General features: G+C 48.9%; 6 protein-coding genes across 6 annotated transcripts in view; 1 reads left to right on the top strand and 5 right to left on the bottom strand.

Moving 5' to 3' along the window:
* Nucleotides 1–9453: 9453 nt before the first annotated feature.
* On the bottom strand, nt 9454–10833 carry LOC144165865 (uncharacterized). The gene is made up of 2 exons (XM_077695624.1): nt 10782–10833; nt 9454–10364 (listed from the first exon to the last, which is right to left on the bottom strand). The coding sequence occupies exons 1-2, from the start codon at nt 10831–10833 to the stop codon at nt 9454–9456; spliced, it is 963 nt and encodes a 320-aa protein (XP_077551750.1).
* A 46902-nt stretch (nt 10834–57735) lies between these two features.
* Nucleotides 57736–105166, bottom strand: LOC144165863 (uncharacterized). The gene is made up of 19 exons (XM_077695623.1): nt 105093–105166; nt 101557–101625; nt 98316–98455; nt 97924–97987; nt 97166–97320; nt 92143–92243; nt 85644–85798; nt 83667–83989; nt 80157–80314; nt 77287–77353; nt 71222–71305; nt 70941–71050; nt 70140–70236; nt 69975–70005; nt 69668–69750; nt 69018–69147; nt 66370–66437; nt 61925–62098; nt 57736–58038 (listed from the first exon to the last, which is right to left on the bottom strand). The coding sequence occupies exons 1-19, from the start codon at nt 105146–105148 to the stop codon at nt 57920–57922; spliced, it is 2184 nt and encodes a 727-aa protein (XP_077551749.1). The 5' UTR covers nt 105149–105166; the 3' UTR covers nt 57736–57919.
* Nucleotides 93023–95305, bottom strand: LOC144165818 (uncharacterized). Its single transcript, XM_077695597.1, has 2 exons — nt 95231–95305; nt 93023–94984 (listed from the first exon to the last, which is right to left on the bottom strand). Exons 1-2 carry the CDS (start codon nt 95303–95305, stop codon nt 93023–93025), a joined length of 2037 nt encoding a protein of 678 aa, XP_077551723.1.
* Nucleotides 105167–129348: 24182 nt separating the features above from the next.
* Polr2i (RNA polymerase II subunit RpII15) lies at nt 129349–137545 on the top strand. Its single transcript, XM_077695582.1, has 5 exons — nt 129349–129595; nt 129671–129725; nt 131141–131214; nt 132752–132878; nt 137366–137545. Exons 1-5 carry the CDS (start codon nt 129525–129527, stop codon nt 137426–137428), a joined length of 390 nt encoding a protein of 129 aa, XP_077551708.1. The 5' UTR covers nt 129349–129524; the 3' UTR covers nt 137429–137545.
* Nucleotides 137546–139012: 1467 nt separating this feature from the next.
* Nucleotides 139013–265578, bottom strand: Spg (dedicator of cytokinesis spg). The gene is made up of 36 exons (XM_077695583.1): nt 265430–265578; nt 259652–259735; nt 256619–256659; nt 255123–255178; nt 253444–253540; nt 249418–249830; nt 244159–244231; nt 243721–243772; nt 243131–243260; nt 241352–241440; nt 236343–236545; nt 232016–232391; nt 230306–230403; nt 227892–227984; nt 221490–221590; nt 216834–217074; nt 214842–215049; nt 210727–210950; nt 208109–208296; nt 206292–206505; nt 201430–201606; nt 200441–200526; nt 198596–198697; nt 195062–195122; nt 191179–191388; nt 182110–182199; nt 181346–181450; nt 178827–178968; nt 176941–177104; nt 172940–173203; nt 165763–165831; nt 160889–161019; nt 156179–156257; nt 153825–153875; nt 151134–151185; nt 139013–146466 (listed from the first exon to the last, which is right to left on the bottom strand). Exons 1-36 carry the CDS (start codon nt 265494–265496, stop codon nt 146315–146317), a joined length of 4983 nt encoding a protein of 1660 aa, XP_077551709.1. The 5' UTR covers nt 265497–265578; the 3' UTR covers nt 139013–146314.
* A 20916-nt stretch (nt 265579–286494) lies between these two features.
* The window catches only part of LOC144165862 (uncharacterized), a 3006-nt gene continuing 1142 nt past the window's right edge, over nt 286495–288358 (bottom strand). Inside the window, exon 2 of the mRNA XM_077695622.1 lies at nt 286495–286550. Coding sequence (XP_077551748.1) covers nt 286495–286550 — 56 coding nt within the window. The remainder of the gene's footprint in view (nt 286551–288358) is intronic.

The raw sequence follows: 288358 nt of genomic DNA, 5'->3' as shown, positions 1-288358 counted from the left end.
TACCCCAGAACCCGCATCCTCTGCCTCCTGGTTTATCTCGCGTCGCCCAGGTTTTTCTCAACCGGGCCCGTTCCGGCTTCGCCATAACCGCTGACATCGTCGCACGGTGGCGAGGACGGCGCATTCACTTTGACCCTTCGGACAATGAATCCCAACAAGGCAACAACATACCGCCGGCAGGTTCTCCGACGTCAACCTCGACGGGAAACTCCCATTCTGTAGACCTCGCAGGACCTCCACAGACCGGATCTGCTCCCAGTTCCTCCCTTTCTCTCTTGGACCCCAATATGTGCTCTGCTACGCATGCCATGGCACAACGAAGCCTGACCTTCCGCACCTCGTCTGGTCTTGCCCGGGCCTTGCCGTGCTTCGCGCCCAACACCGCCCGGCGTGGGTTCACTCCTACGAAGAGTGGATTCGGCCCTCTTGGCGTGTCAAGGACACCTTGGCAGCACTCTGGAGCTTTGTCTGTGCGGCGTCGATGGCTGGACATTACTAGCGTCCTTCCTGCCCTCCCCCTTCGCCTGCGGCTTCGGGCCATCCTTTCTTAATAAAGTTTTCTTCCTTCCTTCCTCCCTTCCTTCCGTATGAGGTTTAAAGACGAATAATCTTGCCCAGTGAGTGGGCAGATCAGGCAGTAGTAAGAAAGATTGGGCTACAAATAAATATAAATTGAAAGTAATGACCGAGGACGTGTTCACAACGGCTCCGTCTTTCATGCCCAACTACGCAGTTCTAATTAGCTCCAACCTTGAATATTTTGGTACTAATGTGTCCGTGAAGGTGTCTGACATCGACCGATACCAATTTTTTCAGGAAAGGTGCGTTTTTCGCAAATTTATCACTCTTCCCATTTCGACGCCACGAGGACTCGCTAAGCCCAAGCGAATCCACGGCTCGCTGGGCGTAGACCCGCGCTCTTCGCCCACGATATGGAGGCTTCCGCAGCATCGACGCCTCGAACATTGTTCTCGATCCCAAAAGTGTATGCAAGTGCAGGGCGAGGATATTTCGCCCGAAGAGTACCATAACGAAGCCGGATGGTCCAAGGCCAGCGAACGAATGTCAAGACTTCAGCAACGTGCTTCGAGCGGTGAGTCTTCCCATCGAGACGTTATTCCGAGCTCTTCGAAAGCGAAGACTACCAAGAGCGCTTGCGTTTCGAAGATAGGTACGGCACGCATGCCCGTCATTTCGACGGAAGAAATCAAGGTTGTAGTGAAACCGAGAGGTGGTCTCGATATTCTCAAGGGAGGTATTACCAACAAGTCAGCAGCCATCGTAGCAGCGGCAGGAATCGAGAACGTGGCGGGGACTCCAGATACGATATGCCCGAACACCCAGCACAATATCATGGTCGTAAGCATTCCTAGCGAAGACAGAGCGGCGAAATATGCCCCAATTCAGTCCACTAAAGTACAAGGAAAGCTTCAAGAAGTCAGCGCTTACCGCACGGCACCCCCCGACACCGTCGAGGGCATGAGACGTGGCATACCGACAGAGGAGAGAGCCGACGAAATCGACTAGAACATTGTGAACGATCGCAACCCGCTTGCGGTAGGAGCCAAAGGCATCGGGAGCACATCGACGGTAATCGTAGTGTTTCAAGGCCCCAAGGTTCCGCGTTTCGTGCACTACGGCGTAACCCTAATCTCATGCAGCTTATACCGAAAGCAGGTCGACGTGTGCAGAGTGTGCGGCAAGGTCGGCCACCGGCGCGACGTGTGCCTGATGCCGAACGTCCGCCCGTGCCTCACATGCGGCGCCACCAACCCCAAGGAGGATCATCGCTGTACCCCCAAGTGCAAGCTGTGCGGAGGCGGGCACCAAGAGCTTTTATACAAGGCCCCGTACATCGTTCGCCGCCGACGATGGCAGCGTCGCAATGCCGGGGAGCAGCAACAGCTACCCTCGGCATGCTCGTTTCCGCGGCTGGGAAGGCGACGTTCGCCAAGTGCATCGCGGACTCCTTCCTGAAGCCGTGACTCCTCAAGAAGAAACAGCAGCTGTGACAAGACCAAGCGGAGCGGCAGCCGCAAAAGGTCACCATCGCGCGAAAGCGTGAGCTGGGCAAGAGCATATCCTGATCCTGAAACCAGGCAAGCCACCAGACATGCACAACCTCCGTCCTATTTCGCTCACGCCATGCGTCGGCGAGGTGCTGGAGCGCATGATCGTGAACCGACGGCAGGACTACCTCGAGGAAGAAGGCCTTTGCCCGGACTCAATGGTCGGCATCCGGCAAAAGCTCAGCCCGCAGGACGCCATATCACAGCTAAAAGAAGAAATTATCGACAAGGGAAGCACGCAGCACAACTGAGTAATCATCGGCCTGCACCTCCAAAGCGCCTTCGATAAAGTGAAACACTCAGCCATACTGGCCCAACGGACGCAAGTAACGGGCAGCTAGAATAAGCAGAATGCTATGACTACCTCAAACAAGTGGTTATGCTGACGTAAACCACTCGAAACGAATCTTGCGCAGGATTGGTATGGGCTCGCGGCACTCCGCGAGCACTCCAGTAGGAGTGCTTGATGAAAAGTTGGCTACCTCTGTCAATAAAAATAGTACAAAACCAATGCCAGCTGCCGGCGATGACATATGTAGCGGAAACTTGGTGCCTTACTGAACAAATGGAACGAATATGGAAGGAAACTTAGGTTTGCTCAACGGGCCATGGAAGTATGTGTTTCCGGACAAAAGTAATTTCTGAAGCATTAGGAAGGAGCATAATCGGCCCTGGTGTCGGACAGGAAGTGCGGAGAGGGTTCCCATAAAATCGGCGAACACGCGGCTGTAAAAGCTTCCCTGTAGAAGCTGGCGTCCATATTCAGTTCTTGAAGGTGGTGCAGAGTCTTATCTCCGAACTTGTATACCTATAGCATCTGCGATGTAGCACATTACCTGGTGAGTGATTACAGCCAATCACGCGATTGAAAGCAAAAGAAACACACCCTCTGTCTTAATGCAGGCAAGGTATTGCCGGATGCGGAACAAAACATTTTCATGCTTACCTCTGTGGCTGCTGTGCGTTTACAGGCCCGATGTTCAAGAGTTCGAGTCCACTGTATTTGAGCGCTCGGCATAGTTGAAGGGCTACTTCGAAATCTTGAACATGCAGTCGCAATTCCGCCAGTGTCTTGTTAGTGCGTAGACCCTTAGCTATTATGTCAGCTTCACGGGAAGACGCCTTTTCTTCTATGAAAGACATTCTGGAAATCGCGGTATTCTTCTCCAGAACGTTCCTTAGCGTTTCCGAGCAAGGGGACGTTCCCAAGCGACTTCCCTGGAGATGAACCGTTATACTCTTCAGATTGTTATTCGTTGTAATGCTATCTAGGATCAGCTCTGTCGTACCTTCATCCGATGATGTTATATCCAGGTCTGTCAGAGAACACCCTTCCTTGAGCTTCTTCGCGATATGGCGGCTCAGTGCGGACCCCGCTTTGTCGTCACAAACCACATTCTTCAAGTTCTCTCTCGTCACTACAACATTTGCCACTATGGCGCGTGCCACAGTATTCATTGGGCATCTGAGCGTCGGCGAGATGATTTTGGGACATAAAGCAAGTTCGTGGATGATACCGATCAAGCCATCCTGTTCTATGGCTGGAACTACCAGCGTCACTGTGCGCAGAGTTTCTTTGTTTCCCCTGATCACTTTGGAAAGTTTTGAGGCCAAATCCGATCCTACCGCTATATTAAAGATATCGAGGGTGCGCAAATTGGTCAAAATTCCAATGATTTCGAGCATCGTCATGAGTAACTCCGGTTGACATGGTCCCTGGATTCTAAAGTGAGAGACTTCACACGGGACGGTGCCCTTGAGGGCAACTGCTGCCTTTAACGCTCTTGTGTCCCAATTAGTGTTGTTGAGGTGGATGCTGGAGATGCAATTGTGGCTTCTAACGAGGTACGAAAACGCCGCCACGGCTTCGGTCATGTCGTTGGTCTCGATCGATTTTTCTGGCTGTTTCGAGCTACGTATATGAAACTCATTATACTTGTACTCATAGAGCGAGATGTTAAGTTTGCTTAGAGTCCCTCTTAACTCCAACAGTCCTCTCACGAGCCAGCACTCTTCATTGGAGGCTTTGTTGCATGGTACTTGCAATCTTAACTTCGTCATCGGCGATTCATCCTGCAAGAAAGGAAATTCCAGTTTTGTTTCAAGGAATGATAGAAAAGGGTGCACTGGCGTAGCCAGTAATATGTTTCGGTAGGTTTTTTACCCCGCCGAGAAAAAGGGAAGACTTCCTGCGGCCAGGTGATACCTGAGCCTTTTTTTTTCTCCTTTGATAGGGCCCCGAAGAGTTTCGTTGATTATTAAGACCTACTTAAAATACCACTGCAAATAGGACTCGGGGTACCTGATTGGCAAAGGACAGTTATGTACTCGAAAAAAGGCTTAACTGAGGGAGGTTATATGGAACATTCAGAAAAATTTTAAGTGTTTAGTCACCGAGACTCTCCCCTCTGGCTACGCCCATAATAGAGTGCCATTTTTTTGCTCATAAAAATATCCGCTGGAAATCGATTGCTCTGTCTTGAGCATGCAGATAAAACAATATTTAGTACCCTTGTATCACTTAACGAACGCAAAACATTTAGTACCTCCTTTTTCCGTTGTCCCGAAAAGATACCCATTTGCTGTTTTTTTTTTTAAATATCTAGCAGAACACCACTTTGCATAGAAATTCGAGCGCCACATGACCTTAATTATGCTGTCCTCACGGGCCAAAAACATCTACATAAGACCACACAAACGTTTCAAAAATTTTTGATTTGGTGAATTACTTTGAAACTGATTTGGTCCCTTCAAATTGCATAATTTGATGCGCAGTGTTCATTCATATACAGGGTGTCCCAGCTATCATGCACCAAGATTTTAAAAAAGAGTGATGGCGTAACTCGAAGAAAACCTAGTGCATAATGTTTGCAGTACTGTGGAGAAGCAGACAGTATTTTTTTTTCCGTTAATGAGACCTAAATAATTACAATTATTCTCTAACTCTTGAATTACTGATTGGTTGATTCGATTGATTGTGGGGTTGAACGCGCCGACGCAACGCAGGCGATGAGGCGCGCTATAGGCCTTATGCAAAAGTGCTGCCCTCTGTCGCAGCCGAATCGAACCCTCGCTTCGACGCCATGTTTAAGGATAGCGCCGGTCGGAAATACGTGTGCTACAAGGTGCTGCGCGTGCGTGTTATCGCTTCTTGGTGACCCGCTGCACGTCTCGTGCTGTGTTGTTGCACGTAATGACTGATGAATGGTGTGTGGACTTTTCTGCGTTGCCCCGGTTCCCGTCCGGCTTCGCGGAGACATATTACGCGTCCAAAACGCAATCGCAACGGCACCAGGAGCGCAGTTACAAGTTCGCCACCGAATCGTACGTTTGCCTGCCGACGATGAAGACGAAACGGTGCGCCGGGTAAGTACTCTTGGTTTGTTGTTATTTGTATGTGCTTTTGAGTTTGCGCAGAAGTTCTTTAATGGTGCCTAGAATAAATTACATTCTAAAGCTTACCGAGCCATCAATGGTGCCGCACGCAAATCGAAGTTTTGAAAAATCAGTCGCTCGGGCAGCCGCAACACGCGTGTTCCGTTTCACTTCCTGTGCGTTTCTTATTTTATGCAATAAATATTTGGCTCACGGCTCTTGTTTGTTCAAGTAGCGCTGGAGTATCGTGTTTTGCAACAAACAGTGCGGTAAATCGTCCTTATGAAAGCGAAAAAACATTGACGAATGCTCGCTCTTCCGCGATTCAACTTTGCGCTTGTTTTTGTAACAGCAATCCTGGGTCGCTCGCAAAAAAAAATCCCGGTATTAAGAAATGAAATAGCACTGCAATGTTGCAGCCCGGTGCAGAGTAAATTTTCGATTGATGGAAGCGTTTTGAATGAAAAATAAATACTAAGGAATTCTTGCCACGATAATGAATGTGCAGATTACAAACGATCGAACACAGTTGGTGATTAATTTTTATAGGACTAACGCTATGGACTGCGGGTTGCGCTTTCTGTCGCGTGAAAGCACACCTGAACGCATCATGCGCAAGCGCATTGTTTGTGCGAGGGTCATTAAAAAGGCTGTCATATTTTCGTCACCTTTGCTTGTGGCGCTCGTTTCATTTATTTTGTCTGTGTGAAGACTCTGTTAATTTATTTTACCCACGCTTGTTAACGTGTATACTACTTATGGAGTGTTTAAGGACTCTCTTGTTATGCAGAGCAGGTGCTGTAGTCTCTAACATGGTCAAAGACCATGGTGTTCTAGTTGCACACTACGTAAATCATCTTGGATTATTTTTATAATCGTCATAAATGCTTCAACTACCAGCCGTCCTGTTTATTCCCAAGGGTCTGCAGTAAAGGCCACGTCACACCGTATTCAAATTTAGGTCTAAATGACGGCTTTCTCCCCTTCTCTTATTTGTAAGCACTAGTCTAGTTCTTGAACAGGTAATGTTTCTGTGCCTGTATTGAATTTCACGGGTCTGTTGTTTGGTTTCAGTGTCGCTGGTCCTGCTGTTGCTCTGCGTTGTGCCTGCTACCGGAGCCAGAAAAAGAATGCAGACCCGTACACTGTCAACCTAACCTTCACGATGGCCTGCGAAGTGGAGCTAGCTAAGTGCAGTTGTCCGGCTGGGGCATCAGGTTATTGTAACCACCTCATGGCAGTCTTAAAGACAGTTGTGGCTCTGCAAGAGTTGGGCTACAAGGAGCCACCCGATGAGCTTGCTCCAACAGAACTACCTCAACAGTGGCGACGTCCTCGAAAAAGGATGGCACCAGAAGCCGTGATGAACGTAAACTGGCGGAGAGTGGGTGAAGGTTGCTTATTGACCCCTCTACAGTCTACAGCTCGGGAATTCGTGGTGCCAGCACTCACAGAGGAGCAACAGCGTGTAGCAACCATAAAGCGTGCCGAGGGCCTGGAAGAAACAAATAGTTGTTGGGCGGACATACTAGCGGAAGCAGCATCTGCAAGCTTTGTCGATACGCACTGTGGGCGAGCATTTGATGGGTCGGCAAAAGCCGTCCAGATGCCATTGTTGCCATCCGGGTTTCAATGCTTGGTGCCGTGGGAGCAACCTGTGCAAGCGGTGCGATGTGAACTTGTGCCATCATATGTGTTTCTGCCCAACGAGCCGAGCTGGTGCCCCGTGGAAGCATCGCACATCAATGAGGTCCTGCAGGTATGAAGCACACATATGCAGGGTACAAAATCCGTACCTAAAATATTGACAGAATGCATGTTGTACAGTCGAACTTTGATTTTAGAGCATTTAATTTTTGTCCTTATCTATCAAGGATCTGAAGCTCTCCTCTGAGGATGCGAGCATGCTGGAGATGAACACCAGGCAACAAGCCAGGAGTCCCACATGGCAGGCTGCTCGGGCCAATAGGCTGACAGCGTCGAGGTTTAGCTCGGTCTTGTCAAGGAAACAGCCATGGACAGAGCGGGGCATTGCCAACATCATGAGGCCAACTAGTTTCTCGAACCACATTGTAAGGTGAGACTATGAAATGTGTGCATTTTCTCATAGTTTTCCTTTCTGCCCTCCTTACAAAAAATAGTTTATTTGCACTTGGATTCTATGTTCTGACAACAATAATAATTTGAATGTGCGTGCTTTTCTTGTGTATTTCGCAGCACAGATTCTGGAACGCTAAATGTCGTGATGCTAGCAAAAGCTATGACAATTTCAAAAAGGCGACACACATTCGCCCATTAATTTAGTTTTGCAGCAGCATATTAAAAAGCATGTAAACCAACTAAACGATGCGGCATAACAACTTGCTTGATGAAGTGAAAGGTTCTCTCTGTGCGATAACATGCTGCAAAAGTGGGCTGTGTTATCTTTTTCATTTACAATGTATTTGTAGCAGATTATGTACACTTAGTGTGGCAAGAAACTGGGTTTGGTGTTACACTGAGAACTGGTTAGGCACTTGGAATTTTTATATTGCAAGACGAAAGCCCTAAAGTTTATGTTACAAGACGACGAAAAAAAAAGTCGGATGTATATTTTGTCACTGGTTCAAACAACTAGTGTGAATGTGTGTTCTAAATGTATGCAGGTATGGAACCACGAGTGAGCCGAAGGCGGTTCAACGCTACATGGCTCTCATGGAGCATCTCGGTCGTCCTGTCACTGTGCACACATGTGGGCTCATGGTGAGGCCCAGCTGTCCATGGCTAGGCGCGGCTCCTGACCGGGTAGTATATGACCCCCAAGAGAACCCTCCCTTCGGCCTAGTTGAGGTTAAGTGCCCCTGGACCAAGAAAGCTTCAACACTGCAGGACGCGCTGTCCTCCAAAGACTTCTGTGTGGAAGTTTGAACAGCACCCCACATCTTAAAGTGTCCAGCGAGTACTATGCTCAAGTTATGGGGCAAATGTTTTGTGCAGGGCTGCTGTGGACACATTTTGTAGTGTACGCAGAAGCATGGATTATTGTGTGCAAAGTGACGTTTTGTCAAAACACCTGGGATGCCATGAAGGCCAAACTTGACAGCTTTTATTTCACTCATGCTGTCCCGTATCTTTCTTCACTGTCGGTATAGTTGCGTGTGTGTGTGTTGACGATAACAGGTTCATTCTTCAGCTCATCACAGATTCGTTGTTTTTTCATGAATGTGTGGTCAAATGAATAGTAATGCAAGTGTGTATAAGCTTACCCAACCTATACACGTTTGCATTCCGTTGAAGGTAGCATTTGGTGCTGCTTGATTAAAGGGGCACTAAATACCTGTAAACAATTTGTAATCATATTGTTACAGTAGTCCAGGCGACTAGCTTGCGTTCAGTTTTTTTTAACCGTCCTTGTAATTTTCCTGACCCCAGCTGTGATGGCACTAGCAAGTCTGCATTGAATGGACCAAGTACATGTTTATCCAATCAGAGTTATGCAGTAACGAATGCTTCATTTAAGCACAAAATATGCAAACGTTCAAGATAGCAAACCAGATTTCAGGCCAGCACGTCATGACGGTACTGTGCAAGTTGGTTTTCAAGGATGCCTGCATAAGTCCTGCAGTCCTTAGAAGTAAACAAAGCTGCTAAAAACTAGGATTTAGGACTAGATAGGATAGACCTTGACAGAATCTTCTCTGGTGCAATAACGAAACTGTTGAAGCAAATAATGAGAACACATTGTTGTCATCACATTAACATTGTTGTCATCATTGCTTGCTTATTTTTCAAAGGATTACACCACTTTGTAAGCAAAAATGTCGAACTGAGCGAATAAAAGAAACAAACAGCTTTTCTGCTGAAAAACTAAATTGTTTCTGCTGTTTCACAGAACGACTCTAAGCCGGTGTTCCTGCCTGGATGTGACACCACCCCTCCTCCTGGTTGCTCTTGCACCAGTGGGGTCAGTTCGTTTCTGTCGGCGCCGTGGTCGAAAAAGGGAAGGATGCTTCAGGACGTTGCAAGCACACTACGACGGCTTAATCAGTGGTGTCTGGTAGTTCGTCAAAAGTGCACAAACCGTCCATATCTGGTTTGCGAGGGGTGCGATGGTGATGGGAATCCGACGGTCAAAAATGTGGAAGCTTTTGATTCTCTGAATCCGCCTTTCTACATGCATTCGCAGGGATGCAATCTCTCCCGTCGTTGCAACGTCGTCTTCAGAAAGCTGTCCATTCCTCAGGAAGGGTGGCATGTCGAGGTGCACGCCAATCGGCTCCAAAAGATCCTTAATGGTGAAACCTTTGTCCGCCATTACGACATCCCCCTTGTCGAAAGGCCGAGAGAGAAGCCCGCTGCATTTCACCAGCTCCCTGTCTGAGACGCAGCCCGTGAAAAGTCCAGACACGAATGTAAGGGTTCCATCTGGTGACACGCCAACAAGGCCTTTGAAGGTGTTGGCTGACTTGTAATTCGAATACGTCTCTGATTGCAAGACAAAGGAGCTTGGTACCTCGCACTTGATTTCAGTCGCACCGATGATGACTCTTCTGTGGGAGTGTTTTTCCATGAACTCCTTGGGCATGTGTTTGTCCACTACATGCCGTGAAGGCCACATTGGAAGGTCCCCCAAACGGTGGAACATTAGGTTGACCCATTCATTAAAGATCCTGCTCACGGTGCTCTGATGAACATTGAACCGATGCCCAAGATCCTTTTGAAACAGCCCAAGTCTCAGGCATACCAGAACCAGAAAAAGCTGGGTTTCCGCACTCAAAACAGTGGGGCGACCGGCCTCTCTTCTAGAACTGCTTCCGTCATCTGTGCTCACATCGTGCGGCTTCAGATACTGAAGCAGTTTTTTGAATTTGCCATAGCAAGGCAACCCAGTGTAAAACTGGAAATCTTCGTCGCTGTCTTTGTAATTTTCGACGGAGAATTCTGCTCACGCATTTTCCAGGTACGCGCACCTTTTTTGTAGCAAAGAAACCCTTGCCTAGGCTCCAGCCTGGTATTTCTTTCATGCACTTGTTGCAGTTCTAGGCGAAGGCGGAGAATTTCAGTATCTTTCTCTGACTCGGCAGGGGATCTGCTTTCAGCACTAGCAGCTAGTGACAGGCTCATTGAAGTGTCTTCTTCAGCATCCAAGGTCTGTGGTGGTGGTCGTGTCTCCACCTCGGAAACAGCAGTGCGACTCCTCTTCGGATCTACTGGGATGGTCCGGGGTTTTGGGGGCTTCCTAGTCTTTTTTGGCTTCCTGAATGTGAAGACCGAAGGTACAGCTCCTTCACGCAGTATTCTTCGACCACTTGCTATGTTCTTCAAGAAATCATCTTGAGTAAAGTGCTGCAAACAAACTCTGGCAGTCCTGACATTGAATGGGGGGTCCCTTTTCATGGAAATCAGCCATGCCTTGCGAGCTTCTTCACCATCAGGAATGCAGTGGAATGACACCTGCAAAAATTAGATGATGTTATGATTGCCATGGAGGGAAAAAAACAACCTCTTTAGCTTGTTTTCCGTACTGAAAGTGTGTGCTAGCTTGTAATCGCAAGTACGATACGATAGGTTCACCTAAGGAAGGTAGCAAAGAAATACTTAATAAAATGAGAGGGTACAACGGTGGTACACCCCAGAGAACAATGTCTACGAAACAGCTACCCCCTCCTCCCCTTCGTTCTACCTCCTCAATTATGCACTGAAAATGCTCAATAATCATTTATTGCGCTAATTGCAGAACTAAGGCATACAATAAATGTACCTAAACTGCGTCTTTTTCCATGTATCTTTTTTCGTTAGAAGGGCATCTTTTTTTGCGCAGCGTTTTTTCTTTTTTTTTTTGCGTGTGCTTTTGGCCAGATAATCGTCATTCATGGCAAGGAAAATCGCGGATCAAGCGATGGTTCGTGTTCGGCACGGAGTTCGTTCACGCGACCACTCGAACTCATTTTGCCCTGCATTTGGTGTGAACGCAGAATGCTTACATCGCGTGCAAACTTCTCTTCGTTGTGAGAATGTAAAAAACGGAATCTTTCAAACAGTACATAAAGTACGTCCGGACATGAACTGTAGCAGCGACGTTCGCCTTGAACTCGCAAAGCATGTAAATACAACGGTTGCACCCTCTATGTTCAAGCCAGTTGACACTCCTGCCTTACGAGGTATCAAATAATTTCAAACACCGGACCAGCAAGCACGAACGCTAATTTATCAGTATTACACGCACGAGCGCTGGCCGTTCCATTCAGCATTCGCTGTAATTCTTTTTATAGCTTCGATCGCGTTCGCGCCGATCACCGAAGTAGTAGTCCGCAATCGCCGCTGCGTTACCGCGAGGTCGCGTTCGCGCCGATCACCGAAGTAGTATAGGCACCGGTCACTGCTCAGAGGGCGCGACGAATAAGTACACCCAGCGCCGCACCGCGGAAGCTTGAGCTAACTTCGGGTCGGTGAGAGGCAGACGACGGCCGCGCGTTCATATATTCGGCACCTCTCGGTTTGTTTTTGCGATTCTGAAATTGTTTTTGAAAGGTGTCTCGACCTTGAAAACTGTTCTGGCAAATAGTTTCCCCGTGTCTCAAGTGCTTCTGTGCGATTTCCAGACAACTACGGGGCTGAACTACTACTCTCGGCCTCGCGTGCTCGAGAAGTTACAGAGATTGGACGTTCCCGCGCGCGTGTGCGCCGTGAAAGAAATTGACGGGACAGACATCGTTGCGAAGTCCCATTCTCAGCAAGGGAAGGTTATTTACAGCGCCAATTTAGGTTATTAGCCAGCGTATACAACGGCGCTCCACGACAGAAGCGTGTTGGTGTTATTGTTTCCTCTGTTCGCGCAACCACACTACAGTTACTTTTCCGGTTGCCCTTCTTCAGGTCGGTTGGTGTTGTCAGTAATTAACAACGCATTCCAAGCGTTATTAGCTGTTGACAAAGTAAACGCAGTTCCACACAGTTCGAAATCTGCTGCGGAGCGGCGGTTGTCTTTACGAAGATTCCGCTTAGTTTCGGCTTCTATCTTGTGAGTAATGTTAGAGTCGTCTTAGCGGCTAATTGTGATACAGTTTTTTCAGGCCGTTCTGAATTCTCAAAAAAAGTATTTCCTCCTCCTCCTCATCCTCTGCTTAAACAATAATAACCTCAACTTTCAGAGTACGCAAAACGCATTAAAGAATTCTCCTCCCCATCCTCTGCTTAAACAATAATAACCTCAACTTTCAGAGTACGCAAAACGCATTAAAGAAGTCAGCGCGAGTTAATGCAACCTTGCCTTTGATAGCTTTCCACGCTCTCGCTTGTAATGCGTGGCCGAACTATGTACACTTCGGGGAACAAAGTAGGGCAGTAAGCGGGATGCGTATTGACCGTCTTGACAATGCTTTTGGCATCACCGGCGAAGTGCTGTGAATGCATATTCTTGTGCCGCCTTTTGGTATCCATTCGGTGCCGTGAATGTCGCTAAAAAAAGGTTACTGCTGATAAAACAATAGTTGCGGAAGCGGTAATACCTTGTGTTATGCAACTACTACGACGGCATGCGATTCATCGCAGCGCGTTATGTGTATGAACACTGAAAGCAAACGTTTTAGTTTTACGGCCCTTCCTGTCTGCGCTGCGCACGAACGGTAATCGTACTCATAAGTTGACTCCTTCCACTGACAAAAAATGTCATGGCTTTCTCACTTCCTTGACTTTTCTTACTGCTAAAATCAATCCTTGCGACGCTTATTCTCCCACGGCTGCCCGAGCGAGAAACCTGTACAGAACGATGGCAGGCTGCCTTTCGCGATTGTTGCTGTCCTTCGCGCAGCACTAGCGGCGCTGCCACTAATTCTTTCCTGCAGCCTTTTGATCCTTTCGGACCATGCAACTTGCAAAAGTAACTATGTTTCTTAAAAAACTTCGGCCACACAACGTCGAACCGCACGCGGCGCGTGTGTTTTTATGTGCGCTGAACGGCCGGTCCCGACATCCACCGACCCGGAGTTGCTAAGCGGCGGCGAGAGGCAGCGCTGGAGTAGCGCGCAAACTGCAGTGTCCGGTGCCTATTGGCCGCGAGGCCCACCACTGGAGAGGCCGGCGCTGCGATCGTTTTGACGTCACTTGTAGGATCACCGTTCCTATCTTGCTGCGTAGTTGGTTTGTAGCGAGTGACACTTCACTTGGGAAGCGCGTTCTAAAAGTATTGTCGTGTTAATTTCCGTCATTTGAAGTTAATATTCTCAGTGCGTCAAGCGCAGTTTGACCTCACGGGGACTTATTAACCGTATCAAATGTGGTACATTATCCGCAAACAACATGAGCGTGGTGGTGTATGACGTATGCGACCGAAGTGTAAGCAGCGGCTTGTTTCCCCGATCAGCAATGTGGACTACGACGATCGCCGAGTGAAGTTTCTAGATTACCCTTGTTTGCAAGAAATGTATAAAGCAGGAAGTCGTGAAGCGTTTACTGCTCGCAGAAGCACACGCACCCGCCGTGCCTGCCCGCACGGCCGACGGTGCGGCTCAAACCGACGCAGATCGCGGCAGCAACAAATAACTTGTCGCCGCTCTTTAAAATCACACAAGTCGTTGAAAAGAAGTTCCAGATTGGTGAAAGTGGGTGCTAGTGTGATTAAAAATTGTGTTAGGTGGTGTCATCAGCGGTGGTTTTCAAAGCAATGCTCAAATATTTATCTGCCGCGATTTACGCCGACCGGCCGCGGAGGTAGGTCCCAGCGGCGCAGGCCGAACGCGCGGTGTGGTGAGTGGCCGAAGGGTGGCGATATTTGCGCGCAAGTATCGGCCGAGGCCGTGGCGGGCATCTTAATCATACGAGAAGGGGGGTGACAGTGCGGTAAAAAGTAGTGTTAGGAACTGTCATTCGCAACTGTAACGATAGCGGCGATGAAATATCTGCCGCGACGCTAAGCCTAAAGTTCCCAACATTCGATTACGTGCATCCCAAGCCGTTGGAGCTGTTGGAGAAGACCCTCCCGTCGCGCGCGCGCGTTTTGCGTTTGGGTTCCCTAACTTCTTTGGGGCCCCCAACGCTCGGTTCTCCTATTCGAAAACTCCCCATTACCCCAAATCATTGCCGACGTGTTTCGCCTCGTACACAGCCTCGCCTTCTGTGAGCAGTCGTGAGTTTCGAAATTGATGCTCGAGAAAGGCCGGCTCACTGTAAACAGACAAAAGCTCACGTTGCAATTATAAATTCCCACGCCGAGGTCCTAATGAAAACAAAATATAGCCTTGTCTAAACCCGCTCGAAGGCTTTAAAAACTCGCGTTCATACCCTTTATACATTGTGGACAAGTTGTCGCGAAAAGTAAACAATCAGCCGTGCAGATTACAGGCTACGGCAGTGATCGTTAATCAAATCCGAGAATAACTAAAAAAACATTGTTGGGGAAATAGGCACTTATTAAGCAAAACTGCAGACCATAACAGCACTTTTAAGCACGAGCGGCGAAGCAATCCGATAACCGTTCTCGCATAGTCATTCATTTACTACAGGCAATGCGAGCAGTATGCGGTGTTTCTGTGTTTCTGCAAGGTGTTCCTTGCACACAAAGTATCGTACATGTCCCGTCACAAGTAGTTCATAATGAATTTACAGCGCCCTTTTCTCGGCGTCAGTTGCATCGTCCTTGGCGTTAGCTGGCTGCCTACGAGCTGTGAGTCGCGATGGTAGCAAATAAACGCGGCGGTGTCGCCGGGAATAAGCGAGTCGCTGATTGCTTACCCGCATTATTCAGTCTGCAGACAACTTTTTTGGGTAATTTGCATCAAATCCACAAGGAGGGGGGAGACGGTGGCCACAACAAAAAAGCACGCTTCCGCATACGCACAGGAAATGGGTTGTAGCAGACAACACGACCCGGCGTCCAACAAGTGACGTCACTCGTAGGTGGCGCCACGGTATGTCCTCGAGGCCAATAGTCCGCAATCGCCGCTGCGTTAGCGCGAGGTAATTCTGGCATATTGAGACAAGCAGGCAGTTCTTTGGTAACCCCTTTCATATCACACGGACATAATTTGTTGTTGTTACATGAACGAATTTTACACGGATACGATTCGCTGCGCGCGCGACACGCACACACGCGCGCGCGACACGCAATAAACATTAATACTTTGACTTCTAGCATTCTTACCTTTGCCCCTTGAGCATCCTTGTTCCCACTTTGTGTGCAACATGGCACACAACAGTATGTAGGCATCCTGGACGACAGGAAACGACAGATCGCCGGGAACTAGCTGCAGTTCGATGCTCCGCTTTCCAGTTGAGCCCTTGAACATGGCGGTCGCGCTCGCGGTGGCCGCGAGATGGCAGCAGATTTTGCATAAGGCCTATAGTGGAGGGCTCCGGATTATTTTTGACCACATGGGGATCTTTATCGTGCGTTTTTACTTTTCGCCTCCATCTGCTTTTGCTTTTTGCTTTTAACACACGGACGTTTTTGCTTTTCGCTTCCATCAGAAAAGCGGCCGCCGCGGCCGGGAATCGAACCCGCGACCTCGTGCTCAGCAGCGCAACGCCTTAGCCGCTGAGCCACCGCGGCGGGTTCGTGAATTACTGTCCTAATCACTGAAGTGCCAATGAGGCATTTGTTGGTACCCACGAGGGGCATCTAACTGCGGTATTTTCAGCGACGAAATAATTGCGTACACATTTATTCTGACTGATAAAGAAAACCCGCGAAATATGAAAAATACCACGTGACGGCGCCTCCGCGCGCGTCGTAAAGCAACGCCCTCAAACAGGCTGCCTCTGAGTTAGCCAGAATGAAATAAACACAAGAAAGAAAAAAGAAATCGCGACCGAGTTCGTGCCTTATCTGCACACGCGCCCCGCGAATCTTGCTGTTGCTGCTCCTTCCATGCATGCCATTATCAAGGTGACACGCTGTCTCTTCGGGCGGGTAACACGCGAAGCAGTTGCTTTCAATCAGCATATTTGGGGACGCTGCTTTACAATGCGCGCCGAAGCGCCGTCACGTGGTATTTTTCATATTTCGCGGGTTTTCTTTAACAGTCAGAATAAATGAGTACGCAATTATTTGGTCGCTGAAAATACCGCAGTTAGATACCCCTTGTGGGTACCAACAAATGCCTGATTGACACATGAGAGATTAGGACAGTAATTCACGAGTTAGAAAATTAATTACAATTAATTAGTTAAGTCTCATTAACGAAAAACTTACTGTCCGCTTCTTCACAGTGCTGCAAAGTTTGCAAACATTACGCACTATAGTCGATGACAGGGTAAGAGCTATGGGTAAGAGTGCAGCTCCACCCACAAGCGTTGTGTGGCCGCTACCTGACTCTCCGCGGTTAGAAAAAATAGTTCGTTATATTGCAGCTGTTTATACCCATGATTACTAATATGAGCGGCTGACAGTATAACCATCTGACTATGAAGTCGTTTCTATATGTTTCATCCCGAAGAATGAATGATTCTCACAGGAAAAAGGAAAAGTCGTCCTCATTGAAAACTGACTCAGGAGAAAAAAAGAATTACTCACTGAAACGAAGGTTATTCTTGGTATAAACTATTCCCGGTGTATTTTATACCTAAGTCAAGGCTATCTGTGATTGTTTTACTGTTAGACAACAGAAATAAACACATAAACAAAGCGCACACAATTTTTAGGTCTGAATAGTTCGAATTTCGACCGCTGCACGTCGCTTAGCCGTCGTCTGCTTTAAGGTCCCTAAAATTACTAAGGTAGCGCCACCTTTAGATCTCGCCGCCTTTCGCCCTCGCCCGCGCTCCTCTCTTACTTCGTTTTTTTGCCATTTTCTTTTTCGCCGGCGAACGCCGCGCGCCATTGGCCAAGGGAAAAGTCACGTGGTTTTCTTTTTTTTGCTCCGCCGCCGGGTCGCCTCGCCGATGCCTCGCCGACTGGGACATTGCGCAACGCCGCCGCTGCGACGCCATTGCTGGCTTCCGAGCCACCGTCGCCACCGTGCTTCAGTACCGGCTATATCGTAGGCGCCAGCTAATAGCAAAGTAAGAATTAGCTGCTTGTTTCGAAAAAATGTCGCACCGGTGTCGTTTTAGGTTGCTTCTCGGTGTCGATGTGTTGTGCCTTAGGCAGCGCGAATATCGTCAGGCAGGGCACAAGACTTCGTTATTCCGTCCGGGAAACGCGACGCAGAAAGGAGAAAAGTTTGGTTGCATAGATTTGAACGGGCATACTTCAGGCCGACGCTACCATCACTCTTTTGCGAGGTAAGTTTCTGAATGCTTGTTCTTTCTATGTTAAATTCTGCGCGAGCTTGAGCAGTCACTTACGAAGAAATGCGTATTCCCTTCGCGACCGTCGTCCACGCTTTGTTCTGAGTAGGCATTGCGCGCAGCGCCGAGTTCGTCCCGTCGTAAGCTTTGGTTTGGATAAGAGGCCGTGTATTTGTCATGTGCGCGCTTAACTTCCAGCATCAATATCAGCGGCGTAGCATGTTCAGTCAGTTGTCGTAAGGTTTTCGTGACGCGAGAATTGTTCACCTGAATTCATGCTTGTTTTGGCCGACGGCAGCTTGCGTCTGACCATGTATCGTGTGCGTTCCGAGTGCGTGTACGCTCTTTTTGGCGTGAAGTCATGTTTTGTGTGTTAGCTACCCGGGTGGTATTATAATCCCGTTGTTATGACATCGGAGTGATTTGCTGCGTAATATGGGCTTGGTCGGTGCGGCGCAAATTGAGGCTGTTGCGAGAAAAAAAAATTGCGGCTAGGTAAAACAATTTAAGGTCAGCTAATATAGTGACCGCGCCGTTGACGTACGTTTGATGCGCAATTTCTGTTATCGCTTTATTAAATTCGCGCACGTTTGAATGAGCACTTCAAATGCATATTCGCACCGTAACGGCTGTACGCCCTTTCTTCCGTGTATGCACAGAGGAACGTTAATTACGACTTACGTTTGCATTACACGCGATGCCGTACATTTGCAGTGTGCGCGCTTACTTCATCTTAGTAGTCAATGGCGCAGCGTATACAGTCATTGCGATTTGAACCAAAACACACTGGGCGACTATATTATTTTCAGCAGACGTATTTTTGTCCAGCAAAGCGCTTGCTAAACGGGTTTAGTGTAGCGAGTTGAGCGGACGCGGCACTGAGCAGATGCGCGAACACGAATTTGACCATGCTACGGTAGAACAGTCACTAACTCCCTTCTGCAATGCATTATTGCCTATATTTGCGGAGTGTTTGTGGCGCATCTCAAACTCGGAGGCGACATTTTTTTTCCCTTCTCAATAGGATTACTTCACGGATCAATTTGAGCAACGGATATTGGAGAAGCTTGGCGTTAAAAAAACTAAACCCAAATGCCACTCCCAACATTTTTTCTCACGGGAAGCCACGTCAGCAGCACAAGCCACCTGCACGACGTCATTACGGACGTTTGTTCCAATAAAATATCTATTTGCTGGCACCAATTCATTTTTGTGATTTATTGTTTTCTCTTGATAATCATCGTGACATTGGTCCTCTTTCGAATTTCTTTCGGGTGTATCCCTGTGTTAGTGCACTGTACAAATCTGCCAGAATATATCCCAGCACAAAACAATTCTGTCCAGGCGCCTCCATTAATAACGGCTGTAAACGACCGCGCCCGGTGAAAAAACGTATTGCATGATTAATTAACTCTAGACGGGGCTCTAGAAATCCTATCCTCTAGAAATTAACGGGGCTCTAGAAATCCTATAAATGCTACCAAAGAGCGATTTCGGCGCGAAAACAAGAGCAAACTGCAGCGAGCGCCCTGAAGCGTAGCGAGGGCGTCTGCTCTCAAGTGACCAACAAATATGGCGGCCCCGCCGCGGAGTTAAAGGGACGGCGGCGCCGCGGGTGAGGGGAGAGAAAAAAGAGGAGGGCAGCGGAGGAGGAGGGAGCAGTTGGCGCTACCTTAGTTCTTTCAGGGATCTTAGTCTGCTTGGTTAAAAAGCAGGTAAAGGCAGCAACAGTTAAACAACAGTTTTAACAACAGTTAAAAAGCAGGTATAGGCAGCAGAGACGACGAAGTGGGCACAGAGTATGGAAGCGAAAAAAACCCTGGAGACGTATAGGGCCGAGAAACGGGAAATTAAGAAGGAGGGATTCTATGACAATACGAGAGGCAGTACTTTGCTCTTCGAGGCACGGGCAGGGTGCCTGAGAACCCGGGCATACACGGGTAGCTACAGGCAGCAGGATGAAACATGTGCGCGCTGCGGCAGAGATCGGGAAACTATAGACCATATTGTCAGGAGCTGCACAGAGATACAGCCATCGCGGGGTGAGGGGGGAAACGACGCTGGTGAGGCTTTGGGATTTGGGGCGAGGGCGAACCTCAACTTCAAGGCCATAGAGGTGACGAAGAGGCGACTGGAGTGGTGGTGGAGGAAAAGTAGGGAAGGGATGAGTACGCAGGCGGAGTAATCATACGGATGAGAACTTAGAACAGCGAGGGGGAAAAAATGGGGGTGGGGGCGATGAGTTTAAAACAGAAAAGAGGGAGAGATGGGAGGGAGGAAGCAAATCTATAGGTTAGCTGGGAGTAGGGCAAGTAAACGTAATAAAACAGGGAAGTCGGTTGCTGACAACCGACGCCCCGATTCAAAGGGAAAGCCACTAATCATCATCATCTTGGAGAAACATAATCAACACAATTGTCGTCGTTACATTTGGTCGGGCTCGTCGCAGTGCGACTATTTCTTCGCTTTGCGTGTGCACTCATTGTCAAGAAATGTAGTCGGTACATGTTTTCCACAGTCATAATCACCGTTAAATCAAGCGTCGTAAACGCAGGGTGGAAGAAAGGGGCGGTTCGTCGCCGCAATGGCTGGATGCAGTGCACGGACTGTGTAAGCCCAGGGTGAATAGGAAACCAGAGGCGAAAATTCATCGGTGTCTTTCAGAAATCGGCCGCGATATCAACGGGCCACGTATGGTTCTATGCGACCGTTTCGAACGTGGTGACGCCCTGCAAACACCTACCGCGGTGACGCACGCAACGGCGGAGGTTGCGATGCCGCATAAGCTTCCTTGCAAAATCAGCTGTAGGTGCGAAGAAACAAGCGTTATTTTATTCCGCTTCAACGAGACAACACCGTATGGCGCGAGCATAGAACTGCGGGATGTGAAACGTTACGAGTCTAATCATTTCTACTTCACGAGACACGCGAGTGGCAAGACGCTCTACGTCAGTTCGTTTGATTGGCAGTATACGGTGTCATGCTTTCAATCCAGGCGACGATTTCCGAGGCATTTCCCGGCGATGTAATAAAACAGCTGCCGCTGTTTTTTAGTGTCATATCACCACCCCGCAGATTACAGTGGAATGATAAGGCAGAGAACCCTGACTGGCGGTGAAAAAGCACTAGCAGCCGCCTCAAAAATTACTGCTGCGAGCTTTTATCGAAAAAATGAATAGTGACCTACAAATTCATCCTTCCGAAGTTCTACTTTCCAAGTTGTGCAACATTAAACTTTCATTGGCTTTACACTGATATGCAGCAGCCTACCGTGAAGATATTTTAATTGCTGATGAGGTTTTAAATGCAGAGCATTTCAGTAACTCACGATGTCACCCGCGTTGGCGTCCGTAGTCCGCATCGCTCCCCCTACACTATATAAAGAAATAATACTTACCGGCGCCAGGTTTCAATCCCACGACTCTGCGGGCGGAACGCAAGGTGCACGTCGCTCAAACCACTGCGCCACAAAGCCGACACAGAGTAGAAGGTTACGAACGCGCCTTATATCCTTGACTCATTCAACAGTCGGCCACAGGTGCGCCCTCTCCCCCGCGTCCTCCTCGCCTTCTCTGCGCTCGCAACACCCTCTCTCGCCGCGTTCGCTTCGCGCGCAAGAACAGGTGGGGGAGCTCGCATCGCGCTCTCTCGCCGCGGTCGGTTCGCGCTTAAACCACATATGTCGTTCGTGCGCTCTCCGGTCGCTAACATCTGTGGCGTGATCGTAACGTCAACATCACGCGTTCGTGTGGTGGCGCGATTTCGGCGCTATAACACTCTCTCGCGAGGGGCATTGGATTGGATTGGCTTGGATTGGATTAAAGTGGATTGTGTTGGATTGTGTTGCGTCATAGCCGCTCCACGTTGCGTCATAGCCGCGGCAGGGGGTTCACGGCACGTTTCACCATCGACTCCATCGACAATATCTACGCTGGAAGACAACAATTACAACAACGACAACAACCAATACGTAATCCATACGACTTGCAGGCGCGCACCCCGCGGAAATGCTCTGCATTTGATCGTGCCCCTCGCGAGGGGGATGTTTGCATAATGCGTCGACGCGGGCGACGACTGGATGGGAAACTTTTTAAATAGCATACACAAAGAAAATATTCGGTTCAACATGTAGTTCCTTCACAGCCTTGTCAAGCTTTTGTGGAAGCATTTTCATTTCTGATAACCTTCCCGAAGTCAATAATCTTCCCCTATGTACACCAAACAGTGACGTCGAACACCGACTGCCACATACGAAACTTGAACGAAGGGCTATACAAGTGCATTCATTTCTTACTGCACCTATTTAGACAACTACACTCAACAGGCCCAATAATATGAGCATGAACACGAGATCTAAGTGACTTATTTGAAATGTGCCGACATCTCCATGCAAGCATTTCCATTTTGTCCACTTCTGCAACCAATCAGAGCACCGAACTGGAACACGGAGAAGAAACATTTAATTCTCACTGCCTCTTGTGAAGGTGTCATGGGCTGCTGCACAAGCATTTTCTATTCTTCCCACACTTTCCAGCCAGCAGCAGCAAAGTGGAACCCTGAAAGCCTGACGTTGAATCCATTTTGATTTGCTGCACCAGTGTTTTCAATGCCTAATGGAGCTTCAAAGCCAAAAGCAACAGTGTGTACGTGAAAAGCAGTGACTTCACAGCCTGAAGGTGTGGCATGAATTCATTCTAATGTACATACTACATAAGCATCTTCAACTCTCACCACAACTTCATGGCCAGAAACTACAATGTCTGCGTGAGAGAAGCAGCGACTGCATAGCCTGAAAGTGTGGCATGAATTTATTCTAACGTACTATGTAAGTGTCTTCAACTCTCACCGCAACTTCATGGCTAGAAGTTACAATCTGCGCATAAAAAGCAGCAACATCACAGCTTGAAGGCCTGGAATAAACACATTTCAACGTATTTTATTAGACCTTTCACTTCTTACCATAGCTTTCTAGTCAGAAGCAACAGTTCAACTTTGCAAAGGAGTTACATATCATCTTGAAGAAGTGACGTAAAACCATTGCGACCTGCTGAGCAAGTTTTTCCAATTTTTACTGCGTCTGAAACAGCCGGAACCAACAGTGTGCTCAAAAAGCAGCGACATGACACTCTGGGGGCCTGAAGTTAGACCATTTTGATATGCCGCATCGCTGTTTTCTATTATTCTTGCAGCTGTATAACCAGAAGCAACAGTGCACGCTTGAAAAGTATGAACATAGCATTCTGAAGGGGTGACATACCCCACTTCTACCTAATACACAAATGTTATCAATTATTACTGCAGCTCTTCAACCTGAACCACCTTCAGTCACTGTTTGAAGGCTCTCCAACTCTTGTCACAGTTCCTGTAACAATAAACACATCTAAAAGTGGGAAGCGGTGTTGAATCTAAATTAAAGTACGCTCCATGGGAAGACGCTCAAACATGTCCTCCACTCTGTATAATAAACAGTCTATCATGACAGAGACACTGGAAATCTGAATGTCTGCCAATACACTATGTAACCCCATAGTTGAAACTTAAACTGCACAAGCACCAGAATGCAATCATTAAACTACAGCCATCACTATGAAACACAGCTGCCCATCACACAAACTTTGCATGAAGATAAAGGGAAGATAAACTCTTGGTTCATTCCTACGAAACGCATTCAGCTATTCCAAAACAACTCACGACACTTCTGAGAAATTCCATACTGCACACAGAATACGCGGCCTCAGTCCACGCATTGTCAGTTTCTCTGATGGCACTTTGTGCAGTGATGAGAACATACGCACCATAAGCTTTTAGCAGGCATAAGAAAAAGCTGCATGCATGTGTATTTTTGGAAATGTATAAAATATACGTGGTCATGTCGCGGGGCCACACACTTCCGGTTTTCTTCAACGGCGTGGTTCAAAATCAAGCAATCATACTGTTTCGATGCTTATTTACCCCTCTTATAAGTTTTAAAAATGCTACTGATGATTACGACCAACCAGTTACAGTCAAGAAACGAAACGCCACCACATTTGATTACCTCAACAATACTCGCACTCGTTCATACTTTTGTATGCGCGATAATGTGCCCATTGGCATAAACAGAACGCCATAGGCACCAACCTCTCGCCTCGCAGGAAGGCAGGTTCATACCGATTTTCTTAAAGCTACCCAGTCTCGGATAATTGTGCACGAATGTTTAATTCTTCGCGAGTCTCTGCAATGACGCTTTAATCATACCTGTTTACGCCAGGGGAAAAAAACGCCACACCGCTGCTCCGTTCGTACCCCGGCAAGCTAAAGCAATGCGCGAATCATTAAGGAAAGATACCCTACATTGTAAGATTTGGCAATCATCTTAATAACGTGTAAGGCTGTACGAGCGGCCGTATCCGGCCAAAAAACACGCCACGCACGTTTGGACAATCCGCGTGGGGCCAGACGTGCACGTAGGCCTGCGCTCAACATCGGGCGCAGCCTACGCTCACGGCAACAAACGAAAACGCTTGCAACTTGTCACCGCTACTGCCGTAGGCGAAAGCAAATCGTATTATTTCTTCACAGAGGTTGCGTTACACCGACACAATTTCCACAATCACACCAGCAACAGATGCAGCTTCGACGCTTCGCCGTTCTCAGATCGAGTTCGGTGACGACGTTCCGCGTAGAAACAGCCCACCAGTGCCACCACGATTTCCTCACGTACGCACAAACCACGACGCGGTAAGACACACACGGGACAGGTGACGATAAGCGGCTTCTTGATGCACTACAGCACATTCGTAACACAAATCGCATACAGAGCTTTTGGTTCTCGGCTACCTCGTTGTCGCTCGACGGCGCAGCAGCGGTCGGCAAGCGAGCGCGGCCATATTGGAAGTAGTTCTCCTTCCAAACGTATGTCGCAGGCGTCACATAAACGGCGAGACGCCATTGGTTGCGGATGAACACAAAATCCCTTTGATCTTGAAAAGCCGCTGCAGAGTTAAGCTGTCACCAACTATAGGTTTTCTTCGAGTTACGCCATTGCTCTTTTTTTTAATCTTGGTGCATGATAGCTGGGACACCCTGTATACGTCACATGTGAGATGGCAACGCCAATGGGACCTCCTCGTCCACTACTTGTTTCTCTCGTGGTGACGAGCACTTTCAACACACGGAACCCATGCAGCAATGCAGCGTGCTGTGACTGCCATCCCATGGCCCAATAACATTATTTCTTGCGAGTAATATCGCTTGGCCTTTAGGGCCCTCCTAGCGCAGTGCCCAATACCCAGCAGGTACACGTTGCAACAAAATAAAGGAACATTAATTAACTTATTTTCTATTGTCCTTCGTGAACTCCGCTTTGAAATAAACGAACTCTACTGTGCCAGAGTTTTCACCATTTCAAGAGAACATACCAGTGAATATGAAAAATTGGCTGCCCAGAAACATCCCAGATCTGGAATATTACAGATATGTCAGAGTGGATACCGGCCGCAGTGCAGTCACATGTACACCGCTGGCACCGCTCCGTATGCAGGCAACTGATGTAGCTTTTTAAAGAGCCCTCAGAAGTGCCGGGCGATCGCCTCTAATCGAACCTGAACCAGTTGTCCACTCTGGATGCAACCCTCTAATGGCAATTCATAACAACGAGCTGCAACTTGTCCAAGGGGAATGTTCTACTCGTAGGTCTTATCTGGTTCGGCAAGGTGACGTGCCTATTAGTGTTGGTTCGCTGCCCTACGACATCGTTACGTGCGAATTTCATACGCGAAATAAAAGAACTGTAAAGTGGGCACAGCGTTCTGCGGCTAAAGCAAAGGACGCTAGTTCACACCCGTTCGCTGCAGCTATTTTATGGAGGGGAGAACCGAGAACTCTCTTTCGTTCATATATCGTATGGTATCAGACAGAGAATGTGAAGAGGGTAGAACTAGTATTCCAAAATACCTTAGGGGCAAAAGAAATAGACGAAAAGATCGCCAGAAGGCCGGGCGAGCAACACAAATGGCGTGAGGACACTTATAGCCCGGAACGACACCAAGGAAGCACGTGAGGATATGAAGCAAAGGAAACGCGAAAAGGCTAAGGACAGTGTTCGCAAGAAAGCCACAAATTTTGTCGATAGCAGCATGCACTACCCTTGTACACGGTAGCTGATCATTGCACTGTATGCTACACTTGTAACGAAGAACCTGTTTTTGGTCGATGCTTTCATTCGAGGAAATGTGGCAACGCGCTCACAGCGACGTGGACGGGCATAGCCTAGCATGGCGGCAAACAAGCAAGTACACATGCATCGAGTGCAAGCAGTGCTCGAGCAAGACGTTTATATAGGCAAATATTTTCTGAACTAGTAATTATAGTGCCAATGGGTTATACTAGTCAACATTGTTGACCAAAAACACATATTAAGTATAACTGAGGCAAATGATATATACAGAAGTGCCATTTCCACTGTCCTTTCATTAAAAATGCATAGCTACGTAATCTCTGGGATGGCAAAGAAAAATGTACGCCGTAAGAAAACAAAACCACTCTCGGCGCACTCTCGTGGCTGCGTCCAAAGTTCAAAAGTAACGAAAGGTTCCAGTCGATGGAGCCAGCAATGAAACGCAACAAAAATTGGCGTGAACCGGAATTGATCTGCTGGCTTTGAGAAGTTTATAATCATAATAGCCTTGCGATTAGAAAAACGGCAGCCAGCATTACTGTTATCAGCGTTCGCGACGTTAGTGTAGCGAAGTTGGGCAAAATTTTTTTCTTGAGATAGCGCAGAAGATTTAGTTTCTGTGCTTTTTGTGTCAGGAATTTGGCTTTTCGGTCCCTACAAGTGGAACAGACCAAACACAGATGACTGAGAGTCGCGTCATCAATTCGACTGAGATTACAGATCTGAAAATGTTTAACAAATTACACTTTGTAGCTATGCTGTGAGGTACACCGGGTCATTAATGATCAATGTAGTTGTGAGGTGCAGTTTCCCAGTACACATAAGCGAAACTGAAAACAGCAGGCTCTGGAGATTAAGTTGCTCTACGGCGAAAAACCCAAACCCTCCAACGAATGAATGACACCTGGAAGAGACATCCCGGTGTAACCCTGACCTGATGCCCGAGCACGAAGACGGCACCACGCCCTGACGTATTCCTAACGCTTTTTTTAACCACTGCAAAATTTACAAGGGAGACTTTACGCGAATGAAGATCCTTATGAATACACCTAGCGACAACAAAACAAGCACTCGTCTGCAGGGATGTGAAAATGTAAAACATTTGCCTCGCAGAGTGGCATTCCTAGACCCGCCCGTTTGCACGCAATTGAGCCGCAGGGTAAGTTCAGAAGATTTTGTTGGGCAAAAAACTTACTGTCGATTACTCTAAAGCGAAATTTGAGCGCAGAGCGAACTGCAGTCCCTTCGGTCATGGCGCGTATCTGCTGCGTCTCAGGGAGTGATCGAGTGATCAGCAAACGCGCGGCAGCTCGCGCTAGTGGCGCTACTTATAGTTGCTGTACACAGCTACCCTAGGGGAGTACGCGATACACAGGAACTCTAGCGCTACTCTGCCGTTATCTCACAGCAAGTTACCGCAGCCGGCGAGCATGTTCCAAATCTCGTTTGAACCTCCCGCTCAAAAGGCACATGGTTCGGATGAGCAGCGAACGAGGCATCGTCCTGGGGAAGAGTGAGGGGGATGCAGTCAGACATACTGCCTCAGACATATTGGGCTGGGCGTCGTTTGAAGTTAGAGAAGCACAGAGTTATATATGGTTTGAAATGAGATTGACAGCAATGGATCAACGACGGCGGGCAGCTAAGGTTTTTAGGTACCTATACTTGAAAAGCGTGGACAAGCAGTGGTTAAGGAAGACTAGAAGGCTAACGATGAAATGCGGAAAGAACAGTGGAAAATCCAAAACAGCCAAGGTAACGAAAAAAGAGGCAAGGCAGATTGAAACAAATAAATGGAGGGAAAAAACGGAAGCTAAAACGTCGTAAGAGATGTACAGGGCCGAGAAATTGAACATCAGAAAGGAAAATTTCTACGATAATTCACAGGGCAGCGCTTTGCTTTTTGAGGCTAGAGCAGGTTGCCTGCGAACTAAACGCTTTGTGGGGAAGTAATCACAAAATGATGGCGTATGCGTGGTCTGCGCAAAAGAAACAGAAACTATGCGGCACATAGTATTAGAATGTGAGGGTATCCATCCAAATCTACATGAAGGAAATATTCGGCTTCCAGAAGCGCTAGGATTTAATGGTATCACAGAGGAAGTTAACTTCAAGGCTGTCGAGTGGACGATAAGAAGATTAGGATGCTGGCGGACGAAAAGCAGAGAGGCGAATATTGCCTAAAACAGTTACCTCATGTAACAGAAGAAAAAAAAGTATTTTGTGCCTAATAAGCTTTTTGTGCCTGCCCTAAGCAGCGCTAGTATTAAACCAAGAGTGTAAAACGTGGTTATATTAGTCTTTTTTGGTAAGATGACATGTCATTACCCCGATACAAAGGGGAAACCAATAGAAATCATCATCATCATCATCATCATCACTGAGCCGTGGCGACGCGCTGGGTGACGACGCCTTAGCAGCACGTGTTACCCTCCACCTCAGACTTCTGTTTTCTTTCATTCCGTGGTGCCTTGTTCGTTCGTTCGATTACGCGGACGCTGCGACACCCCGGTGTCGGCAGCCAAAGTTCTGCGCACAAAAAAAAACTAATACAAAGAAATGCGCGTTGCTTACATTCACCTTACGAGCTAAAGTATACAAACGACTTTTTATTACTTTAGCGCTTCCATAATACCAGAAGGTAGGAACAGAAAAATATTTAACAATAATACTGGGTCTCCCCGACCCTAAAGAGTGGCTTTACCGTAGCTCTAACGAATACTCACGTTTTTTTTTTGTTTTTTTTTTTGAGCGATCGCATATGTAAAGACTGCATTGATTTCAAACAGGCGGGGTGTTTGGTGAGCAGGTCGGTAATTATGTTAGCTGCTTTTAAATGCAGAGCATTTCAGTAACTCACGATGTCACCCGCGTTGGCGTCCGTAGTCCGCACGCTCACTGCGCATGCGCGTCGAGTCGAGGCGAAAGCGAACACTCTCTCGCGAGGGGCACTGGATTGGATTCTAACACTCTCTCGCGAGGGCATTAGATTGGATTCGATTGGATTGGCTTGGATTGGCTTGGCTTGAATTGGATTTGGATTGGATTGGATTGGATTGGATTAAAGTGGATTGTGTTGGATTGTGTTGCGTCATAGCCGCGGCACGTTGCGTCATAGCCGCGGCAGACGCGCTGGGGCCGGCGCATGTGCAGTACTCTCTCTTCCGCGGTTTCCTCTCCTTCGGGCGCGCTCCGCATATAACCGGTGTGCCGTTCTCCGGCGAAGCAACATCCGCGCTTGGCTCAAACACCTAGGGTCCTCGCCGCTTTACAAGTACGCCAACGTCGTCGACTGGGACCGGCTTACGCAGTCCCTTCAACGTATATAAGCGGCGGAGCGCGCGTTCGGAATTCAGTCAAGGGCGTCTTTGCTTGGCTTTCGCTTGACGTGATGCTTTGCTTGCCTCGAGTAGATGCGACGCATTTACTCGAGTTCCCCCCGTGGGAAGATGCGGGCGGCTTTTTTGACATTGTTTGGTTTACGCCTTTTTCAGTAGTCAGTGGGTCGCGCTAGTGAAAAGCGGAGCAACGAGGCTTCCAGAAAATTAATTTCCCATAAAACGCATTTCTTCGTTTTGAAGTGTGGAATTATCCGAGTTAAATTATCCAACTGTTCCCCGAGAAACAACTGAGGTGATAGCGTGTTGACGCGTGATGCAGCTGTTTTTCAACAACGCGGGCTGAATAAGCTGCGACGGTTTATATTTCCATTAGAGCGGATTATTTCCATCAGAATTTTCTCTACTTGAGGTTCCATTTAAATTTTCTTTGAACGTTACATCAAAAACAGGTTTCAGCGCAAGTGTAGTCTGGTTTTGGCGCACACGTAATCACGAGTCATGCCACACTGCACTGGCTCACTGAGAATACGGGTGAGAAGCGAACTCCGGCTTCTTTGAAACCTGCGATTGAGCGCACTTCCCAGCTAATTCCCTTAAAATAAATTTGATAGAATAGGGTTTTATTCTGGCGTATACAACCGTTTGCTGTCCGTTTCCTCCCAGCGTCGTAGGCATCTTACGGTCTGCGTATAAACGCAACCTAAATTGACCGGCCACAAGGGACCGCAGTCTGGTCGCATCGAGCCGTGGGAGGTCCTCCTTGAAATCTCCCTTGCGTGCAGTTGGAATGCCAATGATGAACTCATAGACCCCAGCCGCATGTACATGTATGTCCCCGTCCACTCATGCATGCGCAACGGAGACCGCTCATGAGCGGGTGCCTTGGCATGAAGGTCGGCGGCCAGAACATCGCTTCAGAAGCCATTTAAGGTGGACGAAGAAAACCAGCAAAAATGTCATTGCACAATCTTGTCGATAAGGCAACAGAAAACACGTGTTAGTGGGCCCAAACACCGCTCGTTGAATACCGTTCATTCACGCACGCTATAGGCGGAACCATATCACATACAGCTCTGCTGTAATGGGACAGTGGAGTCGTAGGCGTTTAGATGTTAAGGTGTACGGTGCGACGGCGTTAGGCTGGGGCGTTTTGGAACAAAGCGGCTGCCTTTGCATTTATGCTTGCAAGTACTGATTGGTACTCGCGTTTCATTGCACAAGAACAAAATCTACGCTATAACTTTTCTAACTACCTCGTGCATACATGCAGAGTATTGCAACCTACTGCCAACGTATAACTTTATATGAATTTGTTTCTTTGGATCCTATTGGAACGCTGCAGTCATTACACCTTCCCTCTTCAGAAGGGCGGGCATTACATCCAACATGCCATTACGTCCAACGTTCCCCTACATCCAACATGCCATTACATCCAACGCTCCCTTACATCCAACGCGCCCCTACATCCAGCGAGCAGCTATATCCAAAAGCATGTCAATACATCCATCGCGCCATTACATCCAACGACCCAACACATCCAACGTTCGATGTAAGACACGTTGGATGTACTGGCTCGTTGAATGTTAACTCGTAATCGTCTGTGCCCCCACTCTTCATCCGTCTTCCGCAGCGCTATCCTGGTGTTACAGATCCGTATACCAATAAACCAAAAAAAAAGAACTCTGCGGCAGTGACTTCGGCAGCTGCGCCGCCCTGCTACTGAAAGATAGCCCCGCTGCTATTTTTCCCCCTCCCCTCGGGCACCAACTGGGTGTACTCGCCCCCTCCGAAGTGGCGCCCGGGGCACTTGTGCCCCCCTGGTTCCCCTTAGTTACACCACTCTGGACTGGCATACCTTCCGAATGCGAAATCAGGGTTGCTGCGGCGGCTAGGTAATCCGTATGGATAGGGCGACCGAAAGTTCAAACGCGCTCCGCCTCGACTGCCTCCATTCAGGTGATCGCCAATGTCGCTGGGGTGCTGTCCGGGAAACGAACGAGGTGTGCCGATGCGGAAACTACGCAGTCCCAGTCGCTTGTACGAGAAGCGTCGGTGGATGTGGCCGGATTCTCCGCAGTGGTAGCAAAGCGGGCCACGGTAGGGTGTTAGCCACAGGTGGGTCTTCCCGGGAGTGGTAAGATGCACCGCAGGTGGTGATCGGGCGGGCGAGAGGAGACCGCGCAGTACGGCGGCGCCTTGCGACGACGAGTTATACGTGGCCGGGCTGGACGAACAGTTGCGGCGTAGGACGGCTAGAGGCCTGTGGTGTGCTTCCTATGTGTAGGAGTTCTCAATGTTGTACCCCCTCCCTACACACGTCGGTGAAGGAAGTTGCTTTCGGCTGCGGTGATGTTGGGAAGAGCTTAATTCTACGCGGACGACGCCTCGGACTGTTTTCCGTAAGGCATCCGTTATCACTCTATCGGCGTTCAAGGAATTCACCGGAAACGAGTTCGCTTGCCGGATGCATTGGCTCGAGCGCATATCGAAGGTCTTTTCCTTCATGGTAGCCTCGGACACGAATTCGTCCATGGTTTTCGGAGTTGCGTATGAATCCAGCAAATAGCTCTTGTTCGACGTCGAGCGTTCAAAAACGCATCTTCTTATCTTCCGTCATTTCTGGGCCCGCTTGTCGGAAGAGCACCTTCATTTCATTCCTTAAATGTAAGATCACATTCGTTAGTGTAGGGCACGTGTTTGCAACAGAAAATCGGTTTGTTCCTTTCGTCCGACGGTCGTGAAGGTATTCAAGCATTCGCTCTTGAACAGTGGGGGCCACGAAGACAAAATACAACTTTGTTTTATTCGAAATATTTCGTGTTTTATGGTGCCCCCAGTGTTTCTCCAGGAGCAAACGGCGCCTCATTCACTGCAAAATTAATCAATTTAAGTTAAAATTTTGATTCTCGCGCCAAAACGTGTTTCAATGACGTTTGCAATGACATGATAAGAACATATCTTTAAGCTAAACTTCGTGTGGAGCGAAAAACTTGCTATATGGCGCCCAGATGGCGCCAGATGGCGCCACCACCCAGATGGCACCACCACACGGCGGCAAGCTTTGAAGTATCAGGCCTTGAAGTAAACCAGAGAACGGTAGGACGTTTGGCCTTAGGCGCGCATGGAAAAACAACTAACGAAGCAGTTCAGGGAGATATGGGCTGGGCGTCGTTTGAAGTTAGAGAAGCTCAGAGCAAAATATGCTTTGAGATGAGGTTGAGGGCAATTGATCAACGAAGGTGGGCAGCTAAGGTTTTTAGGTACCTATACTTGAAAAGCGTGGACACGCAGTGGTTAAGAAAGACTAGAAGGCTAACGATGAAATACGGAAAGAACAGTGGAGAATCCAAAACAGCCAAGGTAACGAAAAAAGAGGCAAGGCAGATTGAAACGAATAAATGGAGGGAAAAAATGGAAGCTAAAACATCGTTAAAGATGTACAGGGCTGAGGAAATGAACATCAGAAAGGAAAATTTCTACGATAATTCCCAGGCAGTGCTTTGCTTTTTGAGGCTAGAGCAGGTTGCTTGCGAACTAAGAGTTGGGGTATGTGTGGTCTGCGGAAAAGAAACAGAAACTATGCGGCACATAGTGTTAGAATGTGAGGGTATCCATCCAAATCTACATGAAGGGAATATTGGGCTTCCAGAAGCCCTAGGATTTAAGGGTGTCAGAGAGGAAGTTAACTTCAAGGCTGTCGAGGGGACGAAAAGAAGATTAGAATGCTGGTGGACGAAAAGCAGAGAGGGGAATATTGCCTAGGACAGTTACCACCTGTAACAGGGAAAAGAAAGTATTTCGGGCCTAATAAGCTTTAGTGCCTGCCCTAAGCAGCGCTAGTATTAAACCAAGAGTGTAAAACGTGGTTATATTAATCTTTTTTGGTAAGATGACATGTCATCACCCCGCTTCAAAGGGGAAACCAATAGCAATCATCATCATCATCATCATCATCATCAAGCTGTTTTCTGCATTTGGTTTGTTTGTGACCGTATTTTAACCTGGCTTAATGTTTTTGCTAATGGAGAAAATAATCGTTTCGTGAAACATGGTGCTCGCTCGACAAATATGGTCACGCAAGGCACCGTCGCTTGCGTCAAAGGCCATGCAGTGTCGTCTGAGACAACCCCGAAGCCCTGCAGTGCTGCTCATTTAAACCAAGCATAGTGCGCCCAGTACCAACAGCAGTACCCATCGGCGCTCCTATGTTTGCATGTGCTTTCGTAACTTCCGCTGTTTGTCCCACCATTCTTACTGCTACAAAAAAAATGTGCCCTAAATTTAAGCCCAAATAGTTCGTTCGGCAACCTTGTAAGCTCTGCCTAATTTGCGTTCGCTTTTGCCGACCTCCGCCAATCGCAGAGCTGGCTGGTATGACATCACAGGTTCTGTTGCAGGAAATATGTGCTATACTCGGTGACAACTTAAGAACGGCACCAGAAGTTGCCTCTGTGCCCTATCACCGTAGCCGGATGTTTCTCCGCGCGGCGCAAGCAGGGCGTTACTGGGAATATTTTGAACATGGCGTGAGCCGTTCCCGTGATTAATTTGGACTTAATATGCTTATAAACGACTCCAGTGACGACAAACAAACTGCGTGAGACAAGGCAGACGAAATCACGCATTCATAGCAAGCCCCTTTCAAAACGCGCGCGCACTGACGTCACGGGTCCGGCGCTTTGGCGGAGTGATACACTACATGAGGTGGTGCTATGATCCCGAGAAAGTGGTGCCGTTCTTGAGGTGTAACTGAGTATAGTGGGTCGCAGGGTCATTGCGGAGTTTACGTTAAAAGTGGTGTCAGTGTGATTCTAACGCGGTAATATTTTAAATGAAACAAACTTGCATTTTGTCTTCATGGCCCGTTTTGGGAAGCTGCGCTGTTCAAAATTTGTTTGACGATTACTGTATTCCCTAATGCAAAATTTGAGCGTAGCGTCAACTGTAGCGTCTTCTCGGCGACGGCGCATAGCTGCTGCTTCGGCGGCGCGCACCTCCGGAATGTGGCGTCGGAGATGCTGAGCCGCTGTACACGCAGCCCTTCCTTCGTCTCAGGAAGCGATCCCGTCATAGGTGAACCCACCATGACGCGCGCTACTGTGGAGTTATCTCGCAGCGCGTAAGCACCGCGGAGCAAGTCTCGCGCCACACCCACGGCGTACCGCCCTTCCCCTCACACTTTCACCATACTCTCCTCCCCAGCTTTCCTGTTCGCTCTATCTTCGGCGACCTGTTCGTTCACAGTTGCAAGAGGCCTACACCGAGGGATGACGCGAAGCCACAGGAGCGGTAGCTTATGCGCTCAAAAATTGGAGCCACCGCAATAAAACAAAAATCCAACTACCAATTCTCCTGTTACGCCTCAGTGTTCAACTCGCAAAGCAAACCGCATTCGCAGTTTGCTTTTCTACTGCCGATAAACACGTGAGCTTTTATGGTCACCAAACAATTTTTGCCATATTGACTCCACTAACCCATCTTTGCACATCCACAAATAGACAGACAAACTTTATGCGTGATTATTCTTTTCCACCGTGAAATCGCGCATTGGGGTCACTCCCGTGACAATATTTTTTTTTCTTATACAGGGCCGGAAGTCATGCCATAAACACTTGGACTCCCATTTAAATACTACGGCCCATTAGTATTACTGCGTTTTAGTAGAGGATATATTTACGTTTGAAAATTTGCATTTCTTCTCATTATTCTTATTCTTAGTTCAGTATATGTATCAGTGGTAAGATAATATTCAGCTGCTTATTACTGTGTTCAGGAAAATATTTGAATCAACGAAAGTGGTAAATAACACTGCTTCTCTCCCCTTCCCTTGAGTAATGCTTTCAAGCCCCTAAACACACAACAAATTGAACGCGAAGAAATTGAATCCTTTGCATTGGGAAGTGTTGCAACAAACACGCTCGACAGTTGCCTTATAGCCAAGAGCACACGGGATTATTGCCATGATTCTGTGGCATGCATGAAAACAACCGCAAAAGAACCGAACAAAAACGGCGTGCCTGGCACAGGGCCAAGTCACATGTCGCTCAAGGGACAGCCATGACGCATATACTACAGAGAGTTTTAGCGGTCCGTCTGTTCCGTCGTTTACGTAGTTACCGTGATTACCGGGACCCGACTGCGCCTGCACGTGCGGAAGGGCGAGGAAGCGCACCCCACTGTGATGAATGTACCAGCATGGCTAGGGCCTGCCCGCGGAACAAATCCCCCCTACCGCGACGAATGCGCAAGTGCCCAGACGGGTCCCGGCCAACACAGTAACCACGCACAACACGCAGCATACGGACTGCTAAAACTCTCTACTGTCCCGAATGTCTCGTTCGTGGCAGCGTTCGAATCAGCGTTCTGTGTATTTAAAAAAAGCATTACATGACGCGTTTACGCGAAGAGGTAGTGACCACGTATTATAGAACAGCAGAATTTCGGTTTGCGCCCGCACACCCCCTTCCCTCCCCACAAACTTCTTATCAACCGTATACCTAAAAGCAGAGACGTCCTCAATGGCGAGGAACAGCTCAGAGGTTGTGTAATTGACTGTTGCAGCTCATCGCGCTATATCACTCACCATATCGGCCCTCGTTGCGGCTGCGTTGCCCTTAGTGTTGGTCCCGGCCGCCTTGGCCTGTCCCTGGTCCCCCTCTGTCTGGTTCTGCCCCTGGTTCTGCCCTTGTCCTGCCCCTGCCCCTGGCCCTGGTTGGTAGTGGTGGCCCGAAAAATGGCGCACACCCACTTAGGGGGATTGGCCAAGAAGAGTTAAGTTTTCATTACAATCAATCTTGCTAGGCAAAATAACGGAGCAGAAGGAAGAATTTGGTCTAGGTTACTGAGAGAGAGAGAGAGAAAAACACGAAAAAAGCAACAGAGAGAAGAGTAGGAAAACTATAGTAAAAGTCAGCCTAATCGGAATGTTTCTAACACTGCAGGCGAGCTGTCTCCGAAATGAAAGAGTGGATGGCGTTGCACACGTCCCTATGGCATCGACCCAGCCTAGTCCCCCCAAACGACAAAAGCACCGGTACAGTCAAAGGCAGTCCGAGACGTAGCAGGGGGATCTCCAGCAGCCTTCTCCGATGGTTAGAAAATCGGCGGCAAAAAAGAAAGAAATGCTCTTCGGATTCAATTTCTTGGCAAAAGTGGCACAAGGGGGAGGCTATCAGATTTGCCCTATATAAATACCGATTAAGTGGCGGCACACCACAGCGAAAAGAAGACAGCAATACTTCGCACAGGCGAGTTTGTCATAAACTTCTCTTCCAGAGGTACCTGAGGTGTTCGAGTTCGGGAGAAGTGTCAAGACCATGATCGGAGGCATCTTTATTGAACAGGTATTGGCGATAACGTGCCAACAGCACGCAAAAAAACGGGGGAAGAACCTCGACGATCGTTAAAGCCAAGGCTGTTTTAGCTAATATGTCAGCGGTTTCATTGAGGGTTAACCCACAGTTACCTGGCAGCCAAACAAGCCGAATCTCCCTCACGTGAATGGGTGCGCAGGAATAAAAAGTTTTAAGAATAGGGTGTAAAGTATCTGAGGAGAGAGCCATGCACACGGACAAGGAGTCGGTGAGTAGCATCACGGAAGAATTCGCCGAATCAAGTTTCAGGATTGCAAGGAGTAGAGCAAGAAATTCTGCATAAAAAATGGGGATGAAGTCTGGTAATCGCAATGAAAAAGACCAGTTCGATGTCGGAGAGAAAATACCCACCCCAACCTTTTCGTCTTTTTTCGAAGCGTCAGTTGCAATGACCACGTGAGATGGGTATTCGGACTGGTGAGCCAGGAGAATGTTATTGATTGTGTTAGGCGGTAGAAGCTTAGCGTTTCTGGGGAAAATATTATCAAACGAAATCTTTACTACTGTGGATGGTAACTGCAAGGCGGGAACTGAAAGGAGGGTAGTGTTTAATGGAGTAAGCAATGAATTGGCAAAAATGACCTGTGGACGCCGGAGACGAGACCAATCGGAACCAAAAAACGATATTGCATGCTGGAGGAAAACAGCCTGTGGTCTGGCCAGGGGGGACTCAAAGAACTTTGCGAATACATTGACTGTTAGGTATTTGAACCTGGAGTTCAGCATTGGGACTCCGGCTTCTAAGTACAACACCCTAATCGGGACGTAAGCAGGCAGGCCTAAGCAGCAGCGCAATATATGCTTGACTTTCAAGCTTCACCAAAGGCGAGAGCTAATAGGTCGCAGAGCCAGAGAACAAAACGCACCCAAATTCTAAGACTGGGCGGACATACATGCGGTAAATCATCAACAGTGTATCTGCTCTCAGACCTGATCGCCTGTGACTAAGACCCCTCAAAAGAGCGACAGCGCGGGAGCCTTTCGCTGCAGTGTGTTCAATGTGGAGGCGCCAATTCAATTTACTGTCATATATAACTCCAAGACATTTTAGTGAATCAACCTGCCGAATGTATTTTGCCGATAGGATAACGAAATCGATATTGGGTCCGTAAGGGGGAACACGAGAATGGCACACTTATTAATATTTAACGAAAATTTCAGAGTGTCCAGCCATAATTCCAGAGCGTTCAGATACGACTGAAGAGAATGAAACAGGGAATGAATATCCTGAAAAGAAGAGAAAAAGGCAATGTCATCTGCATAAACGTATGTTTGTACATCAGGTTGACTAGGTATGGAGCTCAAGAGCACATTAAATAATACTGGGGAGATGATAGATCCCTGGGGGACTCCGCGCGTCTGCTTATAACGCGAAGAGGCGCCATGTTGGTAACAAAAGAACTCTCTGTTTTCTAGAAAAGCCGCTATCTACGCAGTGATGTACTCCGGGAACGAATAATAAGCCAGGAGATCTAGGAGGATGCCATATTCCACGCTGTCGTAAGCTTTTGAGATATCCAGAGTGACCAATGCTGCAACCTGCTTATTCCGTCGTGCCCACTGAATGCGACTTTCTAAGTCTATATGTGCCCACCAAATGGAGCATCCTTCTCTAAATCCAAATTGTCTGCAGTTTAGGATGTTCTTTTCAATCGGAAACTTGTTAATCCGGGGAAGCAAAACGCGCTCAATCACTTTAACTAGAGTAGATGTTAGAGCTATCGGCCTAATGTTATCAATCGAATAACCGAGCTCCGGCTTCTTGGGGAAAGGCAAAATCTTGGCCAAACGCCATTCAGGTAGTATCCATGCGTTTCGAAGTGAAACGTTAACTACATTTAGCAAATCTGCCGGAGCTTCATTATACAACAATTTGATCATTGCGGTGGTAATACCGTCCGGGCCTGGCGCAGACGCTGGGAGGCAAGAAATCACTTGACCTAGTTCGCCTATAGTGACCTCTTCAAAATCGGCTGAGCGTATACAGTACGGCGGCTTGTAGGAGGAATCCTAGTCGCAAATCTCAGTTGTAGGTCACCAGCAATGTTCTCTAGGAAGTCTACGATTTCTTCCGGCGTATGAACCAGTGAGGGTGCGTTTAGAGAGGGGGGACAGGATTTCCTAGACCTCATAAACTTGAATAATGCTTTTTTACGATGTGGTTCTGATAGGGCTGAAAATCGGCCAATGCTAAAGGATTCCTTTGCACGTAATACAGTTCGCTTGAAAGTTGCGCGGTAAAATTTAAAATTAACCCAGTTAGCCGGACTCTGATTGTGGAGAAACTGCTTCCGAGCGGCTTTTCTACGTCGGAAATCTCTGGTAGATTCTTCATTCCACCAAGGACTACACGAGTTGTTGTGGACTGATGCAACAGTAAATTTTGCTTTATGTATGGAATCATTAAGAGCTGTGATCACGCTTTCAGCCCTGCAGGTTTGTTCCATAGGTGGAAAACTAGAGAGCGCATTGCCCAACGCCAAGGAAAATTTAGTTATATTGATGAATGATTGTACTCTGTGGCTAGGTATTTTCGCGGAGCAAACTATTTCGAAAAGAATAGGGATATGATCACTGTTCGTCTCGCAATCAACTGTTGACCACGAGGATACCAGCCCTGATGTGTCAAAAGCGAGGTCAAGGACAGACCGCGATTGACCACTAATAAAAGTGGCATAGCCCATATTTCTACAGTGGAGGTCATTATCGCCTGCCCATTCCCACAGACGTTTCCCTGAGGTGTCTGTCCTAAATCCCCAAGATACATGATGCGAGTTGAAGTCTCCCGCCACTACCGCAGCTTTCTGGCACACCGCAATAGCCGAATCTAAAGGTCTCACTTCAAAAACGCCGTGGGGAAAATACACGTTTACCAATGAAAAAGGCTTGCAACCCGGCAGAAGCAAATCAATACCTAGAATCTCACATTGAGCGGACAAGAAGTCAAAAGTCTTAAAGGAATTGCGGCACAAATTATTAGATATTAATATTAGTAAACCTTCACCGCGACCTTGACAGTCTAGTCGGAAAGTTTTATAGTTATGAAACGTAAAAAATGTGCCGCAGTCCAACCAAGTTTCTTGTAGAATGATAATTTCAGGGGAAAATTTAGCAGTTAAAGAGTACAGGTCGGAAGAAGAGGATCGAATCGAGCGACAATTCCATTGTAACACTTTAAGAGACGCCACGATTAGTTATATGTTAGCCTCAGTCACCGCTTTGGTTAGGATATCCTCTGGCGTGGTGTTGCGTAACTGGGCGTTCCTATTTTTTGACTTCGCAGAGGGACCGGGTGGAGGGGACGTGCCTCTCTTGTTGGAAAAGGTGACAATCATGTCCTCAGTCGATGTTTCGTCACATGAATCTAGAGGTAGCGGGACTGTGGAGCAATCAATAGGTGGGAGGCTAGCGGACTGGGAAGCTGTAGACGAAGATCGCGTCTCTTGACATGGACTGTTCGGTGTGATTTGGCTGGTAGAAGAAGGAAAACCAGCAGGTACAGATGCAGTGCTCTGAGGCTGCGCTGGTGCAAGCACTGTTGCATTATTTGCCAAGGTGTTGGTGCAGAGTGAGTATACCAAGGAAGCTTGTTGTATCCGCCGCGCATCATACGTGGCAGGGAGACGCAGACGCTACCATCGTACCCACGGAAAAGAGACCCTTTATTCTTTTTACACGGTATTTATAACCGGGCTTGCGGTTGCTGATGATGATGGTGGAATTTGGCCACCTTAGCATTGTGCGCCACCTGGTGGCATGAACTGAACTACATTACACAACATCCCCTCCTCTCAAAAAGGGCAGCACACCGTCGCACAACACAACAAAGCTGTCATTGGCGGGGCTACTGGGGAACCCTGAGGAGGAGCAGGGACGGCCTGAGGTAGACTCAACGATGGATTAGTAGAGTTGTAGCTGAGCTGCTGCATGAAAGCGAGCATGCCCCGGAATGCTTGGAGCAGCTTGAGGAAACTGCGATGACATCACCTGTAATTGCCCTTGCATTTGCTGAAAGCCTTCTGAAAATATACCTGGTTGTTGTTGTTGTTGATCCTTTTCTAGCGGCATATACCCACGTGGGGGATTGGCTTTTTGGGGCTAGAACGCCCACCTCATGGCCCTGTATAATCAGCCTGTAGGAATTGGGGAAACGGTTACCGAATTATATAATAAGTCTAAAGAATGAATCAGTGAATGATGTCATTTTTGGGAGAAAAGGCTAAAAAATTTTGACCGAGTTAGCAGGACATGCGTCTGGTCTCTGATATGTATGAATGGCCGCAATAATCCCTCTATGACAAAACCCCAGGGATGTGGCCCCGAACGAAAGAAGCACCGGCATCGACAGAGGAAGGCCAATACGTTGAATTGGTGCGGCTAGATACCGTTTCCGAATGAAAGAAAAACCGCGACAGTACAGGAAAAAGTGTTCAATTGTTTCAATTTCACCGCAAGCAGCACAAAGACCGGAGGAGGTGAGATCAGCGCGATGCAAATAAAAATTAAGCTGCGGTATTCTGCATCTGATACTGCTTAAAGTGACGTCACACTGGCGGGACTCGCAAAATCTCGCATTCCAAGTGTGAGCAAGATGGGCATAGTCATCCAAGCCTGTGATAGTACCTTCCTGTGTCATCCCTAGTCGTAGATATCTGCGGAACCTTGCTCGCGCCAGGAGAAATGGGGTAGGGCTGAGGTCCACCGTAGGGCCATCTAAAGCTGAACCGGCCAAAGAGTCAGCCGTTTCATTGAGCCATAGGCCCCTGTGCCCTGGGACCCAGATGAGCCGGATGTCGCGTAAATGGGGAGGCACAAGGCGGCTGAAGGTGCGCATAAGTAATGAATTTTTTGGTGATGTTAGCGCGGTACAAACCGACAGGGAATCAGAAATAATAGCAACATTTAAATATTGTCGAGGTAATTTTTTAAGGCCATAACTATTGCAAAAAACTCAGCTTCGAATATAGGAGTAAAATCAGGTAAACGACAAGAAAATGACCAATTAAGTTGTGGGCTGAAAATTCCCACGCCCGCCCTCTCCGCACGTTGCGATGCATCCGTTGCCACTACCACATGTGAGCGCAAGTTCCCCAGATGCTCATCCAGCAAACCCATTAGTATCCGTGTGGATAGCAGTTTGGCGTTATGGGGGAATACGTTACTGGGGGACAGAGGAGCAGGTACGACTTCAGGTAACATCGGAAGAATTTCCGGAAGACTGATGTTGAGCGGTGAAAGCAAGCTTTGGGCATACACACATTGAGGACGACTGTATCAAGGCCATGAATAGTTCAAAAACAATGCTGGCTGAGCCACCATCAATGACAAAGGTTTGCTCAAAGGAGACTCGAAGATTCCCATCATAGTCTGCACTGTTAAAAGTTTAAATCGAGACTCTAGACACGGCGAGCGGGCTTCTAAATACAGAATGTTGTTTGCGACATATCGCGGCAGGCCGAGGCATAATCTCAGTGCTCGTCGCTCCAAAAGAATAAGAGGACGGAGTTTGTACGTTGCTGCACCCGAAAAGAGGACACACCCAAATTCTAAGATGGGTCTTACATAACCACCGTATATAAAGAGTAGGGTGTCCCTCCGCATGCCAATTTTTCTGTTGCTAACTCTACGCAACAATGCTAGAGCTCTTTCCCCTTTTGTCGAAATGTGGTTTATGTGCGGGCGCCAATCAAGCGTACTGTCATAGATAATACCCAAGTACTTCAGAGCAGTCACCTGAGGAATGTTCTTCTCGCGATAACTCAAACCTGGTTCTTTTCCCCCATCGTGACCAGTGGTCATCCTTTTCTATTAAAGGTTGTCTCTCTCTCTCTCTTTCCCCCTCGTGCAGTGCCACTACGTCGTCTTCTTTTATGAACTCAAACACGCTTTGCTTATTTGGCCTAAAAACACAATGTCTGTCTTTCGCGTACACCATAATAAAAGTCTCAACCGCTTCAACGAAATGCCAGACGCACACTTTCTAAACATAAGAACTTCTGGAGGAGCCGCTTTTAGGGGGCGAAAAAAAGTGAAGGGGACGAAGCGGTGGTGCGGGTGTTCGTGAACAGCGCATGGCTAACACGTTGAAGGAGCAGGAAGACCACGCGGAGAGAGGAGAAGGGGAAAAAGAAGAGGGTGAAAAGAGACGAAAGGTTTTTAAGTGCAATGCACTTCTTAAGCGACCCTGAACCTGCGTCCACCGGCGATGTCCGCGCACGTGGAGATGGGCGCGCGCAGCCTGGCCGCTGACATAGCACATACCCACGTGGGGGATTGGCCAGGAATCTCCTCGTCTCCCTTGGCAACGGGGGGAGATGGGCGCGCGCTGCCTGGCCGCTGACATGGCACATACCCACGTGGGGGATTGGCCAAGAATCGGGCGTGAGAAGGTCTAATGCACCCGCTTAAAGGAGTACTGACACGAAATTTCAAAGCTGAGATCCGCTCTAGCAATCAAGTACAACGACAACACAAATAGGTGTCTGTGAATAAATGCATCTTTCTTTCTTTGTAGTTGCCTGTGTGTGTGTGATCTCTCTTTCGCGAACACTACCGAACCGCGCAAATTCAACTCGTGCATTCGTACTTTCACATTCTTCCCCTCGGGGAAATGCAGGGAATTTTTTTGCGCATAGTACTTTTGATGACACAGAACTATTCCCGTTAGCTTAGTTTATATTGTCGTGTGTGTACCTTTGTCCCCTGAATACATCTAGTTCTTCTCGGGTGTGACACGCCTCGTCCTTCCCCGCCTGGTCGGATTAACCATAGAGTTTCTCACTAGCTTGAGAAACTCTATGGGATTAACCCCTCCTGATAAACAAAACAACGTGCCCCACAAACTTCTTCTTTCTCGTGTGCTCGTTTGTGGCTCGGCTGAAAGCAAGAACAAATAGTGATCGGTACCTGGTTTACACAGAAGGCATGATAACGCTTTTAAGTACACCGGTGAAGAATAATCAACATTTAACCTCGCCGCTTTTCACCTTTCGTTCAAGGCAAAGCCGTTTTGCGGTGCTTTGATGATGACAACGACGCTACCCCGGGAATACAGAAACCTAATCTCGGAACCAGCGTGTTTAATAATACGATAAAGTATTTATCGCATAGCGTATTCACTTTTTTTTAGTTTCAGCATTCCCACTAGCCTAGTGACTAACTCTTAAGCAACGCTTGTGCACTAAGCGTCTTCAACATTACCACTAATATCTTATCCCTAGCGACTGCATTCCTCACAGGCTGAAAAGATATCGCAAATGTGTGGTCCTTCTACCGGCCGCTGGACTAGTTCACCGAGAGCAGTTCACTTAGTTCAACTAGCGCACCTATTTCACCTTCCTTTTACATTTTACAATAAAGCTTCGTTTGATTTTAATTTTTTAAACGTTGTGGGGTTCCTGGCACCCGAGCCATAACGCGATCGCTAGGTTTGTGCCGTTGCGCGGCGCTTTTCCTCTCTCCTCGAAATGCCGGCTCGTCTCGGCGCCACAATGCCGAACCGAGCCGTCTTCTCGAATTCCTGCCTGAGGTGAAGGCTGCAGCGGCCGTTGCGGCGATAAAACACTGTCGCGCAGCAAGCGCTCCACCCTGGTAGGGGAGCTGACCTAACCTCATTGGCCCGTCTGAACGATTCCCGAACCGCACTCTCGCTGGGACGCGAACGCGCGCCCTGCGCCGTTCGGGAAGACGCTTCCAGGACGCCGAAGGCGTTGGCCGGTATGTGACGCTTCTTTACCAGCCGGCTGCAACTCTTGCGCCGGCCAAAACCCACCAGCTCTTCCGGCTGCGGCCCGTGCCGAAGGCTGCTCCTGTTGCCCCTACGCTTGCATATAGTAAGGCCCAGGCCCGTATCCAGAGGGGGGCCCTAGGGGTCCCCCCCGAAATTTTTATGAGGGGAGGGGGGGGGGGGGAAGGGTGTTTTTCAGCAGCAGGGCTTTCGGCACCCCGCTGCATCAAGAAGTTTGAATACAGCAGATGACCGTGTGCAAAACTGAGCATATCTTTCCGTGCCCGTGTCCTACGCCGCGTAAGCAACCCAGAGCATCAGAAAAGAGTACAGGAAGCCGCATGCGACAGTCGGCGCCTGATAGACAGAGTAGGGCGGCTGCGATACCGACTTTGCTGCCACTGCGGCTCTCCCGCTCGGACCACCCACACCATTAATTTCACCCCCAAACATGCCCAGCCTGCGGCGCCCTCGACGAGCACTCTCTGTGCGAGGGCGCAGCAGACCCCTTCCCTCCCAATCCATCTGGCAGCAGGCGCTGCGCGACCTGGAGGCATCAAGGTGATGTCTAGGGGATGTCGCGAAAGCCGTCTTCGCCGTCCTGGGGTCGACCACCCAAGCCTGCCGTCGACCGAGTGCCCCCTCCCCTCACCCCACTCATCGGCGAGGAACATCCCGACGTCTACACAATGACGCGTCGACGACCCGTGCCGCGGCTGCTGGACATAATCCGCTTTCGGCGGCCCTCTCGGCCACCCAAGCGCCCCCGAATGCCGCCTTAATGACCGGAAACGTTCCGAAGAGGTGGCGACAAAGGCTTCATGCGGCGCCTCACGTTTGCCGGCAGGCTTGACGTTCCTGTCTGCTTCTTTGGGGACGTGCCGCGCATCGTTCTCCAGCACTTTGCGGTGTGGCTGGTGACTCTGTAAAGGCCGTTGTTCAATGAGCCGCCAATGCCAGAATACCAGAAGGGATCCCAGATGTCCTCCCGACGCTTCAACATCGGTGGTCCGAAGGGCTTCGACCTTAGGCAGATTGCCTCACCGGAGTCAACCAGACCTTCACGGGTGTGAGAGGGAAGCGTGCCCTCTCTGGGTGAGAGTGTGCATGGGCGAGAGTATGAGCGCCATGGATTTTTGTGATTGGGGCGTTCCTAATAACAGCGGGAGAAAGTGGACGGAACTACGCCACTGCCTGTTCACGCTGTTCAAGAAAAAAATGTCAATACTTCTACATAAAGTTTTCTTTCTCCCTCAACTTGGTCCTCATGAGTGCTCCGGCACGACACCAACCTCGGTCAAACTTCGACCATGCTACCCCGGTTCACAACAGTGACCACCCAGGCCCTGGCAATCGCGGCGGCCTTCTGGCCCGCCCCTCCCCCTTCCCTTGATCCCTGAGCTTAAACAATGTTGTTCTCTCTCTCTCTCTCTCTCCGCCCCCACCAAGCAAAATCTGCGACACGGAGCGACACAGGGCGCCCCCGGCTCAAATTCAGTGGCTAGGTCCTTTGCAATGGAGGCCAAGACGCACTGTGTTTGGGACGGAATATATCGCGTGTTTTCCCCCCTTTGTGTGGTGTTCTCTGCGTTCGTCATTATGGGCACAAAAAAGAAGCGGCAAGGTTCAACACTGATGAACTACTTCAACAAGCTTCCGAAGGTAAGCTTTCTAGATTTGTGCAATTTTACATAAGTGCTGTACAACGCGTAAACAATGCATCAGCATTTCTTATGTCGAGTTTGCTCCGCGATCGCACATCGGCCTTTCTTCAGTGCTTTAAGGAAGAAGGACCTAGCCGCTTCTTCGCAGAGCCGCCTCAAGACCGCCCCACCTCAAAGGAGTGGACACGGTCCCCGTCTTCCACCACCTCAACCCACTTTATTTCTGCCGCAGTGGTTTTAACCTGTTATATGCAGAAATAAAACGTAGAAAAAATATTTCGGCTATTGGTAGTTTTATTTTTGGCCCAGAGTAATGTACGTAGTTTTATTTTTATTAGCGGAATTTGTTGAGACATATTGTCCGTATGAAAATATTGTACTATTTGGTAGATTACTTTCCAAACTAAAGATATAAAAGAGTAAAGATATAAAGATATAAAAAAGATATAAAGATATAAAAAAACAAAAACTCAAACAATTTGCATACTGCTATTTTTACGAAAAATAATAAATGAAAATGGGTACTTTCTTGAAATAGTCAAGGCCTACAGCAAGTGCCCCCCCCCCCCCCCCCCCCGAAAAAAATTCATGGCTACGGGCCTGGTAAGGCCGTAGCTACCACTCGACGATCACTCCGCGCGGTACGCGCCTGTGAGCGAATGGGCCCCGTCTCCGTCGCTGCTGCGAGCCGATCTGGTCAGCACGGCGATGCGCGCGCAATTTGCCCTGACCGAAGAGCCCACTGGCTTTGCGCCGACGACGCGCACATTGCGCGTGGCGCCCCATCGCCCCCTGCACTTCAAGGGAAGTGCGCAACTGTACTGTAAACTATGTAACTGGGACGTTGGTGTAAAATAAGCGTCTTCCCTCCGTACCCTTGCATATTTCTTTGTCGCCCCCACTTGGCGCGACGGCGTTTCAGTATCGTGAGCGTGCTCAACTAGCTCGAACCCACGGTGGTTCCTCGCAGTGTGCATGCCTTGTTCAATGCCAGGGTTGCTCAACAGAACGAATAATGATCGGAGTAACACTTAGAGACAGGAAACGAGCTTCCTGGATCAGAGAACAAACTGGAGTAGACGATATATCATGCCTATAGGCATGATATAGTTTTAAAAAATGAAGAAAAAGAAATGGGCTTGGGCTGGCGATGTATAATGAGACGAACTGACAATCCATGGAGTACCAGGGTGACCCCGTGGACACCGAGAAAGAGGTCTAGAAAATTACACCATCTTCCCGTGGAGAACCCTGATGAGGATGCGAAGCATCGTGGCGGTTCCGTGTGGTTCCATTGTGTTGCCGTTATGTTGAGCGGTCTGGTTTTTACTAGCGCCAGAGGGAATTCCGCGTCCGGGTCCACACCGGTGGCAAAGGCACGCAAGTACTGTTGTGTTACGGTGAGTAGGCGGTGGTTCTCGAGGCGCCGAAACTCATCCAACATGTTCTTGTCGATGTTGTCTCTGTGGTAGAATCGGTAGTCTCCGTTAGAGCACTGCACAGGCCCGGGCCGGCCCGAAAGCCCGGGCCCGACCCGGCCCGCGGGCCGGGCCGGGCCGCCCGAAGTCGCTTATCGGTAAGCTCTTGGCAAGCTCTCCCAACTTAATTGTTTATAGAATGACAAGTGGCGCGATGGAAGTCCACTGCATTTGAAGCCACCACGACAAGTAGTGTACGCGTGCACCCCGGGATTTTTGAACATCCCGACGCTATGGGGGCGACAGTACTAGTGGAAAGGGCTGTTTGTGGAGTGCATGTGATTCGTCTCCTGTCGCCACACAAGACAAGGACACGTGACCAACAAACCTATGGCATGGCTGCTACGAGATGATCCCAAGGGTACTGCACTGCGCACCTTCCCGTGGAGTTCGCACAGGAAGGTTTTCTGTGAAGTAGAGAAATAGGTGCCGGAAAAAAATGTGTGCCGTTTATGATCTTGCAGAAAGAAGCGGAGTTCCTTGGGCAGTGTGAATCTTTTCCGGTCCTTGTGCTGTATCTCTTCTTTTTGCATGCAATTGCGGCGCTTGCAGGGAAGCGAGGTGCATTGTACCGTGGCCAGAACCAGGAAGGACCAATAGACCCTATGCAAAATGCGCCCCGCCATCTCACGTCGGCTTCGGTAACTAGGTCCGCCATTTTGGTACGCTCGTTTGAAACCGAAACCAAGTAGCAAAACATAGAAGGCGGGCATTGACCGCTCTTAGTGATGGACTACAATGCCGGAGCATTGCATTGCTGCGTGCCGCGGTGCACGCAACGAGGAAATACCGGTCCAGATGGAGAAAAGGCACGGGAAGTTCCACGCTCTTGAACGAACTTTCTGACGCGAACTATGCCGGCGCGAGCAACCTTTGTGACACGCTGGGTGCGGTGCGCTGGGAGCGAATATTTGTCATTGGTTCGCTAAGCGTGGGATTTCGTAGTCGCTGTCCGGATGAAAAATACAGCTGCGTTGGAGTTCCGTGGTTCAGCCTTTGTATTCTAAATGAAGCCTGAGCGTGCGTCACCTATTTATGACTCACAGCAGCGCTCGAGCGGGGAAACAGTACCACACGTTGTCAAAATTGGGCTTTATTTCTTCACTCGTCCCTGTGGCTCTACGCCCGCTTCATTTCATTGTTAAATGGTACCGCTTAGCCTCTACACGAGTCTTTATCTTACCTAGGGCTGTAAACTTTTCTTGCCGCACTACGCCGTCACGCCGCACTACGCCTTCGGCGGGCGCGCACGGTATCGAAGTATGTTGTTAGTTTCTTTTCGGTGAATTTAGCCGCGTGTCGTTGCGGAAGTGGCGTACACTGTTTTATGATGATCTGACGTTGGAAAATTTGAGTTTCTGCACTTGGTTCCCGATTTGCCGGGCTGACAGGTTTGTTTACGTCAAGTTAACTTGTTGCCCATTGTCATTTCAGCCACGATGTATATACTGTCGAATATTTTGCGACTAAAATACACACTCACTCCTCTAGCTTGTCACATACTGTATGCATGCCTCCGACGCAATGATAGTGGCCATTGATGTAGGTAGCTGAGGCAATTTTCAAGTTTTCATTAAAAAAAAAAACGGCCAGAGTTGCATCAGTCCGCCGCGCATCAGCTTGAGTGCTTTTGCTTTTTTTGTATCCACAGTGAAAATCCCAGTAAATTAAAATACTTCGCTGATTCATAACGCGTGCAGTATAGCAAACTGTGGATATAAATGGAACAAAGGGAAGCATTCCCGCACCCCTGCATGCAGCGGTCTAGTAAACACGACCTTGCCCAGCCTCTGCGTGCTCGCGAGATGACCACGGCGTGATGTGGCTTGAATGCTTGATGGTAGCTCATAGGTGACCCTCCAGGTACCATGCCAGTCCTTGTTTCTGTTACTGTTGGGGGTGAGGACAGCAAAACTGGGGCAAAAAACCCATTCCAAAGGCTACCAAGTTTTCTCCCAAGCGCTTGCACGGCACTTTATTGCTGCTCGCATTGCTCCTGCACTCGACGTGCGCCGAACAGACGCATTGGCAAAGGAAGGGAGGGGCCATTTTCTTGCGGGCTTCTCCAGTCAATGTCTTGGACACTCGCTGGCTTGATGCCCTGCTGTCTCAGACGTCCCCACTGTTGTGGCAGCTGTGAACGCAAGCTCCGGTGGCGCCTCTTTAAAACCTTGGGCTTGCAAGAGGACGAGTAGGTGCACAGCCGCCAGGATGTGACTACATGCTCCACTGCAACTCGCCGGGCACTCGCACGCTGCCTCCACAATCTCCCCACTGTCCGTATCAGAGGTGAGGCACACAACATAGGGCCGGCCAATTTTTCTCTGGGTGCGAAAGCAGCGGCTCATTACATGGATGAGGCCCAACCTGCAAGAACAGAGAGAGTAACATTAAATAGCACTCAGGGAAGAACAGGACTAGTCCGCTACAGTTTATGCTAAAGGGACAGAGCAGAAAGCAGTGGCCGCAAGGAACGGACTCAAAATGACCAGATTTTGTGTCTTGCTTAACACTGTTGCAAGGGCAATAATCTACACCTCAAACAGCAATGATGTCAAAATTGTTTTTCAAGTTCGAGCGTGCAAGTATCGCTGCATGCTTTGTTAATGTACTTTCAAGAGAAGGAAGTATAAACCTCACCGTGGGTAATGATACCATATCCCGCATATTCATGTTCGTCATAACTTAAGCAAGCAATATTATGATTATCTGGAACTCACTTCCAAAACCTTTTGAGATAAACAGGTAAACATTCGGGCTATACCGATGACCCACCGAATTAAAAAAAAGAAAAAGGAAATTGGGCCCATCTCCCCGCGAGGGGGGCTCGAGTAAATGCGTCGCATAGGGGGTGGGTGTAGTGCGTTAACGTTTAGTCTTTGGGGAGTTGGTGGTAGTGAAAGCGTTGTATCAGCAGCTTCTTGACGTAGTTTGAATGAGTCAAGGATATAAGGCGCGTTCGTAGCCTCCCATTCTGTGTCGGCTTTGTGGTGCAGTGGGTAGAGCACCATGTACATTGCGTTCCGCCCGCAGGGTCGAGGGATCGAAACCAAGCGCCGGATAGTATTTTTTTTTATATAGTGTAGGGGGAGGGGTGCGGACTACGACTACGGACGTCAACGCGGGTGACATCGTGAGTTACTGAAATGCTCTGCATTTAAAATTTAGTTCAGTGAATTCGAGCTAACGATGTTTTACATATTATCTGTTCGGGCACACTCAAAACATGCGCTTTAGAAACTACCACAACCACCCCACCGCCAAAAAAGGACAAGCCAGGCGCACAAACAGATTTTTGCGGTAGGACATGCGCAATAAATAATGAAAACACACACAAAAAAGAAAATTCAAGGCGCATGTGCACTTTTGTAGTTGACTTCGCCGCAAAGCACGAATGCTTTGCGGCAAACGCGCGGGCGGACGACCGTCACGGAAAACGGCCGCAACCTTTCCGTAAACATCTTCGCCAAAAATAATCCCGTAAATTCGACGTACGCCATTTCAATCCACCCACTAGCGGCACGGTCTGGCGATTGTCGCTTTCCTCTTTGAGGGTTACTGCAACAGAGTCCCCGATACGCATTTGCATGGTAAACAACGGTGAACAAAATGCTATACAAATGCTCATAACGGTTAACTCGCGTCAAGGAAAAAACAAACAAAGATTGACTTACTGCGAGTTGCACGTGTTTGTCCGCACCGATGAAGGCGAGCAATGCGGCTCGGTGGCTAGGCGGCATGCTCTGCTCCGCTGTCGCTCGGATGGGTCTTTGGCGCGGCGGTATGAGGCCACAGACACAGTCGGCAGCGCAGACGAGTTCTTCGTCCACAATCCGTGGTCGGGACCCGGAAAACGCAGTCCAGTTTGAGCCATACCGCGTTACCGTCACCTACTCTTCCACAGTAAACAATACGAGACTTCCCGATCGTCGCCCGTACCAATATGGCGGACGGTCTTGTTTACATCAGTGTTGCTAGATCACCAAGCAATTTCGCATAGGGTCTATTGGATGCCCACAGCAGGTCCTTTTTTATTTAGGGACTTCCGTGATTCCCTTCACCAGAGAGACTCGGAAGCACGGCCACGCTTTAAGTGTACTGCAACGGAATGACGGAAACCTCAGCGTGGAGCTCACAATCTCCCTTCCAACTGCAGCTGTCTTTTGTACTGCAGCACGTACAAGGGCCGATTACGGTGTTTTTGACTGCCTCAGTGCAATAAAGCTAACTGTCAAGAGCATTCGCTGCTGCGATGGCTAACTTCCTCCCAGCGACTGTTCGCAAAATGAGGAGGAGGAGATAGCCTTTATTACATCAGGAAGACGCTAGGTCAAGTGGGGGAAGCGGGAGTAGAAGGTGGGATGTTCGTAGCTTGGGATCTCTTGAAAATAAACCGTTCAAAGGACAGAGGAAGCTGGTATGTCAAGATCCGACTGTGTTTGATGGGAGAAATGATGGTGAAAGTGGGGCGACAGTTGCGCCCAAACATTTGCGCCTATCACGAAGTGTGCCAGATCTCACGCGCAACAGCCCAATGCAAGGGCAATCGATAAGGCACCCACAATCACGCATTCTGCACTCTACAGTGAAGTTCTTGCTGCACTCTTGATCTCATAACGTGTAAGCTTCAGTTCCAGCAAGTAAATTCCAGTAAGCATGGTGCATGCATCTTCTTTCGGATTTTAAAAGTTCGCAAGTCAAACAGAAATTAAGTGGAGAGAATGTGGAACGTTGTCTTTCTGTCGTGTTTGTTGTTCTTGTGAAAGGCGACATTCGCAGATCCAGCTACTGGTCCAGTGAAAATTTGTAGAGAATACATTTGCACAATTTTTTATCATTCGTGTCGTTCTACTATGGATCATGCACTGCAGCATACTGTTTGCTTCGTGCATCAACTGTATCCTTTTTTACCGCACATAAAACAGCTCTGAAGCTGTGTACAACTGTTGATTCTTATGAGACTGTAAAGGCAGATTTCAAGTGATGTCATTTGAAAGAAAAAAACATCCCAGTTATACCAGTGCTGTCAAACCATTTGTTGAAGCAACAGAAGAAGACTATATCTTAGCAAAAAGCTGAAAACGCAGGAGCCTCCAGTCAGGCTGCTGTGGTGCTGAGGCGTACTTCCGTTAATTTTTTCTACATTCGCATTCAGCGTGAAATGCCCCTAGCAGAACTTTTACATAACATTACCGTGCACGGCGGAACATTTGCACTGCAGTTGTTAGAAATATATTTCAACTGTTCATACTTCATGCCACGAGGGCATGCCCACGAGGGTTGGTAATACAGGGTGTTGCACCGATAACTGGAACACTTTAAAAATTTTTCCTGGGCGATCCGCCGCTCTGTTCGCGCTCAAACTTCACACAAAGGTCGCATTTCGTGGTCTATTTTGTTTGACACCGGGAACAACAACGGTACTTACCTGTTTATTCTGAAAATAAATGAAAACGATTTTCGCCTATGGGAAAATGGCCGCTGATTTGAACGTGCGAGCCAGCGCAAGTTGATGTTGGAACGACGGAACCACCTGCAGACTGAAATGCACGTTTGGGATTCACGTACGGAGCCAAATGGTGCAGCAGACGATCAGAAAATGCACCTAGAAATGAGCTAACAGACGATCAGAAAACCCGGTTTTCGGGCTCGCACGTCCAAATCGCCGCCATTTTCCCATAGGCGAAAATTGTTTTTATTTATTTTCAGAATAAACAGGTAAGTACCGTTGTTGTTCCCGGTGTCAAACAAAATAGACCACGAAATGCGACCTTTGTGTGAAGTTTGAGCGTGAACAGAGCAGCGGATCGCTCAGGAAAAATTTTTAAAGTGTTCCAGTTATCGTTGCAACACCCTGTATAATTGAGGCCATCTTTCAGGCTATCAGTCAGGGTAACTAAGACTCCGAGCACCCTTTCTAGAACCTGATGAATGAATGAACCAGAAACTGCCGCTGGGGCGTGCATGTTTTTCTTTTTAAAGAACTTGAGGCAATCCTTATTTGTCACACAGCAGCCGTACGCTGATTACACAAATACCGTATTTTCGAGAGTATAACCCACACCAAAAATGCAAAAAATTTCAGTGCCAAAGTAGGGGTGCGGATAATACGGATAATACACGGGGTTGATCCTTTAGTGCAGCTTCACGGCAATTCGCGTCGTGCCGTGAAGCTCCTACGCAGTAACCCTGACTAAGCCTTCCATAACTCTAGCGAGAGCCTAAGTGAATTGTGACTTTCGCCTTGCAGTCAGTGTATCCTACTTGCTAAATATACAAGTATGTGATGTGTTGCTTGAGCAGCAGCTTTGGTGCAGCCTTTCCTGTACCAAATGTGCGGGCAATAGGCGAGGATTTTTTTTTTTCTTTTCTAGTGGACTGAAAGCGTGGGTGCGGATTATATGCACGAAAATATAGTACCGGAACACTTGTGTTGCCACGTTAGGTACAGTTTCGTCCACATGAGCTCTGTATTATAAGCAAAGATAAAAAAGGCAGGATATATATATCTTCATGACTGTTTCATTAAACTCGTTCGTGTTAATGTATAGCAGGGGTGAGACAGCTGAACCAGATTTGGGAGCAGTTTTTGGAGCAGCAAAATCTCGATTTTGGAGCAGGAAAACCTTGATTTGGAGCAGAAGAACGACATTTATTATGTCACCTTAGGAGCCTAAAAAAACAATTGTTTGGCAAATCAGGGGGGAGGAGGGAAGTGCACATTTTAATTGGTTTTGAACGTACATAACACTGAAACAGCTATCAATAAAGTTTTTCTATCAGAGTATCACAATTGGTACGACAGTTTTACAAACCATTTTTAAATTTCTAGGCTCTATGCATAGATAGCGTGGAGAGCCGTTGAGAATATAGAATTGAAAACTAAGCAACTCCAAGGCGTTTTTATTATCATGTGAATGCCTGAATTATTATTTTTGCAATCCCAGACCCGGCTTTACGCACAAGTGTAGAGCCACGGCAAAAGTTGCGCAAAGTGAGGTGACAGCTCGTCGCACCCTCCCTCCCCTCCCCCTATTCCCCCCCCCCCCCCCCCCCCCATTTCAATACCTATGGTACACGTTCACTACGATCGCATTTGAGTAACGCTGGTACGTTCAGCCACCTCCCCCTTGGCTCCAAATTTCACTTCAGATAGATGAACCATTATTACTAGCGTGAAAAATAATAGCCCGTCTTCAGACACTGCTTGAATATTTTGCGGCGATGTAGCCTGCGCCGCCACTTGTGCAGCGTCAATCGTCCCATTCCCGCCGCTCGCAAGCTTGCTGTCAGAGGCAGCAATAAATCAGCGTTTTATAACACCCCAACGAGTGCGAAATTTCACTTCACGCACGCACCGCGCCTCACACTCAAGGCCGAAACACGGCGAATTCGCCGGCACCACGTTGTTTTTGATGCACTCCCGTCTTTCGAGTCGCGCAACTTCACGCGACAGATCAAACGAGTAAATGTAAACCCAGCCACCCCCATAACCAAAACCACGGTACAAATCGGCGAAGAGCACTCAGCCTGAGCAACTGCTTCGCCGGCGGCCATGTTTTCCAATCTTCACCCCACCAAGATGGCGGCGCCCGCTGAAGCCGTTCCGGAGATAAGGCGCTCCGAAAATTGCCGTTTTTTCGCCAACTTGCACAAGTAGTTTGTCGCCTCAGTACGCATTAGCATTTTTTCTACAGGACTTTGGAATGGTTTTCGATAGGGAAACTTTAAAACTCGCAGAATGTAACATGTGAAACCTGACGTGACTTTCGAAAAAAATAAACTATCTCGGAGGCAGTTTTATGCGGGTGTTTTATTGAATGATCAATCAACTAAACCTTTACAAACAGCATCACCTTGGGGGTGCTGGAAAATTATGCCGTCAGTAAGCATTTTCCCCCACTGACACAAATCCTTGGCTCTCAGCCTGTTTTGGAGCAGTTTGGCGCAATTTTTGCGATTTTCAAGCTTTTGGAGCAGCCTGGCGCAGGAAAACAAATTTGTATCAAAACTGCGCAATATGCGCAGCCGTCTCACCCCTGCATACGCTAGTTAGTGGAGCATAATACACTTAAACCTCGATGTAACGAAGTCGGTAAAATTCGTAATTTACTTCGTTACATTGAAATTTCGCTACATTGAAATTCGCAGTTATAATGAAGTGTTCATCCCGTGAAGCGATTCCTGAAAAAGAAAACGTGGCGCGCATACACAGCCGGCGCACTTTTCTGCTTCTATCAGAGCCTAATTGTCTACGCGGGCATTAGCGTGAACCGCATGGAGCGTTTTCTTCCCGCAAAAATGCGCCCCGCAAGTCACAGGCGCGCTGACGCAGCCGCGGAGACCACCCGCGCGATGCGGGTAGCTCCAGCGACCGCTTCTAACTGCTCGCTGAAACGCAACTCGAGGAGCAAACGAGTGGGGATTGCGAAGAAAAAAAAAGCGGATAACGTGGCGAAATTTTCACTTTAAAACGTCATACGCCCTTCAAATATCCTCCGGGGCGGTAAGCCTTATCGTCTAGTCAGCCGGCATCCCCGAGCGCTTCGAAGATCCCGCCATTGGGTGCGCGCCTGGCGAAACCATGGCGAGCTCCTCCCACTGCCGCGCGCGCGCGAGTCACTTCCCGCTGCCGGCGCGCAATCACGGACGCCGGTGTGAAAAAAACGTCCTAGCAAGGCTCATAAAGATTCACAAATGCTTGCTGGAACGGTGAAACCCAACAAGCATGAGCGAAGTCGAACGAAGTGCAAAGCGGAGGCATGCGGCTGCGGCGGCAACGCCAGAGGCGATTAGGCTTACCACCGCGGAGGATATTTGATGGGCGTTTTCGTAAGCGGCGCGTACGACGTTTTACAGTGCAAATTTCGCCCACGTTATCCGCTTTTTTTCTCGCATGCCCCTCGAATTGCGCTTCAGAGAGTGGTTAGAAGCGGTCGCTGGAGCTACCCCCATCGCGCGGGTGGCCTCCGCGGCTGCGTCAGCGCGCCCGTGGCTTGCGGGGCGCGTTTTGCGTTTTTTGAGGGGAAAAAAACGCTCCGTGCGGTTTACGCTGATGCCGATTAAGCCGTAGACGATTAAGCTCCTACAGAAACATTGCGCCAGCCGTCTATGCACGCCACGCAGTTTGTAGGCAAGGGGCTAGCTCCCAGACTCCGTGGCTGACTGCATCCGCGAATTGTAAATGCAAAATGCTCACTTTGAAGGCATTTAAACACAACCATTATTCTCGTCAAAAGCTAACATCACTGTTCGCAGAGGCCTACCATGCACACGGTTTTGTGGAATGTTTTTTTTTTTTTTTGTTTTTGACTGTTTGACATGATTGGGCACACTTCCTCAGTAGCAGCCTTTAGACGGTAAACAAAAATGCATTTTCTGCACAATGTGTTACATTTTCTTGCAATTATGTTGTTACTTTGTGTATACGTTTATGCTGTTTTTGTTTCCTTTGCAAAAACAGACCGGTTGCGTGGATATTTTATTTTATTGTATATTGTTTATTATTTTGTTACGCAAGAAAAGTGTGTATCCCTCTTGGGTTTGGTACATCTTTGTAGTAGTATGTCTTATTTCTGTAGTTCATAACGCTACAAGTGTGTATGCATGTTTGTATTTATTGAGGCATGTATGGCTGCTTCTGTTCCTGTCAGTCGCTTGTGCTGTCAGATGCTAGAGGCCTGGCGAGGTGAATATTACAGCAACCTTTCGCCTCACCATCCTGACAATTTGTGATGGCAAAAGTTCAATAAATTAATATTAAAAAAAAAAGTCTAGCCAGGTTTTTGCTCTATTGCTGTTGTTGTTGTACTGAACTGAATTGAGCTCCCCTCTGCAGATGGGCATGTTTTGTGATGGCACCCCTTTCTTTGGCTGCGTGCAATAAATGCATGCCCAGGTAGTGGAGAAATTTTGTATGAAAAAAAGAAAAAAAAAAGAAAAGCAGGGAAAGGGTACTATGTCCACTCGTCATTCGAGTGGGCATCACTGATACACAGCGAGAGAGCGTTGGGCATTCAGGTTGCACATAACCTCCACATGTGCGGAGCTGTGTGTGTGGGTCTCTTTTGGCACCATTCTCGTGACAGGTGTTCACAATGTGAACGAGGAACTTTAAAGCGCCTCCTGGAATAGGAAACAGGTGCTTCCTGTGAGTCTTCTTGCAACTTGGTTCGGCAGCTTCCAAGCTAGGTGGCCACACACGCACTAAGAGATGGGCAGTGCTTTTTATTGCCTTCCAGGAGAAACACAAGGGAACAAAATGCGGAGCAATAGACAGCTCCATGTCCCACAGGTACTGCGCGGCTTGGGACCCACAGGAGGGGATAAAAACTTTGCCGATAAAAACACACGAGCAGCTGCTCTGTCCATAACCAGCAGAGTGTGTATCACAGGTCACGCACATGCGTGCTGTCATGAGCCGCTCTCTGAGCAGCAGTAACGATAACAGGGCCCGGAGCCCACAGTCAACGACAAACAACGGGGCCCACAGGGCGGAGTCAGCAGCAGCTGCAGCCAAGCGAGAGAGAAGTCACGGGTGCGGCCGCTCCACGGGCGGAGTGCCCTGCTCCTCCTCCTCCGAGACGGTGACCACGACAGGGCCGTAGGCACTGAACTGCTCCAGCTGCACCATGCCCCGCTTGTGCATGCCTGCAATGAAAAACATGGGGGGGGGGGGGGGGGGGCATGGGTGCAGCTCTCGCACCACACTGGAACAGGGCAGCACCAGGGGAGTAGTCCCGAACATTAAAAGGGCCACAAAGACGCAATAAAAGTGCGGTTCATTAAGAGGGCTGCCTCGTCCCAGTAACGATGTACGCCCATCTTGTCGCAAACTTCAATCAATCCATACGTTGAAGAAAACGCAAGGAGCAATAGCGACACCCCCGCCCTTGTCCAATGGCATTCTTGTGGAGCCACAGAACCTTGTTTGTGTGACTGACGGCTGCTGGCCAGAGCTACCGCAAAGGAACAGGACTGGGCCAGTGTAGTGGGGCCTCTGCTTCCGTTTGACTGCACCACTTGAATGCTCAAGTGGAGTTAACAGACGGATAATCGTTAAACCCCTCCATACTGCTCTTGTCTGCCGCCTAGTTTAAGTAGCGCCAACTGGCCCCCTTCCTTTCCATTTCTCCCAGCTATGGAAGCGACTCCCCATTACCGTGCCATTGTAGCCCACTGGTACACCCATTGGAATGGAGCTGTGTTGTTACTATGCTTCCCAAACTACGTCTAAGCCCCTCCTCCCATGGTGCTTTCATCCGCCGAATCATGAACCCGATAGAGGGGCTCCACCCTTTCCCCCGTTTTCTTCGGGCTACTGAAGTGAAAGTGCCGCCACGATGCTTTTGTCACTGAATGATCAGCCGTCACCACTCGCTACTGCAACCGGATCATCACAGAACAGCGATACACACATGGTTATTTTGCAGTGCAGAAAGTCGGCGTGGACAGCCAATGAACACAGGGGTGGAACGTACGAAATAGGGTTTGGAGCAATTTTGCGAGCAGGAAAATTCTTCGTTTGGAGGAGGACACAAGATACCTTCATTTTGGGGCAGGAAATCCCAAATTTCCAGCAGTGCAAACGATTTGACGTCAGTGCAGACAAGCTTTAGTTTCAGTGGTCGAAGTGGTGCAGAAGTGACCAACGAATTCTGCAAAGAGCCACGAAGCATAGCGTATTTCTGCCAGTCTGAAAGCAGGTTCGTCTGAATGCGCAAATTCTTTACAAGATCTAACAAATAAAAAAAAAACGACAGAGAAGGTATGAAAACTGCAAATGATATTTCTAGTGGTACCCCACAATGCTTTTACACATGACTAGCACTAACCTGATTGCATAGCAAATACAGTGTAGACGGCTTATGACGTAAGTTGCGGGAGCTGCAAAAATTCGCACTATAAGCGGTACCGCACTATAAACAAAACATGCGCAAATCCAGTCACATCGCATCTACCCCTCAATCATTTTTTGTTGCTCGTCACTCAAACAAAGGCCTCCTAGCAATAGTGGCGTGGTCTTCCTTTCATCTTTTTTTCCCTCATCAGACGCTACTGCAGTGTTTACAAGCTGCTGCTCGGTCTTACAAACTGTGAGCGTGGCTTTATCTTCTTGGTGTGTGTATTTTGAGGGAGTACGTTTACGTTTCTTAGTGTGTACGAATGAATGCCGCCGGACGTGATAACGCAGCACGATTTTCCTTCATTTTTTTTTTTTTTTTTTTCCAGCCCGCGTTTGCCCTGCCAAAGGTGGTTGCTTATCAGCACAGCGTGCAGGTAGGGGAAACCTCCGGCATCGCGCTATCGCCAGATGTTTGAAAAGGAAAAGGCCATTTCTTATCTGCGCAAGGTTCTAATAGAAACAACTTACCACGCGAGGAAGGGCTCGCTGTCTTCCGAAGAGCGTCAAGCAAAGCTAGGACAGTAGCGGTTATCACTTGCATGCACACGGAACACACGAACTAAAGGGTGCCTACTTTTTTCCTTTTGTGGGTTGAAGTTGGAGGAGAGCAGGGACTGCGAACTGCATGGGATGGCTGGTTCAGTCTTTTAAATGCAGAGCATTTCAGTAACTCACGATGTCACCTGCGTTGTCCCGTCGTAGTCCGCACCGTCGTTGTCCGCACCCCTCCCCCTATACTATATAAAAGAAAATACTATCCGGCGCCCGGTTTTGATCCTTCGACCCTGAGGGCAGAACGCAAGGTACATGGTGCTCTACCCACTGCGCCACAAAGCCGACACAGAATGGGAGGCTACGGACGCGCCTTATATCCTTGACTCATTCAAATTACTGCTGACGAGCGCTCTCTCGTGAGCAGTAGCCACAAGTGCAACAACATTAACGTAACGCAAACTACTTAACGTCGTGCGCCCCCGGAAATGCTCTGCATTTGATCGTGCCCCTCGTGAGGGGGATGTTGACGCTACCTCTTGCAGAGACCGAGTGCAACCGCCGAGAACAAGGTCCCACGAGCGGCGCGCGCGCCGTGGACTGATGGCGCCATCTGTCAGATGCGACGCGAACTACTATCCAGGCAGTGCAAAAAACGAATGTGCGAAATACAAACCGGGCTGTTAGGAGAAAGGGGAAGTAAACTTTTTTCTTTTTATATTCTTTCTCTGGCAACCCTAAAATGATGCCCGAGCTGCATCGGTCAATCAGCGGACCCACCAAAAAACCGCACTATAAACGTTATTGCACTCCTGGCAACCGCATTATACTAAGCGGTAAGCATATGCATTGACTTCTATGAGAGGCCTACGGTGGCCAGGAAAAGCCGCGTTATATCCGGACCCGCACGATAAGTGGTTACGTTATGAATGGTCTACACTTAGCTCTTCCAGCTGGATACAATAGATGCCAATAGGACAAAAATGTCCTTCAATACCTCCAAAAAACCAACTAGTAAGAAGGTACATGACCCGCGCAGACATCACTGACACGATATCAATGCTTTGCCTTTAACATTGCCGAGTTCGCCAAGCTAACGACGAGTCTGGTCAAAGCTTCCGACTGCTTGCTTGTTTAGTGGAGCACGACACCTACCAAGCTTGCGTCATCACCGCAGAGGCACTTGCTGTATGTACTGTACCAGTGCGTTTTTTGCACCCCCTTCGCTCGTAACCTTGTGCACGGATACGAGCGGCTTTCATTACTGCAAGCACAACACACTCCGTGCCTCTGCGGTGCACTGTGCGGTCATGCGCAGGGAGGCGGCAGTGAGCACAATGTTTGCATTGTCGCCTCTTGTGCACGTGCAGTACGTTCACAGTGGCGCCATTCCCAACAGATAGCGGAAGACGCTTATCGATACTGGGTGATCAGCAATGAGCCATCTAGTGTGCTCGCTCATTTCCGCTGTCCCATGCTTAACAGTACTCGTGCTGAAGTCAAAATCATTAGTCGACCACCTCTGCTACTACAGAAGTCGCAGACACAGTACAATGACCAATTCGAAACGTCGAATGTTTATCGGATGCACCAGTGGCATGCCACGCACCTGTCTGTGCTGAAGTCACCGTTTCAGCATTGGTCCAGTGAACTAGAACAGGCATTGTGAACTGCGTGTGAAGGGCTGTCTGCACGACTCTTGGTGCGACAGGATGGCCTACCTGCCCCAGGTTGCCAATGCGTCATTTATTCTCGGCCAAAGGTAGCGAAACAGACCTATTGCGCTCAGTCGGGCGTTCTAGCGCAGTGTGGCGCAATTTGACCCAATGTTATGGTTTCGGCGCAGCTTGGTTCAGAAACGTAAAATTGTATCCACGTGGCAGAATCGGCACAGCGGTTGCACCCCTGCCTACAGCATCCCTCCTGCCCATAACCTGTCACCATACTGCGAAATTTCAACGTTTCTGCAACGTATACTGTCTCGTTTAGGTTAAACGAGCGTGTTGCGTGGCTGGTGTGGAGCTGAGTGGGTTGGCAGAGGCTAGTCGATTCAAAGTGATGCATGGTGTGTTATGCCTTGGCTGCCCCCACACACGACCGAGGGAGGGGAGGAGAGGGGAGAGAAGAAAGGGTCCTCGCGGAGCAGGGTGGCGAAGCTGGCGGCGACCGAGCGTCGGTTGAAGGCGTCCGGGGGCACCAGGGCCTCCAGGGTGCACATGCCGTGCGCGTCCTTCACCTCCTGCAGCCGGTTCCACAGGCTGCCCAGCCGCCCACCACTGGGCTCCTCCGGCTGGACTGAGGGGGAGGGGGAGGCTGCACAGGAAGAAAGGGGGTCTGTGTCAAAGGAGTCTCTGTCTTGGAGACAGACCGACAGACAAGTGCTGGCATCTCTCTTGCCATCCCCGCCACCTGCCGGTTCGTGATGGCAAGCGCATTTGGGGAATTTACCAACTCCTTGCAGAAGCATCGGCAAGCCCTTGTTTGTGTGTTTCTTTGGGAACAGACAGGATACCGGACACATACGCCACTCTGCCACACATCATGCCTGGCAAGTTTAAAGGGCGGATCTTTCTTTTTCCCCAAAGCAATGTCCACACGCAACCTTGCTCTAGATGCTGTGCGGGCGTGGACATCATCTTGGCCTCGCGGAACTGCATACAGTCTCCAACACACCCTTGGTAGGTGACACTGATGCGCAGAGACACAAACCCAGGACCAAAGCACCCTCCCCGAAATGCCCCAGTGGAAGTTTTTGCTCTTCAGATCCTCCACATTCACAGCTACATATTAGCCCCCACTCGTTCTACGCATGCTGAGCTCTCAGGAAAAACTGCTAGAAGCAGCAGGAGTCTTCATCCAGCGTGAATGGCACAGACTTTCCCTGCTCTCCTCAATACAACAGTAAAGGGGCCACAAAGATGGAATGTGCAGCCTGGTTTGGTTTCAAAGAACCACCCTTGGGTGACTCCCCTCAACCTCACTCCTTAATCAAAGAAAAATAACAGACCATGAACAAGGCTCAAATTTCACACTACACGACGTCAGCTGGGGCATGCCACACTTGCATGAATATAATGCACCTTCGATTGGAACGTGCAGCACACTTTTGTTACCCCAAAAACCTTTCTCCACAGGACAAGCAGTTTATGGGTGTGAGAATTTCATTTACAGGGGTTAGACAGCCCAAAGAGAGTTGGGAGCACTTTTTGGAGCAGAATAACCTTGATTTGGAGCAGCTCACGACATTAAACTCGTTGTCTTGAGAGCTTAAAAACACTGTACCGACTTTAGGGGAGAAGGACCCTTCTAAATGAGTTTGGAATACGCATAACACGGAAATATCTTATAGAGGAAGTGTTTTTGATTGTTTATGATAAGGTACCAAGTGCACTGCCTTCTTGCAAACTTGTTAAATTGTATTGACGCTGTGTGCATAGACAACGTAAAAGGCCGTGCAAATTTTCCATTTTCTAATTGAGAAACACTGTCATTGTAGCGTGATCACATTGTATGGATGAGTGTACAGCCGACTGAACACTGCCATAAGAAAGTCATACAAGGCAGCCATTGGTGTTCTCGACATCGCAAACACCGAAAAGCTCCTCGAGCTCGGAATCCATAATACTTTGGAGGAAATCATGGAAGCCCAGCATGTAGCCCAGATCGAGCGGCTCAAAGGGTCGAAGACGGGAAGATCCATCCTTGCCCGACTCGGTAAGGAAACGGCGTCCACCACTCGTAGCCCCGGCAAGCAAGAAGAACGAGACATCCCGGCTGTCATCCGGAATGCTACCAGAGTCTATCCTCTACCCAAGAACATGGACCCGACTCACAACAAGGATAGAAGAATGGCCAGGGCGAAGGCCATGTTAGAGCAGCACCTGAGCATTCCCGGCACCAGATTTGTAGACGCTGCAGAGTACAGCGACTGTTGATGCTTTGCAGCAGTAGTCATCGATGCAAGGACGGGAGACACGGTGAACGCTGCGAGCATCGTTACACAAGAAGCACAGTGTGCAGAGGAGTTGGCCATCACCCTGGCCATCGCGGACCCAGAAACAACGACCGTGCTAAGTGACTCCAAAAGTGCAGTGCGTAACTTCTCCAAAGGCCGGATGTGCTGTGGAGCAGTGCGGTTGCTCGAATCGGTGAACATCGACGGACGTAAGGTAGCAGTCAAGTGGTTCCCCGCTCACGCAGGGAACGATGTGTCAGAATCGGCTGCCAACCACAACGAGACGGCAAATTCAGTGGCGCGAGAATTAGCAGGCCACGCGGCTGTAATGGATTCGTCTGTAGAGTGGTGGACGGAGACAAAGGATAGGTACGATACCTTTCAGGGTATCACTAAGTATTACAGGAACAACAGGAGGGTGCTGGCACCGCCTCACCCCGAGTTGACTAGAGAACAAGCGTCTACGTTCAGACAGCTACAGACAAATTCATTAATGACCCCAGTCATTATGAAACATATCCAACCAGAACTCTACACGGACGACAAGTGTGTGTTGTGCAGTAACTCCAGGGCAACAGCCGCCCATTTATTATGGGATTGTGAAGTGCGACCACACGAAGCTTCAACCAGGACCGACTTTCCGCCGTGGTTACAAGACGCCATACGCAGTTACGACAAGGACATTCAACTCTCAGCCGTCCAGCAGGTCCTAACGGCTCTCGAACGGCAGCACCGGAGAGAAAGCTGTGGGCCGACGCCCTCCCTTCGAGGACAAGGGTGTCCACCCCCGCAGTGAGTAGCGAAAGTGTTGCTTAGTAGAATGCCACCAGGATCGACGAGTGGCTACGTCCGAGCGTAGTGGAGACATTACGCCTGTTGCCGGCGATCATTAAAGTCTCTCTTTCACTTCCCTCACCACGGCAAAAGTTGCACGGAGCAAAGTGGCGGTTGTCGCACCATTTTAATCCCCGAGGCGCACGTTCACCCCGACGGTAATGTGAGTAATGATGCTTGTTCAGCCAACCCGCTTCAGGCATTACATATCACTTCCCATACATCAATTATTATTACTAGAACTCATGTAACCAGTCCTTTTATTACGCGCATATGCCCGACCACGTCAAGGCGACGCAGTGGGAGCCACAACTTCTGGCGTGATGATTTCTTAAAATTCCCGAGGCTCGCGAGCTCATAGTCGAACACAGAAATAACCGAGCATTTTATAACATCGCAATGAGCCCAGATGTTCACTTCACGAACCTAAATTGCAGAAGCATGCACTGCATTTCACCCTCAAGTACGAGTCATATGGCAAAGTTGTTGGCACCACGTTGTTTTCAATGGCCTCAGTCTTTCGAGCCGTGCAACTTCCCGTAATCTGGCACACGTTCTCTGAGATGTTCCCTGTGTTAGCGTCCCTGTTCAGTACCGCAACAGAGAAAATGACTAAACGGGAATCCAACTTACCGCGTTACCTAAACCAGGGAAAAGCCTAGGCGATGCGCACTGAACTACGCAGCAGGCCCAGTGGCCATGCCTTTTATTGCCGTAGCGACGCCCAATCGGGGAGGCCGTTCCAGCGAATGCAGCCGGAGAACCAATCACGCTTTAGAAGCCATCGTTTGCTTCATTTCACAGTCTTCCCTTTCCTGTCGTGTTTTCTTCTGTGTGAGTGATGATAAGAGCAGCAGGTGGAAGACGAGGGTTCAGATGACCTAGCGAATACCAAGACCTCACCCCCCCCGTGCCCGTGAAAAACAACGCCACTTGGGCTGCTCGAAAAACCACGTTGTCAACTCGGCCTTTTTCCCCGGCAAAACTGACGTGAGCATCGAAATCTTTGCCTTTGAGGCTGTGTGGGAGCAACGTGGTGCAATTTTCGCTGTGTCCATGCTTTTGGAGCAGCCTGGCACAGGAAAACGGAACTGTATGAAAACTGCGCAATATGTGCAGCTGTCTGACCCCCGAATTTATTATTGTATGCTAGTACGGCTCTCCTCACCCTCCAAAACCACTTGCGGTGACCGCCCTTCCAAACACTGGTCGTGAAGACTCGGAAAAGCATTTTTACAATGTGCAGCAAACACAGGTTGTCAGGGAGTGGCAGTCCTCTGTAGAAAGGGGTGCAGCGCACGGTCGTACACATGTTTGCCTCTCTTTCTCCCTTGCTAGGGTGGAGTGCTCGCTATCCGCTAGTGTTTCTTTGCAATATTTCTGGGCCCAAGAAGCGCTCACAATGTCCCGCAGAGCACCTCGCACCAGCTGCGACCTGCTCCAGATCTTTCGCATGCGTGTGTACTTTGTCGGCAGTGGATGCCCTCGCTTTGCGCAAAGAGATCTCACTCAGTTGAATTTGCGTCTTATTTTGACATTGCAGCCGGCCGCGCCCAACGAGCACCCCATTTTCGGTTGCCCTCTTCTGGGAATGGTTTTCGTGTTGGAGTAACGTGATGAAGTGAACATGGTCGCACTACTACAGCCCCACCTCTGCCAGCCACTATGCCCACACGTTCAAAGTTCACCTGCCGCTTCTTTACCAGAAGAGGAACTCAACTTCTGGCAAGGAAGGCCCCCCCTCTGCTGTTCTCCCCATCCAGTGCTCAGTATAGAGGAGGTGAAGTTCACTTGCCTGCCACCGCCCCCTCCGAAGAGGCGGCTCCCATCACTGCTGCTCCAGCAGGGCCCCCGGGAGACGCACTGGTGGGGGAGACAAGACACGGGCAATCTCATAAGTGGCACGGGACACATGCCACTGCGGCCTCTGGAATCAGTGGGTGTGAGCAATTGCACATGTCCATGCCAAATGACCCACCCACAGAGTTTCCCAATGAGGTACGCCAGCTTCGGTGGGCACTGACACTGGCAGCCACATTCCAGGCCTTTCAGCGAAACAAGGGGGGCATCGGGCTGCGGCAGGCCTTTGCAGTGCCTGCTACCAGGATCGCTGTGCTGTCAGCTTGTTACCAAGGATCGAGTTACGCAGGCTCCTCTGTTGTTGTTACATCTCACCTTTGTTTTTGTTTTTTTTGTACGTTGTGTTCTGTTTTTCCTTTATCCTCTAGTTCAAGCGCATCTCTGTTATTTTAACTGCAGTGGTCACAGGTGATGTTGCGCCACGAGGCAGGTAGCAGCGTCATGAGGCCAAGTGAACGTCCCTCCTGTTTGGTGGCCAGAGCAGCAAGCCAGCGCGAATCCAGCCCCACTCAGCAGGCCTTAAGGCAAGTGGGCCAGTTGGAAGCGGAGACGAGGCCATTGGCGTTGTGGTGAACAGTGACAGGTACCTGAGGACCATGGCCATCCTGCCAGGATGCTTCAAGGCCCTGCTATGATGCCCCCTCACACACACACACACGCGGTCTCAGGCTGCAGGAAAGGTGTTCAGTACATAGAGTTTCATACAACAACAACTAGAGAGGAATATGGCGCTGCGATAATCTGCTGCAATGGGCGTGATGGGTAGTTGTGGATTCGGATTGGCGCTCGATTGCTCGCAAAAGTTATCATGGATTTAATCGTGTAGCCAGTTTCGCTTTTCCTTTCAGACTTGCATGAATGCATTTGCCTTTGTTGCAAGATGCGTTTAAAAATACGTTTCTCATTGAACTGAATACCGCACACGCACTGCATGCCGCCCCGAGTGGAAATGTTTTGTAACTATTGTTGCGAATCTGGTGGGTTATGAATCCATTGCCGGCACAGTGAGCACAAAAACACAAATGACGGCGCTGTGTGCGGCGTGGCAAGTTGCCTGCGAATTAGGAGTTGCAGTGCTGCTCATTCGGAAGAGAAATGTATTTTCGAGGCCGCCGAAGGTTGCGAACTGCTTGGAACAGCCACACTTTTCATGCAAACGCTGGCTCCTACGACGTAGACCAGCAGCACCGGCGGCTGATAGGAACACAGCTTGATGAATGTCATCAATTCATGCTAGAATAACTTCTCCAAAGGTAATCGGTTTCTTTTTTTTTAGGAGCACAAAACTTTCCTTAGTATTAAAAACTACATGCACCGAAACTTTTACAAATGGCTTTTCCTCCAGGTCTCGCTGTGATTGGGGGCAAATGGCAAACCTACTCCGCAAACCACCTCGACCCCGCGTCTGCTGTTTATTTAAACGCGTCGTTTTATTTCGCACAAAACCAGTTTTTGTTACCAGCTTTGCAAACGGCAAGCCTGGCAAATAAGAGTTTTCTAGTCAAAAAATACAATTTGCAGACCCATAGGCCCATTTCAATCCCATGCAATCCAGTTCCAGAACCACCCATCATTCCCATCGAAGAATAAGCGCCGTGTCAGAGTTTGCATTGACACTAGTGCCAGTCACCCCTGTAGTTGTTATCGTATGAAACCCTATGGTGCAGTAGAGCAAAACTGGGATGCACGCCTAAACTTCGACCCCTGGAGGCCCCACAACCATATGGTAGCAGGCATGCTGCATTGCACGCAGGCAGGGCACCACAGATTGCGGTGCAGTCAACCTGGGTAAGCTTGCAGCAAACGAGCCCCTTGCAAACCCCCCAGCACGCACATCAGTGAAGGGGCAGCCAGCGTACCCAGAGAAAGCAATCTTCCAACTGATGCGGAAAGTGTGGTGACCACAAATGTCATCCCTTCGTCTGCTCTCTGGCTTGCTACGAACACCCTGTGCATGCATGGAGGCAGTTCCTGGGACCATGAACAGAGTGGCTGTGTCCCCCAGCTGTGGCCCCCAAGACAGCCGTCCCCCCTCTGGTGCCAGCTCAGAGAACTGGGAGAAAGAAAGAGGCAGGGCGCCCGGTGAGTCCAGCTGGCTCTAAGCATGCACACGTGCCCACCTCTGGGTTCCCTCCCCTGTGAATGGCAGAGAGAGGACAGCTGAACACTGCCACGCAATGCCCAGTCCGCCAAACGAAGTGGGCACTGGTGCGCCTGCTCCCACACCCTGGCAGACGGTGCTCCCCCAAAGACAAGCCTCACATTTCCACATCAGCAGGGGGGACTTTGGGGAAGGGGCTACACGGGAACCAAGGAGACAGCCTTACCGAGGCCTCGTCTTCCCCCCTTGCCTTTCCCTCTGGCCACTTCCAGGGTGAACGAGTCTCTGCAGTGGGGAGGCTGGCCAGTGCGGCAGAGTGGGCAGTCTATGCTCACAAGCCCCGGAAAATGGCCACAGCTCCGTCCCCCCCCCTCCCACCTTGAGGGAGGAGGGGCTGTGCTGCAGCCTCTGTGGGACACATTGCTGCTGGGGCTACAGGCCGGCTTTCTGAGACGAGAAGTGGGAAAAAAGCCTCCGCTCACCCAGCGGCAAGGTGGTCCCCCGGCAGTGCTCCTTCTCCCTCCCGAGGCAGGGGCTCCTCCTGCTCCAGTGGGCCCTCCTCCACCTCGGGAACGGGCACCAGGTCCCCACCGACCCCCACCAGGGGCTCCGCTGCACACAACACAGGGGGGGACATGGGGCTCACGTTCACGCACTGCCAGGGAGGGAAAGCCGTGCAGCTGCTGATCCTTTGCTGCAACCACCTGGTGGTGGCAGCAGCACAAGAAGGCTGCCTCCCCCACTGCCCCCTTGCCACCGTGACAACAGGGGTGGGAGGCCAGAAGAGCAAAGGGCCACACTGCTCCCTTGAGGGGTGCCCCCCCTTACCCCAGGCACACCTACAGTGCTCCATCCGGCCAGGGTGGCACCGTTTGCAACACTTCCAGTTGTAACAACTACGAGATGTCTGCCCCAGAGGCGGAAACAGCACACAGTTTTGGCAACGGACAGAGGGGTGCCCACAACGCGAGTGGCTGTGCTGAGTGCGCCTGCCTGTCCTTTGTCAGGTATGTGTGCGGTTGCCACTTCTGCATGTCTGCATGAGCATTCAGCAGGACAAGCACCACTGCGAGAGACCCAGGTGGACTGCAAAAGAGGCTGGGGCCCACCCGCGCCCACCCTGCCCACTCACCGGTGACGACCCCAGCGTCAGGATAATGCGGATGCTGCTCTGCCGCTTCCTCCTCCTGGATGTCGGCCAGGAGCGATGCCACCCTGCACAGCGACGACAACGACACCAGTGGAGAGAGAGAGCTCAGTTGCCGCTGCAGGAAGAGGAGCATCAGTTGCGATAGTGCACATTAAACATTGGCGCCACACTGATGCTGGGACAATAGGCAGTCTTGTGGATGGACTCAGCTCGCACCCTGTGGTACCACTGATCAAGCAGGCAAAAAGACTCCAGTGGGTGAGTGAGAGGGAAGGAAGGCGTCACTTACGAGGTCCTCCCTGCCAGCCCAGCTTCCAGACCTGTGGGGGGGGGGAGAGGGAAAGGAGAGTGCAGGTGAGGCCCCGTGGCAGAGCAGAGCCACTTGCTCAGGCTCCCCCCATGCAGAGCTGCTCAGCCACTGTGCCCACGCTGCAAAAGAGGAGGAGGGTCTCACCCGAGGAGGCCGCGGAGGGCTCTCGGCCGGCCTCCAGGCTCCCTTCTTCGCCATCACAGGCAGGGGCGGGAGCAGGAACAGCGAGGGAGGACTCCTCCTAGGGGGGGAAGGGGGGGGGGGGAGAGGAAACACGAACGGGTGGGTGGATGGAGGCCGCACGACACACACACAGCGAAGACAGCTTCAGGGGGAAAAGCTGGAGATGGGGAAAAAGAACTGTGGCAATGCCCGTGGGGAGGTGTGGGTGTTTGCAATAAATACCACATAAACAACAAATGGTGGCACAGCTGGCAAAGGTAGTGAAAGTACAGAAGCTGGTCTGATTAGTACTCAACCCCATCAGCACGTAGAGATACAGTGGTATAATGGGGCAACCACAATTACTGCCAAACATAAAGACTGGAAAAGACGAGACACCATCGCACCCACTGGCCCCTTCTGCAATGCATTCTTAGCCCTTTCAGGGCCGAATGTTTTCGAAAAAACTTTCCCAGCTGGTCAAGCTACTTTACGGTGATAAACAAGCTAAACAGCTGGTGCCACACGGTTGGGCCCTGCAGCAAGTGAAAGAGCAGGTCAATGTCATGGCGGGAAGGGGGTGAAAGCAAAGCTGATTTGCTCTCCCTTTCAGGACTGGAGGGAGTGCACCCCTGAGGGGACGTTTCACAGGTGCTCAACCAGACCAAGTCTGAACAGCCACTGTGACCCCGCATGAGGGGAGTACAAAGCCAGGGTTACTGACAGGGTGGTTTCAGCCAGTGGGGGGACACGAAAGGGAAAGAAGAGGAAGAGAATGCTCACCCGTGGTTCTTCTTCCTCCCCCTCCTTCGTCCTCCCCTCTCCAGCAGGGGGGACCAGCTCCTCCTGTGGCTGCACTCCTCCTGCCTCTCCTCCAGAGAGCTCTTCTTCTCCTGCACGGTCAGGGGATGGGAGGGCAGGGGCCGAGGTCAGCCCCCCTCCCGACCATGTGTGCGCTCCCAGTTGACAAGGGGGAAGGGCCTCCTCCTCCCCTGGTTGAGCAGCTGAGGCATGCCAGCATGCCATGCCCCACTAGTAGTAGCAAGGAGAGGAGCCAGCCTCACCCTCCTCCTCCTCCTCCTCCCAGTCAGGCTCTGGCTGCGTCTGCGCCAGCTTCCAGGGGCGCAGCAGCCGCTCGCTCAGCAGGCCTGCACCAGCAGCAGAAATGTGTGTGTGTGTGGGGGGGGGGACAAAGGACGACCCTCTCGTTAAGACAAGCACTCCTGCTGTTGGCCTGTCCGCCTGGTGGGGTCTCTCAATGGGCACCCGGCTGGGAAAGATGGAGGCTCTGCCCAGTGAGTGAACCAAGGGGAAGGAAGGCAGGGGTGAACAGGGCAGAAGCGTTGGGGAGAAAGCCCCTGGGTTAAGGGAAACAGAGGGAGAGGGCCCTGCTTATGCAATGCACAGGAGTGGAAACCAGGGGGGGGGCCACCGGGCTGTGCCACGAGACGGCACCAGAGGTGGGGGGGGGGGGGGGGGGGGGGGAGATCAGAAGGCTCACTACAGGGAGGAGAGAAGTGCACTGCGGGGCCAAGGAATGAGCGGGGTTGGAGCTGGCCAAACCCCTGGAGCCAAACAGAAAAGCGTGAAATGTAATGTGCACGGACAGGACTGGCAGGTGGGGAAGGTATTCAGAGAAGCCCCCATTATCATGGCACAAATTAGTACCAACTGTCTGCAATGCTCCCCCGGCAATAAGAGGACATGAAATGTGCGCAAGGCATGTGGCAACCTGATACTCCGCTCGCGATCACCTCCGTTTACATTGCCACTACGCAGCAGCTAGCTATTGCAAGGAACTGAGCACGGGTTTCACTAGGGCAAACATCTGCCCCACCATCCAGGCTGCAGCCTCGAATATCATCCCCCACGAGTGTTTGCCCATAGGGGTGGCCCGTCACTGTCTTCTTCCAGGCTGGACGTCGACTGCAACGGCCATCCCCTTAGCGATCACGGTTTGTTGCACAAAAAAGTGGCACCTATCCCCCACTCTGAACGATGGGTGCTGCCAACCAGCCAATAGCAGCACACCACTCTCGTATGTCATCGCCATCATCAGCCTATCTACGCCCACTGCAGGGCAGAGGCCTCTCCCATAGTAGATCTCCAATTATCCCGGTCCTGTGCCAACTGCCACCAATGTATCCCCGCAAACGTCTTGATCCCATCCGCCCATCTAACTTTCTGCCACCCCCTGCCACACTTGCCTTCTCCTGGGGATCCACATATGTACTCCAGTACAGATTGCACAAGTGACAATATCGCTCCTGGTAACTTCAGAGCAAATTCCCTTATATTGCTAGGCGAAAGGGAAATCTGACGGTCCTGTGTGACCACAAAACTCCTCCAGCAGTGCAACCCCGCATGGCATTAATCAGTGCAGCAAGTTGGGCAAGTGGGTACGGGGATAGCTGGGGCATGTTTTCTAGCACAAAGTAAGAGGGGAACTTAGAGAAGAATACAGACGGGTACTGTTTTTCCCATTTATACTTCCCAGTTATCCCACATGGCGTGCGCAATAAACCAGGTTGGAGAGGAGTTGCAGAGGAGGAGAGAGCTTTAGAGCACACTCTCGCATCTACCGACACTGGAAAGTGGGAAAGGGGCATTGGAGGGAGCAAAGGAGAGTCTCTCTCTCGCAACAGGGCACACGCAGCGAGCTACTGCGTCACAACGGCAAGCAGGGTGCAGGCGGCACAGCTATTTCTCCTTTTGCGCAGCTCCAAGCATGGCAGTGCCCTGGCCTGCAGATGATGCCTCCCGTGAGGTTGTGGAGGCCAACTCAACGGGAAGTTGCTCAGGTGTTGTCCAAGGCCTGACAGTTTTTGAGGAGAAAGCACCACAGATTTCACGATCTCTACATTATGGGCAGCAGACTGCAGAAAGTAGCCACGTGCCATTATCTAGCCTAGAATAAGATCAACGCAACAGGAATGGGAATCGAACCTGTGGTCCCCCACTGACAGGGAAACACCGATGCCAGTGGTGCGAGCAGTGCAGCTTTCGGGGCACTTAGCGTGTGAACGAAAGAGAGCCAAGTGGAGAGGAAATTCCTCGGGGCATTTGGGCTGGCTGGCCTGCTTTGAGTACAATGGCACTATGGGATACTTCACTGCTACGTGGCATGCGCGTGTGAAAACTGGTTATTAAGAGGCCTTCTTAGTGCAGATTCATAGCTTCCCAGTGGGCAGTCCCAAATGGTCTGCTGTCTGGCACCAAGATCGAAAGCGGGAGGCGAAAGAAGACGTGCACACATGATGGAGCAGTAAAGTGGCCTTTGATACGTGTTGCCACGGAAACGCACCCAAGGTACGTAAGCATACTGAAGTGCCACGAGGAGTGTTTTACGAGGGCTATTGCTGCAAGTTAGAATGAACTTAGGCCTAACACACTAGGGCATGGTTTCTCGAAGTGGGTTCCGCGGAACCTAGGGGTTCTGCAGGCCCCTCCTCAGGGTTCCGTGAGCCACTGATAAATTTTCCCTCGTTCCGCAGTCGCAAAGTCTTACATGGTGAACTTGAGGTGCGATCGATCTAAGGAACCTCCATTACTCACGCCCGAGTGTCAGTAAGCACATCTCGGCGCATAACAGAAACACGCGAGCTGCGCAATAAATCTCACCAGCAGCTTGTAGCCAGCTAGACTCCGAAAACGGGCCACGTGGTTAAACTATTGCACTTGAATCTAGGCCTTATATTACCCCCATTCGCATTTCTCCTGTTTGGAGATAGGTGCCGCTAGCGTACGCATTTGCGTAAGTCGACGGGAAAAAAAAGATACCCTTGCTTGCTTTTGAATTTATTGCACGTTAAAGGGGTCCTGAAATGCCTTCCGCCGATGCATGGATGTACATGTAACCAAATAAAGCAATGTATTAGCAATCTCCTCCTGCAAGAATTTTGTTAAAGCGATGAGTATTAGCTGAGAAATCGTAAATCAAAAACCGCGAATTATCGTCGCGCCGTATTTCCTCCTCCTTTCAACTGTTTCTTCGCTGTTGGCCTCCCCTCCCATGATGCTCCGCTCCTCAGCGGTGACGTACTTCCGCTATTGCGCTCCCACAGACTGCCGTCTGCTACGGGCCAGCTCTTTCGGCTTTTTCATCTCTGTAGACACCATGGACACAGGCTGGAAAAGCGAACGAATGACCTGGCCGCATGTGTGCGGCCTGGTCTTGCCCTTTCGGGGTGTACGTAGCTGCAGTTGGTATCGGCGGCGAACTCGCAGCCGCGTGAAGAGAATCGTGCACTCGTTCCCTTTGGTGCACCGCGCACTGTTTATCCAAAAAGCGCGGTCTCAGATGTGGCCCCGCTGGTGCCGGGTGTTATTTTGCGGTGGTTGTAATTCCTACTACCGGCGGCATGTGAAAAAAGACATTTTCAACCGACACAGAACCCGTGCACAAAACGCGCCGGATCGGATCGCTTTATCAGCGGCGATGAACGTGAAGGCGAAGAGCAAACCAACGCTGCACTCGATCAGCGAGAACCCGTGTTCTGACAAGCTGCACCCATGTGTTGCATTCAACACTGACGGGAAAGCGTTTGTTTGCACTTGTTTGGATAGTCGTAAAATGTCCAAACACTCCGGCACTCCGCTAGCAGATCAGCCGGCGAGACATTTCGGAAAACATTTGACAGATGGCGCCGTATGCATTAGTGTGTCGCTACGCGAAACTGATGAGACGCTCTACTAAAACTCCCATCGCGGTGTCACGTAGCGGGACGCAAAAATTTAGCGTTTAGCGTATGCAAAGGCCTCAAACGCTGTACTAAAACTCTATTAGCAGCAAAATAGCGTGCGTATGTGAAACCGCTTGCGTTTACAAAGCTGCACGCCGAGCGCGTACGTTTCAAACCTAGTGACATCGTTTAAATACACTGGCAAGCACAGTGTAACGTAGTCAGATATCAACCGTATGCTCAGGCGACAAGCAAGAGCTTGTCTTATGTGGGGCGGAGATTGCGCATAAAGGCCCGTTCGCACTTGCGAAGAAAGCGAGTGAGAGCGGCAGGAATTCCGTCGCTTTGTCGCGCGACGATCGTTTTTGTCGAATGGTCGGGACAAATTTTGGTTGCGCGACAGAATTCCCGTCGCTTTCGCTCGCTTTCGTCGCAAGCGGGAATGGAAAGTTCTCCCGCTGCCGTCTGCTACGCAGCTCGGAGGTACCGCGCGATCTGCTCGGGCCGGATGAACGCGCACACTCCCGCATGGCAGCGCCCCAAGCGGCAGACGGCCGCGTACATCGCTCCCGGCGCCCGCCTGGAGCCCGCCCTCGGCACACTAGCCAGTATATTTCAGGTACTATAATGGCGGAAAGATTTTTTGCTTCCGATGAACCTAGTTCTTTGCCCCTGTGTTTTTAAATACGTGAAGTGGTTAGCACGTCGTCCTCACGCAGCTCTGTATCATCGTAGCATCGCTGATTGTCCGAACGAAGCTTGCAGCTAAGCCAATGCAGCGACCGAAGCTGTGTGTGTGTGTGTGTGTGTGCATCGCCTCCTGTGTGTTGTGGACGCGTTCGTTTCGCGATGAAATGCGACATTGTACTTCTGCGGGTGGATAGTGCTTCCCATGGTCTGGATTATCTTTCTCGAACGACGTACCACTCAACCTCGCATGGGGTATGTGCAGTGTGCCTGGCTAAAAGCCTTCTCGCTTGCGCGCCAGAGTTGTGACTTGCTGCTCGTCCCCGCAAACCGGGTGTGAGGTGAGTGCCGAATTTACGACGGGCAGGAGGAGGCAACTCATCGTCTGTCAACCGCGGTTCAGACTTGCAACGCATGTTGTGACGTTGCGTTCGTTCGAAACGCATCTCTGGATTGTTTTGAAGTTGAATAAAATGTACGCGTCAAACCCGGGCATTCGGCTCAGGGCGTTCTCTGCGATTGCACCAAAGAAGTGCCACGGGACTTTCTTTATGGTACGTACTCACGTAAGATAAAATCCACGTCGTGTTATGGCCGTGTTGCATTCAATACAAACGGTTAAGCGTTTGTTCACACTTGTTTCGTTTGTCGTAAAATGTCAAAGCACTCCGGCACTCCGCTGGCAGAGCAGCCGGCGAGCCGACGCTGAGCAGACGACTCATCTCTTTGCCGGAAGTGCGTGAAAAAGCCGCCCAATAGCAGGATGTCTAGCTCATGACGAACATCTGGGAATCGATGATGTAGACATGTGAAGATGGCGGCGTCCAAAAACACGAAGGAAAGGGTGAGAAAAAAGCGACAAACTTTGCAACAAAAGTGTGAGCTTTCCGCTGCGCGTAAAAGCGTAATACTTGGCACAGGTGACGTTGGCGACCCAATCTAGCGATTGCGCTAGTTCATTTAGTGTGCTCAAAATGCCTTTCAAGGCCCCTTTAATGTAGCATGAACAGAATGAAAACTGGCGGGAGTGGGGGGGTTCCTTGGCATTTAACAGAACTTAGCAGGGTTCCCTGGGACCAACATGCTTGAGAACCCCTGCACTAAGGGATCACAAGCCTGCAGGGAGCATTATGAGAGTTTGGAACTTCTTCAAGGACATGCTATGAAAAAAATGATAGAAATTACTTGTAGATTTGAATGTATAACAATCATGAACTTCGATCTCTATTGACTGCACCCTCACTACTTGAGTGGGATTAAAAGCTTCGTTATTGCTGGCACATACAATTAAAAAAGCAATTTGCGGGAACGCGGTTGAGGTACCGAGAACTGCTTTGCATTCGTGAATTTAAGTTCACTGCCCGTTAAGCGCACTACAATGGAAACGAGAGGCCATTTGAGTTTCCACTGCAGTGTTCACTGCCGTGGCACGGTTACCTTCCTGTTTCCCAACCATTCGAGTCACTTGTCTCCGACGCAATCACTCTGTACTTGCTTTGAAGCAAACCCCCTCTGCTCCACAGATGCCGACCATTAATGTTTTTACGATTGCCAGGGTGCTTGTTACAGAGAGGGTGGGATCATCTGTACTGCCACTTAGCTTTTCTTGTATGCACAAAAACCGAGACGGACAAAGGCTGGGCAGTGGGTGGGATAAGACGGCATAGCAGGCACTGGGAGGTGGCGCCCACGTTCCCAGAGAGGCCCTCGAAGCAGGACAGAGCCAGGGCAAGGAAGGAAGGAAGGAGCGGTGCACGTACGACGTCCAGGCAGCCGGAACAGGGCCTCGACGTCTGGGCCGCGCAGCAGCTGTGCCAGGCTCTGGAACTGCAAGGGATGGAAGGAGAGGTGAGAAGGGGGGAGGGGGGCTTGCCAGTGCATACCTAACACTGCAGAGCCCCCCTTGAGCAGTGCACTTTTGAGGTGCGTGCGCGTGCACAAAGACAGAGGCAGTGCCAGCACAATGAGATGGCCCCTAGAAGGTGTCATGCCGACAAGCTGCGGGCTCTCCCCACGAATGCGCACAGACTCCCACAGCCCCGATTCTGAATGAACAGGAAGAAGAGGAAGAGAGGGAAGGCCACACTGGTCATGGGAGAGGGAGCCCAAGACCATGAGAAGAAGAAGCTGTGGCAAGGGCTGCTTCCTCATTTGACGCACCACCAAGACATGCTGCCCTTCCTCAGGCCACCCCAAGTGCAAGAAAATGGACGAGACGCCAAACTATGTGCGCCCTCCCCACCCCCTGGCAGTTGTTCTCACAGGGGTGGAAGTGAGCGTGCACCTGCGAAACAATCTCTGCCTCCCCCAGAAGATGTGTCACAGTGCATGGCGAGACTGGCCAAGAGTGCCCTTTTCTGCTCGCAGGGCAGGCGCTCCACCAGTGTGGCCACATGTTTCAGCTGTCTGAGTGAGGAGCTCCTGGGAAGCTCTCCTCTTTGGCTTCTGCACTGGTCTCATGGTGCCACTCAAGCTGCCACCAATCCTGCCAGTCTGCTACTTGGAGGCTATACCGTGGACCAGTTACCATCCTGTTGCAGTGAGTGAGCTTGCGAGAACCCGTGGAGCGACTGGGACTTGAGTGTTCCTTATTGGCACTCGACGGTTATGGGGAGAGCTGCTGAGAGGTGGTCTGGTGAGGCAGCAGCCAGCCAGCCTACCTCCAGCCTGAGCAGCACCCGCAGCTCCTCCTCCCACTGTGTTTAGCTGTTGCAGCACCTGAAATCTGCAGCCTGACTGCTGCTCCCAGGCTGATATCCCTCACCCGTTTGCACCAAGCAATCGGCTCACAAAGAGAGCTACATATGTGGTTTTTTCCGCACCACCTTCCCCCTAGTGTGCCCCTGTGACAAGAGCAACCAGGCCAGCATCTTGGTTCCCACCAGGGGACAACAGGGTACCCCTGACCTCCACTGCGAAGAAGTCGACACCGATCGAAACACACCCGCAGTGGGGTTCCACCCTACACTTTCCTGTACACGTGGCAGCATCCCTCCTCCCCAGGTGCTTTTTTCATGGCTCCCCTCTCCTGTTTTGCCCACCCACAGTGTTCACCCTGCCACCCTCCCCTAGTGTGGTAAATGACAGAGTGCGGCAGTGGAGGGGGAGGCCTGGGCAGGTTCCCCCGTCGGGAGCCAAAAGACGTCCCCAGCAGCACAGGGGACAAGCAGGGCACAACACCCCTCCCTGTGGCTACTCATCCCCTGCCGGCTGTTCTCTGCTCCAACTCCACCCTGTCCACCCCCAGTTCCAGTTCAACCCTGCACTCTGGGTGACCCTGTCCCTTCCACACTCTCCCTATCCCTCTCCCTCTCTCTCTCTGTGTTCAGGGCAGAGGGCGGGTGCAGCGTTTCCCCCCTGCACTGGGGGCTCAGAACGAGCACCAGCTGTACACCCTCCCCAGCCGCTGGCCAGCTGCTGGCTGCCCCCCACCGGGTGGCTCAGAAGGGTACTCCCTGCCCGCCCCCCACACCAGGGTTGAGCACCTTGAGCACATGCCCAAGCGGCAGCAGAGGCCCCTCCCCCCTACTCAGTAATCCCCGTAGTGCTGGGCCCCCTCAACAGCAAAGCCCTGCCTGCACCACTGTCATGTGGTAAGAAGAGCCCATACCCGAAGGGGGATTGGCCCCAGAAGAAGATGTCAGAAAAGATGAAGACAAAGAAAAATCAGCCTACGGGATGGTGAGAAGGATTTTGAAGTGACCAATGGAGAAGAAACACAGGGTAATCGAAGAGGACGAGGAGGTAGCTTGTTCAGCGAATGGGAGCCGCACACGATAGAATGCGAGGTGAAGAGGAAGAGAACAAAGTTGGAGTAGGGGGAGTGGAACGGGTTCTTTGGAGGAACGGTGTGAAGTTTGGGCCGTGCCTGCACACCGCACCAGCGGCATCGCACCGTCTGGCAGCGGGCAGCTCAAGACCACCGATTACCAGCAGCTTCGCTCTGTTGGCCTCCTGCGGACCGGCGGCATCGCACCGCCGGCGACCCGTCGAGCCGTGCCCCACGACGCACCAGCGGCATCGCACCGTCTGGCAGCGGGCAGCTCCGGACCACCTATGACCAACAGCTTCGCCCTGCTGGCCTCCTGCTGAGCCGCGCTGCTCAGCGAAGCCGAGTCATCGCACAGCGGGCAGCGCCGGACCATGACGCACCAGAACGGGCCATCGCGACGTTCGGCGATGTTCGGCGACGCGTAAGCCAACCGACCCACTGGGCCACGTCATCTGCATCGCACCGTGGTACCGGCGGTAGGATTTGTTTGAATGTGACAGATACAGTTAATGTGTTATAGTGACTTTAGGAGTAGATTTTTGATAGCGTGAGGTTATGCTTGTTTATTTTGGGTATAGTGTGATATGCTTGTGAGTTTATTATGATTTCGTTCATTTGAGTGGTTTTGTGCTGTAAATATAGTGTGTTGCCATCGAATGAATCAACTTGAGCCTCATTTCTAGGCCGCGTGAGACGCATGACAACCACACACCCTGCACTCCCCTCCAGCAGGAGCCCTCAAGGGCTTAGACATGACCAAGAGGGTAGCACAACTACCGAGAGAACCCCCCAAAGAAAGCACCGGCGGCCACTTCTGCCCTCCAGTATACAGCACTGGGAGTTGCCCCCCCCACCCACCGCGGCAGGGCGTCCCCGGATGTTGTTGGCCTGCATGTTCTCCCGCATCTCGGCCATGCTGAGCTGCGTCAGCCGGTCCACGGTGGGGCCCCTGCGGCGCCTCCGGGCTGCCGGCCCGGCCGGGGGGGACGCGGCCGGACGACGCCTCCCGCCTGCCCCTGGGCATCGTTCAGGGAAGAGAAGGGGCATGACATCAAAGGTGGGGGGCAGGGGGGATCCCACCAACTGACACACCACACAACAAGGGGCGGCTAGGTACGGGCACGTGAACACACCAAGAGCCCACTCTTCATTCTTACCATATGCAGGGATCCACTTCTGGCCACGGCATCCAGCCACAAGGCCACGCAGGGCTTACATATGGATACACTAACCGGCTCATGGGTCACCCGATATTCCACAACAGCGTCCTGATTTTGAAGACAGCTGGAAAAACGGCACACTCTCCTTTTTTTCTAAATCCCTCTGGTTTAATTGATAGCGTGTATTGCCCAAAAGCAGCCTTTACAGCAGGTGCAAAGGTGTAGGCCAATCCCATTGCTGTTGACAGCCAGTTTAACACTTTCGTGACTGTGCCTATTCCCATCGATAGCATGTTATTGATGAATACAAATTCAAATTTCGGCGATCTCTCAGCGCTTCTGGACAGCTAAACACCATCCAAAGTGTAAAAGAGCAAGTATCTCATCAGTTTCGCTTTGAAGTTTCTGTTCACCACTGCGGGGGAAAATTTTAAAAGTTATTTTGCTGTTGGGCGCATGTAGTTTTGGTTGCGGCATCAACGCTGCTTGCCGATGCTCCATGGGAATGGCAAATTTCAATGGAGTCCGATTAATCTGAGCTGCAATCTCTGGACGATGGTAGCAGCACAGACAGGGAGGATAACTTCGATTCATCAGACTTCAGTACAGGCGGCGAAATTGCGTCAACTCGCCCCGCACTGCCTTGTAGGCTTTAACGCGCCAACGCAACGCAGGCGATGAGGCGCGCAGTAGTGGAGGGCTCCGGATTAATTTTGCCCACCTGGGGATCGTTAACGTGCGCCGAAATCTCGGATACACAGGCGTTTTCTCTTTTCGCCTCCATCATAAAAGCAACCACCGCGGCCGGGAATCGAACCCTCGACCTCAAGTTCAGCAGAGCAACGCCTTAGCCACTGAGCCACCACGGCGGGTAACGGTGAGTTTCGCTTTCTTCTCTGGGCACCCTATAGCAGGCGCGCGTTGTTGTAAACAGATCCGGCCCTGTTCTAAAGGCCACAGCTCTTATCTGCTGACTGTTGACTGTTCAAGCGAGACCACTTGGCACCAACTGCACAGAGAGTCGAGTTTTCTCCACGAAGACGGCCCAGAGTAGACCTTGGCACAGCGCTCCGGACCAGTGCACGGCTGTTCGTGTGTATATTTACATTTTTGTTCGTAAATAACTTTTGGGCTTACACCGCTCATTTTTGCAGCATTGCTTTATAAAGACCTTATGTTTGAATTGTATATTTGAAATTTTTTTATGCGTGCCCTGCGCAAAGTGGCATTGATGTTTCGGGGTTTTTTTCTTTTTGTTACTTTTTTTTTGTTTTGATAATTTTCAATAAAATTCGTAATAAATCTGCTGTTTGAAATTATTACTCTTGGAAAGCCCTATTCTTCCTCTATCATTTGGTATCTTACACTTCAGCATCAATCATTTTTTGTGGCAAGAAAAAAATGTTTCCTGGAACACCCAAGAACAGCCTATTTTTCTGCGGTCACGAAAGTGTTAAGACCACAAGCTTGTCCAGCGAGACTGCAAAGATAGTGGGTGTTGCGGCATTCTACCTTTGCTCAACCTGTCAGTGCAAAGTGCTAGTTCTGCTGCCATGTACATTCGGGTGTTTCTGTCCGATGCCCCCAAGCTGCTGTCGAGCATGGACAGTGTGTGACACGGCAGAGGCGCACTTCCTGACACTTGCATAATTAGTATTGTGCAAGTATTCAACACTGTGGAATAACTTCTCTCAGAGCACTTGTTCTGTCCATTTCCCTTGCATATAGTCCGTGAAAAGCAATGGGAGCCACACCCCAAGGGGCAGTGAGGTCTGTCTTGCAGCTCTTGCCAGAGGACACTACAATTTAGCTCTTGAGCTTCCCTTCCACTTCAAGGGAGAGGGACACGGGCAGACCATTCAGGAACACATTTGTGGGCAACGAGTTCTTGGTGATCACACAACGTCGAATCCTCTCCCCTGCACACATCTAGCCTGTACGCATTCAGAGGTGTTCCAGGCCCCAGTGACCCCACTTGCACACTTGGGGGCTTTGTATGGGGCTTGTGCACAACACTACAAGCCCTAGGCACAGCACTGGGTTTACACTGTTTTTGTCACTGACCCATACAGTGCACTCTCACAGCCCATCTTTGACCTCAACGAAGCGTTGAAAAACAGAGTGGGCACGTCTTTTCTGCAGTGTATCACCAGTGAGTTAGGACATCACACGTGTCCACTGTCAATCTGCACCTCATCTGCAGTGGTGTTGAGTGCGGAATAACAGTGGGCACTTCATCCACCAGCACTCCATGGAACCTGACGTGCCTTTCAGCGGGGATGCCTGCTCTGTTAGGTGGGACCACACGTTCTGGCCAGATGCCTGGGGAATAAAACACAGGCACCCTTGCCAGCCTGTACCTCAGCTTACACATCTCCCTCCTGCTCACAGATGGACAGGTGACAAGGTAAAGTGAAAGACTGTGGGTGACACTGCGTTTTGAAGGGTGCTCACTTTGCCAATAAAAAGTGTGCAGCTCAGTACTGCCCCTGGGGAACACCATTTTCTTGAGAGGAGCTCTGGGAAGTGCTGCCTCGATTCACGCCCAAACTTTTCTGTACGATTCTGTGTGGACAAGCTGGTCAGCCGCGACATCTTCCCAATCAAAGGCTGCCTGGAATTCAGCTATGGGGCATACCACAGTATCGTATAGGGTACCTACTTTAGTGCTGTGTCAGCCCCCTTTTTCAAGCGCTTGCTTGTGCAGAAGGGCCCTGGGAGGAGGGGCACTGCAGGAGCATTCTGAGCACCCCAATGCATGGCAGAAGTTACAGGTTCTGCAACTCTGACAAAGATATCAACGCCATGCTCAGACACGAGCGTGTAAACGTGCAGACTGCTTGACTTGAGCATTAGAATTACACCCCTTCGTGTGGCGTCTGTTCCTCTCCAGCCACCCAATAGCTCACACCCTAAGTGCGGTACTGTATGGGAACCACGTTCTTGTTTCACCAGATCGGCTCAATTCACTAGACCGTGGCCTCGTTTTCCCCCAGTGCACGCTGGCCCCCCTTGCGCATGCCCACAGGGAAGAAAGTAAGAGCTCCCCCACCCCAAACCCGCAGCAGGCACGGTTGGTGGAAACGCAGGCGGGCATCCGATCCCCTGTGCTATATACAATGTGGCCACGCCTGTCTGCCCCTGATGCTGTAACCTCGTGGTGGTGGTTGTGAAGCCCTGTGGGGGGCTCACATGCGACTGGACTCACTTGGTGAGCGGCGCGCGGGAGGGGAGAGACCCGATGGGCCCGCCACGGCCTCCTCCGGGGGCTGCTGCTCCACCGCTGGTGCAGGGGGCACAGCTGCTGCCTCAGCATCCGGCTCAGCCACTGGCTCGGCGTCTGGCTTAGAGGCGGCTGCTGGCAGCCCAGGGTCCACCACAGCCGGCAGAGGGTCCCCCTCGGGGGTCTCCTCGACCACAGCCTCGGAGGGAGGCTCGGGCCAGGGCTCAGCCACGAGCTCGCTTGCCGCTTCCTGGATGGCCGAGTCAGAGCTGGGGCGAAGCAGCGGGGGTGTGCCACCTCGGGAGGACCTGCACGGCCAACAGCAGAAGCAGCAGCCTCCCGGGACTGTGAAAGGGCAGTGTCCTGGGGTAGGGGACATCCGCTGACAGCCCCAGAGTGGCTTGCACAGAGAGGCCATCCCAATGGCACAGTCGCTGCTGGCCACTGGTCCAGTCATCATCATCAGCACCAGCAGCATTGTCTATGCCCACTGCAGGGCAAAATCCTCTCCCATGGATCTCTAATTATCCCTGCCCTGCGCTAACTGCGACCACTTTATCCCCAGCAAGCTTCTTGATGTCATCTGCCTACCACCCCCTGCCACTCGTCTTCTCTAGGTCCCCCAACGGATATCTTGCCTTCACATTACATGCCCATGCCCATTTCTTCTTAATTTCTACTAACATGTCCTTAACACGCATTTGTTGCGACCTGCTCCGCTCGCTTTTTGTCCCTTTACGCTACACCCATCATCTTCCGTTGGCCCAGTCTTAGACCTAGCATAAGCTCGCATGCCCACAAGTGGCAGGCAGAGCAGCAGAGGTGCTGGCGCTTCCAACCTGGCCATCATAGTACGGGATGGCCGAAAACTCCGAAACCACTCTGCACAGCCCAGTTTTTGTTTCCCAAAGACTGCCAAACAGTGCCTGTCACTGAAGCATGCAAAAAATGCGAGGAGTCAAAAAGATTTTAAAAAAAAGCGTGGGTTGGAAGCTGCAGCCACCTGTGCCTTTCCTTCGCACTACCCTGAGCTCCCGGGTGCATGTGGCTGGGTGCAGAGAGCCCCGCATCTTCTCTGGGCCCACAGGCCTCGAGGTTCAGCTGCAAGCTTGGCGTGCAGCCTGTGGGTGTCACTGGTGTGCCAGTGTGTTGGCACGACTGCGTGCAGAGTTGCGCGTCGCAGAGGAACCTAATCGCTGTGCGTTCTCTTCCGTGTGCCATGGTGCAAAGCTAGCCCCTTTGGGAGAGTTCCCCTTCCAGAAGCACCATCTCTGCAGAGGCTCGTCCAATTCCCCTGCAGCCATTCCTTCTTCGTGCGCTTCACCCGATTCCTGCAGCAACGAAATCCCTCCCTGTGTGGATTTCGTAGCTACGTAAAGTGGGTAGCAGGAGCACCCTTTGTGTGGGGGCAGCCCCTGGCTGCTTCACAACACACCGCTACGCATGCAGTTCCCCTGCACCCCTGCATCGTGCCCGTGTCCATGGGGAAGCCCTTTGTCTCTTTGCATTCACCCTTGTAGAAGAAGCCTGCCACCTTCACTGCCGGGTGTGAGGATGCCCACTTGGAAGGCACTACCCCCCCCCACCTGTGCACTGTGGTGGCGTGTCTCTTGGCTCGCTCACACTCACCCCCCCTATCTCCTCTCTCTCTCTCTCTCCCTCCCCTGTGATCCCAGCTTCCTTGGCACGCAAAGGAAAGCGTGGTGGCCACCTTCTTTGCAGCGGCACCCATTCCGGAATGAACGCACGGCACATTTCCCCAGCTCCTCCTCCGCCCACTGCTACCAGGGAGCTGACAAGACCCCACAGAGGTGCGACCGATACCAATGTTTCCAGGTATGACTGCTACCACCACCCACTGCTATGTGTTTGTGCCCCACCACCACCACCGTGGTACACAGGAGGCCCAGCCCCCACCCGCTCAGCTAGCACATGCGAGCGGTCAGTGGGAGGTCCCCTCACCTGGGGGCGATGGGGGACAGGGGCCTGGCCTCTGCCTGCTGGGCACCAGGGGTGGGGGCCTCCTGCTCCTCTCTAGTCCCTCCATCGTCCCGCAGGGCCATCAGCCGCTCCAGCTCCTCCAGGAAGTCATCCCCCTCCGCTGGGATCTCCTCCTGCTGCAGAGGGGAAGAGGGGCATGTTCTGCACAACACTGGCACTGGGGGCACACTCTCCCCGCCCCCACATGCCCTCTCAGGTGACACCAGGGCAGTGGGGGGTGATCATTGGGGCCAGCAAGACGTGCTGTGTGCAATGAGGCAATCCACCTCCAAGTGGCACCACACACAATGGAAGCAGGGAGGGGGCTGCTGCTGCTCCAAGCTCAGGTGCCGACGGGAACGAGTGAACCAGTGCACAGACCAACTTCCCAGTGGTGCTCATATGTGGGGGCACACCAAGTAATGGGGAATTGCCATGTCGGGGCTAACTTTTGTGAGAGCCACACGCACTGGGCATTAGGGAAAGAGGTTGGCAACAGCTAAGGGGTCCTTCTCATTTTTTTGGAGCTGGGCAAACATTCGCAACTTTGCAGGCTTCGCCGTTACCACTGGCTATTCGATTTTCAGCACAGTTACACTACCCAAAATATTCCAAGTCAAACTCTGCAATAACGAAGCCACCAGAGAAAACCAAAAAAAAATCCGCTTGTGCGGGAATTTTGTTGCCGCGAGAATAAAATAAGCGACAGTAAAATAGGCCACAAACGGAAAACTTGTTTCCAGAAGCCAGTTACATTACTTGGTGAGCCTTACCTTGCAGCAGTTTCACAGCTCAGCTCTCACACTACAAGAAGTGCCTCATTGCTACTCGTCGTCATCATGCGCACCCAAGGACAATTGAATCATGTAAACTAGGCTTGTGCTTATAGTAATATGTTAGTTCGAAGCGAATAATCCTTGAGGTCGAATACTTTTGAAGCAAATTCGAATAGTTGTCAGGTGTCCAAAGAAGAAAATTGAACAGTTGAAAGTTATTTATGCTATGCAAAGTTGTTCTATGCAAGAATATTGCATCCAGCGCAGTATGAATTTGGCAATAGCTTTTTCATTTTCTGTGCATTTGGCGCCGTATGTTTTAGCTTCGGCTTGAAACAGTCAGCTACTGAGGTGTCTGTTGCACGCCAGGCTTAGCGACATCTTAGCGACAGCCAGGCTTAGCGACTTCACGCTTTTCCGCGCACAACATTCCTTTTCTTATGCCACGAATACATCCGGATGCCTCTTCAAATACTTCACCAGAGTCGCTGTAGTCCCCCCCCACCCCCCATTGTTGTCTTTAGAGTAGTGTGGCATTTGGGACACTGAGCTTTATGGCTGAGCGGGACCATCACAATAAAGTTTCATATCGGGTTGGCACCCGTGGGCGCGTTGGACTAATTAAAGCAACTGATGCACACTGAACTCTAAGCGTGGAGTGCGATCAACACCTGTTCACTGCAGGCGTGCCAGACGGTATTCACACAAATTCATTAGTTTCGTTGGCTCCCGTTTCGTTGTTTGAAACAACGAAATGGGAGCCCTGACCAACGTGCCCACGTAAGGTGGAACGCTCTGAATGTGGCATAGCTTGCCTTGGCTCCACATGTAGTCAAGATGTCGGTGTGATGTCAACGGCACTGCTGCTTGCCTAACGAAACTGAAACTCCTGATAGTACTTGAATGCAGTTTTAATATCCGTTCACCCCGAATACTTCCAAATATAGGAAATTTCCAATTCGAGTCGAAGCGAATTCGAATACTGTAATATTCGTTCGAATATTCAAAGCACTCGAATATTCGCAAAAGCCCAGTGTAAACACATCCGAAACATCCCATGGGTTCGGCTTCTCTGCACGTTTTTCTCCTTGATCCTCAGCACCGAGCATGCTCAAGCATGCAGAGCAAAGTCCAGCTTGTTCTGTTGACAAACTTTGCCAGACAGCGGCCCCTTGTTGTTGCAATGCTGTCAACAAAACTATGTGAGCACCACCGCTTTGTGGACATCCAGAAAGCCCACAGCCGTCACTGTCTTGTTTTGCACACGTGCGCCATTACAGAGTGGCGTCCTTGCTTTTCAAAATGGTAGAGCGAACTGAAGGCTGTTCCAAACTCGTCGGCGCTGTCCTCCCTTCCTCCACCTGGCCCACCGACTTCGGCAGTGACGGCTGCCTCATCTTGTAGCGATAAAAACTTCCACTTTTGGGCCGGCAGAGGCTTCGTAAAGCAAATGTGCCAATCAACACACACACAACAAATGCACGCCCACTGCTCAGCGTTAGCGGGCAAGCATAGCCAAAGCGGCGCCGTGAGTCCCCATGTGTCGGCCCCTGGTGGTGTTGCTACGATTCTGCCTCCATTGCTGCACACTGCACAGTCTTTTTTTGTAAAGAAATATGGCGGCGGCCATGCAAGTATGCTGTGGCAAAAGTCTAGATGCTTTGAGTCTGAAAGAAATGTATTTGAGCACTTTCTGGACACTGTTAGCCTCAAATGGGTAGGTAAAATGCCGACTGGACTTGCAGCAAATTTTGTTAATGCGGGATTGCTTTCCAAGAACATTTCGTTGCCCTGAGTAATGAAATACACGTGCGTCTATGGATGTTCTTTGGGGATGCGAAAATATTTCGTTAGCACGAAAATTCGTACTCGTGGCATTTTGTTATTGCGGGTTTTGGCTGTATTGCAAATTTCCGAGCAATAAAGCGCTCAAAATTAGCTCTGCCAAACAACCGATGAGCTTCACCACACGGGTGGTCCCTGTGGGCTGGCTTTCCCCCACGAAGCCCAAGCCATGCAAGCAAGCCTAACACACACGTACATCCTGTGCAAGAGAAGTGTGTGCCAACTCAGGTGTAGGTCACATGACATGGAACGCTGCCTGTGTTAAACTTCATCAACCGAAAAAAGGTTCCCATCAATAGAGTGGTACGACTGAGGAGTCTAGCGTAACTGCATGTAGGTGATGCGTGCACCAAGGTCACCGTGCAGGTGACTTCCAGTCATTTACTCAGTTCAAGCATTAGAGTGGCCAGTCAAACACAGAATTGCTGCGTCCACAGCATGTTGAAGAGGAACTCAACCTTCTTCGTGGCAATGTGTGACAGGTTCCATATGTTCCGCTGCACTGCCATCTCGTCTCATGCACTTTTTTTGTGATATTTTCTTTTCAGCACTAGAATGTCCAGAACCCCTCTCTTTTCTTTCTTCGTTTTGTGTAGCTATCTTTGAGAAGCTCTGCCTAACAAACCACAGCAGAGACATCTGTATTCAGAAAAAAAAAAAAAAAAAAAAAAACGTGCTTTGCACTCACTTTTTTGGCACCTGTATTTGGGAATATCTATTTCGATATGCCATCAGCTTTCACTGTTTGCAATCTATTCGCAGTCCCCACATTTCATATTCACAGACCTCTATTTACTTTATTTTTAAATTTCCGTTGCACGTATCAAACGTGCATTGTTTGATGGTGTGAATGCGTGAGAGCACATTTCGTGTTCATTTGAGAGTTGAAGCAAGTCAGTTGGTTTTGGGCCAAGGAGACACAAGGCCTATACCCTCGTAGCCTGTTAGGCTTAATAGCATTAGTTGTCATGATGTCGGTGCAAGAGAGAATTGCAAAGAAGGAAGCCAAGCATACAGTTTGCGCTGCTACAAATGTTCATAACATGTGCTTCCTGCTGCAAAAAAGGTCATTGGTAATATTACATGTGTAGTTGCAGTAACTTCCAGTTTAAGGTGAGCCATTATGGAAACACATACAGTGGAATCTCAGTGATACGAATTCGGTTGATACGAATTTAGTTGTGATACGAATTTTCGAAATTCCCTGGCCAAAATGCATTGTATGCAATGTAAAGAAATTCGGATGGTCCGTACGCATATATCACTCCGGTGCGGGTGATATGAACACACGCGCCGCGAGCAAACGACTGCGGTGTGGACGGGAGGCAGGGGTGCTGGTGCGGCCGTGCGGCCTTGCTTGCGTGCGGGCACAAAAGCATTAGTCTTCCCCCGCGGACAGAAATCCTCCTCGTGGGGTGTTTACAATAGCGGCAGGAGAGGTGCTGCTCCCAACGAATTGAACATTTCGCCCTCTCGACGCTTATTCTTTCTCCCTCCCTTCTTTCATCTCCTGCTACAATTTCTTCTCTCTGTACCTTTCGTTTCCGCTTGGCTGCAGCTTGGGTGCCTCCAGCTTCCTTTTGAATAAACCACGGCAACCAAGCGTTCCCTCTCATTCCTGGCGGTGAATACCCTCGCCATTTTGCCTTCTCCGCATTCCTCGCTTCCCTCTATGCCCCACGCTCTGGCTATCCTGTTGTCGCCTTGCCGTGTTGCCTGCGCCTCTTGCGCATCGATTATGTTGAAGCGTGAACCGCATGGAGCGTTTTCTGGTCACGAAAATGCGCCGCGCACGCCACAGGCGCGTTGATGCCACCACGCGTGCAATATGGTGGCATCACCGGCCACCATGGAGGCCGGCCGCGAAGTGGCGTGGGTAGCTCGACCGACCGCTTCTGACCACTCTTTAAGATGCCACCTAAGGGCCAAATGACGTTGCTTGTGCAGTAAAGAAGCCGATAATGTGGGCGAAAACGAGCATCGTCCGCGCAGCTAGGGAAAGCGCTGACCAAATATCCGCCACCGTGGTAAGCCTAAACATCTCCAGAGGGGCCAGCGGGCTGTCCGGAGCGTTTTCAAACTGCAGCCATGAAGAGCGTGCTTCCCCATTGGCGCAAGTTGGCAGGCTCCTCCCACTGCCGCGCGCGTTGCGCGTCATTTTCTGAGCAAGTAGAATCTGACGCGGGGGCAAAATCGTTGATGTGGGCGTGAAAATAACGCGCGCAGAACGCCGACGTGCAGCAATCACTGCAAAAACACTTGAGTTCATGTGCGCGCGTCCCGTTGGCAATCAGCGCCCATTCTTTCGACGCCCGTGTTCACGATTCAGCCCGGGACCCCGGCGCCAACCTCTGCCTCGGTTGCCACGAACGGCAGTGGGAGGAGCCTCACGACTTGCGACAATGGGGAGACGTCTGCCTCATGGCGGCAACTTCAAAGCGCTCACAGCAGCTGGCTGGGCCACCTCCGCCAGGGCCGTAGCCAGAATTTTTTTTCGGAGGGGGTTACGGGTTTTAGGAAGACGGTAGTTTTGCAGAAAGCAACAGTAAGTATTGCTTATGCGCTGCCTGGAAAAAATTTCGGGAGGGGTTCGAACCCCCAAACCCCCCCTCTGGCTACGGCCCTGACCTCCGCAGATTATATTTGGCACGGATGAAATTTTATAGCGCAGTTTTCTCCCACACTGTCAGCTCCTTTCCTGCATGAGCCATTTAGTTTACACATTGAACTGCGTTTTAATGAAAGCTTAGAAGCGGTCGCTAAAGCTACCTGCACCTCTTCATGGCAAGAGCGAACGCCATGTTGCTGCCACCTATCGCACGTGCGGCACGGTTCCATTTTTTTCTCGTTTTCTGAAGATACGAATTTTCGGGTGATATGAACATTTTTGCTGCCCCTTGAGATTCCTATGACCGAGATTCCACTGTATATGAATTAGTGGTCTAATTGGCCGTGAGACTCTGAACTGAGACATTGTAATGTTTCGTTTCACACACTTTTCACAGCATGGAAGTAGTGGAAACGATGGGTTTCGCGGCACTACATACGCCAGTGTGTTGCACTGTCAACTTTATGAATAGAAATATTAGTGTGCGCGAAGAATGCTGAATCAACACGCATAAAACATGCAATACAGGGTTGTTCATACACGAGCATAAACACGAGCACAAACTGATGATTTCTCTTTCAATGGTGCAAAGGGGGGTGCAGCCATTGCATGCACTTTCTTACCGCCAATAATCATTAGGTCCTACATCACTGTCATGAGTGGCGCACACGTCTTCTCACCCCCTTAATCGAGACAGCCCAGCAGTCATCACACACGCTTCCCTGTTCCTGTATTGGCTGGTCACATTATTTTCCCATCGTGTGGTTATTTTTGAGCCCCCCTCAACAGAACAGTGCATCCTCTGTTGTGGTGGTGATGATAGACTGCTGCCCTTGCTCGCATTTAATTTCAGTACAATCCACTAGCCTGCCAGTGGAGCCATTCTGTGCATCCATCTAGATTTCCAGCAGCCATGAAAGCTGCTACATGGACCAACCTCCTGAGAGACAGTGGGTGGAGTACCGCAGCCAGAAACCCCTGCAGTGCAAGCAACTGTCGAGCTGAACTGGGACGTCATGCGACTCAGACTTCGCAGTCGTCTCCATGTGCACTGCTGAAACAACCCTGCTGCCCCGCCTCTGTACACCCTGCAGAAAACAGTCCACTGAGTAAGGTGGCCCCACCACTGCGAAGGCCCGTTCACATCCCCACTGAGCTGATGGCAGGCCCCTGCAGGCGTCGCAGGGACACCTCCGCTCAGCCAGAGGGCCCCCCTGTTGACTCCCCTCCACCCACGAGAGAGAGGGCCCACCTGGAAGAGGCTGTCCTCCAGCGCCAGGGGGTCCAGCCGCAGGGGGACCTCCTCCCGGAGGGTGATGCGCTCCCGGTCCGCGGTCAGGGTGTCCGCCGGCACTGCAGGGGAAGCAGTTGCGCCAGCCCACATGCTGTCAACAACCAGCAGGCCTCCTTCCTCCGACACACCCACCCCACTTCGAGAGAACAGCAGAGGAGCCAGGCACGCTGCCTTGCATGGCCAATGCCTCCACACGCCCGTGTGCTGTTGCACCAACACGCTGACAAGAGCGCAACAGCACTCTCTACTGGCCCCTCTCTGACAAGCGCTGTGGAAAGTACCGCTCACAGCCTCGACAGTCTTGACAGCGAAGTCAACCACAGGACTCTGGCTCTCCCGTCCCCGAGACAAGGGCCCCTTCGGGGCATGACCAAGTCAGCGGACACTGTCTCGGGGACCAGCTGGGTGCAGCAGCTACAGGGTCGGCGTCGTATGCTGGCAATGAGCGAGTACAAGGGTGCAGTTGCTGGCTTTGCCTCAAAACACGCACTTCACGAAGGGTTCACTGATCCACCAGTGGTGCTCCCATCTCACAGCAAAGTGGATCAAGGCTCTGGTTACTGTGTGCTAGCTTACTATAGGCCGGGTACAGTAGCCTGATGATAGCCGCATCCACCCAGGGTTCGTACAGGCAACAAAAACCAAAATTCAAGGGTTTTCCAGGACTTTCAAGGACCACAAAACACATTTTCAAGGACCCAACATAACGGTTTATTTGTAAATACTTATACAGGAAGAACTTCTCAAGACTGCAAAACTTATTGCACAACACGTAGAACATATTGACTGTATCATATTTAGGAACATATTGCACAACACTTCAGTAGGTGTTCATGATTCATGAAAACTCTTTCATCTTCTCGGTTATTTCTTGGCTGAGGCTTAGGAGCTCTTCCTTCTTCGCTTTAGCTGTTTTCCTGAGGCTGTTTGATTTGACAATGAGGGTAATATCCCCTGTCTCTTCCGCTTTCTCAGCAAAGGTATCTGCTGAAGAAATCAGACCAGCTACCGTTGACACAAGCTTCACCTTCTTCTTCCTCAAGTTTTCAATCTCCTCCTCGACAATGCGCCTTTTCGACTGTCTTGCTCCTTCAAGCTGCTCCTTCTTCTGAGATTCAAGATACGCTTGATAGCGGTGCCTAGCTGCTGACACTGAAATCCTCAACTCTTTGGTAATGGGAACTTGCACGATACCGCCTACCTTGTAGACGGCATCACATATGATCCTCTGCACGACGTAGGAGGCATCCTTCAAGTTCTCGACAGAGACTTGACGGTTTACACTAAAGCCCCTCTCTACGGTGGCCTGACCATGGCTAAGGGTAAGAAGGAGGTGCACCACTTTCCATAGCTCGGTGTGGGACGAATTGAACTTCAGAAGTTCTGCGAAAAATTTGTCCAGCCTGTCTGCGCTCTTATCGAACAGTCTCAGCTTGTGCTTTTCTTCTTGCAGCATCCCAGCGTACTCGGCAAGTACTGAGTCTCGTTGGTGACTATGCAACCTTCTTGCAACAATAAGGGCATCCAGAACTTTCTTGATACCTGACAGGCACTGCTCTGGTTTGGTGCACATCTGCCGGGGGTCCAACGAGGATAAGCCTCTCGCAAAGGTATACTTCAGAGGGCTCTTCTCAAGGATCTTCTTGGTCATGTTCACTAAGAATGTCTTGCACTGCATCTTAAATGCAAATGAATCTTTGGCGCTGACCTTTGAGTCCTTGAGGATTTGTTCGGCTGTGTGGCCGATATCCCCCTTTTCAAGTGCACGGTGGTTGCTTGGGTCTTCAATGTTAATTTTCAACAGGCTTGTGACTGCTGTTGACGCAGACAGAACTGAAAACTTTACAAACTTTGTGAGAAGCACTTTGGCAACAGTTTCAAGGTCCTTTGCCAGAAGGAACACAAGAGGCTTGTCTGCTTGATATTCTGTCAGGAAAGGCGTTACAATCTTTGCAACCCCAAGAGCAAAATGAAGCATTGCTGGAACCAGTGGGTCAGTGGAGAAGTTGCACAAGTTCTGGAACGAGGCACACTTTGGCAGATTCACTTCCTTTCTTCTTGCAGACTCAATGTATTTTTTCACATCAGACCACAAAAACAGGTCTTGCTCAATCACTGGGACATTTTCCACCCAGCGATGGGCAACATACTTGAGGGGAAATGTTGTCTGGCCAGTCACTGCTGTGAAGTCTTCACGTCTCGCTGGAGAGTCCTCGAACAGTGCACTCAGGCTTGACAGTAGTGTGTCCAAGCCCCAGTGGCTGGCAGTCAACCCTGCCCTGAAGGCATTGTGTACAATGTGCAGTCCACAAGTGCCCAAATCTACACACTGCACCTGATAGTTTTGCTGAAGATACTCCTGCAGACCTCTGAAAAACTTCAAGTTCACATTAGGTCCGTCCATGGAAATTTGCAGGACCTTCGACAGCGGCAACTGCTCCAGTGAGTTCAACAGCTTTTCTTGAATGTCATCTGCCGTTGCGTGGCCCATAAAAACGGATGTGAAGTACCTTGTCGTGACTCTTTGAGATGAGTCCCAGTATCGGATGTGAACATCCATTTGCTTTTGATGTAAAAAATCTTTAGCAGACTCATCAAACAGGACGACGTAACAGTCGGCTTTCTCTATCTCCTGTTGCAAAGACGAAGAAAAATAAGGCCCAAGACCATGGCACGCTACGTAGGCGCACTTTTTTTCCCCACAAGCGAAGGCCTTTGCGATCTCACTGTCCGGGAACATTTTTTTGATGAGATCATTTGTGTGCGCTGATGAACTGTAAGAGTAGTGAGACGTCACCACCTTTAAAGTCCACAATTCGTGCACTTTGACTGCTGAGTTCAAATCCGATGGCTATGTTGGGACCGCGGGGACGGGTCGGGCACTCGCGCATGGCACCACGTAACTCTGCAAGGAGGCACCACCTACTGTCTTCACGTTCGCATTGTGCTTCGCACTTTGCTGGTGGCTTTTTAGCGCGGATTCGCCCATTGACGAAATGTCAAACGTTCTTCCGCACAGTCGGCATTTGGCGCGATTTGCGCTCGCTGGGTCTGGCGAAACCCAGTCCTTATACGGGTCCTTGCTCAGCCACGACTGCTGAAAGGTGCACTTCCCGGGCATGATGAACTTCAACTGCCACTACGACCACCATTTGCCGCATAAAAACAAGCACAGAAGAAGCAAATGAGGCGCTGTAAGCAATGTGCGCGCACACGCAAGATGGCGACGAAAAGGCGGATTGCATTGGATTGAATGAAGACGTGGACTGGATTGACACGTTCTTGCTCCCAATGTTGCCTCATGCTTTTAAGAAATCCGCTAATTGTGTTGTCACTTTGTTGCAATAAATTGAAACGCTTGCTACAGACTTTTTATATTGCTTAAAACTTAAAATAGGAGAGAAAGATTTTAAATTCCTCTAAAAAAAAATCGCCACTGATTACCACCAAGAAAATCAAGGGTTTTCAAGGACTGTTGAAAAATTCCAGGACTTTCAAGGCCTTGAAAATGACATTTCTGAATTCAAGGGTTTTCAAGGATTTCAAGGACCTGTGCGAACCCTGCCACCACAAGAGGTGCTGCTGTGTTACAAGTCAGTAGGACTGCGTACCACATACGTACTTGTGTAAGGTCCCCCACCTCCCACTTTGGGTCAAATGAACCTGAAGACTGGCAGTAAACAAGGACAAAGCCACTGCGTCACCCGATTCCCCAGCGTGACAGCCACCAGATTCTGCACAACTGCCTTTTCACTGACCACAAGCACCACTGCAGCCGATCCCCAGGTCCTGGCCTCGCTTTACAATTACTTCAGCACACTTCAACAGATCCACATTGCCTTCGTGGGGCACGAGGACATACAGTCCAGGTGCAGATACGGAAGATGATTGCATGACATAGTTTGGGGACATGGAACAAACACTTGCCCTGTGGGAGGGTTGCAAGCTGAGCTAGCTGGAAAGACATTCTTGGATAAAACCAGCGCGAACTCAGACAAAGACGAAGGAAGTGTAACACAAGGACAGCCGCTGGTCTAACTGGGCTAGTTGTTAGACCAGCGGCTGCCCTTGTGTTACACTTCCTTCGTCTAGTCTGAGTTCGCGCTGGTTTTATCCAAGAATGTCTTTCCAACTATACTCGGTGACAACTTGAGAACGGCACCGGAAGTTGCCGCTGTGCCTTATCACCGTAGCCGGATGTTTCTCCGCGCGGCGCAAGTAGGGCGTTGCTGGGAATATTTTGAACATGGCGTGAGCCGTTTCCCTGATTTTTTGGACTTAATATGCTTATAAACGACTCCAGTGACGACAAACAAACTGCGTGAGACAAGGCAGACGATATCACGCATTCATAGCAAACCCCTTTCAAAACGCGCGCGCACTGACATAACGGGTCCGGCGCTTTGGCGGAGTGATACACTACATGAGGTGGTGCCGTTCTTGACTTGTAACGGAGTATAGCCATGTGCACTGCCTCTGCTTCGTTATGTCACCTGCCAAACAACAGCGTTTCATGAGCACCACCCTGTTCTTCAAGTGAAGCAATCAGCCAAGGTGTCAGTGGTCACCACTGCAGTGATTAACCCATTCAGTGCAGCCAGGTACAGTATGTGCAAGGCCTCCGTCGACCTGCTTCCACAGACGCATCCAGTCGTTATTCTGCCCCCTCAGCGGCCAACACATCAGCTGCAAACCGAGGCAATGCACAGACATCACGAACAATCTCACTCTCTCAAAGCTGGGTCTGCAAGCACAGGAGGAAAGCTGCGGCACACTCCCCTGTGCTCCACATCCGTGGGGGGGTCACATGTGCCCCCCGGCCCCTCCTCCCCCTCTCCAGAGGCAGCTCTACGAGGCAAGCAGCCTCTGTGCCACCCAGACGGGGCTCTATAAGCAATTAAAAGCAACCACCCCATCCTTCGGCCCCTGCAGCATGAGGTAGCAGTGAAGGAGACACCCCTCCTGCCCCTCACTCACTGACCGGGAGGCAGGCGCTCCACGATGAGCTCCTCGGGCGTCTCCTCCTTGGACAGCACCTTGCCAAAGTGGGCACTGGGGGGCTCTGCTGCCGCCGCACCGAGGGGGGGCACGGGGGAGCCCTTCCTCCTCCTCTTCTCCCCCTTCTTCTGGGGCAGGCTGCAACGGGGGCGAGATTGTGGGGACGGTCACACTTGCAAGAGGCAGCTGGAAATGCGCTTCGCCCCGCGCGCACTGCTTCTAACACAATTCTGGAAACAACGCTCGGTGAAATCGTTTAATCTAGAGGCGTCTTACCAAAGGGATCGCGGATGCAAGTGCACACTTGACGTGCACCGCCTCCAAATAATGTGCACTGGGAAGTTCCCAAGGGAGGCGCATTTTCCCCCCAGCTGTGGCACGCTTGCTTGCAAGTGGCATTTATACCAAGAGATCTGTGAAGCACTGTGCGGAATGCATGCTCCCCGCTTGCTGCTGCTGCTCTCATCTTGGGCACTGATAACCACCCAGAAGGAAACACTCAGCAGGGCATTCCACACCAGGACAGGAAGAGGGAAAGGGGTGCCCCCTGACAGTGACACCCTGTATCATGGTGGGCCAGAGCACACCATCGGAGCCCTGTCCCACCGGCCCTAGAAGGTGCCGCCAACAGGGCACTCCACTGTTAACCCCTGATCCATGCATGGGAGCCCCTTCCACTCTGAGGATAAGTTCCAAGTTCTGCCTCCCCCCCGCCCCTGGGAATAGGAGGAGGCTGCTCACTCGACATCCTGGTCCCTGGGGCGCTTGCGAGTGGTCAGCAGCCGCAGGCATTCCTCCGCCTTGGCTGCAACAGGGAAAGAGGGGGGCACACGGCAACGGCTGCGGTCAAGAACGAGGCAGGCCACAGGTGAAGGCCGCAGAGCCTACACCGTCCCCTCCAGGGGAGTGGCTACATGGTGTGCCCATTCACTGAGATAACGAGGCGTTAATGCAAAATGGTTGAGCAGTGAAAACAGCAGACGGTCCTCTCCGAGACAGCAGCCCACTCCTCCAGCCGACAAGAAAGAGAAAGACGGGCGGACATCCCCAGGAGAACTTTCCCGCCCTGAGCAGGCCAGCCCAAAGGAGGGAGTGGCACACAGGAGCGGAAGAGCCTCCATGAGCAGCCTCACCCCTGAGGGCGGCGGCCTTCTTGCGGTAGAGCACCCAGAGGCCCGTGAGCAGCTTGGCCGACAGGCGCAGCGAGTAGCGCTCCGAGTACAGGGCCCCGGGCAGGAGGCGGCCACGGGACAGTGACCGCGCAAGCTCCTCCCTGCAATGGAGGGACCGCTCCTTCTTACAAGTCTTTATGGCACCAATGTGCTCCTTGCAGGGCTGGCAATCAGTAACCAGGCCTCGGAGGAACACTTTTGAACGAGGCTGGAGGGCTCCAGAGTGGAGTGGATCTGGAAGGGACCCCCTTCTATTACCCAATGCCTGTGCTGAACAGCTGCGCACGCACCGCTGCAACAAGCACTGGGGCCGGCTAGCCGTTGAACCTGAGTGAGTCACACAAGCCCAAACACCATACGAAAATGCACATTCACACAGTGCAAGCATCACTCCAGCAGTGATGGCCACAGACCACTGCCTCAGAGGGAGGTGCACCTGGAAAGGACCTTCAGGGGCCCCAAGGCCTCCGAACACTTCCAACTAAAGTGGAAACCACTTTTTGGCAGGCCAGACCAGAGCAACGCCCTTGCTGTGTCAGAGGCGCAGGTCTGGCCAGCTGGGGGCGACGGTGCTTGTGCTGTGGCGCGAGCCTAACCTGGGCATCATGAGGGGCACTTGGTTGGCTTACGGTAGATTGGGAAGTGAAGCCCCACAAAAATGGTTGCCACCAGGACAGTCCTTCCCTTGCTTCCCCAAAGACTATGAGGCTGCACATAATGACTTCACCACGAACTCCAGAAAACAAAGTGCCGCATTTCTTTGTAAATCATTAAGCCTTATGCTCGTCTCTCTGCTCGCCCTTCCATTCCCTGCCAACATAAAAGATCGACTCCCCAGCCAAACTCAGTGACTCCCCCAACTGACCTGGAGTTGTGCCCAGGGAATGATGACAAATGGGCCAGCACAGTACTGCTACCTAGGAGAAGGTGTAGGGAATGTCGCACCTCTGGCCAGTGCAACGATCCCTACAGGTGACAGCCAATGGTGTTGTAAAGCCAGCCAAATTTTGGCCTCTGGCTATCCCATACCTACCCATGTGCTGGCAGCAAGAGGGAACTACAGTGTAGACCCCTTGTAGCGTATGTTGCGGGAGCCGCAAAAATCCGCACTATAAACAAACATGCGCCAATCCAATCAATCACCATCTACCTTTCAACCATTCATTGTTTACCGTCGCTTGAACGAAGGCCTCTTAAAAATAGCGGCTCGGTCTTTACTTCCGTCTTTTTTCCCCCACATTAGACACTACTGCAGGGCTTACAAGCTGCTGCAGTCTTACAAACCGCCAGCGCGGTATTAACTTCTTTGTGTTTGCGTTTTCAAGAAGCCCGTTTACGTTTCATGCTGCAGGACAATGCGATAACGCAAGCACGATTTTCTTTCTTTTTTTTTTTTTTTTTCCGCACCCCAACTCGCATTCGCCATACCGAAGGCCAACATACTATAGATAAGTGGCAGTACAAATAAGTGGCACCAACGTACAGATAAGCGGCACTACCTGCAACCCTTAACGTACAGGTAGTGGAAACCTTCAGCATTGCGGCTTGCTATCTCCAGCTATTCGAAAAGGGAAAGGGTGCTTGCTATGTACACAACGTCACAGCAGAAACAACTTACTGCATGAGCAGGGGGGAGGGGGGAAAGGAAGTGCTTGCTTCTGAGGTGCTTCAACCAAGGCTGTGGTTAACAAGTGGATGCAAATGCGGGACACGCCAACTAAATGATGCCTATCGTTTTCTTTTCAATGTCGAAGTTAGAGAAAAGCAGGGAGTGCAAACTGCTTGGAATGGCTGATTCTATTTTTGTTTTTCTTTCTCGTGACCCCAAAACGATGCCCCAGCTGCGCTGCTCGAATGGCCAACCATGTTTTAAGTGGTATGCTTATGCATTGACTTTTATGGGAGGCCTACCGGTGGTCAGGAAAATGCGCATCATATCTGGTCCCACACTATAAGCGGTTACGTTATAAATGGTCTGCACTATTTTGACAGCACATGCACTCCAATTATGAAACATTAGACCAGCATGCCTGCAGTACCAAGGCAGGCTGTTGGGTAAAGTCAACTAGTCAACGCTTGCGTCTCTTGATCAATGACACATGTTCAGTGAAGGTTGCTACAAAACATTTGGTTTGCATCTACAGATTTCTAGTTCCCTGTTATGCTTAGAAAAATGCTCAAACAAGCTCCACAAACCTGCCTTCACCGTTAATAATATTTCGCGGCATCACAAACGGTAGTACAGAAAAAGGTCGCGGGTGCAAATTCCTAACTGTTTCCCCGCTGTAACAAAGACCCTGCTTTACTGCTCCACTATTGTTGGACGTGACTGGGCTCCCGATCTGGTGATATTTCTTTAGGCAGTCTAAAATACTCCCTGTGCTAAAGCTACGGCACGCTGAACCTCAAACTGTAATGACCCGCACAACCATCACAAAGTATGGAAGGAAGCCAGGCAAGGCACGTTGTTGGGCATGTTGGTAAGTCTACAACCATGCTGCTGCGTTTGGCACGTGCGCAGTAGTTTCATTCACGCAGCCGTTTAAGTACAGCGCGTCTCGCCAACATGCCCAACAACGCACCTTTCCTGGCTTGGCTTAAAAGAGTGAATGAAATCAGGGACATGGTATACTGCCACTGTCCACACGAGTTTTGGTGGTCTTAGCTTTCGTACTCCGGCCTTCAAGGGGCCATGAAAGCAAAACACAACCATGTTCACTTTGAAAAAACTAGCCCCTGATAACTCAGTTCTGTTGCAGCCACAAAAGACATTTTTGTAAATTCAGGAAGCATTGAAGCACCCTCAAAGCTCGCGCTACCCTCCATTGGCAGGAGTGATCGTTTATGGACCAACATAAAAAGTGATACAATCAATCAGAATTAGCTAGGGGCCCCCCACAATTGCCCAACCATGTTGTGGCTTAGGTAAGCGGCAGCCAATGGCACAAACAACATCCTGTGATGTCACCGAGAAATTACCAGACTGTGGCTGGGGTGTTGCCACTGCTTCACATGTTTTCTTTAATGTGTCAAATACTTGCTTGAAGCTTGGGATGACATTGGGGCCATCTTTATCTGCACAAAGTAGTCCTCGTGAGGGAACAAAGTGGCATTTCGTCCTCATGGCCCCCTTGAGACTGAGAGCACATGTGGCCTGTTTAACTGTCACAGCTACAGCAGCAGCAGTGGGGTATGTGCTCACGCGAGATCGGCCAGGGAGACGGACAGGAGTGAGGAGTTCTTGATCTTCTTGGGCGTGGTGGCAGCCAGCCTGCAGGGCGGAGAAGGAGAGGTCACATGTCTGCTCCAAGAAAAGACGTACTGTGCGGCCTAAGAAGCCGCAACAGCGCAGCTTCAAGCTCTATGGGACTGCAACAACAGATTGGCCCATTACAAGACTCACTTCACTGAAGCTCGGCCCATCTCGACAGCTGCATTGGTGCTTCCATTTAATGCACCTGCTTGGCGGGCAAACACGGAGAAAGGCGTGTTGTGCAGCGACATAAGCATGCCATGCGTCCGTTCGCGACAGTTTGGCCGTGAATGCAAGCCACTTCGAGTTCAGAATGCTCAAGGAATGACAAGAACGCTTTGTGAGGGGCTCACTCGTTAGGGCGAGGCAGAAGAGAAAAAAGTCCTCGGCTGCTGCTGCTGTCCTCTCTGACATGGAGACGACACTTCCCCGCGAGCAGTCATTATAGGCTCCGTGCGCTGGTGTTTCGAGCGTGACCGCAGCGCCGCCGAACAGCGGCGCCATCAAAAATCGGATGTTGGTCACCCCGAAAGAGCGGCTTACCGGGTGGAGATTCCGCAGTCGTTGTGAAAAAGTCGAGCTAGTAGTGCGCATTTCTGTACGTATTGCTGGGTCTATGGCTCCGCAACATTTTAAAAAGGTCGCGAGGAAGCTGACGAAAAAATAGTTTATCTTGGTTTCCTTGAAATGAAGCGGAAAGGCGACAGCGATGAACCCGCACAGTGCGACGGGCAATGTAAACAACGCCGATCGACTTCTGGCCATAAGCGTTCGTTTTCCTATTTTGTGTGAATGTGGTTTATACTCTGGGATCTTGTTTCTGTGCACACCTGCTATCAACTTCGCAGGGGAACTGCGACAGCCGACAGTGCCCGGCGAAACTTGCATAGGCAACGTGAACTTCATCGGGAACAAAAACATTGATTGATTGATTGAGGGGTTTAACGCGCCGACGCAACGCGGGCGATGAGGCGCGCCGTAGTGGAAGGCTCCGGATTAATTTTGACCACCTGGGGATCTTTATCGTGCGCCGAAATCTCGTACACACGGGCGTTTTTGCTTTTCGCCTCCATCAGAAAAGCGGCCGCTGCGGCCGGGAATCGAACCCGCGACCTCGTGCTCAGCAGTGCAACGCCTTAGCCACTGAGCCACCGCGGCGGGTGGGAACAAAAAAAAAAAAAAAAAAAAAAACAGCGCGCCAGCATACACCCCAGTAATCTTACCCGAGTGCTACGGAATATGACGCATAGTAACGGTTGACACGAAACTGCAGTGATCCCACAGGCAACCACCGCAGCTAAACGAATGGGTCATTAATATGCGCATCAATCATCTTGAAGCAGTGTCGATGTCGGTCGTTTTCTTTTTTCATTTTGTCTCTGAGCTCATACTTCCCCGGCATTTTAGCATTACGTGTTGCTTATGCTTTACCAATCTGTATAGGTTATGCCTCTTCTGTATTATGGTGCTCATCGCTGCTTACCCCTTCCTAGGTGTACGCGCGGAGGTTCTGCCCGTGCGGCCTCGGCGGCTGCTTTGACGCAGATATCGCGGCCAACTCCATAAGACCAACATTGCGTTGATTCGGACAGAGCTGGAACACCGGCGTTGATACCGGCGCTAAAATTTGGCAATAGCTTCCCGGTGCTCACAGTTATGAGTTGACGAACATAGCAACTGCATCGGCATGTTTACGCGAGCCGTGGCCCCCGGCCTTGTGCGTGCAGCTTCCCCCGCCTACCTCGCTTAGACTCACTGAACTCATAATAAAGTGCAGAGATGCGTGAGCCGCGTGTTTACAACAGAACTCACAACCATTCACTGTACCCGCCTCTAACTAAAAGTCGCAGCCCAGGGTCACGTCTGTCATGTGCCCAACGCCATTGCTGGAAACATCGGACGGCTCCGTTGCGTTCGCTGGCTCCTCCCGGATGCCGTAAACACGTAACTATCGTTTGCGGTGTGTAGCTGGCGACCACGTTTTGAGGTTTTTTTATATGAAAAAGAAAACGAGCCAATATATCACATCTCTCTAAAACCGTTAAAACGAGCGCGCTGGTTTGAGCAGTCATCGCAGCGTAGCACGGGCGGTACGGGGAAGTGCGCAAGCGATGACAACATCTGATAAATGCCTCCAGTGGCCGTAGATGGCGCTAGTTGTTCAGGCGCTGGTGTCGCCACCATACCAGCGCACGGAGCCTATATTTGGTTGGTTGCAGGGTTAACGCGCCGACGCTACACAGGCGACGAGGCGCGCCGTAGTGCACGGCTCCTACGGATTAATTTTGGCCACCTGCAAGGGATGTTTAACCTGCGCCGAAATCTCGAACACACGGGCGTTTTCGCTTTTCGCCTCCATCACAAAAAGGGGCCGCCGCCGCCGACGCCGGGAAGCGAACCCGCGTCTTTAGGCAGCCCTTGAGCAGTCGTAATACCTCGCCACACACCGACACACGGGCTGACATGCCACGCGCTATTGCAGCCTGCATGGCGCTCAATTGAACAACTGCATAAGCGATAACGCGTTAGAACGCCCTCCGAAACCGTGCTGCCATGCTGAGCGCACTCTCCACCGAGCACAGCAGCGTCTTGGAGGACGCCGCCACAACCGAGCTCTCTTCAGTCGGGGCTTGAAAGGCCGACGTCAGATCTAAGCGGCACTGAAAGCCAGCGCCGCACCGAGGAGGCACCGACACCGGACTACGCTGCACACACCTCCACTGACACAAAGCGCAACAAAAGTAGCCAGGCGCGCGTCGTGTCTTGCACGCATCGAATGCATGGTGGTTGTCTTTGCTGCCGCGGCGTCATGCGGTGGCACCAGAAAAGCCGAAACGGCCGAAACAATCGGGAAACACACAATCTCCACGAAGCAAACACGGCGCCGTTTTGCCTCTCTTATCGCCTGGGTGGAGGCGCCACTGGCTCTGGTTATTTCGACGTCTCCTTGATCACGTTACGCTTTCCCACAATACATCCCGATTATCGACTCAAAGCACCGATAAAACCGTCACACGGTGCCTCCAGAGCAGAATAGTGCGCAAAAAAATTCAAAGCGCAAACAACTCTAACCCGTACTGTAACATCACCAGGGTGACGTCACGCGGTCGAGATGCGCGCGCTGAGTGTCGTCTGCTACGACAACAGCCGAGCGCAGGCGACGACAAAGCTGGCCATAGAACGCGTTTGAGCTGATCGTTTGCCAACTTTTAGCCACTGATGATGGTGAACTTACTTGGAATTATTTCTCGCATTCCGCGCGCTAGATAAGTTTCGCGAGGAAAGATGCACTGCCCCAATTTTTTTGTTTAAATACTGTCGACGCATTTCTCTGCGCCCGATATAGTACTTTGCGAATAAGTGCGTTGGTGCGCTAAATCCAATAATTCGTCTCTAAATGCAAGCAGCGGCGTAGAACAGCTAACGCGGCCACGCAGTACGCATATATCGTATCGCCCTTGCAGCACCTTGAACGTAACACTCACCAGAGCAGCCCGAACTTCCCCCTCCGTCTGTGGAGGATCTGGTGGGCGTAAAACATCTTGGCCTCTGCGCAAGAAAGACCCGCAGGGTTGAAACAAATTACCAAACTCAAGATTATCAACAACACGTACAGAGAAAGAGGGGAGTAGCGAATAACGCCCCAAAAGAAATGCTGCTTTAAAAGTTTTAAAACTTCCCACCTTGTTGCGAAAATTCTTCTCTTTACTTACTCCTCCCCTCCCTCCACCTTCCAATTCCCCCTTCCCCCCCCGATTTCCAGTCCACCCGGCTCCTTGCGAACAAAAGCATTCAGTAACAAAAAAGAAAAAGAAATGTTGAGGCATTTGTTATAACTATTTCATGCCGTCATATTTCTCAAGGCACACTGAAATGCTGCTTTTTAAATTAATCCTCCCACCGGAGCAAAAAACAAAAGAATATCGACGTCTGCCTGTTTACCGCTCTATCATTAGAAAACAGCGCGGAAGACGTGACTGAGGAAGTAACAGACGACACAAGCGCTGTAGTCTGTTACTTCCTTAGCCCCCGTCTTCCGCGCTGTTTTCAAACGATGTGATGTACCAACAAGCCCTTCAGTTCACCCTTTTACCGCTCTATACCTCATTTGTCTTTTGTCGCTTTTTCCTGATTCAAAACATCGCAAATAATGTTCAGGCAAATATCGAATGCAGGTTCGAGAAGGTAAAAAAAAGTTCTTGACTAGAACTGCAACGTTCCTCTGGCGAACCGACAAAGACCGATTCCAAGCTAGTCTTTTGAGAAAATATAAACGTTATTTTCATTTCATTCGTTCGCAACCACAAACAGCAGCAAATCAAGCTTCGGCGCTGTGATTTCTGCAGCATAAGATGAAATTGACGCGGCTGAAGTTTTAGCACTTATGATGGAGTGAGGTTCGACGTAAAAGCATTTCGAATGTATTTTTAGGCATTTGCGGTAAAAAAAAAATGGAACGTTTGATTGGCCCTTCCCCGCCGAGAAAACCTCGCTGCTCCAAGGCTAACGGTACAATTCGCCATTATTTTTCATATCCGCCGTTCACTGGGCCGAACGTTCCCAACGAAAAATTTCCTTACGTCTAAATATCTAGGGCTCGACAAAGAATAAAAAATACGCCACGTATTTGGGTTAACGGCACAACTGTTTATCATGGTTTATTTTGATACGAATTAGCAAGCGGCGCGGAGGTATTTCTGACATCCGAGCCTGATTGACATCTAGTGCATGTAGTACGGCTAAGCCAAAATTTAAAGAGCGATCATTTTTGCATTTGCCGTACGGAAAATGATAAGAGGACACGACATTTCACCAATTATCGCCTGCCAATTGCTTCGCCTAGCTGGTCTTCGCGTTTGAGATGGAGAGCAGGCCTGGGGGACTCGAGTGACGCTCGCGCGCGTCGCAATTTCAGATAATACCAGTCCCTAATTACCTCGTATCCCTTGAGAAGAGTGTACTGTGCTGAAGCCGAAGCCACCAACTGTAGCACGCAGGGTTTACGCCACAAAGTCGAGCAGGGAGGCGCGACGAAGTACTCTTCCAGCTCAGTCAACGGACTCAGCGGCTACGAAACGAACGCCAGCGCCAGCGCTTAGAACCGTTAGAGCGAAATTGAAAACGAACGAGCCAATCAAATTACGGGAGCTGCAGGTGACGTCGAGAATAACGGTTACAGTGCCATTTTTCTCATAAAATATTCGCACAGCAGCGCTCTGCTACGTTTACAATGCTTCAAAACAAAAGCTAAAGTTTTTTTATTACCTTAGGGGCTTAAGAATTAAATAAATTATATTAAAGGCCACTGTATCAATTTGATTTCGCTTTCGATTTCATTTCAAACTTGTCTTATGTTGGCCGGTGCAAATTGTATTGATTTGCCATGTTATGGTTCAGGCACATAAGCGTTGTGCTTCTTCCTGGTAGACCTGTGCGCCGGTCAGAAATCGCCGGCGGCGGCGCGCCGGTGTTCCCACCTCCGGCGGCGGCGTGAAACGGCGCGGGGGTCCCCGGATCGGCGGCGGTGCGGCGCGGAATAGCGGGTGGTGGTGGTGGTGAAAGAGAGAGAGAGAGAGAGAGAGAGAGAGAGAGAGAGAGAGAGAGAGAGAGAGATTTTGGGGAAGAAAAAGAAAAGAAACATTTTAGCTTTAATACTTTCGTTTCGTCAGACGATATAATTTTACGTTCGAGAGCATTAGCGCCTAAAACCCAATTTCGAAATTAAATGTTAAAAATTCACGTTGTTAATTTATTTTCCTTCTACCATTTTTATTTCAGCATTCATGTGAACAACTCTAATATTTTAATTCAAGTGTTACCGAAAGGCTTTGATTTCACTTCACCCACCGCTGCAAGACGCTGCTGCTTTTAGTCGCTTCCTATCTCTCTCCGCCCCCCCCCCCCCCCCTTTTTCCGTCCGCCAAACCACCGCGAAAAGAAAGAAAGAAAGGAAACGAGCTAGCTTAAGCACGCGTGCAGCCATTTTCATAATTTTCTCTATCGATTTATTCTTGCAGTCGGTGTTGGTTCTACTCGAAAACTAGCCATTGATCGCACGGTGGAGTGGCTAAACGGGTGGGGGTGGGGAGGGCTAAGTGCTTAGACCAGCCCCCTTGGTAGATAGAGAGGGGTGTCACTTGTGTTTCTTCAAAGTGTAAACTGGGCATCGAAAACGTGAATACGACTGTCGCGGCTCTCGCAAAACCAGCCTATTCAAAATTTTCCCCTCTTACAATGGAAGAAAAGGAGGAATGTCTGCGGTGTCCATGATATGTGCGACTTGAAGAGTTAATTGTAGGTGGGGCGACTGAAAAGGAAGACAGCGATTCCTGGAGAGGGGCGCCTTCCGTGTGGCCGCGACGCGCGGAAGAATGCAGCCAACGAGCTTGTTCCTCGATGGGGGCGACAGGCGCCAACGATCCTGGTCATTGTGTCCTCAGCGGCTTTTCGGGTGGCTTTTTGTTGTGCACTACAGAGGTCGTGTGAGCTCCCGCCGAATGTATCGCTTTTTCTTGCATCAATGCGGTGACTCTTTGGAGAAGGTGATGGCCGCTTTGCCTGTAAGATTTCAACGGGAAATTGAACATAATAACCATAATATTACTGAAAAAGAAATCTGGGAAGGTTAAAACTTACAGACAGACGGAGGGGGAGGGGGGGGGGGGGCTGGGAAAATTAAAAGGAAATGAAAGTAAGCATGTAAAGCTAAAATGGAGGTTCGTTTGACCGAACAGAATTGGTGGTATTTCTACGCACAACCTGTACGCGCTTGATCAGAATTGATGAGATATAGAACCTGCAGCTGTTTTCAAAAGGCCCGTTCTTCCTCCGCGACAATATCCTAAACTTGTCCGTAAAAAAAAAAAAAAAGCTGGCGAGAACAGTGTCTCCAAATTCATTTAAACATGACAACGCAGCCTAAATAAACTTTTCATAAGATTGTCTGCATTTTTAGGGGCACCCGAATGTATGTAAAGTTGAGGATTGTGAGAGTGTGCATTTTATTTAGAAAAAAATACATAAAGAATGCGTTAGCCATCGAAAACATCGGCTAAATTGCCTTTGCTAATTAGCATGCCCTAAAAAAGAGCGAATATAAATAACGTCTTGTCGTAAATAAAAAAAACATGTGCAGAAGAATTTAATCAGTTGGCTGCAAAACAGGTGTTCCCTGAACTAGGTATTAAAGAAAATACAAAAATGTTCAGTTTCTAAAAATACCTGGCAAAAAATTGCGAACACGACATCAATATTAAAAGGCAATCGCTGCCCTAGATTGTCCAAAACCCATGTTAAGCGAAAATAAAAATATAACGGCTGTTTCAAGCAAACAAGCACCCGATAATACGGTCGCCGAAATGTTCGCGCAAGGAAATGCCGTGCACCGAAACGTCCGTACACCGATATGTCCGTACAGCGAAATGGCCTAGACCTGGGACGACGCTGTGCGCTTCTTTGGTGGAGCTCCCACGGCTTCTAGTTCAATTTTCACCGATACTGATGAAACCTCGCAGCGTAGAGCTTCTATGACATTCCAGACACTGAGAGGCTAGCTGTGTCCGACTAAGCTACTAAACCGACGGTTCCAGGCTTTCTGGGTTCGCAATTGTTGTTTGTGTGGTTTTAATCCAACTACTTGCATTAAATTTTTTTATCAATGCTCAGCCCTACCATCCATCCATCCATCCACCCATCCATTCATCCATCCATCCATCAAACCGTCCGTCTGTCGACCCAATTTGGTTTGTTAGGTTTTAGCCTCCATGGCGTTAATTTCTGCCCCTATAGGAATATTAAAGCATTCCATCTCTTCTTCAACCCTTTGGCTAAAACACAAAGGGATAAAATCAAAAGCGCAAAAAAGTTCAAATCTAACTTGAAGGGAAACACGTCGACTGAAGTATGGGACCATTTTTTCCGTTTCCGGGGTTCACCCATCACAGCCATGGTGGCTGCTTTTCAGATTGAGTGGAAAAGCGAAAATCCCATTGTGTTGAGATGTTGGCGCACGGTAAAAATCCACAGGGGATCAAAATTAATCCGGAGCCCCCCACTATAGCGCGCCTCTATAGCCCATGGGTTTTTTTTTATCACAGGTGTCAAAAAACACATGGGCTATGAGGCGCTTCGGATTAATTTTGATCCAGTGCGGACGACCAGCTTCGGTTGGTGGAAATGGCCGTCGCAGCTGGCACCACGAATGGGGTCCTGAAATGAGGACACTACTCCGCAATTTTTGTGCTGACGAAATTTATTCTCTCTCTCTCTCTCTCGCTCTCTCTCATAGCTCATGTGTAGCTTCGGTGCGCTAAACCCCACAATCAATCACGTTCACGTCACGCAGCACGCGCTATTAATATACAACTTTTACGTCTCAAAATCATAGCTTTCTTGCGGAGCGTGGACATTGCTCGTCGAAGCTCTGTTTGGGATAGCCTAATTCGGCTGTAAAGAACTCGCAATGAAGGCAAGAGGAGTAAGAATGCATTCGTAGACAACCCTCTGAATTTCTGTAGATTTTCTTATGGTACCTTTCACCATTATTTCTGAATTCTTTTTCTCCAAATCGTCTAGTTAACTGGCCTCCAGCGAGAAAGGGCAGCATGACGTACGCTCCTCTGCCCTCTGGGACGCTATTTTATCACAGTGCTCAAATACGACACTGGTTGTCTGAAGTTGGGCGGGTATTAGAATTTCCTTCCAATTTTGTGTTTCACATTTGTTTAAGTAATGCATTGCTGACGTTAATGAGTTGTGAATGCTTGTACCAGGCTCACAGTTCCGGAGATCCTAGCTGCGCTTTCATTGACCCTTCCTGCGTACCTGGACAGTTCATTTATTGACCCACTTCCCGTGCACTCTTCCCGTAATGACGCTGCCCATTCAAGCTTGCGCGCTACTGCGGCGGTTTCTTGTGCACTGTTCCCGTGCTGATTATGGGGTTTCATATATTCTTCGATGTTAGCCGATTGTCCCCTTGAGAGAATCGACGAGTGGTGGGAGGAGCTGGCGCACTGATTTTGGAGACTTGTGTACTTCGGTCGTTCTCTTTCATCCGCATTTATTCTTGTCAGTCGCTCTGAGACCGCATCTTTTGTGTTGGTGTTTTAGTTTCCTTGCAGTACATACTTTTATCCCCGTTGGATGACGATGTTATTAATACGCCAAGGGACCGGCCTTTTATAAGAAGGAAGGTGGTCAAACACTTTTGGTCATGTTTGTACAGTAGAAATAATATGGCTTGAGGGGCTGAAGTTTGCGTTCGCTCCTGTCCTCCATCCTACTTCCCTTTGGAGAAGAAAGAAAGAGGGCTATTGACACAGAGAGAGTCGGGTGGGCCTATTTAACCATGGGTGCCTGGAGTAACATGGGTGCCTGGTCATTTTAGAGTTTCTGAGAAAGCGGATAAAACAAGAAAGATGTCGTGCTTGCGTGGCAGAGGGAAAAGCTGGAGAGCTTCAAGAGGAGTCCGAGTCAAGCGCGTCGAGACAGTAGGCAATCACGCATTTATCCTTTGTTAACAAGGTCGCGGGACGCATGCAAGAGGCTTGGTATGGGGCGGACGGGCCGGGAAGAAAAGGTATTCGGAGAAGGAGGAGAAGGAAGGCGGCTAGAAGTCTCCCCACAAGAGCAGCAGAATGACTGATTCCAGGCTGAATGTACAAATCATCCGTTTATGCATGGTGGATCGTTATTATTTCCCGACGAACAGCACCGCTGAGAGAGGCATTTCTTGCAGAGGGAGAAACGACAACTTCCAGCGAAGCGACGTATTTTCCTTTCATACTCCTTCGTTCTTCAGAAGAGTCGCATAATAGGCGGGGCGCGGGGCCGGCGGCGCGCCGAAAATTTTGCCCGGCGGCGGCGGCGGCGTGCTCACTCCCGCGACTTCGGCGGCGGCGCAGACAGCGCGACCAAAACAGGCGGCGGCGGCGGCGTGGCGCGGCGGCGCACAGGTCTACTTCCTGGCCATCTTAACAAAATGGGTGAAGATTGTGGAGGACAAATAATTACGAGCAAATTGCAGGCAATCCTGTTTTGTTTCCTGCACTCGCGCCCCGGCCGTGGGTCAATCGTGTTTTTGGCTTTCGCTTGCCTCGCTGGGCAATTTTGTTGAATCTTTTCGTAATTATTGTAGCCACGGGGTCCCCGTGCCGTTGGACGCACCCCACTGACATGCGTACACTCACATGTGTATGCACGCATATATATCCTCACGGATGCCAGTGCGCGTTCGCACGCATGCACGTGCACATGCACGCACATACACGTACAGACACGCGCACGCACATATATGTACGCACGTGACACACACACACACGCACGCACGCACCCACACGCGCACTCACACACACGCACACACTGTTTTCAATGGGTCCAGAACTAGCCGAAGGCTAAAGACCCAGACGTTGTTGTTTGTATTTTGTACCTGTGGAAGCTTCACAATAAACAAATTTCAAAAAATTTCAAAGAAGGGACCGTCCAACTGTCAACAGCCACACGAAAAAAATTCCTCTGAGCACTGCCATAATTAGACAGAATACAACTTTGTTCACTTTTAGGGACGAAGCCCTTTAGGGGCTCGGGCTGTCGGTGTCTCATGTCGTCGTCGTCTCATGTCGTCGTAGCATACGTAGTCATTGTACTAAAACACCGGTACACTGGTTTTCCAACGCCACGCGCTTGAACGCTTCGTGCTTCAAGGACACGAGACTTGAGCAAAGCCGTCTATTCCCTACCTGTTTTATCTCCGTGGGCAAAAACGCCAAGGCACCAAGAATGCACTTATATACTGCATGCTTCGCCCCTCCCCAGAGAGCCAGAGAGAAAACATTTATTGCTCAGTCACCGGCCTAAGTCCAGGTCAGCTAAACGATGAGGCGTCACAGTCGTCATAGCAGTCCAGGATGTCCTCGGAGATCTTCTGGATACGAAGGCAGAGAGCCTCCTGGGCCGCCCGAACGTCCGTTCCGGGCGGGGGAGCCAGCCAAATGTCCCATGAGGTGATGCGGGAGAGGGAGGGGGGTGTCGCGACGGCGACAGAGAGATGAGAAGACACACGTCTGCACGCTACAGCGCCGTGGACCCAAACTGGGGTCCCCGCTTTATTCCACGCTCGTGCCCAGCGCGCACCGCAAGCGCGTGGTCAGCACTCGCCACTCGTGGCTCAGCCCCAGCGTCATCGTTCCTGGAGCGTGCCCGTTTGCGGCAGAAGACGACGCAAGCTGCTGGGGCGCCGCCACATAGCCCCCCCCCCCCCCCCCCCCCTCTTCAGACGGAGTGTCGGCAAAACGGACAGTCTTTGCGCTGGGATGTTCACGGTGGGGGCTGCGAACGGAGGGGAGAGTGGTGGTGTTCAGGGTGGAGTGGTGGATGGTGGTGTCAAAGGCAGGCGGTTCGGCCTCGGTGAAAGCGGGCTTGAGGCGATCGATGGAAACGACAGTGTCGCGGCCGTTAACGCGAACTGTAAACGTCTTTTCGCCGCGTGAAATGACGAGATGAGGGCCGGTGTAGGGCGGTTGAAGTGGCGGATGAAAACGTATTGGCTGACAGAAAGACTTGGGTGAATAAAAGTGGGTTTTGTGGAACACGGCCGTGGCGGTTGGGGACGGATATGGCTGAAAAACCGGGTTAAATCATTTACGTAGGATGGGCCAGGAGAGGAAGGGTTATCTTGAGGCTGTGGAGGGACCAGGAAGTCTGCCGGTAATCGCAAAGACGTGCCGTAGACCATTTGGGATGCGGCACAACCAAGATCATCTTTGATGACAGTACGTAATCCTAGCAGCACAAGAGGAAGGTGAACTGCCCACTGCTCAGGTGATTCGTGAGCCATCAGCGAGGCCTTGAGCTCACGATGAAACCTCTCGACCATGCCGTTGGCTTGAGGATGATAGGCCGTTGTTTTTAGGTGAGTAACACCGAGTAGGCATGTCAAGCGGCGAAAGAGTGTGGACTCAAATTGGCGGCCACGGTCTGTGATAATCTCTGACGGCACGCCAAAACGGGCGATCCACGTCGACATAATCGTGGAAGCAACAGTCTCGGCCGTAATATCGTCGATTGGAGAAGCGTCCGGCCAGCGGGTAAAACGGTCGATCACTGTCAAGATGTAGCGGCAGCCCTTAGATGGTGGTAGTGGGCCAACAAGGTCCACGTGAATTGTGGAGAACCTTGAGTCCGGTAGTGGGAAAGTAGCCAGAGGAGATGTGGTATGCCGAGAGACCTTGTATTGTTGGCAGGCGAGGCTAGAATGGGCCCAGGCGCGTACGTCAGTTTTCATGCCCGGCCAGACGTATCTCTCGGCAATCAAACGCCGAGAGGCACGAACTCCAGGATGAGAGAGACGGTGAATAGAGTTGAAGGCAATGCGCCTGACAGACGCAGGAAGGTACGGCCCAACGTTTGGGTACGGCCGTCTGCGGCCTGAGGCCGGGTCAATGTCGCAAACGATGCTGATTCCCGAATCAGGGCATAGAATGTCCTCGAGTTGCAGAGAGGAGCTGTTTGAAGAACGTAGAGTTCGGAGCTCCTCGTCATCGGTTTTGGGCTTGGGCCAACTCCTGAGAACTGAAACCGGAGCGCTGTATGGCGGAAATACGGCTAAGGGCGTCGGCTGGAATGTTGTTAACTCCCTTGACATGCCGAATGTCTGTCGTAAACTCTGCAAGATAAGCCAAATGTCGCGTCTCTCGGGGAGAATATGCAATCTTCGATGACTTGAAGGCGTTCGTAAGAGGCTTGTGATCGGTGAAGATCACGAAGCTGCGGCCTTCGAGGAAAAAGCGGAAATGCTTCACAGCGAGGTATGCCGCCAGGAGTTCCCGTCCGAAAGTGCTGTACCGTTGCTCAGCGGGAGAAAACTTCTTCGAAAAGAAACCGAGCGGGTGCCAGCTGCCGCGGATGTGCTGCTGAAGTACACCTCCAATCGCACAGTGGGAAGCATCTACCATCAGGCTTGTGGGAGCGTTGTGGCGCGGGTGCACGAGGAGGGTAGAAGAGGCCAGGCGCTCCTTGGTGGTAGTGAATGCGCGATCAGCAGCTTCAGACCATTCAAGACTGCACTCGGGAGACTTGGAAGTTTGAAGGAAAGTTTCGAGAGGTTGAACAATGGCCGCACATTCCGGGATGAACCGTCGGTAATAATTCACCAGCCCTAGGAAACGGCGCAGTTGGCGCAAGGACTCAGGTCGGGGAAAGTCGATTATGGCCTTCACTTTGTCTGGCAGAGGGCGAATTCCATTGCAGTCAACGAAATGACCGAGAAACTCCAACGACGGCAACCCGAACGCACACTTTTCGCTATTAAGGATGAGGCCATGCTCTGCTAGGCGTTCGAAAACTATCCGCAGATGGTGCAGGTGCTCAGATAGCGATGAACTGGCGACAAGAACGTCATCTATGTAGGCGAAAACAAAAGGTAGACCACGGAGGACGACGTCTATGAAGCGCTGAAAAGTCTGAGCTGCGTTGCGTAACCCGAAAGGCATCCGAGTGAATTCGAAGAGGCCAAACGGTGTAATGATGGCAGTTTTCTTGACGTCATCCGGGGCTACGGGGATTTGGTGGTAGGCTTTTTGGAGGTCAAGCTTTGAAAAGATGGTACATCCACTGAGGTTATTGGTGAAGTCCTGTATATTAGGTAGGGGGTACCTGTCGGGTACAGTGGCCATGTTCAAGGAGCGGTAATCACCACAGGGTCGCCAGTCTCCTGATTTCTTCGGGACCATGTGTAACGACGAGGACCAGTTGCTCGATGACGGGCGAGCAATGCCAATTTCAACCATGTGGTGAAATTCCTGTTCCGCGATTTTATGTTTCTCTGGAGCCAGTCGACGCGCCACGGCGTGCGTAGGTGGACCGGTGGTGATGATCTGATGAACGACGTCATGCTTCACTGGCTTTGTCCAGTCTGGAGGGGCAGTCAGGGAAGGAAACTCGTTCAACAATTCCCGGTACGGAGAAGGTAGGTCGCAAATAAGCGTAAATGCGAACGGATGGACTGGAGACGATTTGCCGATGACAGAAAGGCCGGTTGTGGCGTCCAGGATTCTTTTTCGGGCCATGTCAACCAGGAGGCCGAAGTGCGAAAGGAAATCGGCTCCTAGAATGGCGTGACTCACGTTGGCCACGAGGAAAATCCAGCGGAACGCACGGCGTAGGTCGATGTTTACCATCAGGGATTTTTTTCGGTACACGGGAATGCTGGACTTGTTAATAGCTTGGAGATGGCACAGTGGTGCTTGAGTGCAGTCACAGGAATTAGCGGGGAGCACACTCACTTCAGCACCAGTGTCAACTAGGAAACGTTGACCACTGGTTGCATCTGTGATGTAGAAGAGGCGACTGTCGCTGGCTTGGGAATCGGTCGCCGCCGATAACGATCCCTCGTCCCGTTTCCCGGCCAGCCGCAAGGACGGGTGCAACGTTGCGCCGCTGCACCGAAGTGGCGATGGTACCAGCACAATGAATCAGGCCGGGTGTTGAGGTGGCTGGCGCGTTGTGCCTTCCTGGCGAAATACTTGCGGAGACGGGATACGGCGAGAAGGGCAAAACCGGCGAGCTCGAGGGTTGCGAGGCGGCGGCGAGCTGTAACCAGCTGAGGCGACAAGCTCCTCCAAGTTTTGCATGCGCTCTCGGAGAGCGGCGAGGTCGTCGGATAGCGGTGAGGGCAAAGGAGTAGCAGGCGCCGCCACGGTGGTATGGTCGGAAGATTGAGCGGATGCCACCGTGGACAAAGGCGGATGCAACGTGGCGACTTCCATTATCTTGTCAGCATGCGCGGCCAACGCGGATAAGGGAAGGTCAGAAGCAGTCGCGAGGATCATCTGCACAGAAGAGGGGAGCCGTCGCAGGAAAAGTTCCTTCAACAAACTGGAGTCCGTGGCAGAAGGTGCGTCGCCGAGCAGGGTTTGCAGTTCGTGAAGGAGCTGCGAAGGTCGACGGTCACCCAACTCCTCTGCAGAAAGCAGCCCCTGGAAACGCTGCCGTTCCGAAGGGCTCGTGCGGCTCAAGATGGCAGCCTTCAACGTGTCGTAAGGGTTCGTGGTAGGCGGGTTGGCAAGGATGTCACGAACCTCAACCGCGATCTCAATAGGCAGTGACTGTTGTAGATGGTTGAAGTGGGTCTCTTGCGACGTGATGTGACTCACTCGGAAACTTGCCTCGGCTTGAAGGAACCACACGTCGGGGTGCTTAGCGCTGAAGGGGGGCAAGCGGCAAGCGACGGCGGAGATGCCAGGTGAAGAGGCAGCGGAGGACACAGAAGGACCGCTGGCGTCGCGGGGAGGGTCCATTCTGAATACGTGGCTCCGCTGCAACGTCCGGGTCACCAATGTCGCGACGGCGACAGAGAGATGAGAAGACACACGTCTGCACGCTACAGCGCCGTGGACCCAAACTGGGGTCCCCGCTTTATTCCACGCTCGTGCCCAGCGCGCACCGCAAGCGCGTGGTCAGCACTCGCCACTCGTGGCTCAGCCCCAGCGTCATCGTTCCTGGAGCGTGCCCGTTTGCGGCAGCAGACGACGCAAGCTGCTGGGGCGCCGCCACAGGGGGATTAAGCTTCGGGGGGTGGCAGTCGCAGACTAGTAAGACCCAGTGTGGAATAGAGGGGTATGCGCCGCAAGAAGGGCAGATTGGGGGACCGGAGCACTGACGTATGCGATGTAGAATAAGATGAGATGAGAGGGAAAGGGTATGGTTTCACGGGCGTTAGTGAAGTGACCTGGGATTTTTTCTTACATACGGTCGTCGCAGTCGGTTTTTTGTTCTAACTCCTCAACGATACCGTCATCTGCGACATTCTTTGGCTGCGTTGACTGCTGAGATGGCCCTACTTTGAGCTGCGCTGGGATGGTTGATCACATCTTCCTTGATCTGAAGGAGGGCGTCTAGGGTTGAAATATGTTCCCCGGCGTCAATAATGTGGAATGGTAACCACTTCTTTTCCATGAAGATATACTCCTTCGGCAATGTGCCGCTTTCTCAAGCCTTGTTTGTTACCTGCAGAAGATAGTCATAACCTGCACGATCCGCTTAGATTGTGAAAAATTGGGTTTCCAATTTCATCTGGTCCCGGTGATGAGTTCCCGTTAGCTTCATCGATGGCTTCAGTAAGCTGTGCCCATGGTGATTAGCTCGTTATTAAGTTAAGCACGTGGGCTGACAGGCTGGAAAGTTTCTTTTGGGAAGATGGAGATTTGCTAGTCCCTCTAGCAGGTCTTGTAGCTGTTGGTTGTTAGCTGCCAAGATGTTTAGACGCTTGTTTAGTTTGGTTTTAGAGTTCTTCATTGGTATCACATATACCAAAACCGAGGGTTCCTTAGGTGAAGATTGCCATGTAGTTGGTTGCATACACTGCACCGATGTTTCTTGTAATTGAGAGGCTTTTATTGGATTTCTGCAATTGAGGAGTTTTTTTTTTTTTTTCAAGATGTGTCAAATACACCCAAACGGAATTTGAGGTAAAACCGAAAGTTTGTTACCGGACCTAAATGCAACGTACGTCGTCAAAGCTGCTATATATGACATGGTTTACATGTCAGCTAGGGAAGTTTACAGCCACACGTAATTAAAAATTATGCGGCGAGTTTGACTCACTTTAGGATGACAACTTCGGAGTTGGCTCGTATTCAATTGAGGCATTCAATCTGTTGCAGAATTCTCACGAAAACATTATAAATGGACCTTTAAGAATGGCAATGTGGAGTTTTGGCGGAAAAGGCATTAAGCATATGGTCACGAAGCCAAAGACGACGCACTTGTCTTCAAGGAAAATAAGTTTATTGGAGCGAACTTGTGCTCCTTTAACAACTCAAAGAATACACAAGCGGCGAAGCCACCCGCCGCGGTGGCTCAGTGGCTAAGGCGCTGCGCTGCTGAGCACGAGGTCGCGGGTTCGATTCCCGGCCGCGGCGGCCGCTTTTCTGATGGAGGCGAAAAGCAAAAACGCCCGTGTGTGCGAGATTTCGGTGCACTTTAGAGATCCCCACGTGGTCGAGATTAATCTGTCCTCCACTACGGCGCGCCTCATCGCCTGCGTTGCGTCGGCGCGTCAAACCCCACAATCAAGCAGTCAACAAGCGGCGAAGCAGCAGTCAACAAAGTGACATGCGCAGGCGAGAGTCGGCGTGTCGAATACCGCGGCGTCTGCTCTGCAGGCGCCGGCGGGAGTGTTTCTCGAACCGTCGATTTACATCCAGGACATTGCAGATAAAAACAGATTATTCTAGACAGGTGACGTTAGTTCGATAAACTCTCCTATCACAGGAGATAACACGTGCGGCATAAAGAATGTAACGCGCGCTTCTCTTGGCCCACGGATAACACAGATAACATAGCCTGGCGCAGCCGGTCGGCAAAAGCATAAACAAACAAACCAAATGCATGGTTCGCGGCATTACCCCCCCCCCCCCCCCAACTAATAGTGCATCGACCCCTATGCTAAACTAAAAGACAGTCTGAACAAAACAACGACAAAAAAGTTCGTTATCTTGCGTAGTAAGGTTTCAGGAGGACCACGTGGACTACTTGAATAGGGCCGCATGCGTCGTAGTGATGTTCCGGAATCACCATCGGGGATCACCTCGTAGGTAAGTTCAGTGCCGGATTAGGAAACTTCGGGGCCCGGGGCTACTGCGTCCTTAGGGCCCTACTGATTATTATTATTATTATGATGATGATAATGATTCCGCTTTAATATGCGAAAATATTCGAAGCCCATGTTATGCTCTCTGATCAGTGATAAATTATACATAATTTTACGCATTCCGGAAACTAATTTCTTGGCTTGATGTCTAATATTATATAACGGATTTTATCAGGCGTAAAAGTTAGTATGGTTTGATTGCCAGTTCATCACAGATTCACAATTAATCGAAGCGCGGTGTCGGCCTGCACACGCCATGGTACAGAAGAATATTTTCTTACAAGAAGCATATTTTATTAAGCCTGTAAGGTTATGAGAGGACTCCAAGTCCGCGCAGGCAACTGTCACTCACAGACGCGTTGATCATCGTCATAAATTAGGAATTCCGTCAGCGCACACCAAGTGTTCTCAGGACTCATTTGTCTCAAATACTTCTGTATGTTGGAATCGTCTTCCTTATTACATTGTTGGTATCAAAGATGCTGCTTTATTTAAAGTTGCTGTCACTAATTTTATTTGTACGTAGCCTTTAGTTCAACCCTGTAGCAAGCGATGTTACTTGTTTGCAATTTTTCTGTTGTTGTATTTTGATTTGTATGCTGTACATGTATGTATGTAGCCACTCCCCTCTGTAATTCCCTCGGGCCTTGAGGGTCACTAAATAAATAAATAAATAAATAAATAAATAAATAAATAAATAAATAAACATTTAGCCGCCACGGCTTACGGGCCAAAATCCTGTAGGTTACCCGCGCAGACGAGAAAGCACGCGGCGGTTAGAACACGCGCCGCCTTTGAAGGAGGTTGGGGAGGGGGGGGGGGGGGGGAGGAGAGGGCTCAGACGTGTCGCGCAACGCGTGCGTGGGTTTGCGCATGGCCGTCGAACTTTCAGCGGCGTTGAACTCCTGTTGCGCAGCTGTGATGGTCTTGCTAGTCGGCAAGCCGTTACACATTAACGGGTCCCCTTTGGGTTGGAGAGCGACAGGTGAGCACGAGAGATGGCATCAGACAACAGTTTAATAGGGATGGAATGTCCCTGCTCAGCCCCGCGCTGCTGCTCCCGTCGGTGCCGCGCAACAGTTCCAGCAGTCAGTAGTTTGTTGTGGATCGGTCGGGTCGTTGTTCGGTCGTCACTGGCAGTGGAAACACGCTGAAGCTTCTCGTCTAGATTCGGGGTCTACGACGGAGGCGATTAGGAGTGGACATCTCATTTTAGAGACCTCAACATGTCTGCCTCGTCCACTGTTTTTCCCGCGCTCCTTCGGGGGTTCCTCTCTTTCTGCCGCCGCGCCCAAGCGGGACCAGATCTCCGGGCCGCCCTTTGGTCCGCGCCGTCCGCCGGCTCATTCCAAAGCGAAAAGCGCCCATGGGGACAAACAGCTTACCGTCCTGACTCGCGGCGGAAGTCCGTTTTAGAGGGACACTGAAGTGAATTTGTCAAGCTCCCGTTTTTGCTTGCACTGCGTAGACTGGCTCAAATTAGCCCACTTTTCATCGTTTATCCGGTTGACAAATCGGTAATTATTTTACACAGCGCGAAAGAAGAAAAACTACTATGCGCGGTTTGCGGCGGCCGCACCAACTAAAGCGGTGACGTTGGGAGGAGGGAGCACCGGGATTGGACGATGCCCAAGGTTAGCAATCAAACAAGTTTCGGTTTCGGTTCTGTAAAACACAGATGGCGTTGTTGGATGGGCATTCTCAATATCTCAGTAATCATCGTACCGCGCTTCTGCCATGTTGTCGGCTGTAAAATGCGTAAGATAAGCCTCCCAGGACGGCTTCGAATCGTAGCATTCACTAGCCGAGGCCTACGCAGTGAACGCCCTCCGCGCCCCCGCAGACGCTCAAATGCCATGCGCCAGAAGCGCCAACTACGGGGGGGGGGGGGGGGGTGACAGTGGGGCTCGTGCCCCCCCCCCCGGACGGCTTTACCGGGGGGCAGAGCCCCTCCGGCCCCGGCTGAGGATTTTTTTTAAGGGCTTGAATCGGCTCTGCGCCCGTCGACATCGGACTGTTGGCCGTCCTGTCTGCCAACTATTGTTTACAATAGGGGTTGGGATCTTGAAAGACAGTTCCATCCTCCCGACGGGCAGGGGGGGGAAACGCAGGGCCGTGTCGCTTTTCTTCATGGTGAGTTAGATGTGCTCAGTGTGCGGATTGGTGACAACAATGTAGCGCTGCGCTTGGCTATGGTAGCTAGAAGGGTGGCCCTTCTAGCCACCATAGCTTGGCTTCAGCAGCACGCCAAATAAGCGACATTTTGTCGGGAGCATAGATCGGCGCACTCACACGTGAGTATACTCATTTGTACTCAAACTCACGAGTGAGTACGATGATGAGTGAGTACACACCCAGATTAAAAAAGTGAGTATGATGACGATTGAGTACAGGGGTAAGTCCACTACTCGTGAGTACAGAACTCATGAGTACACTAGTCATGAGTATGAGTGCTCATGAGTACAATACTCATGACCATGAGTACTCATGAGTATGAGTACTGGTGTGTATTGTACTCATGAGTACACAGTACTCATGATTCAGTACTCATGAATACTGTACTTTCGAGTGCTTGCACTCGTGAGTACATGCTCTCGTGAGTACAGCAGTGCAAACAAGTTCTATCACAAACTCAAGTCTGGACGCACGTGTATGAGTTTCAGACATTTATCGGTGGCGCTGTGCTGCTTAACTCTCAAGGATGGTAAAATCAGGCAACGAAAACTGCACCTCCCTCCTTTGCCTGTCTTTGTTTGGCGCTGTTATCGTTTTTCGGCGGTGCTCGCTAAGAGGTCGCGGTGAAAAGGGAAAAACGAGGGGGTTAGGTCCGGTTGGGAAGCGCGGCCACAGTTGCTCTGTTTCTAGGGCACCTGTTGATTGAAGCAGTTATTTTTGTTAACAAATGCGCGGCCTGGGAACGCGTAGCTGCTTCGTTCCGCTTGCTTCATTCAAATTGTTTTAGGGGAAGCGGTGGGGCCCGCTCACAATGCATGCACTACGCGCACCGAAGTCGCTCTTTTCCGGTCTTAAAGGAGCACTGACACGAACATTTTATGTTACACTTTTGTGGCTTTTATCGATGCTTAATGGCCTGGCGAACCTGAAACAGCACTTCAAATACTTCAGCGCGCGCTAGTTAACTACATTGAACAGCCTGAAAATCGTTTGTTTCAAATTCCCGCGCTTTCATCCCGAACGGTGCATATGACAGACCTGACCTGACAAAGCGGCCTGACCTCGCCGCTTTGTGCGGACGTCACCGGCGCCCGCTTGAGAGGGTGTTGGGCCCGCTCGCCGCCAGTGTTGTCGCCGCTCGTGGGTCCGCGCGCATGAAGTGACGTCACGAGCTTTTGACGAGCGCTGCCGCGTCACTTCTTTTGGCTCTCCCTTGATGATGTCACGCTGATGTCCATTTGCTGAGTGCCGCTCTGCGCGCTGCTCCGTCGGCGTGATAAATGAGATCCAATTAAACTATATATGTTCTTCACGTCGCAGGCCACTCCTACTTCACCCAGGGTATTCTGTTGAGTGAAGGAAGCGAACTGTGCAATAATATTAACGCCGAAAATTGGTGTCAGTGCTCCTTTAAGCAGTTTCCATAGATGCATGTCATGCTCTGGAGCCGTTTCGTGAGCGGAACCGCTCATTTAAACAGTCGCAGTTAGTTTACGTGATTCGCGTCAAATTGACTGCATGGTTTGTATCAACCACATGGTTTTATTAGGCTCCCGTTCTGAAACTTTTTGCTCAGGTTTGGTAGGACTATGACCTCGTGTTGTCCATTTACAAGTGAGCATATAGCCCCACCGTGCAGGTTGTGGGTTGTTAATCGGACAGCATAATGCCCAGTCGAACGCGTGTGACGCCTTGTTTCGCCTCGCATATTTTGTCGAACAGCGGTGGCATCTTGCTGCTGAAGGAGCGTTTTGCTTTCGAATGGCAACCCGATGCGCTGCTTCTCGTTTATCGTGTAATGCTGAAGCTGACGACGACGGTGAATTTCGGTGGTTGTTCTTCCCCTACCTTCATCTGATGTTTACTAGCGGGGCGACCACTCCTCGCTAGCAACTTGTGCCGAGTTTACGCTCGCACTGTGGAAGGCCTCGCGAAAGGGCCGTTTTATATGATGAACGCCAACGCCAGACGTTGGGTTTTTACCTTAGCTCGCGTCTTGGAACGTCTCGTAAAACATGTTGCTTGCAAATAACGACGCCACCGCACTATTTTATCGATAGCTCTCAGCTTCAGCAGCGCTTCTCGAACCAAGAGCTGCAGATTTCCACTGTGCAACCAACGCACCGACTCGGGAATACAGTGACGTCAGTGCAAGCTATGACGCCTCCGAAAAGCCTGTCTGCAAACTTTGTTTTCGGGGTCACAAAGCACGCACCGGCAGCAACTGGGTGCACTGCAGCCGTCGACTGCGAGCGATACCCGCTCCAAGCCTCCAAAACACACACATACGCTGTTGAGACTGGGCCATCCCAGCTCAGTCACTAGTGTTGCGACATTGCCCTGCCCAGTCCGCTATCGACGCGGAGCAGACCATAGCGAGGAAGCAGCCGAGATTGCGGTTATTTGAAGCAGCATTTATATACAATATATACAAAGGTAGCAAGAGCGTTACATGGCTAAGACAAGCGCGATAGCGCTTCTCAACTCAGGGCCTTCGATGAGATGCAGCCGCACCACCGCTGCTTCCGGCCTGGTTTTATACACCCAGGGTTCCGTTGCAGCCGCGTGCAGTTCCGATGCCTCCAGTCGGAGCTATCACTGGCCGCATTATGAATCTGGCGAATGGAGGCGAAGCGATTGCGTCGGCCGAGCCGCCCGGACCGGGAAAGGGAAGGCGATTCTGCGGCGGCGTCTCCAGGCGCTACTTGCTGAGTGTGTGCGGGGATTAGTTCGTCCCAGGCATGATTTGGTCTAGCCGTCGCGATGGGAAAGGGAGAGCAGACTCGGCGGCGCCTTTCCCGCCAAGTCGCGGCACGTCTGACGCGGGCGGTTTGACCTTGGCGCGAATCAACCCCGCCACCGGCATGTCGCCAGGTGCAGCGAATTTGTGTCGGGCGCTCTGGCACAACACACACACGGATACAAAAATGAGTGGTCAAAGTCAGACCCGTTTCGGGGGCTCTTAACAGAAATGAACATAGCAGCGTGTAGCGCCCCTGTCGTGTCCCTTTCCTTTTACCCCCGAACTGCCCATTAAAAGAAAAACAAATCGACTCGTTTTTTTGTGCTGATGGTTCAGTCATGCAATAATTTTGAATAAAAGTGACCAGTAAAACACGTATTCAAACAAATTTCTACTGGATGCGTCAAACCGCTGAAGTTCATGGTTCCTAGATTTGCGGGACGTCTTATTTGGGGACACCTCGTAGTTAGCCGACACAATGTAAAAGGCCCTCACTGCTGCAGGTGCCCCTTATGATGATGATGATTAGTGGTAGCCTATTTGTAGCGGGGTGATGACGTGTCATCTCATAGGGACCCCCCATCGCTTTCTCCCCCCCCCTACCTTCGCCGCTTCGAGGCGCACTCCAGGTCTGCCCCCCCCCCCCCGGAAAAATAAGAAGTCTACGCCACTGCCATGCGCTTTCCCCCCATATTTGGAGCTTGCCTCACTCATGCCTCTATCGTAAAAAGCGTGTTCGCACCAGGCCAAGGGTCTGTTGATTCTGGCCTGTGCCCACTGCCCGCAAGCAGTCGGTGCTTATGGCAACAGCACGCCAACGAGAACTCGCTAGCGCGCCAGTGCCAGCCTGCGCGCGTTCTGTGAACTAGTTCGTGGAGCAATGAACGTTGCGGCCAAAAAAAAAAAAAAAAGGTGAACTCAGTATAGAAAACATCGGCGGAAAACAAAAAAGTAAACTTGTAAAAAAAAAAAAAAAACCACGCACCCGCGCGGATTCGAACTCGCGACTTGCAAAAACACTTGCGATGACACACCCAGAGCTCTAGACGACTCGGCCACGGAGCGGGCTCTGCTGACCTTGGTAATATAAGGTATATATTGTATAACCAGTGTACGCTTTTATTTAGTTTTGGCATTTCAAGCAGCTTAGGTGACTATTTGTTGTTTTGCGCTCGTGCAGTAAGCATCCCCCAAGTTTCCACGATATATCACGTCTAGCAATTGCATTTCTTAGACGGAAAAGCGTTCCAGATGCGTAGTCGTGCTGCTGACCGCTGTGCTTGTTCGCCGAGCGCAAAAAAGTACTTCCTGCACCCTAGTTTTACGCTGTACGGTAAAAATATCAGTTGATTTTATTTCCTTAGTACCAATATTGACTTCGCTGACTCTTCTCCCGCCTTCAAGAGGCCTTATATTTTCCTACTGGCGTACCAGTCAGCGAAGCGTCGCATGTGCGCTTGTGCAGAGCGCGCTTGTGTGAAGCGACCTTGACTTGGAGCTAGATACAGTGTACAAACTAACCAAGTAAAGAAAGGCACATTCTTCCATTCACAAACGTGTCCTGGCTTCGTTTCAACTGAGCGAACGAATTGCGACGACCCGTCGGCGGCCGGCGGTCGAAACGCTGGGCCGACTGACTCTGCCTGAAGGCCGGGGAGCCGTGCAGTAGCGCAGCCAATTGCGAGCTCGGTTCCTCCCGACGTCACACGAAAACGCCACAGAAAATGGGCGAGCGTAAAGAGAGGAGGACAGAATTTTCGAATTAATTTTTCTACTAAATAAAATCGCGTAAACGCGCCCAGAGTGGCCGAAACATGGCCTGGGGACTCCGGACTACAATTTGCGCTAGTAATCCCGCAATGTTTACATATCACTTCAGTGTCCCTTTAAGATGGCATCGAAGGGGCCGCACGCAGGATGCGTTTTAAAGACGATAGTCTTTCTTGGGCTACTTAAACCCAGGAATTTTGGTCTGTCTGTCTGTCTGTCTGTCTGTCTGTAACTCGATTCAGCCACCCGGCCAGAGTAAAACAAGGCCTGCGCAATAGTCTTATATAGTCACAGCTAAATCTACCCGTCTAAGTCCGGGTAATGTTCATACTTGTCAACATTGTTGAAGAAGAGCAAAACATTACGCAAATATAAGACAACAAATTAATACAGAAGTGATATTTGCAGTGTTCCTTTATAAAAAATCATAGATGTTTGATTTTTGCCAAATTAACTTCTTCATCAACTGCAGAAAAAAAATTCACTCCGCCGTCGCCTGCTGCCGCCCGCGCCTCTATAGCTTCTGGAGCCGTTGTAAGAAATCAACCGGCAACAGCGCAACAGTTACGAAAGGCTCCACTAGATAGGTTCCACGTTCTGCTTGGAACTCACGTGGAGTAGGGCAACGTGGTTCTATCAACGCTGAAGTAGGGCGCCTAGATTCACTAGCGTCTCCGCCGTACGGCAGCGTTGGCATCGAGACACCCGGCCTGGAGGAGGAGGAGGAATAACTTTATTGTTTGCCCAGGATGGGGTCAGGGGTGGGGTAGGCTAGAAGTCCCTTCTCCCCCTCTTCAGCCATCGGCCAGGAGCCCCTGCTCCTTGGCGGCGGCCTCGGCCATCCGGACAGCCCAAGATTGCGACTCGGCGTCCGAGCTGAGCAGTATCGTCTCCCACTGCTCCGGTGTACTTATCATTCTTCTTGCTTTATCTGTGGTGGTGATGGCAGGGCAGGCCCATAACATGGAACGTGGTAAATTTAAAATGATTTAAGCAAACCTTTGGCGTCTTTGCCTTGGGAGGAGCGCGACGCAAGAGGAACATGAGAGGTGAGCGGGAAAGCGGGGAGGCATTTACTTGACAAAAGTCGATAAAGTCCATCGTCTTTTGTCGACATTTGCAACGAAAGGAGCAGATACGCGGCCAATTTTTTAAGTGGACACAGCTTTCGTCATCCCGAAAGGAAACAGACGTGGTTGTTGCTTTTTTTGGCGTCCACGCCTGAGCTCTTCACATCGCCTAGGCCTGCTGATTCCCCAGCTCGAAGGGAGCCGCTAGGGTCGGTCTGGCCCGGCGGCCTCTGCGTCCACGCGGAGTGGCGCGTAGAGAATTACGCTACGAATGGAGTGGCGCGGACATGTAGCTTCCGCAATGCTTGTTGCTCAGACAGCCTGCAGAGGCTACAGCACAGAGGCGAAGGCTGAAGCCGAACAACCCCGCGAGTGGCCTACACAACCTTTGAACATTTAAATAACCATACATACGCTGACCATTCAGCGAGAAATATCGAGTCGATATCAATCACACTTATGTGACTCAACTAATCCTTTAGCTTTATTGGACTGGTCGTTATCGCAATGAACTTCCTTGACAAGCGCTATACATTCAAATTTCTGACAGAAACTGTGTATGAGCCCGTAGGGCAGTGCTTAAGTTGTCAATAATTACATATAACGGCCCTCTGGCTTAAGCAATTTACAATGTTCTTCAGACATTATTTCATTATTCGCATGCCTGACCCTTTCTTATACCGAAACGTGCGCGCGCCAAAACGTCCGCGTACTTAGATGTCCGTGTACCGAAAAGACTACCGAAACCACCTGTGCCGAAAAAGACTGGAGCCGAGCTCGGGGCCTTTTTTATGTGGCTTCTTAGGCCCGGTCAAGCTGTGTCCCCACGACTTTTGGTCCAAGACGTCCTCTCATAAACCTCGGGAAAACAAGGAAGAGGAGTAGGAATAACTTAATTAAATTGAAATGTACTCGAAAATTGTCAACCATAATGTGAGGGGCCCCCCACTTCTCCCCACCTGTGAAGGTGAGCTCCGGTGTGAAGGTGAGGTTGAGGCTCCTACCTTCAACTTTCAATGCGGGCAGCAAGCACACTCAACATATATATTTTTTTCATATGATCAAGCGGGGCCCCTGACAGCTGGGGGCCCGGGGCTGCAGCCCCCGTAGCCCCCCCCCCCCCCCCCCCCTTAATCCGGCCCTGGGTAAGTTGGCCAACACGTTGTAGAATCCGGTAGGGTCCGAAATACTGTCGCAGAAGCTTAATCTCACTGAGTCCACATCGTCGGATGGGAGTCCAAACCCACACACGATCCCCTGGACGGTACTCGGCGTTTCGGCATCGGAAGTCGGACAAAGGATCCCCATCGTTAAGTAGCGCTTGAAACGGGACGGCAGTAGAGAAGACGCACACATAGCGCCGTCGTGTGTGCCTTCTCTACTGTCGTCCCATTTCAAGCGATACTTAACGATGTATCAACACCAACTAGCCCAACTGTCAATTTTACCGATTTTACTAAAGGATCCCCACTTGTCACTACTTGAAATCCACACGTAAAGTATTCCGCCGAACCCAAGAGCAGCAAGGGATGCTGAATATAAGGCATAATGACGAAGTGAATCAAATGCAGATTCGATGTCCGAAAATACAGATTAATCCTTCTTCCAGAGACGAAACCAGCGCAGTCACGTTGCTAGTGGCTGTCCTGTTTTCGCGAAAGCCGTTCCCCGTTCATCTGAGGCGGATAAAGTTTTTCTTCTCTCAATGTACCAGGCCGTTTTCCTGAATGTCATTTTTTCCATAACGTCCTACCCAGTGTTTTCATGGTTGCCGAACTCTCGACAGAATTTTTGCGCCGACAGAGTGGCGTTTATGACTTCGCCTAAGTACGTATTATCGAGGCCTAGCTTTTCATTTGCGGTGAAACGCGTATATTTAGAGCCGCCGCCGTCTTGTAGGTGGTTCGGATGATGACGTCGACTTGTTCTTCACCCGATAGTGGTTCAAGAAAGGCTGTGGGCTATCCGGCTTATCATCAATGCTTGCACAAGGCCTATGGTGTCTTCTTCCCTCATGCTGTTACGTTTTTTTGGTGAGCCGGCGAGTAATTTTGGCCAGATGAAGTTGTTGTTTCCTTTAGCCATGTTATTGCTTCGTCTGCTCGACCGCTCGACTTGGATGGGTTCCGTGCATACGGTGCGCCGAATCGGAGTCTTCTGGCCGTTTTGCTTGTGCAGTCTATTCTTATCGTTTTCTTATTGCTGCAAATGAACTTGTTGTCCACTCCTGTACAGGACTGATGAATGAATAAACAAGTACGCTTAATCGACGGTTTGTAGTTGGCGCCCTACCGACTAGCCAAGCTCCTTTCTGTTCGAAGCCAGTAGAAGCCACAGCCGGAGCAAGCCCGTTTGCCGATTGCGTTGGTCAGCCGTTTGGCCACTCGGCTCACGGTTTAAGTGAAATTTGTCTGATCGCGTCGTATTCTGTGCTCGTACCGCTCGTTCCTGACGTAACTCAAGAACAAGAGACCCCGTACGAGGAATCTCAGGGCTCGGAAAGCACAAGATGGGCATCAACTTTGACGGACCGGCTGACGAAGGTCCAGGCTTCGTGGGCATCAAGTTCTGTCAGGAGTGGTGAGTCGCGCTTAAAATACGTGTCTGCGCTGTCGCTCACTTCACGCCACCAATTCTGCCCTGTTCTCTTCGCAGCAACAACATGCTGTATCCGAAGGAAGACAAGGAAAACCGCGTTCTACTCTACGCGGTAAGTCGTACGACAGAATCGTATTGCGTCAATCGCCCTGCGCATGTTTTCGTAGGTGGTTCGTGTTCAAACTGCTATGGCTCGGTGAGATTTTTGCCTTCCTCGGTGCAGGCGTTGGGAATTCGGCTAGTAGCACTCTCTTCCGTCGCCTGTGACGCTCTGCTGGTTAATCCGGGCACGGTTTTCGCATCTGTACGATGTTACTGGAAGGTTCTCGAAACGCTGCCGTTGAATGAAAATTTTTCTTGAGTGTGTCGTTCCAGGTGCGCTTGAATGAGAACCGTAGCTCGTAGGGTCACGCATTGCTCCGTAGCGGTAATCTGACACGAGTGCCAGGCTATCATGAAGGTGATAACGCGATATGATGCAGCGCATTTGGCAAAATATCCTCACCGTACGTCGTCCAGACCCTACACATCAATTTGTAAAGCCACATTCGTCAGATAGGAAGCCCGTTTTGTTTATAAATACAGCCCAAATACAGCGGACGCCATTTTCACACAACTCGCCACTACTGCGGGTTCAAATTTCACTCTTGGCGCGGTCTCTGCACGCAAAATATCAACAAAACATAATAAAATCGAAAAATGAGTTGTCAATAAATATGGCAAATGGCGTTAGTTGTCCGCAAGGCGCCGTTTTTAGCTTTCGCGGGACGTTTTAAATCATCGGAACTTCGTGTCTGATGGCCTACGGCGCCATAAGAAAAGAGTTAAGCCACGGCGAATGAAGTGTACAGGAGGTGTGCTTTCGTGCATGAATGGTGGGTCTAGTAGACCTGCCATATGAGGTCGTGCGTTAGATGCAAGAACAGCATTGCTGATGTATAGTGTGGTGCCTATAGGAGGTGAATCAAATCAAAGTTTATTAATTCAAATCAAAGTTTATTATTTTCATGATAGTGTACAGATACATTGCAGTGGTGCAGAAGGATGTCCGGAAGTGAAGCGCTGCCGAGGGGACCTCTTATTATTGAATGCATGACAAGTGATTAAAATTTGCGGTTTAGCCTTATTACAAGCGCGCAATTTGCGAACAAGTGTGCCAAACCGGCAGACATGTATCCAAAGAAAACTAGTTTATACACTGTTACTGTTGAAGACCAGGAAGCAGACGTGTGTTAGAGGGCAGCGGTTTAATGCGACCTTTGAAAGGGTAATTCGGTAGAGGAAGAGGATGATGTCACGAGCCTCGCTGCCTGTAGAAGTGGCTTCGATGTCTTCGTCTTCTCAACCAGATCACATTTTCCTACAATTACAAAGCAGCGTTTAATTCATTCTTCAGGTTATTAGCAGACTAAAAAGAAAGAAAGCGAAAAAATGAAAAGGAAAGGAAAAAGAAACGTATGACGCAATAATGAGTACTTTATAGCACAGAAATACCAATCGGAAAACACGTGACTTGGTGCTTTTCAGTGCCGCAACTGCGACTACCAGCAGGAGGCGGACAACAACTGCATCTACGTCAACAAGATCACCCACGAAGTCGAGTGAGTGTCCACACTGGACGGGGGGCCAGTATTCCCGGCGCACGCCATCTTGGTTGCATGTGGGGAAATTTTTGAGTGAAATGAGCTCACCATGCTAAAAATCTGCGAGTTGTTTCAGAAAAATGCCTGGCTCCTTATAGTGCTCCGTTCTTGTATAAACAGGCCCCGTTTTAGTTGGCTTGCCCTAAGGAGCGAAAGGATGTCGCTAGGGGCTACGTATGAATTGAATCACTATGCGTACAGGGTAACGTATTTGAACTATTATGCCTAACTGTGACCAAGAAAAGAAAGGCCGCGCACAATTTACACTTTGGTATTGCATCTTGAACATTCTATTGTTGTTCCACAGTGTGGTGTTCATTTGAATTAGTTCATGAACTCATTAGCATTAGCTGAGAAGGACGTTCACTCAGAAGACGCATTTTCTGAAAACATTAAATGGGCCAGCTGCAACATTCGATGAAATACAAACATTTTGAGGCCCTTTCTCATTTTGCCAATTTGTACCGCTCTATTTGGGATGTGATTTGCAATCCCTGAAAAGTGGTTCGAATTGACTGACTAAAGATCCTTTCTTTTTTGCGGCTAGCGCGCATTTTTTTATTTGCAGAGGGGTAAAATGATTCTGTAGCCTAGATTACAACATACTGAAATCGGTGTGGCTGAAGCCTTTGTAGCGTTAGAGGACCACCATGGAAATGAGAGCTCTTGCCATTTCAATACCCACTTTTAAGGGGGGGATGTGGCAAGTAAAACTATTTTTTGTTAATTATAGACAAAATTTAGTCAAATTAGGAGATTTTATGTAGTTAACCAACCTAACAACAAAACTTAAATCAGTTTAAAAATATCTTCTATACTTTTTGAGTTACCAGACTAATTACCTTCACAGAGCTGTCCCAAGAATAATTAAGTATTTAGGCGAGAACTCAACATTTTTATGTCAGCGTCACCAGAAAAGTCTATTCTGTGCAAGGAAGCTATATGGTTATTGCTTATTTGCTTTAGGTATCCAAAAAGAAAGACAGAAGTTTCACTTTATTTTCGGCATGAAACTATTTCAGATTTCGAAAGGAAGGTAAATCTTTTCTTGTTGTTTCTTTATGCCTAACAAATATAATGCAGTAACCTAATAGCTTTCTTGCACCGAAGAGACATTTCTGATCGCACTGACGTAAAAATCTTGACATTTGCCTAATTAGGTAATTATGCTGAATGCAAGTTTCAGGTAATTAGTTTTCTAACTTAAACAGTATAGAAGGTATCTCTAATCTGATTTCAGTTTTGTTGTTAGAATGGTTAGCTACATAAGTGCTCCTAATTTGATTCAATTTGGTCCGTAAATAAAAAAAAGTCGTGCTACTTTCCACATTGTCCCCCCTTAAAGAGACGAAGTGGGCAGGAGGAGGAGGGAATCTTGTCTGCTTGAAAACTCTGAGGCAGCTTCAAGAACTGCCCTCTGGTGTAGCTTGCATGAGGTCCTCCTATTTCTTTCTCCCCCTTGATGGTGAGCTGAGCCTGTGCCATGCGATTGCAGCGAGCTGACGCAGATTGTGTCGGACGTGGTACACGACCCGACGCTTCCGCGCACCGAGGACCACACGTGCCCCAAGTGCGGACACCGAGAGGCCGTCTTCTTCCAGGCACAGTCGCGCAGGGCTGAGGTCAGTCCAGCCTCATCCTCTTCCTTTTCAGACGAAGCACGCTCTGTTTCTTGTGCACACGTTCTTGTGCTCCGTCTCTTGCGCACACGTTCTCGGTCTCTTGCACTTTCTTAGAGGTCTTTCGCAATGGCGGAAAAATTGCCAATTTTGAGTGCTTCCTGAAAACTTTTTTTTTCTTTTCTGTTGAGCTACTGGACGCATTTAGCATTGCTGCGCATGAAATTGTAGCTTATAGATTTCTCTTTCAAACGCGCAACAGCAGTGCTGTGAAAGGTGCTGCTATTATTGGCAGTTTATTGGTCAAGGAAACAAAAAGAGTGCACAAAAAGAGTATGCGCGGAACACAAATTGGCCATTTTACTGAGCCTGAAAATTATGAGAGGAGTTCCAAGATAGTATGCGAAATGTTTCTGCGTTCCCAAGTTATGATTCAGTATATATGTACTATTATGAGCAATATGAAAGGGAACACGGGAACGCGCAGAAAACACCCTCAGACCCAGCTATGAGTGATATGCAGCGGCCACCGTCGGAACCAAAGTGGAAAGGGAGACGCTGTTCTAACAACTGTTCCCATTCCCGCCAAGCGTCTGATCGGCTTTCGGATGATACTATATCATCAGTGAAATGACGTAAGTTGCTGCTTTTTAGAAATCCCAGCGTGGTGGGAGTGCAAACAGTTAGTGGGAGAGCGCCCTCCTCTCCCCCTCTGTTTTTCACAGCGCCATCCACGTATCGCTCTGAGTCCGTTTCGAGGCTGTTTGCCACACGTTCTTGTGTTCCCTTTCATATTGCTCATAATAGTACATTGATGCTGTATACCCATTTCTGGATTTTTGCGGGCCCAACCAGCCTAACGGCCCCGATGGCTGTGCCACTCCGCGAAGCCACTCGAGAGTCAGTTGGCCTCTCTAAAATATGCACCCAAGCATGCTTGTTTGTGTTCTCACACAAAATCCTCATCACTGCAGCAGTGAAAAGCAAAAAAAAAGAAGAAATTAGTGCTCTTGAGAAGCAGCGTGCGTTGCTCCGCAGCGCTAATTTTACACGAGTGCCAGGCTGTCTTGAAGGTAATAATGCGATACGGCGCAGTGCATTTGGCAAAATATCCCCCCCCGCACATTGCCCAGACCATACACATGAAAGTAATACCGCAGTCGTCAGATATTAGGCACGTTTTGTTTATAAATACAGCGTGAAGTCAAAAACAAACCTTGCCTGGCAGCACTTGTCGAAGTCTGAGGCTGTGTTGAATTGGGAGAATCTTCATCAGAATGAAAATCTGAAGAATCCACATCGTTGCTAAAGTCATCACTGCTGCCGGGGTAAAAAAAGCAGCAGCAGCAGGGGCCCAAGTCTCCGAAAGAGCAGTCCACCTTTGCGAAGCGTGCAGTGAAACAGGATGCCATTTTCTCCCCAACTCACTGCCACCTTGGGTTCAGATTTCACTCGTGACGCCATCTGCCCACGTGAAATGTAAACAAGCGGCAACGAAACCGAAAAAGGGGTTTCCAATGAACACGCTAGATGGCGTCAGTTGTCCGAATGGTGCCGTTTTTATACTTTTTGTTGGAAGTTTGAAAATCATCGTTCACTTGTGAACGGTGGCCTATGGTGCGGTCACAAAAGAGATAATTGGTGAACGCGAGCTGCTTTGTTCGACAGAGCACGATCTGGCCACCCTGGTGGAATTTTGGTGCTGTGAATCTTCCGTATCGGGAGTGGCCTTCATGGTGCAGAGGATGTGAATGAGCTTATGAGCGATTGCATGAACACACTTCCCAGCTCCTAACTCTGCGTGTTCTCCACCGGTGCACGCTATGGTTTAGATATGCTCTAGATCCACAGCATGGCTACTGCTTCGGCTATGCTTATAGTGACGCCACCCTGGGTGGTGTGGTTGTGCCGTGTGCATGGAATGTTCAGTGTTCTTTTATGTTCTGTGAGCCTAATTTGGACACCAAGCTGCACCCCCCCACCCACCCCCTCCTGAATCAGAATGCTTTGACATTGGACTTGCCAAGTATTTAACATTGCATTATCATCGTGTCGTGTAAACTAGTGCAGCCTAAAGCTTTTAAGCAGTACACTATCGCCGGGTACGGTGTGCTTTTGGCTTGTAGAGAGAGGTGACAGAAGGCAGAGGTTGGCACCAATGAACTGGTGATAGCGAGATCCGCAAGCCATACCTGTCCGTGAAGTTAGCATGCATGTGCTTGTTTATGTTCCTGTTATGACGCTGTCCTTGCTTGATTACGGTGTGTCCCAATATTAAAGGAGCCATGAAGAGAAAACACAAGTTTGGTTCATTCAAAAGATTGTCTCGTTAGAATCATACTGACACCACTTTTAACGTAAACTTCGCTCAAATAAGCTACATAATTAGGAAAAACGGGAATGGTCATGCGACCCACCAGCTCATTTCCCGCAACAGAACCTGTGATGTCACATGGGCTAAGCTCTGCGATTGGCGGAGGCTGGCAGAAGCAGACGCAAATTGGGTAGAGCTTACAAACTAGACGAACGAGCGATTTGCGCTTAAATTTAGGGCACATTCTTTACAAAGCAATAGGAATGATGGGACAAACAGTGGAAGTTACGAAAGCACATGTAAACATAGAAGTACTTATGCGTTCTGCTGTTCGTACTGCGCACAACATGCTTTGGTTTAGCTGCACAGCACTATGGGGCTTGGGGTTGTCTCAGACGACACTGGCCGATTGACGCAAGCAACGGTGTCTTACGTGACCCCATTTGTCGAGCGAGCACTGTTTCAGGGAACGAATATTTTCTCCCAGAACAAAAACAAGCCAGGTTTAAATGCGGGCAAAAACAAACCAAACGCTTGCCACAGTATGGTGGCGCCATCTAGGTTACGGAACGTAAAGAAACGCGGGAACAAACCAACACCGCTACAGGGTGGAGACAACCTTTGAACGGTCCCGTGCCGCCGCAATTGGGCCAACGGGCTCAACGCGTTATTCTTTTCGTTTCCCACGAGACCTATAGCAACGCGAAACAGACAATATGATTCAAACTTCTTCAGTGAACCGCGTTGCGGCGATAATTTTAGCGCGGTTTTGACACAAGGACTTGCTTCGGCGGCGAGCGAGCAACCGAACATGGCGGCGCCAGCGTTACGTGTCTCTACCCTGTACGGCGGATGCATGAATGAAGGTACTCTAGGCTGCAGAGCGGTCGGTTCCCGTGATGTCACTTGGGACCACGAAAACGCACGATTGAGCGGGAAAATCAAAATTTTAACCTAAATTGTTTAATTTCTCAGTGAATAAAGCACCGTTTGTATCCGGATAAGCGCTGGGGGCACTATAAAACACGAAATCTTTCGAATAAAACCAACTTGCATTTTCTCTTCATGGCTCCTTTAAGGCGTGCAACCATTAGCCCACCACTGGGGGCATCGCGCCAGAGTAAAAATGCAGTGAGGTGCAAAGTGATAATGGGGCCCTTCGATTTATGTCTTCGACTCACAGCCAATAGTCTGTGGATAGTCCGAGGATTCCCTAAAGCCATAGGTATACGTGGGAAAATTGAATGCCGGACTGCTTCTTCGGGAGTTCGCGGTGAGTCTGAGACTAAATCGAAGAGCTTCAGTATCTAAATGCAGAAGCCCAACCTAGTGTAACTAGATGAACAAATAGTGCTGTTTTTGTTTTTATAAGAAAAAAAAAGAGGAAGAATTGTAGCAGGCGTTCTGGTAGCAATTCTGACGAAAGCACAGCTCTTGTGTCGAAGCCTTTTTTTTGGTTCATGATTAAATTTGATCGAATTTCACAATATTGCTCATCTTTTTGTCCCGATTTCCGATTGGCAGTTACATTTGCAGCAAGTCAGTTAGACGTCAAGGCAATTAAACATACCTTTGTCCTGTTTGCCAATGATAGAAAAGAAACTGGTGATCAGAAAATTAATGATGTTACTGTATTGAGGAGGCACTACAATGGGCAAGGAATGCAATGCTGCAAACAGATTTTGAATTGCAAATTATTACTGCTTCACAAAAGCCAGTCGAAGTTCACTGTCCATATTACTCCGTAACATTGCAATTGAGGAATAAAAAACAAGGAAAAATTGCAGTTGAGATAATCTTTATGCAAGGTTGTATGTATGCCTTATACATTCAGCTTCATGTTTAAACATGAAAATGTGATTTTAGCTTTCTCAGGTCGTTCTAGATAATTGTGTGGCAAACATGCAAGGTGGCCAATAACACAAGAAAAATAAAAGTGTGTGCAAAAATTGGTCACCGTGAGGACTTTAGATTGTGACGGGGGTGCTGCTAATGATCTAGTCCTTGGCTGAATACGTCCGTAATGGAATCCCAGAAGTATGCTCTTTCTTCAGGCCATCGCTGAGCAGAAGAAGCGCTATCTTCTTTCTTGGGACTGGGTGCAAACACTATTTCAGCCGGGTGGATTGCAGTGTTTTGCGTGTGTGTGACTTTGTGTCCTTGCTGTTGTGTGCAGGATGAGATGCGACTGTACTATGTGTGCACCAACACCAACTGCACCCATCGGTGGACGGAGTGAGCTGGCCTTTTCTGGAAGCTGCCTCCCCTTCCCCCGAAGGAAAGAGTCCCCCGTCCTGGCCAGCCACTGTTGTCTTCTTGTTGTACATACGGTTCACCAATAAATGCCATATTTTTACACCCACGGATTTCACAACACCCAGAAGGACTTGTGTAAGATCTCGTATCTGGCATGGCACATATTGTGGTCACTGTAACTGTCTCCTCACTGTGGCTCTTGTGACCATGTTCTCACGACATGGTGAGCTTTTGCTTCTCCCGTGCAGTGCATCTCTGGCATCCGGCCGTCTAGTACACCAGTATTGAATTCAAGGCAACTTTGAGAAATGTGCTATGTCGAAGCTACCCCACTGAAGCTGCAGCCCTTGTCTTTTGTTCAGTCCGATGAGGGCAAGTACATAAGCCTTCATGCACTTTGATTTCCAGCACGTTTGCTTCGTTTTCGCAGTAGTTCACAAGGTTTGTTCTAAAGACCATAGTCTGTTTTGCGCTACCAAAACCCAAAAATTTCGGTCTGTCTGTCACCGAATTCAAGCCACCCAGTCAGAGTGAAATGCTTGAACACGAAATAACGGCAGGACCATTGCAAACTACTAATAAATTTGATGGACGCCTAAGCTGTGCCTTTAAGAGAAGGAATACGATGGTGTTACACGGCTCTGTTCACACTGCATGAAAACTTTTCCAAGCGGTACAAACTTAGTGACCCTCCTCGCACACTATCTGTTGGGACACTGCCTTACAAACCCCACTGGTTTTACCGGGTGCCACAAGGTTGTGCTGCGGGATTTTTCACGTCCAAAGCCAGTGTTTTTGTGACACTGGCATTTAATGGTTCAAAAGTGCCGGCATGACTCGTATGTGTGTGCATTGTTCAGCGCAAAAGCAACCTCAGGCATGTTTGGGGCAAGAGGCAAGTATATATAACAGAGTACCAGTGTTTACTAATTATTATACGTTGGATTGGTTTTTACAGTAGTAAATGCATACAAAAAAACTTCACAATAAAAAAATTGTCGCCGACAGCCTAGATAAAAACAAGCACTAAAGAAAAAAAAAACGTGCTGTTCCACGGAGAACCAATCACGAAAAAAAAATGATGTACTAACAGCTAGTGTGCACAACGCTAAATTTACCAAACCCCTTGTATTAGTCATAGAAAAGGCAAGAGGCAGCAGAAGGCTTGTCTTTCGATGACATTTGCATAAAGCACGTAGATACACAGCAAAAAAGTTTTAAAACGCATCATGGCTTTGGACTCCTCCAGATTTTCTAATGACAAAGTGTACAAGTTGGACCAGTACACTCCAAGCTGCTTGGAATCGCTTCGTTTTTGAGCTACATGAGAATCATACTGATTTAAGCAAAGGGCTTCAAATACAGCCAGTTTGTCAGCAGGAAATGCCACTTCCTTCATTTGCCATAGGCGTACAACTTTTTCCAAGCTTGGGAAATTGTTACACTGAACTCCTAGTCAGCTCACAGTGCTTTCTAAGCTGAAATGTGGCTTTCTTGGACAACAAAACCAAGGATGGTGTGGTTTTATGCACAGTTGAAGCCTGCATACAGAGTAACGAAACACATCCAATGCATGAAACAGAATTCCTTTATTACCCGAAAAATACCACAGAACCGTGTGAATAAGGCACTAGTATGAGCACACTACACACATATCAGGCTGCAGTTAAGGTGGACAGTTCGGAAAATCGAAAAACCTGTCCCCCTTGCATGCATGATCATTCTATACAACATTTGGTGTCATGGGACCCCTCTTTTTTTCTTCTTTATTTCAGAAAGTGATCACAGTTGTACAAGCACCTCTACATCTGGCTAACCCGACAAGGGCGCAGTTACTAGCTGCTAAAATTACCCGCAAGAAATAATATACGTATATAGCTGTTGTCATTCGTACGCGATGAAACAAATACACAGTAAGCAACCTCAGTGGTAAATGTCATTATTAGCCTATAATAAGCACTATGCACTCTTGACTTGGTCCTTTGGAACAGTTTCGACAGGTGTATCTTGGTTTAGGTGCAACACAAGGAAAAAAAAACTTGCTTGGCTTCATTCAAACAAATTAGCTGTCACGCAGTACACAACAAACTAAGCCTTGTAACTACGTAAAAAGCTTGGGTACCTGCCACACTGTTTTCTTGGACTTATTGGAGTTGCCCCCTGCAATCGAGTAGCTCAACACTCATCAAAGAAGTCGTAAGCACCATTACCACCTGTACAGTTACGTTTCACGACCTGCACAAAACAATTTAACTTCACAAAATACCGTCGTTGTATGCATGCATTCCCTGATCATTTGTGTCGCTTGGCAATAAAGCCACCGACGTAATGTTACGTTTACTCCGTTTTGCACAAGAATCGCGACACGATCAGCTTGCACAATCTTCAGCGCAACGCGAATTCGCAACACTCCACCGTTGAACTAAGTTCCACACACTGGGTCAAATTTCAAGTGTTCCGAATTCTCCACTGCGATGCGATGGGCGACAAAAACTGCCAATAAGACGCAGTTCCCCTACATGCCAGGCAACAAACGTAGCATGGTGCATAGATGAACACTTCAGAATCCACACAAGACAACTCTGGGTAACAGGTCCCAAGTTTGGACAGAACGCGTTCCAACACGGTGAAGGGCCACATACCGTCAACTTCCTTTTTCCAAGCTGGCCGGAATGTATGTTCATAGGTGGGCACTGACAGTGGAATTCGATGCAACCGTACAAACTCTGTAGTCGGTCACAAATCGTACTGTTTAGTCTCGGCACGTGGAAATGTGTGCATACAGGGCCAATACCCCCCCCCCCAAAAAAAAAAGGCTATGCACTTGTACTGCAAAGAAAAAAGTGCAATCATTTTATAAAACTAAAATAACACTCGCTATCTCTCAAATACTGCCAGCCTAAATTTGGTGGCAAAGGTAAGTAAAAAGCACCACAAAAGCCTTACATAATACAGAACAAAAAAGGGAGGAAAAAATAACCCCCAAAAGAAAAACACAAACCAAGTACTGTATTTATATATGGCAATCTTTTTTACACTCTAAACTGCACCCTCGCCCTACAATCGAATAAATACGGTACTTGGTTCATGTCTTGCTTTTGTGGTTTCCCCCCCTACCACTCTCTCTCCCTCTCTCTCACACACACATGCACGCACAGAGAGAGAGAGAGATACTGAGCTTCGAATATAAGGCAGGGTATGACAGACTAACTACACATTCTGGAAAAGCACCTTGCCTTATATTTGATTGACAGCGTTGCACCTTTCCCGTGCCTTCCACAATGTACATTCAAATTTCTAAAATAAGTTGCAGAACACTGCGCTGACTTCCTGTTGCACAAGTACTAACGGTACAAAAACGGTTATTTGTTACTCCTCCACCAGTGCTCTGTATTTATTTGGTTTTTGATTGTAAGAATACTTTTCACTATCACAAGAGATTCAAAACGTCTATATTTTAGATAAACTATAAATCTCTCCCCAGAGCTGCACATTCATTCGATCATCTCACTAAAGGGGCCACACATAATGCTGCCCCACAAGCTGCTCTGGCTTCTTTGGATCAGTGTTTGTGTGTAGTATCACAACCCTTTCTTCTTTTATCAGATCACGTCACCTTCAACGTTTGAAGCACACAAAGTTGAAGCAGTTAGCTTGGGCGTTGGGTCGACAATTTCGACAAGGCACGCACTGTGAATAATGTGTAAGGAACCGGACAAAGAGGAGACCAGGACGCATGCAGACCCCCCAACTGACCAGCCCAAGCAAGTCTTCTCAGGCTGGGTTTCAATTTACAGGCACTTTAGAAAGCAGTGCACTTTTAAGGGGAGATACTACGGTACGCAGAAAATTGAGTTTCTGCACAAGTTTTCAGTTTCGAGATTTTGCCCGTAAAATTATCTTTGTACATGCAGCTACAAGTTCGCAAAAGATTGAGAGAAAATACGAACGAGGAGTTATTCAGAAGTATAATTTATTTAGTCACGGCGGCTCGAGAAAGTGCTACTTCCCTCGCACATGAGCAGCTTTCGATTGTTTGTATTTCAAGAATGCTGGCGTTGCCTGCCATTGCTATTTGCTTGGAGAGCTAGAGTAAGCCTTCTTCTAGCTCATGGCACCTCCCACAGTTTTGCATTACGGTGGAAAGAAATTTTTAAAAATGCACGCTTTGGCGCCTGTTTCAAGCGTTTCCACTGGAAATTTTTAAAGTTTCAAAAGAATTTTTTCTCCATTTGCACCTTTCAGAATTTTTTACTCAGGCAACACATTTCAAGTACTTCCAATGGTCTGACTTGGATGAAATTTTGCAAATATTCTCTTCAAAGTGTTTAGAATGTCGATACCGATATGAATTTTCAACAAGGAGGTTGTATAAAACTTCTGGAGTGGAGGCCGCCCATAGCGGGCAACGCGGGGAGGTGAAGCCGGGCGAACCAGTCGGCGGCCATATTGCCGTGGGTAGAAAAGGCGCTGCGCCGGCAGGGACGCTGAAGTGCGGTCGCGTTTTTTTGGCTTCACAAGGGAGAAAACGATGATAAACTAGTATCGATTACGATATTTGAGGGCAGACTGAATTTTGCCTTACGCGTAAGGTTTTTACGTAAGATATGGTTCAAGCAGCGAGTTCGCCTGTGTATATCTTACGGTGGTCAACAGAGCTGTCGATGCGGGAAAACGCGCAGCGCTATGCTGAAGGCACCACCCCTGATTTTATTTCAATAAACGTTTATTCGGTATAGCTAAGGCTATAGACCGCCCCCTTAACATTAAAATTACCTCATGTTGTGCGCCATGGCAAGAGATTCCGCGTTATAAGGTTACCATTAGCCGTGATTTCACGCTGGAAGTGCGGGACACGCGAAAGCGCGATTATTTGACGCTTGTTTCTTTTAGCGGCGTGGCTAGGATTAATGAATGCTTATTCATTAATTATTAATAAATAATAATGCAGTAGCGGTTCGAATGGTTTTTAAGCAGTACTGCAAGAATCATATCCATCAGGATATTGCAATCTTTATATGTAGTGCAAATGAACGTTTTCTGGTTTAAACAACATGCCCAGTTTTGCCCTTGCCGAAGACCAAATTAAGCACGAGCGTTTGATTGACTGAGTGGTTGATTGATTGATTCATTGTGGTGTTTAACGCGCTGACGCAACGCAGGTGATGAGGCGCGCCGTAGTGGAGGGCTCCGGATTAATTTTGACCACCTAGGGAATCTTTAACGTGCACCGAAATCTCGTTCACACAGTAGTTTTCGCCTTTCGCCTTCACCAGAAAAGCGGCTGCCGCGGCAGGGAATCGAACCCGCGTTGTAGGGATGAGCAGCACAGTGCATTAGCCACTGAGCCAACGCGGCGGGTCTATTTCCAGCTTTTCAATCGTATTTTGCGAAATGGATTTGGCACACACTGAAGCACATTAAAGCAGGTTTTTTTTTTATTCCGCGTGCTCTTTACAAAAGGCATGGGACTCGCATTGACTTTATTTTTCAAATACAGATGGTTACTTAATTGGATGCACGACTACATTAACCGCGCACGTTGGCACGATAGCGTGCTATTGATAAGAAAACTACTCGCACTCAATCACATTCACAACCTCGTTGACCACGCAAGTTCGGACGCGAGCAGCGTGCTATTGATAAGAAAATCATGTGGACGAAGAACGCGGAAGAGCATTGCGGTGCATCAAAAACTTCTACGAAACAGCGCTAACGAGAAACGTCGGTGTATTCACGTATGGCCGAATGTAAAGGAAATATATTAAACAAGAGTGCCTTGATTTTTGACGGTAACTGCCTTAACAATGCTCTGCATTTAAATTAGTGCGAAAAAACAATTTGCGCCCCACATATTTACAAACATGTGATTTCGCACAGCCAAGCGACTACAGAACCATCACAACTACGAGCGAAACCATTCGCATATCTGCGTAAACAGGCGCGTACGGTATGCTCAGTAAGCGGACGGCAGGTGCTACGGCAAATTTTCCCTTTACATCACGCACAAACGGCGGGCAAATGTGCACTCATAACGTTATAACACTAGTAATGCCCTCGAAACCCAAAACAAACAGATACCCCCAGTACTTACAGATGAAAGGCGATCCCCTACGCCTTCTTCGCGTGATTAGCGCAGCCGAACGCGACGCACGAGCAGACCATTTCTGCTTTCTACACCTTTGGAGCATCCATCCGCGAACGAGGATCGAACGAACACGAGTTCTGCTCTTTGGCAAGAGGGAACTCGGAAGAACGACATATGGGGCAGAAAAAAATGTCATTGTGTCTACTGTTTATTTTAGTTGTTAGCGCCCAAGAATGTAAATAATTACCAGATGTGTGCGACCCCGGTGCACGCACAGGCGACTTGCGAAGCGCTTAAAAACACGGAGAGGGGAGCATAAGCGAAACCACATGCGGCGAAATGAACGCGCGCAAGAAAAGCTCGGTGCGCTTGAAGGTAGCCGCATGAGAGAATCAACTTGCAAAACAAAAGAAAACAAAAAAAAGAACGGAAGCAAAAATATAACGTAACCCGCCGCAAAAACAAGTACATTATGCGACGAATGCAATGCGTCTGCTACCGCGTAACGAGTTTTCTACCCACGGCAAGATGGCGGCCGTTGGCGTCAGTTTTCGAGCACCATCTCCACTCCAGAAGTTCTATACAACCTCCTTGATTTTCAATATGTCTTCTACATTTCTTCAAAAACTAAAAATGCTAACTCATAGCAACCAAAATATACACATCTGGTGTTCCTGAATTTTTTTTACAACTATAGGAATTAAGTGAATAACTTTGAAGTAGTTTTTGACATACTACTATGTTACCTAAGCAGCAAAATGAGCTATTGCAGGCTGCTCTAAACAAAGATTTACCATCAAAAGAGATGCGCACAAACTGCCCTATACTTTCCTCTTGAGGGCTTTCTGCACAAAAACTAATAAAGCTACATACAAACTAAGAACACATTTGGAATCAGAATTAAAAACTCCATCTATGACCAAAGTTTCATAACCTTACGTACAATATTAAAGAAAAGGTGTTTTCGAGGAGCATCTCTCCTTTAAACGTGATCTAGCATCACAGAATCACTTTTTATTTTGGTGATGTAGCCACTTGTTTGCCCTCAATTTTTGCATGAAGGCCGCATTTTACGGCACAATTTGTTTAACAACAAGACGAGCTGCTGTGGTTAGCTGGTTGTGTGATATTTAATAATACTAACAATAGCAATAGGAGAACTACTTTTGGATATTTAAAAATGCACGAGCATCTCATCTCTTGCCCACACTAACGCAAGGCCCGGCCCGATGCACATGCCTCGCTGCTTCAGCTTTAAGAGCCTCGTACACAGCGTCCACTGCATGTCCTTCGCACACTGAGTCAACCGTGCCTTGCATTCTAGCTGCCTCAGTGGTCACAACCCACCACTTCGACTTGATCGATTTGACTGATTCGCAATAGGGTTTAACTAGCTGAAGCTACATTCTGGCTGTGAGGCACGCCGCAGTGGAGCGCTCCGAAGTCTTGACACAGAGGTGCATTTGCTTTCCACCTCCATCTGAAAAGCGGCCACCATGGCTGCGGTCGATGTTGCGTCCTTGGGCTCAGCAGAACAGCGTTGTAGCCATTGAACCATTCAGGTGGGTACCACTTTGGCCTCACAGAACTGCCAGCACCACAGCCAATGCTTGGCTTACATCACCTTCACCGCGCACGCCTTTTCGTTTTCTCGCATTCACTCGCTCCGTGTCCACAGATCAACGGCGCAATCGTTTGGTAACACGCCCCTATTAATGCAAATGCAATAAAAACATACGGGCCACCATTGTGAGTGTGAATCTGGTTGTTTGATGGAACTGTGTTTGATGAACAAAATTCACCTTGACCCCCCTCCCCCGCTCCCCCTCCTCTCGTCACCACGCTGTCCTGTTGTCCACTTTCACTCAGGCTTTAAGCTCGAACAACGACAACAGACACATGACAACGCCATGTTTTTGCGAAGAGACCCTACGACTGCCAGAACAGTAAAACCGCGTGTGGCGCCACCTATCCTTGCCAAAACAATACTTAAGACTCCCCTTCGTGTTGCCTGGAGCATTGAAAAAAAGAAAAAGAAAGGCACTTTCATCCCTCCTAAAGATATTGCACGTGAAGTTCCCACATGCATCGATGCATGTTTCTGATTCTCTCTTCTCGACCCGTCTGCTCTGACATCTGCAAGAAGGAAAACTGATGCGAAACGTTTGGAACTCACCGTATTTTCACGCGTATAACCTGCACCAAAAATGCGAAAATTTCAGTGGCAAAGTAGGGGCGCGGATAATACTCGGGGTTTCTCCTTAGCACAGCTTCACGGCAATGCGCATTATGCCGTGAAGCTCCCACACAGTAACACTCACTAAGCCTTCCATGGCAGCGATTGCGCAAAACATACAAGGGCAAGGAAGAAGAAACAGGAACGAGCGCACTCTAACAACTGAATTTTATAAGTGAATTGTGACTTTCGCCTTGCAGTCAGTGTATTCTACTTGCTGAATATACGCTTTTTCTGTCTGCATAGTATATGATGCGTTGCTTGAGCAGTAGCTTTGGTGAAGCCTTTCCTGTATCAAATGTGCGGGGATTTTGTTTTATTTTCTAGCGAGCTCAAAGTGGGGGTGTGGATTATATGCAGGGGCGGGTTACATGCGCGAAAATACGGTAGTGTTCCCAGCATTCGCCCTGGTCTCCTCTTTTCCATTCCAACCACAACAACAATGGGGAAATTCAGCTGCCCAGAACAAAGGCAGTCCCGTGGCTTGGAGTGCCCCATCATCACAATTACTCTGCGTAAACCTCGGTGACAAAAGCGACACCGTGTCAGGCCGTGCTGTTGGTGGCAGGACCATCATCATCATCGCCGTCCTCTTCTTCGGTGAGGGGGTCCTTGCAGGGCTGGGCCAGCTCGGAGTGCCTCGAGGTGCAGCGGCTCGCCAGGGCTGGCCGGACAGCATCGCGCGGCGAGGGGGGAGCTGGCGGGAAAAGGTCGGGCCAACCGTTAACTGTGGCTCGCATCGTTCAAGGCGCAGATAGGGAGGAGACCTTTGATGCCTATGTACACAATGAGATGGGCCACATCACTACTGATTCTGGAAGGCTGACTGAAATGCCTACATCGAATCGCACTGTTAACTAAGGGCAAATTGGCTCTCTTTACCTTCAAAGAAATCGGATCTTTTACAGCTTGTTCAGCTTTAGTTAATAAAAAAAAGATGCCCGTTTCGCTCGAGAGTTCCCAATAAAAGATGTCCGCAAACTTCCACCTTTTTTTTTTGTGACTTGTCTGCAAAAAAATAGAGCACGCCACAAATCTTGGGCATAGTGACTGCAAAAGCTGCCAACCGAAAGCTTGCAAATGCATTTGCATTTTTCGAAGAGGTAACATTCGAAAATGCTTTACAGCAGACACATCATTAGGAGGCTTCAGGAGGTTGCCTTCTCAAATTGCCAATAGTATGAGGGAGGTATGTAGCACAAAAATGCAGTTTTCCACTAAATCTTATTCTAACTCTCATTTTGTCTTCTACCATTGCAAACGCGCACAATAATGACCATCCTATGCATTTTGGGGATATGCAGGGCTCTACGACCTCGTTGAAAATATTACCGTTTTACGCCCGTGTGTACGAGATTTCGGCACACATTAAAGATCTCCAGGTGGTCAAAACTAATCCAGAGCCCTCCACAACGGCGCACCTCATCACCTGCATTGCGTCGGCGCGTTAAACCCAACAATCAATCCATTAAACAATCAATCAAAATTTTATCGTCTTCCTTTGCAGCGCAAACCAGTGGTATGAACAAGTTGACAGGCCCACATGAACTCTTGAAAGCTGCCAAAATGCTCAACCTCAATTGTGAGGTTCGTGCATGGGTAACACAAGGGTGGTGGAATGAAGGTTCCCCCTCATTAAGTTTGAAGTGCATTCAGGATGCAGGCAACGCACCCGCACCCTCCAAGGCACTTTTCGGCTGAGCCATGTTTGTTCGCTTTCATTACCATTATTTCCGAAAAGGCCATACACTGCCTCTTCTGCCACCCGGCTGGCAGCAGTGCCAGCACTCTCGTTGCGTGCACACAGAGAAGATCACTCATGAACCTCTTCAAACAACCACCACGAGTGCCAAAAAAGCAAAACAAAAGCAACCAAACAACACCCTATACTACAAGCACGGACTGGGCATTAATTACCGTATTTACTCGCATAATACTCGCACTTTTTTTTCGGAAAAGTCAATGCAAAGTTATAAGTGCGAGAATTATGCGGGGAAAAAAAAAATCCGGTGCACAGTGTTGCCAATTTGCCTTATGCCAATCCCGCTAAATGTAGCGGTCGTTTTTTTGTATAGGTAAGCTCAGTGTTGCCAACAGCAGCTATTTCTTTTTATTTTATTATTTACAACGTAAACAGTCTCCTGTCGATCAGCGATCATGAAATTGCCGCCTTTGCTTTCTGGCGCGCACCCTATCTCGTCGTCGTATGTGCGTGCCCTACGGCCCTACTCCAGTAACGCACGCTGAAGTCGGTGACGCCGAAGTGCCTGCCTGCGGCACGGTTGCCGTTTTCGATCGCGTACTCTTTCGCTTTCAATTTGAAAGCGGCAGTGTAGCTGGCGTTCCTCCCCATGGCGAAGCGGCACCAAGCACAAAACAATTAGATAAAAAAGTTCTCAAAACGGCAGCGAGCTATCCACCACTGACGCGAGTGACTCACTGACTGCTGCCGCTCAACGGCGGGACCATGACGGCGACACGACGACACGACAGCGGGCTGCACGAACACCGTCTAGTTGCGCGCACGCGAAACCAGCTCAAGGACAGTAGGGAGTTTTAGAATAGGGGGCCCCAACGCTCTGGGGCCCCCAAGCGTCTTGGGGCGTCGTACTGCGCATGCGCAGAACCCAAGCCGTCCTTGGGGTTTTGGGTTTGCGTTTAGCGCGCACGCTATTTTTCTGAAATAGCGGGCGCCCCAAAGCTGGAGTTTGCGTTCTTGCGTCGCTCTTGCAGCCAGCGAGACTGCGCGTGACCATGGCTGAAGCGAAACCTGCGGCTCGTTCCTCGACTCACCCGATCAACTACGACGATCGCCGAGCTGAATTAGTTGATTCCGCGCGTCGTTCGCTGGGAATGGATAAAGCAGGTAATCGTGAAGCGTTTTCTGCCTTCAGAACAGTCCGCGCACACGCCGACCGCGCCTGCCAGCTCGGCACGCTCAGCGGCTCGAACCGGCGCAGACCACGGTAGCAACCGCTTGTCGCTGCTCTTCCGAATCAATCTGATCGCTAAAAAGAAGTTCCACGTGCGAGAAAGTAGCTGTTAATGTGATGAAAAATTGTGCTAGGGCTTGTTGTCAGGGCTTATTTTAAAAGCGGCGATCAGATATCTGCCGCGATGCTAAGCCTACGCTGACCAGCCGCGGACGTTCAGCGAACTTCAGCGATCCGACCGATCGCCGCGGTGCGCGGAGCGGCCGAGAGATGGCGCTACCTGCGCGGAAGCATCGAAACAGGCAATGCAGATATCTTGGTCACCGATCGCTCAAACGGCAGTTATAGCTGAAATACACTTCCACATGCGAGAAAGGGGATGATAGTGTGGTGAAAAGTTGTGTTACAGATTGTCATTCGCAGTTGCACAGATAGCGGCGATCAAATTTCCGCCACGACGCTAAGCCTAAAGTTCCCATCACCCGAGCCGAGCTGAGCAACGCAAGCCGGTTGCGGGCTGTCGGGGGCGCCCCTCTTCTAAAATTCTCCGCGCGCGAGCGCCTTGCGTTTGGGTTCCCCTAACTTCTTGGGGGCCCCCAACGCCGCCTTCCCCTATTCTAAAACTCTCTACTAGTGTGAGTAGCGTGTTAGGGAGTAGCTATGCAGGTTGTTAGGGTGCCTGGATGGCCTTGGATACACAGCGCTCTCCGCCGAACGGAGAGGCGGCGGGGGAGGGCGCGCGTTGGAGAGCGCGTGCGCCATGCGGGTTTCGCGAGCAGGCAACTTTCGCCGCTGCAAAGTTGGGGGTGCGAGGATTATGCGAGGAACCAAAAAATTCAAGTTTTGGTGGCTCACATTAGGGGTGCGAGGATTACGCGAGTGCGAGGATTACGCGAGTAAATACGGTACTTTGGCCTTCAAACTGTTGTTCTGTGTTGCTGTCTCCTTTCAGCAACTACGCAGTATTTTATCCTGTTATGTGAAGGGGCTGATTAAAAGCACTACAGCCCTTTCACTTTACGCAAAGTTTATAGCCATCTTCAGTTATAATTACACACACAAAAATCAATTTTAGGACCAATTTTCAAAGGTTATCTTTTTTTTTATCATGAGTCATGGCCTGTTTGGGTTTGTCTTGTTGCTCTGCTTAAGTGGTTTGAGTGCTGTCAAAGTGTCATTCTGAAGCAGCTATTAAGAGTGCGTGTTCTCTAGAAAACTTCTCCAAAGAGATAGCATGATCATAAGGCAGTGACTTTGGTCGATTCTACACTTTGCATTGACCAATGGAAGGGCTTAGAGGTCAGAGGAGTTTCGTGCTGGACAGTATTTTCGCACACCTTTGCCCGTTCTCACTAATTCTTATCTTTCCGGTATCATATCTCACCCCCTTCGAAAAGCACAGTGTGGCTGTGTGGCGTGGTTTGTAGAGTTTTGCACTAAGATGTACCAGAGAGAAATCCAGTGTCTAAGCAAGCTGGCACTTCAAAGAGCATAGTAGCATCGCGACAGCCAGAGAGCACTCTTTTCTTCCTTAGCATGGATCAACAACAAATATGCAAGTTGCCCGTGCCTGAAAACAAAAACCACTACTATTGTTTGCAAAACACTGTTTAAAAGTGGGTTTATCAATTAAAAAAAAACATTTCGCAAAAGATTTTTCATTCAGGAGACTTTTAAACCTTCATGCAAAACGAACAAAACATGAAGAAAGGAAATGTTGCTCCTGTCATTGCTAATGCTTTACAAAGTCATGCTTCAGGCCAGGCCAAGTTGGTGCCTGTCTTCAGCACACTCTTGGAAATCTGACCTAGCTGTAGAGTAGTTTAAGGGGACAGACAACTGATTTTTGTGGAATATATGCTCTCTACCCCAAATGAAAGGGCATCACTTGAAACACGCTGCATTGTGTATGTTTCCCTAATACGCCCCTAGAAGGTTTGAAAGCGGACTCCTTAGACCTTAAGTATTACGCTGCCAACACAAATGCTGGCATCCATGGGGCAGTGTTCTGCGCGGCAACCTACTTTTAACTGTACACAAAATGAAAAGAGGCACTTAAACACTTATTTTCAGCTGAAACAGTTATAAAGGGCAGTCTTTCCCATTCCTTTATGTCGTTTTTTTTTTCAACTCTGCACTAAAACCAATACAGAGCAGTTCAGATATGAACGGAAGCGTCGTGTTGAGATACTATGTGGTGCCTCTCAGATTTCAGCAAATTGAGTGTCAAGGTAAAATTGTTCCCCCTGTTAGTACCCCACAGCATAAAGTGCTGGCCTTAATATTAGTTTAGAGGACACTCACTCCACAAAAAGCAGTTGGCTGTCCCTTTAAGAGGGCCGTACTGCACACAACTTCTGTGCGCACACCCAGAGTGGCCAACACGAATAAATCAATCAATCAGTCAATCAGATGAAGCCACTGTACTTACCTCGAGGAGGGAGTGGTGGGGGAGTTGGGGTGCCCTCAGCAGCTGCTCCATGCTGGGCAAAACGTGAAAGAAAATTAACACCGCAGCTTCGATGTGCCCGTGTTTCGACCCCAGGCTATGACAACAACCACTCAGGAATAGCACTCTCTCAAAGCGATGATGTGGCAGAATTTTCGTGTTCCCTGGCCAATCCGTCAAAGTGAATAGATGGCATAGTTTAACGCTTGAATGACACAAAGGAAAGCAGCTCAACTCGGACTGTAATACGTACGCCCCAGCAGCTCTAACATATATAAACATTTCGAAGCCAGTTACCGTAATTACCCGATTCTAACGCGCCCCCGATTCTAACACGCACCCGATTTTCCAGGCAAAAAACAAAACAAAAAAACTTGCACCTCCGATTGTAACGCGCAAAGAACTTTGTGAGCATGAAAAACGAATGCGAGAGAAACGGGAGATTTATTTACCAAAGTAATCTCACTCATCTCACACCTCGTCGCTCTTCGAGAGCTCCTTGTCGCCTTCCGCTGACCGCAACATCTCGTCATTGGTGCCGTCAAGTGCGTTCGCGATGCCACACTTCTGAACGAACGTTCAACCATGTTCGATGGGATTGTGGCCCACGCCTCGCACGCCCATCCCGCGAGCTTCTCCAGAGGCGTACGCTTTAGTCAACCGCTCGTTGGGAACGCGTGGGAGCCGCTCGTAAGCCGTGGAAGCGGCGCAACTTCGTTGCCGCTGCTGCCATTGCTGTTATCAAGCGCGCAAGTTGAATAACTTGACGATTTGTGTGAACGCCGGTAGAAAAGCTTAGGCGCCTAGATCCAAAAAATTGTTGCTAAAAGCTCTGGCGCCACCTTGAGATGACGATGGCGATGGGTGAAACAAAATTTCAGCTGTTTCGCCAGCTTCGGTTTCGTATCCAATTCTAACGCGCATGCGATTTTTCGGCCTATTTTTCCGGAAAAGAGGTGCGCGTTAGAATCGGGTAATTACGGTAGGTTTTCTTTTTTCTTTTTTTCCCCCACCGCAACTCAAACAAGAAGAGGGGGAGTGCGTAGATAAAAAATAATTTTTTGTGTCGTGGGTAACCAACAGTCTTCACCACCACTAATCAACAACCTGCCTGTGAATTTGCACATTTATCATTATCCGAGTGTTTTTGGGGCCCTGCCAATATTGTCTCCTATTATGGGAAACAAGGAAAGGGTGGCGGAGAGCTCACATTGGTGCCTAAAGAGGTTCAAACTGCTTCTACCCTTTCATTTAAAAAACTGACGGCACTGCCTGTTCAAAGCTCACACATCTCCAAAGGTGATATTGTAAAACTACCTTCAAACGAAAGATCCTCACCGCGACTGTTCGTACAAAACAGAGCAATGGTCGAGACAACAACACAGCGACAACTGCCTTCATCTTGCCAGGTACGTGGCCACAGGATCCAAGAGAGATCAGTGCCATTCTGTGTATCCAGGACCATGACCCACTGAGGTGCTCCTTCAACAGAGGTGATCAAATCAGGTTTAGTGAAGCTGGCTGATAGAATCCTCTCTCTGCTGAATTCACACGAGGGCCCCTGGGTCCCTCTTTACAACAGCATTCCTTTTTTTTTTCTTTTCATTTTAACACTTGTGAGAAGCCTTACCCATTCGGCAGTGGACCACAACAATAGGGTTGGCGGCTATTTTCATGCTAGTGTCCTTTTTTAAATTATTAGATGCGACTGCATCTCATTCACTCGCCTTGTCCCTCCATACGGCGTTGTTGTTGTCCGTCCACACCCCTCCCCCATTCTCTTTACCGTGCGAGCTGCGCTCTCCGCCGCTCACCCCCTCTCCTCTCCAATAGCGAACACTCTCTCGTAAGGGGCATTGGATTGGATTCGAATGGGTTGGGTTGGATTTGGATTGGATTGGATTAAAGTGGATTGTGTTGGATTGTGTTGCGTCATAGCCACGACACGTTGCGTCATAGCCGCGGCAGGGGGTTCACGGCCCGTTTCACGCGATGGGAGAATCAACCTGACGGAAACAACAACGGAACCCCCTATGCGTCACATCTACACAGGGGTTCCCGCGAGGGGAGGTGGGAGTAATTATTATTGCACACGCCATTAGCATTCAAGCTATCAGAATTAAACATTAAACACGTTTCCTTGTATTGTGAAAAAGTCAGCGAGTGAGGCTACTTGCTTTCAAAACAGGGGAAACTATAACGTTCCAGCTTTTACCTCTAACGCTGCTTCATTACAAATTCACACTCGTCAGGCAAAAGCTGACGTTGACTTGTCAGCCACAGCTACACTGCAACCAATTCGAGGTACCTGGCTATTCTGACAGGGTTGTTTTTGGACTTGCGCAACTTTGAATTGAAAATTTGGATGGCCCCCATCTACTATGGGATGGCCCTGGTTGCAAATAGCACTTTATTCCGTCCACTTCGTGCATTACCAACTTTTCTGCCCGCTTCGAGACAATTAACGACAGAGAAGTTGTCAGTCGACACTTATAAACCCCATTAATTACTTGACATTAGGAGCTGCCATTACAGACTCCTTAGAGCAGTGCCCTGGAAGCAGCCAGCACAAACTAGGCTAAGTGTACTAATGATCATCATGGGATGACAGGAAAAAACAGGAGAGCGAAAATAAGAGCAATATGAACAAGAACAATAGCGAGAAGCATGTACCTGCTGTTCGGCAGATGCCGTACCTGATGTCGTTCCTTCCCACAGTTCATCCTGCATAACATGGAAGCCAGGCTTTGAACTGAGCACACACATTCTCATGATTAAAGAAAACAGCAATGAGAGACAATAATATACGCTTTGCAGCAGACATTCACCAGTTCACGTATGGTACCTTAGATTTTTCAAAGTCAGGTAATACACACAGAGAGGACACCATCGCTCTTTAAATTAACGTTGCTTCATTCCAGCACGTTCCATATATAACATGATGTGACTGTTATTTTGCCACCTTTCATGCACGTAGTTTAGATAAGGCGGCACCAAATTTTCTGTATATTAAGACACTTTACATTTCAGGTCTCTTCTAAGTCCTGGGCTGCTCTGGGAAGTTCCTGGGAGCCCAAAGCAGCCCTCGCCAATGAAATTCTATGGGAAAATAGAATACAGAGCTGCTTTGAAGCAGTTCAGTGTAGTAAAAAATGACAAATAAAAGAAGCCTTCAGTTTTGCGGGAGTTGTCTGACCCAGATAAAACAAACACAGCACTGCATAAAGCAATGAACGGAAAAATGTCTACGCAATGTGTATTTATGATTAATGGAAACCCAGTCACAACAAAATAAAATAAGGAAGGCAAAAAAATGCTGCGTGCCTAATTTATACCTTAATCGCAGTGGACTTGTATGTCCTTTGACTGCAAAAACTGTGCCGCTGTTTCTGACACTTAGAAATTCAGGAGGGCAATGTAGAGCTTGAAAATGTTGAAACTACATTTTGAATTTCGAAGTGGTGATGTAGACAACAAAGTGCACAAAGGCACATTACTTTTCAATTCTGATGATAGCAAGTTTTCCGAATCGGTCCTGCATTAATTTCTCACACCTTTGAGGCAACCCCAAGGCGTCTCATTAAAGCAAACGATGACTCTGAAAGTGGTTATTGCGAGCTGCTGACAAGATGGTCTCAGTTACTCTATTCGTTGGTTATCTTTGGTGATAACCAAATGCTCGACAAGGTAAGTGGCTCAATGAAGTTGAAGTCACAATAACATGCACGGCGACAGGTCGCAAAATGAGAGGCTACTGTGACGGTGACTAGTATGTCTTGCATTTCTTTACTTAGAACAATGTATGTTTTTCCCTCACATAACCAGGCAGGAGCACATTGGTGTTATCATTCACAAGTCAAGTTCTGGGATATTGCCGCCCATTGCTTTTTTTAAGCCACTGGACCTGTGCTGGCTAGCCTTAGCGCTTATGAAAACGCACCATTTTCTGTTTGGCACGTTCCTTAGCAAGTGCATACGGAGTTTCTGACTGCAACTGAGACAAAAAAAGGCAAGCTGTTAGATACTGTAACAAACCATCTCTGACTATAGTATTGCCACCATGTACCCTGACTGAACCACACATTCACGTCACACCCTACTATCCTTCCATTTCTTACATGCCACATCCTTCTGGGACATTCCGTGTTCCTCCAAATTGTCCTAAACACTCACACGCAATTAATATTTAAACTCTTTCCTCAGTAAAACGCCGCTCGAAAGTTAGAGCCTACCTCATGTGGTTTGCCTTCTGTTTGCCAGTGTTCTTTGGTGCCATTCGTTGCAAGACGCAAGTCACAGACCTCACCAACTTGTCGCAACGTCCACACACCTGAGAGCACGCCCAACTGCCATCACTGCTACAGGCCCGTTGCTAAGCGAAGCAACGCTCAGCACTCCATGTCTTGATGCTAACCCTTTGCGACACGGCGTGTACAATTGTACACGCAACTTTTAAGAACATTTCTCTCAGTTACAATCGTCGTCATCCCCACTTGAACCGCTCAGCCAGGATTCACATTTCCCGCTCTACGGCGGGAAATTCAAATGCTGGCTGAGCGCTTCAAGTGGGGCTCAAGAACACCTACTGAGCGGTTCAAGAACACCTACTCGACACGTCAAATGCTCGGCGCGCCAATTAGGTGTTCTTGGTTTTACGTTTTCTCTCCAGTTAAAACTTTACTAAAGCAAAACCGAAGTTGTTACCTCAATCTATAAGGGCTACAGATCACAATAATGTGTATGCGTTTTCTGTTGTAACAATGGTTAGGAAATGGTGGTCACATTTACGACAGCATGTCTACAATCAGGCTACGACCTAATTAATTAACTACTGATGAGATCCGAGTTTTTTATGGTTTTAAAGCGAAATTTTGGTTATCAAAAACATACACAGGAAGTTTCAAATTTTTCCGAAGGCTACACATGTCGCAAAGGGCTCATAACCGGCCTGGGACAAGGATGGGTGCGAAACTGGGGCTGGGCTTTTTCCCCAGAGGAGACGGGCAAGGAACTCTGGGGCAACTCACACAGTGAGGCAGGAAAGGCCCGCTCAGGGAGGACGTGGACGATCGGCTGCTGCAGGCAGAGGAACCGGGGCGAGGCGAACTGCGGACACAGTTAGAGGCCACTGAAATGGGGCTACGGCTCATCAAGCCTCACTATGGGCCTTCCTCATTAGAATATCCTCATTACAACAAGGGAAAACTCTTAGGCTTGTCAGTGTTCTACGGTAAATTAACTTTGCCTTACGTCACTTCTCCAATCTTCCATATGAGATGTGTCCATTTCCGTGTCCATTTCAGACATCAGTCCCTAGTGCAGCCCTTTCAAAAGATGTTCCACCAACTAGCCTGACACCAAGCGTTACCTAAATTAATTTATCCCCCTGCATATATTTATCCACATTCTTTTTTTTCTCTTTAAGCTTTGCATGATTTCTATTTGTTCTCCATGAAGCAGTTTGCCATTTTAGTAATGTTTTTGGGTTGGACTGCAGGTTGCAAATTGGCACAGAAGGTGGTGGTTAGGACTGGCAACAAGGCCCATGGATCTGCGCCAAGTGAACATGACTGAAACACAGCGGAGCAGCCGTTGGGTCAACAACCGGCAGTACCGGCTGCCACATTAGCTGAGCATCGCACGTGCAAAGTTTACAATAACCAGTGGCAGCCATGGGGGATGAATACGAGGAAAGGCCAAAAAACCACGCACTAGTTGCAAGTGGAACGAGGCTTTGCATAATTACACGTACCAGTTAGGATTGGTAACTGCAACGGCATGATGCTGGGATATTAATGGTAATAAAAGAGTGCATGCATTGGTTTAATGCAAAGAAGTTTTTCTGAGATGAGCGCAGAACCCTTGCGAGAGCGTAAAAGATAAAAATCTGAAAAGGAAGCACAATAAAGCACGCCTGATGGGGGTTCAGGTCACTACACAACTTTTCGTCACGGAACTAATGAGGACAGAGGGAATGCACAAAACAGTGAGAGGGGAAATACCGTATTTTCGCGCATATAACCCGCCCCAGCATATAATCCGCACCCCTACTTTCAGCCAGCTGAAAAAAAAAAAAAAAAAAAAAATCCTCACGTATTGCCCACACATTTGACACAGGAAAGGCTGCACGAAAGCTACTGCTCAAGAAACAAATCACATACTGTGTAGACAGAAAAAGCGTATGTTTAGCAAGTAGAATACACTGACTGCAAGGCAAAAGTCAATTCACTCAGTGTCACTACTCTCGCTAGAGCTATCACTTGAGCCGCAGTCCTCACTGTTGTACACACGATCATCTTCGGTTCCATCCAGGTTGTTTTTTCTTCCTTGCCCTTGTATGTTTTGCACAATCGCTGCCACGGAAGGCTTAGTCAGTGTTACTGCGCAGGAGCTTCATGACACAATGCGCATTGCCGTGAAGCTGCACTAAAGAAAAAACCCTGTGTATTATCCGCACCCCTAATTTGCCACTAAAATGATCGCATTTTTGGTGCTGGTTATACGCGCGAAAATACGGTAACGCACTACACTGCTGCTGCTGATGATGATGGTGACAAGTGAGAAGAAACCTGATGACACTGATGCTAGCTTATCTCTTGGTCGATTAAAGGGGCCGTGAAGAGATTTTCAAAAAAACTGTGTTGTGTGTGCGCTTATAAACGTGGAACCTTGATAAACAAACAATGCATACCCGTTTCGTCGCCCGATATCGGCAAATAGGAAAACAAATGCAGTTTCGGTTTCACCGAGGCTTTCCTCCTCAACTCGTGAAGTGACATTGCAGTAAGTCAGTAAGCAGCCAATCGCAGTTCTCCCTCGTCTGCACAATATGTCGGCATAAAGCGGGCTTGCCAAGGGTCAGATAAAGCTACAACATCGGCGCCATGATGAAACCTGCCCTGCAACTGAACGGGAGATGTCTGATCTCTGATACGACTGACCAACATGGTCAAACTTTCAGCCAACAACGCCGGCGAGTGGCGCAGGCAGAAGTAACCACATAAATCGAAACTGGGCATTCGTAAACTGTTTACGGTGTTTTCCACGAGTCTAAACTGTCGTTTTGTTTGCCGACGTCTGTCTCATGTAGCCTGTAATGTGAGTTGCCCGAACGTGAAACTTCTGACCTGACGAGATAAATGACTGAACGCTTAAAATGAGAGTTTCTTACGTAAGCACGCTTATCGAAGGAACCTCGAGTAGTCGGAACTTAAAAACCATCCATCATCCTCAAGCGCAAAAATAACTAGCGAGAAGCAGCGATACAGCGCCGAGTCGCCGAGTCCCAACCTCACGCGGTGCGACGATTGCTTTCCAGTTTCCTGCAATAAACAATGCTGTTAACGCTGTTTCGTTGATTGTATACGCTCCGATTTGGCTTTCTGCAGAAGCGCTCAACAGTAAGTTGGCGGTTAAAGCTCTGTGTTGATCAGAATTTATAAAAACACGACAGACTTCTGGGTTACAAATGCGAAGAGGCTTTTATACAGCATTTTTTCATTGCGCGAGCTTCTCCCATCGATAGTGTAGTGGATAAAGTGTCCGACAGGCTGGTTGTAACGTTGGGCTGGCCCGGAGGCCGCAAGTTCGAATCACACAAGGGGAACTGTTTTTTCTCTTTTTTTTTTTTTGCTTGAGAGGTATTGGGCTATTCTATACAAAAAAGGTAACATTCCGAAGAGAATTCGGCAAAAGAACATGAAATTCCGCAGGGAAACTGGCTACAAACTGTACAAACACCCAGTAGGTCTGAGTTCTGCTGCAATGGTTGCCAGACAACTGAAGCCACTGAAGCGGTCACGACACCGCTCACGTGGATAGAAAACTGTTTTTTGGCAACGAATAAATGATGCAGTATTTTTTAAATATCGGGTTTGCAGCTTTGCAGAACATTATACACGAAAAACATTGAACCACGTTGAACTCTCGGATGTACTTGACGTGACGTCATTCTAGTTGCGCTGCCGACCGACGGTGCGCGCATGGTCGCTTGCGATGCGCCTCAAAACGAGAATTTCAACGGCGCCTCCTATATTCCAGAAGCAATGAATTGTGAAAATATTTGGGATTTATGTTCTTAAAAGGTCGCTCAAGCAGACAAAATTAAGCAAAGACGAATGCATTTTCTCTTCACGACCCCCTTAAAGCAACCAACTTACCGTACAGCCTACTCACAACAATATAAGCTGCAACAACATATTGGCACCACCGAGCTTGCCTAATGGTACGTGGTGAAACAAACCACTTATTCAAACAATCACCTTCATTATCCATAATAAGGAATAAACGTGACAGCATCAGCCAACCTCAAGCATGTGCTACACACGCTATCACGGGCAACATAAGTGCACGACAGATTTTACTTAAACACAAAAGAAATTGCACTGCTGTGCATGCATTGCATTATTCGTGCTAGAATTCCGATCTTCAAAATGGCCATGCCAGGCTAGCCATCACGGTGGCAGACACCTTGCAACTGCCCCTCTTATCTCTCGCTAAGGACGGGAGGTAAGGCGGCAGGGATTTTATCTTTCCAAAGCCTTTGAGACAAGAAAGCCTCAGCTTTCCCAGTATAGTCAGATAAACCAGACCCTCTAGGCCAGGGGTTCTCAAGCATGTCGGTCCCAGGGAACCCTGCTAAGCTTCGTTAAGTGCCAAGGAACCCTCCCCCCCCCCCCTCCCTCCCCCTTTTTCATTCTGTTCATGCTACAGTCACATGCAATGAATTCAAAAGGAAGCAAGCTAGCTTGCTCTAGAATTTATTGCACGTGAATGTCGACTTTACGCGAGCGTGTACGCTAGCGGCACCAATCTCCAAACAGGAGAAATGCACATGGGGGTAATATAAGGCCGAGATTCAAGTGCAATAGTTTAACCACGCGGCCCGTTTTCGGAGTCTGGCTGGCTACAAGCTGCTGGCTGGTATTATTGCGCAGCTCGCGCGTTTCTGTTATGCACCGAGATGTGCTTACTGACACTCGTGCATGTGTAATGGAGGTTCCGTTGATCAATCGCACCTAGGGTTCGCCATCTAAGTTACTCGGCGAGTACGCAATGAGGGAAAATTTATCAGTTGCTCGTGCAACCCCGAGGAGGGGAACCCACTTTAAGAAAACATGCTCTAGGCTGCTGTTTTTCACCTAAACATACCAAAAAAAAAAAAAAAAAAAAAACCATACATGTGATGTGGAAGGCATTGATTGTTCGTAAATGATGATCATGTTTGTTAATAAAACAAGGCCAACAAAGGGCAAACAGCACCAACAAATGTAACTGATCAATCAATTTAGCAGTAGCGAGAAGGGCTGCTAAAGTAAACATGTAGGCACTGGTTTTCCCCAAGGGTTGTATTGGTTGGAGCATGCACTGCTAACTATGCACAGCCTTCCCTTTTTGGATTTGTTAAACACTGAGTGAAGACCTGCAAATGCTTCGAAAACTATCTTTCTCTGCTCAAGCCGGCTATAACGACGGTGGGATTCTTCAACCTCCGGGGACAAGCGAGGCCCAAGGGAGAGAGCGACCAACCGGTAGCTAGGTTAGTACTGGCAACTGAAGACACAGCACCAGCACATGCTGATCACGGAACGATGATAGGCATCAATGATGGTGACATTCTCGGTGCAGTGCTGATGACGATAGATTGTACAACTATTGTCCACGGCCCTTCCGTATTGTTACGGAAATGATGATGGGTGGGCCAACGAGGCAGGCTGCCAGCCATCCCACGTACGCACCCGTGCAAGGCGGTGGCCCGGACGGCCTGCTGGAGCTGCCCCAGGCGCTCAACCAAACGCCTCTGGAGTGGACCCAGGTCGGGGGTGGCCAGCCGGCCATGCAGGGACAGGCCTCCTTCCAGGACGTGCACCTGCACGCAGGTTCAAGAGGGGGTCAATATTGTAGCGTAATGCTGAGGTTCGTTACGCGTAAGCAATTAGTTTAATGCGGGAATTGGGCCTGAATCACAGGACTAATGGCGATGCCCTTACCGAGCAACACACACACACGAGTTTTCTCTTCTTTCACTTCCATGCGCCAGAACACGTGCATCTGTTTTCGTGCTATGGTGGGATTGACGGCATGGACAGTCACCACTGTTGAGATCCTTTCTGAGCTGTCGCTGAATCGATGGGCCGTGGCAATATTGTGCTTCAACATTACACCTTCTGGCACACTGAGCGACAGACAGAACACAAGGCAGAAAGGTGTGAACCCAAAAACACAGCGGCAAAAACTTCATCGGGTTGGGGTATTTGTTTCTACGTCACGCCAATGTTGACTGTCGATGCTGTGCTTGTTCATAGTTACTGCCAGACTCACAGAAGACACAGATATCAATGCTTAGTTCAAGAGTGCCAAATAGTGCCATGATGCCTGGCCAGGTACGTTGGAAGACATCCAAACGCCATACCTACATGTGAGATATACACAACTAGTTGATGCACATTGAAAGGCATGCTGAAATTTGTGCACTCCACTTCATCCTTCTGTCTAGATGCATTTTGCTTGTAGTGGAGCTGCACCTTTAAGGGGGCAGTAGGGTCTTTGGGGCTGAAGAACGGTAAAAAAAAGCGCTTTCTCAAGAATGGCATTTTTGGCCTCCACGGCCATTTTTCTATCAGTCTGTAAATTTCCTCATCAAAAGGCACCACATTTTGTTGTTATTATATTATAATAGCATTTTAAAGTGCACTCTACAGCTCAGTTAGCGCAGAATTCGATGGTGAAACGGCACTTTTTTTGCAATGCAAAGCTAGCATTTCGTCCTCAGATATCTTGGTACCCAGAGCAGGTACAACTTTAATTCTTTTTGCTTCTGATACCGAGATGTGTGGAGAATACAATGTTGGAAACAAATTTTTGAAATGGGGGCTGTGGAAAATTATTACTGTGTTCAATTGGCACCACCTGCGAGCCATTTCTGGCAGAGCGCGGGAGAAGCGAACTTCCCTGTGTTGTAAAACGACCAAAAATAGCTGAACCAAAAAAGTTCTTCCTATGTTGTATTCTTTAGTCATTTGTCTGCCTAGCCACATGGTAATTGCCATTCTGTATGGAGTGGTTATTTTGTAACTGTGACCCAAAATAATGGCAATTAATCATTAATTAACTCAAAATATAATTAACTTACAAAACATCCAATGGCAGATTTGAAATCAGCACAAAAAACTCTATAACGCAGTGCAGTTTCATTAAAATTGGTTGGTAAATAAAAACATATATCTAAGACTAGTCTGCTCCCTTAAGTCAACACACAGATTACTTTTGCAAAAAAACTTTCAATTGAATACATAAAATAAAAAGAAAGCCATACCTATTTTTAAAAGGAAATACTCCAAGTTAATTCCTGTTTGGAAGGAATTGTAGGAATGCAGAACGCAATGAACACAGGTGTAGAATTCATAAGCATGTAAACACACTTACACTCCCATGCTACCCAAATTGCACCAAAGAGGAACATAAAAGCCTCTCATTTTTTTTGTGCCTAAAGTACAATGCAGGGATTGCAATAAATGTTTCTTGAGAGGCATCAAAAATTCGGTGAAACATGTGGGGATCCGCATGTTCCTTTTTCCTCCTCCCGAGAGCGTGATGTTCGAACGAGCGCGCTTTCCCGCGCACGTGAAGCCACCTCGCAGGCCGACGCGCCGGCGGGCACCCACTGTCCCGCCGCCGCTGTCGCTCCTCCTCGCCCGGGAACCTGCCTCCTCTCCTCCGCGCCTTATAACCGCGACGCGCACGTTTCGCGGGTCTCTCACGCTCTCGCTCGCTCGCTCGGGGATCGCTCTCTTGGCCCTTGGCCCGAGCGCATGAAAAGGGATGGAGGCCAGAGTATAGGGAACGCGAGGGATCGCGGCTCGTATCGCACCCTCGCCGCCACCCGTCCGGAGCGGGGCCCATGACCCCAATCGGACGCGCGAGGTAGGCTACCCCCACCTCGCCGGCAGCCCCCGTGTCGCCTCAGCCGTCGGGCCCGCTCGAGCCCGGCCTTGAGGCGCGCGTCGGTACAGTGTAGTTCTTAACCCGGCCTTGGCGTTATTATGCACTGTACAACTCGGCCAATAAACCCCCTGGTTCGTCCTGGCCCCTTGGAGCCTGTCGTCGCCTGTGTCGGTGAGTCGAACCCGTCGCGGCGTCTCCCTTGTGGACGCCGCGAACCTCTCTGGGGCATTTTGGATGGGTCAGTTCCGGGCGTGGGGGAACACCCTGAACCCCACTTAGCCCACAAGGGACCATCGAGCCCGAATTGGCGCTCAACGTCTCTAACGAGGCTAGCCGGGGTGGTTTGATACCCCGTAGCTAGACCCATTATGCCCACAAACATTACAAAAAAAAAAAAAAACATTTATTACATGACCAAGAAAGGTTGGAAAAAGCAAAATATGACACCATTCTTTTTTCCCTTTAGTTGACAGCATAGCATAAGCACAGCAGCAGTATAAAACTGCAATGTAGGGGACACCAAAAGCACGCATAAATTTACGAAAATGTATACACTTCTATTTCAGAGCAGACCCTGTAAACTGAAATATATAAGCACTGCAACAGAAGACGTCTGTAACGGCAGACAGGACATTGCGGTAGAGGGTGGAGGAGTCTTCTCCTTTGTCTTAGAATGTACGTGTCAAATGGGCATACGCTCAAAAAGTGTTTCCAAGCCCTTCAAAGGGGACAGCACTATTCCTGCCTGTTTACTGCCTTGCAACATGGCTTTTTTGATCAATCAATCAGGCAATTATTGCATGATGAAGTGAGGTTTGCGTGCAACTTACACAATATAAAAATACTTAACGAGCACATTAAGGCAGTAATTCAGACATGGCACCTTGAAGTGAGAGGATCCTTAGAACATGGTGGGTGCTGATCTGAACACACTAAAAAAAGAAAAGAAAAAAACACACACGCACCCGCAAATGACAGTAGTATTTCTATTTTTCTTCTTTTTACTGCTGTTGCGACCGGGCGGGGGCACCCGATCCGAGCTCCGTGGCCTCCGACATACGAGTGGTAGCGTGTATGATGCGAGCGGCCAGCCGCTGTTGCAGCCGTGAAGAAGTCCAGAAGCCGTAGGCTAACGTAACTGTTTACTTCATAGCGAGAGGTGAGCCGAAGCCAAAGAACAATGCCCCGACGGGTGAGGTTACAAAACAGGACTCGAGCAGAGCGACAACATCGATTCGCTGCTCTAACAGGAATGAATTACAGCGCTTGCGGGGGTCTATTTATACCCAAAAGCGGTAACGGTCAAAACGCCAACAAGCTGGAACACGCCACGAACGTCACCGACACACACACAACGCTCTTTCCAGAGTTCGTAGCCTCGGTGCACGTTGAGTCTGAGAGAGGGGAGAGAGGAGGACTCCGCTGAGTTCGCGGGGCCTCTGTGTCCTTGAAGAGCGTGGAGACGAGCCTCGCCGGCGGCCGCCGAAGTTTTGAAATGCACCGAAAGCGAAGCGTCTGAGCCGGGCTTGTCGGAACTTGTCACTGACATGGTGGCGCCTGTTTTCGAAGGCGCACGCAGTGGCTTCGCCGCACAGCCAAGGAGTGATGCGGGAAAGTACGGCGGCGCTGGATGATTCGTAACACTGCGCTTTCTCTTCTCTGTCTTCTTGTTTATCTAGTGCTCCTCCGTTTTCTGCTTTTTTTTTCCCCCTCCTTCCCAGCTCTCCCTCCCCCCTTTCAGAAAAGACTACAGACACTTGCAAATGGCCCTTGAGAAAGACTGCTGCAACCCAGTGCCACCTGCATTCTTCGGCACAAAGGAGCCTGCTGACAGAGCACCAGTGTGACAAAAGCAACAAAGAATTGCACCCCCAAAACTGCAAACGTGTCACTCTCCCCGCATCGCTGGTTAAGGGGGGCAGATAGGTCTTTGGGACTGAAAAACGGTCAAAAAATTGTTTTCTGGAATATGGCCCTTGCGGCATCCACAGCCATTCTGCAAATTTCCTCAGCATAAGGCACCATATTTTATTGTAAACAGCATTTTAAAGTGCACTCTACAGCTCAGTTGGTGCAGAACTCGAAGGTGAAACAGCACTTTTCTTACAATGCTAAGCTAGCATTTTGCCCTTGGATATCTCGTCACCCAGAGCAGGTACAACTATAACTTGTTTTGCTTCTGATACCTAAATGTGTGGAGAATACAATGTTGGAAAAAAAAAATTTTAAAATGCAGGCTCTGGAAAATTTTTACAGTGTTCAATTGACACCATCTCTGAGCCAATTCTGGCAGAGCGCTGGAACAGTGAAGTTCAGTGTGCTGCAAAATGGCCAAAAATAGCTAAAAAAAAAAAAAAGAAATTCCTCAAACGTTGTATTCTTCAGTAATTTGTCTGCCTAGCCACGGCATAATCACTATTCTGTATGGAGTGGTTGTTTTGTAATTGTGACCCCCCAAAAATAATGTACATAATTAATCATTAATTATCTCAAAAGGAATCAACTTGCAGAAAAATCTAATTGCAAGTTTGAAATCAGCAAAAACTCCATAATGCTATGCAGTTTCATTAAAATTGGTTAGTAAATAAAAAGAAATAGCTCTAAGACCAGTCTGCCCCCTTAAGGAGATGGCCCAAAACTTGAATACCGGAGGCTTCGAGCCACCCACCTGTTCCAGCAGGAGTGCCCGCAGTCGCACCTGACCCTCTCCGGCCGCCGCCGCATCGCTCAGGAAGGCCTGCACAACGGGGGCATCACCACCATCACCACCACCATCACTCTTATCGATGTCAGTCGACATCTCTCTCTCACACACACACACACACACACCACAAAGGCAGTGCAGAGCCCGACTGGAGCAAATGTCGAGGGCGTCTCCTAAAGTGAGCAATGCAGCACACCCTGAGAGTTCACCCATCAACACATGATCCACGCCTTTGGGACTTCTTTTCCAGTGGCCACCACCGTCAACACACCGCGGTTTGCTACTACTCGAGCAACGGTCGGTTGTTCGTCATTACGTGGCAGTCATTACGGTCGTGGCAATCATTACGGCTACGCTGTTACAGGCACAGGCTTTGCACAACGTGCAGGTGGTGTGTGGCAATGCGCAATGTCATGCACCCACCAAGCAGTACTAAAAAGAGGGATGACACAAACATGTACACCTTTGACATGTACATGTACATGTACACATGTACACCTTTGCCTAAATTTTCTAGGCCAATCCTAAGCCTTACCGACCACAAAGAACTCAAAGAGTAAGCTTTACATTTAAATATGACGAAATATTTTACGACAGTAAGTAAGAAATGTATTTTCTCTACCTTTCTTGCATAAAACGTTTCAGCCATGCCGGGAGGTAAGCTGAATTTTTTGCCGACTGCGCGTTTTTGGCTTGGCCTAGAAAATTTTGACAAAAAACAGAACAATTCACCGTGCTGCCACAATTTGCTGCTATTTCCACAACGACAAGCTCTCTGGGTGACGGCGGTTGTTAAACTTAATTTGCCATGGGGCACAACATTATGTAAAAGGGGGGGGAGCTCAGCCAATTTTGCCGCGTGGCCGTCCAAAGAAATTTGATTGATTGTGGGGTTTAACGCGCCAACGCAACGCAGGCGATGAGGCGTGCCGTAGTGGAGGGCTCCAGATTGATTTTGACCACCTGAGAGGGCTCTCTAATTTGCGCCGAAATCTCGTACACACGGATGTTTTCTCTTTTCGCCTCCATCAGAAAAGCGGCGGTGGCGGCTGGGAATCGAACCCACGACCTCAAGCTCAGCAGCACAACGCCTTAGCCACTGAGCCACCGCGGCGGGTTGCCCAAAGAAATGTTCAAAGGGGTGGGAGGACGATCTTCAATTCAGAAAACTGATTGATAAGGCAAAACTAAGCTGTCAATTAAACTTTCTGCAACGTCACCTTTGCTGCCAGTGAAGTGATGACCCATCGCTGAACCACATCAAGCGGTAATCGAAGTGATGGAAAAACAAGAAGGTTGATAGAGTGAATGGTGAGTAAAGCTGATAAAACTGTCAAAGTCCTAATATAATTTCAAAAGTCACCAATTTTTAGCCTCCACGTCAATCCAAGGGGCAAAATTCAAACCTCCACAATAGCCTCCATCATGCTACTTCTAAATGGTGGGAAGAACACTCCCCCAATTATGGAGTAGAAGGAGGCAGGAGGTGAAACAGCGCTTCCTAGCAAGGCAAGATGACGTCACAGGCGCTTGGCCTAGGTTAGGCTTGTGGCATCTGTCGCAGAAGGAGAAACGTGGGGCCACTGTTAATCTCCGTTTCACTTCGCAGCCCCAGAATGAATTGCGGCCGCTATCAGTTCATCCATAAGGTGATTTTACAGCCTCCTTTGCTGTCGCAGCTATGCCCATGATGGTTTTCATTAGGCAGTTTTAGCATATCGTTACCGCGTTTGCGTTACCGTTTACCGGGTTTGCGGGAGTCGACTGCGCATGCGCGAGAGTTACCGTGAACGGTAACTTACCGGCACAGGCTTTACCGTCGCCAGCGAGCTTCCTGAGCAGACGAAGTTTACCTTCGCGTATTGATTACAGCAAATGCAGTGCGGTCGGCGCTTTATGCTTGGTACGGCCGAATAAAGTAATCTTACTTGATGCTGTTTATTACGTGTTTCTTGCTAAATAATGCTCAGGAAAGCGACAATCGACCATTTTTCTCGGATGGGTGAGCAAAATGGCCGTCCCTACTGGTTCTAAGCCTTGCCCGCCTCAAATAGTTCAGATAGGTTTCTGAGCTCGCAAAGTGCTTTTAGGCCTCCAAACTTGTGCTAGGCTAGGTAGTGTAGGTTACTGAGTAATTGATACGACATATTTCACTCATTTCTTGCCTAAATAATTAGCGCGGGGGCAAATTCTATTTTACCTTGATTCTAACTCTCCCCAGTAGATGGCGCCACCAACTCGTTTTCTTTTTAAAGCTCTACAGATGATGGCTACACTATTCTCGAAACAACTACAGTTAGTGTGAATGCTTTACCTCAAAAGTGAAATACAGTCGAACCCCGCAATAACGAAACCGCCGGGGAAAGCCAGAAAATTCGCTTTTGCGGGAATTTCGTTGCCGCGAGAATGAAACATAAACGACCGGAAAATCGGCTACAAACCAAAAATTTATTTCCTTAAGTCGGTTACATTTGCCCGCAATGCACCCCATCTAGAGTGGGCACGCTTACCAGACACTCTTGGAAGCGACCATTACATCCTAGCCCTCGCCTTGCCCAGTCTTCCCCTTCGACGACGCATCGGACAAGCAACGCTCGTAGACTGGTCATCTTTCCGCAAGGATCCTACATCCCTTCCTCCTGCGGACGAAGATCTCGAACAATGGACGGCCCGGCTAACTGCTCTAGTGCGAAAACATACTAAAATCATTCCCCTCACAACTGCCAATCCTTCAGTCGACTTCTATCTCGATCATCTGTGGGGGGCTCGGCGAGGCCTCGTGAACAGATGGAAAAATAGAAAACATAACCGCTCCCTCAAACGCAGGATTGCGGAAATCACCCAGCGGGCCGCTCAATACGCTGAGGAGCTGAGAACCCAGAACTGGCGATCTTTCTGCGACAAACTTGGAGGCACGTTGGGCACCAAGCGCACATGGCATATTCTGCGCCACCTCTTGGGGTCCAAACCCTCCAAAACAACAGCGCAGCAGCAGCTACAACGGCTCATTCACAACCACCCGCATCCACATAACCACTTACTAGATGCAGTTCGCACAAAACTTTTTGGTTCCCCTGAAAACTCGCCTATTCCCACGATCTTGCCATACCTCGGCCGTCCTAACCCCGATCTCGACGCTCCCTTCACAATCCAAGAATTGGAGCAAGCCCTCGCTCGCTTGACACGCAACACCACGCCGGGAAAAGACCGCATAACAAACAAAACGCTCCGAAACCTAGATGATGAAACTCTCTCATCCATCCTTACCCTCTTTAACAAACACTGGGAAGCCGGAACCCTCCCCCAAGAATGGCGGCATTCGGACATTATACTAGTACCGAAGCCCCACAAACCTGTAGCCATCGACAACCTTCGGCCGATTTCTCTTACTTCGTGCCTGGGTAAGCTGTTCGAACATATGGTGCACTATCGCCTAACAACCTACCTCGAAGACAACGATCTCTATCCCCATACCATGTTCGGCTTCCGTGCCCACCTATCCGCTCAAGACGTACTCCTCCAACTAAAAGAACAAATTATCGATAACCTAAGCAAAACCCAGCCCAGCACCATCCTCGCTCTTGACGTCCAAGGGGCCTTTGATAACGTCACGCACGAGGCCATCTTGCAAGGCCTTCAAACAACGAACTGTGGAGCGGCGACGTATAACTTCGTCCGAGCCTTTCTGAGAGATCGGACAGCCACAATACGCCTTGGAACCATACAGTCTGACCCTTTTCCCACGCCGGCAAAAGGCACCCCTCAAGGATCCGTCATTTCCCCCTTACTTTTCAATATCGCCCTCCTCCAACTTCCAGCCAAACTCTCCACAATCCCCAATCTCCACCACGCATTTTACGCTGATGACTTGACAATGTGGACCAACACCGGATCGGCGGGACAACAGCAAGACAATATACAGCAAGCCATCGACTACACGCTCGAATATCTACAGCGCCGAGGCCTCCCCTGTGCACCCCAAAAATCGGCATTGCTGGTTCTTCGCGCACGCACACGCGGCCGTCCTCCACAACCAACCCCTGACCCGTCCGTCACCATATCCTCCGTTCCTGTCCCGCAAGTGACCACTCTTCGAATTCTCGGCGTTCCCTTGCAAGCCGACGGCTCGGGAGCCGCTCTTCTTCCGCAACTCCATCTAACCGTCACGCAGCTTACGCACCTCATTCGAAGAGTCTGCACTCAGCACCATGGCCTCCGAGAAAAAGACACCTGCCAACTCATTCATGCGGTCCTGATAAGTCGCATCATATATGGGGCACCGTACGTCCAACTGAAACCAAAGGAACACTCCAAACTCGACGCACTCATTCGCAGAACATACAAAATTGCTCTTGGACTCCCTGCATTCACTCCTACCACGCACCTACTCCGACTCGGCCTCCACAACACACTGTCTGAACTCCTAGAGGCACAGCAAGTCGGCCAGCTCGCTCGCCTTTCCCTCACCCCCACGGGACGCACCGTTTTGACACACCTGGGCCGTCCCGCTCCTACTGCATTGGACGCACCACAACGCATGCCCACCCAAATCCGCGCACACATCAAGGTCTCGCCAATTCCGCGCCATATGCACCCTACTTACAACGTGGGTCGAAGACAAGCACGCGTTCGTCTCCTGGAGAGACGATACTCCAACGATCCCAACACCCGATACACGGATGTCGCAACCTACCCAAACCGAACAGCCCATACAATGGTTGCCCTCAACGCTCAAGGCTCTATCCTGACATCCGCCACCATCGCTGATACCAACACCACTACTGCCGAAGAGACAGCCATAGCCCTCGCCGCCACCACAGCACCTACCGGCTATGTAACCATTCTTACCGACTCACAGCAAGCTTGCCGGAACTTTCTGACCGGATGCATTTCACCTCCCGCCCTCAAGCTTCTCCAGACAATAAAGACCCTGCCCTACATCCAAGTTGTATGGACCCCAGGTCATGCCTCACTCCCAGGGAATGAGGCGGCACATGCCGCTGCCCGCGATATCTTACTCCGGGCATTCCCATCAGGGGCGGGCAACTCGGCTGCATCGTCCTCCAACCTTCCCGTTCCCAGTCGCTACACTGATATACTGCACCACTACCGTCAGAGCCGTCTCTATTACCCACCCCCTCATCCCTCCCTCAGCACTTGCGACGCCCGAATATGGCGCAGACTCCAGACGGAAACTTATTTTAACACTCGTATTCTTCACCATATATCCCCCACTACCTACCCTTACAACTGCCCTACCTGCTACACTCCCAATACGACGTACCATCTTGTATGGGAATGCGCCGACCACCCGAACCCCCTCCCTTCCCCCACCCCGGAGCAGTGGGAGTGCGGGCTGACCAGCTCTCAGCTCGGGACTCAGGAACGCCTGACCTCCCGGGCTAGAGCAGCAGCAGTCGCTCGCGGCTTTCTGAACTGAGAAGAGGCCACCCACCTTCTTTTTTTTTTTTTTTGTCGGCTCAAATAAAAACGTTTTTTCCTCCTCCTTAAGTCGGTTATAGTGCTTCGTGAGCCTTACCTTGCAGCCAACGTCACAGTTCAGGTCTCACTGTACAAGTGGTTCATTGCTAGTCGTCGCGCACGCCTAAGAACGACGAGATCGTGTCAAACGCATCCAAAACACTCCGTGGGTTCACCTCCTCTGCACGTTTTTCGCCCTGGCCCTCGGCACCGAGTATGTCCGATCATGCAAGCGAAGCCCAGCTTCTTCTGTTTATGAACTTTGCTAGACAGAGTGGCACTTCGTTGCACCAATACTGTTTAGAAAACTAAGTGAGCACAGCTTTGTTGACGTCCAGAAAGTCTACAGCCGTCACTGTTTTGTTTTGCGCACGTGAGAACTGGAATGGTTGAGTGAGCTGCAGGCGTTTCCAAACTCGTCGGCGCTATCCTCCCTTTATACTCCCTTCCTCCACTTGGGCCACTGACTTCGACGATGTTGGCTGCCTTATCTCGTAGCGATAAAAACTTCCACTTTTGGGCTGGCGAAGGCATCTTACCGTGAGCAAACACGCCGATCGCCGCACACACAACAAACGCACGCGCGCTGTTTAGCGGTAGCGGGCTACGTAGCCCAAGCCAAAGCCGTGACTTGAGCCACCATGTGTCGCCCCCTGGTTGTGGCGCTGCGAGGCTGCCTCCATGGCCGCCGGCTGCGCGGTCTTTTGTAAACAAATATGGCGGCGGCCATGCAAAAGTGCTGTGGCAGAAGTTTACGCACTTTGAGTCCGAAAGAAATGTATTTGAGCACTTTTTGGACACAGTTAACCTTCAGTGGGTAGGTAAAATGCCGACCAAACTTGCAGAGAATTTCGTTAGCGCGGGATCAGTTTCCAAAAACGTTTCGTTGCCGCGAGATATAAAATACATGGGCGTCTATGGACGTTCGCCGGGGATGCGAAAATATTTCGTTGCCGCGGGAATTTCGTATGCGCGGTATTTCGTTATCGCGGGGTTTGACTGTATTCAAGTTACTTTAAACTAATGCAAATAGATATGAGCAAGAAAATTATGAGTGATTTGCTTTGAGACTAATTCATCAGATGGCGCTACCTGCACCTCGGCGGCCGGAGTATGCAAACCGCAAACGGTGCGCTAAAACGTGCCCTACCGTTTTCAGCGGTAAACGGAAACTCAGGCTTCTGGTAACACGGTAAACGGTAACGCAAACACGGTAACGATATGCTAAAACTGCCTATTGACATCATCTGGTGCTTGCCCGCACCTGGGTCGTTTTGCCTCCCGTATATATTTTTACGAGAAGGGAAATATGACGATGTTACAAACGATGACGAAGGAGGGGGAGCACATGGCCTTGCTGGGTGCTGTCATGGCTGCCATGTACACCTCAGAGCAGAAGTTTGTGGACCACAAAAGCAGCAATTTTGAGTTATTTCTCTGCTGCACAGCAGCCCGGAGTACTACGTGAGGTAGTTTTCATTAGTTCAGTACCTATACGACATCTCGCATGCATTCGACAGTTTGTCGGGCTTATAGGCAGAGAAATAACGTGAAGTTTCCTTTTCCCTGGTCCGTAAAGTTTTGATTGTGGCCGTACAAACTGTAAACAGATCGGTCATCATCCTTAACCATCGTTTGTCATACTATTCTGCCCGCATACCTGGTGGTACTTGGCGAGCCCCCCGTTGACGGCGGCCTCGATGGCCCCGGCCAGGCGCATGCTCAGGGGCGCCAGGGGCCGCTGGGGCTCCCGCGAGTGCAGGGCCACCAGGCGCCGCAGCTCCCCCGTCATGGCCTCCACCGCCTCGCACGCGTGCGCCAGGGGGGACACCCACTCGCACCGCTGCGCCCCCACCTCCGCCCAGGGCAGCAGGCCCGGCAGGGGGGAGCACGTCTCCAGCACCGTGCGCTCCAGCCACAGGCTCTGCAGGGGGGAGAGAAGCACACTCTCCTGCTCCCTCATCTTCACCCTTGAATGCGGCTAATGTCTTGTGACAGTCTCACTTCACCAACATGACATTTCAATCGCACAGCTCTGCCCATCTCCCCTGCGACATCCAACGAACAAACTACGGTGAAAGCACTCAATCCTCACCAAGTTCCTTCTTCAATCGAATGCAGTGGTGTGAAAAGAATGTGTGCTGCAACTCAGCAGTCAAGGCTGGAATGAAAGTGCACGCTCCCACGAGCGTGGGTGCTCAGGTGCTTCAGAATCAGTGGTCGTCATCACCATCATCAACAGCCTAGTTTGGTACACTGCGGGACAAGGGCCTCTTGCACTGATCTCCAACCGCTCCTGTCTTTCACTGCTCGAGTTGGTACCCGAATTTCCTGAATTCATCCCTCCCTCAAACAGATTACTGGCCTCCCCCTTTTTCTAACCCATCTCTTGGTATTCACTCTGTTACTCAAATTGTCCACCGGTCGTCGGTTTGTCTGCCTCCCTACATGGCCAGCCAAAGTCCATTTCTTTTTCCTTACTTGAACTATGATATTTTCTACTCGAGTTTGATTGATTGATTGATTGTAGGGCTTAACGCACCCACGCAACGCAGCCGATGAGATGTGCCATAGTGGAGAGGGCTCCGGATTAATTTTGACCACCTGGGGATCTTTAACATGCGTTGAAGTCTCGTACACACGGGCGTTTTAGCTTTTGGCCTCGATCAGAAAAGCGGCCGCCGCGGCCGGGAATGGAAACCACGACCTCGTGCTCAGCAGCGCAACGCCTTAGCCACTGAGCCACCGCGACGGGTTCTACTCGAGTTTGCCCGCTGATCCAGGAAGCTCACTTCCGGTCCCCGAGTACTACTCCTATCATCTTCTGTTCCATGGCTTATTCAGACTCAGTATACTGAGTTTCGTGACAGTCCCCCATCGGATTAAAAAACCTGAATAAAAGTTGGCACAAAAGCATGCACCAGCAAGCTATCAAGAGCTCACTCTCTCAATGCTACTCGGTGTGTCCACCATGTGCCAGAAGCGAACCACCAACATCATGATGTAAGTTCCTTGAACCATTTTGTGCACACTTGCACAGAGAACGTACTGCAGAACCTGAGACAGCTTTACTTCCTGAACAGCCCAGGCTTGGTGTGCTTTGGGGGAGAACATAGCAACACATGGGAGAAAATGAACAGGAGACCCGCACAACGCAGTGAATTCTGTTGCGTGAACTCCTTTATTTTGTTCCGTCTTTTGCAATGTTCTCCCTCAAAGTACAGTGGAACCCCGTTGATACGTACCCCGGACTAACAACAACCCGATTCTGACTGCGCACACCCGCACGTTGTATCATCGGGACTTTTAATGCATTGTTTCTACCGGGAACTTGCCAGGATCGCGGTGATCCATCATCACAAGTGGGTCATTGTAAGTCCGGGGGACAGTATCCACTGCAGTTTAAATAAGTTTTTAGCCCTACTGTCATGTGAGACCGTCTAGTAGGCCAGCATTTACCCGTATTCCGATCATGGTCCCTTGAAAGTCGTATCAGGGTTCCACTGTACCATGTGTCACACAATGCGTATGACAAGTGCTAAAAATTGCAAAGTTGGACGCTAATGCTGTGCGCCGCACAGTACTTCAAGGTAGTTCTTTGCGTGCACTTTCCGGCAGGCGATCCATTTCAAACAGAGCTGCAACAGCTGACAGCTGGAGACCCATCCTGGTGAAAGCATTTAACTAAAGCAGTAAACATGCCATGCGGCTCAGATTTTCATCTGGTGTCTTCCAGAGATGGAAACAAAGTGTCAGAAACAAAAAAAAATCTGCGGACGTGTTTGGAAGCGTTGGACACACGAACGGGCACCGCGGACCACTCACCAGCTTTCAGCGCTCCATGCGCCACCCGAGTTCCACTTCACTTCCTTGCAACAGTGGATTGTGATTTAAATTTCAAACTCAACCGACAAAAATTCCACCATCCTTTCCTAAAGAAAGTTGAGTGAAGCGGGAATGCTTCCTGCCATCAAAACTGCATCGAAAGTCCGTCAAACCCTTCGCTAAAAGTGTGTCCACCTTTCACTGAAAGTGCAACCAATCGACCGTCACACCTTCAGAGACCAAAATTACGAATAAAGAACAAACACAGGCGACGACTTCTCGTGCACTAAGTAAACGCATCTACGAACAATGTAAATTTGTACTGATACGTGGCTTTTGAGATGAGCGTATACTATTATTGCTCACTATAACCACTATTTTGTAGCGGGCATTTACTGCAACTATTGTGCACTGCGCTTACCCTAACAAATAGCAGTTGAAATTGGATCCTGTCACACGGTGGTACACAACAACGTAACTGCATTCCGGAGATAAAAACGAAAAGTCACGCACCTACTTTATTGACGTTTGAAATAAGTAACTCGTATTTTAAACGTTCTTTGGTGCAAAGAAGTTTGTAATTGGACGTTGATGCATCTTTCTGATGCAAACGACAGATCGGACAGCTTCATGCAGGGTGGGACGGCTTTTCTTATAGCCGCCTTGTGGTCTTGGGTTCTTTCACTTTCGCTTCCCGCTTCATGCAGCTCAAACCAAGTGCATAGCACGATAAAAGATAAGGATAAGCCACTAAAAAACACTCACACACACACACATGCGCACAACTTCAACAGCGCGGCTCCCGTGTTGTGGCATGGCCGCACGTGCTGCGTGCACTGGCTGCACGCCGTGTGTAGCGAGAAAAAGGTGGGAGTCATGGCGCGCATTGCTCGAGGATGCATGGCGGGAGTTTCAAACTGTTAAATAAAGCTTTCGCGTTGCGCACTGTCGTGACAGTAACTCAAAATTTTATTTCCTTACGAAATTTGTTCGTTACATCCCGTAACAGGCAAATTTCAGCTTGCTAAAACGAGGTTTTAGATACACTGGTTTCTATGAGAACTTTCAAGGGGAATTACAACTCGCTCGTTATATCCATTATTTCTTTTAGGCCGTCTCGTTATAACGAGGTTTAACTGTACTCCTTCTTCATGATCCAAGCGTGCACTATTGTCTTATCTAGAAGCGCTCCTTTTTCGCGATTTATAAGCAACCGCTTTGACAGAATTGAATACCGTATTTTCGCGCGTATAACCCGCCCCTGCATATAATCCACACCCCCACTTTCAGCCCGTCGGAAAAGAAAAAAAAGAATCCTCGCGTATTGCCCGCACATCTGATACAGGAAAGGCTGCACCAAAGCTACTGCTGAAGCAACACATCACATACTATGTAGACAGAAAAAGCGTATATTTAGCAAGTAGTATACACAAACTACAAGGTGAAAGTCACAATTCACTCAGTGTCACTGCTCTCCCTAGAGCTATCGATCACTGCAGCCGCACTCCTCACTGTTGTACACAAGGTCATCTTCGCAGCACAATGCGCATTGGCGTGGAGTTGCACTAAAGAAAAAACCCCGCGTATTATCCGCCCTGCTACTTTGGCACTAAATTTTTTGCATTTTTGGTGCGGGTTATACGCGCGAAAATACGGTAAGCCCGGCTTCACGCACGTCCTTCGTGTGTAGAGATCTTATCAGAGCTCTTCGGCCGATCAGCCAGTCTATGGGGAGATGCATCAGCCTTTTGACAGGAAGCCACTGGTCCCACTAAGAAAGCTTTCGCCTTAAAAACAAGAAGACAAATGCCAAATGCCAAGGAAGGGCAGTGTCACCTTGAACTCGTTGTCCTTGTCCGGGGGTCCGTCTCGATGCACTGGACGGTCCAGCTGGAAGGCCCGCACCCGGTTGACCCGAAAGTAGGCTTGCACTCTTTCCGGTCGGCCTTCCAGCTCCGGCCGAACCTCGGCCAGCGGACGCACGCCGCACACCTGCACGTCTGTTGGTGCCACACCGCCCCCACAAGTTAGAATCATTACCACGCAGGGAAGATGAATGCTCTAGTAAAGTGCGTGCTTGGGCTGGTTGGTACAGCATAACTGAGGAGCAAAAAGTGCAATTTGAAGACGAAACAGAAGACGGACATGCATGGTCTGAGTGATAACTGTGGCTATTACAGAAATTTCATTCAGCCGAAAGGTGAATGAAAGGCAAGCACACACTTGGTCTCACTAACTTACATGGAGCTTGGCCTATTACAATGGCAAGGTTCAACATGTCAGCTGTAAGTCATATCTACCAGCGCTTATTCAGCACTGTTTGGGAGGTCCACTAGACAAAGTCGTGCAGTTACTCGGAAAAATTGAAACGTAACGACTCAACTGAAAGGTAACTTCATTGGTGCTGGCTAGCTACTAAGTTCTTAACGTTGTAGGTGTCTGTAGAACTCAAAACACTGTTCTCAACTGCCCAAGTTATGACATACGCTTGCGTTTTATGGAGGCTGCACGTGTGCTTGGTGCTTTTGCAAAACAGAGATGTTATACACGGTTAAAAAAAAAAGAAGCGAGCATGCTAAGGGGCATGCAGTAGTGAAGCAAAAAATGTGGGAGTGCCTTGCGGCAAAGCCAATGTTTCATAAGGCTTCATAAGGTTTCATAAGCAGCGCTAGTATTAAGCCAAGAGTGTAAAACATAGGTATATTAGTGCTTTTTGGTAAGATGACATGTCATCACCCCGATACAAAGGGGAAACCAATAGAAATCATCATCACCATCATCATCATCATCGACCCTGGCTCGACAGTGGTTCCTCACTTGAAAACACGCAGTACGAACATGCACAGACGAAAGTGCGATGCTTCTTCTTGATACATGTACGTCTCAATTTGGCAGTTCTTCACCACATCGTCTAATTATCCTTACCATCACCATTGTCACACAGAATCTCAGTAATGTGAATCTCTCAAGGCAGTTGAAAATATCGCAATCATTCAACATCACGCAGCCCCTCCGTTTTTATGACATAATGACACCCATTTAAACACTTATTCTGAATGCAGTGAGATGCTCATATCAACATATACTGACGCATGTATATTCATTTGCAAGTTTTGGCCCAACCAAAACAAACAAACAAACAAACAAACAAAAAAAGCAAGCAGGTAAGCGTGCTGGCTGACAGGCTGTTCCCCCTGTGACAAGGAAGGTGGGACTCCAGTTGCACCAGCTCCCTCCACTTGACCACAGAAGGCACAGCCTGTAATCTTACTCACTCAACTGTGCCTGCTTTCTCATGGGAACACGCACACAAACACTTCCTATTAACCCAAAATCAATCCCCCTTTCTTAAGACAAAGATGGTTAAAACATGGAGCTTTCCCCCATGCAACCATACTCAAAGCCAATGTCCGAAAGCCAAACGGCTGCGACCATGTCGGAATGGTGCAGGTGCAATCGGACAATTATAGTTTCATGGCGCGAGGAACACAACTTCGATTCCTGCTATGAGAAGCTTCTTTTTTTCTTGAGGCACTTGAAGTGCCTTTGCGTATCATCATCATCACTGTTTTGCGAAACCCACTGAGTGAAGTTGGCTTCCCTGCAGTGTGTTTTCGGTGACATCGTACGTCATCAGTGGGGCATTGAAAGCTTCGCTTCAAAAATGCCACAGTTGGCAGTTTGCAAACGCACAAAGTGAGGAGTCACTGCAGAGTACGCACACTGGTCGGGCGAAGAGAGCAGAGCGGCGTCGGGGGGCGCGTTGTGTGTGAGCAGCTGGGCCTCGGGGAACTGGCCTTGTAGGCGCTGGGTGAAGGCCCCCACCTTCTCGTACGCCAGGCCCCGGTACACAAACACCTTGTTCTGCAGACAACGGAAGGAAGAGAGGGGTGGGGATTAACAGGGAAGGGCTTCATTAAGGGGGACTTATAGACTTACTAATTCTTCATGACTAGGGCTGTTAGTTTACACATTTTATATTTTTTAAAAATCGGGGAGTAAAAACCAGGTGGTCTTTTTCAAACTGATAATCCGGAAAAAAATTAGGTTTTGTTGTAAAACTAGCCTGAATTCATGTTTTTTAGGGTTAAAGCCTGAAATTCATGTTTTTTTGGGTTAAATGTGGAGATGTACCAAGAAATACACTCAGTTTATTTTATCACTAGGTCTCACGAGCTTCTGGGCTCGAAGTCGTTAAAATTGGTTGTTGTTTCAAGCCGGTAATCAGGGGGAAATCTTGCATTTGTTTGGAAATGAACCAGCAACGGTGACAGTAAAGAGCATCGATTGAACCATTTTATTCACAGAAAGCTGGACATTGCGATTTTTTTTTACACATCCCTGTTCATGTACATTATCATCTGCATGCGCAACATGTCGGTCTCCATTCAAGACCTGCCCGATTGTTGAATGTATCTTAACTGGGAGAAAGTTCTCTGGACATCAAAGCTTCAATTGGCTAGGCACAACAATGTCAGTGCAGCATTTGCCTGCCTGGCGTTTGCCTGAGGCAGTGGCCAACGCTCAACGAGTGCAAAAGCTGTATTTGTGGTGACTGCTTCCAGCACGTACTGAGAACTCCAGACCATCAGCCCATGCTTGTGCAGATCGGCACTTTCGAAAGGTCTACATATTCAGGGAGAAATCGAGTCGAACCCGATTCTCCTCAAACGTGTTCGGAGTGTAAAAATAGGGCAAAATCGAGTTTTAACCGAAAACAAACAACCCAAGGACTTAAAAACGATTGTGTAGTGATATGAAAGGTTTTACAAATCCACGGAAGCGTTCCTAGTGGCGTAGTTTGCTTCTTTTAGAAATATTTCACTTCTTTGTCCAGACAAAAATAAACAAAAAATGTCTTTCAGTCTATCCAGTTTTCACTAGACGGCGCTAGCTGTCTAGCAAGCGAGAGTTTTATTTGTTTTTATTTCAGTACAGAGGTCACACGCAGTAGGCTCCCGTTAAGATGAACTCGAAGGGACCGTAAAAATTTGTTCGTATTATCAGGAATTTATCTTAAGCGGAGGTTTTTTGAATCATGGACGTCACAAGTGAGCAAAAATGTTGTTCGTCTTAACCGAGTTCATCTTAACGGGAGTCCACTGTATTTCAAAAATAAGCAAACCAGGCCGTTGGGAACATTGATACATGCATTTGTAAAACTTTTTCTACTGGTGCATGATGGTTTCTAAGTCCGTAAGTCCCACAGGATTGTAAACAGGTGAGTCCCCTTTAGTTTTTAAAGACGATAGTCTTTCTTGGGCTACTTAAACCCAAAAATTTTGGTCTGTCTGTATGTCTGTCCGTCTGTCTGTCTGTGACTCGATTCAGCCACCCGGCCAAAGCAAAACTATGCCTGCGCAATAGTCTTACATAGTCACAGCTAAATCTACCCGTCTATGTCCGGTGTAATGTTCATACTTGTCAACATTGTTGAAGAAGAACAAGACATTACGCAAATATGAGACAACAAATCAATACAGAAGTGATATTTGCAGTGTTCCTTTATAAAAGTTCAAACATGCTTGACTTTTGCGAAATTAAATACTTCATCAACTGCAGAAAAAGAAATCACTCCGCCGTCACCTGCTGTCGCCCGCGCCACTATAGCTTCTGGCGCCATTTTAAGAAATCAACCGGCAACAGTTACGCAAGGTTCCACTAGATAGGTTCCACGTTCTGCTTGCAACGCATGTGGAGTAGCGAAACGCGGTTCTATAAACGTTGAAGTAGGGTGCCTCGATTAACGCGCGTCTTCGCCGTACGGCAGCGTTCGCATCGAGACATTCGGTTTGGAGCAGTGGAACGCGGGAAATTTAAAAGGATTTAAGCAAACATTTGGCGTCTTTACCTTGGGAGGAGCGCGACGCAAGAGGAACAACATGAGAGTTGAGCGGTAAAGCGAAGGGAGGCATTTACTTCGCAAAAGCCGATAAAGACTATCGTCTTTTGACGGCATTTGCAACGAAAGGAGCAGATACGCGGCCAATTTTTCTGATAGACAACTATCCAAGTATCAAAGCTGATTCTTACTTCACAGCAAGTTTGTTTGCTAAATATTTGGGCGGGGGGAAGTTTTAACGGGGCTTGTTTCTGGACAGCATAATAGGGGCTTTGCTAGGCCCTTCTACATTTCAACATAATTAGGCAGCAGTCTCAAGCACACACCCCCATTTGGAAAATTCCATTGCGGGAGGCGGGATGATGAGCTGGGAAGAGCAGCGTCTTCTCGCACACTCACCCGCAGGAAGGAAGGGAAGCCCAGTCCGACGAATCCGACACGGAAGTACTCGGGCTCTGGCCGCAGCTCAGTCAGGATGTTCTCCAAGAACTGGGCATGGGTCCGCTGCGCGCAGTTGGGTTTGCTCCACGTTACGTGGGTGCAGAAGATTTACTAAGACCCCGTTTTTCACTCGTCATTTCTATCTGGAAGTGCGGGAAACTGTGCTTGCTGAGAACGCAAAATTAACCGCACAACTCTTTCGGCCACATACACAACCAAACGGAGAGGGAGAGAGAGTTAAGGCAACTCCACTTGCAATGCCATTTAACTCCCGACACCCCATTAAGATTTTGAAAGCTATGGAAGGGCTCGTTCTCTTACTTCCTTGGTTCTGTCCCATACACCTCCTCTGCATAAATATCATACTTTTACGTCTTTGTCATATAATGTGTCCATAATAGAAAAAAAAAAAAAAAGAAAGAGCAGCTGTCGATTACGATACCCCCTAATGCAAACTGTGCCTGCAAATGCCTTCGGAAAACCACTAATTTTCAATTGAAATGGGGCACCTTCACGCTCATTTTCAACCTGGCTCACCGAAAGGCTGCCTGCTTTGAGTTTTCTTTTCACTCGAGTGTCATTTAGAGCTGCAGCTTTGGCTTGCCTACATGCCTGGCTGGGTGCTCTAGTCTGCGACCAGCCCTGTTCCGATTCTGTCCACTGATGGGATCTTTAGCCCCCTGTTTGACACACTTGATAAACTGCGAAGCACCGACACTCACCAGGACAGAGCTGAGCTTCTCGTAGTCGAACAGCTGGCCCTCGTAGACGTTGGCGAGCTCCTTGCACAACGGCAGACCCTCTTCCCAGCACTGCAGCGAAGCAGCCGTCACAGGTGATGTGTTAACAATGGCTCTCAATAGGCAAACATTGAGCAATGCAGCAAAACCTCATCACAAGAGACAATCAAAACTCGGGAAACGTGTCTCTTGCAACCAAGGCCTCTTGTATGCGACATTGCTAACATGGCGAACACAGGGAAACCGACCAAACCGTTTTCATTCAAACGTCCCTTGTAAGCAAGTGTCTCTTGTAACGGGGTTTTACTGTAACTTAACGAAACAACACTCATTTTTACATTGATGACTGATTGTAGGGTTTAACGCGCTGACGCAACGCAGGCGATGAGGCACGCCGCAGTGGAGGGCCCCTATGGATTAATTTTGACCACCTGGGGATCTTTAACGTGCGCCGAAATCTGGAACACACGGGCGTTCTTGCTTTTCGCCTCCATCAGAAAAGTTGCCGCCGCGGCCGGGAATCGAACCCGCGACCTCGTGCTCAGCAGTGCAACGCCTTCATCTTTACATCCATCCACAGAGCGAGAGAAAGCTATAAAAGACGCAGACGACAAAGACCACCACTGATTCACATTTGGCAGCGTTTGGATTTGAGGATTTGGCAAACTTCACAGAAGGTGGTCAGCATGTGTTTGCTTGGAGTAAAGCCTTCGTCACAGGCCAGTACCCACAGTGATCTCACAACCTGCCGACAGTATTTGAAAATGGATTGGCAAGTGAAAGGTTGCATTTGATGGAGATGATTTATTTTCGCTGCGATTCCGTTTCTTGGTGTTACAGATTTTTCCCGGCTTTTAGAACTTCTCCAAGTATAAACCTGCTTAATGCATGTTCCCCTGTGGCATCTCTTTGCCAATGGGTCACTTGTAATAACACAAATGAAAGGCACATACGGTAAAACAACTGTTCATCTTTTTTCCCGTGACAAATATCCAGTTGAATTCAGCACTACATCGTGGAATCAACACAGTCCCCAGCACAATGGTTGCGAACCTGTGGAACAAGCAGTCTCTCTACATTTTTAAAGTCTATTGCTAGTCACATCTTTGTCTACTCCAATGGCCTGAGCGATAGTCCATTTCCCAGATAGGCACAAGCTTAACACTTCCAGTGCGATGCTGAACAGTAGTTAAATGTGTTGATATGCCGAAACCACCCTAAAAGATGCCCATTTTATTGTAAAAAAAAAAAAATGCTGTTTTAGACAAGACAAAAGAATTTATCATTACAAGCACTTTAACCCAGGTTGCTCACTCTAATGGCAAAGGTTCTGCCACTAAGTTGCAAAAGCCAAACAGCAGAGTTCTTTTATCAGTTTTTGCAGTGAACCAGTAGGTGGTGCTGGCTGTGCGCAGTTTTTTTTTTGGTAAGATGACACACGTCATCACCCCGCTACAAAGGGGATACCACTATCAATCATAATCATCATCATCATCATAATTGCCGGGTTCATACTTGCAGAGGAGCAGGATGCTGTATGGCCTGAAGCACAGGGATGCCAACACATACAATTTAAGGGGGTACACTGCTCTTGAAACAATTTTTTCTAATTTTTAAATAAACCAAGTGAAACTTGCCAGACCTGCCGCTTTTTTCTCCCTGATTTCAAATATGCCATAATTTTTTTCAGTCAGTCAATTAGTTCCCAGGATAATTAGAAATAATTAGCCATTTTGGAGGAACAATAGGCAAAACAGTGTTGGTCATACAACTGTAATTTTTATATTTTCTAATACTATGAATACTAGTGAATGTAATAAAAAAGCATTTTTTTATGTAACGCTAGGAACTAATTTTACAGCTCAATAAACTTTGGTTGCACCAGTGGTCAGGACCCATTTCGAACGTTGATTTCAAACTCCAAATTTCAATGAGTCATAAAATTAGTTCCTAGCATTACATCAAAAACCTCTTTCTTATTCCATTCACTGTGATTCATAGTATTAGAAAAATAAAGATTACAGTTTCATGACTAACACTGTTTTCTCTATCGTTTCTCCAAAAATGGCTAATTTTTTCTAATTATCCTGGGAACTAATTGACGGAATAAAAAAATAATGCCATATTTGAAATCAGCGAGAAAGAAGTGGCAGGTCTGACAAGTTTCACTTGGTTTACTTAAAATTAGAAGAAATTGTTTTAAGAGCAGTGTCCCTCCTTAAAGAAGATATCAGAGTACTTATTTCGAGGCTTGCAGTGGAAGGGATCTGCATGACAAAGCACTACAGTACAACGAAATGCCCCAATTCTTGGGGATTAATGTGCTGAAGCTACACCTGGCTGGTGTGGCACGCCGTAGTGGCGGGCTCCGGATTATTTTCGACCACCTGCGGGGCATCTCTAATGTGCACCGAAATGTCGAACACACACAGGTGTTTTCCCTTTTCCCCTCCATCTGAAAAGCTGCAGCCATGGCCGAGACCAAACTGCGTTTTTGAGCACAGCCAGAGTTCTTCAATATTGGCCTCGAGGACATACCGTGGCGCCACCTACGAGTGACGTCACTTGTAGGACGCCCGGTCATGTTGTCGTCTGCTAGAACACATTTCCTGTGCTTATGTGACCGTGCGTTTTTTGTTGTGGCCACCGTGTGCCCCCTCCTCGCGGTTTTGATGCAAATTGCAGAAAAAAGTTGTCTAGAGACCGAATAATCTGGGAAGGCAATCAGCGACTCGCTTGTTCCCGGTGACACTGCCATGTTTAGGTAGTTGCTACCATCGCGACGCCACCGACAGCTCGTACGCAGCCATGGCTGACGCCAAGGGCGATGACATTGATGCCGAGAAAAGTACGCTGTTAATTCATTATGAAATACTTGCGAGGTGATATGTACGAGACCGTGTGTGCAAAGAAAACAGACCTTGCAACAGCGACGGAAACGTGCCGCTCATTTGTGATCTCCCCGTGCGTACTGCGCGCATTGCCTGGTAAATGATTGACTACGTGAGACCGGTGGGCGGACTGCTTCATCACACATGCTTAAAAGTGCCGGCACGATCTGCAGTTTGGTTTAAGCAGTGCCTATTTCCCCTCCAATGTTTTTTTTTATTATAGTTATGACCTCATTTGATTAACAATCACCATCTCCGTACTGCTGATATGTTCACTTTTCAGGACAACTTGTCCGCAATGTATGAATGGTATTAAAGTGAGCTTTCGACGCCTTCGAGCGGGTTTAGACATCCCTATGTTTGCTTTTAAAGGGACACTGAAGTGAATTTGTCAAGCTCCCGTTTTTGCTTGCACTGCGTAGACTGGCTCAAATTAGCACACTTTTCATCGTTTATCCGGTTGACAAATCGGTAATTATTTTACAAAGCGCGAAAGAAGAAAAACTACCATGCGCGGTTTGTGGCGGCCGCACCAACTAAGGCTGTGACGTTGAGAGGAGGGGCGTCGTGATTGGATGATGCCCAAGGTTAGCAATCACACAAGTTTCGGTTTCGGTTCCGGTTTTGTAAAACATAACCAATGGCGTTGTTGGATGGGCATTCTCAATATCTCAGTAATCATCGTACCGCGCTTCTGCCATGTTGTCGGCTGTAAAATGCACAAGATAAGCCTCCCAGGACGGCTTGTAGTCGTAGCATTCACTAGCCGAGACCTACGCAGTGCATGAACGCCCTCCGCGTACCCGCAGACGCCCAAATGTCATGCGTTTTTCCCCCATATTTGGAGCTTGCCTCCCTCATGCCTGTATCGTAAAAAGCGTGTTCGCACCAGGCCAAGGGTCTGTTCATTCTGGCCTGTGCCCACTGCCTGCAAGCAGTCGGTGCTTATGGCAACAGCACGCCAACGAGAACTCGCTAGCGCGCCAGTGCCAGCCTGCGCGGGTTTTGTGAACTTGTGTTCGTGTAGCCATGAAACGTTGCGGCCCAAAAAAAGGTGAACTCAATATAGAAAACATCGGCGGAAAACAAAAAAAGTTAACTTACAAAAAAAAAAAGCACGTACCCGCGGGGATTCGAACTTGTGACTTGCAAAACTTTTGCGGTGACATACCCAACGCCCCAGACCACTGAGCTACGGAGCGGGACGCGAAACCCTTTCTAATATAGGGTATATATTGTACAACCGGTTTACACTTTTATTTAGTTTTGGCATTTCAAGCAGCTTAGGTGACTATTTGTTGTACTGCGATCGTGCAGTAAGCGTCGCCCGAGCTTCCACAGTAGCTCACGTCTAGCAATTGCATTTCGTAGACGTAAAAGCGTTCGCAGATGCGTAGTCGTGCTGCTGACCGCTGTGCTTGTTCGCCCAGCGCAAAAAAGTGCTTCCCGCGCCCTAGTTTTACGCTGTACGGTAAAAATATCAGTTGATTTTATTTCCTCAGTACCTATATTGACTTCGCTGACTCTTCTCCCGCCTTCAAGAGGCCTTATATTTTCCTACTGGCGTACCAGTCAGCGAAGCGTCGCATGTGCGCTTGTGCAGCGCTTGTGTGAAGCGACCTTGACTTGGAGCAAGATAAAGTGTACAAACAAACCAAGTAAAGAAAGGCACATTCTTCCATTCACAAACGTGTCCTGGCTTCGTTTCAACTAAGCGAACGAATTGCGACCAAGCAATTTTTTTTTAACCTCCTTGATTGCGACGACCCGCCGGCGGCCGGCGGACGAAACGCTGGGCCGACTGACTCTGTCGGCCGGGGAGCCGTGCAGTAGCGCAGCCGTGGCGCAGCCAATTGCCAGCTCATCCCCTCCTGACGTCACACGAAAACGCCACAGAAAATGGGCGAGCGTAAAGAGAGGAGGACAGCATTTTCGAATTAGTTTTTCTACTAAATAAAATCGCGTAAACGCGCCTAGAGTGGTCGAAACATGGCCTGGGGACTCCGGACTACAATTTGCGCTAGTAATCCCGCAATGTTTACATATCACTTCAGTGTCCCTTTAATTAGGACCTCGCCATGGAAATTTACAATTGCAACGTGGGCTTTTGTCTGTTCACAATGAGCCTGCACCTTTCTCTAGCATCAAGTTCGAGAACTCAAGACTGCTCACAAAAGGCGCGGCTGTGTACGTGGCGAAACATGTCGTGGGGTAATGGGGAGCTTTAGAATACGGGAACCAAGCGTTGGGGGACCCCAAAAAGTTAAAGGGGTCCTGAAATGCCTTCCGCCGATGCATGGATGTACATGTAACCAAATAAAGCAATGTATTAGCAATCTCCTCCTGCAAGAATTTTGTTAAAGCGATGAGTATTAGCTGAGAAATCGTAAATCAAAAACCGCGAATTATCGTCGCGCCGTATTTCCTCCTCCTTTCAACTGTTTCTTCGCTGTTGGCCTCCCCTCCCATGATGCTCCGCTCCTCAGCGGTGACGTACTTCCGCTATTGCGCTCCCACAGACTGCCGTCTGCTACGGGCCAGCTCTTTCGGCTTTTTCATCTCTGTAGACACCATGGACACAGGCTGGAAAAGCGAACGAATGACCTGGCCGCATGTGTGCGGCCTGGCCTTGCCCTTTCGCGGTGTACGTAGCTGCAGGGCTGCAGTTGGTATCGGCGGCGAACTCGCAGCCGCGTGGGGAGAATCGTGCGCTCGTTCCCTTTGGTGCACCGCGCACTGTTTATCCAAAAAGCGCGGTCTCAGATGTGGCCCCGCTGGTGCCGGGTGTTATTTTGCGGTGGTTGTAATTCCTACTACCGGCGGCATGTGAAAAAAGACATTTTCAACCGACACAGAACCCGTGCACAAAACGCGCCGGATCGGATCGCTTTATCAGCGGCGATGAACGTGAAGGCGAAGAGCAAACCAACGCTGCACTTGATCAGCGAGAACCCGTGTTCTGACAAGCTGCACCCATGTGTTGCATTCAACACTGACGGGAAAGCGTTTGTTTGCACTTGTTTGGATAGTCGTAAAATGTCCAAACACTCCGGCACTCCGCTAGCAGATCAGCCAGCGAGACATTTCGGAAAACATTTGACAGATGGCGCCGTATGCATTAGTGTGTCGCTACGCAAAACTGATGAGACGCTCTACTAAAACTCCCATCGCGGTGTCACGTAGCGGGACGCAAAAATTTAGCGTTTAGCGTATGCAAAGGCCACAAACGCTGTACTAAAACTCTATTAGCAGCAAAATAGCGTGCGTATGTGAAACCGCTTGCGTTTACAAAGCTGCACGCCGAGCGCGTACGTTTCAAACCTAGTGACATCGTTTAAATACACTGGCAAGCACAGTGTAACGTAGTCAGATATCAACCGTATGCTCAGGCGACAAGCAAGAGCTTGTTTTATGTGGGGCGGAGATTGCGCATAAAGGCCCGTTCGCACTTGCGACGAAAGCGAGTGAGAGCGGCAGGAATTCCGTCGCTTTGTCGCGCGACGATCGTTTTTGTCGAATGGTCGGGACAAATTTTGGTTGCGCGACAGAATTCCCGTCGCTTTCACTCGCTTTCGTCGCAAGCGGGAATGGAAAGTTCTGCCGCTGCCGTCTGCTACGCAGCTCGGAGGTAACCGCGCGATCTGCTCGGGCCGGATGAACGCGCACACTCCCGCACGGCAGCGCCCCAAGCGGCAGACGGCCGCGTACATCGCTCCCGGCGCCCGCCTGGAGCCCGCCCTCGGCACACTAGCCAGTATATTTCAGGCACTATAATGGAGGAAAGATTTTTTGCTTCCGATGAACCTAGTTCTTTGCCCCTGTGTTTTTACATACGTGAAGTGGTTAGCACGTCGTCCTCACGCAGCTCTGTATCGTCGTAGCATCGCTGATTGTCCGAACGAAGCTTGCAGCTAAGCCAATGCAACGACCGAAGCTGTGTGTGTGTGTGTGCATCGCCTCCTGTGTGTTGTGGACGCGTTCATTTCGCGATGAAATGCGACATTGTACTTCTGCGGGTGGATAGTGCTTCCCATGGTCTGGATTATCTTTCTCGAACGACGTACCACTCAACCTCGCATTTGGTATGTGCAGTGTGCCTGGCTAAAAGCCTTCTCGCTTGCGCGCCAGAGTTGTGACTTGCTGCTCGTCCCCGCAAACCGGGTGTGAGGTGAGTGCCGTATTTACGACGGGCAGGAGGAGGCAACTCATCGTCTGTCAATCGCGGTTCAGACTTGCAACGCATGTTGTGACGTTGCGTTCGTTCGAAACGCATCTCTGGATTGTTTTGAAGTTGAATAAAATGTACGCGTCAAACCCGGGCATTCGGCTCAGGGCGTTCTCTGCGATTGCACCAAAGAAGTGCCACGGGACTTTCTTTATGGTACGTACTCACGTAAGATAAAATCCACGTCGTGTTATGGCCGTGTTGCATTCAATACAAACGGTTAAGCGTTTGTTTACACTTGTTTCGTTTGTCGTAAAATGTCAAAGCACTCCGGCACTCCGCTGGCAGATCAGCCGGCGAGCCGACGCTGAGCAGACGACTCATCTCTTTGCCGGAAGTGCGTGAAAAAGCCGCCCAATAGCAGGATGTCTAGCTCATGACGAACATCTGGGAATCGATGATGTAGACATGTGAAGATGGCGGCGTCCAAAAACACGAAGGAAAGGGTGAGAAAAAAGCGACAAACTTTGCAACAAAAGTGTGAGCTTTCCGCTGCGCGTAAAAGAGTAATACTTGGCACAGGTGACGTTGGCGACGCAATCTAGCGATTGCGCTAGTTCATTTAGTGTGCTCAAAATGCCTTTCAGGGCCCCTTTAAGGGAACCCGAACACAATATGCTTATGTGCAGCGATATTTAGAAGAGGGCCTTCTCCAACAGCTCGCAGCCGGCTTCGGATGCTTGGAGTTGGATGTTGGGAACTTTAGGCTTAGCGTCGTGGCAGATATTTCATTGCTGCTATCATTAGAGCAGTGAACAACAGTCCCTAGCATAACTTTTCACCACACTGTCATCCCATTTCTCGTATGTGTAACTTAATATCCGCTGTGATGCCATTTAGGCGATTGATGATCCAGATACCTGCCACTGCCTTGGCTGATGCTAGCGCGGAGGTATTGCCATCTTTCGGCCGCTCGCCGCACCAGGCTTTCGGCCACTCGCCGCACCAGGGAAACACTTGAGCACTATTTCCACTTTCTGCCCACAGATGGCAGACTACTGTATTTTCTCGCGTATAACCCGCCCCTGCATATAATCCGCACCTTTACTTTCAGCCCGCTGGAAAAGAAAAAAAAAATCCTCACCTATCGCCCACATACCGCCTACTCAAGCAACACATCTCAAGCTATGTAGACAGAAACAGCGTATATTTAGCAAGTAGAATACACTGACTGCAAGGGCAAAGTCACAATTCACTCAGTGTCACTGCTCTAGCTAGAAAGAGAGAGAAAACATCTTTATTTGTCCTGCAACTTAGACGCTGCCTTACGTCGTGTCGGACTGCCGCTCGTTGTCATTTACCTACTCATGCAACGCCTCTGGTGGAGACAGCACTTTCGGGGCGCTGAAGTTTGAGGGCGTCCAACACCTGCTGGACGGCCATGTGTTGTATTTCGTAGTCCTTGCTCATAGCCGCACTTGTTAGGTGCGGCGGGAACGTCTCGGCTGTACTAGCTTCACTTGGATATACTCTGCAGTCCCACAGGATATGGGCTGCCGTGGCCCTATCCTTCTTGCACAGCTAAAGCTATCAATTGAGCCCCAGTCCTCACTGTTGTACACAAGGTCATCTTCACGGCACAACGTGAATTGCCGGGGAGCTTTACCAAAGGAAAACCACCCCTATTATCCGCCCCCCTACTTTGCCACTGAAATTTTCGCAGTATTGGTGCGGGTTATACGTGCACAAATACGGTAGTCAACTTGCCGCGTGCTTGCCCCTGTTTGGCTCTAGCACAGGAGAGACAACCGTGGACCGGTGTTTAATACATGTGGCCTATGGGGAGTTTGGTAACTGGTGTATATTGAGAAAATCTGTGCTCAGCACCACAACGCCTTCACCACCGCCACAACAGTACAACAACAACGTGGGTGCCAAACCTTGCCAAATGAGTCGCACGCGAGAGCGAGAGGTCGGGAGTGACCCCGTGCTGACCTTTCCGTGGTCGAAGTAGAGCAGCATGCGCAGGTAGAGCTCCTCCTTGAGCCGCCCCTGCTCCCCCTCCTCCCAGGTGAGCAGGTCGGCGTGCAGGCGCAGGGCGAAGGCCGCCTCAGCAAAGTGCTCGGCCGGCACGTGCAGGTCGCACAGCTTGTGCACGTAGCGCACAAACAGCTCCCGCCGGCCAGACTCCTCCCGGTAGAAGTGCTGCGCGCGTTGGGGCGGTCGCAGTTGAGCGAATGAACCGAAAGGCCGTGGAGACCGAATACACGCTTGCTTAGTATTAAACTGCTTTGCCCCGACAAAAATAACACAAATTTTATAGAAAACTTTAAGGAAGTGACGGAGATGTTAAGGAGTCCTGAAAGGCGTTTTGAGCACACTAAATGAGCTAGCGCAATGGTTGGTTGGGTGTTCAACGTCATCTGTGCCAAATATAAAATTTTTATGTGCAGAGGAAAGCTCACACTTTCGTTGCAAAGTTTGTTGCCGCGCTCTCACCCTTTCCTGCGTGTTTTGGGTGCCGCCGTCTTCCTGCAACTTAAACTGAGGACGACTCAGCGAGCAATGGAACGGAAGCTGATAGGTGTAATGTTAAGGGACAAGAAGAAAGCGGAGTGGGTCAGGGAACAAATACGTGTTAATGACATATTAGCAGAAATGAAGAAGAAACGGGGGTGGCCATGTAACACAAAGGCAAGATAACCTTTGCCAAGGAACTGTAGAAGGGCGAGTGTAGTGGTGGTGCCTCTAGTTCCGTTTCATTGTATCACTTGAATGCTAACACACAGTTCACATACTGATAACTGCGTGTTTAGTGCTGGTCCACATCACGTCACTGCTGCCTCTATTCCTGCACTGTAGCGGGAAATTTGACAGTTTATCAATATATTTCTTGCATTTTTTTTCGTTAATAAAACATCTTTTTTTGGCTGGAATGAAGCTGACCTAGTTACCAATGGAGGCTAGTTCTTTCAAAGTGAGCAAAGTTGTGTTTTCTCTTGATTTTTTCCAAAAAAAGATTTCTAAAGATCACACTCACATGCTATTTTTATTTCTAATCTACAAGTTCAAAAGCAGGCACCACCAAAGTGTTACTGCCTTGTTATTCGTACTCACTCAGCCATAGCATTTGTAATTCCCCCATGGCGCATTTTTGCCCACATGCGTTTTTGGACACTTTCTTGTCCACTTATCAAGGCCTGTCAAGTGAGATTGCTGTACTAGCTAAATTTTCAACCGCCGTTTGCCTCTGCTCAGTTACAGCGTCTACTGTGACTACGCTCGTCTCTCACTGCACAAAACTTGTCTTCAAACACCCCGAGCGTTCTCCTCTCTCACTGATCATCACTTTTCTTTAACTCTCCTATCAAATGCAGCCCAACGCCACGTCTTGCCAGCCTGTGATCATGTCTCTTGATCTAGCCCGAAACCACCCTGCCCCGTAACAGTTCACAGTTCGAACTAAGTCTGTTTCAATCCTCCTCTCTCTCAATTGGATCTTTTTTTCCAAATGCATTCTTGATTTTTGCACAGCACAACATCGCCCCCCCCCAATTTCTGGGCACTAGTAACCACAATCCCAGGTTGTTATCCACCCCTAGTAAAGTAGCCTGGCCCGTACTAAGTTCTGGCTACCGGTACCACAGTTCTTTCACCTTCTCTACCTGCTTTGTACCTGACGTGCATCGAGGGGCAGCCAACCTTTCCTGTGGCCCAGCAGTTACTCCGTTGTAGGGCTGTAAGCAGTTCCCTCTAAAGCATCGTTTGAGCCCAATGCTATAGTCCAGTGGTTCTCAGCCGTGACTGCCCCAGGGACCCCTTTTGGGCTTGCGAAAGTGATGGGGGACCCCACGATGGAGCATATGTTGTTTGGTGTCAAAATGCCAAACAATTTCTACTTGCAGCTTACGTAGCCCACACACTTATTCGATGCCCGCCTTTTATGGTTGACGCTAATGACGATGCGCACCATGTTAAACAATCTGGTCTTGAATCGAAAATTCTTCTAAACACCTATATGTTGCCTCTTCTGTGTCTGCTTTTTTCCTTCTCATAGCTGGCGTGTCGTGCAAAAAGCAGATGCTAAAATAGGGCTACGCGGAGAAACTAAACGTACATGTAACGCGGCAAAGCCACCTTATTGCATTGCAAGAAAGTGCTGGCAAGATCGAGAAAAGAATGGCGGGAGTAAAAGTTTTGAGGTAAGCTTCGTGGACCCCTCAAATGCTCTCGCGGACCCCCCGGGGTCCGCGAAACCCCATTTGAGAATCACTGCTATATAGTCCATAGAAATCGGGCTAGCCTGCCATCTGGACAAATTTTGCACTACAACGGTGGGTCGCTGTAGTGATGAAAGCATGCAAAAAACAGCACACCGGATTGACTGCACTGCCCTTTGAGTGCACCATCCAGTGCACTCACTGCATTTGCCACTGAGGCATTTTTTTAGAACCAAATGGCTGCTGTAACACATTCTTATTGTAAAACTAGTTTTTTTTCTTAGTTTTTCTGGCCTGATTCCTTTTCTCTAGCCAGTGAAAGTGAAAAATTGGCGTTGTCTGCTCGCACGCCGCTTGCAGCTGTGGTCGTCTGCACTGGTGAGCAGATGATCAGAGGCGTGCACAGAACTGTTTTCAGTTTAAAAATTTCTAAACAAATTTATTCCGACCCAAGAAAGTACGCAATAAAATATTAATGATGGGAAAGCTATCTAAACAACAATTTAGTTTAAAAAAAAAAGATGCCTCAGTAGCAAAAAAGGGCCCGTACACTGACACAATGCTGCACTCGATAAGTGCGCTGTTCTGCCCGAGGCTTTCATCATGAAAAAAAGCCCGCTGATGGCCTTGGATGGCAGAATAGCCTAATTTCCAGGGACTATACCAATGCCACTGAGCGCGGGTGGCTGCGTGAGACAACTGCCCTTTTGGCATTGCTAAATACTTAACGAGGCCATGAAGAGAAAACACAAGTTTGCCTCATTCGAAAGATTGCCTCCTCGTTAGCATCATACTGACACCATTCTTCACGTAAACTTCACTCAAATAAGCTATATAATTAGGAAAAAAGGGAATGGCCATACGACCCACCAACTCATTTCCCTCAACAGAACCTATGATGTCATACACGCCAGCTCTGCGATTGGCTTAGGCCAGCAAAAGCAAACGCAAATTAGGCAGAGCTTATAAGGTTGGGGAACAAGCTATCCGCGCTTAAATTTAGGGCACATTATTTTTAAAGCCGTAAGAATGGTGGGACATACAGTGGAAGTTATGAAAGCACACGTAAACATACGAGTACCAACGCGAGCTGCTGTTGGTACTGTGCGCACTGCGCTTGTTTTAGCTGCACAGCAGTCCGCCGCTTTGGAGTTGTCTTACACGACACTGGCCAATTGGCGCAAGCAATGGTGTCTTACGGGACCGTATTTGTCGAGCGAGCACCATGTTTCGCGAAACGATTACTTTCTCCCTGAGCAAAAACAAGCCAGGCACAAATATGCGGTAAACCAATCTCCACTTCACACCACGTTTCAGCTTGAAAAGCCGTTCTTATGATGTCACTGCAGACGTCATGAAAACACACGATTTGGCAAGAGAATCAAAATTTTAACTTAAACTGATTAATTTCGCAAAGAATAAAGCATCGTATGCTTCCGGACAAGCGCTGGGGACACTATAAAAACAAAATCTTTCGGGAACAAAAAACACCCTTGTATTTTTTTTGTATGGCCTCTTTAAATGCGCTGTACTAGCTTCCTGAGCAGCTTGGTGAGAACACTGCCAACAGAAAAGCCCCCGTCAAATGCACCCATCAGCTACGATGACAACACTGTTTTTGGGGTATGCACGCAAGACGAACAGAGGAGGGGCCTCACCAGCAGGTTCACAATGCAGCTCATGCGCTTGTCCCGGTTCTCCGATCCCTCCATGACACTCCTGCAGGCGATGAGGTAGAGAAAGGAAAAGGCAGTGGCACAACGTCCTGTCTGCAATTTAAGCCTAACGAGTCTCATATTCACAAGTGGACACAAGTATTCCAACATGCTAGTACGCAATTTGCCCCCATTTTTTTCATACGTGTTCTGTACTGTGGTCCCACGACAGAAAAGGAGCCCAAAAAATTCTGCTCCTAGAAAACATGCTCTCCGTGTACAGTGTAGACCATTTATAACGTAACCGCTTATAGTGCGGGACCGGATATAACGCGGGTTTTCGTGACCACCGGTTTGGCTCCCATAGAACTCAATGCATAAGCATACCGCTTAAAATGCGGTTGGCCGAAGCACCATACCGTTTATAGTGCGGTTTTTCGGCGGGTCTGCTCATTGATCGGCGCAGGGGGCATCGTTTTAGGGTAGCAAAAGAAAAAAAGAAATTATGAAATCGGCCATCTGACGCAGTGCGCACCCCTTGCTCTCTAACTTCGACACAGAAGCAAAAAATAGGCACCCTTTAGTTCGTGCGTACGTGATAACCACAGCTGTCCTTGCTTGATGCACCTCGGAAGATAGCGACCGGCTCCCCGTCCGCGCGTGGCAAGTTATTTCTATTAATCGTGAACCGCATGGCCCGTTTTCGCACATCGGCGTTGCGTGTGCGTTTTTTCATGCTCACGTCTACGATTCCGCGCTCACGGTGGCTTCTTCGCGTGGCAGTGGGAGGAGCCTGACGACTTGCACCAATGGAAAGACGCGCACCTAATGGCGGGAGATTCGAAGCGCTCCGAGCCGGCTAGCCGCGCCAAAGGTGTTCAGGCTAAAGTCCCTCGATCAGATGAAGGGACTTTAGTTTAGGCTTACCGCCGCGGTATTTTTTGATGGGCGCTTTCACAAGCAGCGTGGATGGCAGTCTATATTCCACTTTGCGGTCACATTATCAGCTCTTTTCTTGCATGAGTATCGTCGCTTGCGCCTCGTGCGGCATTTCAGCGAGCGGTTAGAAGTGCTCGCTGGAGCTCCCTGCACCGCTTCACGGCCAGTGCCGACGCCATGTTGCCGCCTCTTACCGCGCCGCACACATTACGTCAGTTTACGCGCCGGTGTCGCCGCGCTTGCGGCGTGCGCTGCACGTTTTCGCGAGAAATCGCTCCATGCGGTTCACGCTTTAGAACGTTGTGCAGATAAGCCACCGCTCTTCCCGAACAAGCGAGCCGCGCGAAGATTTCCACCACCAGTACGTTGCGCTGATAAGCAGCCGCCTTCGGCATCGTGAACGCAAGGTGGGGTCAAAAAAAAAAAAATCCCGCTGGCCTTTTTTATCATGTCCTGCGGCATCTTCATAGACGCAAAAAACGCAGCCATGGTCTTTCAAAACACAAACACAACGGAAGGTAAAGCCGCACTCGCCGTTTGTAAGACTGCGCTTTTGCAATGTGTGAGACCCGGTAGCAGCGGCTGATGTTAAAAATAATACGAAATAAAGACCCTTCCTTCGTTTTTAGGCGCTGTGCGTTTAGGTGATAAAAAATTTAGGATGACTTGAGAGGTAGGTGGCGATTTGGTTGAATTCGCGCACGTTTTGGTTATAGTGCGGTACCGCTTATAGTGCGGATTTTTGCGGCTCCCGCGACATACGTTATAAGCGGTCTACACTGTAGTTTACTTTTCTGAAAGCAAACGCCTCAGTGAAACGCAAAGTGGTCACGCGGTACAAGTTTGAAGTAGGCCTGTCCTTGAACCCAACCATCTTCACTGCATACCTCATTCAGTGTTCCAAAGGGTTGCCCCGTAAAAGGTCAAACAGTTTGTGAATGAGTGGTAGATGGACCGTTTGAAGTGTGGGCTTGGAAGGCAAAACCGGTTTTTCTGGTTCCCACCTTCCAAGCCCAAACTTTAAACGGTCGTAACTTCTGCTACAGACCAGATGGAATGACGAAGTTAGTCTTAAGCAGTAACCACATGCACGCGCCTGCGCGCTAGATTTTACGCACTCGCGCGTTCACGCGCTACCTTGCACCGGCCGAAGACAGGCGCGCCTGGCGAAGCGTGTCGCATTCTCGAAGACCTGGCTTGGCCAGATATTTCGCGCGCTTACCTGCGCGCCTACCGGCTGGCACCAATCAGAGCCGCCGCTCGACGCGCTTGCGTTTCCCGGGCCGCGCGGGCTGCGGCGGCCGCGGGTGAATCCGCCGGTGGCCGCAGCCGACAACATCGCTGCTTCAAAGTTCCCGTCTCCTCGTTGTGATAAATCGGCGTAGTTGCTTCATTAGCCGCAAAGGTTTATTAGATGTATGCTCTTCCTCCGTGTCGCACCAGCAAAATACACCATCGGCGAATAACAACGCACGCGAACAAACTTCGTCGCCCATCAGCCGGAAGCAAACATGGCTTTCCGCCGTCGTGTGTGCCTAGCGACGCGGCGATGCTGTTGTGTTTTAGTCCGAAGCTGGCGTTAAAGGTAATGTTGCTCTGCTGTAAGACGAAAAGCTGACGTTTGTGTGTGTTACGATGACAGTGCAACAGAGTTGGGAGCTGTACAGTTGGGCCATATCGACAAGGCGGTCCCGTCAAGCGCAGGGCGGAGCATGCTCACGCGCCTCCGTCACCTCAGTGTGGCTGCGTGCCCTTGCCCTCGTCAAGCGCTTGGGCACGTAGACACGAGAACGCGTGTGGTATCGAGCGCGCGGGCGCGTGCGTGTGGTTACCGCTTTATTGCACTCCTTGATTTGTGCACTGTTCACTGGCGCCTTGTTCAGCTGCATCACTCCAGCAGTATTATTACAAAAGCTGTCAGAAAACCAAATATAAAAATCCAAATAAATTTCAATGTAGTCGTTTTACACAAAAACAAATTTTATATCTACAGTAAGAATGAAAACTACATATGTCCTCCAATTGTTAACATCGTAACAGTAAAAAATGATGTTTTTCGGTTTAAGACCAATGTGCCCCCTTAACGCACTGCATCACACAGAAGATCCCACTGTTAAATTTTTGTGTTAGGTCACTGCATGACTGACCAAACGGTGTAACAGAAGTGGCAGTCTTAATGACATCGCTTCTAGTAATGCTTATGTATTCTGCTGTACAGACTGCTCGAAAAATGTATACCAGTTTACTGTGGGGCCTTTTTATAAATACCTCTCCATGCACTAAGCTTTGCTGAAAATTTCCTTTTTTGAAATCAAGTGACACAAAAATAGCTTAAAGAAAGAAAAAAAAAAAAACACTTTTCAGTGCTGACACACTTTCATGAACACAAAAAAAAAAAAAAAAAAAAAAACAACAAAAAAAGATGGTGCACTAATTGCCTACTGAGCATCATATGAACATCCGAAATAACAACTCTTCCGAAGGTTATCCCGCAAGTTTAGGGGCTTAATTCGAGTGGTCTGTTGTCAGGTTGCAAAAATGACAAGTTCAACGTGTGAGGCTGGGCGTTTTCTCCCAGCCGAAGCAATGGGGTCCCACCTGTAGTCCAGCAGCCGATCCAGCAGGCGGCCCACGGAGTGGACGAAGCGGATGCCGCTCTCTTTCCACTCAGGGTTCCGGCTCTCCACCTCTTCCAGCAACCTGAAAAGTTGCGCACACCTCCACAATTAGGATCTCACAAACAATGCCAGTAATATGCTCACAAGCCAAACAAGGCATCAAGGAAGGCCCAAAAAGAGACGGCAGGACTTTGCATACTTCTGAGTAGTACCTTATAAACATGCCTCATACCACTTTGTGAGCTGCAATAGGATTTTTTAAAGTGTCTGTCTGTCTGTCCCTCCATTAAAGCCTGATGGCCAGCAGTTAAAACAATTTGCCAAAAAAAAAAAAAGCTTGCATAGGCAGAACCGCTCCAAATTGCACAGCAACTGGTGTTAATCATACACGTCTTCACCATTTAGCACAAATAAAACTTCAGGTGCATTTGAGGCCCAATATAAGCACTGATCCAGTAGTCCCCGAGTCTGCTAGTTAAGAATACATGTTGCGTTGGTTTTTACAACAGCAAGTGGGAAGAAAAAAAATAAATTGGTGCAGAAAGGCTCCAGCTTGTGTGAGATAAGAGCAAGAAGAAAGAGAACAGAGCTCGCATGCTTACGCTGTTCCACAAAGAACAAGGAACAAAAGATAAAGCAAAAAAAAAAAAAAAAGCACCATTCCAAAACATTTCAAATGAGTAGTGTGAAGGCGGGAAAATTGAACTGCATTGAATCAACCTGCCTTGGCTTCACTGGGAGATGAGCAAGTGGAGACAAGAAAAGTGTGGTGGGTTGGAGCGGAGAGCTGAGAAGGGGTTGCGTGGCAGAAGCAGTTATTCTCTTCCCCTGACATTTGCATTCGAGCAAGCAGATACGTGGCCAATTTTTTTTCACGTGTGAATAAATAGAACACCTGATGTAGTATTCCTCTCATACTGCATGCCAATCTCCTCCCTTGGAGGCAAAGCCCTGCAGGTTCTAAATGTATGAATGCAATGTTACAGGCACTTCCCAAGTGCACTTATGCACTAATGAGACAGACCAAAGACATGCTCCACCATCCAAATGGGAGCAGCATGACATTAACTGACTAATCAACAGATTATGTAGGTCGAAGCATGTTAAATATTGGGATGAAAACAAAAACAAAATGAAAAAAAAAAAGCAAACAAAACTGAAGACATACAAAAAAAGCATTCACAATATTGATTGATTGTAGGGTTTAACGCGCCGACACAACGCAGGCGATGAGGCGCGCTGTAGTGAAGGGCTCTGGATTAATTTCGACCACCTGGGGATCTTTAATGTGTGCCGAAATCTCGATCCCACGGGCGTTTTTGCTTTTTGCCTACATCAGAAAAGCGACCTCTGCGGCCGGGAATCAAACCCGTGACTTCGTGCTCAGCAGCGCAACGCCTTAGCCCCTGAACCACAGCGGCGGGTGCATTCACAATATTGGACATGGTTACAAAATCATGAATTACATTGTAAGTGCTTGGAAGGACCACTCATTCACATCTAAAGAGGAAACAGTTCTCCTAGAGTTTGACACCGTTCGGCAACAGAAGCAGCAACACCACCACCACCAAAACTGCAAATGAGAGTGGACCGCCACAACTGCAGTCCAGAAGACACAGACACACGCAAACAAACAATTGTCTTTTCTCCATTACATATGAAAAACGCACTCAAAAATGAGAACTAAGAAATGGCAATTACAGGAACATAGCAAGGGCCATACATATGGAACACCGACTGAAGCACATCCATAGTCCAGCCCTTATGTGAGCGAGCGTCCTTTCAAACAGTGCCCCCGGAGTGAACACCCACCCCGCTCACTCACATGGAGGTGAAGAGCTGCCGGTACTGCTCATCTCCCCTGCCGGCAGTGACCAGCTTGTCCAGCTGCTCCATGAGCTCGGCTTCCACCTGCACAGGGTCGATCACCTTTACATGCACCATTTCAGGCCTCCAAATTCACCAGATGACCTTGTCTCATTACCATTTACCCCAGCTACTTTATCTGTCACACAAAGTTTTGTCGTGGAGTGCTGCGTCACGGCAAAGCCGTGAAATGGACTGGCATAGTGCTTTGCAAGTGTACCAACGTGAGCACACAGGAGACTTTGCCAACACAGTCAGAGGAGTTGCCCAGACAAGCACACACCACATTGGTGTCACAGCACCCTCTCTTTTCTTGATCACTCCATTGTTAGAAGAGCTAAAAAAAAAAAAAAAATCCCGGACCATCTCCACTAACGTGAAACCTGGGGAGGGGCGAAGCATGCAGTGGTATTCTTGGCATTTTTGCCAACGGAAATGAAACTGTTGGGGGGTAGAGGTATACAGTGTGGCTGTAAACGTCTCGTGTCTTTGAAGCACGAAGCACTCTAGCGTGAGGCGTAAACGAGTGTCCCTGTGTTTTTTTAGTACCGTGACTACATGAGATGATTATGACGAAGGCAGGAGACGCCAACAGCCCCAGCCCCTAAAGGGCTTTTCCCCTAAAACAATGCGCACCGTTGTGAGGCATGTTCAAAATTCCGCGTAAATGACAAGAGAAACAGCTCAGCACTGAACCAGGAGTCCGCAGACCCTCACTGGGCCTCTTCGATTTACAGTCTCGGGCTCACCGCGGACTCCCCGCGGACTCCCCGAGAAGCAGTCCAACATTCGATTTTCCCGTGTATCCCTATGGCTTCGGGGAATCCTCGGGCTACCCGCGGGCAGCCCGCGGGGAGCCAGAAGTGGAAAATCGAAGAGGCCCACTACCTCAACTCTAATAAAAAGAGAAAGAGAGAGAGAGAGAGCTCCCTCCACTGCCCCTCTCACCCTGGGCAGGTCCCGGTCGAGCAGGTCGTAGAAGAGGGGCAGCATGGCCCTGCGCAGCTCCGCCTCCCGCACCAGGGTCATGCGCACCAGGGGCCCTACCAGGCAGGGCACCAGCTCCCCTGCCGCTGCCGCCCCACCCCCGCACCCGTCCCACAGGCGACCCCACAGGGACAGCACCTGCACACCACCAGGGCAGGAGGGGACTGTGAACGATCAGCCATCTTGCACTAGGTGTCCTTTTTTTGCCTGCTCAAAGCAACTCTGAGCAGCTTCAAGCAGCCCAAAACTGCTCCCGCCATAGACGTTCTATGGGCAAATAAACTACGGAGCTGCTTGGAGGTGCTCAGAGCTACTCTGAGCAGGCAAAATAAAGGAACCAACTCTGTCCATCCCCCTGATTGCCCACCAAAAATGCAAGCGGGAATACAGTAGCCAACCGTTTCTTGAAACTCAAAAAATTCGGACTTGCTCGATATACCACAATGTCCCAAGGAAGCACCAGTTGTCCCATAGGAGTAATGTATATGGACAACGGATATTTCAGACAAAATAAAGCCAAAAGTTCGATTTTCTGGACAACATTTTCCAAGACAGAGCCACGGTGCGACATCAGGACAAGGCCATTTCTAATCCTAAGCGACCTGGCTAGCTTCAGATTAGATGGGGATTGGCTTGACTCCCGCAGGGGTAACAAACTTGGAGGCCATAATTATGCATGTAGTCTGCAGCGGAAGCAATCTCGAAAGTTGGAAACGGGTCATATGTAGCTGGTTTTTTTTAGACACCCCTTTTTTTAAGTACCAGGTGACACTGACTTATAAGCAACATCACACAAAGGAGGAATTTGAGGCATGGAACCACTTGCGACTTCTTCGATGCTGTTTAATGAAATAAAGTTTGTTTTTGTGCCTCACAGATTTTTTCGGACTGCTCTTTCATTCGGACTATTTTTCAATTCACTCCAGGTCAGAAAAATCGGCCAGCTACTGTACTTCATCTACAAGCATCTCTGCGGGCAATTGTTGCACTTCACTAGAAGTGTCACATACAAGGGGTTACAAGATGCGAACAAAGTATACAAGGCCCTTCTGGTCGGTGTTGATTGCAGAGACGACAAGGAAGCTGGCTGGAAGCCCAAGCCAGTCTGCACGAGCCGCAAAGGAGGAGCAGTGTTTGCCCACACAACAAAACAACTCCCGTGGGACAATGGTAACTGCATGGCTAGTATGAAATCGGAAAATATGGAAAAAAAAAGAAAAACTCTAGCATCTTCTTTCTAAAGCTCGTGCACAGGGCAGGCTGCAAAAAACATGGGTAAGTGATGCTAGCTGAACAAAGCAGACATGAAAAAATTCTAGCAAGTTGGATACCAACATCCTTCCTGAAGCAAAAATAGGCTCAGGCTGAACACAAATGAACCACAGTGTCTGGATACGGTTTTTGGTTCGTCCTTGTATTATTTACGCTAGTAATGACATTGCAGTATAGCTCAGAGTGAAAATGAAGTCAACTAGCAGAAACACCCTGTGACAGGGCAAACATCACACAAGTACGCCAGTTTTGTGTTCCATTTCCCACACATGCCCTTTACACTGCACAGATGCCAAACATTACACAAAGGAAAATACACTCCTACAAATGCTCAGAAGCAGCATTCAATGGCATCACAATGTAAGCTTTAACGCCCTCAAACAACACAGCAAGAGAAAACACTTGACCCGTGAGCTAAACTTACGACAGCTTCAGCGCCAGGAAACAGCAACCAACATTCACCTAAAACGGTGCCCTGCTTTGCCTACGGTCACTGCTCTCGAACTTGCTAAGCACATAATGCTACAAATAGCCAGTTCAGAAGTTCCAACATGGTTTCTACACACTGAAGCTAGCATCTGCCCCACGAGCCTCTTCAGACTGGAGTGCCACTGGCCCATTCACACTGCCCAGCATTCTTGCAACTGCTGCCAAACGTTGCACACACACGCGCATTTGTATTTTACCCACGACATGGGGATTTAAACTGCAGGCTCAAGCCCAGCAACATAACACGTCCTCTACCACAACACCGTGAAAAATCAGTAACCAGTTTGACAGGCAGTGCAACCAACAGGCCACACAGCTGCTTGGACGGCCAACAATGGCCGCATCGCTTCTTTTAACCATGCACAACTGTCAGGCTGCAGGTAAAGCAATGAATACTGCCCAGCAGCCGTATCCAGCTGATATCATCATAATCACAATCCCAATAGTTGCCGTCGTCATCGTCATCATCATCGTCATCATCATAACTATGCCCACTGCAGGGCAAAGGCCTCTCCCATAGATCTCCAACTATCCTGGTCCTGTGCTAACTGCAACCAATTTATCCCCGCACACTTCTTGATCTCATCTGCCTCATATACGCCTCGAGCTTCGCGATCGCTGCGCCGCCTGCCGCTGCTTCTCCGCGGCGTTGACGGGATTTGCGCTGCGTGGCTGATAGGGGCTCGTGCAGTGTTTTGGTTCTGTTTCGCTTCTTTTCGCCTTTCGGCGCCCTAAAAAAATTGTTATGATGACGTCTATAAGAAAAGAGTACGTTTAGGTCACTTAAAAGGCAGCTGCGTCTTCGTAGAGCACGCGATCGCCTGCAAGAGCCACCCGCGGGGACGCGGTTCTGCGCGCATCGTCGCCGCTCTTCCGGGCGTCGGTGACGGTAGCAGCGTATCACTCCTGTCACCTCCGAATACGTCAGGCACAAATGAATTCTACTGTCGCCTCGTTTAGACCTGATACTGCACAGGGAGAGGTTGGCTTCATTTTGCAGCGTGGACAACGAATGCGGCTTCATTTCGAATATATACGTCGCAGAAAAATATGTTTCGGGGATGTGATAAACCAATCCCGGACAATAAATTATGCCTTTTATAAGAATATAAACCATGCGAAAATGTTAAGTATATTCCAAGCCTGTACTTCGTTAAATATGTGCCCACACATGCCTTATAGAAAGAACCAAGGCAATCTAATATGAAACCACGGAAAAATACATGCTGTGCAAGTGCGGAAGAAACATAATAGCTCTAACGGAAACGAAAAAAAAAACACAGTGAAGCTTCTGACATGCTAAACACGTTCGTCGAAACTTGAGCCAGGTAGGGCTCACCAGACCAACAATACGCGAAATTCACTGCTATATTGCGAGACATATTGAGGGGGGGGGGGGGGGGGGGGGGGGAGGGGGACGCTGTGTACAAATACAGAGCGGAATCAAGCAATGGATGTTTTAGTAATCACACACACAAACCTCGCGTTCACTGTCGTTTTGTTTTTCGGCTTCAACGAACAGCTGATCGTTCGGCGGATGCATTTTTGGAAGTATAGGGGGTAGGCAGTTCACAAGCGATGAAAGGTGTCGTTGGAAGAATGTGGTATATGATAAGGCCATCTGATTTCCGTTTCTCTTTTATTCTGCAGGCTCCCTGTGCCATGTGACGATATTTCGAAGAAGCGTTTAGTCGCGGACGCCGATTATATCCAAACCCCGTCTGCGCGCTGCTCGCAGACGTTATACGTAGCAGATGAATGTTTGCGGGCGCTCACCTCACAACAAGACGACTCTTTGTCGTGTGGTGATCCCCGAGTGTAATTCTGCATTATCCGTCGTATTTACGTTTAACATTCCCGAAATTAACACACACTGGCTTGTAAATGGTGGGGATCAATATATGAGGTATGATATTGGCAAACGTGACTGGCGTGCAGTCAGGTATCAGTGTTCCGCTGAATATGTAAGCGCTACATTGTAGTGTACAGCCGTAGCATGAACATCTGAGGAACCGGTGGTTACGGAGACACTGCTAGTAAATTCGGGGCAGTGTAACTACAGTCGGCTCCATGATACGCCGGTTCCGCGATGCTGGCCTGTCACACACACCTGGCGCTTATACAGACCGAATATACCACACTGAGATCGTGTCAGAAACATTTACACTCTCGTAAACACACCCCATTTGCGAACAGAGTGACTGCTCAACATAAACATAGATTTCCAACGCTCGCAAACGCTAAATCTCAGTCGTGAACATGCCGCAAAAGCAGCGGCGACAGTGCGGAGCGCGACGGCGACTCCCGCGCCTGCTTTCGAAACGGGCCGCTAGGAGGACATCAGTGGTGCCCCTACAGGCCGCGCTCGAGGCGTATAGCTGAACGTTATTGCCAACAATGCTTGCTGCAAGCATAGAGCCCAGTGGCACTTTCTCTCACGGTAAAAACTTTTTACTTATAAAACTCTGCGCTAAGTTGACATTGACGAAGACAGAGGACGGCGAGACAGACTTTCATTCAACAGACTTCATTCAACTTAGCGCAGAGTTTTATAAGTAGTAATGTACCAACTATCCCAGAAGCAAGCCCGCAAAAACTTTTTGCCGTCAATCTGTCCCCAAACTGACAGAACAGAGAAAACGAAACAGCACGTGGCTCCATTGGGACTGCCTTTTGCTTCTCTGTTGCTTCTGCCTCTGCCTTTCCAGGTCCCGTGACTCCAGCCCCACGTTACAGAATCAGGTACGCCGCCAGTGCAAGGCAAGGAATGGGAATGGCAGCGACGAAATGCAGTTACTGGCAGTCAGCAGAAAGGAACGGCAATAGGCACCCAGCGTTGCTGCTAGAGCGAGCAAACGTGACCCTTGAGACAGTTAGAATAGAATGCAGAGCATGGTTGGTGCAAAAAGGTGCACGTATTGGGTTGAGCCTCAAGTTCATGATGATGAGGGACGAGATGCTTGCAGGTTCTCGAAAATCCAACAGTTGATCTTTCATCATTTTTCTTATTTCTCCCCTCCCACTACGACCCTGTAACAGTGTCCCAGTGCCCAGTGGCCCACCTGGAAGCCCGCGAGCAGGCGCATGTCCCCGTAGCGGTCGGTGAGCCTGCCCCTCTGGGCGGGCGAGAGCTGCTCCAGCTGCAGGCAGGGCTGGGCCAGGAAGTCCGAGGCCAGCCGCAGGTACTCCAGCCACGGGGGGCCTCCGTCCCCGAACAGGGAGGGGGCGCGGGCTGCCAGCAGCTGCCCCAGCTCCTGCAGGGCTCCCAGGGACACGCTGTGGGGAGGGAGGGAGGGAGAGAGGGAGAGAGGGAGAGAGAGAGTCCACCGGGTTGTGTTGTGTCACAGCACTGGAGTGCACAACACAGTGCGACCCATTTCCCCGATAATGAAGTTTATGAAAGCACAATAATCGTCATCCCCACCACCATCATCATCATCATCTGGTCTGTGGCCAGAGCAGGAAAAAGGCCTCTGCTAGTGTCACTAAGCCATATTTAGTGACACTAGCTTCTGCCATGTTCCTCCAAACGTTCGCCTTGCAATGCCCCAGTCCCTTCCTTGCCTGAAGTTCAGCCTTCAGGCAAGGAATGAACAAGGAATGGGCAAGGAATGGACTCCTACAAATGCTCAGAAGCAGTTGCAATGAGCCAGTCCATTCGTTGCCTGAAGTTCAGCCTTCCCAGAAGGAGACATGGGGCATAAGTCACTTCTTCCATCCAGCAAATTTTTTATTTTGTCACGCTACACTCCAAACACAAGGTGATGTGTAAAAAAAAAAAACTAGCAACTTCCTAAGCGGGAACTGTCAGATAAATGCGCAAGCCACAATGCTATACCTTGTGCCCATTTTAAGTTGGCTTCACCAATATGCACAAATGAAATACTGGGAAGACATTTTTCCAGTGGCAACGTAACAGGTCTGACATTAAAGTAGGAAGACCCGAGCTCATTTTATTAAAAGCATTCTTATAGAGCACTGTAAGTCAGTTTTGTTGGTATATGCAAACACATTGCTGGAAAACCATAGTATAAGGGGCGATATAAGCGGTCTTAGTATGCAAAAATATGAATGCTCTACAGCCTTTTATTAACAGCATTTCGTTATTCAGTGACAAACGATTCACAGAATGTGTTACAGACAGACAGGTGGCTTTCCTAGCTGAGCTCAAAGACCTCTGGATCGCTTTAAGCAATATGACTACACAATCCAGCAAGTGTTGCAATGGGTTTTGGTGAGGAAGGGATGGTGCCTTTGTAATGGGGCACTATCATTCTGTGTTTCTCCAAAAACTAGTGAGAAGCAGAATGGAACAACACAAGACATCTACAGCTTTCCTGTCGACTCCTCTCAAAATTCGAATTTTGTGGGGTTTCGTGCACCAAAGCTACATCTGGGCTACGACGTATGCCATAGTAGAGGGCTCTGGATTAATCCTCACCACCTGCAGGGGATCTTTAATGTGTGCCTAAATCCCAACACACGGGCATCTTCACTTTTTGTCTCCATTTGGAAAGCAAAAACGGCCGTGTGTGCCGAGATTTCAGCACATGTTAAGGACTTCTTTCTGTCCCACACCTGTTACACTGGAGCTACACTAGATCCTATTCAAAACAAAAAAGAGATGTGGACCACTCCAAACAAATGTTCGTGATGTTTCAGCTTCAAGCGCTGAAGCCTCGTTCACAATACTTTAATGAACAAGGCTTCTGTGCTGGAAGCTGAAACGTCATGAACGTTTTTGTTTGGAGTGGTCGGCGTCTCTTTTTTGTCTTGAATGCACTCTCCTGGCCAAACCGGATTTTGTCACGCTCTACTTCACGACCGCATCATAGCACAGCCCCCTCCCATCCCCAGCTTCTCATCCCTAGGGACTCACTGGTTGGCCAGGGCCCGCATGGCCGCCCAGTCGGCTGGGAAGGTGGGCCCCAGCAGCAGACGGCGCAGGACGGCCAGCATGCGGCCCACGCCTTCAGGACCGGCCTCGGGGCAGCCGCCCCACAGCTGTGCATAGTGCGCCTCCCCCAGGGGACGAAGCACCCCGAGCAAGCACGCCGATAGCAGGCCCTGTAAGAAAGAACAGCGGGGGCACAAGGGATGTTCCCTGGGGCACACCGGGGTCTAGTGCTTCCAGCACTATGTTTTGCATTGGTCAAGGTTACACCTGGGCGATTATGAACTTTAGACGCCACATCTGTGGGTCATTAGGTGCACTGCAGTGAAGGGCCAGCAATAATTTAGACTACCTGGGCATACTTCGTGACTGCCCGAATACTGTACACATGTATTTCACCTCCTCTGAGGACAAAGCCGTGGCAGCAAGAAATCAAAACAGGCACCTCAGTTCAGCAGAGCAACACCTTAGCCACAAACATGCCATGCTGGCCATGTACAGTCAACCCACTTATAACGGCCGCACTCATAACGGATTCTCTTTGTGGGGATCCGCTTGATCCCCTTTCCTCCTCCCGCGAGCGCGATGTTCGAACGAGCGCGTTTTCCCGCGCACGTGACGTCACCTCGCGGGCCGGCGCGCCGGCGGGCACCGACTGTCCTGCCGCCGCTGTCGCTCCTCCTCGCCCGGGAACCTGCCTCCTCTCCCCCGCTTCTTATAAGCTCGACGCGCGCGCTTCACGCTCTCTCTTGGCTCTCTTGCTCTTGGCTCTTGCTCCGGCTCTGTCCCATAGATAGGGGAGATGGGGGAATGGAGGAGATGGGAGTCGGATACCGGGGCGTTCCTTGTCCCGGCTGGCTTGTCTCCTCCCCGCCGCGCCGGCCGGTCGGGCGCTGTTTGGCCCTGATCGGACGCGCAGGGTAGGCCTCTGGTCACCTTGTGAGCGGCCCGCGTGCAACCTCGGCCATGGTCGCCTGTTTGGGCGACGCCGTAGGACGCGCGTCGGTACAGTGTAGTTCTTAACCTGGTCTTGGCGTTATTATGCACTGTACGATTCGGCCAATAAACCCCCTGGTTCGTCCTGGCCCTTTGGAGCCTGTCGTCGCCTTTGTCGGTGAGTCGAACCCGTCGCGGCGTCTTTCTCGTGGACGCCGCGAACCTCTCTGGGGCATTTTGGATGAGGACAAAGCCGTGGCAGCAAGAAATCAAAACAGGCACCTCAGTTCAGCAGAGCAACACCTTAGCCACAAACATGCCATGCTGGCCATGTACAGTCAACCCCACTTATAACGGCTGCACTCATAACAGATTCTCTTATACAACAAAAAACGTGGAATGACCGTCACAGTATGCGCTAAGGCAATAGCATGGTGTTTCAGATATAACAAACGGGCGCAAGGCTGAAGCTCAGGTACAGCAAACGACCCCCCATCACCTGACTGTGGCAGGCGGTCCCAGTCACCACTTTGATTGCCTTTCCACGCACGCAGAGTGTGAAACCTACTGCGCAGGATCACCTTTTCTCCACAGAACTGACAGCAGCCAGTGTAAAATAATACAAGTGGACGAAATTGTGAACAAAAAAGCATGTTTTTTTGTTGTCCTAAATATCAGGTCTACCTCTCCCCACCCCCTTCTCCTCTGTTGGCACATGCAGGGCGCAGGCATTGGAAAAAGGAGGATGAGATAAGGGAGCTGATAAGTGGAACATGTGGAACCTTGGTGTTCTGTGAAGTGCGCAGCTTTCCCTCTCGCCCGGGAGTGGGCAAAGTGGCAGAATGATTTCAGAAGAGCCATTAAATTAGCTACGCTTGGGTTTCAACACTCTTTGCTCATGTTCCCTGGCTCGTTCATCCCCAGTACAACTGGGATGGAAGGAAGGGTAGGAAAGGGAACAAACAAAAAAACCCCGTAACTCGTGGCATGAAGCTGAAGTGTGACGTGTTTCTTACTTTTCAATCACTGCTGCGCCATTTGTCGTGTTGGCACGGGAAGGGTGCCATTACATGTTACTGCCTAACTGAAGTGTTCATGCTTTTAAAAACAGTTCACTTTAGGGCTGCGCCTTGTAGTCGTAACTGGCTTGCTGGACCCTAGTAGAGCCACACGGCGTTCTGTCGTAGCGGCTGTCATCGCAGTGCAACCCTGAGGCTTCGAAAGCCAAGCAGTTAATTAACATAGTCATAAGCGTTCAAAACTCGTGAACCGCTGGCGCTTGTCATACATCTTCCCGTTGTTTAGTGCAAAAAAAAGTGCAGGTACATTTGAGACAAAATATTATATATACATAACTAACCGGCAGTGCCTGCGTTCACTTAGCAACGCTCATTGGGTTGGTTTTTACAGGTCTGCAGAAATGAACCAACTAGCCCAGAAGTTGTGTTTGATTGTGCATCCTGTTCTCTTTTTAAAAACACACACAAACATGTGCTCTCAAACATTGTGGTGCACTTACAAATATATTTTCACTTTCTATTTTTCTCTTGTGCCTTAAAAGTGCAGGCCTAAGTACACGGTGCTACAAGTGCTGCCCAAATGCAAGACATCGCAATTATTTCTTTACATCCAGCGTTACAACCGTGTGTCCACCCCCGCCTTCGTACCAGCAGGGGTGCCCCGTCCTCCAGGCCGTGCAAGGCGTCCAGCAGAGGCGGCACCAGGGGCAGCAGGGCAACGTCGTCCGGCCCCGCAGCCGTCACCAGCTCCCCCAGCACCTGTGCGCACAGGGGGGCGTCCTCGGGGCGGCCCTGGGTCAGCTGGGAGCCCAGGGCAGTGGCACACGCCGACACCAGCCGCCCACGCCACTCCTCCCCCGCCCCAACGCCTGCTGCACACAGAGCACAAAGGAAACCACACGTGTACAGGATGCAAGAAAAAAAGTTACGCTTTTCTCACACAGTCCTGTAATGCACACCAGTTGCAGAACTGCACTTCAGAATCTGGGCTGTGCAAGCACCCCTGCTTTATTGAAGCTTAGCGGCAAGCAATGTTGCATTTGAACATAAGTACAAGCCCGGCATTTTCTGATACATGTCAACAAACAGCGGCGACTCAGCACTATACAGAGTGACCAAGGTGTTCCTCAGGGTGGGGTGATAAGCCCCACACTGTTCAATGTCTCCATTACAGGCCTAGAAAAATGCTTGGCGCAGTCGGTCCAAATCTCCCTGTACACGAATGAAATCTGCGTTTGGAGCTCTGGACATAACAGGCGTGCGCAACGGTCGAGACTGCAGCGAGCAATCAACTCCATTGCATCGTTTTTGTCAGCACGAGGATTGGAAATCTTGGCAAGCAAATGTGCTGCATTGGCTTTTACGAAGCGGGACCTCACCCACTACAGGCTCACTGCTGGAGGCAATGTCATCCCATGTGTTCCCAGCTATAGGTTTCTGGGGGCGACATTCGACAGGTCACTCACCTGGTCACCTCATGTCCGCCATCCCAAGGAGAAGCTTATATCAATTGCCCGCACATTCAGTATGCTCTCCAGTAACTCCGGAGGTTGCTCTAACTCTCTCCTTTGGCTCTACGAAGCGCTCTGTGTTGGCCTCATAGGCTACATCATCGCTGTATTGGTATTGGTTCCTTTCTAATAGAACGATCAAGGCCCTAGAGTCCATGCAAGCAGGACTTGCATTGGTGTTTAGAAAACTACCTCTACTGTGGAACAGTGACAGAATGCTGACGTCTGTCACCCTTGGCTCTTGGCACGCCGGAGTTTCTTCGTGTGCAACTGCGGATTGTGGCAAGGCAATGTGACCACCCTTTAGCGCCAAGTTTGGTCACTGAAGTGTGTGACTTCCTGCCGCAGCATTACCAGCCACCAGCATTTACTCTCCATCCGCCCTGGATGATCCCGCCCATGAAAATAGTAAGCACAGTGCCTGAAGTTACACGCAAGGGGCGTATTGCGCCTGCCCATCTATTGTTATTGCCCTTGAATATACTATCTACAACACATACGGAAGTCATACACATCTGTAAACTGATGGATCGGTGTCACAACATCCTCTGTCGTGGTGTGGATACCTTCACCATGCACCACCCTCAGTGCCATGCTCAGCCACAGAACTTCATCTACGGCCACCGAACTTGCAGCTCTGCGGCTGGCCTTGGCTCATATCATCGAGCAGCCTGCACGCGTGTGGGCCATCTTCATTGACTCTCGGGCTGCACTGCAATGTCTGGCGTCTTTCCTGAAAGATGAGCTTGTGCTTGATGTACAAGCTTTGCATCTTCAAGCTCTGCAAGTGCACCATCAAACAGCACTCCAGTGGCTCCCTGCCCATTGCGGGATAACTGGAAATGTAAAGGCGGACGCTGCAGCATCCACAGCGCATGACCAACGTGGATCAAAAAATACCGGTGCCATTTTCTCGCAAAGATGCTTCAGCACTTGCATTCAGTGTGGCTTGGGGCATGCAGCAATCGCTATGGACAGACGCATCCCGTCATTACGCGCCCCTCTACTCTATCGGCCCGCATTGCAATTTTAAGATGCCACCTGGGCTATCCAAGCATGATGAAGCAGCACTCCACCAAATGTGGTTGAATGTCGCTTACATGTGATACTTCTCTTACAAGATCCACCAATCCACCTCGCCTCTGTGCTCACAGTGTGATGTGCGTGAAGATTTGCATCATCTCGTTTGTTACTGAGTGCGATTTAGTACACAAAGATTATCTGTCGAAGTGTCTCTAGGCCGGACACTCTCCATAGGACTAGAACTAACGGATGTATTAGGTCCTAGGAATTCTTACTCTCGCACCTCTTGCGCTACAAAAGCCTTATTGGTGTACTTCAAAGACACAAGACTTCATCAGACTTTGTAAATACTAGTAAAAATCATGTGTGTTCCTCTTCATCATTATAATTACCATCGTCACTGCATTCATCTGGCGTAGCAAGCCAGGCGGCTTAGCTCGGCTGACATCGCCAGTTTCATTAAGGAGGATCGCTCTCTCTACTTCTCCCTCTCTTGCAGTGCGATGCAAAACATTATTGAAACACGTTATGTCGTGATCCACCTCTAGACAGACCTAAAAGAAGCCAAACCACTTTTACCGATGAGAGGAACACGAAGAAGTGAGATAAGGAAACAATGCACGACAACAAAAATAAATAAATAAATATTTATTTATTTATTTGGTCTGAGAAAAAATGATGACATGAGTCTGGCCCAAACTCCGAGTGCTCGCACCAAAACCCACTATTCTACCCCTAGCCTAGAGAGGCACAACAGTGGAACTCTTCCAGCAGTGGCATAACAGAATAGAAGGACCTGTTCCAAGCAATGCAGTAGATGGTGCTGCGTGTGCACAGGAAATGCCGGGCTTGTACCCACCCACAAGGGAACGGAATCGTGCGACAGGCAAGTGCAGTGCCATGGCACGTAGGGGGAAAGAAAGTGGAATTTGCTAAACATTTATTTAACGAAAAAGCTCAATAAAAGAAAGCTTGCTTTCCAATTCAGAAAAAGTAGTGTTCACATGCTTGCGGCTGCTGCCCGAAGTCAGATTAAAAAAAAAAAAAAAAAAAAAAAACCTCAGGGAAAATGTAAATGAAGGTTACCTAATTGGGTAATCCTCATTTACATTTTCATGTTTTTTTCTTCATTTATGTCTTCACAGAAGAAAAAACCGCAGGGAAAATGTAAATGAAGGTTACCTAATTCGGTAATCCTCATTTACATTTTCATGTTTTTTTCTTCATTTATGTCTTCACAGAAGAAAAAACCGCAGGGAAAATGTAAATGAAGGTTACCTAATTGGGTAATCCTTATTTACATTTTCATGGTTTTTTTCTTCATTTATGTCTTCACAGCTTTTTCTCATCTGACTTATGGCAGCAGCTGCAAGCGTGTGAATACTACGCTCAACTTTCACGTCATAACGCTCGACGTTATGGTTGTACAAAGCTAAGGCTTACAAGGGAATTAAAAGCCCTCAACCAGAGTGACCCACAGAAGAAGAAAGACACGCAAAGGGTAGACGATGACAATGGTAATGAGATGACACATTTGGCAATTTACCGTGCAATTATTCGCACAATGAACCCTCTTTTTTTCCCAGAAAATTCAGCATGAATTAGGGGGGAGGGTTCATTATGAGGGCAAAAGTTGCGACACATTTTAAAAGTTGAAACTTCGTACAATAAAGTTGCTAGGAGAAGCACCGTCAGAGCCTTACATTTCGAGTAAAAACACTTGGGCCTATATGTAACCAAATTTCTTTTATATTCACAACAAGCTGGTGGTGGCTCCCTACTTGCCATCGGAGCTGTCCTCCTCACTGAAGTTGCTTGCCATTTCACTATTGTCATTGGCCCACAGCGCATCGTCTTTCGTGCTGTCAAGGCACTCCAAAACCTCATTCCCCCCCCCCTGCAGTGTCCACACATAAGAGTATATCTTTCACCGTGGGGTGGGCTACCTCCTGGGACATCACAGAATACATGCATCGGCCCGTAGCTCACTGGCATATCTTCTGGCATAAAACCAACCTTACATCCCCCAGGATGGAAGCTGTGCTTTAAGCATTACAGTCCGATTCAGAGGGATTAAATTGGCCAACTGCACTTTAGCAGGCAAGGTAAAGAGACAGCCAGCCAGTGAATTTTCAATGTAAAGATGAGAAAGAGGAAAACAACAAGAAGAAAAGAAGAAGAGTAAGCCGTGCCAAGTGCTGACCTGCGATGAAGACAGACTTCACTTACTTGCACTGTTACCGCCGTCCCCACTGTCGGAGCTCAGGAGGGCCGTGATGATGCGCTGGATGGCCCCGAGGCGGGCACGGCACAGCTGGAAGTGCGGGGTGGGGGGCAGCCAGGCCAGGCTGCGCTCGGCCACGCGGGCCACCGCCGCGGGGGGAAGCACCTCCCTCAGGCGGGCACACACGCCGCCCATGCTACGCACCAGCGACACCTGCCACCAACAGGGGAAGGGGGAAAGGGACTGAGCACACGGGTGGAAGACAGGCAAACGGGCAAACACAAGCTTATCCTAGGGGGCCATGGAGACAAGATACAAGTTTGGCGCAGTTTACCACAGTAAATCAGTTAGCCCCGTTCCAGCCACGAGAAAAGCTTTTCTTTAACTGAAAGAAACAACAAATGGTGAGAAATTTTCAAGTTTAGCTTTACAGCGACGGGTGTGTGTTGTTTTGGCATGCAAGGGCAGCAAAGGCCAAAGGAAGCCATTTGGATGATGTCGGGTCAAAGTGATATGGGTGGGCGATGAATATAGTACAGTGTAGGCCATTTTCAACGTAACCGCTTATACTGCAGGACCGGATATAACACTGACTGTTGTGATGACCAGTTTGCCTCCCACAGAACTCAATGCATAAACGTACTGCTTAAAACGTGGGTTCCCATAGCACCATGCCGCTTGTAGTGTGGTTTTCTGGCGGGTCCGCCGATTAACTGGTGCACTGGGGTATCGTTTCAGGGTCGCAAGAAACAAAAAAGCCAGAATTGGTCATCCCACGCAGCGAGCGCTTCCTGCTCTCCTCTATCATTGACATGGGAAAGAAAAAAAATAGGCACCTTTTGGTTGGCATGTTCCGTGTTTGCATCCACGTGATAACCACAACTGTACTTCCTTGACGCACCTCGGAAGATAGCAAGCCCCTCTTCCCCCCCCCCCTTCTCATGAGGTATGTTGTCTCAATTATAACGTTGTGCAGATAAGCAACCACCCTTTCCCTTTTCAAACAGCAGGATATTGTGTGCTGTGACGCCACAGGTTGCCACTATGCATACGCTGTGCTGATAAGCAACTGCCTTCAGCATGACAAACATGAGCTCGGGTGGAAAAAAAAAGAGAATCCTGCTTCGTTCTTATCACGATGCCCCGCAGCATCCATTCATAGACATGAAGCAATGCAGCTGTGCTCCTTCAAAACACAAGCAGAAATGAAGTTAAAGCTGCACGCACCGTGTGCAAGACCCTGCAGCAGTGGCTGATGTAAAAAAAAAAAAGGAAATAAATAAAGATCGTGCCTCTGTGTTTAAGTGTTGCACATTTGAGTGACACTAAGCAAAGAATTACTCGAGAGATAGGTTGTGATGTGGTTGGCTTGGTGCATGTTTCGTTCATAGTGCAGTACCGCTTATAGTGGGGATTTTCGTGGCTCCCGTGACATACGTTATAAGTGGTCTACACTGTATCATAGGCCAATATTAAAAGCACAGCTGTCAGTGCATCAACTGCCCATTAGCATTGAAGTGATACAAAAACAAAACTAGCGACCCCACTACAACTGTCCAGTCTTGTTTTTTGGAGGTGGCTGTGGTTCTATTGTTCCTCCAAAAATGACTAGTTATCTCTAATTACCTTGTTAACAAATTGACTTACTCAAAAAATAATGGCATTGTTGAAATCAGTGGGGGAAAGCAGCAAGACTGGCAAGTTTCACACAGTTTACTTAATTAAAGGAAGCTGCTAACAATTAAAGGAAGGGCAGTGTCCCCCCTTAAATAACCCTTTACACTGATACTGCTGTACCTTCGAGGCCAAAGACAACTTTTGAGCCCAGTGATGAGCCATGCTGAGCACAGACAGAACCTTTCCACTCAGTTCACGACAGCTTACTCAGTGAATCGTGGCTTGCCTACACACCAGTTCCGGATGTCCCTTTTGTATATGCTATTAGTATGAAAGCCCAACTGAAAGCTCCAAAAGCCCAACTACACCGACCCCTTTACCTGTGCCGCCAGGGGGCCCTGACCATTGGCCACCATGCGTTCGCAGGCAGCTAGGGTCGGCTGCAGGTCGGCCCAGAAGCCCTCGGCCGGCTCTGTAGCTGTAGCCCGGCTGAGGAGCAGCCGTGACTGCACCACAAACTGCGTGAGGGGCTCCAGGGAGGCGAAGCAGTGCTCCACGGAGGCAGACTCCTCGGGGTCCCCGGCCAGCTCCGCACAGTGGGCCACGCATCGCAGCAGGCCCCTTGCCGTGTGCAGACGAAGGAGAAGGGGGAGACAGTTCACAACACTGCGACAACAGTCCCTCCTCCAGCGAAGGCTGCAAACTAAAACCATTCAACGCGGAAGTTTGGGCTAGTTCAATGTTTCTCAAATGGGGGTCGGCAGACTGCAGCGCGAGGGGTTCTGCAAAGCTATTCCGAAGAGAGAGAAATGAGTTTATTGCACGGCAGCCAGTAATCCTAGGCGTCGGCCAAGAGCCCTTGGGCTCTAGCAGCGTCTTCGGCCAGCTGAATGACCCAGACTTGGTTCACCAAGTCGGAGCTGAGCAATACGGTCTCCCATAGCTCTATGCTAGCGATGCTGCAACCTAACATTGTCGCCTGTGTACAGGCCCGCAGCCCGTGTGCTAGGTCTGCCTTGTCGTTACACCGGTGGCCTTGTCAGAATATTGGCCAGGGTAGCTAAACTCCGCAAAACTCTCACCATGAAAAAAAAAAAAAAAGAGCGATGGTACACCAGTTTGGCCATGACTGTGGCAGCAATCCGCACAAGTTGCCTTGGTCACATCCTTTCCCTCTTCCCCACGTCTGCCCTGCCTTCCTGAACTATAGATCTCCAGTACCTCGCAGCCACGTTGTAGTATTGCATATGACGTTTGTGAACTGGCATCAGTGGCTTGCATACTTAAAGGGGTACGTGGCTTTTAAGGGGGGACGTGGCTTTCAAAATCAACTTTTTTATTTCTTTGTGGATTTTGATGAAAATTGGCACAGCAACTGGAAATGCTTCTGTGATAACACTATAAAAATTTCAAAGTAATATTTTGAAAACTTTTTTATGTATGAAATTTTCTTTTTGTTCCGCTTGTACCGAGCTTGAGCGGCTTATAAAACACGATAGAAAACTTGTTCGAAGTGCTTTGCATTCCCAAATGAATGGACGAGGTCGTGACAGTTTTAGAATTTTTTTTTTACAACACAATGTTTTTTAGTTTTCATTTTTTTAGAGGTTAATGTGCAACAGGCATGTCAACTGTGAATGATTATTTGAATAAAAAATCACAAAAAAACAAATCTGGAAAACCAAAAGTGTCACGACCTGAACAGTTCATCAAGGAATGTAATGCAAGCAACGGAATCAAAATAGACCCAGCGGTCATGAAGAAATCCCTGGTACAAGCGACACAGGTGGCAAAAAAAACTGTTTTGAGAAAACGGCTTCCGAAGTTGCAACATGGGGTTCACATATCAGAAGTCGTCACGGTTGTAGCCTTTCATGTCCTTTTGAACATGGGGCTTCTGGAAGGCCTTGCCTTGAAATTGGAGTGCCTTTTACAGCCTTTCTCTTTCCAGAAAACATCATTTTCAGCTCCTCCGTGAAGAGTACATACCCCCCTTTGCAAACCAAACGGAGGGGAGATGGGTTTCAATGGGCTTTCAATGCAAAGTAGGTTAGTTGGTTGGCTGTATCGCACTGGACAACCTCCTTTTGCAGTGTTGTCACCATGGCAACAAGTTAAGCATTTTTTTTAACTTAAATTTGAACATTTTTGGCTTTTTTTATGTTTTATCTTGCCTGGCACAGCAACTTAGTACTCATGTGCAGGTGTTCAGTGCCAAAAGTTTGCATACCATAAAGATGAAAATGAGCTACTTTGAAGCTTGGTAGAGTATTCTGCATAACTCCCAACTTCAATGCAAGAGCATATTTTTTTACTACTTTTGACATTCAAGGCATCCAATATTTCTCGCAGCACAGCCAGTATGCCCTGAGCAATGGTATCAATAATTTCCCTAAAAAAATCACTGTTAAATGCTGCCACAGTAACGTACATTTTTAACGCAGAGAGCATATTTTTATTCCTATATTACTAACTCAAACCTGTTTGCATGAAAATTACATTACAAGTGCACGGGAAACGTTGCACAAGAAAGGCGATATGGCTCGCGCGCATCGCAGCGCACGCTTACCGCGACATATCGAACTTTGATTATACCTGATATGGCTGGTCAGGTCGCTTTTAAGATTAAATCTAACGTCGCAGGCATTAATTACAACTACTGGCGTTCAATCGTAACCGGTTGCCCAGTCATGTGATGCTCCAATGCGCGTCGGCTATGCCGTGCGCGCCGCAGCGTTTGACGCGTCGACCGTTTCTTTCTCAAGGCTAGCGAGCCCACAGTCAAAACACAGCAATAACTAAGCGTGTAAACATCGCAAATCCGACTAAAAGTTCACTTCACGAACCGCTATCGCAAGCGCGCACACCGCGTCACCCTCCGGGGTCTGGCGACGGTAGAGTCACGCGCACCACGAAGCGTTCGATGACCTCCGCCTTTCGAGCCACACAACTTCCCGTAATCCGGCTCGTTATCTCTGGCATTCCCATCGCGATAACGTCCGTGTTGAATACCACAGATTGAACAGAAACTCGGCCTAGCGCAGCGGCGAAAATGAACTCAATCCGCTCGCTACGCAGCTCAGGCGGCCGCCGCCATCTTGCGTTGCGCCCGCAACATCCAATCAGGAGGGTCGTTGGTCTGTGCCCCGACCGGGGACCAATAGCGCTTCAGCATCTATTTCTAGCTTCGTTTGTGCGTCGTTTCTTTTCTGCCGTTTGTGCGTTTGTGAATGAACGAAGATAAAAGAGACGAGCAGAACCGGAAAGACGATCGCTCGGCCGATCTAACCATATCAAAATGGCCGCGCCCGGTGGCACCGTTGCGGAGATAGAGCGCTCCGAAAATTGCCGTTTTTTCGCCCTTTTGCGCTGATAGTTTGTCACCGCGCCTGACAAAAGTATTTTTTTATGCCACTTTGCGACGCTTTTCAGCGTAAAAACTTTGCAGACGCACAGAATAGGAAACATAGAAGCCGAATATGTGGGTTTCAAAAAAACGATGTTTTGGTCATTTTTCCGAAGTTGAAAGCCGCGTCCCCCCTTAACTTCGAAAAAATGATCAAAACCATTTTTTTAAAGCCCCATATTCGGCTTCTATGCTTTCTATTCTGTGTGTTTGGAAAGTTTTTCCACCGAAAACAGTTGCAAGGGAGCATAAAAAAATACTTTTGCCAGCCACGGTGACAAAATGTCAGCGTAAAAGGGCGAAAAAAAAAAAAAAAAAGGGCAATTTTCGGAGCGTTATATCTTCGCAACGGTGCCACTGGGCACGGCCATTTTGGTACCATTAGATAAGCAGAGCGATGCTCTTTCTGGTTCAGATCGTCTCTTCTATCTTTGTTCATTCACAAACGAACAAATGGCAGAAAAAGGACGATGCAAAAATGAAGCCAGAAATAGGTTCTGAAGCGCGATTGGCTCTCCGATCGGCACACGCTGAGATGGCCCTTCTGATTGGACGTCGCTGCGGCAATGCAAGATGGTGGCCACTTGAACTGCGTAGTGCGCGTTTCTGAGTTTATTTACGTTGCTTCGCTGTGCCAAGTTCTTGTTCAGTCATTTTACCTGCTGCAGTATTCAACACAGACATCATTGCGATGGGAATGCCCGAGATCATGAGCCAGATGAGGGGAAGTTGCGTGGCTCGAAAGGCAGAGGTCATTGAGGTACAGGCCTCCCATATGACATATCTACAAATCTCTTCTCCATGTTCACATTCTTTTGCGCTTGCTCCTACAGTCCTAAAGTGCAGTGCTGCAAATCAAAGCTCCAACTGTGGGTTAACAGCACTTGGTCACATTTCTAGCAGTGCACAGACCTGCATTAATGGGCTGTCACAATGATGCAATTTCCATTGGCACTTGCATAACAACTGCAGTGAAAACAGCAACAAAGTGCACGATGAAAACCGAAAGCAACATGCAACAGGGAAGACGTGAAAACAAGAGTGACTCAGTGAGCTCAGCGTTGGTTGACAGCAGCTCCAACGCAGGCAGTGCCAAAATTGTAGGCACTCTGGCAGCGAATGCTAACAGGCATTTGTGAACAACTAAACTTTGTTTACAAAACCTCAACTGGCTAGGTACCCAAGAGGGTACCAACTTTAAGTGCACTCTGTGGCACCCCTACAAAGGTCTAAGTGTCCTATTTAGTGAAAGAATCACTCTTTGTGAGTTAGTGGTCACACCACGTTTCCTTCTTCCTTGCTTTTGCTTTTTTTTAAACCACATTCGCGTAATTTAAATGCCAACACAGAAAATTCAGCCCTCACCAATTTATATTTTCGTACTCCCGGACAGCCTACCAGATTCATCAGGGCTATCCAAGACAGCGCAAAAAGAAGTCCCCTAATGTGATTGACTTTGCAGGTACTACAGTACTTTAACCAAAGGCAAGGCCAGTTTCTAAAACTCCTCCACTCATTTTCCCCAACCGATTACCACTTGTACAGAACCCCACCCGATGCAAACACACCCAGTGGTTCCCCCCCCCCCCCCCCCCCCCCCCCCCCCGATCTCGTCGCATCGCATGATCACCTGTAGACGAGGGCGGCCGCGAAGTGGCCCTTGACGTAGGCGTCCAGGACGGGCTTGAAGTGCTCAAACTTGGGGCTCTCCAGCAGGCTCAGGATGTACACCTGTGGGCCACAGGAGATGGAAGGAGAGGAGTCATGCCATTACAAACCACCCAACCGTGCGCTTCAACACGGTGGCTGCACGAGCTGGTCAGTTCAGTCACCAGTAAGAGCTACCAAACCAAGTGCAAACAACCGAGTACCACCCTGTCCATTCGTGTAATGAACACACACCCCTGTGTGTGCTTTACCTGGTGAGTTCAGAAGACTATAAACTAATAAAAGGAAGAGCTCATCAGTACCTAAGCACTTCTTACGGCTTGTGAATACAAAAGCCTGAGATGTCCTGCTTGCACCTCTCACTGGAGAAAGGCTGTGTGATATTGCTGCTGGAGACGCTTAGCGAGCCGCCTCAACACTTTCGAATGGCTTCCATCTGCCTCCTACATGTTGTGCTACTGCTCACTCCTGCAAGCAGTCGGAGGAGTTGCCAATTACGCTGCTTCTCCAGTTCCCTTCATTTGAAGTGTCCAACACTCGAGCACCTCATGCTATGGAATGCTTCCTGGCATAGAACGCCTTTGGAGGCGCTGTCTTTCAGTTACGGGTGCCAACACTGGACGCTGTTTTTTTTTTTTTTCACTCAATAAGCCATTCAAAGCTTTCACCTCGAAGGAGAAATGCAGCTGTTTAGAAACCAGCTATCGTGTACTTACTCAATTATAACTTGTGCCCTTGATTCTAATGTGCGTGAGCTTTTGACAACTGTGTGATACTTTCTGCACGGCCTCAGAGGTGCCGAAGTTTCACTTCTTATAGCGCTGAGACAATGCCCCGTCGCTCGCTAATAACAATGTATTGTAAGCACTTGCAAGCAGGCCACAGTCTCCAACTCCAGTATTAAAAAGTAAATTGAAAAAGAAAGAAGTAGCCAGAAGCTGTCACACGACAACAATCGAGCTGCGTTGGGACAAAGCGCAGGTGCTTGCTATCTGCAAGAGTCTTGCAAACTCTGATCGGAACGAAGATTGCTTGCACAGCATCATTGAGCACTCATGCAAGCTTGTAATATCAGAAAAGAAGGTGGATGGAGTAATTCCTGCCAAATGGCAAAGGAACGAAAGTGAAGAAAGCGACGCAAATGCAACGCTGCAGTAAGTATCGCCACGCTTTTTGCCTTTAAAGCACATAGGTAAGCAGACTGTAGTGCTTAAAGGAATCTTTTTAGCTTGGTGTTTGCATTGCCACAGGCCATGGAACCTTCGATGCTTTCCTTACACAAAATGCCACGGTTGCTCTGTAGTTCCAACAATGACTGGCAATCACTGGAGTCACTTCCATTTGTACTCGCTTCTAACATGCAGCTCCCATCTCTCAAGGGAAATTACGAATGTTAGCATACAGTAAATATGCTAACTTGCAAAGAAAAAACTAAAACATGTTTTAATGGAAGAAAAACCAGCAGAAACAGACGACAGCGAAGAAAACGACGGGACAAGCTGGTGCTTTCTGTCGTTTTATTCTAATTGTGTCCTCTATTTCCGTTGCTTTTTCATCCATTCAAATACGTACCAACTAGCCCAGTCCAACGCGTTGGTAAACTAGACCAAAACTGCTCACCCACTTTTGTCTGCCTTAGCAGTCACGTCAGTAAGCTCTTTATTTGCAGCATATTTTGCAGCTTCTGACTGGATCAAAAGGTACATGCACACCATTGCACCCCATAAAACCCTGGCCTTTGCACCAATCAGGAGCCACAAGGCCACAGAAGCCACAACCTTGTGTGGTGTTTGTTTTACTGTAATATATTCCTTTGTTTTGCTCCTTTTTGGCTATTTTGAGAAATCCTGAGCTTGTTCCTTCAGCGCACCTAGCTGAAGGCATCAAACTATTTGTGCTAAACAAGTATGTGTGTGTGTGTGTATGTATATATATATATATATATATTGCTCGCAAATATTTCTTGGACACCGGCAAGTTGTATGAGCAAAAAAAGAAAGACACACGTAGAAAAAAGAAAAGGTTTAACATTTCAACCGAGGGACTGGCCTTTGTCAGAATCATATATATATATATATATATATATACAGAAAGAAATGCTGGCAGTCTACAATGCCAAAGAAGGCATAGGGGAATGGTTAGACTATTTTTTACCGTTAGTGACGTTACATTATTTTGTTTTTAATTACGTGAGAAAGAAAGAAAAACACGCGCCCAGAGTGGGGACCGAACCCACGCCTTTCGATTAGATCTCGAATGCCTTACCAATTCGGCTATCTGGGCGACTGTGTTCTGCTTCACTTTCTGGGGTATTTATATTTACTACAACTGTATCTGACGCTTGAGGGTGGTAGCCAGATACAGTTGTAGTAAATATAAATACCCCAGAATGTGAAGCAGAACACAGTCGCCCAGATAGCCGAATTGGTAAGGCATTCGAGATCTAATCGAAAGGCGTGGGTTCGGTCCCCACTCTGGGCGCGTGTTTTTCTTTCTTTCTCACGTAATTAAAAACAAAATAATGTAACGTCACTAACGGTAAAAAATAGTCTAACCATTCCCCTATGCCTTCTTTGGCATTGTAGACTGCCAGCATTTCTTTCTGTATTTCCTAACGAGCCCCTCATTTCCATACCATATATATATATACAGTTGAACCTCGATATAACGAACCTCGATTTAACGAAATTCGCGATATAACGAATTTTTTCAAGTTTTCTAACAAAATTTTGCTAAATGCATGTATTTTTGTCTCGATTTTACGAAGTAATTTTGCGGCGCTTTCGATTTAACGAAGTCACGGCAAGAAAGGAACAACGAAATTCCGGTCGAGGCACGTTTTATTTTGCCTCTCAGGCCCTACATTGAAAAAATTCAGTACTCAAATTGACTCTTGAAGGCTAAAATGAAACAAAAGCGGTGAAATCTACGGTTAACAACAATTAAAAGCGAAGAACGAAGCTGCCCAAACCGCTAGCGGTCATAGACGGTTTAATAGTGCAGCCACTATTTTGACGTCTCCATCGTTGCCTATGCCAGCGCCCTCTATGCTTAGGCTACCGAAGCCTACTTCAAGCTTTTTTTTTTTCTACGCGTCATTGCTCACGGTGCTGGTGCTGCTGCGCTAGGTTGTGCTCGCTGATAACCAAATTAATATTTTGTTCGTGCATCGTTAGGTGAGTCTTGTAAGCAGCATGAGCACTCCAAGAGAAAGAAAAGTGTTCCGAACAAGAGCCTGAGGAAGCTCGGTGAAACTGACAGCCACCGAAATGTGATGGATGCCATCGATGTTCTGCGGAGGCACGCAGGTGCACACGAATGTTTAAGACCTTGTTAGCGCTGTCAGCATACGAGCGTCACGTAAAGCCCGCCCTGGTCAAGAAACGCCAAGCACTGCTTACGGACTTCTTCACTACGGCTTGAACATCGAGTGCTGATGGCAATAAATTGCTCTCTTTGAACGTGGTCATCTTCGTTTCACCAGCGTTCATTAGACAGCTGCGGTGCGGAGAAATCAGTTTCGTAAGGGCTCAGTGGGCATAAAAGTAATTGCTTAATCGAATTTGGCCGGAAGATTTTTAATGTAAGCTTTCCGCTTTCCGGATCACGTAAGCGCTGCTCCACACAGTGAAGCGGTCCGCGTGTACTCCGCTCAACTCGCATTCATGGTTTTATCTCGAGTGTTGTGGTTGAATCACGCGCCCATACTGCGGAGCCCTTGTACATGAAGTCTTTCGAAAGTTTCATAGCAGCCTTCCGCTGTTGGCCCGCCGCGCCTAAGCCTACCACTGAATGGACGAAAAGAGGCGTAACTTCGAACGAGCACCTCGGCGGGGTGAAGTTCACGGGACATGGACGCGGGTTCAATTGACTAACAGCGGCATTTAGTAGTGACCGAAATGAAAAAAGAAAAAGTGGAAATCTAGTCTGCTATCATATTTAATGAGGCGTTGCGGAAAAAGCACCGGTTTTACGATGACACATGAACTACCGTCGGCTATCCGAATTCCATTGCCCAAGTGTTGAAACTCTTAATTCACACAATTTTCGCGGCCAGTTTTAGTACAAATTTCGCTTTAATTGGAGAGGTAACTACATAGCAGTTGTTGCCTGGCGAGGGCCAAAGTGTTAAAACCCCAATAACTGGTTAAATGAACTGTAAAATCGAAACCTCGATTTTACGAAATTCTCGATTTAACGAAATTTGCGGCCCCAAGTACGACTTCGTTATATCGAGGTTTAACTGTATATATATATACCAGGTAAGAAGTTCCGGACTACCGTAGAAATAGGTTAAAACTTGTGTGCACACACTTGGAAAACACTGAACAAGGGTTTTATTGTTCCCAACAGTTGCGAAAGGAGAAACTTCCTTTTTCAGGGGTTATTTTAGAATAGACAGAAAAACGCTTATACAGTTAAACCTCGATGTAACGAAGTCGGTAAAATTCGTAATTTACTTCGTTACATTGAAATTTCGCTACATTGAAATTCGCGGTTTTAATGAAGTGTTCATCCCGCGAAGCATTTCCTGCAAAAGAAAACGTGGCGCGCATACACGGCTGGCGCACTCTTTCTGTTTCTATTGGAGCTTAATCATCTACGCGGGCATCAGAGTGAACCGCATGGAGCGTTTCCTCTCCGCAAAAGCGCGCCCCGCAAGCCACAGGCGCTCTGACGCAGCCGCGGAGGCAACCCGCGCGAAGTGAGTAGCTCCTGCGACCAGTTCCGCTCGCTGAAACGCAACTCGAGGGCCAAACGAGAGGGGCATGCGAGAAAAAAAAGCGTATAACGTGGGCGAAATTTTCGCTGTAAAGCGTCATACGCGCCGCTTACGAAAGCGCCCATCAAATATCTTCGGCATGCCCGAGCGCTTCGAAGCTCCCGCCATAGGGTGCGAGCCTCCCCATTGGCGAAACTGGTCAGGCTCCTCCCACTGCCGCGTGCAGCGCGAGTCACTTTTTGGCGCAGAAGCCGCCGCCGGCGCGCAATCGCGGACGCGGGTGTGAAAAAAAAAAAAAAAAAACGCGCGCACAAGGCTTTTAAAGGTTCACAAATGCTTGCTGAAACGATGAAACCCAACAAGCATGAGCGAACTTAAACGAAGGGCGAAACGGCGGCATGCGGCGGCGGCGGCCCCGCAAGAGGCGATTAGGCTTACCACCGCGGAGGATGTTTGATGGGCGCTTTCGTAAGCGGCGCGCATGACGTTTTACTGTGAAAATTTCGCCAACGTTATCCTTTTTTTTTTTTTTTTCTCGCGTGCCTCTCCCATTTGCCCCTCGAGTGGCGTTTCAGCGAGCGGTTGGAAGCGGTCGCTGGAGCTGCCCACATAGCGCTGGTGGTCTCCGCGGCTGCGTCAGCGCGCCTGTGACTTGCGGGGAGCGTTTTGAGTTTTTGCGGGAAGAAAACGCTCCATGCGGTTCACGCTGATGCCCGCGTAGACGATTAAGCTCCGACAGAAACAGTGCGCCAGCCGTGTATGCACTCCACGCAGTTTGTAGGCAAGGGGCTCGCTCACAGACCCGTGGCTCGCTGCATCCGCGGCATCGGGCGGCCCGTGTTGCCGTTCGCGTTTTATTTAGACCCCATTTCGGCGCTTGCGTCTCCCAAAATCTACTTCTACAACTTAAATTTCCTGCCTAGTTCTCCATGAAACTTCGTTACATTGAAATTCCGGCAAACGGGACTTCGTTACACAGAGGGTGAAAATACATGGTGTGCATACTCTTGAAGTTACGAAAAATTCCGTGGTTCGTTACATCGAGGGTTTCGTTACATTGAAGTTCGTTACATCGAGGTTTAACTGTACACACTTTGCCTCCGAGGGCTTCCCTTTCTCCTCACCCTCGTCAATGAGAGCTCTCGGGGAGAGTAAAAGAGGGGGAGAGTAAGAATAAGATGTCGTAACTATACTACAGAAGGTGGGAAAAGGCAAGAAAAGAGGAAGGGGAAAGAGGAAAGTTGTAAATGGGAAGGAGGCACCGTTGCGGCATTGATAGACAGAAAACAGACGTATAAGGTTCAACCAATGTGTGTCTACAGAGAAAACGGCGTGCTGCGTCTGCGTGCGGAAAGAGAGAGAGAGATACATAAAATTTGGAGAGTCGAAGCTCGAAAGCCTGAACGACAAGTCTGGGGATGGCAGAGAAGCATGCCAATCTCCGCCATCCACAGACTTTTCGTTATATATATATATATATATAAGGTAAGTAGAGACAGAGACACACGAGAAGAAAAACATCTTTAGGACCAGCACAGCATAAAATCAGTGTGTGATTTGATGTCTCGTTTACATGCGCCACTTGCACCCTGCCTTCAAGCAACACCATCTTGAGACAGCATTCTGCACAGAGGCACTCACCAGCGTCTTGAAGACGAGACCGGAGTAGGGCGTGGAGTTCCCATCAGCCGTGGAGAACATGGAGAACAGGGCATCCAGGATGTCCTGCAGGAACTGCACGCAAGGGCAGAGGGCACAGCACGGTCACTCAGGGGCCCTGGCTTGGCATCAGACTAAGGTGAGTGCTTCGCATTCGCACATTTAAACACACATGAAATCTGCAGGATGCTTTCCAAGCATTCCCAGTAGGACAGTAAGGTTGGCATTAGCTCTGGAGATAGGACTGGTTCCAAAATTAACACAGAGCCCCAAGGTAGACACATTTGTCCCAATTTACCTTTAGCGTTAGCACGATCAGGTTTGTTTTTCTTGTATATTCTTACGGAAACAATCTTCAGACTAGCCATGGACTACCTGTGGCAAGAGTTGCAATACAGTACACAGAACTCGCTCAGTACAAAATTTCGTGCATACTGCCATGCCCATGTGACCGGTAAAATAACAATACAATCTAAGTAACAGTGGCAGTGTTGCATGTGCAAGACAGCAGTGCATTGATAAACATGGCCAGAGGCCATGCTGTTGCAAAAGCTGTGCAGAAAAGAGGGAAAGGGGCAAACTAAAGCACCATGCAGTGCTGAAGCATGTCGCACATACAATCAGCACGCACAAAATGCACTACATCGTGAAGAAGCACTTGATATACTCGGTGAAAACTTAAGAATGGCACCAGAAGTTGCTGCTGTGCCTTATCACCGTAGCCGGATGTTTCTCCGCATGGCGCAAGTAGGGCGTTACTGGTAATATTTTGAACATGGCGTGAGCCATTCCCATGATTTTTTTGGACTAAATATGCTTATAAACGACTCCAGTGACGACAAGCAAACTGCGTGAGACAAGGCACACGATATCACGCATTCATAGCAAACCCTTCAAAATGCGCGCGCACTGACGTCACGGGTCCAGCGCTTTGGTGGAGTGATACACTACATGAGGTGGTGCCGTTCTCGAGTTGTAACCGAGTATAGTGAAGCTGTGCCGATCTCACTGCGGTTAATATCGCAGAAGTACTGATGTACACACCCTCCCTCTCGCGTAAAAAAACATCATACCACACCACCAATGCCATCTGTAGGAAGACAGGCATGCAGCACACTTTTGGGCAGCCCAGTGAGTGACTGGACAAGGTGCTTCAAAGCAGCAGGTGTGTACAACACCAGCACGTTTACTATGCATCGCTTGCTATTCTTGCCATTGCATAGTTGTGGCCATATGTGTGTGCACACGGGCAAGTTCCATGTGTTGGATGCTGGCCCTAGAGACAGAGGGCTTGGTGCCAAGGATTTTGTCCCCAAGGCCAGAGGAGTGTTTTTCTGGCTGCCCATGGCACAGTGTGCTCTTTTTTTTTCCAACACTCCCTAAAGAAGCATTGATTGATTGATTGATTGATTGATTGTAGTGTTTAATGCGCCGACGCAATACAGGCGATGAGGCGCGCCTAGTGGAGGGCTCTTATGGATTAATTGTGGCCACCTGGGGATCTTGAACGTGCGCCGAAATTTCGTACACACGGGCGTTTTTGCTTTTTGCCTCCATCAGAACAGCGGCCGCCGCAGCCGGGAATCGAACCTGCATCTCCTTATAGAAGCAGAACTGGAAGACATTTTCCATGGGATCTGGCATTTACGCCAAACAGAGAGCAAGGGAGGACACTGGGATGCTACCAGTTTTTCTCAAGGTGGAACATGCCAAGATGATGCTGCATTTTCCTAGCAGTGCTCAATATTGTTGGGCATGTATGATTGGGAATGGAGGCAAGATGAAGATAGCGTGCAGTGTAGTGAACAACTCAGCACGGGTCTGCCCTTTTGAAGCTAAACACTTTAATCTGGGCGACACAAAGAAAGTGGTTGCGGCTGCACACGTCTGTTAGCAAGGGCTCCCATGTACCACTCGGAGGGCCCCTCCGGTAAAGTACAGTCATTGTGCTTTGCAATCAGCAGGCCCAAATGCAATCAACCTGGAGCTCAGCCTCACATTTTGCACAAGACACCTTGAAAGACATCCTTTTTCCACACACATCAGACCAGTCTGGCTCTTCCACTCGTTCGCCACAATCTTGGCTCATGGCATCCGTGTTTTGTTGAAATATTCATAACCGAACAATCATTCTTCTAAGTGGCGATCCCAAGCACGCCCTCAAATCAACTTAACCAACCCCTGCCATTAAATGCATGCAACATTTATGACGGCTCGTCCCTCGAAAACTTTCGAAAACATTCTAGAAGAACCTATTGGTTCTTTTTATGATGCCAATGCACTGCATACCCATGTGCTGCGGTGTGCCTACCTGTCCCTGGCGTCCGCTCATACTCTTCACGCACAATCACCCCCCAGCGAAACAGAGAGCAACATTCCACCCACTATGAGTTCACCTTGACAATCTCCTCGCCGTCCAGCTTGGCAAGGCCTAGCAGGGCCTGGGGAACGTCGTCTGGCTGCTCCTTCCATCGCAGCAGTGCCAGTAGGTCCCCTACACAGAGAGGGCGGGTTTGGCGACCTAGAGCCACCGCCTCAGAAAGCAAAACTTTAGAACACGAATCAACACGGTCGACAGAACGCCGGCAGACATAAGCGTCCTTCTGTCATCTTAGTTGATTCGCGCTCTAGGTTTTACCAAAAGTGCATAAACTTGCCCAACAGTGTGTTCTGCCACAGATAGGTGGTGGTTCTGGGCTCGAATTTCGGACCAGAGCAAATTTCTAAACTGCAAAGTTTTATGATGAAGCTGTACTGCCTTTTTTGTAGCCACAGGGCGCCATTTCGGGTAGATGTCAAATTTTCCCTTTGCACAAACTTTCTTCCTCTTGGGGGTCTTCCCTCAGTGGCTCGTCCAGAAACGATTTAATGAAATTATAAAGACAAGAGACGAAAGAGTGCCACCTCACCAGCTAGCTTGCAGGCAGCAGCCAATAAAAGCAAGCAAGAAACATGACTGTGCGATTGTAATGGTGCCCATGGTCCCGTCTGACTAAAATGCTTGACTCGCAGCATAGAGTGACCGCTGTGACTACACTGTTTCTGGTTACCTCACCAATGATCAGGGGTGAGACAGCCCGAAGAGATTTGGGAGCAGTTTTCGGAGCCGCAAAATTTCGATTTTGGAGCAGAAGAAGCTTGATTTGGAGCAGGTAGGGACATTTAATACATCGTCTTGTGAGCTTAAAAAATCACAATTTCAGCATTTTGAAGGGTCAAGTACACATTCCAATCAGTTTTGAATACACATACACTGAAACAGCCTTACGCGAAAGAATTTTTAAAGAGTATCACAAAGTTCTAACTGCACTACCTTTTTCCTAACTGGTGAGATTGTGTTGTGGCTGTACGCAACACTGACAACAAAACTGCCGTTAACATTATCAAATTTAAGGGCTCTGCAATTGTGGCATGTTTTTTTTACCGTTTCAATGCTAAAATTATTATTTTTGTAATCCCAGGCTGCGTTGTACGAACGAGTGTAGTCACGGCAACAGTTGAGCAACTTCGAGCTAACGGTCGCATGCCTACCCGTTGCAGTCCGTGGGGCGCACGTCCACCCGGTGATCATTTGAGTAGCGTTACTGTTTAGCCACCTCGTTTTGGGCATTAAATTTCACTTCGCATACATCAAGTGTTATTAGTCGCGTGCTATGGCAACCATGCAGTCCTGCAGCTATTGGGCGCTGCCTGGACAAGTCGCGGCGCCGCAGCGCCGCCCGCAACTTTCGTGCCGACCGTTCCCTCCCGGACCGAGGCTCGCGATCGCGCTTCGAAGCATAGCAACACCTCAGCATTTCATAACACCACAACGAGCCAAAAAGTTCAATTCACGAACCCGATTATAGACACACGCACCGTGTTTCGCACTCAAGGACAAACCACGCCGAAGTCGTCGCCCCACATTTCAAAACTTTTTACGAGCCGCGCAACTTCTCGTAATCTCGCACCAATCTCAAACCATATCCCCGCGTAATGTCCACCAAATTTTAGGGCCACTTTGAGCGAAAAAAGGTGCGCGTTAGAACTGTGCAAATATGGTATGCCGTCTTCCCAGTCCCCTCTAGTCTCTTAGGCACCCCCAACCTCATTTAACAGCACTCAACTGTTCTGTGTGAGCTTGGTGGAGACCAGGAGGGTGCTGAGGTGCAGGGCTTCATGTCGTGCACCTCCCCCTGCACCAGAGGAGGGCTGCTCGGCGCGCAGCAGTGGGAGCTCGTGGGGTCCATTGGGCAGCACGGTGCCCCGGGTGGCTAGGAGGGGTAGAAGGGCACAGGCCAGAAGGCGGGGCTCTCTGCCGGAACGTGCGGAGCAGTGTCGCAGCTCGAAGCGCACGTGTGCCCCCTCGGCCAGGGCTCCCTCCTGCTCCAGGGGTAACCGCACACGCACGCTCTCCCCCCACCGGGGGCTGCACGTGCGGCACAGCACCACCGAGCGCCACTCGTCCCCACCGGGTTGGCCTGCACCCCCACTCAGGCAGCCCTGCAAGAGGAAGGGGGAGAGGAGGGGACGGAGGGGGAGGGAAACAACAGCGAGGCAGTTCTTTATGACGATCTACACGAGATAAGAACAAGAAACGCAAATTCTATCATGGAGACATCCGATGGCCGTAGTGCTGAGCCCGTTCCCTCACAGGGCGTACCGCAGGGTAGTGTCCTCAGTCCTTTCCTCTTCAATTGCACTATGGTGTTCTAAACCTCTTTTACTTGTGGTTTCAGACTGCTGAAAACTTCTCCAGAGCAGCTCCGTATTTCATTTGCCCATAGAACTTCTATTGCCAGAGCAGTAGTGGACTGCCCAGTAACTGCTTAGAACTATTCTGGGCAGGCAAACAAGAGAGACCATCTATTCTGAACCCTTCTTGGTAATTTCAAAACTGTTTCCGTCCCATCACTGCCTGCACAAAAACCACCAGAGCTTGTGGTTACTATTACCCATTAAAGGTACCTAGCTGTGCTCCAAGCCTGAACACGACAGTCAGTGTAGCTTGCAAGTCGCTGTGAATCCAAGTACAGGAGGAGAATGAAGAAAACTACCGCTGTCTTGCCCTATCCAGAACCAATGCAGGGACGGTAGTATGAAGCTGATGTATTTTGAACAGCTAGCTGGCCTGCAAACTTCCATTTGCCGATGTCGTCCATCCAGCTGCTAGAGTGCAGCAGACGTATAACATATAATGTATGTCACGGAAGCCGCAAAAATCTACACTATAACCGGTACCGCACTATAAACAAAACCTGTGCTAATCCAATCACATCGCAAGCTGCCTTTCAATAATTTTTTGTTTATCATCATTCAAACGAACGCCACTTAAAAACAGAGGTACGATCTTTATTTCATCTTTTGTTTCCCACATAAGACGCTGCTGCACAGTGTTACAAGCCGTGAGCGCGGCTTGCAACTTACACTTTGTGTTTATGTTTTGAGAGATCTGCGTTTCTTAGCGTCTAGGAGAACAGATGCCGCAGAGAGGAAAGAAGCCCGGCTTATGGTGGCAAGGCAACGTGATAAGAATGCAAGCTGCGTTTTTTTTTTTCATCCCTGCCTTGTGTTCGCGATGCCAAAAGCGGTTCCTTATCAAACCCAACGTACCGGTAGTGGAAACCCCCGGTGTCGCAGCTCGGCTCGCTGTCTCCAGATGTTCAAACAATGGAAAAGGGTGGTTGCTTATTTGCACGAGGTTCTAACCGCAACAACTTACCGCGCCCTGTGGGTCGGGGAGGGGGGGGGACAATGGCTCGCTATTTTCAGAGGTGTGCCGACAGCAAGGGCAGTTGTGGTTATTACGCGAGGGCAAATGCAACACGTGAACTAAAGGGTGCCTGTTTTTTTTTTTTTTTTTTTTTTTTCAATTTACTATTCCTGTCTAACTTAGAGAAGAGAAGGGAGCACAGGCTGCGACTGATGGCTGAATCCATCTTTTCTTTTTCTTTTTTGCGACCCCAAAATGATGCCCCAGCTGCAGCAGTCGATCAGCGGACCCAATAACAAACCGCGCTATACAGTCTAATCCCGCTACAACGAAGTCCGCTTCAACGAAATTTCCGCTTCAACGAAATATTTCCAATTCCCCGTCAGCTAGCCATAGAAGTCAATGCAACAAGGACCTCGCCACAACGAACCATTTGTCTGGCTTGCTTTCGCTTCAACGAAATTTTTGATTAATTGGGCTGGGTTTGAACAATTATTTTACAATAAAATATGCAAAGCGCCAGCTATTTGTAACTTTTTAAACATTCAGGACACTTAGTTTCACCGAAAACACGTGCGGTGCGCCCACACTGCCACCCAAAACAAAAAAAAACTCATAGGCAGACGCCATTGTTTGATGGTGATAACGATGTGGCTGGCCGTCGTTACATGAGGCACAGGCCCGGTTCGCCAAGCCGGAGCTACAGCCAATCTGTATCCAATTGAAATCGCACGAATGTGCTCCGCTACACCCTCCCTGTTCTGTGGCTACACTGTAGCTCCGCTGCTGGCGCGGCGCCGTCATGTATGCGTTGTGACTCGTGAGCAGCTGTCCTTGCCGTTTTCCTTCTACCATTCTTCATAGCCAAGAGCAAAAATCATGTTTGCGTGTTTGGTCTTTAAGCCAAGTCATCCTATCTTAGTCGCGAGCGTGCGGTCATGTTTAATGCAAGCGCGCGCGTCTTGCCTGCCAAGGTCAGTAGCTGCCGTGCCCTGTCAGAAGATAACGGCACTGCTCCTGCCACAAGCGAGAGGGGGCCTTCCGACGGCCTAGCAGCTATCTGCAAGTAATCAGCTCGGTGGGCACGCCTTGTTGTGCAGCAATACGTTTCACCCCCCTCCGTAACGCGTTCTTTGCGTGCAGTGAACACAGATAACCATTGGCATGTTTGTTATCCAAATAAACATGACGTTATTGCACGTCACTCCTTTTTCTAAACATTGTTTTTTTGCTGCCAATGATGCGGAAACATACGGGGCTATTTTTCGGGCCTTTCCGTGGTGTGTTGGGGCGGATTTCGCCTCAACGAATATTCGCTTCAACGAAATTTTTCGCGCGTCCCGTCAATTTCGTTTTAGCGGGATTCGACTGTAAACGGTATTGTGCTTTGGGCAAGCGCACTACAAGAGGTATGCTTCTGCATTGAGTTCTATGAGAGGCCTACCGATGGCCAGGAAAACTTGCATAATATCTGGTCCCGGACTATAAGTGGTTACGCTATAAATGGTCTACACTGTATAAAATAAGGTGAGCTGCCACTCTATGCAGTCAAAGGGAGCACTGTCACAAAATACAAATGTCAAAATGCACAATTCAAATTTTAGGCCATGTCTAGCAAATAAAACACCCACGGCCACTTATTATGACAGATTCTGGATTATTGTGGACTCCCACTGATGAGATGACAGGGTGGAATTTCATATGAAGACAACTCAGAGCCCTCGAAGCCTGTTTAAATTTTCTGCTCGCTTCATGGTATTCATCTTCGAAGCCTCAATTTGTTCTCTAATAGGCCCTAAGGTCATGCAGGCTAACTTCTAATGAGAAAAATCCCATGACACGCTCATGACAGAACAGAGGCCCACAAAGCGAAACAGAAAAGCAAGCTTAAAACTCTATCCACACCCATTCCATGAAAGACTGAGCTTGGTGAATGGCTGTTGGCAGGTTTTAGTGGCCTGAAGCAGAGGGGAACTTTGTTACCATTTGGCTGTTCATTAGCTGCAGAATTTTTGCATATGTTATGGCGAAATTTGGTCTCCGCATTCCTATAATGGTTGTGTTTATCGGAGAAAAGTTTGACACAATTTCTCTCCTTTCCATTCATATCTTGTTCCTTTCCCAAATGTCTGTTTCCATGCGAATAGTGTTCCCTGCTTTCATAAACCAGTTGGTAGCCAAGCCTGCGTTGTCCTCTTCATTCCGTGTGTCCTCCCCTTGCTTGTGTACCCTGTAACCTAAAGCGCAGTTGAACTGCAGAGCCCACCAGCGCTCGCGCCGACACCTACGTACCAGCTCGCAACACGCTCCCCGATGTTTCAAGCAACTTGTGGAACAAATGCTGCCTTGCATCATCAGGCAGTGACCATTGGACCCTCCTTTTTACTGCCCTGTACTACTTAGCATCAGCCTTCTTGGACCGGATTACACTGTGCGCTTGTCGAGTTGCATTTACTCTCCCCCTCCATGAATTCTGCTGTCTCTGTACAACGCACTGTGAACCTTCTCTGAACACAGCCCTGTGTTGTTCTTGAATGCTGCTTGTGCCATGCCACAAATGAACTGAAGTTTGTTCCCCTCAGATCTTTCTCAACCACAAAAACCAGCTCTCAAGCCTGGGTTTCTCTCATCAAAGACAGGAACACCGCTCTGTTACACCTCTCACATGCAACAGATAGTGAAAGAAAGAGTAAAAGAAAAAGAAAGAAAAGACGACAACAACAGCAGAAAAGCACGGAGACCTGGAGGATGCGCCCGTCGGCGGCGATCAGCTGCAGCCGGGCCTCGATGTTCTTGGCGGGGCCAGCCAGGTCGGCCCGGTCAAGGGTCAGGTAGAGGTCGTTGCGCACCTCCCCGGGCATGATAATCTCGGGGAAGCCCCGCCTTCGCACCAGGGGGAGGCCTTCGTCCACACTAGACACGCCCCGCAGGCACACGCTCAGCCCTGCGTTCCAAGCCAAGCCTATTTCTCCAGGCACTAACCCAGGAAATGCCTTGTAACGTCCCTCTGACCTTCAAACTCAGCCAAGGTCAAGCACAAGTGCCTCGTGCAGTTTCGCGGCACTGACAGAAGTGCTACTGAGTGCTTTTGTCCCAGTCGAAGCAAATTTGAAGAGTGCGCTTAGAGCTGGTGTCTAAATAGTGTGCTGGCCACATATGTGACATTGTGGGAGATGAGCAGCGTGGTGAGCATTACAGTCGATAGGATAATTCGAAGTCGCTTCATTAGAATTTTCAGTTAATTGGAAGTGATGTGTGGGTCCGGGATATCTTACACGCAACCCAATACAGTGTAGGCCGTTTATAACGTACATGAAAGGGACACTGAAGTGAAGTTGTAAAGCTCCTGTTTCTGCTTGCACTGTGTAGACTGGCTCAAGTAACCCCACTTTTCAGCGTTTCTCCGGGCGATAAGGCGGTATTTATTTTATAAAGCCTGAAAGAAGAAAAACCACCATGAAGGGTTTGCGGCGGATGCACCAACAGCAGTGACATCAATACAAGGTGCCACATGATTGTAAGATGTTGAGGATTAGAACGCAAACCAGTTTTGCTTTCCGTTTTGTGAAACAACATGCTTGGCATCCGATGTTATCCTTGACTGGGAATTCTCGATACATCTCAGTAATCGTCGTACCACGCTTCTGCCATGTTGTCGGCTGTAAAATGCGTCAGATAAGCCTACCAACACGGCTTGGAATCATAGCAATCTCTAGCTGAGGCGTATGCAGTGCATAAACGCCCTACGCGTCACCGCAGACGCACAAATGTTAAAATGTTATGCGCTTTTCTCCAACCTTTGAAGCTTGCCAGGCTCGTGCCTGTATCGTAAGAGGCGTGTTCGCACCAGGACAAGGGTTGGCTGATTTGGGACTGTGCCTGTAAGCAGTTGGTGCTTATGGCAACACCACGCCAACAAGAACTCGCATGCGCGTCAGTGTCAGTCTGCATGCATTCTGTGAACTCGCTCGTGGAGCAATGAACCTTACAGCGCAAAAAAATGGTGGGTTCAGTGTAGAAAACATAGCTCAAAAACAAATAAATCAGTTTAAAAAAAAGGCGCACTATCGGGGACTCAAACTGGCATTTTGCCAAACAATACATTCAGTGCTCCTGACCACTTGGCCGTAAGCCAGCTATAGCAGAGGTGGAAATTTGAAATATACAATGTATGGCCATTTTACATTTTTATTTAGTTTTAGTCTTTCAAGCAAATTAGATGACTATTTCTTGTATAGCACTCATGGAGTAAGCGTCCGCCACGTTCCCACAATATCTCATGTCTAGCGACTGCCCTTCTTAGACAGAAAAACGTTCGCAAATGTGTGGTTGTGCAGCTGACCGCTGTGCTAGTTCACCCAGTGCAAAAAGTGCTTCCAGCGCTGTATGGTAAAAGTTTCGGTTGATTTTATTTCCCTAGTACCTGTATTAACTTCGCTGGCTCTTCTCCCACCTTCAATTTGCCTCAGATTTTTCTACTAGCGTACCAGTCCGCCAAGCGGCGCATGTGTGCTTGTGTGGAGCGACTTGGACTCAGAGCTTGATACAGTCTACAAACTAACAAACCAAAGGCCCATTCTTCCTGGCACAAACGTGCCGGGGCTTAGTTTCAACTGAGCAAACGAATTGCGACAACCCGCCGGCCGACTAAACGCTGGGCCGACCGATTCTTTCGAAGGGTTGGCGAGCCATGCAGTAGTGCAGTCAAGCCAAGCCACTTTATTGAGACATCATAGGAAATAGGCAGGGAGGATGCAGAGAGGAGGACGGCATTTCGTCTCATTTTTCTACTGGATAAAGTCGCGTAAACACAGCGAGAGTGGTTGAAACATAGCCTAGAGACGCCAGCAATCCCGCAATGTTTACAAACCACTTCAGTGTCCGTTGAAGGGAGCCACGAAAATCCGCACTATTTGTAGTATGTACCACACTATAAACAAAACATGCGCCAATCAAACCACATCGCAACCTACCTCTCAAGTTATTCCTCGTTAATCATCACTCAAACGCAAGGCACTTTAAATCTAAATATATACTGATACATGGTTTACAAGGTATAGGTATACCATTGTACTTCTTCTTCTTCATGATTGATGCGTGTACTATTGTCTTATTTGGAACCGTTCCTTTTTCGCGATTTTACAAGCAATTGTTTTAAGGGGGGACGTGGCTTTCAAAATCAACTTTTTTATTTCTTTTGTGGATTTTGATGAAAATTGGCACAGCAACTGGAAATGCTTCCGTGATAACACCATAAAAATTTCAAACTAATATTTTGAAAACTTTTTTATGTATTAAATTTTCTTTCTGTTCCGCTTGTACCGAGCTTGAGTGGCTTATAAAACACGATAGAAAACTTGTTCGAAGTGCTTTGCATTCCCAAATGAATGGACGAGGTCGTGACAGTTTTAGAATTTTTTTTTTACAACACAATGTTTTTTGGTTTTCATTTTTTTAGAGGTTAATGTGCAATAGGCATGTTGACTGTGAACGATTATTCGAATAAAAAAATCACAAAAAACAAATCTGGAAAACCAAGAGTGTCACGACCTGAACTGTTTATCAAGGAATGTAATGCAAGAAACGAAATCAAAATAGACCCAGCGGTCACAAAAAAATCCCTGGTACAAGCGACGGAGGTGGCAAAAAAAACTGTTTTGAGAAAACGGCTTCCGAAGTTGCAACATAGGTTTCACTTATCAAAAGTCGTCATGGTTGTAGCCTTTCATGTCCTTTTGAACATGGGGCTTCTGGAATGCCTTGCCTTGAAATTGGAGTGCCTTTTACAGCCTTTTTCTTTCCAGAAAACATCATTTTCAGCTCCTCCGTGAAGAGTACATACCCCACTTTGCAGACCAAACGAAGGGGGAGATGGGTTTCAATGGGCTTTCAATGCAAAGTAGGTTAGCTGGTTGGCTGTATCGCACTGAACAGCCTCCTTTTGCAGTGTTGTCACCATGGCAACAAGTTGAGCATTTTTTTTACTTAAATTTGAACATTTTTGGCTTTTTTTTATGTTTTATCATCTTGCCTGGCACAGCAACTTAGTACTCATATGTGCAGAGGTGTTCATTGCCAAAAGTTTGCATACCACAAGGATGAAAATGAGCTACTTTGAAGCTTGGTAGAGTATTCTGCATAACTCCCAACTTCAATGCAAGAACATATTTTTTTAATACTTTTGACATTCAAGGCATCCAATATTTCTAGCAGCAAAGCCAGTATGCCCTAAGCAGTGGTATCAATAATTTCCCTAAAAAATCACTGTTAAATGCTGCGACAGTAACGTACATTTTTAATGCAGAGAACATATTTTTATTCCTATATTACTAACTCAAACCTGTTTGCATGAAAATTACAAGTGCACGGGAAACGTTGCGCAATACGGGCGATATGGCTCGCGCGCATCGCAGCGCACGCTTACCGCGACATATCGAACTTTAATTATACCTGATATGGCTGGTCAGGTCGCTTTTAAGATCAAATCTAACGTCGCAGGCATTAATTACAACTACTGGCGTTCAATCGTAACCGGTTGCCCAGTCATGTGCTGCTCCAATGCGCGTCGGCTATGCCGTGCGCGCCAGCGCGTTTGACGCGTCGACCGTTTCTTTTTCAAGGCTAGCGAGTCCACAGTCAAAACACAGCAATAACTAAGCGTGTAAACATCGCAAACCCGACTAAAAGTTCACTTCACGAACCGCTATCGCAAGCGCGCACACCGCGTCACCCTCCGGGGTCTGGCGACGGTAGAGTCACGCGCACCACGAAGCGTTCGATGACCTCCTCCTTTCGAGCCACACAACTTCCCGTAATCTGGCTCGCGATCTCAGGCATTCCCATCGCGATAACGTGCGTGTTGAATACCACAGATTGAACAGAAACTCGGCCGAGCGAAGCGGCGAAAATGAACTCAATGCGCTCGCTACGCAGCTCAGGCGGCCGCCATCTTGCGTTGCGCCCGTGACATCCAATCAGGAGGGTCGTTGTTCTGAGCCCCGACCGGAGGACCAACAGCGCTTCAGCATCTATTTCTAGCTTCGTTTGTGCGTCGTTTCTTTTCTGCCGTTTGTGCGTTTGTGAATGAACGAAGATAAAAGAGACGAGCGGAACCGGAAAGACGATCGCTCGGCCGATCTAACCATATCAAAATGGCCGCGCCCGGTGGCACCGTTGCAGAGATAGAGCGCTCCGAAAATTGCCGTTTTTTCGGTTTTTTGCTCTGATAGTTTGTCACCGCGCCTGACAAAAGTATTTTTTTATGCCACTTTGCGACGCTTTTCAGCGTAAAAACTTTGCAGACGCATAGAATAGGAAACATAGAAGCCGAATATGCGGGTTTCAAAAAAACGACGTTTTGGTCATTTTTCCGAAGTTGAAAGCCGCGTCCCCCCTTAACATAATAGAAGTCCAGTTTCATGCAGGTGCTGCCTCGTGTCCAGAGATCGTATCAGAGCTGTTCGGTCGACCAACCGGTCTATCGGGAAATGCGTTAGTTTTTTTGACAGGATGACACCAGCCCCACAAACAATGGGAGAAAGGGTGTTGACAACCCGGGGGGGGGGGAAGCTTCTACTACACAGTGCAGCAGGGTAAGGACGAGTCTTCCTTCTGGTCAGGAAGTGCATCATGAATGCTTGCTTGTTCCCTTGGTACCGACACTTCTTTCATCTTGTCACACTTATTGATGAATCAACCGACATACCAGAAGTACCAATCAATCAATCAACCAATCAATCAAGGTGCTCACCGAGTCCTGGCTGCAGGGGCCCCAGCTTGTGCAGCCCCACCTTGCGGACAATGAGCTCGTGCAGTTGGTGGAAGTCCGCCTCTCCACACCTGAAAGCAACAAAGCGTATTCCGTTTGTGTAGGGCCATAGAGGCACGTGTTAATGTATAAATACTATAACATTTGCAGTCAAACCTTGATATCATCAAGTCCTACTTGGACTTGAAAACTTCATTAAATAGTCAATTTCGTTAAGTCACAATTTTCAACAGTCAAAATAGAGTTTACTGTCTTTAAAACAGCATGTAAGCAATATTTCCCAAGAAGTTGCAACACTAATAATGCCACCGAAAGCATCATGTTTGCGTTTTTTTCATGCCATACATTGGATAGACATGGAGAATACTGCTTGTGACCACCAAAACAGAGTGCTTATATGCATTATTATCATCACAGTTCATCAACACTAAGCTCAGCTTACAGCTCTAACGATTTCAAATGGTCAAGATCCCTACGACGGCTTAAAACGTTGAAATGCAAAAAAAACTTTTTCTACCTGCAAAAATGTGCTGCACACATGCCAGGTGGAGCACCACCACAGCTGACACCAGAGCCTCCCCTGGCTGCCGCCATAACATCACCACCCGCATGCTCTGTGACACGGCAAGCAATGCCAAATTGGCTCTGCGTGCGTACCATCACGAATGGATGTGGGAAGCTGCATCTTTGTTTGCCAGGATAGAATTCTGACCACCTGGGGATCCTTAACATCCGTGGAATTCTCAACACACAGGCTTTTTTGCTTTCTGCCTCCATCAGAACAGAGTGCTCAAAGCCCTCGCAGATTCCCACCAGGATGAAAGGAGTGCACCCAGCTGACTTCCCCACGTGTCATCTGACAGACAGCAAAGTGGCATGGTCTGCTCCTCAGCAAAACAGCGTGCCATTTACTGGCGTTTTTACACAAAAGGACGAGTGCAAATGATGCTGCTTTCCCCAACTTCTGCCAGTCGACGGGTCCTGATATGCACACACACAATAAGCAAGAAAACTTTGTTAAATTGAGGGTGTGGCAAAAATCACCTAGCAAGACATGGTAAGATCACATTCATTTTTCTACATGAAAGGAAGTGCCCGCTGCTACTGCGCCTTCGTTCCAAGAAAGTGGACGTCAAAGTGCCATGTGAGGTGTGGAGAATATGAGAGACCACCTGCACTAAGAATGTCTGCCTCTTGAAAGCACTATTTTTGTACTGTCTGCCTAAAATATGACAGCCAAATACGATACAAAATACAAAATACGACAAAAATACAACATATGAATACAAAATATGACACCCGCATTGCATGTTGCAAGAGATCAGCAAAAATCGGCGATTTTGAAACCGGAATTGAGCACGACGATTAGGGCCAGGTTGCCGGTTGCAACTAGCTAGCTAGTCGTCAGATGGCCAACTAGGTCCACACGCACACGCAGCAGCAAACTGGGAAAGGGCTCACAGGGGAGCTCAACCAGTTCTCCAGCTGCCTGGCTGGCTAGAGGATGAAGCACTCAGCCGGCTGGAATGTCCCATGGGGTGCATGCCTCTTTTCGCAATTTGCTGCCAAATGCGACATTGTCTGCTCCGTAGCCATTGTAAATGTTTCCAACTGACCGACATTTCACAGGGGATACCGAGCGTGTCGCAGCTGATTGGTGGTACCTACTGCATGCTTTCACAATATCTGGTAAAAGTTCGGTGCAGTTGGCCCCTAGGTGGCCTCCTTTTTGGGGGCCGTGGCAGCGAAGAAGGGGCTCACGTGAGCAGGCGCACGGGGTATTCCCGCGGTTCTTCATCCCAGGGCCCGAGGTCCAGCACCCCGCAGGCCATGGGCCGCCGGTAGCACAGCTCCGGCTCCCCCTTGCGGGACGAGTCGCCCAGCAGCCGCCCTGCACACACGCACACACACACACTCGAGAAGACAGTCTTGCAAGAGAGTTTCTTCAGTTTGCGTCACTTCATACTGCTGACATCAGTGGAGGCAACTGAAACCTCCATTGCAAACCAATCTGCCACCCCAAGTGACAACCTATGGGAAGCGACTGAAATTTGGCATTCTTTACGAGGCAGATTTACCATGGGCCCGGAAATCCCCCCCCCCCCCCCCCCCCCCCCGGCTGCCAATAACATCACACACGGCCAATAACATCACACACGCGCTTCTAAAAAAAAAATGTAGCTGCAGACAACATCGCTGCCTTCTACAGCAAACCCATGCAAAACCTACTTACTTGCTTTGTCTAGTACCTTCTCCCCCATTTTTTTCAATGCTCCAAAAGCAATGAAGCAAGCAGGAGCGACAGCACAGAAATGACTGCTGTTTTCAAGATGGGCATGTAATGTGCCTACCTGTACGGATGACTCGCACCACCAGGTAGAGCCCTTCTGGCCGACCCACATCCTGCGTGTAGATAAGGACACATGTAACTAAGGACACTTCATGTGCATGACTGGCTAGATGACAAGACATGTTGTAACAGTAAACTTGACGTCTGACAGTGAAGCTGTTAGTGTGACTGGGCGCACTCAAAAGCAGGATACGCACCCTGGGAGAACGAAATAATGGACTGGGTGTGAACCTGAACACGCATGTTAAATGTGAGAAGTCGTCTTCAGAAAGATTAATATCAGTAGGTTGATTACACTCTCTACAGGCACTGAAACAAAACAAAAAAACTAATGCAGGCACTTCAAAGCCTGACATGCATGTTTGTTGGTGTCCTGGGAAAAGCAACTGTCACAACCACACTCCACAAAGACAGCCCACCACATGGAAGGGCAACATACCGTGAAGACCGCAGCATGGCTGGCCAGAAAGCTGGACTGTCCGCACTTTGCACTCTTCACCAGGAAGGTCTCACTGCATTAGAGGACAAGAGAAAGGCACACAACTTTTATATGTAACCACTTAGAGACATTTCCTTCACTCTGTCCTCATTCCTGTTAACTGTACAGTGAAATATTGACGCAACGTAAAGCCAATTAGGTCCCCTTAAAACCTCTCCCCACTTGAACTCTGTTAAGACTGTTATGTACAGGGTACAATAGTTATCCGTACCATTTTATGATAGTGTGACAAGCCCCCAGGAAGAAGGGAGTGATGTCGTAACGTGCCAAGGAAGCTGTTCTGTTGTTCGACACGAGACTGCAGGCAGTGCCCATGTGCAGTCGGCAACTCTTTATAAATGATACTGCAGGCATGTTGACCAGCGGGTGGGTCAGTGCCTTATCACGATGGGAAGCAGTGAAATGGGCAAGAGTGGTTCACAGTCATCTGCTAGGCTGTTCCAACAAGCACCACACAACCCCTTTTTGCTGGAAATGAGCCGACTGTCTTCATTGCTGTGAACAGGGCTCATGCAAAATCACTGTCACCGCCCGGCAATCAAGATCAATATCTTCCAACCGGAGAATTACAAACGTAATAGTAGTGCAGATAGATAGCAATTGCACCATTTCATTTACACACTTGTGATCATTGCAGATAGCTTACGGGCAGTCCAAAAATGCTTCATGCTGTAGAAATACAAGCAAAAAACAAATGCTGGATTGCGTTCCAGGGAGTCCATGATAAGTCACACACTGGAAAGTAAACAGCCCCAGTATTGATAGCACTAAAAGTAGCTTTGCAAGGTAACGCACAAATCTTCCATTCCCAAGCACAATTGAACAGTAGAATTCTTCATCTGGATCGATGTACGAGTGTTGGTGCCTTTGAAAGTGCTTTGACAAGTCACCTTTTGTAACCCTCTCCTGCCTGGGCAGTGATGCTGCCTGCAGTATTTCTATATATACCATGTCTACTCGCATAATGAACACTCCCCCCCTTTTTCTCCTTGGGAATGTACTTTTTTGTCGTCATTTTGAATAAAAAAGCCAGTGGGAGTATGTTTTTATCTCAGTGAAGTTGCTATTGCCGTAGGCGATCACAATAACTTGATATCACGCCACAATACATGCAGAAGCACCAGAAAACGCATTCCAATAAAAATAAATCTCAACAGTAGCCGGACAAGTTAGCGCGAATGCCACAGCTGACAATTTAAAAATTGTACACTTGTGGAGTGCTACCTGTTGAACACATAACAAACCTTGTTGCACCATAAAAACGTTGTGGCCTGTGAACGAAGCACAAAACGTACTCTGCACTCCTTCCCTGCTCTTCGTTGTTCTGGCTGGTTCCGGCGGCGTGCGAACAAAGCACTAAAGGTACTCTGCACTCTCCTGCTCTTGCTGTTCCGCGACTTATTGTTGTACAGCTGTCTTCGACCCTTATCTGTACTCCTTGTGCGCGGCGCCTGATGGGCCAGTAATGACCTACACAACTGCAGCTGGTGGAGCATGCGTTGATGCACATGGGAACTGCACGGCTGGGTGTGGCACTTCAGTGTTGACCCAGTGCGTGTAAGCTACGGGTGAAAACGAGAGGTTTGTGGGCGGTGAACAGTGTGTTTCGTGGGCCCAAAGAAGGGAAGTTTCCCAGTGTCAGAAAAGATATTTTGGAGTGCCTTGACAGCACGGAAGATGGTGTGCTGTGGGCCGACACCAAATGTGAAACCGCAAGAGACTTCAGTGAGGAGGACAGCTCCACGGCGAGTAGGGAGCCACTAGCATGTTGTGAATAAAAAAGAAAAATGTGATTGTGCAATTACCCACGTGCTTTTACGAAAATGTTAAGGCTCTGACAGCACTTCTCCTAGCAATTTTATTGTATGAAATCACAACTTACAACAGATCGTATTGTATGAAATTACAACAGATCTAAAGATCTGTTGCAATTTTTGCCTGCATACTGAAACCTCTCCCCAAATTCATGCCAAGCTTTTTGGAAACAAAGTGGGTTCACTACGTGAGTAAATACGGTATAAACAAACAAACAAACAAATAAACAAATAAATAAATAAATAAAGACTTTCCACTCATCCTCACTAGCACTGTGATCGAAAATCAACAGCTGCCTACCACCCGCTGTGGTAGCTTAGTGGCAAATGTGTTATGCTGCTGAGCTCAAAATTGTGGGTTCATTCTTAGCAAAGTGGCTGCTTTTCTGATGAAGGTGAAAAGTGAAAATGCACGTGTGCGTTTGCATTACAGTTGACGTTCAACGTCCCCAGAGGGTCAAAATTAATCTGCAACACTCCACTAAGGCACACTTCACAGCCCAGGTATAGCTTTGGCATCTTAAACCCCCCAATCAACCAATCTACAACCTAAAAAAAAGAATTTTCATGTGCTAATAAAGCCCATAAAGGCACGAGCCTCAAAATAAGCAATAAGTGAGCCTCAAAATACACAATAAGTGATTTCTTAAAATGTTTCCATCCCCTTATTGCGGGGACTCAAGCGAAAAAGTAAAATAGGCATTTTGTGTAAAGTTCAAGTACAGTTAAACCTGCGTATAACGAACCTCCATACAACGAATTCCTCTTTATTACGAAGTTTTGATATTCCCCGTCGCTACTGCATAGAAGCATGTGTATTTCTGACCTCTATGTAACAAACTAGCAGCGGCGGGCACCCTGGAAATAACGAATTTTTCCGCCAAATCCCTCGCCATTTTGCACCATTTTTTTTTTTTTTTAGCGTGATGGACAGCCGCATTCATCTGCTGCGCGGCTGCCCCGCGCCGACAGCGCGAAACGATGTGATCGCGCACGGCGCGCACAAGCCGCGGCAACGGTCTCGCTGCTGAGCTCCCGCGGGGTGCCGCGGTGCCACCGGCGCCGGCGCAACCAACACCCTTTCAGTAGAGAGGGTGTGGGTTGCGGAAAAAGAGGAGAAGGCTGCAGAACACGTCTGCCGCGCTCTCCCCTCTTTTTTCAAACTGCATTCCGTTGCTCCCTGACCGGTGCTACCCGTGCTCGCCGGTTTTCAAAGGCTTTCGCGCCGGCTACCGGAGTCCTCTTCAATCCGCTATCCCCGCACCACGTGACACTAAAAGAAAAGCTCCATGGAAAAAAAAAAAAAAAAAAAAAGGAGGGGGTTGGGCGGGGAGCATGGCGTCAGGCGGCCAGCTTTCGCAAGCGAACCTCCTCTGGCACCGCTTTCTCCTCTCTTCACGATCGTCCTGCGCTCTCTCTGTTCTGTGGCTGCGTACTGGAGAAAACACACGCCGCACTCGCTTTCCGCGCTTTCCGTTCCTTGCTCCCTTTTGCGCATCAGTACTCCTCCGGCATTTTTTTATTCGCGCGTGCGAGTCGGCTCTTGCGTCCTCGCATCTAGGAAGTGTGCGGTTGTAAAGACGAGTGCCTCGATAAAGAAATGAAAGACATTGACTCTTGAAGACAAGGTAGCCGTTTTGGACGCCGTTGCCGCAGGTGAAAAGACGAAGGACGTCGCTGCAAGATTTGGCATCCCGGCCAGTAGCCTGTCGACCATTCTGAACGCCAAAGATTCGATTCGCAGTGCAGTGGAGGCTGGCACCAGCGGCAAGAAGAAGCTGAAGCAGTCCACGTACGCCGACGTTGATAAGGCCGTGTATACGTGGTTTATGGATATGAGGGCTCGGAATGTCCCCATCAGCGGCGCCGTTTTGCAGCAGAAGGCAAAAGACTATGCTTGCATCTTGGGATGCGACGATCTGAAGGCGGGCAACGGGTGGCTGCAAGGCTTCAAGAACAGGTACGGGATCGTCGGCAGGATGATAAGCGGCGAGTCGTCCTCTGCGGACAGCGAGGGTGCTGCTGCTTGGGTTGAGCAGAAGCTGCCAGGAATTTTGGGGCGGTACGAGCCTCGCGACACGTACAACGCTGACGAGACGGCTCTATTTTATGAGATGCTCCCAAACCGCACCCTTACGCTGAAAGGAGACCTCTGCCACGGTGGCAAGCAAAGTAAACGTCGCCTCACTGTCCTCCTGTGCGTAAATTCAGACAGGAGTGACAAGCGGGTTCCGCTGGTCATTGGCAAGAGTGCCCGACCGCGGTGCTTCAAAGGGGCACACAGAATGCCTGTCACATACGTGGCAAACGCCAAGGCATGGATGACGCGGCACATATTCAGCGACTGGCTGAAGGAGTTCGACGCGGACATGAAGAAGCAAGGACGCAGAACTTGTCTCTTCGTAGACAACTGTACAGCGCACCATGTCGAAGCCCTCCAGCTGACCAACATAGAACTGCAGTATCTGCCCGCGAACTGCACGTCGCTCATACAGCCCCTCGACAGAGAAATAATCAACAGCGTCAAGTGCTCCTACCGGCGGACGCTAATTCAAAGGCTGCTTCTGGACCTTCGTTTCCAGCGGGAGACCAAAGTGATCTTCCGTGCGGTTGAAATGCTTGAGGCATCCTGGCGTGAGACGAGTGCGGACGTGGTCTTGAACTGCTTCAGAAAGGCCCGGATAACAAAAGAGGTTGAAACAGCTGAGGAATGTTCGGAAACTGGAGAGGAGGAGTCTTCAAGCCCGCCCGATCTCGCCGAAGCTTGGGTGTCACTGCGCGCAAACGAAGCAGTGCCGGGCGACGTGCAGCTGTGCGACTTTCTGCATGCCGACGACTGCGCCGTCACGACGGAAGAAATGTCCGATGAGGCGCTCGTCGAAAGTGTTCGAGATCAAGATGACGAGGACGGACCTTCGGAAGTCGAGGGATCACGTGACTTGCCGTCCGCGGAGGAAGTGTTAGATGCGATTGACGTTTTGCGCCGCGTCCCGGGATCGCTGGACGATGGCGGGGCAGCGTTGTGTGCGTTAATCTCATGCGAGCGTTCCGTGCTGCCGTCCCTCATGAACAAGCAGCAGATCAAAATAACTTTTTCCGCCAAATAAATGTTCTAGGTGATGCCGACCTCCATTTATACTTTTGTTTCATTTGTGCATTTTTTCCCCAAATTTTTATACCGAAACTGCATATAACGAAAACCTCTTATAGCGAAATTTTCCGAGAATTTGTCAGCTTTGTTATATCCAGGTTTAACTGTAGTCTGTACACATAACTGTAGCACCAAATTGTCCGATAAATGTGTGACGGGAGCAAAAATGGTCCAATAACATTTTTGACAAACATTTTTGGTACACCGTAGCAATCCCACAACTGCCCCACTGACCTGACGAAGTTCCCGGCCTGGGCGTCGTACAGGGCAAAGTGGAGCTCCACCCCGTCGCTGCACGCCACATGGCGCAGCGACAGCCGCAGGTGGCGCACCCCGGTCCCTGACATCCCGGACGGCAGCAGCGGCGGCAGCGCCGCAGACGTGCACCCCCGGGCGCTGGCCTCATGCACGCGGAAGAGCTCGACGGGCCCCAGCCGGTCGGGGTCGGTCACGGCGGCCCCGTCCGACCGGCGGGGCACCAGGGCCAGGCCCAGCAGGCGGTTGCCCCAGTCGATGCGGGCGGCCAGCCGCAGGCACAGGGCCCGCGCCTGGTCCTGCGTCAGGGCGGCCGACAGCAGCTGCCGCCGCCACTCCACCAGCTCCCCCATGGCCTGGCCCAGGGCGGCAAAGCGCTCCGCATCCCGCCTCTGGCGGGGCAAGGGAACAATGGGTGGTGAAAACCAAATTAAAGCAGCTCCACTCAATGTGAAAGCTGTCACAGTGCGGATGAGTGATTCGCCAGAGGGGCTGTGGCCCGCTTTCTTGACTAGTTTCAGTATCATCCTAGCATTGACACCGAAAGTGGTCAAGAGAGGGTGCTGCAGCCCACGAAAAAGCATATAAAGAGACGCTGAATTGAGTTTTCATTAATTTGGAGTAATTGATGCACTGATTTGTGATGTTTTCTTTATTTTATATTAATGTGTACTTATTTGTGGCCTAGCAACAGCAGCCTCTGCGGCAACGGTGCAGTGAAAAGATCACCTCCAACACTTTGCATATGAGTAACGCATGCCTCGGTGGGGCAGTGGGGTTGACATCGGCTTTGTAGCACGAGGGATGTAGGTTTGATCACAACCTGGGGAAGCAGTGATCTTTTCAAAGCACCCCTTGTTTGGGTGTGTGATGCCGTGACTATGGTGGCTATATACTGTGACCTTGGACGAGCAACGACAACAAGCCGAGCCCCTAAAGCACTCCACACTTAAAAAAAACTATCTGCTCACTTCGCTGCAAAGATGACAGTCTTCTAGCACCCCTGCTACATAAATGCCTCTCCTCTCTTTCCCGAACACCTCTCGCACTCTTCTCCCCCTGTCTCAGTCCTCCCACAATAAACATGGTGGACGTTTCCTGAGACCTACGCAATCTAACTACGTTCCACTACTGGAACCATTCATTGCTGCGGCACTCCTGGGAATGCCACCAAGAGGTCTACGCTCGGGCACGAGCATTTGTATTTTTGCGTCAAAACCTTGTTTTCAATGCATATTCTTTCATTTGTCTTCGCCGATATCAAGCACATACCGTATTTTCCCGTGTATAAGTTACGCTTCTTTTTCTGAAATTTTCGTTGGTGCATCTTATCCACCGGCGCGACTTATGTATGGAATAAATTTGGTACGTGGCAGCCGCACTTGGTCCGCACTCGAAAAGGTGCCTGTGTGCTGAGTGATGTCAGCGCATGTTAAGAGAGACAAATCTCTAATCTAAATGAATAAATTATTTGTTACAGAGTCGGAGGAAGTAGGCTTCGATGGTTTTGCCTAAGCGCCATCTGTAAGTACATGCCATCTGTGTGTATCAATAAACTATTTTTGAGAAGTTAGTTCTGTCTAGACTTTGGACGATACATGCACATGTCTAGTACTGCACTGCTTACCGCGGGATACGTTCAGATACAGCAGCCGCCGCAACCATGTACTTTCGGCGCACTTGCTAACGAACTGATCCTCTATGAATTTACCTGATTAACAAGTGTGTTTTGTACACCGGTGTGTCTTATACACTGGTGTGGCTTGCATATGTTTTTTTTCGGAAAAACTGCCATTTTGAAGAAGGTGAGACTTATACAAAAGTGCGACTTATAGACTGAAAAATACGGTATGTATTTTCTGTTAAACAAACACTGCCTAGCGCCAGCTGTGTAATGATGTTTTGCCTCAAATATGCCTGATGTTTGTCTTTTTTCTCAACAATTTTGACAAGTATGGTGCCAGGTCTAGTGGCTTCGAAAGGTTTCTCCACAAAAACTTCCCGTTTTAAAATTACTGCGCCTTTCGGCTGGGCCACTGAATCAAGCAACAGACATACAGACAAACAGACCAAAATTCTTGGATTTAAGTAGCCCTCAAAAGAACTACTGTCTTTAAAAAACTGGTCTGTTTCATTTGCCTGCCCGAGGCAGCTGTCAGCAGTTCCTGGGAAGCCTGAAACTGCCTCTCCCCATATCAATTCTATGGGCAAATAATAAGATATGGTGTTGCTCTCAAAGAGGTATCAGCTGCCCAAAATGACAACCAAGAAAAGGCCTAACATTTGACTGATGCAAGGCCCCATCAGCTACTCAAAGATTCATCACTGATGATCAGTGCACATAAAATGAGACACAAAAGAGAATTAACACACAGCAGGACACTCCTGCCCATTGCTCCAAAATGAGACACAAAAGAGAGTAACACAGAGTAGGACACTCCTGCCCATTACTCCAAAATTGAACACAAGAGAGAGTAACACACAGTAGGACACTCATGCCCATTACTCCATTTTGTGTCCGTTTTTGCGCGCTGATCATCAATGACAGGTATTGACCAACTCACCCAACGCACAGTACTTTTGAACTAGATTCCTCAGAGATGATGTGCACAGTTCTCTTCGCTCAATGATGCAGAGGATGTGCAAATATAACAGCCCATCATCACTATCATCATCATGCATCTCACCAATGAACCTTGCACACTGCGGCTTCTTCCTCTCATCATTACACACGCAACAGCACACAGCGAATGTCACATATGCATGCAACAGCTCCTCACTATCCCCATCCTCACCCCCACCACCTAACTTTGTCTCAACAGTGTAAAGAAGGCATTTCTTTGTTTACTGTGAGAACCGAATGCTAGTAATGTGATGTAACCAAAAAGAACATTCAGTTAGTGACCCATCGTCACCATTGGATTTTATCCTTCACCATCACTATTCGCACTAGTACTACACGGGGAAGTGGGGGACGGGCTATTCCTAACCTGGAGAATTCTACAGTTCCCAGGCAGGAATTTGAAGTTATTTACGAGCATCATCAGTGACTACCTTCCCTGTACCTCCAGCAGCTAATGAGAGCCGGATTTCTTTAATAGCTTGAAATTTGTGACAGCTTCCCAAAGAATGATCGGTATCAATAACAGCTTCACTATTTACCAGCGAGTCGGGCATCTGCCTCTAATTCCCTTCCCTCCCTTGGCACAGACAAAAAGCCCTCGGAAGTGAAGAAGAGCCTCCCAGATTGCCCAAGGTGTCACCATCCAAAACAACAAAAAAAAGCACATAATGGTTGCCCAGGGCTCATCACCAAGAAAAAGCATTCCCCCCAAAGGACAGAAGATTTTCGTTCCTCCTCTCTCTCCACAGCGCTCAGGCCCCATCCCGCTTTGTTTCATATTCACAAACGTAAACTCCACCGGACGAGGTATTACTAGACTATGTTGGGCAGTGGGTGTGAGTTGTCTCAACACCTGGTCTTTTCGTCAATGTTAAACCCATACATCTTGTTAAGTTTGTGGGGAAGAGCTATCCCCCAACCTCCTCCGACCGCTGACTGGTCACCTGCCTACGAATATGCTGCGGCCACAAAAACATTCCCTGGCGTTCTACGAGAGAAGTCGTGAGGTGTCCAAGGGACGAGGGAACGAAGGGGGAATGTTGCATGACCTTGTAATGTTGCGTGAGCTGGCGCTTGGAAACGAGAATGACTGAAGTGAGTTCGGCTGATGTTCTTGAGTGATGACTGCCGTGATGTGAGTAAAGGAGTTATTTACAAAACTGCAACGTGCCTCAGTTCCTTGGCCTGCCGTAGAGAGCGAGGCCACAACTCAAACATGATTAATGGATCAACAAATTCCAACAGACCAGCAGGTACATGATGCTCACCTGTCCATAACCGTACATGACCTGTCAATCACTGACGACCATACTCATTCCACATGATGCATCTCCAATCAATCGATCAAGCGATCCCAAGGATTAGAAAACAGGTGAACTCACAAGATAGAGCTTCTTCCAGAGCGGGTGCCACTCCCGAAGAACGCTGGCCGCCTCCCGGCCAGCAGGTTCCTCAGCTGCCACCACTGTCTCGTACAGCCTGCAATCAATTGGCTTCTTCAGTGCTCAGTGTCATGATGGCTCGGCCTAAGGTCTTGGGAGACCGAGGGCTAGAATGGATGGTTTGTGTTTTCACTTCGGCCAACTACTCATCTTGCAAGCAAGTCCGGAGAAAAAGCAGCTGCTCGGACGGGTGAGCAGAAAGCCTCAAAAGTGGGATTTTCTTTACTACGCTAAAGGTAGCTATCAGAAGGACTGTGCACAAATAGAAGGTGCATGAAAAATGCTAACACTCTTCCCTAAGCTTCTTTAATAAAAAGCAGGCGTTTACAGACAAGGCTACCTCACCTGTGCCCCAAAACGCATTGCGGTGAAAGAACAAACAAAAAGAAAAGAGAGAGTAAAAGATGTTTTACTGTTTTTTCTGCCCCTTCTGTCTTATGTGTGTGAAAAAAAAATGCCACACCAACCATGCTTGTTAATGCCACTAATTTCTTTGCATTTCTGCCACACCCCCACATTTTGCTCGCAACACACGACGCCTGACCCTACACAATGCCACCCCCTTGCATGGGTATTTGAACTTCACAGCTCCAGCAAAGCCAAAGCCATACAAGCCTCTCTGCTTTAAACAGAGGTGCATGACTAAATGAATGGCCTTAGCTGACGATGGCAATGGGTGATGCCTATGACACCACCAGTTCACCATGCCGACTCATTTGTAACATTCCTGCCCTCTCTCCCTATGCCACCACTATTTCTATGTCTTCAAAGCTCTACAGCGAATTCAGATGCTCATGTAGGCTCGGAGGACATCTTGTATTAATAACGTTATTGGCCTCCCCATCTATCGCCTGCCGCTCACACGACTGATCACGAGACCGTTGAGTCTATCGCACTCAGAAGGTGTTATCGATAAAGGACACATTTAAGCCAGAGGAACAGAGGATGAAATGCAAAACAATTTGTGTTCATCACAAAGCACAGGTCAGTGCCGTTGGGATGGCGTTCAGAGATCGCATCCGAAGCACTTTTGAGGGCGTTGGTTTTCTGAAGGCCATTTTGAAATATAACTTCCCAAAAACAGAGAAAAAAAAGGAAGGTTGGGCTCCAAACAACTATCTTTCAAATCACTTCAATATGCACTAACAGGAGCAGAATGCTCCAGAAAGCACAAAAGACATTTTCAAGCGCTCCTGCGACTCAAATTTTCCAATTAAGCTTTCTTTGAAACACTGCCCTAAAATGTGACTGACACTATGCTGAACGCCTTTTGCAAAAAAATTGTTTGAGAGGTGGAGTTGAAATTTCACATTATCTTGCACGTACAATTAACCTGCATTACATTGCTGTTCGAAATTGCATCATATCCATTGACTGCACGGTCGTGCGCTGTGCATGTTTGGCCTTCTTTTCGCCTCTCGACTCCAAGGTTAAGTGCACATAATCCTCCCACTAGATCAGTCAGGGTCAAGGTCACGTTTTTAATCACCGGTGTTGCAAAAGCACAAGCCAAACTGTGGCCCAAAATCCCAGTTTTTGCACAAGTCATGGATGCTTCAACATCGCACATGCCACTGCGAGTGAACCACCGTGACACGCCAGAAGAGAACAGCTCTCACCCTTCGTTGGTGACATGGCAGGGCTTGATGCCAATGTGCGACGCCGGGAAGATGCCCTGCGCAGAGAACAGTTCGAAAAACCCACTGCCGTCAATGCTAGCCCGTGAATGCAGGCAAGGTCTGCTGCACTGGGAGGACGCAACACTAGACCAAAAATACACACACGTCGGCAACTGGTAAGCACTGCTGAAAGTAAAAAAGATTCAATATTTTTTGGGGTTTTACCCGGAGAAGCTACAGATGAGCATGAGGCAAGCCATAGAAGAAGGTTACAGATTAACTTAGACTACCTGGGGGTCTTTAATGTCTGGTAAAATCCAGACCCAGCAGCATTTTTAGTATTTCACCACCATCACAAAAATCTGTGTCCTTGTGTTCAGCAGCACAATGCCCTGCCTTAGGGTTATCACCTTTCCCCCAAAAGAAAACCGGCCCTCTGTGGGGAGGGAGGGAGGGGGATGGGGGGGGGGGGGGGCGTATATAGAAGGTTGAATTTGTGTTGGAAAACAGACGCCACGTGCTTTTTGCCATGCAATGCCGGTTATTGTAGCGTTTTCTTAGTGAGAAATCAACATAAAATTTGCGCAGAAAGTGCTTAAGAGTGTCTAAAAAGGAAACCTAAACATGATTTTCTGGAAACACGTGACGTATTTTCTTTGCTCACGTGTCTTTGCGCAGATCGTCGGCACATATTTATTGTCGTAGTCGCTGAATCGATGCTTACAAAACGCCAAAACGATCATAATCGTGGCACGATGGCCAAAAAACCGGCCAAAGACGGCCGGTTTTAGGTATGGACCGGCAACCGGCCCGCTGTCTAAAAAAACGGTCGGGCCGGTCAAAAACTGGCCACGTGGCAACCCTACCCTGCCTGCCCATGGAGCCAGTGTGGTGGGTATTTGCGGGGAACTCCCACTTGATATGACAAACCCTTTGGGCTAAGCAAGCTCTTGCCACAGATGCTACTTTAATTCGAAATCGCCAATCAACCAAAGTGTCATTTACTGCCAAAAAAAAATGCTCAGGTGGCTATAAAAGGACAAATCTCTTGGCTGCAACAAATGTGTCGAGCACTCCAGTCCTGTGCCGAAGAGCGCAAATGTAACCGACTGTCTGGGTAATACAGCACAACACTCGAAGATAATGGCGTTGTGCACTTCTTACATTCACGGATACATTCACCACCACACCGAAACATAGCACACGCTTTATCCCAAGACAGCCTGCAAAGCATCAGCTGCAATGATAGTTGCACGAGAGCGGGCAGCTTTAAATGTCTGCATTGCAAAGTGACTGTTCCACGGATTCAGTACTTCAAATTTCCCCCTTTTTCACTCTTACAGGGGGGGAAGGGGGGGGGGGGGGGGAGGCTTAACTTGTAAGTTCCACTCCTACCAGACCAGCCCTTTCTAGTCCAAACCCAGTCAGCCAGATCCAAACCAGTTAAGCGATTGCTCCTTTCCACCCCTCCCCTTGCAACGTGAGCGACCTCTCACCTTGCGCTGCCTGTCCCCAACGCAGTGGCCCCGGAACCAACCTGCAAGGACATTGACAACTCAGTGTCACCCCTGATACCTGAACCCACATTATAGCCATCTAGTCCATCATTTTGCATGTTTAAGCATCCTTCAGGACACCTGTGTACACTCCAGGCCACAACTTTACACTTACACAAAATAATGCGCAGCAAACCCAAATGTGCTTGCGGCCGCAAAAAATTTCTAGACTGAGGCAAATGAAAGACAGGTCGCATTTCCTGGCAGCCCCACGGCTTTGAATGCTACAACACCACCTTGTCAGGCCAACCTTTGTGTAGGAGAGGCGAGAAATTAATTCACGCACACACAGACAGGCCTATATCACAGTGGATTGGTTGGCAGCCGAACGATACACTACAGGTAGGCCCCCAAGAAAAGCATGACAGCTTTTATTGCAATGTTCCACGATATGCACCAGCCCTTCAGAGGCAGGCCTGTAGTAACAAACTTTTTTTCTCGTTGACTTCACTGTAATTATTAATTATTTGTTATAAACAAATCCCGTTTGATTAGATTATAAGGCGAGGTTTTTTTCCAAGATCCGTAGCCTCAGTCATACCCAACCTTATATTTTGAAGAACAAAGACAAGGACGCCGACCACAAGTCAGTTCAGTTTAAAGGAAATTAACGTTTCGGCTCCCACACGGAAAGCCCTTGTATGCTGAGCTTGGAAGCTCAGCATAAATATACGGCAATTTTATTTACTCTCCAAATTGCACCCTTGCCTTATAATCATGCCAACGTTATAATCGAACAAATACGGTACATGCATATAGGCACACACACACACTTATAATACGATAACAAGAAACTTGCAAAGAGCACGAAAAATAGTTAAAGTCAGACACACGTTGAAACAACAGCAACAACGTTTAGTAATGTATCAGACAGTGAACCAGCATTCATCTTAGTAAGATGCGCCTATATCTTACTCTGATTTTCTTGTATGTACCTTTGTGTGACGAAGGTCTGTCCACGGTCCGATATTAAACCTTGTTGCTGTTGTTTCATTTCTCTGACTTTCTACTTGCACACAGGTCCCCAAACCCCCCCTCCCTTTTATTTTAAACATGTTACTCATTTCACTACACTGCATATTATAGCTGAACTATTAGAGTGGGACATTGCACCATTTTTGGCCATGCAGACATTATTTGCATTCGCGCCTATTGAGGTTTGGTTGCTACAGCTGAGCCCAACATGGTACACATCATACAGCTCCCTGTAACACAGAGTATTAACAATGACTGCAATCCTAAAGAAAAATTTAATTGTGCAGTTTGTCATTTGGAATCAGTAAAGGTCATCATTGCGGCGTTCTCTGCCTAGATCGAACTAGCAGTTCTATCCAGCTTTGTTTGTCACCTTTAAAATGAACTGTAAAGGCACGAATTATCCCAGTTAGGGCAAGTTAGTGCTATGAGCACTTACTGCCGGTTGATTGACGGAAATACCCTTCACGAATTAAAAAATTTCGATTAGTGACAGCAATGAGCAAGAAACTTGGTAACGTTAAAGGTGATAACACATAGCTCATAAAAGAAACAAAAACAAATATTAGGAGATTTAAAAACGCTTTTAGGGATTCAATTCTAGAACATTTGACAATGTTTTCCAGGATATGCACAGGCCTGCATGCCAGAATGCAAATGTTAGTGCCTTCGTTCCTCCTCAAGCATCAGTGCATTCCCATTACATGAAGATACTACTTAGCTTTTTTTTTTTTTGCTGTAAGCCTGCACACATTTGATACAAGATTATAATTTTTTTTCTCTCCAAATTTCATTTACACCCTTGCAAGTTGAGCGGTGAAAATTCCAGTCACACATGTAGCAGACCCAATTTAATTCTTACACCCGTTTTTTTGTCAGAACCTTTGTTTTTACGCTACTCTTTGTACACATCTAGGTTTAATGTTTGTGTATTACTCTTTCGCACAAACCCGCTTTTCTGTGTTTTTACTCCATGCTTGACAGAAGGGCAGTACTGCAGTAGCTACAGTGCTTGTACATGTGTACAAATGAATAAATGTACAGCCATGGTCAAATCAAACGCGAGCACGCAAAATTGAGAAATACCATATTTTCGCGCGTATAACCCTCCCCTGCATATAATCCGCACCCCCAGAAAAGAAAAAAAATCCTTGCGCATTACCCGCACATTTGATACAGGAAAGGCTGCACTGAAGTTACTGCTCAAGGAACACATCCCATACTGTGTGGACAGAAAAAGCGTATAGAATACACTGCCTACAAGGCGAAAGTCGCAATTCAGTCAGTGTCACTGCTCTCGCTAGAGCTATCACTTGAGGCACAGTCCTCACTGTTGGACACAAGGTCATCTTCACGGCACAACGCGCATTGCCGTGAAGCTGCACTAAAGGAAAAACCCTGCGTATTAACCGCACCCCTACTTTGCCACTGACATTTTCGCATTTTTGGTGCGGTTACACACGCAGTGATACAATACCGAAAATGGTACTGAAAAATACAGAAAATGGTGCGCTATGAGTACATTTGGAAGACCACTTTTCCCAACCTTATATAACTGTAATTACAGCATGCATCAATTTAGCCTACATGGGAAGAAATCGCACTATTTGTGTATTCTGGTTCATATTTTTGTGATCGCATTTTATCTGTACATGACGGCACATCTTCTGCACACATTGGTAAACTCAAAAGTGACTCCAGGCACCTCTCCCTGAAAAACTTTGACCCCTTTTTTGCCTTAATGCTCTGATGACACTGCCTATGGTAAGACACCCAGACTTCTTCACGTGGTAACACCAGTGCTACACCACCAGCCCTGGCACACGGCTGGCTCTTCGACACTACCACCTTTTCCGTTCACCTGATTGGCAACATGCGGTCTTCACTTCACAGGCCGAAAGACTTCACCTTCTACCCATCGCCAGGACGCACTCAGTCACACAAGCAACAGAGGTTTGAACGAGGGGAACGCCCCACGGGCAACAGTGCCCCACCCACCGCTGCATTCTTCGAGAATGTGCACCGGCTGCCCCAGGGAGAGCGCCAGGCCGTGCCTCGTGTCACCTGCATACTCGGCCACCGCTGCGCAGCACAGAGAACAGAACGGAACACTGCTCGGTGGGGGGTCAACAACCGCCTGGCCACCACTCTTCTCGTTTTTTATAGGCCCCGTTTCAGTGCAAAACAGGGTCGTGCCAACTTGTGGTGCGGAAATTAATAGCCAATACGCCACCAGCCACACTAGCTGAGGCACTGCAATGAAATTTGTTGCCGCGCCACTTGCGGCTGCCCGATTCAACCGCTTAGCGTGAGCCTACAGCCTTTGTTTAAATGTAATGCGTGGCAGGACAGAAAACACCAACTGTCGTTTATGGCTGCCACACCAAATATCATGACATTGTCACAGTGGTTTGAAAGGTGATTGAACACTTGTCCCACCCTTCTACGCTCTCAACTGAACCAGTTTTGTGGTTAAAGGTGCCATTTTGTATGCTCCCACAGAAGCTGTACAGGTGCAACATGCACACAAAGCATTAAATTCAGCTTGGCAAACATCTCAATGAGGTGCCGCGACTCACCTCGTGTCAACATAACAGAAGGGTGTTAGCATAATAGCAGGGGGAGTGCTATGAGAAGAGCATCTCTGGACATGTTTCTCGCATTGAGAAATGCTTTGAAATCAGCCTAGAAAAATCATAAAATGTCGAATGCATTTCATACTTCATTCTGGTAAAGTAATCTCCCAATGTTTAGAACTGTCCAATTACTTCACAAGCCTAAAGTGTAGTGTGTGTAAGCCATTTTCAAAGCTTTTATTTTCAATAATTACATGCACTTTTTTTGTAAGAACCCTTCCGACTAAAAACAGGCCTTCACATAGTTTGTACGGCAAAATATGCAAGATCATGCATGTAATTCATTTATATAAAATTACCATACACAAACTTGAACCCCATGTAGTGTAAGATAGAGAAAAACTAACATTTTTCAAGAACATTTGAGATTTTTGTTAAGTCTGAGATAGTGTTCAATTACATTGCAAACCAGGGAGACACCACTGTGGTGGTCCATGGTGGTGTCGCCAAGAACACCTGGTGTAGGGTTTGTTTGTGCAGTTTACAAATAAGCACTTGACAATCAGCTAAACGGCAAATTGAGAGATAATGCAAATTTAAATACATAAGTTCACCCCCAAAGGAATGTTTGGCAAGTTCGCTTCAGTGTACTTTGAACAGAGCTTGCACAATATCATTTTTAATGCTCCCAAAAAGAAAAGAAAAGGGGGGGGGGGGGGGGGGGGCATGTTAGCATGGCACAACTGGAAACAAACAGCAGCACATACAGAGGGAATAGTTACACAGTGCTCACGTCAAACTGTTGGCTAACCAACACGGTGTGTCACACAACAATACCAACAGAATTATGGCTACCTTAGGGTTACACCCACTCACATTACACCACCAGCTGCAGTGGCTAAGGCATTGTAGTTCCAGAGAACATGTTGCTGGGCGTGTTGGTTGAGGTCTACAAACATACTGAGCGGCGCAAATACACAACACGCAAGACGCCTGTCCGTGTCTTCTTTCTTGTGTGTTGTGTATTTGCGCCGCTCAGTATGTTTGTAGATTGTAGTTCCAGCCTGTAATGGCCGGTTTTCTGACGGAGGCCAAAAGAGATAAATGCATGTGTTTGAGATTTCGGCACACGCCAAAGTGCACCATGCTGCCTAAAATTAGACACAGCCTGCCAGTACAGCCAACCTCCTCGCCCAGGTGGAGCTTCAATGTCTAAAATAACTCTTTTTAACCAATAAGCCCTTTCGTTTTTCCTAAAGGCCAAAGATGCCAGGCTATCCCGGTTGCATGCCACCTGTTTCTCCTGCTGCCTCCATGTTTCACATTTCCTGCAACATTTGCTCTCTCTGTTTTTTTTTTTTTCTTTTGTTTGCCTAAAGAGTATTCCACACGTATTGAGTTTCTAGGGCACAGTCGTGGCAGCGCATTGCCATGCATTTTCGCAACTGCCTCCACCCACTGTTCTCTTGTTTCTTTACTCAGCTAATAATACATTTCTTGCTTTGTTGACTCTGCTGCCGGCAAAACAGAAACAGGGTTTTGTAGGCAACACCTTCAATGCGTTCAAGCTGCTTGCTTGGCAACGTAAGGCCCTGTTTCTTATACTAGTGCGATAGTTTGATGCCGACAACAAAATGATGAAATTTGCCTTCTTTCCAATGTCTTTCTTCTTTTTTCTATAAGTTATGGAAAACTGCTGAACTAGAGCACGGTTGCTTCTTTTTTCTTTTTTACAAATCTGCCTAATCCTGGACTGTCAGATTTGTTTTCGCAACAACCTTTTTAAATTGCAAAATTAAAATTACGTGGTACAAGTAAGAATGACCTTTGGCTTGCCAGCTTAACAAGGCAGCTTGAAAGGGTCTCTAGAGAATGTCTACCTTATTTGGTCCAAGTAAGTCTTTTCAAATGGGTTCACGAAACACGAACTCACTGCACCCACCCAACGAGCTATGTGGGCACCCAAATATATGCAACTGGAAGCTATTTCCGTCCACATGTATGTGAAAGTTATGACAGCCAGACGGGTCTTTCTCACTGCCTTGCACAGAATTACAAAGTTGTAAGGCCATGATTTTCTATGTTCGCATGTTCAGAGACCATTATATCCATGGTGACAGCCACCAAAAAGGCCTTGCTCTCTCTGTCAAAGTGGCAATGCCATTGTTGACAAGGTGCTTTGGGTAAAGCAGCTCACACATGCGCAAGGCATGTGCTATACAGCCAGTCATCACTATGCCTATACACCCAAAGATAGTAGGTTTACTGTTATTCTCTGCATGGTCCTTCCATTACCGCGAAATGAGATACAGTACGTAATATGCATAGTGAGAACTTCTTCGTACATGATGACATAAATTTACTTGTGTTAAGCTTCCGTCCAGTAGGCGCAACATGCAAGGATCAAACGACGTCTGCAGAGACATTTTGATACAAAATGCCCCTCTATAATGGCAATGTCTCCAGGAGCAACAAATGTTGAGTATGTTTGGTCAAATGTGAGACGACATTAACCCAGGGTGGGATGACATCTTCAGCCTCATATGCAGTAATGAATGGGCAGAGTTTCACACTACCAAAACATTCCCTGAAATATACTACGCACGCAACCCACCCTACACTCCACAAACTTGAAAGGAGAAATTGGAAGAATTGCAGAGAAACACCTGTGTTGTATGAAATGCAAGACTGTTACAGTTTACAGCCTGGCATGCGATGTTTGATGAGCAAAAGCACACAGATGGAGTGCAACGTGGGTAACAGTGCATGCAAGCGAAGGCAAGATGCAAACAACCAGTGCAACGGCTTATGCAATGCTGACAAGTTACCAGTAGTGAACATTCACTTTATATCATACAAGCAATTAGCCGCAAGTGCTCAGGGGCCTTAAAGCAAGGCACAGAACTGAAAAGCATCTCTTTTAAAGCATATACATCCAACTATATACAGCAAAAGCTCATTAATTCAAACTTCAACAATTCAAACTTGTGGATAATTGTACTGTACAATTTGGTCTGGCGAAGTCTCCATGGAAGTCTATGCATAAAGAAGCCCATTAAATCGAACACAAGTAAGCTCCACCATGGATAATTCAAACTAAGCACCACCGCCCCGGCGCCTTGGAACCTGGCACATGGCAAAAGAAATTCACTCTGTGCCTACACACAAAGCTGCGTAGAACAGAAAAGGTGAAATAACGTAAAACCAAACTAAATTCCACATGGCTGGAGGTTTGGAAGGCACATTCTTTGCGAGCTCTGTTGATGAGGACACGAGTACAGAGGTGTGTGCGATGCATGGACAGATGAGGGCATACTATCACAGGTAATAAGCGCAAAACCTGTCGCTGCCGATGACGACAAGGAGGACGAGGGCAAATGATAGTGCAGCCATCCACTAAGAAGTCACAATCGGATGAAATACCACCCGTCTTTTCTCCAGTGTTCAAGAAGGCCGAGATGAGCCTTTCTGACAAGTTCGTTCGTTAGAGCATAAAGTGTTGAAAGTTGCCCTTAGGGACAAAAGGCAGGCCACAATCACAGACTTTTACATTGCATCAAAGTGATGATGTGCCCCACTGCTTCCCATTTGCAGTGAACAGTGGTTGTTGTTCACTTTTATTGGTTCGAGCTTTCATTAATGTGATATGAGATGGCATCTCCTCGTGGTTCAAATTAATGAGCTTTCACTGTACTGACTGGGCTGAGCAGTGCCAGAGGTCCATGTGTTCACCCCATCGCAAGCTAGAGAAGAGATAGCAGCAAAAATTAGCTGAGTTCCTGAAGATTTTTTCGGCAAGTCTGCACGATTAGTAATACTATCCCAAACCATTCAAGGCCTTATCGGTGACATTTGTTTCAGCAACTCTAAACAAGAGAAAATTGATATGGCTGCCCAGTTTTCGTATGCCTGGGTGTTTATGGTGGATGGAAGTATGGTTATACTGAGACCGGAAAGTGTGGTGGATATGTTTTTTAGATACTGAGACAAACAGTTTGCTCAACAGTTGGAAAGCTTGCAGCTATTCATACGACACTGAAAATTGGTGTTGTGAAACTGATGCTGAAGATATTTTAAGCATTCTTGGACAACCCAAACCAACGGACTTCCTCAGTATAACCACACCAGATTGTCACACCTGATCGAGGGCCAACGTCTCAATGTCCATGCAAAACACGCTGATGGGCATAAAGCAGATTTCTGCCAGGGAGTCGTGGGTAATTCATTAGAAAAGGTTGCAGCACTGTACGCATGAAGATGAGAAAAAAATGAGACCACAAGGATTTGATGTTATGTTCGCCCCTCATGCTAGTACGTCTGTACAGACCTGCAGCGATTTCCGTAGGCTGCTGCTCTTTTTGTGTTGTAGCAATTATTTTAGTCACACCTGTAGCTACTTCGAGGTCCGACATTCAGGGCAATGCAATATGCTGTAAATTTCTCTTCACTCGATCATTATAAGCGCTATAAGGCCGCTACAAGCACGCCGTTATATAACGTAATATGCCAGAGGTGCCTTTAAACCCTCTCCCCCTGAAAGGGTTCTACGAACTCGCTCTGTCAGGTCATTGAAAAACGTGCCGTACAACTATACTTCACAACCCTAGTCAGACAACTTCTGCATGTCCAAGTCTAATACTAGGGTGGCTAGAATTCTAGCCACCCTACTAATACGCCTAGAACTTGGTACCAAGCTTGATCCGTAAAACTGTCGATGCGGATACCCGTTTGATCGACGAGTTTTAAGGTGACGTACACCTCTTCGGGGTCACGTCACACGCGTCGACACTTTTTTTTATAATTTTCCCGTCCTTCGACATGATTAGCAAACAAACGCAGGACACTAACGATCGCTTTTACTACTCATACCACCACACCCAGGTCAAAATAACGCCGTTGCCTGAAACACTCACGAAGCGAGTGAAAAACATCATGGCTTGCCGGTGCAAATATTTCCGCAAAACTTGACTTATCCGGAATTTTGCGCTTCATTTGAATTTCACAGGCGGGCACCACGACCGCCATTGAAACGATGAAGGAATGCACTTCGTGTATGCCACATCAACTTGAGCACCGCCGCTGCCGTGAGCGAAACCTGCCCGCCGAATGCAACAAGTGGCACGGGACGAGCCGGGTCAGGCAGCGACAAAGAAGGCGGTAACTAACAAACGCCCCTGGGAATCTGTGGAGTGGCACTCACCAACTCCGTACTTGCGGACTTTTGTCGGTTCCCATGATTCTGGCATTGACACTGTCGGTAGTTTCATGTAAATCCCCGCGTTCACCGAGCAAAGAAATATGAACTACACAAGAAACAACCTAAACAACGCCGCCATTGCAGTAAGCTGCGGCCCGATGTTGCCATGGAAACAGCACTGCAACAAAAACAAGATACCTTATTTGTAAATGTCAAATCTTAAACAAAACACAACTAAAATTGCCCACTTAAAAACCATGCACTAAGAATTTTTATTTTATAGGTATAAAACGTTTGGGTAAGTCTCGTGCCCCGCGTGGGGTACGAGATCTAGCCCCCTCGCGGTGGCTCCTGCCCCGCAGAAGTGACGTCAAACTAAACTAGTCACGTGACTTCCTGTGACGTCACTTTTTTTTTTTTTTGCACAATCGAGGACGTTGTTTGACAGCGTGTGCGCGCAATGTGGGATTCCGGCCGTGGCTCCAACCGCAAGCCTGCGCAACGTTACGTCCTTATCGCCTTGCACAGCGGCTGACTCGCGGCGCTTTTTTCTTGTTGGGAGGATTGTTTCCAATAATTTATTGAGTACTTTTCGTGAACTTGCTGCTGCTAGTCTTGGTAAGCCTAACGCATCCTATTTTGGCAAGCTGCTTCGCCCCGCTTTTTTCCGTGCTCCTTTTGTTGCCGTTAAATATGTTGCTAGCTTCATATTGTCTTGCAGTTCGCATGCCATCGGCTTTATGCTCCTGCATTCGTTGTCTACTTGTTCCGATCGCTACTTGCATTCTAAGCCTTGTGTTTTGATTCTGGCGTGAAACGTGTTACGTGCGGATCAGTTTTCCAGCGCTTTGCGCCGTGGCCCTCCATGGCCGTGGCTAACGAGGTAGCTGACTTTGATGGCGTGATAACGCGAGCAACGCAGTGTCAGCGGCGTCAGTGTGCACGAATCAAGTATAGTCAGGTAGCGCAGGGCATCGTCGAATGCAATCCGTCCTCGCATGTCGCCTGTTCTGCAATTTTTCTCGCGGGGCACTGCAAGAAACGTTACTACCCCGCGAAACGATCCGTGCACGCTGCATGCAGGGAGCGCAGCTCCACTTTCGTGGGTGGCCTGGTGAATGGGAGAGCCCAGCAGCCGCCCGTCCATGGGCAGCATAGGTACTTAGCTATCGCTGAAACCAGCCGCTCACTGGCTGGCTTCCTGTGCAAGGAGGCTCAAGCTTCAAATGTGCAAGTTCGGTAGAAGTCAAGCCGATAAGATCGCCGTTTGTGCCAAGCTTAACACTTGTGTTAAATAGTGCTTTCAAGTTTGGTGTGCTCAAGGTAAACAAGTGGCTCTTGTTGTTCATCTATGTTTTTCGAATTTGTTGCTTCGAATAATACTATTGTGCTTTCATGATATGCAAGACTTCAAATGAGCTGCGAATTCTAAGCAATCTGTAGGCAGCCATTATTGAATGCACAGGAAACAACGTTTTGTCTACCTTGAAATTTTCTACATAGGGTACGTGGAACTGCCAGCTAGCAAGTTTAATGAAAGGTTGTTATCTGCTCAGTTATAGTAAAGAGGTAGCAAGGGATAGATAGGATAGCCTTCCCTCCTCACCAGCTGATCGTCTGGCAGCGTCTCATAACTTCGTTCACAATTACCGCATGGATTTTATTTTTCTAACCTTTGCCCCACTGCCTTCTTCAACCCGGTTAGTCAACAAACTTCATCCTGCATCTGTTCTGATTATGTATTGTGGTACGCTAGTTTTTTGTTTGCTCGTGTTTGGCTTGGAAGTCAACATAACTAACAACAATACTTTCATGCCCACTCAGTTGGATGGCCAGTAATGGTGAGAGCTTCTCTCGAAGGCTTACAGAGGATTCACGAATTCTGATTGACTGTGACATCAATGTACCCATCCGGAGCCCCCTGTGGAATTCAACTTGACGTTAGTACTTGTGTTCACAGCTGGTAATTGTCTGCCCTGTGTTTGGTGGAGGGGGGTGAACAGTAAAAGTTTCTAATTGCAAGGAGATATTTCATGTTCTTTTGTTTTTTAACTCTGTGCTGTGTAAAAAACTGTTTCGGCTAATTGCTTAAGTGACTATGCTTAGTCGTAAGGGCCATAATGCAGTGTCCCATATTTTGTTTGCAACGATACATACCCAGCAGAGCCCAACTGCTAGAAAGCACATTCTCTGGTGGTGGTAATTAGCTTGAAAAAAAAAAACAGGGCACTGAAACTATTTTTTAAGCTAACAAGCCTAAAAAACAGGTTATGGAGCACATCTACGAGGGAATGGCTCTTGTACAGCTTGACATTATCCTCTCCTGAGAGTACTTAATACCTTGTGCAGGAACTGGAGCCGAGGTCACCTATGTGGACGTGAATGTCTTTATTGGTGTTTGTGAATATTGCAGTACAGCTGAAAGCTGTATGTATCCTGGAAGGCTTCAACAATAAAATGACTCCAGTGAACGTACTTCTGCTTTGGTGTCAATGGGCAGCATGTGAGCATTGATAAGTGCTTCGCGGTTGACATTTTTGTTAGACAAAAACAGGTTTGATCAGGCACTGTAGCAAGTCTTCATGAAAAAACACAGGAAAGAAACTGGACAAAAAAGCTGCGAACACATGGACACTGTTCATCACAGCACCTTTCCTTGTACTTCAGTACTGTTATTGTCGCTGTATTTTTCCCCAAAATATAAACCAACTCTCCCAGATTCACACCTTCAGACAGAAAGCAAACATGGTGTTTGTCAATGACAAGTGATTCTACCAAAATTCCGTGGTTGTGAAAAAAGTCAGTGAGTAGCTCTACTTTCTCTGCACAGTCTGTGGTGTGAAGTTCCTTTTCCACACAAAACGCAAGGGTTTCTTGGCTTAATACACAGAAAAAAATGCCAAAAAAGCAAGTGATGCCTTCTAGCACTACACTACAGTCCTGCAGGAAAGCCAAACAACCAAGTGATCTTTTTGCTTGAGTGCAAAGCTCTGCAGAGAAGCCAAGAAAGATTCCTTTTTTGTTGACACCAAAGCCCTGCTGGAAAGCCAAAACGTGTGGCTTCTTTCACTGCTGATTTGCTGTAAGACGGCTCTGTGAATGTATTGCAGTAAGGCATTTGTTGTGTACATGTCCTTCATACATAGATAAATAAATATGAACCAGGCTGGCTGTGTAACAAAAACGTCAAGTGAGGTAACAACGAAATGTTTTATGTAAAATGTTAGAATACTGTTTGTTATAAATAGCAATTAATGTTCTAATATGGTTTTGACAGTAGTTAAGTGACCTGTTGGAAATCATAGGCTAAAACTAAACAGAAGCAATGTTTCATACAGCTGCAATCGTGTGAAATAGCAAAATAATGGTTTGGGCCCTAAATTCAGCAGGCATGTTCCAGGTGGGAATGTGTTTCTAGAGCACAACAATAATAAAGACATGGGAAAAAAGGGTGAGCTGAGTTGAGTTACCCCCAAAGTATTGGTAGACAGTTAGAATGCATACAAAAATTTATAAATAGTTTGGATACCCTGAAACAATAGGGGAAACTTCACTTGCCCTGGTTTTAAGTTAATTAGTATTGAGCTTAATGTACCCCACACAACACCATTGAAGAATGTTACGCCTGCATGGACACAGCAGCGTTTAAGGTATAACAGTTTTATTTGAACAGAGGTAAATAAGAGAATATTCCATAATCAATCCATTTATACGTAAATTAGAAAAAGTATGGTTTTTGAAGTGAAGCTCGGAAGCATGCTAAATGAAAGGGACGAATGGCGAGTTGATGTTGTTACTAATCACAAATTTCAACTCAACCACCCTGCCGGAAACAAACCCCTTCCATGGAGGGAGTGTGTGTAATCGCAAGATTTTTAAAGAAAAGTTTGTGAATGCACTGTACACGTAGGCCAGAAGGTATTTCGACACCCCAGCCGAGGACTCAGAGTCATCAGCGGTCTTTTCTGCTGTTTTTATGATCAAGGGCTGTTTGTTCAGGAACCACCACCTTTTCTCCCTTTGGCCACCATCTTTTTCAGTCACTGCATTCATTTGCTTGCTGTGGGAGCTAGCAAACATGAGGATCACCTATAGGCAGGATTACCTCAGGCTCGCACAATTGCTGGAGAGGCTAAACAATGTTTTCAAGATCCCCAACTGTGAGCTTGCACTTTTTTTTGCGAAAAAAAACAAAGACATCTAGATAGGCCTTTGAGAGCTGTCTGAAATCACAAAAGTGAGTATTTTGTGCCCAAACTGGCCTGCTAACCTCACTAGTCAACCCACTCATTGAATGCCTCGCATAAAAATCAAGAGACTCACTGCATGGGTTTATTGCATGGCATTGTGTGGGTGGGCTTCTGGTTTCCACCTATGAAGCCTGTTGGTTGTGTTAGTGTCCAGTCCTGCTGCCAAACTTCTTTTGAGACTTGCACTGCCCTGGAGTAGTCAAGGGTTCGACGAAAGTTCGTCTGGTCAGGCATTGTTTGAAGAAACACTAAGGCAGTCACTGACCAAGTCAAAAAAGAGTGTACCACCGTGGATTCCTTGGAATTTATGTTGGCCATTAAAAATCCTAGTAAATCGTTACAAGCCCCTGAAGCTGGCTGGCAAGTGGGCATTTGTTTAGCGACAACTGTTTAGGGGCACAGTAGGCAGGCTGTTACAGAGGCTACGAAGAAAAAATACAAGGTTCGTTCATTAAAAAGACTTCTTTGCCCAAAAAACAAATGACATCAATTTTATTGTAAACTTCAAACAAATAAGATAGTACAGAAAATGTGTAGAGCAGTGGAAGTTCCATACACACTTTCCAGCTATTTCTCTATGACATCACAGAATCTTGTTTGTGCAATTTACAGCCACCAACCTAACCCACCGCAAAAAAAGCATAACTGGGCAATTTCAGTGGGGCCTCCATTCCGTTTGATTGTATCACTTGAGTGCTAACGTACAGTTAACACACAGATAACTGCATTTACAGTGCACGTCCATATGACGTCACTCGTGCCCATATTACATCAATGCAGTTTGAAATTGGGATGTTTTTCACCATTTCTTTTGGTTAAACTCGCACCATTACAGCCTTGACCTTTGCCTATCAATTACATTTGCAGTGTGCTCGCTGCTCATACCCATGGACACAAACCACCCGCTGAGGCTTTCACGTCCCAGGCACATCTTCAGATTCTCTTTGACGTTGACTATTGTGCCTGCGTAGAACCCATGGGTTTTCATATGCTGGAGACATGATGGTCGGCCAAGTGTTATACCCTTCCTGTTACCGTCTGTACAGCTTCTTCTCTGACCCTATCGGCTGGGTGTCCTGAATTAAGTCCCTTTGCATGAGGGGAATCAGTAAAATCTGGCCAACATAGCCACATATACAGAGACGTGAAGGTTATGCCAATGCAGCAGCTATGGCATGAAGCGCCTAGCTAGTGTACCTTTTGGAGGACCCAGTTCCTAATTTGTCATAGCATCATGTGTGTGCCAATGTGAGGAGCTGAATGCATGATGGAAACTACCCAGCCACAATCTGGGCCACGGGATACGAGACTGCCAATGTTCTCACTCTTTCACATCCTTTGTATCGCAGATGTATTTCTGCCACATTTTACTGTAGTGAAATGGCTCACCACTACAGCTACAATAATTTTTTCTGAAAAATCTTTTCAAGCGCTGAATACCATGCATTTATGATGCAAGAAGCTCATGATCACCAGACTTTTCCGCGCACAAAACGTATTTCGGGTAAACAATTTTAAGCCACAATTCAATCCACTCGAAAATATATACAAAAAACGCGACAAACTGCCGATTTTCGGGTCTTTTTTGCTAATCTCCTTAAAGGGGAAACTACTGTGCTGGGTTGTACGCGGTACATGTGTGGGAACACCAATGATTACCTTTTCTAGCTATCCGTGGTTTGCACTTGTAATGCGCACATGCGACCAGTAAAATATCAGTGGCCGCGTCTAGCCTACGTCCTGAGCACTGTTCCGCGCTGCTGTTATTTTGAAAACACACCGCGATTTCAGGCCACCCATTTAAGCATTCTGAACTTGCCGTGGTGCAAACTGTTGATAGCAGATGCCGCCGCGCGGACATGCCGCAGCAGGCTCACATAATCACGCTCGGACGGTGTCTTCTTATGTGGGTTGTTCAAACGGGGCCACTCGGCTGCGCGATGTCGTAGATCTAACGCAGGTACCATCGGCAAAGGCTGGCTTGGTCCCCGCATACGGCAACGTTCTCGCACATTCTGATAGTGCTTCTAACTCTATCAACTCTGCTTCATCTACGTTGTCGACCCAAGAAATTCAGGCATTCAGGGCTTTCGGCATGTTTCGGCACTTTCGGATACGCCATACCGCCAGCAGCGGCAGCATCGGCGGCTATATGACGTCACTATGACGTATTTATGACGTCACGCGGGGCAGGAGCCGCTGCGAGGGGGCTAAATCTCGTGCCCCGCGCGGGGTTCCAGACGCTGCCAAAACGTTTCAGGGAGATGTCAGAGCGTATACTGCTTGCGCGCCCCCTGGTAAACTAGCAGACGACACGGCGCTCTTTCGAGCGCATTTGGCGAGCGCATCAACCACCTCTTCAATTCTGCTAAGAATGTGCATGCTTTCAGCGTTAACAGTAGCGAAACTGAGCATACTTCTTGATGCTTCAAAAGTAACCTCTGTTAACGTGAATGCAGTGGGAAGCGCTGAATACAGGCATATTTTTCGCAATGCCAGCGGAGCTCGACGTAGCTTTCAAACAGGTATCGCCCCGAGATCGAACACAGTCGCGACCCCTGGCTAGAGTGTACTAAACTTCTAGTCCACTCTACCCTGGTAGCGGAGTCATCAGCCGCTCCCAGTCCATGCAAAACACGGCCCCGTGTGCACGTTGCGCGCGCGCGACGAAATTTGACGCGTGCTGGCCACGATAAAAAATGAAGGAAGCTTCTCACACTGACCCATAATACTTGAAGGTAGCGAAGCTTCAGAACCTTAAACCTTCATGACCATCACGAAGGTTTAAATTCATGATTGCAGCCGATTTGCTTCTTCGCTGCCGCGACGACCGTTACTTCATCCTAAAGTCCCTTCATCAGCTGATCGAGGGACTTTACTTCATTCTTGATGGTATAAGTGTGAGCTGCTTTAATTTTTTTGGAAGTGATAATCATTGGACGTCAACTTGGAGGGGCGTACGCTATGACGCGTATTTCCAGTCCCGAGCAAGTGCTGCTGCGATTACGGCACGCGCTGGAGTATTTTTTTTTTCCAAATCTTGGCCGGCACGCGGGTAGGCTCAAACGTGCGCCGGGGACGCTGGGTGGTCGCTGCGAGGCACGCAGACACGAGCGCTAGGCAATTTCTTGGTTCTGTTAAGCGGCGCCGTCTCATATGTAGCCACGGTACTCAAACACCGGGGCACTCGATCGTTTACGCCTCGCGCTAGTATGTAACGCGTACTAAAAAAAAACACACACACATGGGAAAATCGCTTACGACTTGCGCTAGAACGTTTCGTGTTTCAAAGCCACGAGCACGGTGTAAGATATACTTTTAGGTGTGGACACAGCAGCCCAAAAAAAAAAAAAATTCCCTCGCACTTCCCTGAGGGGGAGAGTGTGTAAGTGCGAATGCACGAGTTGAATTTGCGCGGGTCGGTAATGTTCGCGAAAGAGAGATCACACACACACACACACACACACACAACTACAAAGAAAGAAAGATGCATTTATTCACAGACACCTATTTGTGCTGTCGTTGTACTTGATTGCTAGAGCGGATCTCAGCTTTGAAATTTCGTGTCAGTACTCCTTTAAGCGGGTGCATTAGCCCTTCTCACGCCCGATTCCTGGCCAATCCCCCACGTGGGTATGTGCCATGCACAGACACCTATTTGTGTTGTGCATGGCAAGAAAGACGTGTTGTGCAAGAAAGACGTAAGACTGGTTGCGCGAAGTGCAGTCCTTGTGGGAGTGGTCACCAGAGCATATTTTACAGCGAAGCTTTCCTCTGCAATTCTTGGCGATGTGGCCATGTTTCTGGCACTTGAAGCACTGTGTGGCAGATCCGATGTATTCTGCCACGGGGAAGCTTTAAAAACCAAGGAACACCCTAGCAGGCAGAGGGGAACCCGGCTTAAACTCCAAGATGACAGAGCGTCGGCGGGTCTCTGCAACGACTTGATTTTCATCGCGTGAGTAGGTGACTTGCCGACGGGCAGATACCACACCTTGATCGCTCAGGTAACTCGCTAGTGCCTCATCCGTGTACTCCAGGGGCACGCCTTGGATTTTCCCATACGTCGCCGTGTATGAACGAGGCACGCGCGCCTCGACTGTCATGCCAGCAAGGGAGGAGACGTGAAGAAGTCGGTTGACAGCGGCAAGGGACGACACAGTCACAATAAGACTTCCATCCTTGTTTAGGCGATGGGTTAAAACCTTTTCTTGTGCCGTTGCCACGACTTCTGACGCCAATACGTTGGGGTTGACTCTCCACAAACTGCAGCCTTCAGCTGGTTCAAAGACGACGGGAATCCCAGAGGCTCGCTTTTTTTTGTAAGTGACCAGCGTGAACTCTCCTTGATTTGTTTCCATGTCAGTGGTTTCTGAAGACACGTTCTGACCATCAGGTTGCTGGTCAACAGCACGCTTTTTAGGGGCTGGTGGGATTTCTGGGTTGTCATCGGGAGTGGAGTCACATGTACTTGTGGGAATACCTTGATGTGGTCCGCTTGGAGGAGATAGACGTTGGTGAGTTCCGTCCATTATGACAGCATGAAGCGCAGGCGATGCGGCACCCTGCTAGGCTGCAGGGTCCGATCCCAGCTTCGCTGAAGCCGTTTGACACGGCGAATCCGGCTTTTTGAAGTCACTGGGTGGTAGTAAGGAGGCAGCGCAAAGGATTGTAGGCACTGCGTAGAACCACCGGTACAAAAAACGGAAAAACTGAAGAGCAGCAAAAGCAACCAGCCGGCGAAGCCGATCTTCGTAGGAGAGGTTTCTGTCGATTGTAACACCAAGATACCTTTGGGTACGGACGTATTTCAAGGGCCGGCCACCGAGGATTAAAGGATATCTATCCATGCTCTTACGGGTGAAGGCCATAGCGCTGCTTTTTTCTGGGGAGAGATGAAGTCCTTTAGGCTGTAGGTGTTCTGATATTTTTGCAAGTGACGTCTGGAGCTTCTGTTGCGTAACTAGACGTGATCTCGAAGCACTCCAAATGCAGATATCGTCCGCGTACAGAGTTATCTTGACCCTACGGGGGAGAACACGCTTCAGGTGAATGAGCACGATATTGAATAGTAAAGGACTTAATACAGCTCCTTGAGGTACCCCTCTTCTTACTTCGTAACAAGGTGTAGGCCCTTCTTCTGTGCACATGAAAAGTTTTCTTCCTTCAAGATAGCTTGAAATCCATGCGTATATCTTCCGCCTAAGCCAAGTGAAAGAAGGGATGCTAGAATTGCATCGTGATATACGGAGTCGAAGGCTGATTTAATATCTAAAAACATCGCAATTGGTATGTGTCCGCAATTTAGTTCTTCTTCCAAAGACGATACGAGGACAGTAATGCTGTCAATAGCCGATCGGTTCCGTCGAAATCCATTCATTTGAGGTGGGTACAGTTTTTTAGTTTCCATGTACCAAGTCATCCTTTTGAAGATCATCTTTTCCATTAATTTCCCAACACAGCTAAGTAAGGCTATCGGTCGAAACGAGTCGTAACGTGTTGGTGATTTTCCAGGCTTTAAGACAGAAATAATTTTCGCTAATTTCCAATCAGACGGGACGGTACCATGCAGCCACGTTGCGTTGTAATACTCCAGAAGACGCAGGCGGGAGTGCTGGGATAGATGCGAGATTGCCTCATAAGTGATTTCGTCATAACCATGCAGGAAAAGACCGTTTCTTGACGTCGGAAATCACTGCATTGAGCTCCTTTATCGAGAATGGCAGGTCCAAGGCAGGTAAGGCAGCTGCCGGTGGCGCAGAAGGGTTGGAGTGTGCGCGTATCTGAGTAGATGAGCTTGCAGACAGGAGCTTGCAGTATTCGTTAGCTGCTTCCTTCTGGGAAATGTTTTCGTGCAACGACAGCGCGCTGAATGGGTGTAGCTGCGGTATATGGGTACGCATTCCTTTTACAACGCGCCAAATGTGCGATGACGGCTTGTGAAAATCTAATTTTGCACAAAAATCTTTCCATTGCTGCCTGCTCAACTTTTCCAGATGGCGTCTTACATGTCTATATGCCCTGCGAGCTTGTTGCAGGTCTTCTAAAGTTTTGGTGCGACGCGCCTTCCGCTCCGCACGCCTGCGAATGGCTCGTAAACGCTCATATTCCCCATCTGTCTTGATGTTTGAACGCCTTCGTGTGACACACGTTGATTCCCTGAGAGCCATGAAGGGAATGAGGTCGTCATCTGAAGTCGCTGCAGTGATCCTCAGGTCCACGCTCTGTTCATAAGCATCCCAGTTTGTGCACTTTACCTTCCTTCCCAACCGGAGTGCATCTTTCTCGAGATAGGATAGTAGAACTGGGAAGTGGTCGCTCCCCCTCGTTTCGAGGTCTGTGCACCATGAAAATTTTTGAGCGATGCAGCTTGATACGAAAGAAACGTCAATACAGCTGCTCACTGTCGCGTTTTTCATGTATGTGATGCTGCCATCATTAATGGGCCCAATATAGTTTCTGATAAGCAGCTCCGCTAATTTCATTCCACGGGCACCTGAATGTGCGCTACCCCAGATCTCATGGTGCGCGTTGAAGTCACCGCAGATTAGGTAAGGCGGGGCCGTGCTAGTGAGAATGCTTTGTAGCCTCGAGGCGTCAAAGGCATTGCCTGGCTCTATGTAGGCAGCAATAAAAGTAAATTGCAGTCTTCCAATCATGGTTTTGGCACAAACATATTCTTCAGTTTCATGAGCAGGCACAGCGACTCTGGCTACTGGCAAATCATTGCGGACACCAATAAAGAGACGACTGATGCCGTTCGAGCGTTGAGAATGCAGCAAATTGTAGTTTTTTAACCTAAAGTCATCCGCAACACGAGACTCAGATATTACAATAAATGGAAATCGATATGTACGCACAAGTTGGCGAAAATCGGCCAGTTTTGAGCGTAGACCGCGAGCGTTCCATTGGAAAATTGCACAGGTCTTGAGATTTTCGTTGATGAGCGGTTTCGGGGAAGGGGTGTCCGATGAAGTCAGCTTCTGTGTACTCCGGACCCATATCGCGAAGTTGAAGACGCAGCCATGAGAGGTTCCAGGGACAAGACGGCTTCAACTTCAGGGATATGTCCATACGAGGGATGGGCACGTAGTAGAGCCCTGATTGCTGCGAACAGCATTGGGATCAGCATACCGGTGATATCGGCCTGCGTGGGCTGACCTGTCGTCCGTTCTTGTTCTTTGCGGGGACGTCTAGTTGGTGGGGAGGCTGCGTCCTGTGGGCGCGCGTCAGGTGTGACCTGAGAAGCTTTGCTGGAAGATTGATCCCGTGTAGCTTGCGCATAGGACTTGTTTGTGGGAACTTCACCATTAAGCGGAGGGTCACTTGAAGGCACAATAAAAGTTGAAAGTATACGACTTCAGGGTTCGACGGCGGCTCACGTCGTGCAGGAGCTTTCCCTTGTATTTGCTCGACGCTGCGTGCAAGAGTAGCTGCCTTTTTCTTCGGGCAAGCACCAAACGACGCGGGATGTGGGCCGTTACAGTTCGTACCGTCGACTGCGCCTTAATGCAGCGTTTACAAATTCGTTCCTTCACCGTATAGGCCAGACTTCCAACCCATATTGTGACAACTGTGGCTCACCCGAAACCATCGAACATATACTACTAGAGTGCTCTGCTTATGCTGAATCAAGGGCCCGTTTACAGCAAAGAATTGAATGTCTCCAACCTGGACCAATACCACTACGCTTGATGCTTGGACCATTCCACTCACCATCCTCCCAGCGCAAAGCCCTGTCTGCATTATTTGAGTACCTCGAGGACATTGGCGTCGCTACAACACTGTAGCCATCTCCATACCATGTGCAGTCAAGTGTTTTACTCAGCGCCCTTAAACAGGACTCTATTCATTTTTCATTTTTATTATTTTGTTATTCTTATCTTTTGTCTCCTACTATTCTTCTTCCCCCTTCTTCCTTTGTTTCCTTCTCCCCCCTTCCCCGCAGAGTAGCATGTCAGCGAATTCATGCTGGCAAACCTCTCTGTTTTCTCTGTAATAAAGAGTCTCTCTCTCTCTCTCGTAAGACTGTGTGCGTACATTGTACAAATCAACTTTTATTTTGTTCTTTTATTTTGTTCTTGTTCGTTTGTTGTTTCGTTTCTTCGTTTGTTCTTTTCATTTCGTCGTTGTCATGACTGGATTGCAAGGTCCCTTCATTACGACGGCTTTATGATCTGTGAAATGAAGCGAGAGAGGTTCTTGTACTGGCTGCAATGGGAAGTTGGCAAACACTAAGTCTATATACGTTCCTCGGATCGTGGTAGGGTTCATATGAATACTTCTGAGTGCGTATTTGAAGAAATAACTTTTATTTAGGGCGAACTTGTGCCCGAACAAGACGAGAGGAAACGAGCAAAGGTCATTGCGTCTCGTTCGATCTCCGAGAACGACTGCCTGCGTTCGTGGCGTGATCTCTTGCGTGATCTCCCCCTCGCAGTGCACGTGCGCTCGCGCCTCCGTTGGCGAACACAGACAAGCTCGCGCTCCCGGTACCCGCCGCGGTGGCTCAGTGGCTAGGCGTTGCGCTGCTGAGCACGAGGTCGCGGGTTCGATTCCCGGCCGCGGCGGCCGCTTTTCTGATGGAGGCGAAAAGCAAAAACGCCAGTGTGTACGAGATTTCGGCGCACGATAAAGATCCCCAGGTGGTCAAAATTAATCCGGAGCCCTCCACTACGGCGCGCCTCATCGTCGGTGCGTTAAACCCCACAATCAATCAAATCAATCAATCGCGCTCCCGGTGCCGAGTTTGCGCTGCCGGTTGCAGCCGGTTCTTGCGCGTGCAACGCGGCCCACTTTGCGACATCTCCGAAGGCATGCGGCGGTCACGTACCACGAGACACAAGGGATGGACAGATCCATGGCTTTAGGAGCTTCGCCCCTAAAATCTGTCAACTAGAGTTGGTGGCGCCGTGGCGCCGCGCGTGATGATGATGATGACGATTGAAGCCCTCACATTTGAATCGGGGTGACGGCATGCGCCATCTAGCCTATCTTAGTAATTTAAATTTAGTTAGCCCTCAACTCGGATTTCTTTTTAACTCTGCCCTGCCGCTACCCCTGCCTGGGAGGACACTTTATCGACTTCCCTGCTTTTTTTCCACCAATACTCCAGTAATACCTGCTGCTGACCAGTTAACGCTTCCATCAACTGCGAAGCCCAGTGCCCCAGGAAGTAGGACTTGCCCCCGAATTCTAGCCGGCTGAATCATTTTGCATTCTATTACTATGTGGTCGATGGTTTCTTTATCCCTGCCACGTATCCTACCCATGTCTCATCCTGGGACGAATATTTGCTCATGTAAGTTCGAGTTCTCAAGCAGCCAGCCCGCGCCTCAAAAAGCAACGCGCTACCTTTATTGTTATAAAAGTTCTCTTTCCGGATCTCTTGTTTGCTTGCTATATAGATTCCCAGTGATCTCTTCTTTTCCATCCTCTCTATCCACATGAGCGTCTCCGTTTCCTTCACTTGCATTTTAACTGCTCCCCCTTGTTTATTCGCCGCGGTCAAGTTATATTTAGTCGCCAGGTTTCGCGTCCTCTTGCGTCCACACTTTTAAGGTACAGGTACCTGTGCGCTCTGGCAGCCCAGTTCTTCTCATCTATATGCCTAAGCCGCTCCTTAAAGCGTATTTTACTTTTCGCGGCCCTCGCCTCAAATGAAGCCCAGCCCATATCGCCTTGTACCGCCTCATTTGTAGTCCTACTGTGAGCTCCCAGTGCTAATCTGCCGACTGCCTTTTGGTTAACCTCCAGTCCCGCTAGGATACGGCATTAGAGAACGTGAGCGCCGGCACCATTACCCCTTTCCAGATGCCTCGCACTACCTCGTACTTATTGTATCCCCGAAGTGCTCTATGTTTCATTACTGCTGCATTTCGTCTCCCTTTCAGTTTGAGGTGTTCTTCATTGGCATTCAGGTAGCCTTTTCCTTCATTAAGCCTGATCCCCAAGTATTTGTACTTATTAACTAATGGCATGGCTTCCTGTTGAATCCTTAGTGGTGCTGTATGTGCTTCCTCGTTAAACACCATGACTCCAGATTTCTGCGGGTTAAAATGTAGTCCTAGGTACGTTGCCTCATCACCACAAATCTCGGCCAATTTTTGAAGCTCTTTCACATTATCTGCCAGCAACACTATATCGTCCGCGTGCATCAATCCCGGAATCCGTTGCTCCACCAACACTCCATTGCTTCGGTACGACAAGTCAAAGCCTAATCCACTCTCCTCTAATCGTCTTTCAATTCCTCTAATGTAAAGTGTGAACAGCAATGGCGAAAGGGGGCACCCCTGTTTTAAACCTCTTCGAATGTACACGGGCTCTGTGCCTGTACGCCCTTAATATGCGCCTTGTTATCCTCATATATTGCCCTTAGCAGCCCTACAAATTCTGACCCAATCCCTTCTTCTTCCAGTATATGCCACAACAATCCCCCATCTACGTTGTCATAGGCTCCCTTTATGTCCAGAAACAGTAGCCATGTTGGTATGCCCTGAGCTGCCGAAATTTCGATGGTCTGGGTTAATACGAAAATATTGTCTTCTAAGCGCCGACCCGGCCGAAATCCATTTTGCAGTTCCCCTAAAATACCGTTGCTTTCCACCCACTTGAACAACTCGGATTTGATGGCTTTTTTGTATAGCTAATCTATAGATAACTGACGTGACTGTAATCGGCCTGTATGAGCTCGCCTTGTCCTTCTCTCCCTTGCCTTTATAGATCAAACTCATTCTGCTTTCGCGCCATTGCGTAGGAATCCTCTCAGATTTTATAGCGCGCTCGATGGCTGTATACAAGTGCGACTTTCCCGCTGGTCCCAAATGGTTGATAATCTCTATTGGGATTCCATCCGGTCCTAGCTGTTGCCGTATTTTTGGGAACATTGTGTTCTGCCTTTTTCAAGTCCAAAAATTCGATATTAAATTTTTCGTCTGTCGCGCTCCTATTGACCACCTGTGTCCGGTTAGCCGATATCTCGCGTGTTTGGCCAAAAGTATTTGCAATGACTCCGTGTAGGTACCTTAATGCGCTGTCTCCCAGGAGAACGTTTCCGTCCCCGTCCTGCATGTGAGTCTGCACCTCTTTAGCCGTCGTTCCAGAATTCCAGAATTTTTGGGGGGCGCTCTTATCCTTCTTACGCATACCTGATACCCAGCTTTCACTCGCCCATTTAATCTTCGCTTGCACTAGTTTTTGCACCTCTAATTTCTTTTCTCGGTACCGGCTCCACCGTAACTGCCCCTCTTCATCCTGGTATCCCATTTGTTTTGCCTTTCTGTGCAATCTAGAAGCCTGTTGTTGCTCTTCAATAGCCAGATTAATTTCCTTGTTCCACCAGCTTCGTGGTTTCCTTTTACCCCTCCAGTGGTTTTTTTTTTACTTACTTTGCTTATTTCATTTTGTATACAACTCACCACCTCGTCATATTCCCACACCTTTGCGGGCTGGGCCTCTACTTCTCTTTAGATGCTATTGACGATGTCTGCTATCTGTTTCTCGCTTAATTTCGGGAGCCGTTTCCTGCCTAGCCCCTCCACTGTCATCAAATTTCAGGATTACACGCCTGTGGTCGCTTCCTAGGCTGTTCTCTCCTTCTTAATCTATCGTCATTTGGTTCAGCCGCTCGTATGTGTGCTCTGAGACCAGGCCGTAGTCTATGCAAGACTGTCTATTGCCGCTTTGCCACGTTATCTGCCCATCGCCTTTATGCTCCCGGTTAACTATCACCAGTTGTTGCTCTTCACACATATCTAGAACTAGGGCGCCGTTATAGTCCGTATATCCATCTAGATCCTGAATGTGGGCATGTAAGTCTCCTACTAATATCACGTCGCCGGATTCTTTGGATTTCTTTATGTACTTCCTGAGGCAGTCCATCCATTCTTTGTTTTGTTCTCTGGTGTCATTCCCAGTCCACAGGTATGCCACTCCCAACCGTGTCTTTTTTGCACCCACCGTTCCGCAAATCCATACGTGCTCCTTGTAGCCCTGATTCTCCCTTTGCCAATTCCCTCCTCGCCTAATCAGCATGCCCACGCCCCCACCTTTCCTCTCTCCCGCTGTCCTGTTGCACCCCACCCATAGGGACCGGGCGGCCGTTGTATGGCACCACCGTCGTTTCAGAGAACAGCGCCGCCCGTGGCGAACTGCTCGTCAGTGGAATGCCGGTGGCGGTCAGCGCAGCGTAGTTGAGCATGGCTTTCTGTCGTTTTTCTGCGGTGTGGCTTGCAAAGCGTACGTAACCCCACGTGCATTTTTCAGATGGGTAAATTTTGAGCGTGGATGTGACGTTTACGAGGCATGCCATGTTTGTTATTTACGCCCATACTCAGTATTTACAAATAGCAGACGACGCTCAATGCGCCAAGCTGGAAGTCAAGCTGGAAGTGAAAGTTCGTTGCTTCATGCAATTTTTTCATTCCCGCATGCAGTTTCGCTAACCGAGGAGTATATTGCCGCTAAATGCACCCACAAAGCCGGTGTGTGCAACCGATCTAGGAATGCTGCGGCGCTGGCATTTGGCAGTTGATGACGAAACGGCGTCGACGTCGTGCACAAGCGAAAGACAAAGTTGGGGGTGTCTTCGAAGATTTACCTCAAAACAGAAATTGTGACGGACCACGCTTCCGTAACTTCATTACCTACGGCTGAAACGTGTTTAATTTCACAGAAATGCTCTTACTGCAGTCATCGGTAATCGTTGATAGAATAAATACCGCATGATAGTAGAACGTTATTGCTTGTAGTGGAGAAGCATTGCTTTACAAGAATTGCAATGGTTTCTGGCTAGTTCGTAAATGGTTTTTCAAGAACCAATTCCTGCGTGGCTGAAGGACGCCAGACAGTAGGGTGCCCGAAACCTGTACTCAGCTTCACAACTGAATGCTGCGGTCGGTTTACAAGCTGCCACCTACGCTTGAAAAATCATGCACACCTCCGTCTAACGACGATGATGGTTTAGTGCAAAGCTCCATCGTATGGGTTTCCTTAGTTGCCTTCTGGATTTAAACTTTGGCTAATTAAGCGTCGAATTTGACCAGCACGCAGTTTGGTCTTTTGATCGCAGCGTCTTTGAGTTTGACCATTTCCCATTCGATTTCGCACGAAGAAAGCTTTGCGTTCAACCATCATAATCATTAGACGGAGGTCTAAACCGGGCCGGGAGCGGGCTAGCGGGGCAACAAGTTAACTCGAGAGCGGACGATGCGTGGCTGTCAAGGCCGATACGTCTTTGATGCCTGTTCACTTCGCTCCGGCTTCTTGGTTGCTTCAGTTCGCCTAGGCGCCGTGACAAAGCTTTCTGCTTGGCGCTGAACAACTCTTTAGTACAGGCGGCCTTTTTAAACGGTGCCAGCGCGCAGGGTGCGCACATTTTCACTACCACAGCATGTAAAAAATGGGTTTTTGAATGCGGTGGTCTTTTGTTGAGTACACAAACCCGAACATTTTCAGCAGTCTGTCTGGATGGCCCTCAAAACAGCCTGAAAATCTACTGGTGGGTTCGCTCACTAATGGATCGCCGGGAGTTGATAAATGATTGGTGAAGAGAGAATAATGTAGAGGGGAAATAGAGGAGGGAAGAGAAAGAGTAATTTAATGAAAAACGGCGAGGTTAGCCGAGTCGTCACGCTGGTTTGCTACGCCAAATGGACATAAAAATAATCATAAAAATGAAGACATGTCGGGTGATGGGCACAAAATTTTCAGTCCCACACAGAGAGGAGTTTTTCGCAGAACTCTAGCCAGCCCTGTGATCCGAAGAAAAGCCAAAAGAGCTTTGAAATGAGATGTAGAGAGGAACAGGAATAGATGCGGGAGATGAGTATGGGTTGGAGCGTAGCGAAAATGTACGGGAATGAAAGACTCGGAATGGAATATGCACTGCAGGATTTGAAATGAAAAATGAGTGCGATTTGAGAAGCGGAGTATGGAGGGAGATTAAACGACGAACCTTTGAGGGGAGGTTATGAGGGTGCTCTCATTTGTGTGAACAAAGGAATGACGTTGTGCGTAAGTGACCACGGCGAGAGTAGTAATTAGCAACAAATGGAGCCCAATACAAAATGCTTTGTTATGCTTTTCAGCCTACAGAGATTGCAGGAACCGGACGTACCCACAACGGAATTCAGCCGTCGGAACACGTATTCAGCATGGTTTGGCAGCTAATATGGAAATGTAAAATGCTTTGAAATTCCGTCATCGTGGAACAAGAGAAAAACAAGAGATACGTACAAAGGATTCGTGCTTGTGAGACGTGACTCCATTTACCGGTTAACCTCACGATGCACCTTATAGTACTAAATTTAGACCTTTGTGGTTCCGGTATTGTCATCTGCGGCTGTCTGCGCAGAGCACCATTCTGAGCTGACTTTAGCTGTCGGGGAATGTGATGAGAGGGGCGCAAAGGCTTCCAGAGATGCATTCGCCGGAGGATGAAGAAGACGAAATTGCACGCCTTTTCCTTGATTCCAGAACATTCTTTTTCCCATTGAAGGAACTTCCTTGAAATGTGAAGGGTGCACGACTACCCACGCGATGGTATAACGTGCTTGGCGCATGGCACTGGTCATTGAACATACATCTGATGTAACTTGTGGTCTTATGCAAACCCTGTGTTCTTCCTTCGTCAATTGAGTCGTGAATTTTAATTTAAGTTCCTGACTATATGTACACGATTGTTTGCCAGAAGGGGAACAAGCGAATTCATCGCCACGAACGGTTGGACCATTGGCCTAAGAATATATCGCGTTAAAAGTACCGCGCTGATTTTCCAGTAAGCAGTGAAACGGCGCTTCCCTACAGTAACGACCACGGTAACGACGTTACTGTTTGCTAAAGAAAATAAAGAAGCGCAGCCCGCACAAACACAGGGACCACCAACCTCGCTCGCTCCCCCGGCGCGGGAAGGTGTTCCTTGGACCCCAGCCACCCAGTCGCTAGGCTTTGCCTCCTGTTCCATTAAAAAAAAAAAAAAAAAAACTCCACCACCGTGCGATTTTGCGAGGATCGCCATCACAAAAGACATTCCGATGAATATGTCCCTCCTGTAGAATGCCGACACGCTAGCCGTCAAGCTTTATACACCGATGAACCTGATCCACATCGACTGTGAAGAGATGAAAGACCTCGACGAGACGATCCAGGCGGAGCTCGATGGTGAGGAATTTGACGCCTGCATGGTCTCCAGCTACGAATACGATGGCAGTGATACCAAGATTCACACGCGCGTCTACTTGGTCATAACCGTCGCCGTTCCTTTATGTACCGTGGTTGAGGACCGGTCACTGGCTCAAATGGTGCCTCCAATGCAAACGCGCCTCAACCAATGGCCTCTTCCTCTGCCACCAGTGCACGCTTAGCCGCGCTTCCCAAGTCGCAAATCTCTACTTTCCCTGCAGGTGACCGGTGAAGCTAACAGGTCTTTCGGACCACCTCGAATAGCAAACACGGCTTGGCTTGAATCGAATTTCTGACCGGTCATTCAACTACACACGTCCGCGAAGCCACGAGCAGCCAGAACACTGCGCTCTCAACTGAGGGAGAGATGGGTGCTATTATATACGATCGCTGAATTAACATATGAAATGGCGGTCACTCTAAGGCTGTTCCGACTGCCCAAACCTTACTGTTCATCTGATGACACGGCTAATTATCGAAAACGGCCCCGCGATTAATAATAGCGCTTCACACAACCCCTCTCCTTGTTGTGGGCGCCGGCGACAGTGTCTGCTTCTCATTTGGCATGTGGCGAAACGACACTTGTATTGATCCGCGGGACGCCGGGCGCGTAAACAGGTTAAGTGTGCACAGGTCTTTTCCCGTTTTTTGACGTCCAGCATCGGTGGTCCTGACGGTGTTTTGCTTCTAGAGAATAGCGCCACCGAAGTCGAAGTCTCCTGTGCGAGTGTGGGAGTGACGGGTGCTCTCTCAGTTTGAGTGCAGATTAGCCTGTGATAACTGTCACGTTGTTCCTACTTGGTACACTCGTAGCCGCAGCGTGGGGAATGGGAATTGAGATGTACACGAAAGTGTTAACCCTGCGCACTCCACAGCGGAGCCCACTGTTCACTGCGAAATTCGAAATCCCGTAAATACAGTATAATGCTCTTCCTAGCTCAGTCCCCCTTCGCCCTTCTTTGTCCCGAATGGACAGCAACCGAGTCCACCATCGGCCACGCACCAAGGGTCGCAACACCGCGCAAAACGGGAATGGACGTATAGTGCGAGATGTGCGTAGAGGACCCAGGTGCATTCACAGCTCGCTAGAAATCTGTTCTCTTGGTCGCTTTTCTGATAAAGGCGAAAAGCAAAAACGCCCGTGTGTACGATATTTCGGCGCACGTGAAATATTTCCCGCAGGTGGGCGAAAATAAGCCGGAACCTTAGGCGCGTCGTGTCGGCGCGTTGAACCCTTCAATCAATCAATCAATCAATCAATCAAGAATACACTTGGTTAGCCGAATGTGTACTAACAGTGTAGCGTAACCCCGTTATTGAGTACGATGCTGCTGAAGTACTCTGTTTTAACTGCTGCCCTACATCTCCATGAAGACGGTGATCCGAGCACGATGCTGCTGAAGTACTCTGTTTTAACTGCTGCCATACATCTCAGTGAAGACGGTGATCCATCTAAACTTCGTAATCGAGGCATTGACTCAGATCGTGGGAACGATTTGGCTTCAGCTTCCCATTGTTTTTCCCGAACTGGGACTGCGCACCTTGGCAGCAGGGATTGTGTCGGTGATCGCAAATGAAGAAGCGGAGCTCGCGCGAACACAGTGGCCACCATCCACGTTCGCTCTTCGATAATGAGGTCTACTGTTTCTTGGACCACCGCAGCGATCCACCGCAGCGATCGGTCGACGTTGCCTCTGCAACGTGTGCCCCAGATTTCCAGGGTGAAAAAAGCTGCCCACCACAGACTCTAGAAATGTTCGCTGTACGAGAATAATGGCTGTAGCCGAACACCACGTGCACCACTCATATCCCGCCCGTCCGATGCCACAACTACTCTAAAGCGTTTCACGTACGAACTGCCCACCTAATTTGATTTAGCTGCTTTCACTTGCCACCGGGTTCCCCTGTGCTTGCGAAGGGCTGGACGGCGGCTTGATGCGCACAACACACGTGTTCATCCATATGTTCACCGAACGCACACTACGCGCACTTGTCCCATCGCTTACACCCAAGCACAGAGGCGCATGGCGCGCATGCGAAGGGCTGGACGGCGGCTTAATGCGCACAACACACGTGTTCATCCATATGTTTCCCGAACGCACACTACGTGCACTTGTCCCGTCGCTTACCCCCAAGCACAGAGGCGCATGGCGCGCATGTGAAGGGCTGAACGGCGGCTTGATGCGCACAACACACGTGTTTATCCATGTTCACCGAACGCACACTGTGTGCACTTGTCCCATCGCTTACCCCCAAGCACAGAGGCGCATGGCGCGCATGCGAAGGGCTGGACGGCGGCTTGATGCGCACAACACACGTGTTCATCCATATGGTCACCGAACGCACACTACGTGCACTTGTCCCATCGCTTACCCCCAAGCACAGAGGCGCATGGCGCGCAAGCGAAGGGCTAGACGGCGCCTTGATGCGCACAGCACACGTGTTCATCCATATGGTCACCGAACGCACACTACGTGCACTTGTCCCGTCGCTTACTCCCAAGCACAGAGGCGCATGGCGCGCATGCGAAGGGCTAGACGGCGGCTTGATGCGCACAGCACACGTGTTCATCCATATGGTCACCGAACGCACACTACGTGCACTTGTCCCATCGCTTACCCCCAAGCACAGAGGCGCATGGCGCGCATGCGAAGGGCTAGACGGCGGCTTGATGCGCACAGCACACGTGTTCATCCATATGGTCACCGAACGCACACTACGTGCACTTGTCCCGTCGCTTACCCCCAAGCACAGAGGCGCATGACGCGCATGCGAAGGGCTGGACGGCGGCTTGATGCGCACAACACACATGTTCATCCATGTTCACCGAACGCACACTACGTGCACTTGTTCCGTCGCTTACCCCCAAGCACAGAGGCGCATGGCGCGCATGCGAAGGGCTGGACGGCGGCTTGATGCGCACAACACACGTGTTCATCCATGTTCACCGAACGCACACTACGTGCACTTGTCCCGTCGCTTACCCCCAAGCACAGAGGCGCATGGCGCGCATGCGAAGGGCTGGACGGCGGCTTGATGCGCACAACACACGTGTTCATCCATATGGTCACCGAACGCACATTACGTGCACTTGTCCCATCGCTTACCCCCAAGCACAGAGGCGCATGGCGCGCATGCGAAGGGCTAGACGGCGGCTTGATGCGCACAGCACACGTGTTCATCCATGTTCACCGAACGCACACTACGTGCACTTGTCCCATCGCTTACCCCCAAGCACAGAGGCGCATGGCGCGCACGCGTAGACGCACGCGCCATTATATTCTGCAGTACACAACCCTGTATTAATCTAGCTAAAGGCAATCACTCGGCAACAATGCCCACGCATGCAAAGGTAAATGCAGTGTGTGTCCACGTCGCCTATTTTGCGACGGTTTACAGTTTGAGGAACTTGCGGGAAAGAGGCTTTCTGTTGTACAACTTCGCAACAGAGTTCTTGTCTGTGGTATTCGCGGCATGGTTGGTGAGGAGAGGCTTGATGAAC

This window comes from Haemaphysalis longicornis, unplaced genomic scaffold (genome assembly GCF_048455015.1).
Source record: "Haemaphysalis longicornis isolate Haplotype H1 unplaced genomic scaffold, Haemaphysalis longicornis Haplotype H1 scaffold_15, whole genome shotgun sequence".
NCBI lineage: Eukaryota > Metazoa > Arthropoda > Arachnida > Ixodida > Ixodidae > Haemaphysalis > Haemaphysalis longicornis.
Note: the sequence above shows the minus strand (reverse complement) of the source record. Positions and strands in the feature narration are given on the sequence as shown.

Coding starts and splice junctions, on each gene's coding strand:
- LOC144165865 (XM_077695624.1), bottom strand. CDS start 10,833: ATGGCTGATTTCCATGAAAAGGGACCCCCCATTCAATGTCAGGACTGC. Junction 10,365..10,781: donor TCAATGTCAGGACTGCCAGA/GTTTGTTTGCAG, acceptor ATGCGTGAGCAG/AATTCTCCGTCGAAAATTAC.
- LOC144165818 (XM_077695597.1), bottom strand. CDS start 95,305: ATGCCCGGGAAGTGCACCTTTCAGCAGTCGTGGCTGAGCAAGGACCCG. Junction 94,985..95,230: donor ACTGGGTTTCGCCAGACCCA/GCGAGCGCAAAT, acceptor TGGACTTTAAAG/GTGGTGACGTCTCACTACTC.
- LOC144165863 (XM_077695623.1), bottom strand. CDS start 105,148: ATGTTTTACGCCCACCAGATCCTCCACAGACGGAGGGGGAAGTTCGGG. Junction 80,315..83,666: donor TCCCGCGCGCCGCTCACCAA/GTGAGTCCAGTC, acceptor AACGATGCCCAG/GGGCAGGCGGGAGGCGTCGT. Junction 69,751..69,974: donor GGGCTGGCAGGGAGGACCTC/GTAAGTGACGCC, acceptor GTCGCTGTGCAG/GGTGGCATCGCTCCTGGCCG.
- Polr2i (XM_077695582.1), top strand. CDS start 129,525: ATGGGCATCAACTTTGACGGACCGGCTGACGAAGGTCCAGGCTTCGTG. Junction 129,596..129,670: donor ATCAAGTTCTGTCAGGAGTG/GTGAGTCGCGCT, acceptor TTCTCTTCGCAG/CAACAACATGCTGTATCCGA. Junction 132,879..137,365: donor CACAGTCGCGCAGGGCTGAG/GTCAGTCCAGCC, acceptor TGTTGTGTGCAG/GATGAGATGCGACTGTACTA.
- Spg (XM_077695583.1), bottom strand. CDS start 265,496: ATGAAACTACCGACAGTGTCAATGCCAGAATCATGGGAACCGACAAAA. Junction 253,541..255,122: donor TGCCATGTCACCAACGAAGG/GTGAGAGCTGTT, acceptor AATTGATTGCAG/GCTGTACGAGACAGTGGTGG. Junction 177,105..178,826: donor GCTCTCTTCGCCCGACCAGT/GTGCGTACTCTG, acceptor TGGCACCAACAG/ACGTGCAGGTGTGCGGCGTG.